At 38.9% G+C, this 215,908-nt stretch overlaps 14 protein-coding genes across 22 annotated transcripts; 6 read left to right on the plus strand and 8 right to left on the minus strand.

Annotated features, from left to right (window-relative positions):
- Positions 1 to 1,703: 1,703 nt before the first annotated feature.
- On the plus strand, positions 1,704 to 17,898 carry dus1l (dihydrouridine synthase 1-like (S. cerevisiae)). Of its 2 annotated transcripts, none has more exons than XM_056240621.1 (14): positions 1,704 to 1,827; positions 2,182 to 2,423; positions 3,124 to 3,232; positions 4,300 to 4,350; positions 4,434 to 4,546; positions 4,807 to 4,889; positions 13,201 to 13,304; positions 13,419 to 13,566; positions 15,494 to 15,590; positions 15,719 to 15,804; positions 16,016 to 16,182; positions 16,654 to 16,691; positions 16,836 to 16,911; positions 17,240 to 17,898. In XM_056240621.1, the coding sequence occupies exons 1-14, from the start codon at positions 1,749 to 1,751 to the stop codon at positions 17,359 to 17,361; spliced, it is 1,515 nt and encodes a 504-aa protein (XP_056096596.1). In that variant the 5' UTR covers positions 1,704 to 1,748; the 3' UTR covers positions 17,362 to 17,898. The 2 variants fall into 2 exon arrangements, with proteins under 2 accessions (XP_056096596.1, XP_056096597.1); XM_056240622.1 differs by having other exon boundaries at positions 1,746 to 1,827; positions 2,186 to 2,423.
- Positions 17,899 to 18,696: 798 nt separating this feature from the next.
- On the minus strand, positions 18,697 to 36,785 carry gps1 (G protein pathway suppressor 1). Of its 2 annotated transcripts, none has more exons than XM_056240624.1 (14): positions 36,693 to 36,785; positions 34,979 to 35,071; positions 34,024 to 34,205; positions 33,774 to 33,938; positions 31,044 to 31,179; positions 25,089 to 25,166; positions 24,932 to 24,992; positions 24,588 to 24,673; positions 24,362 to 24,456; positions 24,142 to 24,247; positions 23,957 to 24,037; positions 21,901 to 22,038; positions 21,451 to 21,585; positions 18,697 to 19,128 (listed from the first exon to the last, which is right to left on the minus strand). In XM_056240624.1, exons 1-14 carry the CDS (start codon positions 36,723 to 36,725, stop codon positions 19,054 to 19,056), a joined length of 1,464 nt encoding a protein of 487 aa, XP_056096599.1. In that variant the 5' UTR covers positions 36,726 to 36,785; the 3' UTR covers positions 18,697 to 19,053. The 2 variants fall into 2 exon arrangements, with proteins under 2 accessions (XP_056096599.1, XP_056096598.1); XM_056240623.1 differs by having other exon boundaries at positions 21,434 to 21,585.
- A 1,234-nt stretch (positions 36,786 to 38,019) lies between these two features.
- On the minus strand, positions 38,020 to 43,512 carry rac3a (Rac family small GTPase 3a). The gene is made up of 6 exons (XM_056240631.1): positions 43,350 to 43,512; positions 41,449 to 41,520; positions 41,209 to 41,326; positions 39,127 to 39,189; positions 38,867 to 39,026; positions 38,020 to 38,755 (listed from the first exon to the last, which is right to left on the minus strand). Exons 1-6 carry the CDS (start codon positions 43,382 to 43,384, stop codon positions 38,625 to 38,627), a joined length of 579 nt encoding a protein of 192 aa, XP_056096606.1. The 5' UTR covers positions 43,385 to 43,512; the 3' UTR covers positions 38,020 to 38,624.
- Positions 43,513 to 46,585: 3,073 nt separating this feature from the next.
- On the minus strand, positions 46,586 to 53,061 carry prkar1aa (protein kinase, cAMP-dependent, regulatory, type I, alpha (tissue specific extinguisher 1) a). Of its 2 annotated transcripts, none has more exons than XM_056240628.1 (11): positions 52,933 to 53,061; positions 50,954 to 51,133; positions 50,677 to 50,844; positions 50,422 to 50,513; positions 50,268 to 50,329; positions 50,140 to 50,186; positions 48,978 to 49,136; positions 48,731 to 48,791; positions 48,463 to 48,584; positions 48,209 to 48,290; positions 46,586 to 47,407 (listed from the first exon to the last, which is right to left on the minus strand). In XM_056240628.1, the coding sequence occupies exons 2-11, from the start codon at positions 51,125 to 51,127 to the stop codon at positions 47,235 to 47,237; spliced, it is 1,140 nt and encodes a 379-aa protein (XP_056096603.1). In that variant the 5' UTR covers positions 51,128 to 51,133; positions 52,933 to 53,061; the 3' UTR covers positions 46,586 to 47,234. The 2 variants fall into 2 exon arrangements, with proteins under 2 accessions (XP_056096603.1, XP_056096604.1); XM_056240629.1 differs by having other exon boundaries at positions 50,954 to 51,141; positions 52,933 to 53,036.
- Positions 53,062 to 55,293: 2,232 nt separating this feature from the next.
- On the plus strand, positions 55,294 to 58,471 carry zgc:86896 (uncharacterized protein LOC415190 homolog). Its single transcript, XM_056240630.1, has 9 exons — positions 55,294 to 55,398; positions 55,689 to 55,793; positions 56,332 to 56,554; positions 56,656 to 56,763; positions 56,840 to 57,046; positions 57,258 to 57,333; positions 57,591 to 57,781; positions 57,903 to 57,993; positions 58,115 to 58,471. The coding sequence occupies exons 1-9, from the start codon at positions 55,335 to 55,337 to the stop codon at positions 58,118 to 58,120; spliced, it is 1,071 nt and encodes a 356-aa protein (XP_056096605.1). The 5' UTR covers positions 55,294 to 55,334; the 3' UTR covers positions 58,121 to 58,471.
- An 806-nt stretch (positions 58,472 to 59,277) lies between these two features.
- On the plus strand, positions 59,278 to 70,585 carry wipi1 (WD repeat domain, phosphoinositide interacting 1). 2 transcript variants are annotated; one of them, XM_056240617.1, is made up of 13 exons: positions 59,278 to 59,677; positions 60,906 to 60,988; positions 61,793 to 61,962; positions 62,136 to 62,232; positions 62,350 to 62,447; positions 62,605 to 62,697; positions 63,549 to 63,619; positions 63,774 to 63,881; positions 64,002 to 64,166; positions 64,259 to 64,366; positions 67,281 to 67,411; positions 67,491 to 67,591; positions 69,976 to 70,585. In XM_056240617.1, the coding sequence occupies exons 1-13, from the start codon at positions 59,574 to 59,576 to the stop codon at positions 70,024 to 70,026; spliced, it is 1,380 nt and encodes a 459-aa protein (XP_056096592.1). In that variant the 5' UTR covers positions 59,278 to 59,573; the 3' UTR covers positions 70,027 to 70,585. The 2 variants fall into 2 exon arrangements, with proteins under 2 accessions (XP_056096592.1, XP_056096593.1); XM_056240618.1 differs by having other exon boundaries at positions 59,646 to 59,677; positions 61,796 to 61,962.
- A 3,987-nt stretch (positions 70,586 to 74,572) lies between these two features.
- Positions 74,573 to 85,664, plus strand: slc16a6b (solute carrier family 16 member 6b). The gene is made up of 6 exons (XM_056240620.1): positions 74,573 to 74,930; positions 77,680 to 77,934; positions 79,075 to 79,218; positions 80,616 to 80,744; positions 81,219 to 82,076; positions 83,403 to 85,664. The coding sequence occupies exons 2-6, from the start codon at positions 77,697 to 77,699 to the stop codon at positions 83,657 to 83,659; spliced, it is 1,626 nt and encodes a 541-aa protein (XP_056096595.1). The 5' UTR covers positions 74,573 to 74,930; positions 77,680 to 77,696; the 3' UTR covers positions 83,660 to 85,664.
- Positions 85,665 to 88,447: 2,783 nt separating this feature from the next.
- gna13b (guanine nucleotide binding protein (G protein), alpha 13b) lies at positions 88,448 to 129,851 on the minus strand. The gene is made up of 4 exons (XM_056240612.1): positions 129,515 to 129,851; positions 110,599 to 110,825; positions 101,068 to 101,118; positions 88,448 to 90,454 (listed from the first exon to the last, which is right to left on the minus strand). Exons 1-4 carry the CDS (start codon positions 129,795 to 129,797, stop codon positions 89,882 to 89,884), a joined length of 1,134 nt encoding a protein of 377 aa, XP_056096587.1. The 5' UTR covers positions 129,798 to 129,851; the 3' UTR covers positions 88,448 to 89,881.
- Positions 129,852 to 132,726: 2,875 nt separating this feature from the next.
- On the plus strand, positions 132,727 to 145,018 carry rgs9a (regulator of G protein signaling 9a). Its single transcript, XM_056240611.1, has 17 exons — positions 132,727 to 132,917; positions 134,300 to 134,396; positions 134,925 to 134,975; positions 135,075 to 135,181; positions 135,265 to 135,316; positions 135,537 to 135,595; positions 136,649 to 136,725; positions 136,909 to 136,990; positions 137,079 to 137,138; positions 139,365 to 139,394; positions 139,489 to 139,550; positions 139,657 to 139,770; positions 140,771 to 140,886; positions 141,496 to 141,583; positions 141,672 to 141,810; positions 144,454 to 144,536; positions 144,726 to 145,018. The coding sequence occupies exons 1-17, from the start codon at positions 132,852 to 132,854 to the stop codon at positions 144,880 to 144,882; spliced, it is 1,440 nt and encodes a 479-aa protein (XP_056096586.1). The 5' UTR covers positions 132,727 to 132,851; the 3' UTR covers positions 144,883 to 145,018.
- An 844-nt stretch (positions 145,019 to 145,862) lies between these two features.
- cog1 (component of oligomeric golgi complex 1) lies at positions 145,863 to 155,559 on the minus strand. 2 transcript variants are annotated; one of them, XM_056240601.1, is made up of 15 exons: positions 155,182 to 155,559; positions 154,469 to 154,713; positions 154,187 to 154,368; positions 153,873 to 154,043; positions 152,483 to 152,639; positions 152,198 to 152,408; positions 148,977 to 149,762; positions 148,648 to 148,794; positions 147,888 to 148,049; positions 147,631 to 147,755; positions 147,326 to 147,434; positions 147,093 to 147,202; positions 146,646 to 146,727; positions 146,451 to 146,495; positions 145,998 to 146,087 (listed from the first exon to the last, which is right to left on the minus strand). In XM_056240601.1, the coding sequence occupies exons 1-14, from the start codon at positions 155,488 to 155,490 to the stop codon at positions 146,481 to 146,483; spliced, it is 2,811 nt and encodes a 936-aa protein (XP_056096576.1). In that variant the 5' UTR covers positions 155,491 to 155,559; the 3' UTR covers positions 145,998 to 146,087; positions 146,451 to 146,480. The 2 variants fall into 2 exon arrangements, with proteins under 2 accessions (XP_056096575.1, XP_056096576.1); XM_056240600.1 differs by lacking the exon at positions 146,451 to 146,495 and having other exon boundaries at positions 145,863 to 146,087.
- A 450-nt stretch (positions 155,560 to 156,009) lies between these two features.
- On the plus strand, positions 156,010 to 157,270 carry smim22 (small integral membrane protein 22). The gene is made up of 4 exons (XM_056240615.1): positions 156,010 to 156,122; positions 156,703 to 156,848; positions 156,937 to 157,004; positions 157,117 to 157,270. Exons 2-4 carry the CDS (start codon positions 156,722 to 156,724, stop codon positions 157,162 to 157,164), a joined length of 243 nt encoding a protein of 80 aa, XP_056096590.1. The 5' UTR covers positions 156,010 to 156,122; positions 156,703 to 156,721; the 3' UTR covers positions 157,165 to 157,270.
- Positions 157,271 to 158,163: 893 nt separating this feature from the next.
- rogdi (rogdi atypical leucine zipper) lies at positions 158,164 to 163,222 on the minus strand. The gene is made up of 11 exons (XM_056240613.1): positions 163,066 to 163,222; positions 162,350 to 162,421; positions 162,173 to 162,255; positions 161,985 to 162,039; positions 161,673 to 161,753; positions 161,499 to 161,594; positions 160,833 to 160,931; positions 160,642 to 160,755; positions 160,478 to 160,527; positions 160,204 to 160,330; positions 158,164 to 159,086 (listed from the first exon to the last, which is right to left on the minus strand). Exons 1-11 carry the CDS (start codon positions 163,141 to 163,143, stop codon positions 159,045 to 159,047), a joined length of 897 nt encoding a protein of 298 aa, XP_056096588.1. The 5' UTR covers positions 163,144 to 163,222; the 3' UTR covers positions 158,164 to 159,044.
- A 1,484-nt stretch (positions 163,223 to 164,706) lies between these two features.
- Positions 164,707 to 195,682, minus strand: glyr1 (glyoxylate reductase 1 homolog (Arabidopsis)). 4 transcript variants are annotated; one of them, XM_056240608.1, is made up of 16 exons: positions 195,599 to 195,682; positions 195,096 to 195,132; positions 194,709 to 194,788; positions 194,466 to 194,604; positions 183,193 to 183,303; positions 182,767 to 182,850; positions 182,367 to 182,420; positions 176,454 to 176,504; positions 176,271 to 176,344; positions 169,637 to 169,736; positions 169,433 to 169,543; positions 169,240 to 169,341; positions 169,003 to 169,165; positions 168,740 to 168,919; positions 166,021 to 166,145; positions 164,707 to 165,604 (listed from the first exon to the last, which is right to left on the minus strand). In XM_056240608.1, exons 1-16 carry the CDS (start codon positions 195,634 to 195,636, stop codon positions 165,530 to 165,532), a joined length of 1,524 nt encoding a protein of 507 aa, XP_056096583.1. In that variant the 5' UTR covers positions 195,637 to 195,682; the 3' UTR covers positions 164,707 to 165,529. The 4 variants fall into 4 exon arrangements, with proteins under 4 accessions (XP_056096583.1, XP_056096582.1, XP_056096584.1 ...); XM_056240607.1 differs by having other exon boundaries at positions 168,740 to 168,922; XM_056240609.1 differs by lacking the exon at positions 182,367 to 182,420 and having other exon boundaries at positions 168,740 to 168,922.
- A 4,316-nt stretch (positions 195,683 to 199,998) lies between these two features.
- On the minus strand, positions 199,999 to 213,428 carry ppl (periplakin). The gene is made up of 22 exons (XM_056240599.1): positions 213,196 to 213,428; positions 210,982 to 211,081; positions 209,953 to 210,107; positions 209,691 to 209,811; positions 209,479 to 209,598; positions 209,329 to 209,370; positions 209,040 to 209,201; positions 208,758 to 208,865; positions 207,661 to 207,756; positions 207,439 to 207,561; positions 207,176 to 207,322; positions 206,702 to 206,853; positions 206,522 to 206,625; positions 206,277 to 206,434; positions 205,064 to 205,242; positions 204,830 to 204,968; positions 204,541 to 204,734; positions 204,043 to 204,193; positions 203,867 to 203,950; positions 203,658 to 203,774; positions 203,448 to 203,540; positions 199,999 to 203,029 (listed from the first exon to the last, which is right to left on the minus strand). Exons 1-22 carry the CDS (start codon positions 213,243 to 213,245, stop codon positions 200,360 to 200,362), a joined length of 5,265 nt encoding a protein of 1,754 aa, XP_056096574.1. The 5' UTR covers positions 213,246 to 213,428; the 3' UTR covers positions 199,999 to 200,359.
- Positions 213,429 to 215,908: the final 2,480 nt, after the last annotated feature.

Here is a 215,908-nt window from a genome sequence, read left to right on the forward strand (position 1 = left end):
ACATTGTGACAAGCTGCCCAAATGTGTTAGGTAAAAGAATAATACTTTTTCAAAACAACAAATAAAAAACATACAATTATGTCTTCTTGGCACTTAGTCTTGAAAAACAACTTTTTTCAGTAGTTTGAGCCCTCCTTCTGAAACATGATAACGCCCACAGAAGCTGGTGTTGTATTCAGTGGACCATGATTGGTCAGAGTACAGCCAACGCTTGAGGCTGAATGGAGGAGAGTCACATGACTTAATTACTCAGCTTTCCGTTGCATGTGTTCAGCCTTTTACTGTCTATGGTGTTCAGTCACGTTGAGAGCAATGCGCCAGGAAAGTCTGTGAACGCCCACTCTAACAGCCATACCAGATTTCTAAAAGAGAACTAGATCCAACACACACTGTATTAATGCAGTGATAAACAACACTTTATCCCCCGGTTTCACAGACAAGGTTTAAATTAGTCCCAGACTAAAATGCATGTTTGAGCTGATTTAACTGAAAGCAACTTGCACTGGCATATCTTATATGTAAGTGCCATTGTTTTGCCTCAAGATGCACAGCAGTAATGTTTTTTTTAAAACTAAGGCCTAATCTAAGCACTGTCTGTGAAACCAAGTCTATAAGATCTAAACAGTGGCATACAAAAAAATTAAAAACTTTCACAATTGTGACAGAGTTGACAAATAAATTGTGTATGTTCTTTTACAGCTTAACTGGTATTTTCACCAGTGGTGTGTCAACACAAAGGTCCTAAACATGATGAAACAATTGCCTGATTGTTGATTCTATTATTAATAAAGAGAAGTGTCACGATAACAGACATTCGATATTAATGGACAACCATGAAAGCAACACATGTCAAAGTGCTTCTTAATATATGATGTATTCAACTCAGTACAAATAGATTGATTACAGTACAACTGGCCAGGCCTTAAGACCAAATTATGATATAAATACAGATTTTAAGTTGAATGAAAGGAATAATTTTGCCTTTTAATAATATCTCATGTATTTTATATTAACTGTCAGTCTTATTTTGCTATTGGTTAATTAATGTGTAGGCCTGCATCTAAGAGCTGCAATTACTTCATGTGTATCTCACAAATAAACCTAAAAATTGTGACTGAAGCAGTCAGATTTAATCTTCTTAAATCATGAAAACACCTGTATACATTTTTTAAATAACTAATGGTGAATTAATGGTACTATGTATGTATATATATATATATATATATATATATATATATATATATATATATATATAAACACAATAAAATACTCAACCAAACACAATTAAGACCCAGAGTTAAACTTACAAAGAAAAACACACTGGACACAAAAAAATACAGTAATATCCCAGTAATATTGTTTGGTTCGCAGTGACATCTAGTGATCAGTTATGGCACGGACGTAAATGTGTTATCTTCTGTAAATACTAGTAAAATGAAAAAAATGGGATGGGGTGGGAAACAGATTTTAAGCTTCTATATTCCAGATCTATATTCTATATTCTATATTTGCCTCACTGAATCCGTCTCCATTAACATGGCGCAAATTATGAATAAACCGTATACGAAGACGATTATATACAAAACAAATGTGTCTAGAAAGATCGATAACATGACACATTTTTACTTTTCAAGGATTTATTTTTTATTTATTTTTACAAACCACAAAAAAAGTTATCCCAGCAAGATAAGTAATCTGTTTTCATAATAAACACGGAATAAGTCAATAGATATATTGTTTCCTCACGGATGTATATCACCGCGACACACGCAGCAGTTCATGTGCCGCATTACAGAGCTGCTGTCTGTAGCTGGATCATAAGCTACTGTAAGTATTCTGCTCTCATCAGTTTGTTTTAAAACAATGACAGCTCGTAGTTAACATATACGCTCTGTCAATGTTTTTGCCTTTCATATGAATTATTACAGTTTATTTCTTAAGATGTACAGCACAAATCATTCCGTGGTCACAGTCTCTTGCTGAAACACATTTCAAAATGTGTAGTAAAGAATGCCTTGACAGATCCATATAGACTACTATTACTATTGTGCTAATTAATGTTCCTTTTAGGTCGTATAGTAAAGCTAATTGTTATGCTAATCAAAACATGCAAGTGAATAATATCAATGTCTATAATCTTATGATTGAATCGTGTAGTCAATGTGACTTCATCCTATGTAGGCAGCATGGCGAAACCCCGCGGGTTCGAGTTCTGGAGGAGCACTCTGAAGGGCGCGCGCTACGTGGTCGCGCCTATGGTGGACCAGAGCGAGCTGGCGTGGAGGCTGCTGAGCCGCAGACATGGCGCAGAGCTCTGCTACACGCCCATGCTACACGCTCAGGTGTTCCTCAGAGACGCCAACTACCGCCGCGAGAACCTTTACAACGAAGTCAGCCTGGAGGACCGACCCCTCATCACACAGGTGGCTGTTTGGCGTCAGTAAACACAAGAACACATCACCCCAGTAGGGGTTCAATCTTCAGCTGGCTGGCAGGAGACGCCACTGGCATGTCACGTGCACTGCCAGTCTGATTCTGGCATGTCACGTAACCTGTCAGTGGCTGGCTAGTTGTCTGGCAGTCTCCCTTTGGCAAGTTTCAGAAACCATTGATTTTTGGCAGTTTTTGTGTTTTGTGTTCCTCCTTCTCTAGCTCATTTATTATGCGTCTGTTGATATGATTATGTTCTTTTGCATGATTGGCGTTTTAGAGAATTTTATCCCAATTGAAGCAGTCAAATGGCCGTGATTAGACTGGCAGCTTACTGACACTTTGCTGGACGCTCAATCCAGTAACTCGCGGCTGAACTGCGAGTATAACGCGTCGCCTGACACTCTCGCTGTAAGGAAATAAATTGCTTTGTTATTACGAATATAATCTCAAGCATCTATTCTTCAGTATGATTGATGTTTTGGGGACGGTTATCCCAAATTAAACCAGTCAAATGGCCGTGATCAGACTGGCAGCTGCCAGCCAGCCACTGACAGGTCACGCGACATGCCAGTGGCGGCTCCTGCCAGCCAGCTGAAGATTGAACCCCCACTCCATCATCCTCCATGAGGTTACAGAGAGGATTGTGCGAGTTATTCACCTGAGTATTTTTGTGTTGGTGTCTCCATACAGTTCTGTGCCAATGATCCTGAGGTGTTTATCCAGGCAGCTTTACTTGCCCAGGATTACTGTGATGCTATTGATCTCAATCTGGGTTGCCCCCAGATGATTGCCAAAAGAGGTAACAATTCATTTCTGTTGTATGCAAGATAAGCACTACCGTTCAAGTGTTTTTTTTTTTTTTTTTTTTAAAGCAAGAACGCATTAAATTGATCAAATGTGACAGTAAAGACATTTATATGTTGCAAAAGATTTCTATGTTAAATAAAGCTTTAGATTCATCAAAGAATCCTGAAAAAATGCATCACAGTTTTCATAAAAATATTAAGCAGCAACTGTTTAATAATAATAATAAATGTTTCTTGGGCATCAAATCATCATATTATAATGATTTCTGAAGGATCATGTGACACTGAAGACTGGAGTAATGATGCTGAAAATTCAGCTTTGACATCACATGAATAAATTACAGTTTAAAATATATTCAAATAAAAAACTTTTTTTTAATTGTAACTATATTTAAATTTCATAATATTACTGCTTATGCTGTATTGCTGCTGCTGCTGATACTTTAATATTTGTCCCCTAAGGTAAATTAGTTTTGGGCAATACATATGAAGCTGTAAAACAAGATAAACACATCAATAACAATAACACAGTCATGTCCTTCACACTAAAGTAGAGTTAAAAAGTTTTGTAGCCAAGGGAACAAAATAATTCTTATAAGCAGTTGTATCTTTAACTTTAGAATATTTGTTTTAAATATTTGTTGGTACATATTCTCAGGTAAAAATGTGAAGTTTATTCCCTCTAAAGCAAAGTGATGCATTTTTGTAAGAAAAATATCCATATTTATAACATTATAAACTATAATCACTGGCTTCCGGTAACGATCGTACGTGAATTTAGTTCTGGCGGAAGAGTGACCTCTGACCCGACGCATATTAAAAAATATTTTTAATATAACTCCGATTGTGTTTGGCTGAAAGAAGGAAGTCAAATACACCTAGGATTGCTTGAGGGTGAGTAAAATATATGATAATTTTCATTTTTGGATTAAATAACCCTTTAAAAGACGTCTTTCAAAACCATTAAAACATTTTAACTATCCCAAACCTTTGAATGGTAGTGTTTCAATTTCAAAATTTGTCCCTATGGAATCATTTAATGTTTTTGAATCTCTCCTAGGCCATTATGGTGTGTTTCTTCAAGATGAGTGGGACCTTCTTGAGAAAATGAGTAAGTGGTCTCATTTTAAAAGCTCAGTGCAGATGTGAATCATGCAGAGAATATGTATCTTATTCAGGTGCTGTTGTTTACAGTTAAATTGGCTGATGAAAAACTCTCCGTGCCCATTACTTGCAAAATCCGGGTCTTCCCAGAGATCGAGAAAACAGTGAAGTATGCAAAAATGCTGGAAAAGGCTGGATGCCAGGTAAAGTGTTCCATATAGAAGATGCTCTTATCTAAAGTGACGTCTAGAAGGGTTAGTGCATATGGAGAAAACTGGGATTATGTGCCCTTGTCAGGAGCCCACTGGCGGATGGGGATCTCTTCTTTGGGTCTGTTTAACCTGGAATTGATCAGTCAACATTTGTGTTACCAGATGTAACCACTTAGTTACCAAAAACCTCAATGTAATGTGATTAATATATTCTTGAACCAACTAATGGTTTGTTATCTGTTTTTTGACAGCTCCTCACAGTTCATGGGAGAACCAAAGATCAAAAAGGGGCTTTGACCGGCATTGCAAGCTGGAAGCATATCAAAGCTATACGGTAAGCAGTGATGGGAATAACGACGTTATAAATAAACGGCGTTACTAACGGCGTTATTTTTTTCAGTAACAAGTAACGTAATCAAACTAATTACTGTTTCCTCCGTTACAACGGCGTTACCGTTACTGACAATAAAATGTGCCGTTACTATAATTGAGCTCACTGAAGAGGTTTTCATCCGAGTAGGCTCTCTCTCCGCCATAGGACCTGCAACGTTTTTTCTCTGGTGTTTGTGTGTTTATGAGGTGCCTGACTGGACAAAAGCGGAGCGAACGCCGCGAGCGTGCTCAACAGTGTGCGAGAGAGACCGAGTGTGTCCGAGAGCGCGCTCAACAGTGCGTGAGAGAGACCGAGTGTGAGAGAGACCGAGTGTGTCCGAGAGCGCGCTCAATAGTGCGCGAGAGAGACCGAGTGTGAGAGAGACCGAGTGTGTCCGAGAGCGCGCTCAACAGTGCGCGAGAGAGACCGAGTGCGAGAGAGACAGAGTGTGTCCGAGAGCGCGCTCAATAGTGCGCGAGAAAGACCGAGTGTGAGAGAGACCGAGCGTGTCCGAGAGCGCGCCTCAACAGTGCGCGAGAGAGACCGAGTGTGAGAGAGACCGAGTGTGTCCGAGAGCGCGCTCGACAGTGCGCGAGAGAGACCGAGTGTGTCCGAGAGCGCGCTCAATAGTGCGCGAGAGAGACCGAGTGTGAGAGAGACCGAGTGTGTCCGAGAGCGCGCTCAACAGTGCGCGAGAGAGACCTCGTGTTTGTCCGAGAGCGCGCTCAACAGTGCGTGAGAGAGACCGAGTGTGAGAGAGACCGAGTGTGTCCGAGAGCGCGCTCAATAGTGCGCGAGAGAGACCGAGTGTGAGAGAGACCGAGTGTGTCCGAGAGCGCGCTCAACAGTGCGCGAGAGAGACCGAGTGCGAGAGAGACAGAGTGTGTCCGAGAGCGCGCTCAATAGTGCGCGAGAAAGACCGAGTGTGAGAGAGACCGAGCGTGTCCGAGAGCGCACCTCAACAGTGCGCGAGAGAGACCGAGTGTGAGAGAGACCGAGTGTGTCCGAGAGCGCGCTCGACAGTGCGCGAGAGAGACCGAGTGTGTCCGAGAGCGCGCTCAATAGTGCGCGAGAGAGACCGAGTGTGAGAGAGACCGAGTGTGTCCGAGAGCGCGCCTCAACAGTGCGCGAGAGAGACCGAGTGTGTCCGAGAGCACGCTCGACAATGCGCGAGAGAGACTGAGTGTGTCCGAGAGCGCCGCTCGACAGTGCGCGAGAGAGACCGAGTGTCCGAGAGCGCGCTCAACAGTGTGCGAGAGAGACCGAGTGTGTCCGAGAGCGCGCTCGACAGTGCGCGAGAGAGACCGAGTGTGTCCGAGAGCGCGCTCAATAGTGCGCGAGAGAGACCGAGTGTGAGAGAGACCGAGTGTGTCCGAGAGCGCGCCTCAACAGTGCGCGAGAGAGACCGAGTGTGTCCGAGAGCACGCTCGACAATGCGCGAGAGAGACTGAGTGTGTCCGAGAGCGCCGCTCGACAGTGCGCGAGAGAGACCGAGTGTCCGAGAGCGCGCTCAACAGTGTGCGAGAGAGACCGAGTGTGTCCGAGAGCGCGCTCAACAGTGCGCGAGAGAGACCGAGTGTGTCCGAGAGCGCGCTCAACAGTGCGCGAGAGAGACCGAGTGTGTCCGAGAGCGCGCTCAACAGTGCGCGAGAGAGACCGAGTGTGTCCGAGAGCGCGCTCAACAGTGCGCGAGAGAGACCGAGTGTGTCCGAGAGCGCGCTCAACAGTGCGCGAGAGAGACCGAGTGTGTCCGAGAGCGCGCCTCAACAGTGCGCGAGAGAGACCGAGTGTGAGAGAGACCGAGTGTGTCCGAGAGCGCGCTCAACAGTGCGCGAGAGAGACCGAGTGTGAGAGAGACCGAGTGTGTCCGAGAGCGTGCTCAACAGTGCGCGAGAGAGACCGAGTGTGAGAGAGACCGAGTGTGTCCGAGAGCGCGCTCAATAGTGCGCGAGAGAGACCGAGTGTGTCCGAGAGCACGCCTCAACAGTGCGCAAGAGAGACCGAGTGTGAGAGAGACCGAGTGTGAGAGAGACCGAGTGTGTCCGAGAGCGCGCCTCAACAGTGCACGAGAGAGACCGAGTGTGTCCGAGAGCACGCCTCAACAGTGCGCAAGAGAGACCGAGTGTGAGAGAGACCGAGTGTGTCCGAGAGCGTGCTCAACAGTGCGCGAGAGAGACCGAGTGTGAGAGAGACCGAGTGTGTCCGAGAGCGCGCCTCAACAGTGCACGAGAGAGACCGAGTGTGAGAGAGACCGAGTGTGAGAGAGACCGAGTGTGTCCGAGAGCGCGCTCAACAGTGCGCGAGAGAGACCGAGTGTGAGAGAGACCGAGTGTGTCCGAGAGCGTGCTCAACAGTGCGCGAGAGAGACCGAGTGTGAGAGAGACCGAGTGTGTCCGAGAGCGCGCTCAATAGTGCGCGAGAGAGACCGAGTGTGTCCGAGAGCACGCCTCAACAGTGCGCAAGAGAGACCGAGTGTGAGAGAGACCGAGTGTGTCCGAGAGCGTGCTCAACAGTGCGCGAGAGAGACCGAGTGTGAGAGAGACCGAGTGTGTCCGAGAGCGCGCCTCAACAGTGCACGAGAGAGACCGAGTGTGTCCGAGAGCACGCCTCAACAGTGCGCAAGAGAGACCGAGTGTGAGAGAGACCGAGTGTGTCCGAGAGCGTGCTCAACAGTGCGCGAGAGAGACCGAGTGTGAGAGAGACCGAGTGTGTCCGAGAGCGCGCCTCAACAGTGCACGAGAGAGACCGAGTGTGAGAGAGACCGAGTGTGTCCGAGAGCGCGCTCAACAGTGCGCGAGAGAGACCGAGTGTGTCCGAGAGCGCGGTCAACAGTGCGCGAGAGAGACCGAGTGTGTCCGAGAGCGCGCTCAACAGTGCGCGAGAGAGACCGAGTGTGTCCGAGAGCGCGCTCAACAGTGCGCGAGAGAGACCGAGTGTGTCCGAGAGCGCGCTCAACAGTGCGCGAGAGAGACCGAGTGTGTCCGAGAGCGCGCCTCAACAGTGCGCGAGAGAGACCGAGTGTGAGAGAGACCGAGTGTGTCCGAGAGCGCGCTCAACAGTGCGCGAGAGAGACCGAGTGTGAGAGAGACCGAGTGTGTCCGAGAGCGTGCTCAACAGTGCGCGAGAGAGACCGAGTGTGAGAGAGACCGAGTGTGTCCGAGAGCGCGCTCAATAGTGCGCGAGAGAGACCGAGTGTGTCCGAGAGCACGCCTCAACAGTGCGCAAGAGAGACCGAGTGTGAGAGAGACCGAGTGTGAGAGAGACCGAGTGTGTCCGAGAGCGCGCCTCAACAGTGCACGAGAGAGACCGAGTGTGTCCGAGAGCACGCCTCAACAGTGCGCAAGAGAGACCGAGTGTGAGAGAGACCGAGTGTGTCCGAGAGCGTGCTCAACAGTGCGCGAGAGAGACCGAGTGTGAGAGAGACCGAGTGTGTCCGAGAGCGCGCCTCAACAGTGCACGAGAGAGACCGAGTGTGAGAGAGACCGAGTGTGTCCGAGAGCGTGCTCAACAGTGCGCGAGAGAGACCGAGTGTGAGAGAGACCGAGTGTGTCCGAGAGCGCGCCTCAACAGTGCACGAGAGAGACCGAGTGTGAGAGAGACCGAGTGTGAGAGAGACCGAGTGTGTCCGAGAGCGCGCTCAACAGTGCGCGAGAGAGACCGAGTGTGAGAGAGACCGAGTGTGTCCGAGAGCGTGCTCAACAGTGCGCGAGAGAGACCGAGTGTGAGAGAGACCGAGTGTGTCCGAGAGCGCGCTCAATAGTGCGCGAGAGAGACCGAGTGTGTCCGAGAGCACGCCTCAACAGTGCGCAAGAGAGACCGAGTGTGAGAGAGACCGAGTGTGTCCGAGAGCGTGCTCAACAGTGCGCGAGAGAGACCGAGTGTGAGAGAGACCGAGTGTGTCCGAGAGCGCGCCTCAACAGTGCACGAGAGAGACCGAGTGTGTCCGAGAGCACGCCTCAACAGTGCGCAAGAGAGACCGAGTGTGAGAGAGACCGAGTGTGTCCGAGAGCGTGCTCAACAGTGCGCGAGAGAGACCGAGTGTGAGAGAGACCGAGTGTGTCCGAGAGCGCGCCTCAACAGTGCACGAGAGAGACCGAGTGTGAGAGAGACCGAGTGTGTCCGAGAGCGCGCTCAACAGTGCGCGAGAGAGACCGAGTGTGTCCGAGAGCGCGGTCAACAGTGCGCGAGAGAGACCGAGTGTGTCCGAGAGCGCGCTCAACAGTGCGCGAGAGAGACCGAGTGTGTCCGAGAGCGCGCTCAACAGTGCGCGAGAGAGACCGAGTGTGTCCGAGAGCGCGCTCAACAGTGCGCGAGAGAGACCGAGTGTGTCCGAGAGCGCGCCTCAACAGTGCGCGAGAGAGACCGAGTGTGAGAGAGACCGAGTGTGTCCGAGAGCGCGCCTCAACAGTGCGCAAGAGAGACCGAGTGTGTGAGAGACCGAGTGTGTCCGAGAGCGCGCTCAACAGTGCGCGAGAGAGACCGAGTGTGAGAGAGACCGAGTGTGTCCGAGAGCGCGCCTCAACAGTGCGCGAGAGAGACCGAGTGTGTCCGAGAGCGCGCTCGACAGTGCGCGAGAGAGACCGAGTGTGTCCGAGAGCGCGCTCAACAGTGTGTGAGAGAGACCGAGTGTGTCCGAGAGCGCGCTCGACAGTGCACGAGAGAGACCGAGTGTCCGAGATTGCGCGAGGGAGACCGAGTGTGAGAGAGACCGAGTGTGTCCGAGAGCGCGCCTCAACAGTGCGCGAGAGAGACAGAGTGTGTCCGAGCATAATATAGTTTGTTTTTAAATAAATTACACATTTCGGTAGCCTATTGGTAGGCTATCATCTGCAACATTTTAATTAGTTTGCATGGTTATAAAATAAAACTAACCTGTTATAACCAAAACAACCTGTAGGGAACGTTCCCAGAAAACGAATTTGTTTGACCAGTTGTGAGCACATGCGGCAAACACGACTAGAATGTGGCTAAAATAACATCTGATGATGACGTCCTCTTTAGGTTATAGAAATAAAACCCAAAAATATTATATTTTATTATTATTATGTATGTTGGTACATTGTTCAGTATTATATTGAGAGTACTTTTTGTTAAACTGTTTACTTTTGTGAGGAAAAAAATACTTCAAGTAGGCTATACAGTATGTCTACCAGTTGTAAAGGTGTGTGAGTTTTATAATTTTAATTTGCACTACAAAGACTGTATGTGTATGTATATTTTTTTTATTACCATTTATTTCTTTTTGGTACATTTCTTAAAGGTGCTATATGTATTTTTTTAGCGGCCTCTATCGGTGATGTTTCAGATTGCAACCAATTTTTACAAGAGCGCTCTTACGCGTGCTCGAACACAAGAGCGAGCACTCATGGTACCGGCCACACTGAGACTTTCAACACGAGAAAGCATCACACAACATGCTGAAAACTCATGTAAACTCCCACTGTAACGATACAATAATAGGCTACTTTTATCAGCTTGACATTGAACTAATGCTCCATGCTCGTACCATGATAACGTTACATTGACTGCATTTAGCCAACTTGTGGTGTTATCTAGCATAAGGCATTTCACTAACTATTCGTGTATCTTTCACAATCAGCAATGTCAACATAGATGAATGTATAATATGATAACGAAAACGGTTAGTGAACTAGACGGAACATTTTCAGTGTAACAGTAAGATCGTAGGAAGTAACATTACTGTACTGAACGTGTCAGGAAATGTGTATTATATTATAAACAATATGATAGTAGTGGAATGAATGATGTTAGACAGTAGATCTAGTACATAAAATAAAAGTTACATCCTAAAGCACCTACTTTTTGTTATCCTGGAACTAGGGGTGCTCCGATCAGGATTTTTGGGGCCGATCGCCGATTACTGGAAGCTGTATCACCCGATACCGATCACCGATTACAGGGTCTATTTGAAGACTTCTTTTTATCATGTAGTATTACTTATTAAACTATATTTAACAACAATGTACATTAAGTATTACATTTAAGAGAAGACAATGCATAATGAATTGACACCTGTGTATTTTATTTGCAAGCAACATGTATTAACATAGCAGCTTGGTTATTGGGAGCAGCTTAGGGCTTGACATACAACTTTCCTGTAGAATAGAATATAAAATAAAATTAATAAAAGACAGAACATCTGAGTCTTTAAATTTAGCTTTAGACTACTTTAAACTAAAAACAGCAACAAAAAAGGCTATAGCCAAAATAATGTTTTGAGTCAGTCAGCCATCAGTTTTTCTAATACACTTAAAGTGCACAGCAAAAAAAAAAAAAAAAAAACTAACAACTTCCATATCTGTATCTATAACTTTGCTTTTTTCTGGGATGCTTAGTCAGATTTTGTGGGCATCTAGAGAGGAAGAGAGAGGTGGAGAAACCTTTTTTGTGTGTGTGTGTGTGTGTGTAGAACCCTTGCAAAATTATTTTAAACAGATTAAAAAAGCCACCACTACTGGTCACATCTATGGTTAGATTGATTTTTTTTTTTTAGATCCAGTGAAGTCTGTCCCACCATGTACCTAATATAAATAAATAAAACATCTTCAGTTAACTAGCAGATCATTCATTTAGTTCGCTATTAAATAAGAAATCTAGCGCTAAAATGTGTTTTTGAACTCAAGCTGCTCGCTCGTTGCCGCGGCGATCAGTTGCATGGATACAGTGCTCTGTGCCTCGCGCAGTCTTCACTCGGACGTGCGCTTCAATCTATCTATCGGGGGGGGGGGGGGGGGGTTGGATACATTTTTGTCATTGGTTGTGTTAAATTCTTACCCAGATACAATAGTGCCATTTTCTGATTGGCTATTGTGTAGCTCGACGAACAACACCAGAGGAAACGCACTTGATTCATGCCGGTTCCACAGTGAGAGCGGCGCGGCCGCTGCGGCATATTAAATATATTACAAATAGTTTTTCAACCTGAGAAATACAATGTGTGGCGGGAGAGCGTGACAAAAGACCGAAATGAGTGACTGTCACGCTCAATGCTTGGCACTTGAGAGCCCTGTTGTAGAATTGCCAGACCGGTGAAGCCATTTTTACCAGGGCGTAAAAAAATTGTCTCGCGAGTTTTGCGTCATTTGATCGGCTTTTCTGGATCGGCCTTTATTGAGACCGCCGATCACACATCCCAAAGCAATTATCGGCCGATTATGATCGGTGACCGATCAATCGGAGCACCCTTACCTGGAACAGTCTTTTGTATTCATTTCATGTCTCATGTATGTTGTAGTTTACCTTGCTATTTCATTACAGTTAACCATTATTTCAGCATATCTGAAAACTTGTAATTTATCAAAATAAAAATAGCGGAGGTCTCTCCATAATTCAAACACTCTGCCGATGTAGATCCGTGTTTTCGTCCTAAGTCGATCCGATTCACGTTTGGCCTGACGAGCTTCAGCAGATACAACTTTTTTTTTGTTTTGTATATTTATGTGGAGTTTGTGTTGGAGTGTGTGTTGTGCTGGAGTCAGGTCGTTTTTGGGTGTTATCAGACTCCATGTCGTTTAGCTGCAGTGCCGTCGCATAGACTGTATATAAAAAGGAGAGAGGCTCGGGAGCGCGCATGCACGTCACATCCGATGGATTTCGCAGAAAATCCGACCCGGAGACTTCACATAGAAATAGGAATACTGGCCTTCAGAGGTAATAGCAAAACCCGACAAGTGGATCATTGTAATGTGTGATTACAACCCCTTCACACACAGGCAATACAAAAAGGATTAATTTTAGAAGAAAAGTTACATATGGCACCTTTAAGAAGCATCATTTATTTTTAGCCTTATTTGTTGGCCAGTTGGGGTCTGTGCAATAAATCTTGAAAGTTCTAAACCAAATTGTGTTTAGTTGTTCCACTATAGTAATGATAATATTTTAATATTTAAGTTAATAGGTGTCTCTCACATTGTCCCACAGCAACATTAAAATAGTGAAGATTAGTCTACAATTTTTTTTAATAATGTGTTCTATTTAGTGTCCATTTCATTAATTTAACATATTTAATATTGGGGGTATCCAAGTTATTGCACATATTTAAACATAAAAAAAAAGTAACACAATAGTTACTTTCGCTGGTAATTAGTTACTTTTGTAATGATGTATTTTTGTGAGAAGTAACTAGTAACTATAACTAATTACTTTTTTAAAGTAACTTACCCAACACTGACGGTAAGAGATACAACCCTTGCTGCTGGTGCTGACTATTAGTGTTTTGTCCTGGTGATTAACTTTTTTTGTACTTGTGAAGAGAGGCTGTAAACATTCCTGTTTTCGCCAACGGAAACATCCAGCATCTGAGTGATGTTCAGCGCTGCATGGAGGAGACTGGAGTACAAGGTGTCATGAGTGCAGGTAACGTTCTCCTCATGCAAAGAGAAGATTCATAAACATACTTGTACAGAAAGACTGATACTTTGATCTTTCATATGCAGCAGTAATATAAAAATGAACACATTACATTCACAGAAGGGAATCTCCACAATCCTGCCCTGTTTGAAGGCCAAAGTCCACCTGTGTGGGAGATGGCTGAGGAGTACCTGGATGTTGTGGAGAAACACCCACCATGCAGTCTGTCTTACGTCCGTGCCCACATCTTCAAACTATGGCACCACACGTATGTTCCTTCACATTTGACCCCAATATTGTGCTGTTGCTTGAGAGTTTCATCTCTTAGAATGGAGAGAGCCACCATTCAAATGTTGGGGGTCAGTACGATATTTCTTTTGAAAAAATAATACTTTAAGCAGGGAGGCATTAAAATGATCAAGAGTGACCTTAAAAACATTTGTAAAGTTACAAACGTTTTCTATTTCTAAAAAATGCTGTTCTTTTGAACTTTTTATTCATCAAATATCTTGGAAAAAAAGTAAGTTTCAGAAAAATATTAAGCAGCACAACTGTTTTCAACATTGATAATAATCAGAAATGTTTCTTGCGCAGAAAATCATCATATTCAAGTGATTTCTGAAGGATCATGTGACTGAAGTAATGATACTGAAAATTCAGCTTCACAGAAACAAATGAGTTATTAGGAGTCCAAGCAAAATGAAAATGAAAAGGGCCTTAAGATAAATAAGGGTTTGAGCTGCAAATGATATCTTCACATTTACTTCTGATTGTCCTGTGACATCCTATGGCATGCGATTCATCTGAATTTAAAGGTGCAGTGTGTATTTTTTAGCGACATCTAGCGGTTCAGTTGCCAGTTGCACTAATGGCTCAGCCCACTGCTCACCCCTCCCTTTCGAAGAAGCTACGGTGGCTAAAACGGGACAAACATATCGTCGTCTGAGACAGCAGAGAATAGCCAGAGTAAGCCAAGAGTGTGTAACATTGTCACTGTTTCTGTACCACAGTCCATTATAAACCACATCATGGATAAAGTTTACAAAGCCATAGTCAGGTGAGGATCAAGGGTCTTAATATATAATATAATAATAGTAATATCAGCTGATTGTCTCACAAACGCAACCAGCCCATTTCTCCCCACATAGCACACCCATACAGCGAGGGAGAAGAACCACATGAAACTATGCAACTATATATTTTTTTCTAACAGGGTAGTAAAAGTTTAGCTGGCTAAATATGAGCTGTTACTGTGGCTGAGCTGGTTAAAGCGTAAAGCCTTGTTTAAACTCGACGCGTCCACAAAAATGACATGATTGTAACAGCGCGCGCGCCTCCGCATCCCCTAGACACCATTTACTACACACAATAGGCTTTTTTTCTCTGATTTTGAAAACTCTTCGCGATCGACTTAAAATGCTTCCAAGATCGACGGGTTGGTGACTCCTGTAACGTTACTGTTTTACGGTCAATGACAAGAGTACTAATCAGCTGTCTCACGAACGTAACCAGCACATTTATCCCCACATAGCAAAGCCATAACACAGCGAGGGAGAAGAACTAAGTTACATGAAACAATCCAACTACATATTTTACACCACTGACAAGGGAAAAGTCACTACTCACGGTGTTTATGGCTTCTAGCTTTCTGCTGCTTCTCTTTCAAGGTAGAGACGAAACGCGTTCTGTAACGCTGTTTGTTCGCTGTCGGCTACGGTAGAAACATGACGTCACAATATGTCGACCTTCATAGAAGGGGGTGCCCGTGGTTATGTAGATATAAATGTCTCATTCTAAGGTATTAAAAACATTACGGTTTATTAAGTAAGTTCTTTATACACCACTGAAAACATAGTTATGGATGTCATATTGCATTTCTGTTAATAGATACTCAAAATTTTTACACATTGCACCTTTAAATGTTGAATGTGAGTCCACTCATACATATGATCAAAGATTCAAGATGGACTTTACTCTAAAAACCACGTAAGATACATTTCAACTTATTGGCTAATCATCCACATGAGCCATTAGTGCTTGGATTTCACGATATCACTTTTTTTTTACTACATTTTTGTTCAAATAAATGCAGCCTTGGTGAACATAAGAGTTCTTTCAAAAACATTTAAAAAATCTAGCTGACCCCAAACTGGTGGTCACTTCTTAAATGGTAAGTGTGTATTTGTTTACAACAGCCTACAGATACATCAAGACCTCAGGGAGGAGTTAGCCAAAGCCAAGAACGTACCTGGTATTGTGGAGATCAACAGACAGCTGAAACAACGTTGCCAGGTAAAGGAACTGCTGATTGCAAACTTTGGGATTGAAAGGAATTGCTGATTACAAACTTTATTTCAAGAATAAACATTAGGCTTATGATAGATTTTAAGAGTTTAATTCTCTGGCTTTTTACTCTTAAGGAGGAGATGGCTAAAGATGAATCAGAATGGAATCAGACTGGACTTCCCTTCCCTCACTGGATCTGTCAACCTTACGTCAGACCACCGTGAGGATGTGTTTTCTGATCTTGTGTGACACCATCACAATCATAGTATTTCTGTGTTCTCAGCAAAGCAGTATAATATTAATCATAACTATCACTGAATGACCCAAGGTTTAAGGAGCTTCATTTCTGTCCATCCATTATGGACATAAACTAGTTTGAATATAGCGGTGTATACCCTGGAACTTGTATGTGAGGATGGTATATTTTGCAGGCCCAAGGATCCAAACACTGAAAACGGGCAGAAAGCACTGGAAATGAAAGCTGTGTGTGTGAAGAGGGCACTGGAGGACAGTGACGGAACCAACGACTCGCTCTCCAAGAACAAGCAGAAGAAGAAAGCCCGTAACCCCTACAAGAACTTCTGTCCAGAGATGAAACGTAAGACCAAATCTTTTCCCAGTGTTTTCTAAAGCCTGTAGACCTCACTGATGGCACAGTGCACATTATCGTAACTAACTGAAGTCTTTTATGCTCACCAAGGCTGTATTTGTTCGATTAAATTTACAGAAAAACAGTAATATTGTCATGTCAAAGCTGAACTTTCAGCATTACTCCAGTCTTCACTGTCACGATCATTCAGAAATCATATGATGATTTGCTGCTCAAGAAACATTTCCGATTGATACATAGACGATACTTTTTTTTTCAGGATTTTTTGATGAATCGAAAGTTAAAAAGAACAGCATTTAGTCTATCAATGTCTTCACTGTCACGTTTGATGAATTTAATGCATCTTTGCTGAATCAATTTTTTTCTAAAATAAAAACATCACTGACTCCAAACTTTTGAACGGCATTTTTTTATTGATTAAGGTAAAATAACATGCCTTTGCTTCCTTGTGTTCTGCAGCAAAATACATTAAGTGTGAGCAATGTGGCAACCCTAAAGTAAGACTTTTGATTATATTTTTAACTGTTGTTTTAGGTTAATGTACTCATTTTCAAAGTGTTTACAGAACCATTTCATGTGCTTTTTAAAAATCTTCAAATTTACACAAGGTGAATATATATTTTATTTTACTCCTTCAACAGGGGAATAAATGTGTCTTCAACTTGTGCCGTGGCTGCTGCAAGAGGAAGGCTTTCAAGGAAGTGGCTGATTGTCCTGGTTAGTATATCAACCACAAAGAGACTACTGATCAAGTTGCACATTGCACACTATGAAATTAAGCTGTTTTTTTTAAATCATTTAATACTGTTGAGAATGGGGTATTTGGTTTTAATTTGCCAAAATATATAATAGTGAAAATAATGAGTCTACTGTTTAAAATTCGTTTTGTGAGAAAGTTACATTAACTATAAATGTTTAAAATTAAAACACTATTGTTATGGTTTGTACAAGTCTGCTTACCCAGCTTGTATCTGTATGTATCTAGTAATATCCTTCCACTTCTACAAGACTAAGTATTTCCTCTGTGTCCATTGTTGGGTTTCAGGCCATGGATTGAGATTCAAAACCAAGGCTTTGAGACAGTGTAACTCCAATACAGGTGGTGGGCTGACAAATGGGAAACTCAACAGTCAGACAGATTCCACTGCTGTCCATGATCCATTGTAGGCTGTGCCCTGACCTAAAGGAGGCTTATGTCCTGGATATCTGAAAACTCGTTGACCACTTACCATTGGGAAGCTGCTGCACTGAATTGGAAGCTCAAGACTGCAGTTGTGGCCAAACGTGGTTCTCATTTCTCTATATGTAATTTGGATCATTTTTGAACATTGCAAAGAAACAGACAGCGCTGCTGTTACTTGTGCTAATCATTCTCTTCAATGATGCACCACTTTCTGGACTGCTGCTGGGTGAATAGATCCATATTCTTAATATTTTGAGACTGCTTATTAGAATAGTGTTTTGATAATCACTTATAAACACTTATGTGTTTGATAATGATAGGAACATGGTATATGAAGCAGCCACTCTGAACGCACAATCCTGCTCGGCCAAGAAAGAAGATCTGGCCTTTTATTGCGGGACATTCTGTGGAAATACACTGATGGACATCTTCACGCAGACATAATCTGAAATGTGCATTTTTATTTTACTTATTGTCTTCCGAAATGAAAGATTCAGCAGATTTGTATGTTACAACAACAATGAAACAACTTTTAATATTTTGTTTTTTTAAATGTTTTTTTGGAGCATGTATATAAATTAACTTTTACTACTTTCCTGTGCTGCCGTGATCATGTATGATCACACATTGACATTGATTTTAGAGGTGAGGACAGTTACACTACAAATTATCTGATTTAGATGCCTTACCCTATTTGCCATCATTGTGTTGCCTTTTATCTTTTTTTCTGTTAGCATTTCAAGGAAGTATGCAGTTCTAATACAACTGGTTCAACAATGACTTTCTTTATTATAATTATAGCCAAACATAATGCTTATTTTTCCACACAGTACTTTAAAGCATCAAAACTCAACTCAGTGCCTTATCCTAAAGAATGTGGGTCAGTTACTCAAGGACATCTTTGAATGAATCCTCCTATACTGTCCATAAATGTATATGTTTGTACAGAGCTGTTGTTTTTCTGTGGATTCTTTTTTTTTTTGCTCATCAGTTTCTTATACTTACAGTAATGGTTTGGGAATTTTGCTCTAATTATGACCAAAAAACTGCACGGTTTCTAAACGTTTCTGTGTAGTTTATTCAAGGCCATAAAAGCAAGTAAAGTCTACCTTTGTTTTACGTCACTGACCAGCTGGATGATTCACTGGAGTAACAATCAGAACACAATACAACAGAGAAATAACTAAATGTTATTAAACAGAGATGAGGCTGAAATCGCTATAAAGAGTGTTAAAGTCAGTGTAACTGCATTTTTATCTGCAACACCACCACCTAAATCTCATCAGAAACGGATGGAGAAAGAGCCTTTCCAGGTTGAATCATCTTTTTGAATGTATGTTTATTTTAAAAGCATGTTTTGTGATGAGGTTTCTCAATGTGTAATCAAGGTTTGTCACAAGATACAGAGGAAAGTGCATCCTTTACAAAGAACAACAGGCCAGTACAGCTTAAGTGCCGCATTTCTCTTTTTATCTATTTTTCCTTTTCATTTGAGCAACAGGGTGTGCTTGTCTTTAATACAGACAACAGATATCTTCTTCCCAACTTAAATAAAGTCTTTAGATTGTGATTTTTCTCTCTTCAGCAGGGAAATAATTGATTTCTAAACAGGGGCCTAAGATGCGGCAGTGGCCCCGTGTACTTTACTTTCCTTGGAGAGGCATCTGGTCGAGTCTTCACATGTTGGTGCTCATTCGTGTTTGGCTGTTGGCAGGTGTGAGCTCCCCTTGACTGCCTTCTCTTGGAGGGGACTGTGAAAGGAATCAGAGGAATCAGTGTGAAGCATCATGTAGAGCGAGAAAAACAGACTGAGAAGGAAACGCATGCTGATGTTCATGAAGAATGACAGGGTGACCGAGAGGGATGAAGACTAGGGGTGTAACTGAAACATCTGAATGTTTATGTGTCTCCGATTCTTTTAGCTTCTTTTCTGGGAACAGAACCTTAAGAAAGCTGAAGAGAGCTCAGTTATTCTTGTCATTGGAACTTAAAGGAACTTGCATCTAGTTGAACAGTTGACTGCTAGACGGGTAATAGAGCAATGACAGGCTAGTGGACTGCTTTAAAGGAATATTCCAGGTTCAATACAAGTTAAAGCTCAATTGACAGCATTTGTGAAGATTAAAAAGTAAAAAGACTTTTAAAAAATGAGGTGAAATTTGAGGTCATGGTTAACAGTGGAAATGTAAAGCTTATTTTTTTTCAGTTAAAACTTGCACTGTTTGCAGTAAAGTTGTTCTCTTCAATTTTGACATTTGTTTTAGGGTTTAACCCTCTGGTGCTCTTCACGCGTCGGTCAAATGACAGATTCTTTTTTTATTTCAATGAAATTAATGTACTACATTTTAATTCGATAATATTTTTATTTTATATTTTGTATTTTTAGGAGATTTTATGGTACTAAATTATATTTACGCTGTATTTATAATCCATTTATTCACTGAGCATAGACCTGAAAAATTTAATTCATTCTGTGGCGGAAACAAGCTTCCATAGAAAACAGTTATTTTAAATTGCAATAATATTTCACAATATTACTGTTTTTACTCTATTTTCTATCAAATAAATCCCTTGGTGAGAAAAAAATAAATAAAAATCGAACTGACCCCAAACTTTTGAATGGTTGTGTGTATATACAATTCTGACTTTTATTCTCACAATTGCGAGTTTACATCTCGCAATTCTGACTTTATTTCTCACAATTGCGAGATATAAAGCCAGAATTGCATGATATAAAGTTGCAATTGTGTGTTATAAAGTCAGAATTGATTGATATAAAGTCGCAATTGCGTTTTGTAAAGTCAGAATTGCGTGAAATAAAGTCGCAATTGCGTGTTGTAAAGTCAGAATTGCGAGATAAAGTCAGAATTGATTGATATAAAGTCGCAATTGCGTGTTATAAAGTCAGAAATGCATGATATAAAGTCAAAATTGCGTGTTGTAAAGTCATAATTGTGAGATATAAACTATTCTGAGGGGAAAAAGTCAGTCTTTTTCTCCCTTAAAATTGGCCTGATAACTCGCAATTGCGATCTCACAATTCTGAGAAAAGATGTCAGAATTTCGAGATATAAACCCGCAATTATGTGTTATAAAGTCAGAATTGCGAGATAGTCTCAATTCTGTCTTTTTTCTCGCAGTTGCGACTTTATTTCTCATAATTGCGACTATATCTCGCAATTGCGACTATTTCTCAGAATTGCGACTTTATATCTCGCAATTGCGACTTTATTTCTCACAATTCTGACTTCATATCTCGCAATTGTGAGATAAAAAGTTGCAATTATTATTATAATTTTTTTATTCAGTGGCGGAAACAAGCTTCCATAGTTTTCTATTTGAATATATTTTAAAATGTAATTTATTTCTGTAATATCAAAGCTGAATTTTCAGCATCATTACTCCACTCTTCAATGTCACATGATCATTCAGAAATCATTCTAATATGATTATGTATTGCGCAAGAAACATTTCTAATTATTATCAATGTTTAAAACCGTTGTCCTGCTTAATATTTTTGTGAAAACAGTGATACATTTTTTCAGGAATCTTTGATGAATAGAAAGTTGTTTATTTAACATTATTTAATGCCTTAACTCTAACTTTTTAATAATGTGATGTGTCCTTGCTGAATAAAAGTATTACATTCTTTAAAACTTATTTCTTTACTGACCCCAAACTTCTGAAAAGAAGTGTCATTTCACAAAGAGAAGTTAAAAATCATCTTAATGCATTGCATACTGTCTACTTCTTGTGGTCATACTTTTGAAACAGTAAGTATTTTAACGCTGATATGGACTGGGCCCATTTATTTCGGTAAGTTGTAACCCAGATTTGTTATTTGTTTAAAGAAAAGGAGGGACAAAAGCACTGTTGAATTGAACCTGGAATATTCCTTTAACATTCGCTTACCACAACAAAGCTCATGCAGATCACTTACTGCCTTAGAAATACAGAGGAGCGTAAGTGCTCTGAGACACTCATGCTGAAGGGACGGGGAAGGAGATGGTCAGGGGATGGTGAGGTGAAGAGCATAACAGAGCGAGGACACATTACCCTGGGGACCCTGTTACCTTGACGTGTATCTGATTACGAAGCACAGCTGCCCGCAGGATCATGGCTTTCGCTCGTCTCTGGAACTCTTTGCCCATCTGTAGAGACTTCTCAAAAGTTGTGCTTCTCTGATCCACGTCCCTGGCATACAAGATCTACAAACAGGGAGACAACATTTAATTCACAGGTGCAACTCATGTGTCAAAGTTTATTGCATTTTAATGACCAAAGGCTGTTTCTATAACGGTCCTTAAGATACAAAAAATAGGTAACATAGCATGTTTCATTCAAGATCAAGCTCAATGACAAAGTGAGAGAAATGTTGACAGTAAATATATATCACTCAATGCAAAAAGGTATTGATAAAAAAAAAAAAAAAATCTGAAGTATTTTAGATTAGCAAAAGGCAAAGGGAACGTTGTTCCAGAAGAGTAAGTATCAGGGTGACAAATGAGAGAACGCAGCCCTGCCTTGCTGTGGGAGTCGATACGAGCATTGATCAGGCCCTCCAGGATCAGCTGGGTCAGTTCATCCTCCAGATCTGCCACTGTGGTATTAAAGGCCACAGCCATTTTGTTCATATCTGCTGACACATAGGGGCTAAAGTACTGCCCATGGGAAATAAAAGACAAAATTAATCAATGTAAGTGCAACTATGCTGACACTTTTCAAAGCAACTATCAGGATTCCTACAAATTTTCCATTTCAAAACTCCATACTTTTCCAGACCCAAATGTCCAAATCTCTCTGCAGATTGTTCAGACCATGTTTATCATTAATGATACAGCATTATATTTGGTATATAGAACAATCATCATCTGTAAATATTTTCTAAATTTTTTTTCATTGGTTTTCTCAGTGATGACATGCGCATACACGAAGAGGGGAAAAAAAGACTAACACTTTATAACCTGCATATATTCACCTGTGACGGATCACTCTGATACTGTAATCGTGGTTTGATCTTGCACGGTCATCAAACAGGAATGTACATTTTGAATTAAATGATCTTTTACGTTAAGTGAAGTTAAGAGACTCGCTTTTTAGAATTCTTCATTTTATATTTCAGAAAACTGAATAGGGGAAACAAATATTTTTCCATACTTTTCCAGACCTGGAAATTACTCAAATCAAATTACATATTTTTATAAAGTATGTGTAGGAACCCTGAAATATTATTTTATGACCATTCCATCTTAAACTTTAACTCACATTCTGCATTTCATATCAATATAACTATGCCAAGCTAGGATCAAAAACCGGGATGACCTGCAAACTTAAACATTTGAATTAATTTGAGTAATATTCTGAACATTGCAGTTGTTTTTTTGTTGGGCTTTTACCTATATAAAGATCACAAACAGTTTTGTAAACTATAGAATGTAAATGTAAGGTTTTTTCAATAAATATTTTTATATATATATATATATATATATATATATTAGGGGTGTGCAAAGCAGCCGGTATTTGTATCTGTATTTGTATTTGTTGAGGGGGGAAAAGTATTTGTATTTGTATTCGTATTCGAGTAAAATTCAAAATAGGCCTAAAAATCTATTGGGGGGGGGGGGGGGGGGGGGGGGGGCGTGCTTTCATAACGCACACACGCAAGGTCTCTCGCTCTCTCCCTCTCTTCCGTGCGCGCGCTACACGGTGTGGAGCACAGTATGTTCTGTCTCGCATGCGCGTTAGATTCCGGGAGATTTGAACTAATTTCAGGGAGCCGCTATCAATAGAGACTTGGGATGTCTGCGTACCATATAACTCCCACAAGTGCATACAATTCGACACAACTACACAAGCATTTTTTAACCTTTTTAACCGAACGTTAACATTACTCTGCCAACAGCCTATATTGTCTAAATTACAGAGCTACGTAAACAGAGCGAACATGAGAGCATCCGACTGCAGCGTAATGGAATAATCTCCCGATCAAACTCCGCTTCCCGAAAGTTATAAACTGCTTCCGGAACCCAGTTAAGGTACAAAAATCTATTCAACAAAAATACTGATGCAGTTAAGTGTTTTTTCGCTCAGCCGAGCCCTCTCTGTTGCTGTGTCTGTGGAGCAGCCTGTGTCAGTCACCTCTTCCTGAACGTCAGTCACTCACTCAAACTCACTCATCCGTGCATGCACTGCGGTCTTGTGAGGAAACACAGCTTTTTGATATTAAGTTTTTCTTGTTCCCGAATACAAATATTTTTTTAAGTATTTGTTCAAAATAACTATTCGTAAAAAACACGTTATTTGTACCTTTCCGAATACCGTATTCGGGTTCGGCTCCACCCCTAATATATATATATATATATAGAAACAAAAACAACCAAATGACTCTAAAGGATCAAATGTAGGGAAAAACAAAACAAAAAAAGTTTCAACTTGACTTCTGCTCAATCTGATTTGAATGTTTTTTGCTCTTTGATACAAGATATCTAAGAGCAACAAACATTTAAGCAGATTAAGCAGAAGTCAAGTTCAGCATCTAAATCAAATGCATTGACCGAAACCTCATATCCATTTGCGTACCTGTATGAGGGCTCTGTTCCTGATTTGTGTGTACAGTGTTCTTACATGAGGGGCCAGATACATGTCTAGGAGGAGATTATCCTATAAAACAGTGATAAAACACTTATGAATCACAATATCCCAACTAAAATGACATAAAAATATATATAAATCTTGCAATTGCACATTGTCAATGTCAAACTTACCTTCATTTCATCCAGCATTTTCAGACAAGATGCATACTTTGACTCGTAAAACTTGAAGATAATATCACGGACTTGGGGTTCCAACTCTAAAAATAATTTAAAGGAGCTAGAAAATAAAAGGAGAGTAAAATGAAACAAGTGAGGGTTATCCACATGTAACCAGTAACAATCCAACTCTCATTAAGGCACCTAGCATGAACATGCTAAGCAAAAGGTTCACCTGCTTGAGATGACATTTCGTTGCAGTTCCTGTCTGTCAAATGTAGCCAGGGCACAAAGCCCCCCGTACACCGCTACATTACTGGGGGAAAGCAGCTAAAGAGCAAATAGAGCATCTCATTACTAATTGTAGGAAGAAAATGCTTCTCATTCATCTTCACTTTAATTGGTAATATTACTAGAAATATCTGCTGTAGCATTAGAACAGGGTTGAGAATGACACCAACCTCAGGGAAGTCGCAGTGGTCAAAGGAGGCTTGCAGGAAGCACTTGGCAGCCGGTTTATACTTTCTTGAGGCAAGTTCTGCTAATCCTAATGTGACCAAAGAGAGATGATGATGATGATGATGATAATATCAAATCACATGCTCAAAAAGGTTTTAAACACGACAAATCGTAGGAATTGACTACCAATTGAAAATGTGACTAATAGAAATTACTGATTTTATACTGACACACACACACGCATAGATACATAAAACATTAATTTTAAAAACAGTAAATGTATCATTCAGAATGGGTCAAATAACAAATACACTTAATATACTTGAAATACATATAATGTACTTGCCTGCAGCACATTTTAGTTTGGTTAGAACAGATTGGTTTTGACTATCTCTCTCTCCTCGTTGCTAGATTGCAGAGACAAACAAAAATGAACATTTTAGAGTCATTTTCTATTGTTATAGCACAGGTCAGTAAAGCAGAAGATGGAAGATTGCTCCTACCTCTGCTATCTCTGGAGTGGATTCAGCCTTGCTGACGTAGCTAAGTACATGGGACCAGTTTTGGAGGTAAACGCTAACCTATAAAATAAGTTGTTTGGATGAGTTGTTAGAGATTGCCAGAATTTTCAAGCTATAAGCACCAAAAACATTCACAACTCTGAAACAGAGACTTCTGCTATATGCAGGCAAAAATTAGAGGTTTTATGCATTAAAGCATTAAGCAAAAATAAAAAACTTTTTAGAAAAAGACAACACGTGTGACAGTATCAGTATATTGGATCAGTGCATTAGCTCTTAAAGTGACAGCAGCCTAATATTCCTTTTGCTGTCTGAGTTTTTAGTGTCCTTTCTACAAAAGCACTTTTTGTAAATAATATGATTACAGACAATAACCTACATGTGCTGGGTCCGACAGAAACCTGGCTAAAACTAGACGATTACATTACTTTAAATGAGTCTACCCTCCAAGATAACTGTTATAAACATGTCTGAAAGGCAAAGGGGGAGGTGTTGCTGTAATTTATAGTAATATTTTCAGTAGTACTCAGAGGTCTAGTTTCAAGTATAATTATTTTGAAGTGATGGTGCTTTATGTAGCGTTATCTAGTGTAAGTGATAAATCCTGTTTGACATCTGTACTGGCTACTGTATACAGGCCCCAGGACACCATACAGACTTTATCAAAGAATTTGCTGATTTTCAATCGGAATTAGTACTGGCTGCAGACAAAGTCTTAATTGTTTTTATTTTAATATACATGTAGATAAAGAAAAAGATGCATTGGGAATGGCATTTACAGACATTCTAAACTATATTGGAGATAGACAACATATGTCAGGACCCACTAATTGTCATAAATCATACTTCAGATCCAATACTGTCACATGGAATCAATGTTGATGGCATTGAAATTCTGCTGCAGAACGATGACATCTCAGATCATTATCTAGTCTTATGTAGGGATGGGCATTCGATTAAATTTTCTTAGTCGATCGTCGGGAGAATTAACGATTGACTCGATTAATCATTCATATTTTATTTTTATATTAAAATTAATTATTTATTTTACTTTTTATAAATTAAAAATGCAATGAAAATACAAAAATACAGCGTGTTTTTCCTCGATGAGATCTTTATTACAGGAAGATCAACTTGAGGCAGTTAAACTGGACGGTCAGTTAGGCTAAACTTGAAGATATATGCGCTGTGGTGCTGTAAAGCCGCGGAACCTGCAGATGCGAGCCGGCGTTCTTAAACAGAGAGAGACCCTCGTTTGTTCCAAAATAATAAATAATAAAACAAAGATTCATGTTAAACAATAACTTAAGTATTACATAATAATACTTAGCTCTGACAGGTTTTGTTAAAATGTAACTCAAAACTATCCAAGGCACAGAGTCGAGAAAGAGGGTGAGAGAGAATAGCCTACCTAACAATTAATTAGGCTACTTAAAGCCTCATAAAAAATAACTAGTAACTCACATACAACTTCTGCACCAGTCTACTGATTTTTGTTGAGAAAGATAAGCATGCTGACATGATCTGGGGTCAGAAGCGACCGCAACCTGGTGACCGTCAGTCCAGCCGCCGAAAACACCCGCTCTCTTCATGATTCTTCTTTTGAAATCAAAACGGAAACTCGCAGGTAACTGAGTATGGTGTCAAATATTGCCCCCGGCCCCGTGTGGTAAAATGTTTAATTGCTGCCACACAGTGAAATTCATTTCATTGCTTCAAGACTCACACTACGCAACGCAACCTGCATTAGTGTAATCGATAACAAATTAACGTGATCGACAAAATTCTTAATGATCAATTATCGATCGTCGATTAATCATGCCCATCCCTAGTCTCATGTATACTCCAATTAACCAAGGCTGCAAAACCATCTCGTTAGAAATATGAGACTTATCACTTCTACAACTAAAGATTGCTTTAAAAATAATCTTCCTGATTAGTTTCTACTTCTTAGCATACCAGCAGCTGAAAGAAAACAAAACAAGAAGTATATCGCATTTCGTGGAAGGAAAGTGTTATTACATACAGAAAAGCCTTAAAAACTGCTAGATCTGCTTACTTTTGACTCTCTTAAAAGAGAACAAACACAACCCTACGTATTTATTTGATATATTGGCTAAATTAACGAGAAAAAGCTTCAACTTCAGATGTTTCCAAACAGCACAACAGTAATGACTTTATGAATGTCTTTACTTGCAAGATTGACGCTATTAGAGAAAATAATAACCAAGCAACCGTTTACTACACTATCACATCAGACATTGTGCTATAAACCCCATGTGGAACAGTTTCATTCATTCTTTGCTATAGGAGAGGAAGAATGGTCTAAAATTGTGAAATCATCAAAAACAACATGTATGTTAGACCCTATACCCTAAGCTACTGAAAGAGATACTTCCAGAAGTCATAGATCCTCTTCTTAATATTATTAATTCATCATTGTCATTAGGACACGTACTTGATCCTAGAGAATTAGTTAATTACAGACCGATCTCGAATCTACCATTTCTGTCAAAAATACTAGAAAAGGAAGTATGTTCCTCTTTAGAGAGAAATGGTATCTGCAAGGATTTCCAGTTAGGATTTAGACTATCATAGTACTGAGACTGCTCTCATTAGTTACAAATGATTTGCTCTTAACATCTGAATGTGGATTTATCTCTCTATTAGCGTTACTACTGGATCTTAGTGCTGCATTTGATACTATTGACCACAAGATTCTTTTGAATAGACTCGAAAATTATGTTGGCATTAGTGGAATTGCATTGTCATGGTTCAAATCATACTAATCTGAACATTACCAATTTGTATCAGTAAATGAATAGGTATCATATCGATCACAGGTTCAGTATAGAGCAGGGCTATTCAATTGGCGGCCCGCCAATCATCTCCATCCGGCCCGAGGGCACCCCAACCTCCCTTCTCCTCTTTTCTGGTGGTGCGGCTAAATTTGGTTAGATATGCGCGTGGCCGCAGTGGCGCCTGCAGCTGGACGGCTATACGCACTGTGTGTGTACCATGAGCGCTCCGACTGACCTGAGAGAAACATTTTCAAGCCGAATATTTCAGCAGTTACTATGTGTGTCCCGTATTTCTGTCGACTGAACCAGCGATATTAATCATTCGTTGGTTCGATTTTTTCCTTTCCATGAATTGGCCAAACGCGCTTGCATAACGGTCTGAAACGATTCGGATTCGTTTGGACCGTTCTGTCACTGAATCATCTGAAGCGGTTTCTCGGTCAATAACAACAAATAGAGAACAAATAGCGCTGTTTTCAGTTGTTTCACTAGTTTACTTTGAACTAGGCAGCACTGCCCAGTGGATAACGGAACGCAAGCTTAAAGGAGTTGCGTTTACTCCCTGTCCCGGACACTATTATTAAACAGCGTTGCGACATCCAGTGAGAAGTGTTTCAATCTGACACTCCTCTCTGTTACAAACCACAAATCACTCAATGATTTTAACTAGTTTTAAATCGGATTCTCAACACGACTGATGAGGTAAATAGCAGAAACATGAACGAAGTTAGAAGACTATAAATCCCCTAATTACCACCCTTACAAACATTTACCATGAATGTAGTAATTTACCATGGTTTGGGCAGAAATGTGGAATATTTATATTGATGTTACAGTCATTTATATTACATTAGATTTATTAGGGGGGTAGAGGAATATATAATTCATTGTGTGTATAATTTTTACCTGTTTAGGCATTTTTTATACAGTGGTAGTGTGAGTGAGCCATGCATGGTTTTACCTATGGTTACGAAGTCTCACTGTCAGAATATTTTAATTTAAGCCTATAATAATTATTAATAAAATAATTCTTACCAATAGCTATGATCTTGTATAATTCATATATTTGTACATAGCTGTAAATAAGTTATTTATTATGGTCTAATAAATCTGCATACTTTTGGGTACCACATTTCCAAGTAAATACTGTTATGTTTCAAGAAATAAGCTAAACCCACTGGCCCACCTCAACTTTTCGATTTAATAATCCGGCCCTCGAATGAAGCTAATTGAATAGCCCTGGTATAGAGTAACGCAAGGCTCAGTACTAGGACCGTTGCTTCTTTTTTTTTTACCCTGTAGATGGTACCCTTGGGAGATATCATTAGGAAGCATGCCATTAGTTTTCATTGTTACACTGATGATACTCAGTCAGCTCTATATTTATTTGTGCCCTGACAAAACATACCAATTCACAAAATTAACGGAATGCATAGTTGATATGAAAAATTGGATGACTAGTAATTTCCTACTTAATTCTGAAATTATTGGACAAAAAACCTCTGCACGGAATAACCTAGAATATGGTCTAATACTTGATGGCTGGTCTGTGAAGTCATCATTGTCAGTTAGGAATCTGGGTGTGCTCTTTGATACCAATCTTTCATTCAAAAGCCACATTTCTAACATCTGTAAAACAGCATTTTTCCATCTTAAAAATATATCTAAACTACGACATATGCTCTCAATTACAAATGCAGAAAAGTTAGTTCATGCGTTCATGACCTCAAGGCTAGATTACTGTAATGCTCTACTGGGTGGTTGCCCTGCACGCTCAATAAACAAACTCCAGCTGGTCCAAAATGCAGAAGCTAGAGTTCTTACCAGAACCAGAAGTATGACCATATTAACCCTGTCAACACTGAATTGGCTCCCTTTTAAACATCACATACATTTTAAAATCTTTGTAATTACCTACAAAGCACTAAATGGTTTAGCTCCTCAGTACTTGAGTGAGCTCTAAACGCATTACAGTCCTTCACGTCTATTGCAATCTCAAAATTCTGGCCAGTTGATAATACATAGAATATCAAAATCGAATGCTGGCGGTAGATCCTTATCCTATTTAGCACCCAAACTCTGCAACAGTCTTCCTAGCCTTGTTCGGGAAGCAGACACACTCTGTCATCTAGACTAGTAAAAACCCATTTCTTTAACCTGGAATACACAACACATTATCAATTTCTATCATTCAAATCAGTTAAATGATCATTAGGCTGCATAAATTAGGTCAACCAGAACCGGGAACACTTCCTATAACACCCGATGTACTTGTTAAATCGTAAGAAGAATGGCATCTACGCTAATATTAGTCTGTCTGTCTCATCCTTATCCCGAGGTTACCGTAATCAGCCGGATCCGGTCCATCTCCAGATCAGATGGTGGACCTGCACCTAGACACGACCACAACGCAGCCCTGAATGTCAGCAGAGACCGTGTCTACTAGACAATCCCTGTGAAGGCCTTGTTGACACGACAGCCATCAGCACAGATCCTCAGCAAAGACCACAAGAACCAGACAGGTCCTCTGCACAGACCCTATGGCCAGCTTCGTCTCCAATCTTCAAGCAAAAAGGAACTGGATGAATATTTGAATGCTACCGATCCCGATCTGAATTCTGACTTGTGAATCTTGTGAACAGCCTGAATCACAATCACACCGTGTTCGTTCGTTGGCCAGAGGAAAAATGGCCCCCCCCCTAGACTGAGCCAAGTTTCTTCCTAGGTTTTTTTTCTCCATTCTGTTACCTGATGGAGTTTGGTTTCCTTGCCACTGTCGCCTCTGGGTTGCTTAGTTGGGGACACTTAATATTCAACAACATTATTGATCTGACTGACTCTGTAATATGAGAACTGAGATGGACGATGACATACAATTTTTTGAAGAACTGCTTTAAAGATGAAATTCACTAATTTAATAATTGATGATCTTTACAACAGAACTGAATCAACACTGAACTGACTGCCGCTGAATAACAGCCAAAGCTGCTTTGAAACAATCTGTATTGTATAAAGCTTAGTAGCTAAACTGTTTTAGTCACCAACCACTGGCAGGTGTGGCAAAAAGTTAGTTTTAGGCCCTGTGTGTATCATTAAACACACCAGTTGATGGCCAGAGAGGACAATACGTCCATACCTTGATTACATTAAGACACATGTTGATGACATGCTTGGCGCTAGTGCAGTAGTCTCTGGCCCGGGAGTAGCATTTCAAGGCATTGCTGAGGTCACCACAGTCAAGATAGTGATCTCCAAGGTCATCATGACCCCTCCTGAACACAAGCAAGAGATATTCAGATGTAAAATAGCCACGGAACAGAATCACAGTCAATAGGGGCTTTCGCACCGGGTAGTTCAAGGAACTAGCCACCAGGGTGGTTCCCCGAGAACTAATGGTTTTCCCGGTTGCATTCGCACTGCCAGTAGGAACTCTGAAGTGACATAAACCGAGCTTGTTGTTGTGACTTAATTTAACGGCGAGGCGGACCTTTATTTTGACGGCGCTGAGAACGCCAGCGCTCGCATTCTCTGTTTTCATTAGTTTACGATCTGTATAACAATCCTGTCTAATACGTTATTAGATAGAAATGTTATAAATAGAAAGTAGACAGTAATGAAAAGTTATTAGTGGTTGATGTTCAGTGTTCCTAGCTGAGCAGAAATACATGATCATGTTTAGCTTGGTACCCTCAAAGTCGCGTTGGATTTCCTCCTCAGCGTAAAGGTTCAGAGGTCCGTCTATCACTGTTTTCCATGTTCGTAGAGTTAGTTTCTGGAGTAAATATATAGGCTATAATCTGTGTGTTTACACAGCCTTTTTAAAAACGGTGGATGCTGGTGTTTCGCGTGCGTTCGGCCAATCACCGAACACTAACGTCACGGATAGTTCCTATAGTGCTGGTTTAGACCCTACTCTGAAGTAGGAGCTAAATTAGTTCCTCCAAAAGGAGTTCCTAGAACTAAAATCGTTCCTAGTTCCTGCGGTGCGAACGCGCCAAAATCCGGGTACTTCCGTCAATAGTAGGGGTGTAACGATACACAAACCTGACGGTTCGGTTCGTCCCACGGTTTTGAGGTCTCGGTTCCGTTCGGTTCATTTGCGGTGGGGTGGGGGGGTTTAGAAAGCTAAAATTGCTTTTATTTTTTATTAAACAGTGCTTTAATGAACAAATTGTGTCCTTGTCTTTAAATTAATTCAATTACAAGTAAACGTTTCTCAAGGATAACAAAATTATGTGCTAATGCTGTAAACTACAGCCCTTACTTGCACATTACTATAACATTAAAGCTTAACAACAGAGCCAAGACTTTTAGCCTAAATGATATAATAATAATCAACACTCAAATAACAAATTGTATGAAAACATGTAAACTGCACATAAGGCAATTTTTGCATTTACATGTTTTACTCTAATTTGTTATTGTTATATAATAATTTACACAGTTGCTGTTATTTTCATGACAACTATTTTAAACATACATTAAATAATCAAGATATCATAAACAGGTTAAGTAAAATATAATATATAGGCTAATATATAGCATTTATTTAGTGAAAGAGTTACCAAACCAGCAAGCTGTGGACACTGAATGACTTGCCTGAGGTAAATATAAAGCTATGTGGAAAACTAAGCGTTTTATTGACGTATTTCCGCTGTTGAAACACTGATTGAGTGTTTACACGAGTTTATAACATTTCTATAGCCGCGTTTCCACCGCAGGAACTTTCCCCAGGAACTAGGAACTTTGGGCTGGTACTCCGTGTGTTTACACTGCAGGAACCAGGGTCTAAATGAAGTTCCGGGTAAAAATTTCCCCCCCAGAAAGTCCCTGCTGGCGAGGTAGTACTTTTTCAGAGTTCAGGAACTTTCGGGGTGGGACTTGTGCGCTGAACATGCTGATTGGTTATTTTACCTTGTTCTCTCTGCCGGATGGCGCGCGTTCGTCCCATCCATCTCACGGTCATGTCCGCTATAGCTGATAACAAACGTTGTCTACTTTTATATCTAGCATTACGAGCTTTCTGAAATGAATACGCTTTGGTATTAGTGTTCGTCTCTTTTCTGCCGTTTTGTTAATTACCTCGTTAGTAAACCAAAAGATCGCACACAAAAGCAGTACAGCTTTGAATCTCCTCAATACTTAAAACTCAAAACAAGTACGCGCAGACTGGGAGGAGCAGTCGCACGCAGTTCAACGTCACCAGACTAATCTTCCCGGTACTTTAGTCCACGGTGTAAACGCAGTGAGCAACCGTTCTGGGGCAAAAAAAGTTCCTATGAAAAAAGTTCCTGGGACAAATAGTTCCTGGTAATTGCGGTGGAAACGCGGCTTATGATGCCTTTCAGTAAGTATACTGTATCTTTCAACATACCTTCGGGTGTCCATTCATGTTTATTCTGTAACTGAGGAAGAGATGATCGCGCTCCGCGCTGCCGCATGCATACAGTGATATCTGTCACGCCACATCTAAGAGCGCCAAAACGGCATTTATTGTTTGCATTTCGTGATCAAATAGACATAATTTGAAAGATTACACCTTGCTTATTATCAAAAGTAACAAAACACTGAGCTTATTGCGATTATATGTGGTTAATGGTGGTTAGGCAACAGCCCTGTATTCGTTGTGTACACATAACACATGAGGTGCAATGAGCCGGGTCTGGGCGGGGCAGCAGGGGGCGGGGCGTGTTCGGTTCGCCATGAGAGTATCGCGATACGTATCGTGGGTGGTGTATCGCGGTTTTTCGGTTCGGTTCAAATATCGTTACACCCCTAGTCAATAGTTCTAGGAACTATGAAAAGGTTCCTCCGGTGCGAAAGCCCCTAATACCAAAAAGAGAGAAACAATCAAGTCTGGCCTTGCCTTATGCTTTCTTTGATGGAGTTTCCCTTGTAGTTCTTAAGGTCGGTATCCAGCTTCTCCAGTTTGAGTAGGGCTTTTTTCCTGGTGGATTCTGCCCAGGCTGTGTCGAGAGGAGGGGGTTCAACTGCTCCCTCCGGTACTGCATCAGGGACACCTTGCACGTCCCTGTGATTGACAAATATTTTAAGTACAAACTTAGTCAAAGCCATGCATGCTATGTTAGAAATGTTAGAAATGGAACTGGAATTGCCTGGTGGCTTCAGTGAGTTTGCGATGGATTTCTTCATAGACATCAACATTAAAGGTTCTTTGGACAAAGGACAGGGCCATCTTCAGTGCTTCCACTCGTAGCTGGGGGCAGTGGTCTGCAATAAACTGCAGCCTCTCAATCCTCATCAGTCCACTGTAGCTGGAGGCATACTGCTCAAGATCCTGTACCGAAAAAAAACAAATCAAGTCACAAAAAAATGCTCATTTCCACAATTTTTACATTTGAATTCAGTGAGCATTAGGTAAGTGCAAAGGTAAACCAGTATTGTGACTGTTGAAACTAAAACTACTAAACTAAAACAATTAAAAATTGCCTTTGTCAACTGAAATAAAATACAAATATTAGATGAAAAGCTTTAAAAAATCAAATAAAACTGAAATATAAATAAATTAAAGCTAAATAGACAAATTAATTAAAAATAATTCAAAACAATAAATTAATAATATAAAAAATGGCAAAAGCACATATTAAAAAAAAAAATTAAATAAAAACAGAAAATACAAAAATAAAAGCATATTCAAAATATTTATAATTACTATAATAGTATATAAAATAATACTAAGATAACACTGAGGTAAAGTAAATGTTCAATAAAAGTAATACTGTAATGTCAAATCAAATGTAATCTTTAGCAAATCTCAAAATGAAAACATTTCATATTTTAAATTATAATGCTGTGATGCCTAAATGTGTTTTTTATTTTAATACAAAATATTATAGAATTTCTATATCAGTGCATCTCTACCAAAAGAAGATCAAAGATCAAAACACCAAAAGAACTTAGCTTCTGAAGGATATTTTGTTAAAAATAATTTAAAAATAAGGATAATGCTTGCTTACGAACAACAACTTATGGAAGCAAATACACAATTGTATGGACCATTAAACACTTCAAATGATACAAGAGTCCATCAATCATAAACACTCAACATACCAAAGTCGGGTTTTCCACAACATAGTTGGTGTCAGGCGCATTCTGCTGGTCTTCCTGAGGGTCAGCATCTATCTGCATGGGCTCTACAGACCCCTGGTAATACAGAAAGCATTGCGTTTAACACACTGCACTGGAGAAATGTTTTCAAGTGACATAAACAAAAAGTCCTATCGAGAGCATGTAAAATATATGAAGGTCTGAGGTACATTTTGCCCTTACCACCAAACAAATCTTGTGTGGAAACAAAAACAATATCACAACACTGAGTGTTAGCTCCCAGGCTTTCAGATGGCTTCATCATCCTGTCTGCCTACATTGTGTGGTTACCTCCAGAGAATATGATGAGGAGCTCGAGCTGTACACACTGAATCGTGTGTGAAATTCCATGAACGGGTCAGACACGCTTCTTTGACAGAAGTAGTTCAGCTCTTCCCATGAGGATGAGGCTGATCTGACTGGCAAATACAAGCTTTCCCTGATCCTGCCCTGAACCTGCTCTGCAGCATCTCTCCGTTCTGACTGTAAACTCTCCTGCAAGAAGGTGCATGCTTATAAAATCACAATGGGCCGGCAGCAGCCTCGAGACAAAAACAAGTCAAAGTTGTTGAAATTAATACAAAAATATAAACCAACCAAATGGGACAATGTTTGTACTCTAGAAGCGAGGGTGTAAAGAAAGTCATTTATAGACGAAAGAAGTGGCAGCAAGATTACATTTGTAAACACTGGCTTCATAGTACACGCAACATTTTAATACTTGTTACCATATGCATGATTGTAACAACCAAAAACATTGAAGGGGAAACGTTCCCTCAAAATTCACCTCCCATGTCAATTTTATTAGGTTTTCAATTATAGATTCTTCAAAATATCTCTCGAATAAGCGGTTACATCATTCACCACATGCACTTTACTACACCCAACATTTTTTAAGATTACATCATGCATAATGAGACCTGGTCTGTCATTCTTGATCAACTACATTATAATGCACTTTTTTTTTTTACGACAGTCAAATACAGCTGAATGTATCTGGTGTTTCTAAAATGGAAATGTCACTTAAATTGTAAGCAGCTCCACAGTGTTTAACCATTTTGATTATGTGGTTGGAATTGAAATATTCAATGTTCTATATTCATCTCTGCAAGCAAATGATGGAGGCTGTCTCAAAATCTAGTGTGCTGCCTACCTAGACAGTATTTTACAGCACCATATGTAAGTGTGGAACATCTGAACGACGACTGAAATACTTTCTAGGCAGGCAGCACACTATGTTTTGAGAGACAGCCTGAATTTCAAGCACTGGCTAATTGATACAACAGACTGCTTGCTAACGAGATAGCTAGCTACATACACTTAGCCGGCTAAAGAAAGTTTCTACCCAAGTGTTTCACAAACAACCACGAGAAAACCAACTGGACCGCTTCGGGTGTAAACCAAAACAGCTCTGTTGGTTGTATTCATTGGCGAAACTACATTGATCAAGGTCCTCGGGCGAATAGTCGCGCGCTGCCGCTAAACTTGAGAAGTGCCTGTCGCATCCTGAGGGCCGCTCTGACTTACGAGCTCATGCTAGACAAGCTAACAGCTTACAACGGCTGCGAGAGGTGAGGAATTAACATTGTAAACATATGTACTTCAACTTGGTATGCTTCTTCTACCCGCTCTCGCGGTGTGGAAGATGACGATAAAGCATTTAAAGGCGCAGATTTACCTGAAAGTTAAAGACCTGCACGGGTAGTGGCATCTCCTCCTCCTCTGCAGAAACAGAGCACACAAACACATCCGGGGCATGAGAGTGCGCGTGGTCGACGTCTTGCAGCGCGGAGACGTCACTACATTGAGTCTTGATTTGAAATATTAATACAGGATAAAAACATATTTACACATTCTAACACGATTGGCTGGTTTTATACAACCGACCAACATAGCCTCCAAAAGCAAAAACATTTTTTTTTTAAATAAAAAAAAGTTTCAGTTGGTGAAAATGAATATATTAAATACAATTAGATGTTTAAAATAATAATGTTGTTAAAAACAGTTTTAATTATAAGTTGTCATATTTATTTTGTTTCATATTTGTAATGTGTTTTTGTAAAGTCAGAATTTTGTTATAATACTGTTATGATCTCTTTGAAATTTGCAATGGTTACTATTTACTATTTGTGATTGGTTTTTGGTGAATTGTATTAAAACCACATAACAATAGTAAGTGGAATTAACAATTAAAAAAACAAAATCATACAAAAATGTATTTATTTTTTAATTAATATTTAATAACAAGTGAGATATCAATTATATTTTGACCACTGAACTTGGAAATGTCCCCAGTTTCCTTTTCAGAAATCTGGTCACCTTAGTTTAAGTGTTGGTTATGTCTGGTTATGTAAGGGATATTGTACAATCAGCCGATAATTATCGAGTTTCTTATATTCCCCTAGAGGTGTTTATTTTCATATAATGACTGGTTGCCTGTACATTATCCCGCTTGTTACAGTTTCTTATCAAATGAATAAAAGACCATAGCCACAACCATCCCTTCAAAATGATGTCACACTCATACTAGTTTATTTTATGGCAAGAACTGATTATGTATGTGCCAGTGGTTTCATTTTCAGTCATTAGTTCAATAAAAACAAATATGCCTAATGCTAATGTATACTAACAAAACATAAATGTTCAAATGGCACACATAGACATTTTTATCTCGAACTTGAAATATTAATCATTTAGAGGTAAAATAACATTTCAAAGAAATATCTGAACACTTACAAGTGTTAAAACAATTTGACATGCTAGCACATTTCATCATGTTTCAAACATCAACACATATAGGAAAATGTTTAGCAAAAAAATAAGACACAACAATGACTTTTAAACAAGACGTACAGCCTACACAAAATGATTTCTATCGCAAGTTGCAGTGTGTAGTCCATTAAACATTACAGCCAATTCTGAGTACCGTTTATTTTAAATAGTATTAATTTTATTAACAGTATTTTATAAGCAAACAAATATTTCAGTGTGTATTATTTCTATCATTGTTTAATAAACCATCACATACAGTACATTCACAGTAAAACACAGGTACAGTATGAAATGTTAAACAGGCAATAAAAGCTGAAAGTGAAATACTTTAAAAAAGAATGTATTTACCGTCACCCCTCAAGTGAGAGCACTGACTATGGCCACACATTTAACTCGCAAACGCTATTCACAATATCTTCTGACACATTCACAGATCCCACACGGGAAAAGTACCTGCAGATAGAATATGAATAGCCACAATTTCCACATGAAAAAAGCTCTGAAAAATTTAACATTTGTTGCAACAAGGTAAGAACTTTACAGTTAGCTATGCTTGTTCTTTAATAACTAATTATTCTTTCTGATAGACATGCCATGGCCTTATGTCATTCTCTTCCAACATATTTTTGTTTTGAACCAACAATTTAAGGCAAAGTTTAATAATAACAAAGCAAATTTGGCATGTTGATATATCTGTTACATCAGATATACCATGGAAATATATGTCTGCAGTTCATCACCTCACAAGTTGGATTTATCTGTTCATAACAGCAGAGCTGAAGAGGAAGAAACCGCTGTTTACATGGCATATCAGTGAAGGAATTAGTTGTGGTGTTCCTCAAAATACAGTACACTTCTTGCCCCTCTTCTTTACAGGTGGAGGGCACAAAACAGCGCGGATGGCCTCATCAAACACGGTTTTTAAACCCCGCTGAGTAAGAGCAGAGCACTCCAGATACTTCACAGCACCTACAAAGCCAAAGAATCCAATGAGCCAACTATACATGATACAAAGCCCCAAGGCAATAGTGAAACATCATTATAGCACCATTAAAAAGTTTAAGGTGATTTTTTTCTTACCAATTTCTCTAGCCATGGCAAGTCCTTGCGGGTAAGTGATTGGAGCAAGTTTTTTATCCCGCAGTCGTTCAATTGTGTCTTTGTCATCCCGCAGATCAAGTTTAGTGCCCACAAGTATGATAGGGGTGTTTGGACAGTGATGGCGGACCTCAGGGTACCACTACAAAAAGAAACTTGGTTAACACAAGGCACCTAACACCTAGCGGATCTCATTAAGGGATGTCTTTGAAAATATTTTGTATTCTTAGGTGGATCCTTACCTTTGCTCTTACATTCTCAAAGGAAGCAGGGCTCACCAGTGAGAAGCAAATTAAAAACACATCCTGCAGAAAGAAAAAGGAAGCTCTTTGTAAAAATCATTGTCATCGATTATTCATTTCAGATTACATGGCACTATATGTAATCGTAGGCCTCGTTAACATGACAGCCATCGGCACAGATCCTCAGCAGAGACCACAAAAACCAGACAGGTCCTCAGCACAGACTCTATTGGCCAGCTTCGTCTCCATACTGGCATGATGAATCCCTCTTCAAGCAAAAGGAACTGGATGAATATATTAATGCTACCTATCCCAATCTGAATTCTGACTTGTTGTGATGCAGCCTGAATCATAATCACACCGTGTTCGTTCGTTGGCAAGAGGAGAACTTCATTAGTTGCACCAGGTGTGCTTGAGCTAGAACACATGTAATATCTAAACTGGCTAGGTTTGTTGAGTGTCACGTTTGACTGCATGTTAGAAATAGGCTATGGCTAAGTCAAATCATTAAATGCTGCAAGAGACACTGTTGGAAGCATAGTTTGCAAGTTCAAAGTTAAAGGAACAGTGGTTACACTACCTGGAAACCTGGAACTACCAGAAAAAGGAAGCTATCAATGGCTGCAACCAGTTTTCTGAGAAGGCAGGTTCAGAAAAACCCTCGAGTGACTGCAGAAGGCCTGCAGCAAGACTTGGTGGAAACAGGCACTGAGGTTTCAGCTTGCACAGTAAGACGCGTACTAAACGCATGCCAGAACTCCAAGACGTACACCAGTACTGATCCAAAAGCACAAGAAAAGTTGGCTCCAATTTGTTCAAAATCATATAAATAAGCCACAGAAGTTTGGGGATTCTGTTCTGTGGAGCGATGAAACTGGAACTTTTCGGCCCTATGGATCAGCGGTATGTCTGGATGAAGAAGAATGAAGCATATGCTGAAAAGAACACTGTCTACAGTTCAGTATGGTGGTGCTCGGTGATGCTCTGGCGCTGCTTTGCAGCCTCTGGCACTGGAAACCTGCAGCGTGTGGAAGGCAAGATGGATTCATTGAAGTATCAGGAAATCCTATGAGAAAACGTCATGCCGTCAGTGAGGAAGCTGAAGCTTGGGCGTCATTGGACCTTCAAAGAGGAAAATTATCCCAAGCATACCTCAAATTCCACTAAGGCTTGGTTGCAGAAGAAGTCCTGGAATATTCTACAGTGGCCATCACAGTCACCTGACTTGAACGCCATAGAAAATCTCTGGTGAGATTTGAAGGCGGCGGTTGCAGCGCGCAAGCCCAAGAATATTACTGAACTGGAGGCCATTGCTCATGAGGAATAGGCTAAGATTCCTCAGAAACTGCTAGAAGCTGGTGTGGTTATACATCTCGTTTGCAGCAGGTCATAATAGCAAAAGGGTGTTCTACTAAGTACTAAAGGGGCTTGCTATGAAAGGATTGAATAATTTTGAGACGGCAGAAGTTATTAAGAGTTGCATTTTCAATTGAATTTAGGGAAACCACTTGACACATTTGTTGTGTTAAGCTATTTCAATTACTTTTGTTTGATTTGTTCATTGCAAACACTTGAAAGTCTGTACATTTTGCCAATAAACCTAATTTACAATGGAGGTTGAATAATTTCGATTTCGAGTTAGCCTGTTTCCGCCATGGAATAAAAAAAAAATTAAAGGATAATTGCGAATTTTTATCTCTGAATTTTTCTCACAATTGCAAGTTAAAAAGTCAAATTCTGAAGAAAAAAAATACTGACTTTATTTCTCAGAATTATGAGTTTATATCAATAAACGGACAATTCTGACTTTATAACACGCAGTTGGAACTTTATATCACACAACTTCGAAATCACTAATTTTGAGATAAAAAGTATTAATTTTATTGTTTATTTTTTTATTCAGTGGCGGAAACAAGTTTCCATAGAATGCAGTCCCAGTAATTAGTAAAAGAAAAAGAAAAAAATTGTGTTCAAAAATACGTTTTTACAAAAAAAAAATACATGACTATACTCTGAGCTAAATTAGAAGATGATTATTGATAACTCAGGATTACAGAGCCAATAACAGAGATATTTAAGTACCGTTTGAGGGTATGAGAGTGGTCTAAGGCGATCATAGTCCTCCTGTCCTGCTGTATCCCAGAGGCCTAAGTTGACAGGTTTACCATCCACCATAACATTGGCAGAGTAGTTGTCAAACCTGAGGGTCACACAGATTTTTCAGAGCATTTCAGAAATACATACACAGAAGTAAACTGACACACACAGGCAGCACAGCCACACAGGAATAATTCCCAATTCAAGGTCTCAAACTGTACTCACACTGTGGGAATATACTCTCCCGGGAAGGCATTAGTGGTGTAGCTGATGAGCAGACATGTCTTACCCACGGCACTGAAATACAAAAGATGCTAAGTGCTAAGTGTGACTGCAGCACTCAAGTCAAGTCAAGTGAGTTTATATGTAGAGATATACAAAGGAACGAAATGTTGTGCCTCACAGGACAACGATGTTACATGCATAAACATATATAAATGCACATAGCCTATATTAAAAAGAGGTAATCTAACTAAACATATAAACATATACTCTGAACGGTCATACTGAGGGTTCAAGGACTGCACATTCACAGCACATCAAGGAAACAATTGTGAAAAGTCCTTTAGTTAGTCATCCAGACATCACGTTCACTCCCGGGCTCGATGGCACGCTGGCAGCAGCTCTTTAACAGCGCTGTTTTCAAATGAACTGCCCCACCGGATGAGGAGTGAATGCAGGATGACAGCTTCTTGTCATGAAAAACACACACTTACATATAAAGTGGAGTAAAGAGCATACACAGGAAATGCAGTGGCGGGGTGACACTGAATAAGGAAAAGTGATAAAAATTAGGAGTAAGAGTGAGGAAGCGTGATAATAAAAGAGAGGGGAAAGAAGAAGTGAACAGGCCAAAATAACAATTATGTTTGAAGGCTGAGAAGCCCGGCTGTGAAATGTGGTTGCCCATTGCAAATGACGGAAAGCATGTATCATCATGAGACAGGGACTAAACCCTTAATGGTTGCAAGATCAACTGCATCAATGAAACAGCTATTATTAATTCTCCACAGTCTAAAAGAAACTTTGAATTAATTAAGCATACATTTAACCAACACCATGATATAAATCCAAATCATATCAAATAGTAGAGATAATAAACAGTTTGACTGATTTTTTTCTTTCTTCTATCAGTCCTTCAATATAACTATTTATAATAACAATATCACCAAACAATAGCGTTGCAGCGCAGGTAAGTTAATTTAATTTTTTTTAATTATTCATAATTTTACAGAACAGCTATTCATGCTTATGACTTGTTACAGAAATGGTATTTTAAGCTAAAATGTTAGTATTATTTTGCTATTGTTACAAATTCATAGTTCATATTTACATTCTACTGTTGTAGTCTAATAATTATCCAGATTATTCTTTCAAAATAAAGCAGTAAGCAAAAATCAATGTTGCGTAGTGATTATATGACCACTTAAATATTAAAAATAACGGTATAAGTAATGTTAAAAGAAATAACATTTCACTTGATCTCTACCAAATACCAATTGCAATGCAGCTATTTGTTATTTCATTGTGGATTATCAACAAATGCGATTTTATGATGTGAAATTTTGCTCTGGTTAAAAATAAAGGAAGAAAAAAATAATTATGTGAAGGTTAATAATAAAGTTCAGGCTCACGAGCACTATGATTTAGGGGAGTGGATCATTTCCACTTTAGAGCTCTTGTGATGTAGGTGTAAAACATGACATCATAGCGTTTCCACGTACACGCGCATTATTTCCACACTGCACGAGATCCGTTTAATATCCGTTTAATACATTTTCTGCATGGTTTACAATACATTGTCATACTACTTTAGTGTGAAAAACATCAATTGAAACATTGAAAAAAACAGACAAAACGCCTGAGCATATTAAACAAAACGGCCACCGCCAAGCAGAGTCTGTGCTCATTACAATCTCATTTAAAACGATAATGAAAACACCTACAGTGTCTCGAAGAAAGACAGTAATATTTATAATTATAAAATTATCAATTTTGTCTGAGCTGAATCCACTCAACCGCTGTGCCAACCCCAAATCCCCAGCTCCTCGCAACAATTGCTTTTCTCCCAAAGAAACCTCCGTACAAACACGAGCAATTTTACCATTTATTCTTCAACATCTTACCCGTCGCCGACAACAACACACTTGATGGCTTGCATTTGCAGTGCACGAGTAGTATCCGACAAGCGATGAATCTGTAGAAATAGCCTGAAATGTGATGTTGAGGTGCCTGTGCAGCAGCAGCGGTCGGTGGCAGTCGGGGGTCTATCACGATACTTCCGAAAAAACACGAACAGAAGGTTCGTGCTTTTTCGGAAGTCTCGTGAGGAGCCCGTCTGCTTTTCTTCTCTCCTATTCATTTTAATATTATGATGCGTCTGTGCAAATATTCATGTTATAGAAAAAGTAAACGCTTCACATTAAAATGTAATTCATAAAAACACGCTTAGGCTACATATTTAAAGAAACTGGAAATAGTGGATGTAAATGCAAATGTATACACACCAGTGACAGGGTTAAGAGAGAACAACTGTCATTCCAGTGCCAGTTGGAATGACAGTTGTCGTGTTGAGTGTGGAGGCCAGGGTGGGGCAAAATGACAAAAATCTCCGGGAAAATCCCATTAATTCTCATGAAATTATGAAATAAAAGTCCTCAAAATATACATTTTAACAACGGGATACAGTCATCAATCCAGAATAACATTTCTGTCATAGAGTTCTACAAAACAGCCGCTTACATGATTTTATTTAGTAAAAGTGAACATTATTGCTGTACTTTCCCTGTTACACACAGTATATAGAGTGGAGTGAAAAGTGGGAATGATTCACAGGGCCTACAGGTAGATTTCAGCAGGATTGAAGTTTGATCCATTAGGATTAATTCAATGTATTTGATGTCACAATATGTAGTCTAATAAACAAATCATACATTGTGGGATGTAAGTGTTAATATTTGAATCTGTAGTCCTTGAGAGACATACTGCAATAATACATCAGAAATACTTTTGATGTATGAAAACAGCACAGAAAACACAAGACGCTTACATATTCAAGAATTAATCATTTTATTGCTTGACCTGCCATTGGGACAATCTATACCAAAAGGTTTACAACTTGAGCACATCCAATGAAATCAAACCGTACACAGTTATACAAAAAAGCATAATAGAAAAATGGTCCCTCGACCTTTTACAACTCTGTGTTGAGGGCTTAAACTGAAGAATGGGTGAACAGGAGTATCTACGCTCTGGTGGCTTATGAGCAAATATCAATTCCTCTGTACTTACTAGAACACAATTTTACTGAAAACTCCAGAAGAAAACACAATTGGCAGTCACAACCAGGGAATGAAAAGCAGGCTACAAAAAAAGGGGGTAGAAGTTGCTAATACAAACATATTTCCAGTGACCACTGAATGATCTTCAAGAAACATGCATGGCCTGAAGTTGTTTTAAAAAAATAAAATAAAATAAAAAGGTAAGCAGAAAATTTGCAGAGGAACAAAATCATTTAATCCACTCATAAAGGGGAGAGAATTACAATAAACAACAATGATGCATTTTACAGAAAACTTTGTCATCAAATGAAGTTAAATGAACAGACCAATGCATATATGAGCGATAACAAGTAGACTAATCCGCAATTCTTTGCCTATCTTCGGGTGTCACAGTTTAACAATAAGGATGTTCATAATAATATAGAATTTCAACATGTTCATTTATTTAACCCCATCATAAGGCATAAACCAGTCATTGAAAAGACAGTGGAACGGTTAATCAAAAGGCTATTTGGAATCCCCTGTAATTAAGGGTGCAAATTCTGTGTTTTTAAAGCTACAGCACCAAGATTTTCTGAAATTCTAGTCTAGAGGGGCAGGAATCTGTGAATGTCAGAAAACATCTTATTTTCCTAGACATCTGCACTGACATGCTGTAAGGCTCTCAAATCAAGCATCACAGTAAAGTGACAACAATTCTCCCATGTGGTTATAGGACAGAGTCAGATATTGAAGATAAAAACACACTAAATATAAGTCTTTCTTTATAATATCTGTATAATATCTTTCTTTAATTAACATAGCAATTTTGGGACAGTTCTGTGCAAACTCTTAATTACTGGAGCTTTAAGTCTGAATAAATTACACTGCTAAGAGGATCTGGATATACAGATGAAATAAAACATTGTAGATTACAAATAATACAGGTGACAAGCTATTAGAATATTAATGAATATATTAGGGGGAAAAATAACTACAAGAAAATGTCTGTTGGCTTTGCATTATGAGAGTAAAGAAATCAGGCACTTTTCAAAACCCAAATTTGCTTTCAATAACATGAGTCTGTTGTACAAATGAGCTGGATATCTGTAATTACATAACACAAGATGTGTGGAAAACAAAAATAAAATTCACATCAGTTTTTCCAAATAATACAAGAGTATCTCTGTGCGATAATTAAAATCTACCTTCAGCAACTGTTAACACTATTGTACCACCCAGTAAAACACAACTCGGAGAACTCGAAGAACAATATCTGATAGGAGATGGTGGCAGTAGTGGATCGCAAATCGATTTCCAAACATTTGATGGATCCCAAACCTAATGGCATACAGACACCATGAACTCAACACAAGCGGCAAATACTGTCCCTGTTTTAAGACTTTCATTTGACTATATAGGTAAGGTGAATAATCTAAATCTCAATCTAAAAACAACAGTGGTTATTTGAAAACAGGTTTTCTTAGACCTGCCCTGTTTATTAACCAGACTATTTCAGTTAAAAAATTTTTAAAAAGACATTTGGGGTTTCGAAGCAGTTCACGTACACTAATCGAGAAAGAAACCCTAATGGGATCTTAATGGGTCAAGGAGGTCACCAAGTAGTTACTTCCTGTTGAGGATTCTCACATACTCAGTCAACAAAGCTTCAGATTTCATTAACCATTACATTTCTGTAACCTCTTAACAATTAAACAAAACATACAAATATAATATCTTTTCTGTATATATATCCGCCAAAAACACAATGTTGAATAAAATAAGATTACATCACCTTTGTGTGGTGGAAACAAACAAACAAATAAAAGCATTTAAAGCATGTGGCATTTCAGAAGGGAGAAAATGCGAGAGAAAAAAGAAAAGAAAAACAAAACTTTAAAAGGAGATTTAACTAATCCTGGTCTGTTCTAAATAAGAGTCCAGAGCAAGCCTGTGTGTATAGCAAAATGGCCAAAAGAAATTGAAAAAAGCCCAATGCAAAGGGATCAAATGCCACAACGAAAAACAGCAGGTGTATATAAAAGCCGTTTATATATATATATATATATATATATATGTTTATATATATATATATATATCAAACTGTGCAAAAAATATGGTTATGGTCATTTACTTCTAATATATAATCTTTTACATACACTATATGTGTGCAGTTATAACAATAAAAGAGCAAAGCTGATCACCATGATAAACATGGTGACAATTTAACTTCAGTACCCCCAAGAAAACAATATAACACACATGAATTTATGCCTTTGGCTTCCCTATATTCAAACGCTTGAAATGAATGAAGGAAAACTGATTCTGAAACTCGATGGCTCAATTAAGATACATCCTTATATACTGAGTAAATACACTACATGAATATCAGTCCTGCCACTGTTTTCCTTCCATTCCAAACACTGTTATACAGAAACATGAGGCAATTTGGATGCAAGAGAAAATCCCGATAGTTATTTCAACATCTGTCCACATGACAGGCATCTGTGGCACAACGATTGGCTCGTTTCTCAGGCAAAACTAACAATCAGCCTTATGGTAAATCTAGGATGGATACAAATGCGACAGGGTACGGCACAAATCGAAAAAGAAAAAAAACAGACTGACAGGGAGAGAACACTGAAGTGAATGGGCACCTGGGTGTTGGAAAATGCATAAAGAAAAGTAAGAAAATAAAGCGAATTTGCATTGGTGGACCCTGCAATTGAGGAGGTAAGAGCCTAGTGTGGCTCAGACCGACAGAGACACGAAGCTGTTGTACTGCTGTATGTTTCTCTTCAGGATATCGGAGCAGGGGCCGAGCACGCGTTCGAACCTGGGACGGTCAAGTTTTACGCACTTCAGAGGGCCGCGAGCAACCACGGTGGCAGCACGAGGCCGGTTCATGAGCAGAGCGATCTCACCTGATGAAACACGTGGAGGGAAATCAGAAAAGAGCAACAGAGAAACAAACACATTAAGGTGCGCTAATGGACACTGTACATGGAGTCAATAGCCATGCTGTCGTGCTAGTGCGTGCCAGGGCCAGTGGCGTTTCCACTGCCACTTCTGGGGCTTGATCGGCCTCATCGGGGCTTCCTCCAATGGCCAGGGGTTTTTGGCACAGCGAATACCTTGGTCCAAAGTGGGCCAACTGGGGCTTGAACAAAGGCGGAGTTTCCCTGAGTCAGGTGAGGGTCAACGCCACCGCTCATTCCCATGTTATAATACCAGACTATCAGCTAACCTCAACATTTAAGACATTTAAAACAATTTTCAGCTCAAAACTCACTTTCAGGCACCAGCGAAAGTTTTAAAAACTTCTGATTGCGATCTGATGGTGATTCTGAACACCTTATGATGCAGAAATATATTTATGCAATGCTAAAGGCTACTTATGCTAACCATTGCAATAATAAATACATATATGATTATGGAAAATACCAGAGACTGCTTGATGAATGTAGGCAAATCATACATGATGCAGACGGGCTTAGGACCGTCCTCGGCAGAGTCTTTAAGTAAAGACTAAAGGTAGCGCTGCGTGGCTACTGGCCCGACAGTGGAAATGCAGGTCCGAGGCTATTGGCCCCGTCGGCACGTTGTTAGTCCTGGCTCGTACTGGCCCGACAGTGGAAAAGCAGCTAATATGTAATTACATTAACAAAGGAATTTCTGGGATAAGACTGGGATAAGCTTTCCAGAGTAAAGAGAAACACATTTACCGAAGTAGTCAGATGGTGCGAGTCTTCCGACCTCCACAAATTCCTCATTCTCCGACCGCCGCTGCAGGACTGCTGCCGAGCCCTGAGGACACAAGTCTAAATCAATACATCTATTCTCCCATGATGATCTCATTATTTACTTGTGTTTGTAATTGTGCATAAATGTGAAGATAAAAAAGTATACAAAACCATATGACTCTAATTAACAAAGACTTGTTGATGAGAACGGTGTAAAAAAGAGCATGGAAAGCTACCTCAAGGATAATGAAAAACTCATCTCCCGGTTGACCCTGGACAACAATCTTCTGGCCATCTTCAAACTGGACTGTCTCGAGAGCGTCAGCAACCGTCAACCGTTCCCATTTATCCAGAGACTCTGCTCACAGGATGTTAGCATGTCATCACTGAGCACTTCACAAGATTTGCTTACAGCATTATTAAGCTGCATTTTTTTTTACACAGTTTACTATGAAAACAAGCCTGCAAATATACATAACCTAAAAAGAAATGCATTAAACTCACCCAAAATGGAGACCTTGCTAAGGAATTCCTCATACATTTTTCTCTTTCTCAGAGTACTTCCCTAAACACAGAATAAAAAAAAATGTTAAGCAGGAGAAAGAAAATGTGGCCATTTTATAAAATACAAGACCGGTAAAAATAACAAATGATAAAAAATAAATAAATCACAAAATACTTCCAAATTAAAAAGTAAATGTTGTTTGTATAATACCAAACCATGCAATTATCAGTTAAATAGTGTACTAACCATGAGTATTCTCCTGTAGCTGTCTCTGTCGATTCCCCACAGCTTGACGTTAGTTTTTGCTCTGACGGTGGCTGCTCTGGGGGTGCCGTAGATTAAAGCCAGCTCACCAAAACTGCCACCCTCTCCAATACTGGTCACCCACTCATTGTTGACGTACACCTATCAAAAAGTCAAGTCAAATATATTTATATAGCGTTTTTCACAATACAGATTGTATCAAAGCTGCTTCACAGTATCAATCAAAACAACTTAACAGTGTTTGTTTATTACTGGAAAAAGACATCCAAGTTTGGTAGAGCTGATCAGTGGTATGATGGGTCATTTAATTTGAATATCCCAAAAACAATAGTACTTATGAATACCTCAGTCATTATCATTCCAAATGTTAAAGAGCCCCTGTTATGCTAATTTAAAGGATCCTAATTGTGTTTTGGAGGTCTCCTACAATAGCACCAAAGGTCAAACACTTTATTTTCTCATAATATACATTGCACATTACCTCATTTCTCAAAGAGTCTGAAAATGGTTTGTTCGAAGATTCAGGCTCGCTAAACCCTCGGAAACAAAACGCCTATTACCGTATCTGAATTTCAGCTCCGGAGGCTTCCTCAGCACTTGTATATACAGTGATACAAACAGTAATGATAGTGTTGGTTTTACCGTATCAATTTGAGCCTGAATCCTGATCCTTTGAAGTGCATGCAAAGTGGATTCACGGCGCAGAAAACGACAACATGAACCAAACTCTTCCAGGCTTCAGCTACAACTACAGATTGATGGCACGTCAAAGGTCAAAGTACTAATTAAATGTTGTTCGCAGGCAGCTAATGAAGATCATAGGCTGGCATTATGCAAATGTGTTACATTGTTACGTAGATTTGTAACAGGAAGTGAGACTGACGACTCATTTCGGCAGGTCAGAATAAAAATCTTCAGAATTTTTCGTTTTAAGCGACAAGAACAAAAATTTGTTGTGAACTTTGATCTTTCAAATTTTGCAGACCTTTTATATTCACAAACAGCTATATTACACACTGCATGAAAGGTAATATTTAAAAAAAAAGCATAATAGGGGCACTTTAATAACCCTATACAAGTCAAAAAACATGTATGTATTATTATATTACATCTTGATTTGACATCAATTTAGAAATGCACTTACATCCATTTCACCTTGATCAATAACATAAAAATTGTCACCCTCATCCCCTGAAATTAGAAACACAATATATTAGTCTAAACATTTTTTCCATTTTTACACAATCAGCTCCTCCTCAAAAGAAGCCTAACCTTGTTGAATGACAGTCTCTCCTGCAATGTAGGTGACTGAGAACATAGCGTCAAATATGTCACTGTGAAGAGTAAAATAAGTTGTTTCCAGTAAATGAAATACTTTCAGTTAAACTGAATAATTCAATCTACTATTCAAAACAAAATTTGTTACCTTCTTTCGTTGTCGTCAAGATGGGCAAAAAGCACATTCTTTTCAATCGCTTTAGCAAGGGCAGCCATAGTTTTGTAGTCTTTAGGAATGACCTGTAAATTAACAGAAAGTTTTCAAAGTAAACAGCAACTGCAGGGAAAGTAGAATTCAGCATGCCAATAATATTATGCGTCGTGATTTTGAAAGAATGACATGTAAACGCAACAAGTTCTGATTAAAATTCAAATTTCTAGGAAAAAGTAAGAGGCTAGTTACCTTTCTGACATAAGAAGCTGCATCTTCCTCAGTGTAGACCTCTGCGCTGATGGCACCGCGGCGCCGTCGGCCCTTAACTACAGGATTCATGGGAGGAGAAACCTCATCTTCTCGGGAGTCTGAGCGAGAGCTCGACTTCTGCTGGTTGCTGATCTGTTTTGCTTCCTCCTGATAGACATAAACTTTGTTTACGGCATTGAAAATCACTTTTCAAGAGTAAAGAACATCTGTAAAGACTCTAAGCCTATGTGGTTTTACTCCAAAGAAAATGACTAACCTTCTCAAGCCTCTCGAAGCACTCTTTGAGGAAAAGCATGGGCCTCTCAGGCCTGACAGTGCACAGCTGCACAATGCATTCCTTCAGCAGCTGCTGGATGTTGTGCTTCTGCACGTAGCGCTCACACTCCCGCAAGCTCCTCTCTTCTTCACTGCTCGTACTGCTGGACGCCATGGTGACCTGCTGACCTGAAACATAAGCAATTCACATCAGCTGATGATACCCAATAAATCTGGAGCAAATCCAAACCTTAGCTAAATGTCATTAGACCAACTAGTTTTATAGTGAAATGTGAAGATCTGATGATAGCTACACCTCTTAAGAGTAGAGTGTAATGCCATGAGTGCAATTCACTAATTTCATTGTGAAGTCCTCATGAACCAGAAGTTCCAAACAACTGTTGTGACAAAACACAAATTGTGACATATAGAGGGCAGGGCTTGATTTTAGCACACCTCCTCACCATCTCGAGCTTGTAGCCGACTGACAGGTGGAGGGAGGTGGTTAAAGGATGTTCTGCCAATGCCGTCAAACTAACGTCATCAGAGAAGGAATGTCATTCCAGGGGGAAGCAAATTTTCAGATTTTGACTAAAGACATGAAGACAAACTATTTTCTCCTGTGCATACCAAATTGTTATGGAAATTCTTAAAATCATGCATCTAATATATTTGTGTGTTCCTGGTATGAGCCGCATCCAGTTGGAAAGCATTCTGGATTCTGGATCTTCTTTAAACACACACATTATGTTTTCATGTTTTATGGTGACTTTCCATAGAGATAATGATTTTTATACTGTACAAACTGTAATTCTATGCCATTACACTAACCCTAAACCTACCCATCACTGAAAACGTTCTGCATTTTTACATTTTCAAAAAACATCACTTATGATTGATAAGCTGTTTTTCTAATGGGGACCAGAAAATGTCCAAGGAGACAAGGATTTCAGATATTGCCATCTTTGTGGGGACATTTTGTCCCCAGAATGTAGGGTTTACCAGGCCACACACATACACACACACACATGCTCTCATTATCAGATCATGTTCATCTCCAACAATCCCGTCAACAGTACAAGTAAATAAATCTGTGAATTCAAATCGCAACCATGTGTTACAATATTCCCACATACGGTAGTTCAACCATTTAACATTTCCAGTCATCTGCCATTATGGGATATGAAAAATAATTTTGAAAAGATTGGAATCACAAAGAGAATTTCCCATCTGATAAAATTCCAACTGAATAAAATACCTTAAACAAATTTAAATTATCAAGATTTTATTCAATTCCATGACTTATCCTAGCCTAACAGTTGACAGTTTAAACCCTTATATTACCAGGTCTTCCTTGACCATGTGACCTCGTGATCATAACTTAATAAAACCAAAAACAAACTACCAGTGCTAATAAATAGACATATGGCTGCAAACCAATAAGCCACTTTCAAAGGAGGTGCTGTCAAAGTGAAACAAGTTAAACGGCTAACATGGCTCACATACTTCGCACATGCTACATATCAAGACTAGAAAATCCAGTTTAAAAAAAATCAGTCAGCAATGTCTCTCAGCTACCATGTAAATTAGCAGAAAGTGTTGCATTTTGGCAGGTATGCTGTGGTCCCTGGTCCCTGTCCGGGCGCCTGAGCTCATAAAATGCGCAGTTCATCCCCACAGGCATTTCACAATATAACGCAATTCGGTCATGTGAACATAACATTATTTTAGCGCAGAAAACACATGCCGATGCAAGTACACCGCATTTAGCCCGTTTAAACGTTAAACAGCGTAAACCTGCAGCTCTGTGTTATCTGTAACCAGTTTTGTCAAGCAGCAAAATACGCCATCTTGCAAGCTACAGATTATCACAACAACGGAAGCCGACAGCATAACAGTAACCTCTCTACGAGCCAGTCGACTCACACATCGATATCAACAAACGTTAAAGCGAAGACCTCTACCTTTAAATATTCATACCTGAGACGCTTCGATGAGTTTGTCGACGTGTTTTACTCCGTTTACACTGGCTTTCCCACAGTCCTTGGATGGATGGATGCCTCACCGGAAAAGGTTATGACCAATCACAAACAACGATTGACGTCAATGCGCCTCGATCTGGGAAGCCGTTACTCCTCACAACCTTAAAGGGCAAGTGCTTGTTTTTGTATTTCGAGGAGATCGAGGTTATCACCCTTATTACATTCTGCTGCACATGATGTGCTACATGCGCTAAGTGTTTAAATGATTTATTTTAAATATTAAATCATTAAATCATATTTTACAGTCATCCGGCAGTGACATTTAAACAAAAAACACTGTGACCCTGTGTGATTTGGATCTGATGACAGCTGAAAAGGTTAAATGGTCTGTGCATAAACCCCTTACCAAGCCTGCGTTGTCCTTATTCAACCAGGGTCATAACCACCACTGACATTGAGGGGGCACTCCCCGCAATATTAGGATTAGGTCGACCGATATGTGCATCTGAATGGTTGACTAATATTATTAGGCCTACATTACTTCCCCCTTAAAATAGGCCTACGTGAATGCATTCTTGACTTCAACTAAACTAATACTTTACTAGCACATTATCACTGGTAATGTGGTCCTTAATCAAAATGTAACATTACATAGCTAAACATTTACATTTATTCATTTACCAGATATTTTTATCCAAAGTGACTTACAAAGGAAAATTATATAAGCAGAACCCAGGACTTCTAGATAATTATCTATTTGGTGAGTATAGTGTAACCATGTAATTTAAAGGGATAGTTTACCCAAAAAATAAAAAATTCTGCAATTATTTACTCACCCTCATAATGACTTTTTGTTTTACGGAAGACAAAAGAAGATATTTTGAAGAGTTTTGGCGACCATTAACTTTTATTGTTTGGAATAAAAATGTATAGGCCTACTTTATGCTCCACAGAAGAAGAAAATACTGAATAAATGATGACACATTTTAATTTTTGAGTGAACTATACATTTAAGTGCAAAACGCATTTTAAAAAGCATTTTTTCACATTAAATTATTATCGTGTATCTATAAAACAAACAAGTGATTTTCCTTTTAGTTAAAGTCAGTATAAAACGAAAATTGTGACCGTCTTTTCTTCCCTGTTGTGCCGTAGGCCTATATCTGACTGAAATGGCTTCTCAAACTAAAAAAATGTGTGGGACTTGATTTTGTCTATCAGGAATTGATTGGTGTCACATTCCAGTGCAATGACGATGAAGAAGATTCAGATAGAAGTGTTTTTAATAACCCAAAATAAACTTAGGAAATTCACAGTGACACGGGTGCACGCACTAACACCATCCCAAGAAGGAACCAAACTGATGAACTTTTAAATACACAGGATAATAATGAACAGAATACAAACAGGTGTGAGAGTTAATGAATGTGTCCATGGTAATAGATTAGTGGCGGGAAACTAGAACAAAGGAAACATGTAACTGAAGAGAAACCAACTAAAAGTCCATGAAAATGAAACTAAAGCTAAACTGAACATAATTGGATTGTTGGATGGTTGTGGTTTGCTATTGTTGTGATGTCATGTAAACAGGTCATCAGAGATGTTGTTGCAAGAGGGAGCGGAAGTTATTTTGATTAAAGATTTCAAGGAAACATGCATTTAAGAAAATTAATAAATCATTTATTATAAACACTGCAATATTCCATAAAAAATATGAGTTGTCTATTTTGAATTCATGGTGACTTTAATGAGGATAAGACTGCACAGGCCAGGTGCCTATATCAGAACATAAAAACACACCCTCTCTTATCTCCTCCCTGCTGCCTCTGCAGCCCTTCCTGCCACTGCTCAATCTCAGTCGTGTCGACTGCCCAGAGTCCACGAACATAGCCTTCCAAAAGCTCTTCAGCTCAAGGATAGAGGACACAACACTATCTAGCAAAAGAGAGGAAAAGATAAAGGCGAGGGCATAGTCAATTTTCCAAAGTCAGGTAGGGTAAGGTTATGTTGTTTGCTGTGCAAATCTGTAATCACTGCTCAGTCATACCAATGTACCATACCTTAACTGCCATTTTTAATGGGAATTGGATGAAGAATGGCTCTTTTCCGGTACTGAACACTGTAACATGTCTGTACAATTAATATAAATCAATTGAAATTGTGTAAATGTTGTGTTTTGGTGATGATTCTTTATCTTGGAAAATGTGAATATAGTAACATCTGAATGAATATGTTGAAAGTGACTAGGCTCACAGAGGAGAAATCATAACATTTTTGAGATTTGGGTGGAGTAATCCAAACAGGCAAAACTCTGCCTACCTTTTTTAGTCACATTCTCATGATTGCATAGGCTACTCCTTCTAACACCTGTGGTGCATTCCAGAGTCCCGTTGTTGAAACATGTCCCTCTATAGCTTTGGATTGGAGCCTCTGTCCTGTCATGCCTGGAACAAAGACCGAACACGTAAGAGCAAACTAGTTTAGCTACATTTTAAATATAAATTACATCCCTTCAGACTCTTAATGTTGCAGCCTGCAGTTCCATTTTCATCCATTAAAATACTCAGAGGAATATCAGTTTGTCTTTGGGAGAAAAGCATGCACTTTTCCATTTGTATGCATCATTTTGCTATGACCTTGCTGTAATATTGTTGCTTTACACGTGGATTTTTGTTTACAAGAAATTCCAAAATATAATTTTTTTCAGGTTTATTTTATGTGTATAAAAAGTCCTAATCACATTGTTTTTATTAGAAATCGCCCTTAGCCCCAACACCAATGATGTGCACATTTACCAAAAGAAAGGAAAGGAATGGATTAAGATTCATGAACTGACAGAGCACAGTGGGCGAATCACAGGTAAGACAAAAGAGAATAGCTGCAACATTAGTCATTAACCTACCGATACTGTGAAACTGACCCATAAAACAAACATTATTACAGCGCTCCAATGAAGGGCATGGCACTAAACCACTGTAAACAGTGCAAGCTATATGTTTGAGTTATGTACTAACTGTATTTTTTAAAGTTGCAATGAAATGGAAGTAGTGACAGATCTTTTCTTCCATATTATATGATACATCCCAGCGAAACAGATTATCGATAAAGAAAAAAAAATAGGATGCAGTTGATTGTACGAAAGGGGCGTGGCTTAAGATCGAGTTATGACATTTTGAATAAAAATCACAAGGACAAGGTCAAAACTAATTTTAAAAAATGAAACATATGCATAATTCACAATAAGATCAATAACATGCATTTAGAAACTAAATGAATTGATACTATTTCAGTTTTCCAGTGTCCTAAAACTGCACAATAAAATATGTTGCACTGAAATCTTTTAATATATAGATTTTAATAATAAATGAACATAACTAACAATTGATTTCACTTTTAGGGGTTGATTGGGCCCCAGAGTCCAACCGTATAGTGACATGTGCCTCCGATAGGAATGCCTATGTGTGGACACTTAAGGATGGGGTTTGGAAGCCAACACTGGTGCTGGTTCGCATCAATCGAGCTGCCACATGTGTCAAGTGGTCACCTCTTGAGAACAAGTTTGCTCTTGGAAGTGGAGCCAAACTTATTTCAGTGTGCTACTTTGAAAAAGAAAATGACTGGTGAGACTTGATTGTATAATATCTTTTGTTGCTTATAATATATTATGCATTATCTCTCGTGTAGCTTTACTAAGCTCTCTTGTTCATGATTGCCTCTATAGGTGGCTGAGTAAGCATATCAAGAAACCCATTAACTCCACCGTTCTGAGTCTAGACTGGCATCCCAACAACATGCTGCTGGCAGCTGGCTCTGCTGATCTCAACTGCAGGTTTGATTATTGCGATGATATTATATTCAGACTGCACAATGTTTTTTTGTAACATAAGTCTTTTTTGTCGTCATAGAATTTTTTCTGCATATATCAAAGACATTGAGGACAGGCCTGGACCAACACCATGGGGATCCAAAATGCCCTTTGGGGAGGTGCTTCTGGAGTATAAGGAGTGCGGAGGCTGGGTGCACAGTGTCTGTTTCTCTCCATCTGGTGATGCTCTTGCCTGGGTTAGCCACAACAGCGCCATCAGTGTGGCAGACGCCTCACAGGGAAAACAGTAATACCAAGATTTACGTATAACAATTAGCTTAGTAAAACTCCATTTTCATATATACACAGAAAAGCAAACTAAAATAATTTGATACTCAATATCCTTGAATTCTATGAATCTATTAAAAACACTGCCTGAAAATAATAATATATATGCACAGCATGATCTTTAGCATTCACTTTTAGATTGCCCGCAAATGAAATTTTGTGCATTGCAGGGTTACTCAGCTGACAACAAGACATCTTCCATTGCTGAGCTTGCTGTATGTCAGTGAGACTCAGATTGTAGCTGCGGTAAGACATTGACGATGATAATAAGAAATGTTTCTTGAGCATCAAAGCAGCATATTAGAATGATTTCTGAAGGATCATGTGACACTGAAGCTGAAAATTCAGCTTTGCATTCAAAGGAATAAAATACATTTTAAAACAGATTTAAATATAGGCTACATCAGTTATTTTAAATTGTAAATAAATCACAATATTGCTGTTTTTACAGTTTTTTTTTTTTATCAAATAACATTTGTGTATATGTGTGTGGTTGATCTTAGGGCCACGACTGTTGCCCTTATCAGTTCTCATACAAGGGTCCTGGATGCTTAGAGTTTGTGAAGAAAGTGGACATTCCCAAGCAGAGCTCCAAGGGCAACATGTCTGCCATGCAGCATTTCCGTAATCTGGACAAAAGAGCGACTGATGAGGAAGACACTGAGTTGGGCAGTCTGCATCAGAACAGCATCACGTAATAGAAGGCTTGACGTCTGCAAGCACAAGATTTTGGTCTAATTTCAACATCTATTGCATTATGCTAACATTTTAGAGAAATGTAATTGCAGTTTGCTAAGACTTTGTTTCTACTGTAGCCAACTATGTATTCTGGAAGGGCTGAAGGCCAAGGTGGAGAAATTCAGCAGTGTGTCTTTAGATGGTGCCATGGTTGTCTGGGATTTCAAGGTATTGTATTGTCACGAAACAACTTGTGAGCCATTTTAATATTACTGTTTAAATCTAGATTGTCTAAGCATTGTCTGTACTTATATTAATAATGACTTTTCCTCTTTAATGTTATTTTTAGCACTGAAACACCATGGGATCTGGAGAGAGCAGAAAACAATAACTTTGTACCATCTTTTTTTATTTGTTTGTTTTCTCAGACACTTTTTTTGCATTAACTACAATACTTACACTTTAAAGTAATTATAGCCTATTGATATAATGATGTACTGTGGTGTGATGGCTGATCCCAAACTTCTTGTTGTTCAATAGCTTTTGTGCAGTATTAATTAATCTAAACAGTGCAAAAATAAATGACCATTTAGCACCAAAAAGAGAATTAACTTTGTATGAAATGACGATCATAAATGCACATTTCATTTTCTATTCCAAATGTGCTGCTAAAGAAAGAACACAGATTCTGCATTTTATGTTTTGTTTTTTAATGTTTTGTAAAAATACAAAAAATACTATTAAAAACGTTGGGTGATTTTGTCTTTTTTTTTTTTTTTTTTTCTGTGTTGGAACTCTTGCTACAGCACCTCAAAAACTGCTAAAGTTTGTTGGATGCAAATTATTATATGCAAATGACTGATAAACTGATGAGTGGGCTAGTAAGAGTACTGGACGAAGGATTTGACTGATGGAGTGAAAAGTAAGTTTAATAGCAGAAAATTAATCGATTGTATCAACACTTTTTATTTTAAATAAATAGCATTTTAATAAAACATGAAAAAAAACTTTTTAACCGAGAGATATAATACACTTTGTATAGGCTAATGTTTATGTATACGTTTTCATGCATTTTATTTACTGAATAACGACTGCAACAAACTGGATGACATTACATTTCAATAAACCATTTTTGTTCAAACTTAATCGAAAATATGCCAGGCCAAGCTGTGAATGATCACGTGATGACGTTTAAGAATAACCGAATCGGTTTAAAATCAGTCAATAAACTGTTCGAAAGAAGCGATTCGCAGAAATGAGTCGGGCTTCCTCCTATGACTAATAAATATTGCGCGGCAGGGCAGGAATAAAAGGCTGTGAGTGACTCTTTCATGGATGTATTATTCGTGAAAATTAAATTGGATATGTTTAGAGTAGACAAATGTAATACTGCAAAGCCAAACCACTCCCCCTTTGTATTAATTCCGCACTTACCGCCAATCAGCGTCTATCTTAGTTCACTCGACCAATCAGTGCTCAGCCGGACGACAACACAGCGCATTTTCCTTCAACCACTAGTATGTGATGTTGATGTGACGCAACAACTATCAGCTGGTTTTGTTTTGCTTCATTCCCTATGCTCCGCTAGAAGTCGTAAATGTACAAAAACTTGCGTTTTAATTAATTAATGTGAGGCAGAATAATAGCTGAAGCGTTGGAGTATATTTGTCTTCCACTTTATTCGGACCTTACAGTTTTTCTTCAGTAGGTCTCCGCTTTGCCACTATCTTTCCAAGAGGTCCAACCGATCCCAGGCCTCCGATCCAGGGCGGAGGGAGGGAAGGAGGTCGTTGGGAATCGGGATCGGGATGGAGACCGAGGAGGGAGCCGACGGTCCTGGCGGGCCGGGGCCGGGGCCGGGGCCGGGGCCGGGCCCGGGCCCGTGCTGCGTCTCCTTCAACCAGGACTCCACGTAAGCATCATCTGCCGAATCGGATATTTCTATGATGCTATTAACAGCGGTTTACCTTACAAGAGGGAATGTCACCTCTGCTTAAAGGATTGTCCGCTATTTATTGTCTGTTTTTGATTATTACACATCCATAAAAAGCCAGTCACTATGTTATAACGGTGTTTTGCATGCATAATATGATAGATGAGCTTAGTGTTGTTTCTCAGGACTGTTTTTCAATGGTTGTACAATGTTTTTTGAGCAGAAGTGCTTTAAATGGGATTGAACTAACAATAAAACACAACAAAACCCCACTAATATTACTTATAGATTAGATATGATTATGAATCTTGTAGCCTACATGGTTTTATAGAGAGGAGAAACTGAATGTTGCTCCCTTTTTCACGTTTTCTCAAAGCAGAATTTGCAGTATTGTGAGATTGTATTGATCAGTCCACAGTCTCCTGACAAGATGACCCGCTCTTGTCCTCTTTTCTAGTGGTTGATCACACTGGTTTCTTGTCTGAAAAGTCAAGCACAGCAAATCAAACACAAAACATGATACAGAGAGACTAGTCAGGTGATCTGATATATCGTCCCTTTGAGATTATAGTCAACTATCTCTTATGGGGCAAAATACATTTGTATTAGAAAAATCAGAATTTAGTTATTTTGTATATAAGGTATACCAGTCACAGTGGTAATTATTACCAACACATGTCAGATGCAGTCCTGCTGTAAACACAAGGTTTTGTTTTGGGTTTCAGCAGCACCTATGTTTTCCAATAAAAGTAGAAAAGGACATGCTAAGCACAGGATCTGACGTGAACAACTTTTTCTAGAGGAATGAAAGGCCTGCAAAACAGATGTGCCCCCCTCCCCCTTAAAAATAGATCCCAGTAAATGTAACAGACATCAACTCTTCTGTTTATATGTAAGCCAAATGATTACAATTCACACAAATGTTTCTATCTTGAGTCAGGACCTGTGTTGTATTAGGATTTTAAAATGACTTAGCTTGCCACTTAAAAATTAAGTGGTAGTTTCTGTGTTGGCCTTTGCATCTGTTTTCCTTCATTATAATTAAAAAAATCTAATTATATTGTATATTATATTTTACTGTATTATGCTGTTTATACATAATAAATTGCATGTACACAGTGTAATTAGTAAGTGAAAATAACTTCCAAATAATGGATGTATTCAGTTAACAGATTTGATACAGCATCATATCTTGTTGTTTTTCCAGGTCTTTGGCTGTGGGCACCAAAACTGGATACAAACTATTCTCTGTGACCTCTGTGGACAAACTGGACTGCATTCATGAGAGTAGTGAGATATTTTCCCATTCTATTTTGTATAAACTTGATATAAATGGCAAGTATGGCTGTCTGCAAAAACTACAGGGCAATAGGAGGGACCGTCAAGTGCAATATAATAAAGTTATCATAGGGTGTAGTCAATTTCTAACGAATCACTTAACAAATAAATTGAAAATGCCATCTCATTTCCTTGGTATTTTGTTGAGAAAGATAAGAGAAGATATTTTACTTTCAAAAATATTTTGGAGAATGTTTGTCTCTGTATGCTCGATGTTGTGATAAACTCACCCTACAGGGCGTAAAGTTGTCCTTGTCTGTTTTGATTTATGTTACATGGTGGCAATGCCTTATGTGTTTGAGATTGTATCTGCAGCCCACAACAAAGATGGCAGGTAAAAAGCTAAAGACAGAGAAACAGCCTGTTTTGCTGATGTGTGTAAAATAAAAGGTAAACTTGGAAAATCATATAGTACTTATTTACAATAATGTAATGGTAAAAAAAAGAAATGAAAATAATTACTTTAGCCTCATATCACTGACAACCTGTATATTTTTGTATTTCTTTGGAACAAAATAAAGTGGGTTAAGCTGCAAAAAACACACACACATTTACACTGATTATTAAGTGTACACAGTGACTGTGTTTCAATTTTATATTTAAACTGATTTAATGAGAAGCATTTTCATTTTGGATGTTATTTCCCCTTTAAATGTAGCTCATCCTTAAAAAGATGTACCTCGACTACATGTGTCTACATGTGGCTTTTTATATTTATGTTGCTGCTAATGCGTCCTTTTCTCTTCTCCCCTTCAGCAGAAACTCCAGACGTGTATATCGTGGAAAGGCTTTTCTCCAGCAGCCTGGTTGTGGTGGTGAGTCAGTCCATGCCACGTCGCATGAATGTCTACCACTTCAAAAAGGGCACAGAGATTTGCAACTACAGTTACTCGAACAACATTCTTGCAGTGCGTCTCAACAGACAGGTAAATACAACACAGCTGTGCTGGAGCGAGGCACCTGCCACTTATCAATTATAAAGCTTCTGGACAAGATGATCGCTTTTCTGTGCTCTTTCGTCGTTAAACTTGAAAATGTGGTTTGGTTTGTTAGTAAATATGTAATTTGTGTGTGTGTGTGTGTGTGTTTTTCGTGGCAGAGACTGGTTGTCTGTCTGGAGGAATCCATTTATATCCACAATATAAAAGACATGAAACTCCTGAAAACCCTTCTCAACACACCATCCAACCCATCAGGTAAGGGAATTGAAAAACAAATCAAACAAAAACAGTTAATATAGAATAATAATTTTGAACTGTCTGTGTAAATCTGTATAAATATTAAAATATTAACCCACTCATGTGTTTCTGTAGGTCTCTGCGCTCTCTCCATCAACCATTCCAACTCTTTCCTGGCATATCCAGGCAGTGACACCATCGGAGAAATTATTGTCTATGATGCCAACAATCTGGTAAAAATGCAGGCCAAAAAATTGTTTAGCTGCTCATTTAGCCAGTTCCTTTGGTTGAGTTAATTGCTGTACATGAGACAAATCCCTGCTCTTCAGTCCTGATTCACTATATAAATCTTTGTCTTTGTTGTGTGTTTGTGTGTCTTTGTCTGCTCAGAGTACTGTGACCATGATTCCAGCTCATGACAGTCCACTGGCCGCCATCACCTTCAGTGCCTCAGGCACCAAACTGGCCAGTGCTTCTGAAAGGGTAAAGCTCCACTGTTTATATAGAAACACAGCCGGGTGAACCTCACGAAACCGTTTAAGAACACGTCTGGGTCAAAAAAAACTTTACAATAAGGTTCTATTAGTTAACATTAGTTTATGGACTAACAATGAGCAATACATTTGTTACAGTATTTATTATTCTTTGTTGATGTTAGTTAATACAGACAACTGTTCATTGTTAGTTTATGTTAGCTCAGGGCCATTAAATAATCTTAACATACAACTTTTGATTTTAATAATGTATCAATAAATGTTGAAATCAATATTAACTAAGATGAATAAATGCTGTAGAAGTATTTTTCACTGTTAGTTCATGTTAACTAATGTAGTTAAATAATGTTAATAAACTTATTTATTGTAAAACTTATTGTAACTTAAACTTATTGTAAAGTGATGCCGAAATTATATTTTGCCTGTTTTTGGTAGCATTAAGATTTTTTGCATTGTGATTATTTTCATGTCAGTTTAGCACACCCCACATTTGCATTCACTCACAAAAGTTTCTCGGGGGAACGCAAAAATATGCGAGCGAACGCAAAGGCATTGGCATAATATTTCCATCCACGTCATATTTTTTTTTCTCCACCATGTCCCTTTAGGGGCTCCATAGAAATAAAATGTCACAATGAAAAACAATTCTAATTGTCCTAAAATATGTTTTGTATTCTTTAGGCAAAATATGATGTCTGGTTTTTTGGTGTTATTTTTTTTTTTCTATTTACGGGGTGAAATGCAACCCAGACGTGTTTATGAGAGATTCACATAGTCATACCTTATAACGTAGACACACACAGCTCCGAGCATCTGTCCACTTCTTTTCTCCCGTCCCAGGGTACAGTGATTCGAGTCTTCTCCATTCCAGAGGGACTGCGCTTGTTTGAGTTCAGGCGGGGGATGAAAAGGTACAATGATGATGATGATGATTCAAAGCTCACAGTGAACACTGAAGATACTTTAATCATACAGAAAGAGAGTTGACTGTGTTTGTGTAAACTGTGGTATGTGTGAGTCTGTTTTGTGTATGCTTTTGACCTTTGTGTGTTTGTGTCACCAAAGGTATGTCAACATCAGCTCCCTTTCCTTCAGCCCGGATGCTCAGTTCCTCTGTGCCTCAAGCAATACAGAGACGGTGCACATTTTCAAGCTTGAACAGCACAGCCCAAGGTACTGAAAATGCTCCTTGCTACCAGTGTAATTGAGTCAGGATCTCTTTTCTTTTTTTACTGACAAATCTAAACTTTGTCAGTGTTTGTGTTTCTCCATGTTTTTGTGTTTTACTTGCAGTGGGGAGGAGGAAGCTCCCTCTTGGTCAACATATGTAGGTAAGATGTTCACAGCAGCCAGTAGCTACCTCCCAGCACAGGTGTCAGGCATGATGAGTCAAGACCGAGCCTTCGCAACCGTCCGTCTCCAGATGGGCGGTCAGAAGAATGTCTGTGCCCTGGCAATGTGAGTCCTGCAGTCATTACACAGCAATCTAGAACGAGTAACAGTATTTACTGAGGAAAAAACTCATTCAAGAGTTTCACTTGACCAATCAGAATCCAGAAACTTCCACGTTTGCTTGTGGCCTCCTCTGATGGGCAGCTATTCATCTATAACATTGACCCTCAAGATGGGGGTGAGTGCACTCTGGTGCAGAAGCACAGGTGAGTTTTCACTCTTTTTTTAAACAAATTAATTATAATGATAAGCTGTGTGGTGGTATGTTATTAAATATAGGACATTAAAAAAAAAGATTTGTTTTATACTTTCATGCTGGATTCCATTCTAAGTGCTCAGGCAACTGGACGAGCTCAAAAGGCTTCAAGCTTTTAAATCTGTTCACTTAAAATGGTTAAAGGAATAGTTTTAAAAATGAACATACTATCATCAATTACTCAACCTCAAGTAGTTTTAAACCTGTATGAATTTCTTTATTCTACTGAACACAAAAAAGATATTTTGAAGAATGTCGGTAACAAAACAGTTGATGGACACCATTGACTTCCATAGTAGGAAAAAAAATACTATGGAAGTCAATGGGGTACATCAACTGTCTGGTTACTGACATTTCTTCAAAATATCTTCTTTTGTGTTCAGCAGAAGAAAGAAATTCATACAGGTTTGAAACTACTTGAGGGTGAGTAAATGATGACAGAATTTAAATTTTTATGTGAACTATTCCTTTAAGATTGGTTGACTAATTAGTTCAATTTCTTTTTCTGGATTTTACATCATCATGCCAGTGGATGACGAGAAGCAACAAGTAGTGTCTTTTTGTGCATTATGAGCTTGTCATTGAGTCTGACTCAAGTGATTCATTGAAAAGCACAAACAAAACAAGTCTTATTAAAATTTGCTTGCCTACAATTCTACTGAGATTCTACAGAAAGAGTGTTTATTAAGATGCATTAGTGTTTTCCCCCCAAAAAACGACTAGTTTTGTTACAGTTAGCTAAAACTACAACTAAAATGACTAAAAATCATTTTAGGTCAATTGAAATAAAGCTGAAATAAAATAAAAAATTTAGTTAAAACTTAAACTTATAAAACCTAAAATGAACCATGGAAACTAACTGATGTTGAAAATAGTATTAGAATTACTAAAACTAAATCTTAAATAAAAATAATTAAAGCCCAATTTAAATATTTTAAAAAAACTAAAAATGACAGCACATAACAACATTACTAAAACTTAAACTAAAATGAAAATGCAAACTGAAAATATATAAATTTCATATAGTAAAATAATATATCCATCCATCCATCCATCTTCTTCCGCTTATCCGGGGCCGGGTCGCGGGGGCAGCAGTCTAAGTAGAGATGCCCAGACTTCCCTCTCCCTAGACACTTCCTCCAGCTCTTCCGGGGGGACACCGAGGCGTTCCCAGGCCAGCCGGGAGACATAGTCCCTCCAGCGTGTCCTAGGTCTTCCCCTGGGTCTCCTCCCAGTGGGACGTGCCCGGAACACCTCCCCGGGAAGGCGTCCAGGAGGCATCTGGAACAGATGTCCGAGCCACCTCAGCTGACCCCTCTCGATGTGGAGGAGCGGCGGCTCTACACTGAGCTCCTCCCGAGTGACCGAGCTCCTCCCCCTATCTCTAAGGGATCGCCCAGCCACCCTGCGGAGAAAGCTCATTTCGCCCGCCTGTATCCGGGATCTTGTCCTTTCGGTCATGACCCAAAGCTCATGACCATAGGTGAGAGTTAATACGTAGATTGACCGGTAAATTGAGAGCTTCGCCTTGTGGCTCAGCTCCTCCTTCACCACGACAGACCGGTCAGCGACCGCATTACTGCAAAAGCTGCACCGATCCGTCTGTCAATCTCCCGTTCCATCCTTCCCTCACTCGTGAACAAAACCCCAAGATACTTAAACTCCTCCACTTGAGGCAGGAACTCTCCACCAACCTGAAGTGGGCAAGCCACCCTTTTCCGACTGAGGATTTGGAGGTGCTGATTCTCATCCCAGCCGCTTTACACTCGGCTGCAAACCGTCCCAGTGCATGCTGAAGGTCCTGGTCTGAAGGGGCCAACACAACAACATCATCCGCAAAGAGCAGAGATGAAATCGTGTGGTCCCCAAACCTGGCACCCTCCGCCCCCTGGCTGCGCCTAGAAATTCTGTCCAAAAAATTATGAACAGAACCGGCGACAAAGGGCAGCCCTGCCGGAGTCCAACATGCACCGGGAAGAAGTCTGACTTACTGCCGGCAATGCGAACCAAGCTCCTGCTTCGGTCATACAGGGACCGGACAGCCCTTAGCAAAGGACATGTGGATTGGTTGGGCCAACTCCCATGAACCCTCCAGCACCCTGTAGAGGGTATGGAGCTGGTCCAGTGTTCCACGGCCTGGACGAAAACCGCACTGTTCCACTATTGGGCATATTCTCCTCTCCAGTATCCTGGCATAGACTTTCCCAGGGAGGCTGAGAAGTGTGATCCCCCTGTAGTAAGAACACACCCTCCGATCCCTTCTTAAAAAGAGGGACCACCACCCCGGTCTGCCATCCCAGAGGCACTGTCCCCGACCGCCACGCGATACCACATAAAATTATATAAAATAGTTAAAAATAAGCTATAGTAAATCTTATATGGTGCATAAAATAACACTGTAAATGAAAAAATAAATAAAAATAAATTCTCCCTCCAGTCAAATGTGGGGCATAATTAATCAAGATATAAAAAACATTAAAAAAAAAAGGTCTAAATTAATGATTAGTATCTTAGTTAGTTTTAAATGTGCGTGGTAAGCGGTAAGTTTTACACATTCATAATTCTTCCACCCCTTTTCTTTTATTGCTTTGAATGACTCACATGCCGACATGCACACTCTCGTTCAGTCACTGACTCAGCGAATCCTCGTGCATGAATGAGGTGACCCAATTCATTCAATCCATTTACGAACAAGAGGCCTTGATGTGGTAGTTAGCAACTTACATATTTTTTAAAGCACAGCAGTTTCAAAATTCATGTTTGAGCGAGGTATGACTGTGTGCAATTTATATCGTAGAACAAAGCATGAAAGTCTCTTTATAAGCGCAGACCTTATTTTTACTGATGTCGCCTTTAACCCCCAGGTTGTTTGGATCGGATAAGGAGTGGGAGGAGACAGAGAAATCTGAACTCACAGAGCCACCGCAAGCATGCCAGTCATATGCTGCCACCGTGGCCATCCCCACCTCTGGACCCGTTACAGCCACTCTCACAGGTAGCACAACACCCTTAAACACACACATTCATTTACATTTGAACTCATTTTCATGATCAGCCAACTGTGTTCTTCTCAGGGTACTCCGAGGATGGGGGAGCTAAGAAGGGCGAGGTGATTCCCGAGCATGAGTTCGCAGCAGGACCCGTGTGCCTGGACGACGAAACAGAATTTCCTCCCGTGAGCATTCGCTAACCTCTCCAAGTCAAAGCGCCGGTGTTGCATTCCAGTGTATGGGGTTGTCTTGTCCCTCTGTCCACAAGCATTCAAACTAAGTGTGATTTATTATCTTTAACCAAACCAACACCAGCCTCTTCAGGTCTGATGAGGACCAAATGTTGCAGTTTAGTCACATCAGAAGCTGAATATGTTGTTTCTTACACAACATAAATGACAAATATCACTCCAGACATTATTTCTTTGAAAAATGAAATAATTTAGTATATATTTCAGTGGTATTACTCTGTATTTAGACTGAAGTAATGCTACATTAATGTAAGTATTTAGCCTAAGTTCAGGGTGAATACAGGCAAAGTGGGACACTTAAAGGTACACTATGTAACTTTTACATGCATTTTGCAGAAGAACATTGTTTTGGTTGTGCTTCAGCACTGCGTGACACTGCGGATGAATATGGTTATCCTACTGATCATAAAAAATTCACTACTTGGCTTAAGAGATATAATATACAGTTTGGATAGAAAGGATGTTAGAGAGCTACATATGCCAATCTATCTGTTCAATAAAATACCTTACCTGTTGAGTAATAAAAACAGCATCTCTATGTTGCTTTTACAACATTTCAAATCCCTCAGTTCTCACCATCTCTGAAAAGTCAAGCCAATATTGATTCTTGTTTCATTACGAGCTCTATCAGGTTCTCTTTTTGCCTGCAGACTCTCCTCTATTTTTTGGGTTTTAAAAAACGGGTGATTCTCCGGTGAGATTTAGCTCCATCTCAACTTTTCTCACTCGTTGTGACAGCTAACCTATAGCACTCGCACACCATACACGCGTCAAAGGAGCTGAAGGAACTTTCCTCTATTTACGGATATGACGAGACAGGCACGGACGAGTGACATATCAATTTACCCGGCGGTCTAGAATATAAACACTTATAATACGCTTACCATAGAGAATCAGGGTAAGACAAGAACATGTTTTGGAAGAAGGATTAATGATGTATTGACATGTATTGGACAAAAACAAAAGTTACATAGTGTACCTTTAAGCATAATCACTATTACTAAAAAATTAGCATTTAGTTCATATAAATAGTATGTAATGAAATACCAAATGTTAAGGGTCAGTACGATTTTTTTTATTTCTTAAAGAAATTAATACTTTAATTCAGCAAGGATGCATTAAATTAATTAAAAGTGACAGTAAATACATTTATAATGTTATAAACGATTGTTATTTTAAATAAATGCTGTCTATTAACTCTATTTATCAAAATATGTGACATTGAAAACTAGTAAGGAGTAATGATGTTGAAAATTCAGCGTTGTCATCACAGGAATAAATTACATTTTAAAATATATTAAAATAAAAAAAAGTTATTTTAAATTGTAATAATATTTCACAATAGTACTGTTTTACTGTACTTTTGATAAAATAAATACAGCATTGGTGAGCATTTAAAAAAGCATTTAAAAAAAACTTACCAGCTCCAAACTTTTGAACGGTGGTGTATACCGTATGTAACAAATCTAATCATAATTTAAAAACAAAGGCAGTGACAAATCATCCAAATGTGTTTCACTTTATATGTATTCATCTTAGATGTTGAAAAACATTTTCTGACACTAAACCAGCTGTTGCTGTTTTATGGTGTTTCCGATCTTATATACATGGACGTGAGCAGAAGTGTTAGTTGACTGATTCGTTTGTTTGTGCACAGACAGGACCAAGATATGAATGCATTGAATCCACCCAAGTTATTTGTTTTGATGCAATAAATGCTGGGTGGATTCCTCGCCATTGCTTCATTAGATAACTATGTAACTATGAGAACTCTTTTTCTATTTCAGTCTAAATTTCATGATGATCATAAACACATGTTTGTCTATGCACACACACACACACAACATACAGGAGTATAAACATTCTACACTTTTTATTCTGAACAAATCTCAATGGATTAATTGGATTTTAACGAAGATATTTTATGATGCGAACAATCTCAAGATCAAGTGGAGATATTAATAATGCTTTACATTGATGCAGTGCTCACTTAACTCCACATGGTGGAGCACTTATTGTTGTCCAACAGGCCTTGTTACTGCTAACACTTCATGTCTTGTTTTGATGGATCATAAACTATAGTCTTTCAGATAGTTTAATAATATTGGTTTAAATGGAGGAGCTCAGGACTCTGATGTCAGAAGGATTTGATCATTTATAAGATATCAATTTGCTATTGCTTTAATATACCTTCCGAGTGTCATTGTGACTAACTGATATGGGTCAATGTTCTCAGCTAGCTCCTGTTGAGATCTGTATCTGTCTATAACACACCCATGGCTGAGGGAACAATAAAGCTGTGTTCTGGTTTCCGGTAGATAAATTGGTGCCGTGACGGATCTGGGCGAGGCAAGGGGAGACGACCGTGAGAGGGTAGAGAACAGGTGGAGGCCACAACTGTCAATGGAGGATCCTCCGTGCATGAGCAAGGACAAACAATGATAATAATGATAAAAAACAACAAACTAACTTCAGGGTGCTAAATTATTAACGGAACGGTTGAAATGCTAATATCTTAAATTGAGTTGATCAGGGATTTGGGTCGTTGTCACTCAATCCCCTGAAGGGTGTGTTATAAATGAGGTGCATGACTGAAATATAACCACATATTGTTCTAGTTATGTAACACATTGTATTAATTCAGTCGTAATACTGTAGCATTTTATTCTTTTAATTTATAACACCATCATATTGAATCATAAGAGAAGAGGAATTACTTTTTTTATATATATGTGTTTTGCTGTATTGATACTTAATATGTTTACATGTTACCATCCTGAATACTAATACAGCGGGATGTTTTGTATGTATGTGCCTATAATTTTACTTGTAAAAGTGCAAAGTATTTTGCTGGATCGCTCAAGACCAAAAGACAAAAAAAGATATGAATATGTAGGAAATATATTAGGAATGAAATTATGCAAAGCACCTCTTGTCTCCTGTGGTCTTTTCTTGATCAAATTATTTGTTACAAAGGAAGTGAATAGATACTACCATTCAAAAGATTTTTTTTAAATAAATTGTAACTTTTTTTGCAGCAAGGATGTATTCAATTGATTAAAATTAACATTTGTAATATTCCACAAAAAAAAAAATTAAGCAGCACAACTGGTTTCAACATTGATACGAGCAGCAAATCATCATTAAAATTATTTCTGAAGGATCATGTGACACTGAAGACTGGAGTAATGATGCTGAAAATTCAGCTTTGACATCACAGGAATAAAGTACATTATAAAATATATTCAAATAGTTCATTTAAATTGCAGTATTATTTCACAATATTAGTTTTACTGCATTTTAGATCAAATAAATGCAGCCCTGAAGAGCAAAAGAGACTTCTTTCACAAACTTTATGTTTTTATAATTATATCTTACTGACCTGACTTGACATGACTTTAAACAGCTTGTTTGTGCCATTTTTCTGAGTTATCACCAGTCAACCTGATACAAATCTAATGATATTGGAGACAGACTGAGGACATCATGAACATTTCTGACTAACATCATAGATTTTATAAGTATTTGTGCCATATAGGTCACATTAGATTGTCTTTGTCTATCTAACAGTTGATTTTAAAGATGAATTGTAAAAAAAAGTTTGAATAGAAATACATTTTACAAATTGCTCAAGAGGCTTTTGTCTTTACAATCTAAATTTGATATGGCCCACAGAGATCTTGAGATCCTTCATACCAATATGAAGTGTGAGTTTGCCATGTCTTTGTTTTACAGTGTAAACAAAGCATTTCATAGTCGATAACACTACAAAATGATATAGGATATAAGTTTGTACAAATATGAGATCATTAGGGCTAGAATAATCCCTTGGTTATACCGTTGTATATTTCAGCAAGAGTTTAAGAAAGAGATAGAAAACCTTAGAAATGATCATCCTTTCGAGTGAACTGGAGCACTTCGGTAGAGTGAGAAATCAGCTGCACTTCACTGATCAATATTTGTTTTGAAAGGCAAAAGAACATGTTGAGCTTTGGGCACAATCCCGTCAAAATAACTCCCACAGTGCTGTGTTCAACTTCTGAGGTCATTTCCAGTTTAAAGGAAGTGTTATGTTATGCCTATTATTCTCTGCACTTGCTTGCAAAAGGATATTAATGGGATACTAATAATAGTTTATAGGTTGGTTATGTAATTCTATGTGTCCTGGAAGTTAGGCCCAACATAATTGATGCACAGAGCTCAAATACAGGGCATGGCATTGAGACAGGACTGGTGTTGTGACAACAGAGTCTCGATGCAGCAGATGAGGTTAAAGGTCAGAGTGAACAACAGAGCTGATAAGTGTAATAAAGAAAGTGCTTTCACGACCTCCTCATGCCAGAGAAGGATAAACAGATGGAAAAGAACTGTTTCAACATGACATGTAGATAGATTTTTGTAAATGTATTTTGTACAGTCTGAAATGATACATGATCTCCATGTGCGCAGCTGAGCAGGGTAACACTTGACAATAAGGTCCCATAGTTAACATAGGTTAATGCATTAGCATTAACTAACAATGAGCTATTCAGATTGTATTACATACATTACAGTATTTATTAATGTTAGTTTTAGCATTTTTAATTCATGTTAGAATTTCACTAATATGACAAGGTGCTTTGAATATCTGGAACCTTTTGATGCCTCCAAAAAGATAAAAATTCAGATTCTCAGAATGGTATTGATGATAAACTCTTAAAGTATTTACCGCAAGCAATTTTGCATTTAAAAGACGTCTAATAGCCGTCAAAACGCTAAAACAGGGCAAAATTTGGGCTGTAAGTGAAAGTTTAATAGATGTCTAAACCATAGCCCAGACTAGTAATCAATTAGATAACAAAGAAATGAAATGAGTAAAGAAATGAAATCAAACACCTTGTAATCACTGTTTACTTTGCTTACGTGATGGAATATCATACATCTCACAAGTTATTTTGGCAAAAAAGACATGTAACCAAATTCAAGGTTATTTTGGCTTGAAGTATGTTATAGCAGGAAAATTTGAATTTAAAAAAATGGGCCTGATGTGTGTGATACATGAGCTGTCCAGGGTACTGAACATTATTGCGTCTTCTGCTTCGATGCAGGGTTTGGCAGACACACACATACCTGATATCTCCTTTAAGTTACCAAAATGATAATTGTAACACATAAACAGCAACTTTTAATTTTTTTCACAAGGGCACTTTAAGTAATTATCGTTACTCATTATCGACGAATATTTAGATGTGCTTTAACTCAGTGCTCTACTTTCACCCTTACATTGTAGTAAAGCTAAAATGATGGTCAGCTATTCATTGTGAGGACAGAGCGTTGCTCAGTAATCTTGTTTGTTAGGGTCTGACGGTACACAGTGTATAATTTAACTAGACATTGTAAGTCAGCATGTAATGATCATATGAACTCTTGTTATGGTTAAATCTACTGTGTAACAACATCTTATGATGTTAATTATTACTAAGGCTTCTGTGAAAAACAATCTCACATTGATAAAATAAAAAAGAAATACAAACAAAATAATAGTAAATTAGAAAAACACGATATAAAGTTATCCTTTTGTCTTCGATAAGTGATGGATTCCTATATTCCTCACCATATCAGCTGCAGTTAAGAAATCAGATTCACATGCCTCTGTTTTGTGTGCTGAACACAACACAAGCTTTCAACACCTATGATTACTAAAGGGAATGACGCAAGCCATTCTTAGGTAACAAAGTCAGTTGGTTACTTATTATCTCTCCCCATAAATGGCAGGCCTCTGTAAGGCCGTCTGTAAAGATAAATGCACAATATAGCCTACTGATAAATGCATGGAGAAATTATTTAGATTTAGATCTAATTAGACTTTTTAGAAATGTAATTGGAAATAAGATAGAAATGTAACGATTAAAAAAGAAAAGAAAAAATATTTCAGATTATGCACTGTTTTTAGGTCTAGTCAAATATGCCAAAATGCCGTAACGACCATGTGAGATCTGTCAGATGTTTCTTTTATTGAAGCTCAAGATGCTTTTTGGGTGATCTCAAATCATGCTGGAGACCTCATGATCGTCAGGTTTTAGACACATTGTTGAGTTGAAGCAAAAAAGGGGACATAAAAATAATTTTTTAATCATCTTTTTGCTAAACTGTTGTGCTTATATATCGCAATAGCAAAGCCTGTTTTAAATGTGACGACGGCTTTGTGTTTGTGTATTCATGTGTTTTCATCATAGACTGTAAAAAATCCATGCATTCATCAAGGTTTGCATTATTACCGCTAAACGTTTCACCCGGCCGCGTGTCTGTGAAAAGAGGGAGGATGCACATGTGACGTCACAGCCGGCAATGTAAAAAATAACCAAAATGTCGGAGTTTTAAGGAATCTACTTGAAAAGTGTTTAACAAATGTTGAAATTTCTGTCCGTATTTACATGGTGCCATTAAAACGCACGCTGATAATGTAATCTTAATGACGAGTAAGCTCATACTGGAGACAGAACTGGAATAAACCTGTTTTAGCCGGCCGGTATAGGCTCCTATCATGCTTCACGTGCACGAGAATTGCCTCCCCACAGCTCCCACCGGCACGCGCATGCTCGTGCATTTAGATCACTACGGTCACGCTCAGTCCTGTTATGATCCTCACACAGTCTTGATTACTCAAAATGCTGTTCATAAGATGATTGATATTATTAACAAAAACTTATTTTGAAATACTTGTATTTTCATACAATATATTTCATTTTTCAGAAGGCTAGTGGTGTTGCGGTCAAATAACAAATTATTTAATTCAGTGCTGTGATATATTGACTCTTCAGACATATGAGCTCATCTTGTTGGGATTTGTTTATCTGTGTAAACAGATAGATAGGTGAGATAATCCAGCCAGTTCACCAAGTGCAATGCGCGTTCACGATTCAGTAGTACAGTCGCAGTAGCAGTCGCGCACGAGCTCGAATACCGGCTGCAGCCGGTATAAAATCTGCCAAGCTTCAGTGAGAGGAAACAGAGACAGAGAGCTGGCAGATAATACTTGATCTAGTATAATATCAGTATTTATAAGTTGTTAATGTAGTCGAACATAAACTAGGAAACGATATAGTTAAATATGTCACTCGGTTGGTTGTGACTTACTAACGACTCGCGCTCTCCACAGGAGTGACTGCGGATGCTCAGGGCAGAAACGATGATCTCTGGTTAACACTTTAATAAAGAAGCCAGCTAGAGGAGAGCTGTTGGTTTTTGTTTTCTTTCAACATCCCGAGTTTTCCGCAGTTTCTTCAACGTCTCGGTAAGTTAAAACGATTTATGCCCAAAGTATAGCATTTGAATGCCGTTTTTTCTAGCGCGTCTAAGGACAGATGCCCTTATTGCCATGATAAAGTTACTTATTGCGTCACATGATGTACTATTTTATGATAGTAAGCTAGGTCATTTATTGACGTAATTAATTGAATAATGCCTGTGTCAGATATATATATATATATATATATATATATATATAATCAAATGTAAATGTATTTCCCCGTTACACTTTATTTTCCTGGTTTAATAAACTTTACATACAAAAGAGACTAAATAAAAATCTGTTTTGTATTTTACACTATGTAATGTTCTATTTATTAAAACCAAGTATAAATGTCACCAAATTAGTGTTTTTATGCATTTTTGCATTTATTCCAAAATAATCACTAAAGCCTGTAACAATTGTATACAATATTTGTGAACTGAAGTTCAGCTACTTTTTTTTAAATATTCAGCTTATTTTCAGTAGTCATCAAGCTTGTTCACAAGGTCACAGACACGAAGATGTAAGTTACCTTTAATTTCCCCAAGCTGATTGGTCACAGTAAAACAACAACAACACATTCATCATGTTTTCAAGTTTGATTTTGACATAAAGCAGTGATATATAAGTGGCTGAGTTGCTTACTTACTTTTTTATTAGTCTTCCCATTAACGTCATCAATAGGCTTATTCGACCTCATGGAGAGGCTACACACTGCAGAGCCATGGGTGATGATCTGAAGCATGAAGTCCAGATCCCCCTCTCTGGATGTAATTTGGGCATAATGGATGGAGCTAGAATTTCCAACCACACCCTAACCTTACCCATAACTCTATCACTCCACCCGTTTGAAGTCCAGAGAGGTGGAGCTGGATGTCATTTGGCTCTGCAGTGAGCACCACTTGACATCATGCAGCGCTGCGCAGACTGATCGGCAGGTGACTTAAAGCAGGGCATGCCGGTTAGAAATTTCGTCTGACTCGAGACATAGATATATACACTAGATGTCGCCTTGGGGTTCTAAGCATGCGTCAAAACCGCCGCCATCTTGGAACAGGGGTCTTGTCATAAGAAGTAGCTAGGTAACGCTGCTATCTCCGCCTGTACGTCGAATTCATGGATTTTCGGACGTTCGTGCTGCGTATGGATGTTCGCACGAACGAAATCTGAACTAGGAAGAATGTAAAAAAAAAAAAAAAAAAAAATCTTTTTCTCTGGACTCAATGATAAATACATGTCTGACCATTGGAACGAACCAAAAAAAATTAGAAAATCGCATTAATGACGATTTTTGGTGATTTTATTTCCGTTAGACCTTTGACTACATTGACGCTTATGCATTAAAGAGGAGGGGCTCCCCTGTTCCATGATGGCGGCTCTATTGACGCATTCGTTCCAATGAACTGCCGTAGCCAAGGCGACATCTAGTGTATATATCTATGTGACTTGAGACAGCAATGTCGCCACGTCACTCTGACGTATGGCATCAAAGTACCGCGAGAGAGATTCGAGAGCATACGGTTGACTCAGCCAGCACAGCTTCTCAAGAGGGGCTGCACGATTTCCGATGACAACACAGCTGTTCCACAATTGGCCGGATTCACCCTAACCGATCATATCCAATAATAGCGCAATGGAGGCATAGCGCTATTATATATATAAAATCAAATAGACTTTCTCACATATACAGTAGTCAACACTTGAAGTGGATCAAAAAAGTTCATCAAAGTTGTCTTAAAGGGATACTCCACCGTTTTTTCATATTAAACTATGTTATTCCCTTAACTAAGACGAGTTGATACATACCTCTCTCGTCTCAGTGCGTGCACTCAATCGCTCTGTCTTGTGGCGACACTTTGATAGCACTTAGCTTAGCCCAGTTCATTCATTAGGATCCAAGCAGAGAAGCGACCAAACACCTCCACGTTTTCCCTATTTAAATACAGTTACACGAGTAGTGTAACTTGACCAAGAATGGTGACACAAAATAAAACGTTGCGCTTTTCTAAGTGTGTAAAATGGATAACTATAATGTATGGTGGAATACCATTGCAAGTGCTGGGGAGCACTTCGACTCGGCGCATATATATCTATGGACTCGGCGCAGTAATATCATCACTCCGGAGAGGGAGAGGGAGAGGATTTTTCACGAGTGATGATATTACTGCGCCGAGTCGAAGTGCTCCGAAGCACTTGCAATGGTATTCCACCATACATTATAGTTATCCATTTTACACACTTAGAAAAGCGCAACGTTTTATTTCAAAATTCATGTATAACTTTGATGAAAGGTTTTGATCCACTTCAAATGTTGACTACTGTGTGTATATATATATATATATATATATATATATACATACACAGACATGCACACACACTTATATATAATAATATGTACACATATTTTATAAACAAACTTTTGTTAGATGTGATTATTCGCAATATAGGCATATATATATATATATATATATATATATATATATATATATATATATATATAAAAGTGTTGCTTGACTCTGGCACTCCCTTTTTTCTATAGCCTAAGATACCAACAGTGGTTACATAACAAGGATTTTATGCATATGGATTTGTAGCACCTTGAAAGGTAAAATAATCCAGAAGACAAGGCAGATTAAAGACAAGCTTGCAAACAAAGCCCGCTGTTAAGTTGACAAGGGGACACCATCAGAGCCAGTGTGGAAATACATCCTATCTAAAACTCTCTGTACTTTCACTTTGCTTACATTTATAGAAACGTCAGTGTCCATCATGTCAGGATTGATGTCAGCCCTGAAGGGCTGCACGAGCCCTAATGTGTACACTGAGGTGCCAGATGGAGGCTGGGGCTGGATGGTGGCTGTGACCTTCTTCTTCGTGGAGGTTTTCACTTATGGCATCATCAAGATTTTTGGGATTTTCCTCCAAGACCTCATGAGAGACTTTAATGAAACCAACAGCAGAGTGTCTTGGGTTGTCTCCATCTGTGTCTTTGTCATGGCCTTCACAGGTAATTCAGTCTAGACATTTAAAGATAGAGTACTATAGCACTGGTTGTACCTCACAGTGTTTGTTTACACAATACAAATGGTGTTTGCACAAATGGTAAGCTCTACAAGTGAAACATACCTTAATGTATGATAATACAAGAAGATTGTTTTCTGGTGAACACTTTTGCAGGTTTTCAAGTTTTGCAACGCTAAACCGGTTTTCCATTGCTCCCTTTTGCTTTAACTCTCATTGAAACATCAGTAGAAGCCATTGTGTACTATGTTTAAGTTTCTTTCATCATCAATGCAGGTTTTATTCTACAGCGACCACAACTTAGAGGCTACAACAGATACACAACTCAGTTTTAGTTTAGGGAAGTTGAGGGAAAAATAGGTCATTATAAAAAATACCAGGCATATCTCAAAAGAGTAGGTACAAACTGAAATTAAGAAACAAGCTGTGTCATCAGATCTGTGATTTCCCTGTATTTCTCTTAGGCCTTAAAGGGATAGTTCACTCAAAAATGAAAATTCTGTAATCATTTACTCATCCTGTCGTTCCAAAAGAAGATATTTTGAGAAATGTCTCAATGTTTTTTTTGTCACAACCGTGGATGTCAGTGGACTCCAAAACTGTTTGGTTACCAACATTGTTCATAATATCTTCTTTTATATTCCAAAGAATAAATAAAGTCAAACAGGTTTAAAACGACATAATGGTGAGTAAATGATGACAGACTTTTCATAATTAGGTGAACTGTCCCTTTAAAACGTATCAGATATTGTGGTCTTTCAGTGTGAACCTGTCAAACAGATCCTAACTTAGAAGCGAATCTTTTCATCTCGGCATTTGTGCTGAGAGCGAGCTGAACTGTGCTGTGAAACTAAGGAATGCCGGCTGTTGTGATGGCTGACTAGAGATTCACTCACTTTGCCCAGTGACAAAGCAGCACCACAATTTCATGACTCAGTGGACAGATTCAAATTTTTTCCTGCTGAAAGGGCTTCAAAAGATCATTCTTCTTCAAACAGAAGCAGTCTGAGAGTGAACCAAAGCAAAACTGCGGCTGCTCGTGATACTGTCTTATGCCGACCATGATCCACTGTGTTGTTTCTCAAAGTTTCAAACGTGTTTGTAATTGGCACCATCTTTCCCACAGCTCCTCTTTCCACAGTGATGAGCAACCGCTTTGGCTATCGGCCTGTCGTCATGTTCGGTGGGTTCCTGATTAGCCTGGGCACAATCACAACGGCCTTCACCAAAACCATAACTGAGATGTACATCACCATGGGAGTCGTTGCAGGTAAATCCACCTTCTGTGTGAGTTTATATGTGCGATACATATTTTGGTACCCTAATTGTTCCATAACAAAATATGTAAAGTAAATGAAGGTAAGTTTATTCAGTATTTTAAGAAATTTTGCATTGTGTTATTTTATTGCCAGTGCGGCGTGGTACTGAAAACATTTTTCCTCAGGGTGGCGTGGCATGACACTGTGAAAAATGATTATGTATTTAATTTTTAATTTTTGATTTAATATTTATGAATTTAATTGTTTCGTTCTTTTTGTTTGAAGAGCAATGGCTGCTGAAAATTCAGCTTTGCCATCACAGGAATGAATTAAATTAGTAAATATATTTAAATAGAAAACAGTTATTGTAAAGTGTGATAATATTATGCTGTGGAGTGTTTTCATGCGTTGACATTCATGCGGTAACACACAAATTGACATTAATGAGATTCAAGCACATTGTCCCAAAGTGAAATTTCCTTCTTTAAAGAAAGCTGTAGAAAACTATAGACAGTAATTCATTTAAATATCTCACAATGCACATTTTAAACACCCCAATATAACACTGCATTTTTATTAGAGTTAAAACTGTTTTAACTGAAAGAAACTTGCACTGATATATCTTAAATTATGTCAGTGCCATTGTTTTGTCTCAAGATCACCAATGTTTTTTTTCCCAAGGCATGTTTACTTAAATGTCCTAACTGAACTGAAGTCTAATCCTGGCTTAATGTAAGCCATTGTCTGTGAAACCAGGCCAATATGTTTGAATATTTCATTTTTACTAGATAACATATTCACACTCTAGCCTATCAGTCCACATGTCCCTCTTTCATTTATTGTTCCAAAGGGCTGATGTTTTCTATAAACAAAATTCGAATTATGACCACATAATGCTTTTGGGTAACACTTTAGTTTAGGGTTCATTTCTCACTATTAACTAAGATATTGGCTGTTTATTAGTACTTATAAAGAACATATTAATGCCTTATTCTGGGTGACTATTTTCAACATCCCTTAATCTTACCTGATACCTAAAGTTAACAACTACCTTACTAACTATTAATAAGCAGTAATTATGAGTTTATTGTGGTAAAAGTCGTAGTTAATAGTGAGAATTAGACCCTAAACTAAAGTGTGACCTCCTTTTGTTTTTCCAGATTTTTCTAAAGATGCACTGCTAGCTTTCCCCAAAATTCTAAACACTCCCTTCCCGCCACTATTAGTTGATCCTAACCTTGCCGATCTTCTCCTTGTCTCTTTTTTTGTCTCTTTTAAATACAGTTTTCTTTCAGCCCTTTGTCAAGTTTGTCCCATGGAAGAGAGTGGCCTGGTTCTTTGCGCACCTGAGCCCCTTGTGTTGAAGAGACCAGTGGCTGTCATCTCCCTCTTTGCTATTTATTTACAGGCCTGGGCTACTGCCTTACCTTCCTGCCTACAGTCACCATCCTGTCGCAGTACTTCAGCAAGCGCCGCTCCCTCGTCACATCCATAGCCTCCACTGGAGAATGCTTCTCCCTGCTAGCCCTAGCGCCAGGTATGATCGACAGGGTTGTGCAACAGATTCGTCTGAGTAGTTCACACAAAATAGAAATTGTGTCATTTTCTCACCCTCATGTTTTTCATATGAATGTCTTTCTTCTGAAGAACACAAAAAGAAGATATTTTGAAAAATGTTTGAGCTGTTGGATATGGGAATATTGGACTTTTGTTGTATGGTCAAAAAAATAGACATTTTTCAAAATATCTTCTATGTTCCACAGAAGAAAGTAAGTCATACAGGGGTGACATGAGGGTGAGTAAATAATGACAGAATATTAATATTTAGGCTCAGGCAACTTTTACAAGCACTTGCAAACTTATTTTGAATGTTACAGATTAACCAAGCATGTATGTAACATGATAAAAGCCTATTTGGAAGTCAAATAAATTTGAATAATGATAAAAGAGTTTAGATTTTTTTTTTTTAGACCTGTTGAAAAACGTGTCTTTATTTGAATTCATGCTGCAGCTCTGAATGCGCTGAAGGAGCAGATCGGCTGGCGTTACTGCTTGATCATGATTGGGGTTATGCAGGCCTCAATCATTGTCTGTGGGGCTCTGCTGAAGCCAATAGTCATTAAACCCGAACCTGCCACACCAGAGGGTTCCACATCCCCCCTTAAAGAACCTGAATCCAAATATGACCTGGAGAACGAATTCACACACACCTCTATTGGCTCTGTGGACTCAGGGGTCCAGTCCGTCACCTCCTCTCAGATCAACCTGTCTGGCCTGGAATCTACAGAACGGGACTCTGCAGAGAAAGAAGCACTTAGGAAAAAAGAGGAAGGAGAAAACATTGAAGACGAGCTACCAGTGCTACCTGAGACCGCAAGGGTCTCCAGGCCCAAGCTGTTGGACTTCTCCGTGCTCAGGGACGCCAGCTTTAACTGCTACGCACTGTTTGGCCTGTTCGCCACGCTGGGCTTCTTCGCTCCGCAGCTCTACATCATTGAGCTGAGCGTGAGCCGAGGCGTGTCACGTGACAGCGCCACCTACATGCTCTCGGCCATGGCCGTGGCTGAGATTCTAGGTCGTCTGTCCATGGGTTGGGTCCTCAATCACAGACCCGTTCGCAAGATCTACATTCTGCTGATTTGCACAGTGCTGCTGTGTCCGGTGCTGGTCATCTTCACCTTTGTAACTGAGTTCTGGGGGCTCATGTCCTGCTCCTGTTTCTATGGCTTCCTGCTGGGCACCGTGGCCTCCAGCCACATCCCCATGCTGGCTGAAGATGACGTGATTGGCATTCAGAGGATGTCATCGGCTGTTGGTGTCTATGTCTGCATCCAGAGCTTTGCAGGACTGGCCGGTCCACCTCTGGGAGGTAAAAACAGCTTCTGTCAACTAGCAAACAGAACAGGGGTTTATAAAATAGATGAAAATATGATGGGACCCCTTACTAAAATATAATAGCAGCTAGATATTTACATGCATGGAAAATAAAGAGGTATCCAAATTATTGTTATTTTATTAAATTGTTTACTCAATTCAGTTTTAAATTAATAATATGAAACATTTTACATGGTCATTGTACTAATGTAAAAAGCAAATTGTTAAAAGATTAACACAACACTTTGGAAATATTATCAAAATTTGGTGAATGTGAAAAGAAATAATTACGTTTAACAAATTTCAATAATAGTGCAGGTTAAAGGGGTGGTTGATTATGTTAGTGTGTAATGTTGCTGTTTGAGCACAAACAAAATCTGCAAAGTTACAACGCTCAAAGTTCAAAGCAAAGGGAGATTTTTGCTTTTAAAGAAATCGTTTTTTAAGGACTACAACAAACGGCTGGTAGGGACTACACGACATTCCTCCCGGGTTAGTTATATATCACAAACCCTAAAATGTACATAAACCCCGCCCCCGGGAACAAGCAGTCCATGTTGAGAATAGGAAGAGCTGTTGTTGTAGTCGACCACATTTGTGAGTCAGCTCAAACTGTAGCATCCGTCTGTTCACATGCAAAAGAAAGCCAGTCTGTGTGCATCTCACAACAGTTCCTATATGAGCGATTTATAGATTATCATGAAAGAAAATGCTAATTGAAGATAGTTAACTCCACATCAGCAACATAAATTCATCAACTAACCATTCAGAGATGTCCTGTTGCATTCTACGTGTTGTCACTTCTTCTTAGTGACTTAGTCTCTCCATCTTTGTCTGACTCCGGTTTAAACATAAAAGGCAGAACAGTTTCTGACATTTTAGTGTGTCTGCGTGAGGTAATCGGAGCTGCTAACACACACGCAGGAGCTCTTGAAGCCCACTGTGCCGGGAGCAGCAGCTCATTTGCATTTAAAGGGCCACACACAAAACGGTGCGTTTTTGCTAACCCTCAAAAAGTGACAACTTAACATGCTATATAAAAATATCTGTGGGGTATTTTGAGCTAAAACTTCACATACACACTCTGGGGACATCAGAGATTTATTTTACATCTTGTGAAAAGGGCATTATACCACCCCTTTAACTTCGATAGCCCTAAAAAATACATTTTGTAAAATCTTTCAGATTTTTCGGTGGCACCCTATAAACCATCCTATATTCTAGGCCCCCTGAACTAGAATAAACTCGAATTTTGTTTACAAAGTTACTAAAGTTTTGAATTTGCCTCCACCACACATTTATGTTAATCTTGGTGTTTCAGGTTTTCTGGTAGACACGACTGACAATTACGGATCAGCCTTTTACTCCTGCGCGGCTGGGATGGGAGTAGGGGCTCTGTTTCTTGGACTGGTGCGTCCAGCCAAATCCGGATTCTGCCTTGGGAGGAGGAGAAATGACCAGCAAACACCAGACAGAGACTCTACCTCACAGGGAAGTGATGATGGCACTGCTGACTTTGTAGAAATGGACATGGAGACAGACAACAGTCCTACGAAGGGCAAACCTTGGCCAGTATGAATACCGCCTCACCTCAAGAGTAAACATGCTCCTTATCCTCCACTTGAATGTCGTCCCAAAGGTTGCAGTACACAAAATCCCTGTTCCAACAGGGCAAAACAGTCACAAATCAAATGTTTAATCACTCTTCATTGCACTTATGCTGAACACCCAATCATAACCCCCAAAACAAGTTTACATTTTTTGTGTTACTCGTTATTATTTATTGAAACAGGGAACAAGGCTCCTTTGCATTCATACTGTGGTAGTACACATACTACGGTCTCCACACACTTTTAGACAGGGCAAGAATTAAACCTATTAAGCGTTCAATTCTATAACTCTCATTTACCAAAGTCAGCTAAGTGCGAAGCTGACTATTTATTTCAGAATTATATCGACCAAAAATCATCACAACGCTCAGTTCTCAGCTTTAACATAAAAAAAATGAAACCTCAGGCTGTTTTGTTGCTTACAGTGAGGCCATGATGCGTATTATATTGCATTAGGTTGAATAAACCTCATTCAAAGTTAAAGGTGAGACGGGTACGAAGCTGTCTAGTGTTATACATCATTTGCTTGCTTGGGTCTCTTGTTTAATGCAGATTTGATGATTTTCACCACTTATTTCCAAACATTCACTATTATAGATGATGCAGATTGGCAAGTCTTCCATCATCAGTCAGAACATGTTGAATGAGGGATGAATTATGCTGACAAATGTCAAAGGCCTCTGAATTCCTGCTCAGAGATGCTGTCTACTTAGAAACACATTCAAGAGTTTCTTATAAGTTATGGCGAAAGAATGTCATGTTACCGCTGTAATTTGGAGTCTGTGCCTTGTCCAGGAATTCTGCGGAATCGAGAGCTTGTGACTTGAAACTAGGAAGCTAAAGGGGCCGTTCACATGGAACGCGTTGTTGCGTTTAAAAGCATGAGATTCGGTGTCTCTCGAGATGCGTTTTTAAAAAGGTCATTTATAACTTGACATGAGACGCTGAAAACGCCACATGAGGCGGTGCAACTGTCAGTCTAGTTAAAGTCACCATTTCATGGTGATTGGCAAATCATTTTTTAATGGAATATTGCAGTATTATAATTATCTTTATTATTATCTTTGATCAAATCATCTCTTATCTTTTCTGATGACATGTTTTACTGGCACAACGGAGTCACGACATCACAACGATCCAATCAATTCCTGACAAAATTAAGTCCCGCCCTACATTTTTTCTTCTTCAGGAAGCCATTTCACTCGAATATATCACAATATTGAGGAAAACACTATCACAACTTCTGTCTTGTCGACTTTAAAAGCAGCATAGTGGAACGCACAAAACAAAACAAAACAAGATGTGGCACGGAAGAATGGAAAAGAACAGTCTCGAGACGCGTAAACCGATGAAATTAATGCAGCTCAGAGACATCCGTAACGAGTATCGCAGTGGAGTGTGTTCTGTGAGAACTGGCCCCAAACACAGATAACACTGGATGAGCATCTTGACTCAAAAAGTGAATTTAAATGCAAAAAGAATTAAATATATTCTAGCATATGAGGTGTAAAGTCCAGGGGTCAGAAAATAAAAGTCCTGTCATATGTTTATTCCACTCATGAACTCGGCCAGCTGCTCTGACTAATTAGTTCTCTCTCCTGGCTGAAAAACTGTGCTAATTAGCAAATCTAGGTGATTGGAAAAAAATACTGTGGAGGAGGACTTTTACTTTCTGAACCTGGACTTTACACTTCTGGAGAGGAGTCTGTAGGTAAATTCCATTAAATGCACTTAATGACTTGAACTCTTATGTACCTCTTATGTTCTGTAAACTTTATTTGTCATAAATGTATTTAAACACTGTTTATTTGGGTTTTGTACTTTTGATGAGAAGCCACGTGTTGTGTGCCTTTTTTCTTTGATTTGTTCAAATCTTTTTTTAATGTAATGCAGACTTCTGCCTGTGAGATGCTGCACTTCTGAATATTGCAATGACGGTTTCTTTAATGGATAATAAACAATGATTTTTATAATCAGGATTTTCCATTCCATACTTTTCCACTCAAATTTACAAACCTTTCTGTAGATTTTTCAGACCATTTTTAACAAATTGATTATACAGCATTATTTTTGGTATAGTAGTCACCTAGCCTGGTTAAAACCAGACCATTCTCAGTTGTAACTGAGTTATGGTCTGCGTCATAGACGAATCATTTCCAGAGGGGCGTCACCAACGGACGTCACGGATAGGCCTAAAACCAATCAGAGCGATGAAGGAAGTGTTGTTCTTTGCTCGGGTTTTAACTAAAAGGAAACGTTCAAATCGCTTAAAACAGACACGATAGCTGATTCGAACGAGTGATGTTCGACGGCGGCATCCATCTTTGTAATGTAGGCTACAAAATCTGCTTCAAAATCCCAGCGCTGTCGTCATCGTGTAAAGCCCGCCCCAACGTTTCTGATTGGTGCCTCGATTTCGGCGGATTGGAAATGAGCTTGAATGAGCTTTGCCAGACTAACTTATCTAAATTTGCCGGAAGTTGTCTGGGTTTTCCCAGGCTAGTAGTCACCTGTAAATATTCTTACTTTAATTTTTTTCCCATTGGTTTTCTCAAAGTGATGACATGCGTTTACAAGATGAGAAGAAACCTCAAACGCTTTATAACCTGCATATATTCACCTCTGAAACATCAGTTTGATACTGTAATCGTGTTTTGATGTTGAATGATCACCAAACGGCCAAGTAAAGTCTGATTTAGATGATTGTTTGCTGCTTTATCTGCTGGTGGTTCGAGTGGCACACGCACATTCGATGTGAAAATATGCGCCTTGAATGTATTTAATTGTGTTCGGCAATCACTAAAGGATTACTTAACTTTTGCCAGGAAAACATTCTGCTTGAAATTCTTGATTATATATTTTAGAAAACTTTATAGGGGCAGTAGTCTGGAAATACAAATATTTTTCCATACTTATCCAGACGTGGAAATGACTCTGGAACCCTGTATAATGGAGTCCTGCTCAGTCATTTTTGTTTGATTGCCACTACACAGGTTTAACCTTATTGGGAAACACCACATAAGCACAGTGGCCTTGAAGCAGTCACATGACACTGGACAAAGAGCTGAGTCATCTCGCTCTGCTGCTGCTGCTGCAGATAAGCACAGTACATGCAGTTGGAGGAACCTCGCTCTGTGGAGGAGTGCAGTGAGGTGGCAACAGCACTGCCTGTAGTATCTACTTGAATATTTGTCAAAACAAAAGAGAAATATAATGCACAGACACAACTGGTTTTAGTTCGTCTGCATTATATATTGGACATGAATTGGCACTAACTGCAGATCAAAATAAAATTAAACATTTCCTCTGGGATGCCTTGCACCACAGATTAGTCGTCAATCTTTGTTTCTGCACAAATTATTTTATGTAGCAATAACATGACAAATTTCTAATTATATTCTGATTTTTCATGCTGTTCAAGGATGCTTTAGATTTAATATAAATGAAGCTTATTTATATAAAATCTGAAACATTCTTTCAAGAACAGTGAAAATCCATGATATAAATACAATTGCATTTATAATATTACGAGTGTAAAAAAAAAAATCTTTATTTTATTGTTTGTAAAGTCGATTATTTTAAATGAAGTAGAACTGACTGAAACCCTGGCTATATTTGGTATAACACCACAACCTAGTGTTCACAAAGTGGAATTGCACTTTCACCGTTGTCGATTTAAGAAATATTTGTAGAAATTAAAACAAGCTGCAGAATTGCTCAAACGTAGTTATTCTGAGCCAAAAAAATACATCAAATGACAGTTTTTGCAAAATGATTTTATTGAGTCAAGGATGAAGAATGAGGAAGCATAGGTTAGACTGTACAATGAAAAGCAGGTCTATATTCAGCAACAGTCTTAATCTTTAGAATGAATTATTTTGCTGAGGACTCATAAGCATCCACATTAATCAAAATTCAAAAAACCTAAGTACAAAAAAGGACCAGAAATGTCTGAGGCATCAAACTGGAGGCACTGAATCCTTTTGTGGCAGGCATACGTCTTGCATAATTATAATCAAACTTGATTATCTGGGCAAAACTGAAAAGGGCAAATCAGCCACCTCTGATCAGAATCACGTTTAAGAGGAAAAGCTACAGTGAGAAAGACAATTCTTACAGGAAGAGCAGAGAAAACGTTTATCTCTCTCACACATCACAGTGTACGGAGGAGTAGTGTATCTATCCGCAGCGTCGCCCTTCCTTTAAACGTGTCAACCGTTAGGAGACGACAGAAACCGATGCGCTCCGATAGAGACATCGTGCGTGTCAGCGGGTGACGGCTTTTGTCCTCCACCCGTCATATCTGTCAAAGCTACAACAGACAGTGACATCATTTGCAAAAGCACTTGGGTTCACCCTCAGGGCTCTCGCACACAGGAAGTCGCGGGACTCATAAACGTCCTCACCCATTCCTCTGGGTTTTGGCAAGTGCATAACACTTGCTTTATTAAGTTCAAAGGCAGATAATACAACGTTTTAAGACTCAGCATGCTAGAACCAGGCAGCAAATACTAGAGGTTATTCAGCATTCTCAAATGACACTGAAACTCATTCGAATCAGTCAAAATCTTGTGCTTGGAACATGTTGAGTTTAAGTGAAAGTCGGATACTAAGACGACAACAAAAGCTCCGCAATTCCCAGTTTCCTGGCATCGGGGGCAGTGAATGGCACTAGAAGACACAGGACACTGCCAGTGGAGCGTGAAGACGCAATACTTGCTTTTCACGAGCCTTTCGGGACTTAAGCCAGGAATTCGGCACCAGACAAAGAGTCCTCTACTGCTGTGCCGGTCTACAGCCATCTGAATGCGTCGAGGATATACACAGGCATCATTCAGCGCAAAAGCTGAGATGAAGCAGCCAAAAGCGCTAAAAGAGCAGCCTTGAATGGGGCGAACTGTGGGCAGGGAGTCAGTATCTCTGGATTTGTGGGTGCCGTGGCAAATACAGCTATACATTTCAGTGTAGGTTACAAATCTGTTAGAAAAGAGTGAGGAGGGTGAGGTGGAGACTATTTACATAAAATACTTACTACAACGGTAGTATTCAGGGCGGACATGGCACTATACAAAGTAGCTATACACAACCATTGAGGGAACGAGGTTCACATCGTAAGATCTATCCCTTTTGAGGAAAGTTGTTCGAATTATTGGTACCTTTAACACGTGGCACTTGTGAATACAGAGGCTTTTGTTAGCGGGATCTGACCGAAAAGCCAGTATAGTTTGGTTGTGGATTTAAAACGAAGCAAATAAATTAACAAGACACCGTTTTTTGTCCCCTGATGGATAAAGAAGTTCTTCCAGACTCTAGCTAGGGCAGAGAGGAGGAGGAGGAGGAGGAGGATGTCTGCAGGCCAGCGAGGAAATGTGATTTCCAGCCACTGATGGAGAGCTACAATAAGTGGATGTTCCTGAAGGCGAACAGTTAAAGTGGTCTACATTCAGCCCTGAGTTTATGCTGTATGCATACTGTATCTATCAGCTCGCCTAGCGTGGCTAACCACAGTATAAGTTCAGTTTATCAAGTGGTATGAATTGTGAGCGTTGTCCATCAGCAGAGGAAAATCAGAGTGTAAACGTTTTGGAACATAACTTAAGTTTATCTGTAAATATATTCATAGATCTATATATATATGTATAAAAAAAACTGATTCTAAAATTTTACAATTGATTAGACATCTACACGTTAAAAACACCAATCAAAATGAGGAGGGGGGAAATTAAGGCCAGGCAGGAATCGACAGAAAGGCTCAGAACATAGATCCTGTTAAAAGGTTAAAACAGCATTTGCATCTCATCTTGCCATTTGGTCAGTAATAAAAGGCTCAAACGTAACAGATCAAAGACAGTGCTAGAATCTCTTCCTGCTTTCTTCCACTTTTTGAGGGAGGAACGCATTGCGTTTGGCACCCTTCGGCGAGAGGGTGCCGCTCAATGACACGTACAGCTTCTCTTGGCAGGACAAGTGTGAGTGTGTGAGTGTAATGCACTCTTCTCTAAGCTTACCCTTTAAGAGAATAACTACCCGCCATCGCGCGCTCGTGACAGACCGCTAGGCTAGGCCGTCGTCTTCCTCGCATAAAAGCACGTCAGAGCTATTCAGAAAGGTTACTGTGTGGAGGAGTACAAACATCTGAGCAGAAGAGGGTTATTTCGGAGAGATCTGAAAGGAAACGGTTGGACAAACATCACTGCAGCATGAGCTGTTTGAGGTTGTCGTGCAAGATGGTGTCCTTGACGTCACGGAAGACCAGGCGAATGTTCTCTGTGTTAATGGCGGTGGTGAAGTGGTGGTAGAGGGGCTTCTGCTGCTGGTCTCGCCGCTTGTTCCGGAAACAATCCACCAGGAACTTCTGCACGTCCTCCAGGCTGTGCGGCTCCCCTGTGTACTCGGGGAAGTAGTCCTTGATGGCCACCGTTTTGACCTTGTCCTCAAGCAAATCTGTCTTGTTGAGGAAGAGGATGATGGAAACATTGCTGAAGACGCGGTTGTTGACTATGGTCTCGAAGATGTTAAGTGACTCCATGAGACGGTTGGTCAGCCGGTCCTCCATCAGCACCTGGTCGAACTCGCTTGACGAGACAAGGAAGAGGATCGAGGTGACGCTTTCAAAGCACTCGAACCACCTGCGGCGCTCCGACCGTTGGCCGCCCACGTCCACCATCTTGAAGGGCACATTCTTGATCTCAAAGTCGTACTCGTGAATGCCCTTGGTGGGCTTACGTGCCAGCAGGATGTCTTGCTGTGATGGTAGATACTCCTGTAGAGAGAGATAGAGAGACAAAGGGACAATCAACCATTTATCAGAGATGACGCGAAGGGACAAAACGGAAGATTCAAAGCAAAATTTAACGGGGATTTCGACTTCGGGGTCAAAAAATGCATGTTATTCTATTTTTTATGTTCATTATAAAAAGATTGTGGTGTAAAACGTAGCTCCCACAGGCACTTGAATCATGGTGGAATGAGATTTGCATGTGGTGGACGATATGTTATTAAATCATATCATGCGACAGCAGTTTGCATACCACACATCCGATAGATACCATTTGAAGTCTGTAATACACTACACAACTGTGTACAGTCTGAAAAGATTTGAAACCACTAGATGTCAAACGCTTTCATACATTTTCACTTTGTAAATGGTTAGAGAAAATCTGGACATTTTCTACACTTTTCTGTAAAAACTGCCAATTCTGACAAGCCAAAATCTGCAGACTAGCTCTGCCTTAGGGCAACTAGTGTTGACTACAGACTGCGAATTGGGGCAAAAATCTAGGCAAAATTTGAGTACCGTAAAACTTCAAATAGTAGCCCGGGCTTTTATTTTCCCAAATCGTCGAACTGCACCGGCTTGTATTTGAGACAGGCGTCTATATGAGACCGGCCTTTATAATTTAGTGTTGAGATGTTGGTCATTGAGTGTATAGGCCTGTATCTAATCTCTAAAAATCTCCAAATGCTCCACGTGAAACTGCGGTCTTCCGACCTTTTACTACTTTTACAATTGATTTTGATTAATATGCGCGAGGGAGAGAGCAAGACAGCCACGTGTTGTTTGAAGACGTGAGAGTCGGGGCGCGCGCTCTCGCTCTCTCTCTCTCCTCGTAACGTGCCCTGTCAAGCGCAGCAGTCTATTCTACATCACTCATCGATCAAAAAAGGCTTTGGAGGGACACAAATTTGCTTTGGCGGCTGCCTAAAAGCGGACGATCTGACGGTTTTAGAGGATTAAATACAACCCGAAACTAAAAAACAGACCCGGCCTCTATTTGAGACCGGCCTTTATTTACCCAAACCTGCAGCCACACCAGGCGTGTAAAAGAGACAGGCGTCTATTTGGGACTCGGCTATTATTTGAAGTTTCACGGTAGTCTATTCCAGTCTTAAATTAAACTACTAGAGAAAATAATTATGTTCAATTTAAAAGACATGAACCCAATATTTTGATATGATATTTTCCCTAATAGTATTGCATACACACTAGGGGTGGAACGGTACATGTATTCGTACCGAACCGAAACGGTACGGGCGTCACGGTTCGGTGCACGAATTTACACGGAGAATACACGGTATAAAACTAAATAAAACTCGCGTGCAAATTAATTAATGTAATGCGGAACTACTGTTAGATATGCGGGTTCTTTAGGGACACATAATCTGTACCATCGGCTTAGCTCTGAACGCGCGTTCACTTCAAACGTTGGGTTTATACGCGCGTCATACTCGCTTTGGACTAGCGTCGAACTAGACGCGAATTTGACGCTCTATTCGCGTTTAGTGTGACCGAACAGGCTGCGATGTCAAGATTGCAATGTGTGTATGTGTGTGTGTGTGTGTGTGTGTGTGTGTGTGCGCGCGCGCGCACGATCGAACAGTGAAACATAAAAAACATACTCCGTCATTTTGTTCATACAGATCATTAAACCTGCAAAGTGTTTACTTATATTTGTGTACACTCGCAATAAAACACAACATTGTGCTTTTGTCACACTGTAAACTCTTGTCAAACTGTAACCTACAACTGCACCCAACCAAAATCTCTCACACACACACACAAACACACTGTTTTAAAAGCAAAACATATTTATCCAACTCCATTTCAAAACAGTCTGTGGATGACATCTTTTTCATCATATTGCATTGGTTTTCATTTCTTGTCCTCGGAGCACTAATCTTACATACTCTACATTGATTAAAAAAAGAAAATCGAATGTGTTTTTAATGGTAGTATTATTTTATACAGAAATCAATTATTTATAATTCAGATGAGAATAATGTTACATTGTCAATTAATAATGTTAATTAAAATGAAGGAAAACAAATATATTGATCTGAAATATAGCAAAATAATTTTAAATTAATTCAGGTACAATTACCAAACATATCGCAAGGTCTTTTTGTCTTTTTATTAATTTAATTAATAAACTAATTATATAAAACTATTGTCAGTGCACTACAAATAAACTGGTTCTATGCCTTTATTAATAACTTAATTAAAAAATTCAATGCCTTCTGCATTTTTGTTTTGCTTTTCCCTCCATTGTACCGAACCGTGATGTCTGAACCGAGGTATGAACCGAACCGTGACTTCTGTGTACCGTTCCACCCCTAATACACACCTTCTCTTAACAATTCGGTAGCAACTGTCAATTCTTAAACATCTTCTACTGAAATTAAAGCGAATTTAATTTAATTCGAGAAAAATTTGAGAATTTAATTTAATTAGAGAGAAATTAAAGAATTTAAGAGGTAGAAATAGTGTTTATAGAAATACAGATACAGCGGGGTCCAAAACTCAAGACTACACTGGGATATTTATTTCCATTTAAACATGATTTTTGTAAATCAAACATTGTTTATTAAAATAAAGGAATGTGATCTCAGACTTGTGGACTCCATTGTATGATCTCATCATGGTTTTCCTTACAGGAAAAAAAACAAACAAAAAAACAACAACTTGTAGATAAAAAACAGACAATAAATCAGTAGTACAAAACTGTGGGGACAGGACAACCAGGAAAAAAAGAGCAAACAACTATTACGGCCAGCCATGGCTCATTCTCCACATTGTTGGAATACCAGAGTTGGGGGTTGGTGAGGGACAACATTAGCAAAAAGGTGAATCTGGATCGAAGCACTGGCCAAAACAGAGTGTGAGGGCAAATGCACACAAAATGCATCAGATGAAACTCTAGACTAAAGTAAACGCAAGACATATCAAGTCGATAAGTGAAACCATGCTCAGTGCTGCTAGCACATAAAACCTGAGAAACATTTTTGAAATTCCAGACAGGATAACATCAAAGACAACTGCCTTGAATGGATATGGCATCCAACATGGCGGCACTCATGTCTGGATGCTGAACCCATGGAAAAGTTGCGTTATTTGTAGGGCTGCTCGATTAATCGCAATTTCCATGTAATCGCACGTAAACGAGTTGGCTTGTCGCGATTTCGAAATCGCAAAGGCTGGGATTATTTTGTATGCGCAGCTTGTCGATGTACACTTTGTGTTGACAGAAACGAACTGACAATTTCATCAGTTTATGGTTTGTTTTAACAAACTGAAGTACGAGTCAAAATTATTATCTGTAATCATCCGCATGCTGTAGATGCTGTCAACAGAGCTTAAGCAGCATCTAATAATGATTTAAGATGGGGGTGGGCGATATGACAAAAATATTAGATCACCATTTTTTTTATTTGATTGCAAGTGACTGAGCATTACAGCCAAACTAACGTCCCTGTTTTAAAAACAAAGCCTTACAAGGTAACAATAAAAAAAAAAAAAAGAATGACGTCTCTATTTTCTTTGTTATTAAAATATAAGAACAAGAAATTAAATGAACAAATATAAAAATAAAACACTACATAGACTTTACTGCATAAATTATACATTGATTCTTATTAAAGCTACTATTAAGGTTCTCAGTCAACAGGAGTAAATTGTTTTCTCTGTGTTTTGTTGTTTTATTAACATTAAAAGGATAGTTCCCCCCAAAATGAAAATTGTCATCATTTACTCTCTCAAGTTGTTTTAAACACAAAAAAGTTTATTTCTTCTGTTGAAAATAAGTCATTTTGAAGAATAAGGGTAACCAAACAGTTGTTGGTCCCCAGTGACTTCAGTAGTATATTCTTTCCTACTATGGAAGTCAATGGGGAACAGAAACTGTTTGGTTACCCTTATTCTTCAAAATATCTTCTTTTGTGTTCAGCACAAGAAAGAAATTAATACAGGTTTGGAACAACAGAGTAAATTAATTATCCCTTTAAGGACAAGTGTCAGCATGTTTACTATTAGGCTACTGTCACTTTAAGGCCCGGCACACACCTAATATACACGCATATGACACTAGGGGTGCACGATTCAGAAAATGTCACGATTCGATTCGATACCGATTTTTTGTCTCAAGATTCGATTCAAAATCGATTTTCGATTCAAAAACGATTCTCGATTCAAAAACCGATTCGCAGTATATAAATGTAGTTTACTTTTTCCTGTGATTGATTGCAGTAAACACAATTTAAAAGAAAAAAAAACACAACAAATTAAATGTAGTTTGATATTACTTTATATGACTTCATACAAAAATAAAAACTTCTGCAACTAAAAAGTGCAAAGTGCCAAGCTTTGGCCAGCTTACATTTAATTCAAGTTTAAAATAAAACTTAAATAGAAGCTTTTACATTTAGCTTTAAAGTGCTGTAGTCAGATCAAACAAACAATTATGCTAAATATGGTTTAAGGACTACTTCAGCTACCAGGTTGACTGTTGAAATGTGAACTCGACTGGGCACATTGAACTTCCTAAAAATATACTAATGTCATAGAACCCTTGCGAAATTATTTTAAATAGATTTAAAAAAGCCACCGCTACTGGTAACATCTATGGTTTAGATTGATTTGTTTAGATCCAGTGAAGTCGTTCATAGGCGTAATTTGCGGGTATCTCTACAGTTAACTAGCAGACCATTCATTTAGTTCGCTATTAAATAAGAGATCTGTTGTTTTTGAAATCAAGCTGAGCGCTCGTGTCCGCTGCTATCAGTGTCATGGATACAGTGTTCTCTGTGGCTCGCGCAGTCTTCACTCGGACGCGCGCTTCAATCTACCGCCGTTGTGGAGACTCCGGTAAAATCACAAAATAAAATGCTCACAAACGTGATGAACATATTCGGTTTTGATGAGAGAGAGAAAACACTATACGAGTGCGGTTTAGAACCCGTAACCTCTGACAAGCTTGGCAAAAGATCTACAGAACTCAAACATAAGATCTGCGGATCGATGCATTTATTCACGGGTTGAGCAGAGAGGCTGCACAGTTTGACCAGCGGGCGGCAAGAACTTGCAATGTATAACTATTTATCAGACCGGCCCTCGCAGCCCCGAAACACTACCGGACCACCGGTAAAAGTCCCGACTCACCCGATTGCCACTCCGCCCGTGCACGCCATTAAAAAAAATATATGAATCGATTTTTGGAATTCTATGAATCGATTCTGAATCGGTAAAGATTGAATCGCGATTCAAATGTGAATCGATTTTTTTGCACACCCCTATATGACACGCACCCGATTTTCTCTCAACTGTTTGCTTTCACTTCATACATACTGTGTTTATGTAAACCGTGTATTTGACAGTATTAGCGCAATTAGACACGAAAGATAACTTAAAACAGCGCCTGGTTACTGGACTAAGTGTATTCATGGGTTTCAGTCACGTGACTTTTTTGTTGTGGCCGCCATCTTTAGGACCATTGCGTTAAATCGCATAATCTCTCCCTGGTGATCGGAAAGATGTTGCACACTTAAATAGCACAGATGAAAAGCAACGGTATTTAAATAAAATAGATACTTTAGGTATAGATCCGTATTTACTGTTAAACGAACTGCTGACTCCACTAAAGTCTAGTAAAAACTTGCCAAATTTTACGTTTGCTGACATAACATCTAACGTTACCTCGTCCACAATCCCTCTCCATGTCCCCACCACTTTTGAAACATCTCGCGGCACGGATGTACCAATACACATAAATAAAAGTAAAATAAGAGGTGATCTAGCACGCTGAAATGTGTTGTTTTTTAAATCAAGTGATCAAAGTGCTTGTTGACTCTGGATCAGTGGTGCAGAAACAGTGTTCTCTCGTGACTCGCGCACACCGCACAGTCTTCACACGGACGCGCGCTTTAATGAAATCACAAAATAAAATGCACACAAAATGTGTTCCTGACTGATATACAACCACTGATAAACACAATCGATTTTAATAAGGGTTTTTTAATAAAAAAGGGTACGAGGGCGGATTAGAACCCAGAACCTCTGACACGCTTGGCAAAAGTTCCGCCACTGGACCATCGAAGTACATATGTAAAATAGTCGGATGTTGAATGTCATTAAACAACAAATTAAATTCAATGGACTATTTACATTGATTGCTTGACATCGTAATGTTATTGTACAGGTATATCTGATTTATGATTTAGTGTTGTATTAAATGCCCCCATGAACAAAATTTTCTTGATAACAGGAAGGGTAAGTGGCACTCTGTTAATCAAGCAATATTAACGTTACACCAGTAATCGCTGAACATAAAAGCATCGCTGAACTGAATTGCTAAAAATGTTGGTAAAGCACATATCTCTTGTATTATCAGTGACGTTTGGACACCTTTATTTTCAATTCTCATTTATTTGTATAGCGCTTTTCACAATCAAAGCAGCTTTTTTAGAAAATGCATGTGTCTACATTACAATTTAGAGTGTCCGAGTTATGCATTTCAGCAATGTATATAAATCATGCAATTAGCTAATAATCTATTAATTTAAACAATGCATTAAGGCAGAAACAGTGAGCTGTAGTTTAGCACACTGAAGCAGGTAACAACAACATAATTCAGCCAAACGTATAAGGTTATAATGTAAATATAGATAGCGGTCTAGAATAAGGTTGTATATAGAGAATACGTGTTCCAATTGTAAACTACATGTTTTAATTTAGCTAGCTAACCTGTAATTTGCTAATTTTACTTTTATTTAAATTTCCAGGTCAACGTTAATTTCTCAACATATCTTTGTGATTTGCTGTTATCACAGTTTACAGCACAGCAGATAGACGGCATGTTGCAATTCGGTCCTACAAATGGCGGCCGCTCCACTGTGTGACGTCACATGAAATCTATGAATAGGGTGTATATTAGAGCTGGGTTTCGATTCAAATTTCAAGAATCGATTCGATTCCGATTCTCAAGATCTTGAATTGATTATCATTATTCGATTCGATCCGATCCGATCTGATCCGATTTTCGAGATTTAGATAAGTGTTTTTGTTTTTTTCAGCTGTTACCTGAATTACAGGACTGTAGTTATGCAACATATTGATACTATTAGGCTATTATGGACATTTAACTGCTTGTTTTGAACTTCATGCATGTGTATTGAATGTTAAACAAGTTCATAATGATAACAAACAAGACTGTTTATCGTGGTGATGTGTAGCCTACAGAGGCTTCGCACAGACAGTGAATGAGAGAGATCGGCAGAGCGCGTGCGGATTACCTGCGTCTGTCTTTGAAGTCATATGTATTCGTGAAAAAGGTTGCCGTGTCAAAGGAAAGCAAAATATTTGTCGTATCATCCTTTTAACGTTCACGTCACGGGTATTTACCATAAATGCGCGTCAGGAGCAGCGCTGGTCAGCATTCCACAGCGCGAGGAAGCCGCGGGGAAATAAAATCAGCGAGTCATGCATTGAATCAATGCCATATTTGCCCCTTGGCCTCTGTCCATCATGGCCTCCTAATCATCCCCATATACTGATTGGCTTCATCACTCTGTCTCCTCTCCACCAGTAAGCTGGTGTGTGGTGGGCGTTCTGGCGCAATATGGCTGCCGTCGCATCATCCAGGTGGATACTGCACATTGGTGGTGGTTGAGGAGATTCCCCCTTCAATGTAAAGCGCTTTGAGTGTCCAGAAAAGCGCTATATAAATGTAATGAATTATTATTATTACTATTATTAATAAGTGAAGCTTCAGCTTCAGCGTTACCCATGCGACGCATTGCTGCTCAGCTGAGCCTTGAAAAGTGGAACTCAAAGTTAAAAATAATTAACACCTTGTTACATCTCTTTTAATGAATCAGCTTTTTTGAACGTGTTCGTTGAATGAACGAATGACTCACTCAAAGCCCGTTGTTGTAACAGTGTGCGCGCTGAGTGAAAGCCTTTCAATGCGCATACAGGGATCTCCCAGTCGCGGCAAGTTAAAGTTCACGGGGAAAATGTAAGCCTATTATTAAATCGATCCTCTGAGTTACGGATCGATCTTTAGAAATTAATATGAAAATCGATTCAGAATTGGTGAATCGATTTTTTCAACACAGCCCTAGTGTATATGCATATCTTAGAACAGCGCATCAGCACGCAAATTAAATGTTTAACCGGCAAGGCTTTGAAGCACATGCAAATAATGAATTTTTGTGAATGGCAGTGTCCCGTGAGTGTAACTGCGTTAATATGTAATGTGAAGGTAAGTCGCATTGTACACAGTATGTTGGGACGAAGGGGGCAGAACTGCAACTGATAGAATGCACTGTAGCACGATACTACGATATTTCTTCAAAAGCAGATCGTAGAGATTTTAATCGTCCACTATCAACAATCGTGATATCGCACACCCCTACTTTAAGATGTGAAATAAGGATTTCTAGTCATATGAAGATGGCTTTTTCCATTGAGATTCAAACTAATGTTCAACCAAACACACTTCTCCCTGACACATACTCTGCATGCCTGCATTTTGTTGCCTAAGGTAACCCTTCTTCCTCATCTCTTCGTAAATATTTATGAGCCTGGGCCGCTGAGGTCTGTCTCTCCCCAAACATTTGACTCCCACACTTCATCCACCCAAGAAGGATGAATGTAACTGAAACACACACATACTTTCCAACAGAGTCAAGCGGCCATTTCCCTCTCTGAGCACACTCGGAAGCGTGCAGTATTTCCTCTTCCTGTTTGTTGATGGTGTGATTGCAGAAGTGGGTCCACATTGCCGTGACGTGGCCGAGTGAAGAGTAGCCAGTCTGAGGCGTGCCGCCCGGACCATAGCGCATTCAACTCTGCTTCCTTATTCCCCGAACAGAAATTTAGTGTGCCAGACATGAGAAGCGAGACAGCATGACGACAAGGAGCATAATAAAGTAAGAAAGATATGTGGGAAACAAGTGAATGGTGCTTTCAGTCTCTCTTCCAAACGTGGCATTAGTGCTTTAAACAATATGAACCAGTGTGACGGTTGTCATAAGCCGTGAATTAAAAACAGGTTATCTGATCTTTCGTTCTAGAACAGAGCTGTCTGGAGTCAAAGCTGAGATACTAATCATCACATTTACTGCAGTCAGCAGCGTCTAGAAAGAGCACAAAAACCACAAACATCCGTTAAGTACTGAGAGAAAGAACACGAGCGGTAGGCGGCAAGTCACATGATGCAAAGGGAACTGCACTGGGCCCTCGTGCATCAACCAGACGCCGATGCTGTGACAGCTGCAGTCTCAAATGATCTTCAAAAAACTAATTCGGCAACACACTGAAAGTAGGATTGTGATTATTTTCTATTACTGATGGCCAGTGTTGATTGTTAAGAAAACATACAGCATATTTCATCATTCCTCATCAGTGTGATCACATGGATTATATGAGTGAGCAAGAAAACCCTCAGGTCATCCTTAATCACGCAGCCTCATGACACGCAGTGTCTTCTCCAATGATTCTTTCAAATAACTTAAAGTGAAGACTGGTGATTTGTCAGGGAAAAATGTTATGCAAAAAAGTTGCTATAGGAAGTATTATGAGAAAGGGTTGACACGTGACCTTTGATGTCAGCAGAGCTAGTTTCGCTTCTCTCTGTATGTGCTGGCTGGTGAGCAGGGAAACCCTGGCAAGGCCCACAGCATTGTGAGAAAAAACAGATGGGCATTCATCTTTCTGACATTGCCATTCACTATTATTTCCTTCATGCTCTGCCGTATAAAGTGATTCATCTAAGACTGCTTTGACTGACAATATAAAATAGCTCTTAGTCTTTAGCAATGCTAGCTGTTTCTGTACTGCACTTAATCATTCAATATGAAATGGATCAGTCTAATGAATACAAGTACAGGCTGAGATGTTTTTTTAATATGCACTGGACAAACTCCATCATAAGTACTCCATAAGACAAGGTTCCTAATTTCTATTCCGGAACTACTGTCAATATTTATCCAATAAATTTCCAGGCCCATATAGAATGTATGCCCGCACATTTCATTGCCATTTACAAACATGAATGCATCTTTAGAGCTTTTCAAACTTCAAATATTTAACCCTGGGTCATTGTACACCCCATGTAAATGAAATCCTGGGTTATCTTGCTTCAATGTTTTACATTGCATATAATTTACAAGGCGTTAATTAATCCTCTGTATTCATACGCTGCTATTTCATACTGTATACTCCTAAACCCTGGGTTAACAACCTTATTTGCATATTTGCTGCGTCAGTGTCACTGCCTGGACGAACACCGCAAAACCGGTGCTCCAGAGCAGGTTTCATAACACTAGGTAAAAAGTGGTGCTAACCCAGCTTTAGAACAAAAATAACCTGGGGTTAAGCTCAGTTTAAACCCATTCAGCAGAACTCCCTCTAAAATGAGTGCATTTGATTGTTGATTACCCCCCCCCCCCCCCCCCACCCCCCACCCCCCACCCCACCCCTAAAAATTAAAGGCACCATAAAGCACACTAAATTACTTAGAAACAATCATAAATATCAGGTCTCTAAAAAACATGTGACATCAGCACAGACAGAATGATGACATACAGCTACATGCTTACCGGTGTTCCGAGTTTGTCCAAGTTATCCAAGAAATATTTCACAGATTCACCCTGAGAACGACAAAGAGCAGAGAGAATCAGTCAGGTTATCATGAGTCATACAATCATTAGTACAGAAAGTTAATTGAGGTTCATTTCTTCATAATTAGATTGACCTAGATGAACTTATGTGCTTGTGACAAAAAGGTTATTAGAGTAAAATGTTGTCAAATAAACCTGTCAATCAGCGAAAGTGTAAAATGTGCAGAGATATGCACTTCAAGAAATGAGGGCCTCATTCAACATCAGAACAGACGGATGTGACTCATGAAAACCCTCTGACAGGATGTCAGTAATCACAGACATTGTTTTTGGAAAGAAAATGTTACTGTAATCTTTTATTGACTCTTCTGTATAGGCTTGCTGAGGTAGTCAGTGTTACACAGTGTTCGGACCATAGACTGTAAAAAAAGATGGACGACGCCCCTTCGCTCTCTTCCATTGGTCAGAACTGAAGCCGCCAGTGTCCCGATATGGCGCTGACATCTTGGAACTTGAGTCTGTGCAGTAGCGATCTCGGGACCAGACCTGCGCAGTAGTGAGCAGGAAGTAAAGCCGCGAAATCAAGGCCCCGCCCTCACTCTCGCAGAATCAATCGCAAGCACACGCTCCTGCACTTTTTTAAAATTCATTATAGAAATTTAGATGTTAAATTTAAAGCTCCAATCTCCTCAGTCCTCCGAAAATCCCGAAAAAAAGTCTGTTGGTGCTTCAGTGACTACTTCGCTCAGAGAACCTGTCAATCACAGCTGTCAATCATGACGTCACACCACCGCATCAAATAACTAACTAAAAACAAACTTATTTTAAAAAGAAACACTTGAAATTACATCAGCGTGATAAAAACTACAGTAAATGACAGAAACCATCTTTGGAAAAACGATATTTGAAGTGTAATTTAATTGTTTAGTTGGTCTCACGTGCCGCTGAATAACATGGGGAGGCGGGGTTTATGACCTATACTAGGACCGGCCACCGGGGGGGCGATCGAGACGTTTTGGCTTCACTTTTCAGGGCTTGTGCGGCACGCTTGGTTGATTACATTACTTTGCTATGGTGGCACAGCCCCAATGTCATTTTATAGAAATAAAAACCATTTAGTTCAGTTGGACAACGGACACTACAATTATTAATAAAAAGCATCTGCTCCGTACAGCATGAGATGCAGAGTCGCAGCACAGTGAAGCAGGAGTCAGATTTCACTTATTGCATGTCGAGAGTAAGGAGAGATGACGAACAAGTCGATGGCGGAGGATTTGGTGTGCGACAGATCTTAAGCGTCATTGACAAATATCTTGTAAAAATGTGCGTTCAGTACCACCGCTCCCTAAACAGACAGTAAGCGTGAGGGCAGCACAATATTGGAAAAAACTGATATTGCGATATTTTGTAAGGGTGCTCCGATCGATCGGTCGCCGATCATAATCGGCCGATAATTGCTTTGGGATGTGTGATCGGCGGTCTCTCTAAAGGCCGATCCAGAAAAGCCGATCAGATGACGCAAAACTCGCGAGACAATTTTTTTACGCCCTGGTAAAAATGGCTTCACCGGTCTGGCAATTCTACAACAGGGCTCTCAAGTGTCAAGCATTGAGCGTGACAGTCACTCATTTCGGTCTTTTGTCACGCTCTCCCGCCACACATTGTATTTCTCACGCTGAAAAACTATTTGTAATATATTTAATATTCCGCAGCGGCCGCGCCGCTCTCACTGTGGAACCGGCAAGAATCAAGCGCGTTTCCTCTGGTGTTGTTCGTCGAGCTACACAATAGCCAATCAGAAAATAACACTTTTGTATCTGGGTAAGATTTAACGCAACAACCAATGACAAAAATGTAATCCAACCCCCCCCTCTCATCAAAACTGAATATGTTCATCAGCGGTTAGTTATATCAAGCAAGGATAGGTTTGTGTTTTATTTTGTGATGGGCTCTATGCACGGCGGTATTTCCGGTGAAGGTCTAAGGATGCTGGATTACTTCCGCCGATCGTAGAGTCCAATGCTATTCCGAGAATTTATATTGGTTTTTATACTCTATTGCTATACTAAAGAAACGTTAGTCACAAAACCAGACAAAACAGACACTCCTCATTTTGTTTATGCTTCTTTGTTTATTATTTTAAATAAACATAACTATATATAAAATTACATCTAAACGTATTTAAGTTTCGTTTCAAAGACGAGAGGACAGTACATTTTGTTTCCTCCGCTTTAAATCTCCCCAACCGGAAACGCAAGAGCATCCTTGCATCAAACGCGGAAGTTATGCGTGCATATAGCCCATTACACCGGAATGAATAGAGTCCGCAACGGCGATAGATTGAAGCGCGCGTCCGAGTGAAGACTGCGCGAGGCACAGAGCACTGTATCCATGCAACTGATCGCCGCGGCAACGAGCGCACAGCTTGAGTTCAAAAACACATTTTAGCGCTAGATTTCTTATTTAATAGCGAACTAAATGAATGACCTGCTAGTTAACTAAAGATGTTTTATTTATTTATATTAGGTACATGGTGGGACAGACTTCACTGGATCTAAAAAAAAATCAATCTAACCATAGATGTGACCAGTAGTGGTGGCTTTCTTAGTCTGTTTAAAATAATTTTGTAAGGGTTCTTCACACACACACACACACACACACAAAGGTTTCTCTACCTCTCTCTTCCTCTCTAAATGCCCACAAAATCTGACTAAGCATCCCAGAAAAAAGCAAAGTTATAGATACAGATATTTGTATCTAGTTATCATAAGTTGTTAGTTTTTGTTTTGTTTTTTGTTGCTGTGCACTTTACTACCTGTGGTCCTTTAAGTGTATTAGAAAAACTGATGGCTGACTGACTCAAAACATTATTTTGGCTATAGCTTTTTTTGTTGCTGTTTTTAGTTTAAAGTAGTCTAAAGCTAAATTTAAAGACTCAGATGTTCTGTCTTTTATTAATTTTATTTTATATTCTACAGGAAAGTTGTATGTCAAGCCCTAAGCTGCTCCCAATAACCAAGCTGCTATGTTAATACATGTTCCTTGCAAAAAAATACACAGGTGTCAATTCATTATGCACCGTCTTCTCTTAAATGTAATACTTAATGTACATTGTTGTTAAATATAGTTTAATAAGTAATACTACATGATAAAAAGAAGTCTTCAAATAGACCCTGTAATCGGTGATCGGTATCGGGTGATACAGCTTCCAGTAATCGGCGATCGGCCCCAAAAATCCTGATCGGAGCACCCCTAATATTTTGTTTTTCTGCTATATAGCTATATATATATATATATATTGCGATATGAAACCATTTCACCAGATGATTGATTAGCTTTATTTGGAAAGAATTAATCATTCATAATATTGATGTTGTCGCAAGTTTATTTAGCAGTGTGAAAATTTCAACATTTTTAAGAGTTCATAATGGTGACTCAGGGCTGTACCAGAACCACCTACTGCTTTAGTCATCAATTTGTGACAGCTGGTCTCAGTATGGTACACCAACTCCAGAAATGAACTCGTTTTGCTTTGATTTTGTTTGAAATTATGTCACACCAGTTTGTTCTCTCATTTTGCTTGAAGTATATCTGGGGCTTAAAGGGATAGTTCACCCAAAAATGAAAATTAGCCCATGATTTACCCTGAAGCCATCCTAGGTGTATATGACATTCTTCCTTCAGACGAATACAATCGGAGTTACATTAAAAAATGTCCTGGCTCTTCCAAGCTTGATGGTGGGAGTGAATGGGTATATTTTTTTTTGGAAACCCATCAAAGCGCATCCATCCATCCATGATAAAAGTGCTCCACGCAGCTCTGGCGGGTTAATAAAGGCCCTCTGAAGGCAAGCGAAACTTTATCGACTAAAATAACTAACTTCCGGCAGACGGCCGTACACAAGTCGACTTGCGCCAAAAGAGTAACACTTGACGATGTATGTATGAATGAATGACTTTATTTCGAACATGTAAAAGAAACAATAATAATAATAATAATGCAATAAAAGTTGGCTGATCATCTTAATCTGTTTATCTCCACACACCAAAACAAATAAAAAAATAACATACATATTTACCTATGTTTATATCCACCATAAATAATAAATTTATGACGTATGATGTAGGAGTAGCGTAAGCTTTGACGCCTCTCATGGTTCAAACAAACAGGGCTGTGCAACCGCGTACGTCATTACGTTGTGAGTCAAGTTCAAGGCTTCAAGGGTTAGTCTTTCGCCGTAAATCGATGCGTACGGCTGTCTGCCGGAAGCTAGTTATTTGTCGATAAAGTTTTAAATGAGGAAGAGCTAGGAAATGTTTTTAATATAACTCCGATTGTATTCATCTGAAAGAAGAATTTCACATACACCTAGGATGGCCTCAGGGTGCCTAAATGATGGGCTAATTTTCATTTTGGGGTGAATATCCCTTTAAGGAAGAACACACCAAGGCGCACAAAAACACTTTTGGTGTTTTTCTGGTTTGGAAAATGAAAATTGTGAGTAACAGGAACAAGCTGCCTAGGAAACAGTAACAGGGCTTGAGTTAATGTTCCGTGACGCTCAGATGTAGGCTATAATGGATCAATTAGCCGCTTGCAATTTCAAGTTTGCCATGCTGACAGGACAGCAGGAAGGAGTTCTGCTTCCTTCTTAACATCATCCTCATCTTTCTCAGCCTATGATGGAGCTGTAGAGCAAAGCTCAGTGGGAGCAGTCGAAAAAAAAAAAAGTCTTCCTCATTTCCTACATGAAATACCATTTCAAAATATGCCAGCATCTATTTGCATCTTGGGGTTAGCTAAGGTCTACAAGAGGTACACGCAGGTCTTTTGAGGTGGCTTTCAGTAGAGAGGGGTTATGTTTGTCATAAGAAAACCCCTAGTAATCCTCCCCCAGCCGGGCATGCAGCCACAGCCACACTGTGCCGATCATCTTCAAAGAAGGGTGTGGGCACACAGGAACAACACGGTTAGAGCAGGCCAGGATATCAGTTTCTGAGCAATGCTAAAAAGGAAGTCCTGTTAACCTGAAGCAAAGCCCACTGAGCACTATTGGTTAACTGCAATCGGTTTATATGAACATATACAGTATATATATATACACACACACACACACACACATTTAAAATGTTTTTGAACGCAAAGTCACTTGATAATGTATATAACATATTACATAAAATGTATATGCAAACTGAAATATTCATAGAAAATAGGGATGCATCGATTTAGAAAATTTGGGCTGATACCGATGACCAATAATTATTTATATTTGAAAGCCGATAACCGATATATTGGCCAATAAATCTGAATCCAAGTTTTCATATAATTGTTGAGAGCCTGATTACAAAAACAAGTCTCACCATTAAAATCCATGTCCAAAGCACATTATTATAATGTTCTTACTATAATTGTACATAGCCTATATGACAGACTTGTATTGGACTTAAACTGTATTTTCCTTTTTTTTTTTTTTAAGTGATTCCAATAATTTTAAGCAATTCAAAACCATCATGGCGAACAGTGCACATCTAATGCGTCTCAGCTGAAGGAAATAATGCATTATTTATTAGTTTTAAGATAGTCCAAATTTTTTTATTGGGCCGATAAAGATATAAAAAACTAACATCTGAAACGTGCTATGATTAACATTTCCAAGGTGACTTAAATTATTATAATACAATATATTACGATTAATGTCAAGCACGCAAAACATGCACAAAACATAAACATTGGGATGTGTGCTGAATCATGAGAGAGCTATACAAGTCCAAGTTTATTTGTATAATGCATTTCCCAGTTTCAGTTTGTTAAGCCATATGGCATTTATAATAAATGTTTATGATGAATGCCACTATAATTTTCATTTTTCATTCCTGTTCTGAATAGTTAAATTTAAATGATTTATTGTGGAGTAAGGTGAATTAAAATACGTTTATAGTGCTTCTAACTTTTGTAAACATTGTTTTATTTATCTTATATTTATCATTGCACATTATTTCTTAATGTAATAAAATGCCACTTATACACAAATGCCACAAGCAAAAAAAGAGCTGAGCTGATACTGTCGTTTTCAAAATATACACAATATTCCCTAATTATAAAATCGCTAATATTCGATGTATCGCCCAGCTCATATATATATATATATATATATATATATATAAATAGACTTTAATAATATAAATTATGTTTATTTGTAATAATGCATAACAGTAAATGTATTTCTCTTGTATGTTTTTAATTTTATTTTATTATGTTTTTCCACACTTGATCCACAAATGTTGGGGAGTATGTATGGAATGTATGGAAGACCACATTTAATATATATTATAAGAAATAAGTAGCTTAAAGGAATAGTGTACAAATTAACAGCATTATGTGAAAGTCCCACATATTGGACAACCTAATTGTCAAGATAATTGCCAGACAAGATAATTAATAAAATAGCCTAATTGTTATCTGTATTAAATAAATAGAAATGAGCAACAGTGAGGGTCAGCAAAATATCTCCTTCCCTAGGCCTCAGATTTGCAGGCATGCACAAGGGTCTTCATTTTAAATCACAGCTCAACATTCCTTCACGGATCATGCAATCCTTCTTATTGATCCTGGTAATCTTAGGCTGGGACGAAGGGAAAGATAGGCAAGCCTGAGACCGGTCTCAGGCCGGTCAGCCTCCACAGAGCACTCTTCATTCAACAAATCACACTTACACCAGTCCAGAGTACTACAGAAATGGACAAAACTCTTTCACCCTCTTTCCAACTTTCCAGCTGTCCCTATATGGGGTGGACAGAGCACAGGAAGCACTATTTGGGAAACCGGGAGAGAGCACACTTGGGTGGATGTCTCCTATCAAAACATCTCTTCTGGTGCCTTCAATCTGCAGACATCATGGATTCCGCGGTAACTGGAGCTGAGATGAGCAGTGCTGAAGACGGTTTCATTTTAAATTGCAGCATGATTATCTAAATTGACCAGGCAGTGAGTGTTTTGAAAATGCCTTGCAAGTATTACCTAAATCAGATTAAGCCTTCAGTGAGTGGGGTTTGAATGAACCTCACCGACTCGCATAGATGCTCAAAGACTATAAGTAAACCTTGTAATGATTCACCGAACTGAATTCGACAGTTATAAACTATGTGCTGGCTTTTAGCTCGAAGCAGACGTTAAAAAGACTACCAAAAGAAGACGGATCAGAGTGCCATGTACAGGGGTAGTGAGAGCAGAACAGCGAGGACTAAAGCAGTGGATTAGGATTATGCAATGCCTAGAAAAAAGAGGAGGGGGTGGAGCGAGGAGGAGCCAGAGGCGAAGGGATCTTGGCTGCAGGAATCTAGAACAAGTTTTGTTTTGTTGCATGTTGGGTGCATACCATAACCCCCAGAGGCTGGAGGGGCAGAGTTGTGAAAGCAGGAAGCCTGATAATGTTTTGCACTCGACACACGTGGTTTGTGGATTACAGGGCACAAAAGTGTTTTGTTTTGTTGCCTTCACTCACACAGGCTGAATGCAAATCACCAGAGCCTGTGGCAGAGGCTGCCTACTTAACAGGCGAGCTGTTTGGAAACCTCAGCGGTAATAAGGATTTGCATTCGACCAGCTCAATGAAAACGGAGATTCCTGAGCTTGATCAACAGCAGATCTACCCTGTTATCAGTTCCACAGATCTGGGCCGCAGTACACAGAGTCAGAGTTGTGTTTCTTGTCCTAACCAGCATGCATCCGCTGCTCTGCTAATGTCCCAACATGCCCATGCTGAGAGGATCACTAGAAATGGACAAAGACCACCTTTATCCTCCAGCAAAAAAGCAAACTCTGTGCATGACACCAGTGATTTCTAAACTACATCATAACTTATGCAAAAAAAAAAAAAAAAAAAAAAAAAAAAATCACGTTTCAAGTTTAAATCACAATAATACAGCCGCCTTGGGCTATCATAGTCATGCCAGTTTGGCTAACAATTAATTGCCATAAAAAAAGAATTAACTAGCAGCAATTAAAATGTCAGTTTTACAGGTCACTTACACAGAATGCTTGACATAAATACAACTTAAAGAGACATTCATGAACTTGGAATCATACAATTTGCACTTTCAATGCATGTTAAACTGTTTAGCATTAGGGCAGCACAAAGTACTACAGCACTAGAAGAGAGACAAAAAAACATGACGTTCATGTTGCATGGATGATCGCAATCATATGATGTACAAGTGCAATCTCTCGTGCTTTGTAACCTCTACAAATCATATTAATAGGAGTTGGTTACAGGGTGTGAAGTCCTTTGGTGAAATCAACATTTAAAATGGGGAAGCAACGCACTAGGAACTGAGAGCATTTAGAGAAGTCTGAAGTTGTGTGCTAAGATGGCACTTGCTTATGTCAGGGCCTAATGAGAAATAGTTTGAGATTTATAGTGGAAAATCAAAAATTAATCAAATTAAACTGATATGCTACTCCAAGTAAAAAAAACAAACAACAAAAGCAGGAATAGCAATATTTAATCTAGGTTAGATAAACAAACCCTAGGGCAGAAAGTCTGATGATTATGTCAGAAGCAGACTGATGAAAAACGGTTCACAGCAGCCAGGCCTGAGCACAGCAGTGATGTGGTTTGCACATCCTCCTAGATGTACGCACACACCATCTTGGCAAGGCAAGCTGCAAAACTTTTAGATGGGGTCTAAAGTCTCAAAGTATTTTAGTTAGGTGGCTATGACCTAAAAGTAACATCTGAAGAAGAAGAAGAAAAAAAAAGCATAACTAGCATGATGTTAGTTTAAAGGTGGGGAAAGTGATATTTGAAAAACGCTGTTTGGAAGTTAGTCAGACCGACACACGAACAAACAACAACAACAACAACAACAAACCTGTGTAGCCAATCTTCAGGATTAGGGCACATATGACGGTGGAGGAGAGAGAACAAGCAAGAGGGAGATTTGAAGAAAGACTGCAGAAATAGAGATGAGAAAAAAAATACAAAGAGAAAAGCTCAGAAGAAATCACTGGAAAACAAAGGGTTATGACTGGGCAAGAGCTTTAGGACCCGCATTAATATTAGAAAAGCTTTCCAGCACTGGACAGAGAGAAACGGGAAGGCCTGAAAATAGACACAGAGGTTGCTTTGATTCGGGTCCACACGTGAGTAACACTGGGTTTGAGTGTCATTGTTTGTCTGGAGGTGCTGTGCTGTTGGCAACTGACAACAAACTCGTTCGTTCATCACTGCGCTTTATTTTTCGTGAAGCATTATTTTGTTGTGCTTCTGCTATGATGAACAGAAATCTACTCTTGGATTGCGTGCGTAACGGAGGCCAGCTAGTGAGAGTCGTGCTGACGACTGCTAGAGAATGCGGTGTTCAGCGTCATTGTTAGTGCACTCGACTCGCATGCCGACAACAATTGTCCCGAACAGAACCCATTCCCTGCTAAATATACAGCTTCACTCAATCACACATTACAGAAGTTAAATGCTTTATGATTTCACATTGAGATCACGAAAAGCTCACCAGCTGAAATTCCCTGCGCCGGTCATATGCGTTCTGTATGCCGCTGTCAGCCCAGAGGGCACGGATCGATGGCAGGTACTGCAGGAACACATTGGTCTCCACCATCCCCTGTGAGCCCATGGCTGACCGTGTGTCAAAAGCCATCATGGTGTCTCCATGTGCCTGGTTTGAAGGGTCTCCCCATGAGATATGCAGCTTTTCTCTGGCATCCACAAGCACTCGAACACCTGTGATGACAGCAATAGGAGGAACAATGTAAAAAAGGGGAATATTATGAGTGGCTCTCCATTGTATGATGCCGTGTACTGACAAAGTTCAATATGATGCCGTTTTCAAGTTTAATGAAGCAAACAACATTAGACCCCAAACACTTGGAAAATTATCATCATTTTTTCCATTTTCATCAAAAGTTTATCATTTATCACAATACAAGGAAATGGGTCTGTATGAAAGTAAGCATTATAACTGCAGTAGCCCATTAGGGTAATTATTAGTGGGGGGTGCGCATGAATGCGCGCTCATTTTTCACTGTCGCTTTTGAATTTGCAATCATGTGTACTCGGTCTATAGGCCTATAACTTGCAGACATCAGGGAGCTGCGAATGTGAGCTCACTTTCAAATTACCAATGAGTACTTTGTATATAGGGTCCAGTGGAACTGACCACACATTTTGCAAGATGAGATTTTTTTGTAATAACACTCAGGATCTGTTGCACACCAAATCCTCCACAATCATCCTGTCAGTCATCTCATCTCTCCTTACTTTGGTCACATAATAATTGAAATATGACTCCTGCTTCACTATGATGCGACGCTGCAGCTCGTGATGTAGACCCTTTCAGTTTATAGTTGTAGCATCTGTTGTCCAACTGAAAGAAGCAAAACAACAGTGCCCGTGGTGGGTAAGCAATGTGTATGGCCGAACACAACGTAACAAAGACTAACGCAGCAAGCCTAATACATGCATGCATGCATACATCTCAGGATAAAAATGAAATGCAGAGCCTTTGAGAAACTTCACACAACTACAAGGAAATTCATAACTTCACACTGACTGCACGATTTTAATAGAGCTGCACGATTAGTTGTCAATAATTTAATCGCTAAAACTTATCAATGGTAGATTAAGCAATGACATCATTAGAGCGCATATGGCTTTAGCAAGGTGTGTATGGCCCATGTGCAAAACAATAGGCTTTATGCACAGCTTCACTACTTCCTGAACTTCAGCCAGCCCTTTGTTTCCTGTCTGTCATTAATGGACAAACTGATTAATCCAGGTCTGCCTGGCCTCAGTAACAATAATCAGGCACACCTGGACTAATCAGTTTGTCCAAAAATGACAGACAGGAAACAAAGGGCTGGCTGAAGTTCAGGAAGTAGTGAAGCTGTGCATAAAGCCTATTGCAGCGACACACAAGGAAACATCGCGAGCGTGCGTAGTTTCGCATTGTAAATGTATTAATGCCTTCAAGCTAGAGGTTTATAATTATATTTAGCATTTTTTAAATATCCGCAGATAAGTTTTTCTGATTGGCCGATGTGTTGGAAGCAGGACTTTAATTTTGACGGACAGCGCATGAGAAGAGAACGGCAGCACCTGATCACACAGCAACCACTCACATTCTCCGCCTTTATTAGTTTACGATCTCTGTCAGTCATATCTAATACTTTGTTAGACAGAACTGGTAAATAAAGAAAGTAAATGGTATGCGAAAAAGTAGAGAGTTTGCTTTTATATTATTTGTAAAAGAAAAGGCAAATAATCAGGCTAAAATACTTTCTCATTTACCGTCAACATTCAACAAATGCGCATCTACATCATTTAAACAAATCTCTGAATATCTAATTTCACAAACCTTGCAGATTTAATCGAATCCAGCTGTGATATCTTGTGAAGTGTGCATTTGTAGGCTGCATAAACGTGTTCCTGCGAGTGACAGTGGGTCCGTGTGAAGTGAGTGAATGCGAGCAGAAGATCAGCTTCACAGACGCGATCGAAAAACTTGAAAGCCTTCATTTTAAATTATGCTGTGCTATATCCAGTTGCCCACTGTCATATTCATATAGTTTTCACTGTGTCCTGTATGTAAAATTAGCGTTACCTTGTCTTGTCTTTTTTTTCCCACGAAATTACCAGATTAAGTTTCCATCTAAAGTAGAAGCATGTTTTTTTTTAAAGATTTGTTTTCTAAATTTATTTATAATTTATTAAATATTGATTAAAATAAATATAAAGTATATATTCGTCTTTATATCGGCCACCCTGCTCTCTAAGATATCGGCATCGGCCATCAAAAAACACATGTGGCAGAAAAGAATCATGTGTATACTGTTTACACGTGTTGGCTATGTTTATTGTATTCTGCTATTGAGACCTTTTCAACAATATATAGCCCCTTTCACACAGCGCTTTGAACCTGGCAAATTGCCAGAGTGCCTTCTGTGTGAACGCAAACACGAGCCGGGATCGATGCCGGGTTGGGGACCTAGTAACATTGCCGTGTTCAGACCCGGAACGCGCGCTGTGTGAACAAAAGCCAGAACCAATGCCGTATAAGGGGTGTGTCGTAGTGATGATTCACGAGCCTTTGCAATAGCGTAGTTATCTTGCGACTCAGTTACTCTAGAAGAAAGTTTGTGTTCGTCATCGATACAAGAAAGAACGAAAACATGTCTGCAAACTGGACTGAAGTAGAGACCCGTCACATCCAACGTCACGCGTCTCTCCGGAACATACACGGGTTGTGTGTGAACGCGCTCTCTGATTCCGGCAAATCACTGGCCGTTTGAATGAAGCAAAATCAAACGAACCCGGGTCAAATCCCGGGTCACTTTATCCGTGTATTTTCCGGAATCTCTGTGTGAAAGGGGCTTATGTGTTATGTACAATGATTTTCCAGATCATATTTCCATGTAAAGGAGGTGTTTTTTTCATGCTATGAAAATAGAGCACTTCCAAAATCAGCAAATGTAAAGGCACTTGTGAAGGTCATATTCCCTAAACTCACTACAGCCAAGCGTCGCTTTAACACGACACCTATTTTGTGTTGGTTAAGCAAGTGGTTAAGTAACGTGATAACTTCGTGAGGTGAGGTGAGATTTGATTCGATTCAAGAGATTTGATCAAAAACGCTGATTCATCCAGTAAAGAAATAGGTGAAGTATTTAGAGTGATTTATTAAATCATTTATTCAAAGCGATTTTTTAATTCAAATTAAACAAAAAAGACAATTAGCAGCAATTAACATTGTCACAACCTCAAGTAAATTATGTTATGTTATTTTGTTAGTTGTGATCTCTAGGCCTATTTAAAAAAAAAAAAAAAAAAAAGATTCTCACACATTCCTGCACATGAAGCATTCAAAGGTACAACAGCATCAAGAGAGCAATATAGTTGCAATGTAGTAGACATGTATAGATTAATGGATAGCTGTTATCGTATTTAGCATTACTAATGACCTAGGGCTGCAGAAATACACAGAAAGCAACAGATTTCCTCTAAATTCAAACACTTTCATTTTAAAAAGACAACATTTAATAGAGACATATGCGGACGGTGCGCATACAACAGCACATGCGCCAGAAGAGACAGAAGAGTCACAACAATTGTACTGGACATGTGTCAAACTCAGTGTATGCTCAGTGCATATAGTTTGTAGCCAGTCACTCACTAACTGTGCTGTCATCATCAGCACATGCTACAGTGACTCTGCTCTCAAGTGTCTACATTATTACTGAACAGCATTTAGTGCAATAGACCTTAAAATCTATGCTACAGATATGTGGAATAAATGAGTTCTGCAGCACCCACACAAGATGGGTCTCAAATCTCATCTTAATTTATGCTTAATTGATATGTGCAGTAATTACAGTAAATCTCAACTGGATTAGACCAGTACATTTCAGTTGCACAGATTGTCCCCCAAGTCCCAAAAGAGCAAAATGTCCTCCACAGAGGTCTGCATGTGTCCTACAAAAGGCATAAAGCACCAGAACAACTTCAGTTGGGTCCTCAAGTTATCTGTTCCCTTTTGTAATGTAGTACAGCCACAACATGGAAATCCTGTTTGTATCAACACAAAGATAAAAAGATTAACGTTTTACTGATATACTTGTCCCAAGAAACAAATAAGAGCAAGTGACATCACCTACATCACTCCTGGGTGAGGGTTTGAGTATCAGTAGTGTTGGTCTCTAGTTTTGTATACTCAGATTATCAGCGTAGGAAATTTCCATTGTGAGCTGGTTTTCACACCTGTCTTTCTCTTTCAAAAACTGGCGTCCCCAGCAGTCATAGTACAAATAACCTGCTAAGCCTGTTTCCACTAGCAGCTCTCTCCCTCACAATGACACACAAAGACAGAGCACTTTTGACCTTTCAGATATTTTGGTGGAAAAGCTTGCTTGGTGGAAAAGTTCTTGGTAACTAAGAATGGTTTTTGAAATAATGAATGGATACTTTGCGGTTATCTTCCATTCTGCATAGAAACCAACCAACCTATCCCAACCCAGATTTAAATAAACTGCTCTTTCTAAACCATTTGTTTACAATCAGTTACGCTGCCAATATAACAAGCATTTGATGGAGGACTTCACACAATATTCTTCACCCTTCTAGACCTCACGTGCAGTTATAAGCCTGACCCAGGGTCTTTTCACAGGATAAGACCTTAATTGTTCTTGCCACTAGGGATGCAAATTATCGATTAATTCATTAATCATTATTTGATCAACCTTATCGATCGATTAACGATTAACTGATAAGCGGCTATTTTCCTGAGAATGTAAATGTCTCACGGTATTAATTTAACATAAAAAGCTAAATATTGCTTATATACTGAATAAAAATGCATGTTATATTGCTCAATTGATGTTTTATTGTAACAGTTAGGATGTTACAGATAATGGCATTTATGTAGTTTAACAAAATAAATTATGCACAGAAAATTAAAATACATAAAAAATAATTGTGCACTGGCTCACCTGTTGCATGTGAAACATTAAGCAACAAAAAATACATTTTAAATAAAAATCTATATGGGTAGGCTTAGCCTACACTATATTAATCCTACATATAAATAATCTATCTGGTAAACTACTTATATAAAAAAACTTGAAACATTAGCAGCAGCACTTATAATATAGGCTGAGGGGGGAGTCAAATTTACAACTTGTAATGAGTGGAAATAAGGTGTGGCCCCTTTAAGAGCTGCGCGCTCCCTGTTGAACTATCGGCAGTATTGTATTGTATGTGCCGTGCGCCTCGAACACACCATGTATGCGGGTAATTTCTGTTTGATGCTAATTTTTATCTTATTTTGTTTATTAAGCCTGGAACACACCAAGCCGACACCGACGAACTAGCGCTGATGAAAGTCGACTGTGTTGTCGCCTCGCGTCGGGGTAAAAAGCTGCACTTGAACACACCGAGAGAACTACTGGCGACTGTCAGCTAGAATGCGCGCTCTGCGCCTGAGTGTAAATGAGACAACTGTCTGTTTCTGCAGATATATTCGTCTATATTCGTCATTCAAAAAGGGGAAACCGACGCTGCCGCTGCAGATACACAAACCATAAACAAAGCTGTGCGTGCTTACCGTTGTAAATATCAATCCTGCTGAACACTTCTTTATTCCACTCCGCTCGTGTTACTATTGAAATATTCGCCAAGGAACACTCAGGCAGATGACATAACATAAGAACAGCCTTATATCTGTAGAATTTTGACTTCTTTGCTCGCTGTTTTGCTATTATTCTCGTGCATTGACTCTTTCACTAAGCTGAACAGCCAATCAGAGTTCCCTCTTTCACCGACGCCGATTCAACATGCCGAATCGGCCGAAACAAAGCCGACGAGGACCAATTTCAGCCGAAGGCACCGAGGAAACTTAGTCAGCCGACGCACAAAAACTGCCCGACGGCCGACTTGGTGTGTTCCAGGCTTTAAGTAAAGATGTGGATGGTAGAACATGTGACAGGCAGAGACTAGTTTCCCAGGAAAAATAACAAACCGGGAGGGGTCCGGGAGATAGGGCTAAAAAACGGGAGAAACCCGGGAAAAACGGGAGTGTTGACAGGTAACGTTATGAGTTAAGTTATTGTTAGAATACAGCTGGATTTTCGAGGTTAGCACGCTGTATAGCTGGTAGTCAATATCGATGCACTCCACTCCGTTTTGACCGCCTCATGTTTGGTTTTTTTTTTGCCGCCTCAAGTTTGTCGGCTCTCTCGCGTGAGAATCTCGTGTCACGTTCGCAATGTTCAATTAGCCGACAATTAATTTAATTGAGTAAATTCTTGTCGACAATTAATCGATTAACCGTTTGCATCCCTACTTGCCACACATTCCATTGTGAGGTGACAGCAGGTTAGTGCTGGGCGGTAAACCGGTTCAAACCGAAAACCGGTTTATATTTTCGTTACGATATTGATTTTTAATAAACCGCCATACCGGTGTATTTAATTACAACGGCGGAACGAACGTTAGGCCGGAGACACACTGGCTGCGTGGCGTGAGCGTGGCGTTTCTGTTGCGTGTCAGCTGCGTGGCGGCTGCGTCGCGTTTTCTGTGTCTTTGCACACCAGAAGCGTGTCTGACGCGGCGCTGCGTGGCGTACACGAATACATATTCGCTATATGTGACATAGAGGGAGGGCGCCGACAGACCAGTCTACATTTGGATTACTGTTGCTCTTGCCTTTACGACAACAATTTCAACTTTTATCACGCATCTTCCAAAATCCGAAAAATAGGGAAACATGCGGCTGTCTGTTTATTTCAATAACATTTACAAATTTTGTGTAGCTTTAAAGAGCCTATATTTAGCCTACCTGATGTTGGACCGTCACTCAGAAGACACACTACGATGTTATTGTAGCCTATCCTAACTTTATATCCTCCTGAGGCCCAGAAAGTTTTTTTCAAAGAATTTTTTTTAATTTTTTTTCATGTAATCACATTGTTAAGAGCATTATAAACAAATGAAAATATATATAGGCTATATTTTATTCATTTGCTATGACCTCTGTAGTGGACACCAGGACTCGACTGTTTAACAAATAAAATGACATGAAATTATATAGGCAAAAATAATGGGATTAAAAAAAAGACTGAATATATCTGTCTTTATATATAAAAAGACTATATCTGAATTTATGTCAAACCCTAGATTTTCAAACATCAAAATGTAATTTATTAATATGTATTCGTGTACAAAACGACATATAAACATCTTTTCCTATACTATTTTGCCTGCAAACGCTTCCAACATGCTTGCGTGTCGCGTGAAAAATAGGCGTCGGTTCTATTTCTAGCATGCACGCGTTTTCCGCGCGGCTCATGCCGCGCCTGAGACGCGCGTGTCACGCAGGCAGTGTGCAAGCTCTTACCTGTTAACATGGGAGCCGAAATAAACACGGACACGCCACGCAGCTGAGACGCTCACGCCACGCAGCCAGTGTGTCTCCGGCCTTACGCTGCGCGACACTGTTTCAGATGGACCCTTTACAATGTTGCACTTCTAAGCAGCGACTGCGATGCGAGGGTAAACCATAGACAGTAAAAGTAAACAGCAATGCTCTGGTGTTCCGTTACAGGGAAGATGGATGCTGCAGAACTAGCGTAAAACAATAGCCTGGGCTTTTATTTTCCCAAATCGTCGAACTGCATCGGCTTGTATTTGAGACAGGCCTTTATAATTTAGTGTTGAGAGATGTTGTTCTTTGAGTGTAGGCCTAGAGTCTCTAATCTCTAAAAATCTCCAAATGCTCCACTTGAAACTGCGGGGAGAGAGAGCAAGACAGCGCTCTTATTGTTTAAAGACGTTAAGCCTTGTTTATACTCGACGCGTCCGCAAGAGCGCGAAGTGCGCGCGGCAAAAATGACGTCATTGCGGTGTGGGCGGTCGTGCGCGTTGGGTGCGCAAGACCCCATTTCGCCTGGCGGTGTGCACGGCACTTTTTGTAACATCGCGCGCGGCGCCGCATCCGAAGATGAACGACTTCGAGCCGAATCTGGCCGAACTGGTATGTCTGTACCACCATGTTTATGATCCTTCTATACACAGAGACAATATAAATTTTTGGTCAAACCGCCCAGCACTACGGCAGGTCAAGAGTATTTAACCGAAGGCCCTTTAAAAGGTGAACAATGTCCAAGTAGAAGCCCATTAGTGCAGCACAAAATGGCATGTAAAGAGAGCTGTCTCTATTATATGCACGTCCTGCAGCACAATCAATAACAGCAGCCCATAGACACACATTAGCGAAAGCAAATAACCATTCTGTCTAAAATACTCATTTCAACACACACAGTGCAGTTTCTCCCCTGTCCCTACAGGGTAGGAGCATGCCGGTTATTTAGGAATGAGATTGCTATCTTTTAGTGATTAATCATGCAGCTCTTATTAGATTGGATAAATTGAGAATGTTGTATTACTGAACGATTTAGAGTTTTTAAACAAATCTCTTAAATGAATGATTCAATGACAAATACATTTTTGTGACAGTTACTTGACGCCATCTACCGGTGTAACGATAAGTACTTTCGCACCGGAGGAACCTTTTCATAGTTCCTAGAACTATTGGCGGAAGTACCCGGATTTTGGCGCGTTCGCACTGCAGGAACTAGGAACGATTTTAGTTCTAGAAACTTCTTTTGGAGGAACAAATTTAGCTCCTACTTCAGAGTAGGGTCTAAACCAGCACTATAGGAACTACTCGTGAGGTTAGTGTTCGCTGATTGGCCGAACGTAAAAACGAAACACCAGCACCCGCTAGGAATGTGGCGGTGAGGATATTTTCCCACCGGTTAATCGACGTGTGACAACACCGGCGGGGTTTTTAAAGTCGCTCATTTAAACGCAAACATAAAATGTGCACGTCCGCACCGGCATTCATAATGGTGGTTCATAATAGGCTAAGGAAACTAACCATTCAAGCAATCCTCCCCGAATTGGCGCTAATTTGAAAACGAAACTAATGCGCACGGCCACACGTGTCCGCGGGTGCGGAGCGAGCAGAATAGAGCAAGCATGATTTTTCCATAGGAATGAACTGAAAACGCTTTCCCTGTTCTGCTCGCTCCGCACCCGTGCACACAAATGACAAATTCGCTTAAACAGGCACTTTTACATTTCGCTTTGACACCAAATATTGATTATTTTTATATATATATATTAGGGGTGGGGGAAAAAATCGATTCTTAGATGCATCGCGATGCGGACGTGGACGATTCTGAATCGATTCACAATTGTCAAAAATCGATTTTCAAAAAAAAAAAATTTTTTTTAGATATATATTTATAATAACGTAATCTTGACGGAACGCGAAAGACGGAACTCTGAAGCGCGGAAGTGCAGTGGCCGGACCGTCTGTGGCGTGCACATAACAGACGCGGATGCGATGGCTGAGCGCCAAATCCAAACACCCTCCTCGTTAAAAGCTGACGTGTGGAAATACTTTGGCTTCTGAAGTTGAAGGGGGAAAGGAGCTGGACAAGAGCCACACTAGTTGTAAGCTTTGTAGAGTAAAACTAAAATATTTCGGAAACAAGACACATGAAGCCAAATGACACGTTTCCAGCCAGAGGAGGAAAAACACTCGGCTGTAACGTTACCGGTCGTTGTTATATTATTAATTTACTACAAATATGCTGCTGCTAGTTCAGACACACATGTATTTTCCTGTTGGTTCTTTGCAATGTTAATAAAATATATTGTACGTTAATTCTTTATGGGTCATTACTTTGTACTTTTAAAGCAAAGTATTTATAGTCACACACACACAAAAAAAAGATTCTGATAATCGATTTAGCATCGAATCGCAGCCCTCTGAATCGTAATCGAATCGAATCGTGAGGTGCCTAGAGATTCCCACCCCTAATATATATATATATATATATATATATATATATATATATATATATATATATATATATATATATATATATATATATATATATATATTAGGGGTGTAACGGTACACAAAAATCACGGTTCGGTACGTACCTCGGTTTTAAAGTCACGGTTCGGTACGTTTTCGATACAGCAAAAAGTAAGAAATGCCAGAGAAATTTCCTATTTGTTAAAAGAAAAAATATTTTTTAAATAAGTGTGAGTTTTCCTTCATCTTGAAACTTTCAGGTTTATAAATGGGGGTCATCTTTGAAGGATGAACAAATAATGTTTTGGTCATCACATTAAAAATAACATTTAAATATATGAAGAGTTTAGATGCAAAAGCCATTTGAAATTTTCTTCTAGAATGATCATTTTTATCAAGCTTGTATATTTAAGTTCAGTAATTTCACTTAAATGGCTATGAAGATTGCCTATTAATTGTCATTTGAGTAAAATTACTGAACTTAAATATACAAGCTTCATAAAAATGATCATTCTAGAAGAAAATTTCAAATGGCACTTATAGAGGCTTTTGCATCTGAAATCTTCATATAGGCTATTTATTTATATAATATTTGAGTTTTGAAGTGCTGGAAAAAGATGTGTGAAGTACTTGTAAGCATTTCACTATTCCAGCCAAACTGGTTACAGTTAGTGTTACTATATTAAATCCATGGTGAATGTTGCTGGTCTGTGGACAAAAGTATTACTAGTTCATTCACGGCACAATGTTTCTCCTGGTGTCCACATCAGCGCTGTTTGATCTAATAGAGATCTACGGTTAATAACGGAGAAATGTGAATGCTTCTCACTAGATCTCGCAGCGATGTTATTGCTTCAGTGGCGAATTCAAATGTTTCTCTTAGCGCTGTGTTGTAACGGTTGTAACAGTGTCGCTTGATCGAGATCGGCTCCCGCTGCACAGATGTTGCTGCTCCGAACTGATAAACGATCCGTGAAGCACAATAGCGCAGTTTCGTTCCGCTTTCATTACACTTGCCATTTGATGTTTCGCCAGCGCGAATTTTGTCGGCAGGAAAAATGGTCCAAGGAATCGTTCGGTTTGTATGCGTACCGAACCGGAAGCCTCGAACCGAAACGGTTCAATACGAATACATGTACCGTTACACCCCTAATATATATATATATTTAAAAATCAAATTGACAGTGGGGGGGGGGGGGGGGGGGGGGGTTTGGGGGGGTGCCACGGTGGGCAAATGATGTAACCGGTGTTGCTTCTGAACACCGACTATCGTAGCAAGCCTAGCACCCGCCATTTTAAAAAAACCTGTGTAAACCCACAGATTATAGCCTATATATTTACTCCAGAAACTAACTCTACGAACATGGAAAACATTGATAGACGGACCTCTGAACCTGTAGGCTAAGGAGAAAATCCAACGCAACTTTGAGGGGACCAAGTGAAACATGATTATGCATTTCTGCTCAGCTAGGAACACTGAACATCAACCACACGATAAACACTGAAACTTTTTCATATGCTGTCTACTTTCTTTGTATAACAGTTCTATCTAATAACATATTAGACAGGACTTTTAAAACAAATCGTAAACTAATGAACACGGAGAATGTGAGCACTATGTGCTCAGGCTCTGGCGTTCTCAGCACGGTCAAAAAGGTCTGCCACGCCGTCAAAATAAGTCAAAACAACAAGCTCGGCTTACGTCACTTCAGAGTTCCTACTAGCGATGCGAATTAGTGATGGGCGATACTGCAAATTTCTGTATCGATCCGATACCAAGTAAATACAGGGCCAGTATCGCCGATATCGATACCGATACCGATACTTTTTCATTTTAAAAGCATGCATTTGAACTTGTATGCACTTTCCTGTGTGTCATGATTTATGAGGTGAATGCATCATTAATATGCTAAATCTGAACACTTTTTCATGACTACTAGGCCTAAATATTTTGTGATTTGTGCTCTCAACTCCCCTTTAATAGTCAGTGACTTTTACAAAACTACCCTAATTATAGTACTAGCCTACTGTTCAAAAGTTTGGGGTCTGTAAGATTTATATTTCTCTTAGTAAAAACTGTAATATTACAATTTAACAATTTAACATAGGCTATCTGTTTTCTATGCCATAGTAAACTGTAATTTATTCATGTGATCAAAGCTGAATTTTCGGCATCATTACTCCAGTCATGATGATAATTCATTTTAATATGCTGATTTGCTGCTCAGGATACATTTCTTATTATTATCAATGTTGAAAACAGTTTCATATTTTGTTGGAAACCATGATACATTTTATGCAGAATTATTTGATGAACAAAGTTGAAAGAACAGCATTTATATGAAGTAGTTTTTTTTCAACAGTGTAAAACCCTTGACTGTCACTTTTGATCAATTTAATGCATCGATCCTTGTTGAATAAAAATATTAATTTCATAAAAAAGATCTTACTGACGTCAACATTTTAAACCGTTATGTACAGTTTTGGTTTGTTTATTGCGAAATAACTCCCGATTGTTTCTCTGTCATCTAAGCAAGGCTTCGTTCCCAAACGCGCTGGGCCTATGAGCTCAGCGAGGCACCAGCATCGAACGCTCTCTGTGATTGATTGGTTTCGTCTTGTATACAGATGACTAGGAGAAAAGGTTCTATCCTACACACCCGCTAACATTCGCTTATTTTTCCACTTAGAAGCTTATTTTACGCACTGAATTGCGTGCTAAATTAATAAAAAATTACTGGTAAAAAAAATACACATTTGGATCGATATTTTTATGTGAGGATCGATCCTTTTCGATACCACGTCAGTATCGAAGTATCGATACTTCAGGATCGATCCGCCCATCACTAATGCGAATGCAACCAGGAAAATGATCCTAGGGAACCATTAGTTCTCAGGGAACCACCCTGAGAACTATGTAACCCATGTAATCAAAGCATTGTTTATTTGAAGTTAAAAGACCGGTGTCGTATCGTATCGTGGGAAATTCTGAAGTATCGAAAATAATCGAATCGTTGGCTTAAGAAATCGGTATCGTATCGAATCGTCATTAAGGCTCCGATTTACACCCCTACCAGGGCTCGACATTAACGCTTGTCCGGGACAAGTGGATTTTTTGAAGGGACAAGTAAAAGAGAACAAGAGAACTGGACAAGTAGCCTGATTAGAACATCAATAACAAAAAAAATAACTGGGGAATTGCTAAACCGAAAGACTGATTCTGATTTTATTACATTTATTGTAAGTTGCGATCGATTGTGGATAATAAATGTATTACTGACGGTAAGGTTGCGCTGTTGGCGCTCACACAGCCTCTCGAGGAGAAATCTACACAAATGAGCGCAGCACACACAAACTCAGTTAACAACACACTGCCTATAAAAAATCTAAATGTGGAGTTTTTATATTTTTAACATATGTTAACCTCAATTATTTTTCCTGAATACCATCACGATTGAAAATGTGACATTTATTTCCAACAACAGTTCAATAAACAGAACAAAAACAGCCAATTTTGCATCTAAAATGTAAGTGACTTAATTTTAACTGTTTCAGCAGCGAAAATAGTTCCAAACAAAGATCACAGCAGAACCACAGCGCATCTAACAGCAACACTCAACCGTGTTTCATTACTGAATGATATAGCATTTTGAACGAATCGGTTGAGTCAAAGATTCAATGACCCATTCATAAATATCTGTCTCATTCTTGAATGAATCAGTTGTTTGAACAAACCGTTTGAATGAATGACTCAATGACTCACTCATTAAGACTATCACCTGCCGCCACCTACTGGCGGTTTAGTGTTATGTTTAAAAGTATCATTCTTTCCAACGTTTCTTATTTGTATATTTAAAACAATCTCATAATATTATTTAATGCAATTGTAATTTTTCAGTGAAAATTATTTAATTTGATCAGCCCTACCTAGGGTAACAGCCCTATAGTGTCTTATTATTCTAAATAATTGAATTTATTGATCAAATTTAGGAATTTTAAATGAAAGATGAAGCATACATTTAATAAGATTAGGGGGGATGCCCTTTAAAGGTGCAGATATTACAATATTTAGATTTAAATAAATCAAAGCTGATTGAACACCGATGAGAATATTGCTTCCGAATAAATTATATTTACAACATAAAAAAGAAATTCCGGACAAGCAACTTTTTTACTCGGACAAGTAAATGACAGATTTACACATGAAAAAGCTTAATGTCGAGCCCTGAAGGCTAACGATTAATTGATTGTTAATTTAAATAACCATCTATCAATTTTTTTAAATTGACATCCGTAGTCCAAGCTATCATTATCAGAGCATGAGAGCAGAGTGGGGAACAGAGGAGTGAACAATAGCATTATTTTACCAGCGTTGCTCAGCACGGCTATACCACACCATGTTACAGCTATTGCAAACAGAAACAAGTCTACTACAGAGAAATTTCATGTCGGCACGTTATTTGAGTGTGAGCGGTAAATGAGTGGAGCGTTTGCTTGGGCCGTGAGCGACTGAGCAGAGAGCACAGACACGGAGCAGAACATTGAGCAGAGCAAACTGGGTGCCGGTACAGACACAGTCCCTTCAAAGTGCGCCTTCGGAAGCTGAGTTACAAAAAAATTCTGTGCGAGAGTGCAACCTGAGCGCTGAACACTAAAGCCCCGTTCACACCGCCAGCGATTTTGTCGCTACATGTCGCTAGTCTCTGTACTGTGAAGTCGCTTGTGGGCGTTCGTAGTGCTGTCGCTCTAATGTTATTGGTTGACTGCACGCCTGGCCATATCTATACAAAATACCACCAGAAGTGATATATATACAACAATATCATTTTAATTTGACTAGGAATTAGGCTCAAAAGAAACAGTATGCTGTTGGGAGGGTGTTTTTATATTACCACAGCAGTGTTCAGTGGATTAAATCATTTACAAGATTAACGAACGATGAATCAACAAATTAAACTCACTCATTCCGTCATAAATGACTAAAACGTCATTCGAATTTGACAAATAATCAATTTTCTTGTCCCTAATAGTCAACATAATGCAGGGGAAACTGTAAAATGAACTGCAGCAGTGCTAAACTTGCATCACAAAATTACAACACTCGAACTTTAAATGTATGAATTAAACTCACTGAGACTGTCGACAGTTTCTTTTCCATGCCTCATTTTATTATATCCATGTATGTGGTTACAGTCAAATCATATAAACAGTGAAATCTCCCTCGAACTCCTCTGTCTTGCCTGCACTCGAGACGGTGACGTGAGCTCCACTGAAAGTCTACTTTCCTATTGGTTGTCGCTCGCGAAAATCGCTTCACATTTGCATAAAGTTGAAATTTCTCAACTTTTGTCGCTTGTCTCTTGTCGCTTGACACGCCCACATTCTGTCGCCAACGGTCACTGTCGCTCGTGTCGCCGGATGTCGCCAGCGCTCCATTGAAATGAATGGGATCATGTCGCTTTGTCGCTGCGTGTCGCTGGCGGTGTGAACGGGGCTTAGGGGCAGGGCGGGCGGTATATATTTTCGGCCTTTTTTCTCTTTCGGCCAAAAACCGAACATTTTCAGGCGATAATTTTCATCGGCCAAAATTTTGGTGTTTCCCTAGTTAAAATTTATATGAATGTGTAAAGGTAAATGTCTTAGGTCCTGTAACTGGTCTCTACAACTTCTACAAAGTCTTTAATCATGTTTAATCATTTGTTTTGCCTTCATTAGTTTATTTTAAACGGTTTTACATCGTGACAAATGAATTTCTAAAAATAAATATATTAACATTTAGCCTCAATTAAAAAGAGCTCAAAAAGCATGCAAAATAGTTTTTAAAAAAAGAACAAAATTATGTTTAAAATAGTTTTAGATGAAGTATAGTACGTCATCACAGGACATGTCAATTTGTCAACTACTCATACAAGACTAAATGCAGCTGACAGGAAAAAAGTTATGTTGTGCAGGAAACTGAAACTGTAGAAAGATGCGCTCAGAGGCGTAACCCCTTTGACACATCCCACATCTGTTGTGAAGTGGTGTCCATGTGACCTCACGATATGCATGTGCACTTTCACCTTAAAATTGACTATGTCTAACAAAACAACTCTTCAAATCTGAACCATAACCGCAGATGTTAATGGAACCTTAGAAGTAGATGAGGTCTGGATGAGATCTAGCATCAGCAAGATATAATTAACATTGAATTATATAAACAACAGCAGGATGCAACAAATGCATGCTGGGCTAAACTATTCAAGATTATAAACAGAATCATGCCTGAGGTAGAAAAGATAAACAACCTGCTAGAGCTTGAAAGAGAAATCACAGAAGGCAGGATTTCATCCATACTGTCCAACAAACTCTCAGGATAAACTACACTGACACAGCTGCCATTTCAGTCCGGTTACACAATGTGAATGCTCAGGGCTGATATTCTGTTCTCTCAAGTGATATCTTTTAGAAAGGAGTAGTTCATTTAATAAACCTGGCTGTCAATAGAAACTTAATGAGAGGAATTAAATAAACTTGTTTCTATCCACCTACTTTTAAGCACATTTGGGGTTAAAGCTAGATGTAAACGACAAGATGTGCATCAATTATAAAAATGCGCTTAAAACTTATTCGCTCGATTTAATTGGATAATTTTGTTTTATCCGATAAGAAAACATGCACATAAACGACTATGTTTTGGTCATTCTGAAATGCCTGAGCAAAGTGGTTCTGTATAATTCCCACCCAGAACTGTTTTGCACGACTCCGCTCCCAAACATCAGGCATCTGAAAGCAAAATAACATTAGCACGTTTATTGCTTTATCTGCATGCTCTGAGGAACAAGTAATTTAGAAAATTATTAGGCTGTATATACAGTGGGTTCTCCTACTTTTCTTAGTGATATTAAGCACCAGTTTATCAGAAGTGATGGTTTAATGGTTTTGTTCTGTTAGACTTAATGGATGGAAAATGCTTTTCCCACAAACATTTTAATGCGATATTTCGATTTTGCGCAAGTTAAATTTGTAACTTTGGATGGAAACATAGCTAATTAGAAGAGAATGAAAAACCTTGCTAGGTTCCTCCTGCCCACTTCTGTCTCTAACAAAGTGCATTAAAAGTAGTTCACACCTGCCCTCTGACCTTTCTGAGCTAAAGATGTAAAAGCTCTGATGTTTTCAATCGATTCTGTTGGACTGACATACACCACTGTTTAAAAGTTTGGTGTCAGTAAGATTTTTTTAAACAAATTAATACTTTAATAAAAAAATACATTAAGGAAATTTATGTTTGTTTTTAAAAAAAATTAATCAATCAGTTTCCACAAAAAAGACTGGAGAAATGATGCTGAAAATACATAACAAAAAAACTCTCCATCACTTGCCGGTACTGGCACTACTGGCTAGCGCTTCATCAGGTCACAGAGCAGCTGCCGTGCTAAAACATAACCAGTTGTTTTAGAGATGTGATCACTGGCCAATCAGATCTGTCAAACAGTGAGAAACCTTTCTGCTTCAAACATAACATCTCCACAGATACATGCAAGTAGAATCTCAAGTGAAACGTGTGAAAGGAATTAAAATGCTACTGATGGTTAAAGTGTCTCGTCATTATAGGGAGAAATTTCTGTGTTTTCTGGAATGCCTTAGGATTAGATCCAAACAGCCATTTGACTAAATGCTTCCTGTTTAAGTTGAGTTAGGGAAGGATATGATGTTAGCAACTGCTACAGACGAGTCTCCACGAGATCACAGCTGAACCATTTGCCATTGCGGTGCCTTTGTAAATGATGACCACTGTGACATATTAATCTCGTACAGGAAATCTCAAAATCTAGGCACTGGAAATCCCCGACTGAGGCAGCCCAAACGGGGAGCCCCGTATTATACAAGGTGGGTATACTGATTTATCACATCCCTTTTTTGAAAGACAAAAAGCAAGTCTGAAGACAGAAACCTAAAGTAAACTCCTGAGAAAAAAGAAAAGACATGCCTAAAAAGGTTAATAACAAACTCACTTTTTGAGGATCATCTGACACCTTTAGCTTGGTTCAAACTGTCTGTACTTCTAAAAAAAAAAATTTGTCAGAAATAGTAAAGCTGGATTTCTTCCATAACAGGTGTTGGTGAGCGGTTAGTGCCAGTGTGTTAACCCATGTTCTCCTCATCATGTGCTAGTCTGAGAGCTCCGGACTCCACCCATTTCACAGATGCCCGAAACACGTGAATCCAGACACGTCCTTTACAAGAAATATACATATATTTGAAAATCGCCTTTTCATTTTAAAGTTTAAAAATGCCATAATGAAGCCAGCCAATAAATAAAGAGGCTTTGAATACGAGTTGAGTGGTGTGCTTTTGGTAGACACCAGTCTCTTTGTTGTTTATGAGACGGGCTCAGCATACCAACAAACAAGAGAGCGGATTTACAATTTAAGCCAGGCTTTACATACTGGATTGATTTATTTTGCATAATCCAGTTTCAGTTATGGCATTAAAACTCGGACAGACAAAACATTAGAACACACGAGGGGAGATTTCGCAGCTCTTTAAACAGATCCGAGATTCTGGTAAAACGCCAAAACTAATATACTACGGAGTGTAGTATTTCAGAAACGAAAATGTATGGTACTTTTATAAAGTACCAGGCTGAGTTTAAATGAGTCAGAAGTGCTATTTTATGTTGTAGACGTTAAAAACTTGAGCGCTAACGTTAATTTCTGACGAAATTCAAAGCCGAGCCCTGCCCTTCTAGACCACGGAAATCACGCGTGAGATTGAATCCACATGTTTAATGTGACGACAAGTTAAGGAGACGATTTAGAAAGAAATCAGGTCCTCCGCGGAGGTCTTTGTTCAAGACCGCGGCGGGGGAAAGTTGAGAGAATAACATGGGCGTTTCTCCTGGGCAGGTTACAGCGCAACTTCAGCTAACGCTATAACGTTAGCTACATTTCACGGTCCTCTCATCCTTGCCGACCCCGTTCAAAGTCAAGTTTAGACCCGACACGCCACCTTGCATAAGTCTGTGAATGAGAAACGCGCCTCCTACCTTTCATAACATTACTGTAAATGGTGGTTTTGAACTCTTCTTTGGCCCGCTGATCGAAGTCTTGCCCGTGTATGATGCGCATCTGCTTGAGGAAAGTGGACTTGCCGCTCTCCCCGGCGCCGAGCAAAAGTATCTTGACTAACCGTTTCACATAGGGTTTGTCTTTCATGAGATCTCGGTCAATTTCTTTAGATTTCCTTAATTGTTCCGCCTCGTTGCTGTTGAGAACACAGTTTGGAAAACAAACGGATAGAAAGGACCGGGACGGCAGGAAATCCGCCATCTTTGTGCAACTTCATCGATACAGTAGGGAGTGAAACAGCGCGCGCCTGAGTGCTAATGGCGGGCGGAGCTTCGTTACCATAACACTCGCGCGCGCGCAGTTCTCTGCTCGCTGATGAAAGTTTTGGGCGGGTTCGAACTTCGAAATACAGGGGGCAATGTTCCGAGTTTGTTGTCCCCCACTTAAAGGTGCACTCAGTAATGATTTGTTTTAGATTACACTTTTACACGTAGAAATTAACCCCGTTATGCCCAAAATAGGTTTGTATCTAATATAAAACAATATAGTGAGATTTTTTTTATTTTATTATATTTATTTTATTTATTTTATTTATTTTAATTTCATTAAAACGACCAAATTTGATGAAGATGTTGTTATTTTTATAGCCAAAAATTAAGATCAAATTCTGATTGTAATGTAGGTAAATCAATGAGATTTTTATAACAGTGCGGACTGCTGCATAAAAATATATGCATATAAATATCAGTTGTCACTGAAGGCCTATAGCTCCCAATAATGTCTTAAGATGATGTTTAAATGCTTATTTTTTTATTTATTTAAGATTTATCTATACATTTTAAGATACAAAAAAAAATACACAAAGAAAATAACAGGAACATTGGGAGACAAAAAGACATGACACGCTAAAACATGTAACGGTAAACAGATATACTAAAGTCCCACAAAAAAACAACAACCTACTAGTGCAATACAATCCTACATGTAAACCCAATTGTTTATTAGCCAGACAAAACAAAATTATTATCATCATCTTGTCTGGTGATTGGTGGTGATGGGGTTCTGGTAGGATCGGTGGGATCCAAAATCAAACACAGAAAGCAGGGTCAAGCTGGAGAGTTTGGACAAGGTCACGAAGGGGTTGCCAAAGCTTGACAAAAATAGCACTAGGTCGGCGAAGAGAGTACCTAAAGAACATAAAAAACGTCTCTAACCCAGCGAGTGTGAAAGGGTGAGGGCTCTTCCAATTCAATTGAATTAACCGCCTAGCCAAAAGAGTTAAAAAAGGCTACAAAGTCTGAGAAATAAGAAAGCAAAGAGTGGCCAGGCTGGAGAACCTCAAATAAACTAGTAATTGGACAAAGTGGGATTTCCACAGAGCTGACTGCATGACAATGAGACAAACATTTGCTTCCAAAAGAAAAACAGGGCAGGGCATGCAGGACCAGAACATATGAATTAAAGTGGCTGAACCAGAATGACACCTGTCACACTCCGGGTCAATAGAGGGGTAGATGCGAGCTAACCTGGTCTAGACCAGTGGGCTCTATGAACCACCTTGCACATGAGTCTGTGACGAGAGCAAAGAGAGGAGGAGTAAACCCTGTTCAAGACTGCCTTCCATGTCTCCTCGTTGATGTCAATGTCTTGGGACCAGACAATGCAGGTTATCAGAGGAAAATTGCAAATTAACAAGTATATGTAAATTGCTTAGTTTTATGATCAAATGATCAAATTATGTAATCAGTGGCATATAAGTTAGCCCTGGGCCCCTTTTACAAATTTTTTTAACAGGCCGCTTCCGTTGAAATCGCATTCCCTGGGCCCAAGCTGCGGGCCACCCAATCCGCCCGGGCCAATATGCACATGCCATACGCCACTGAATGCAATGTAACACAATGATGATTGAGAGAGAGAACCACAAAGCCACAAACGGGGTCCTCAAAAGATGTATCATATTTGATACATTTTAACTTGGTTTTTCTAATCAAAATACTTGCTTCTTGAATTGTTAATAACAGTATAAAAGATATTTGTATATACTTTATAAAAATAATTTAAGATTTTACAGCAAAAAGATGAATGAACGAATGAATGAATGAATGAATGAATGAAGCATTTCTATGGTGCTTTTTCTTATAGAAACCTACTATACCCAAAGCACTTCACAATCATATCAGGGGGTCTCTCCTCACCCACCACCAGTATGCAGCACTAAAAGGGCATTGGCGCCAGTGTGCTGCTCACCACACACCAGCTATAGGTGGAGAGCAATAGAGCCAATTCAAAGGATGGGGATTGAGAGGCCATGATTGACTAGGGCCAATGGAGGGAATATGGTCTTCTCTTTACGAGAAGTGATATGCCTTATAGCACTTTTGGGGGAAATCATTAAAATGGTGTACACTCACTCACATGAGATGAAGACTTGATGTATCAGTCTTTTACAAATAGCTACTTTATGGAGTGGGTTACACATTCATAAAGGCTGTTGGCATTAAAATGTCCAGATGTGAAATCGTATTCCTGGGGTTGATGAGTGCAACTTTAACTTAATATCAAAATGAGCTTATATGTGCTGTGCCCCCATCCAACTTAACTCCTATAAAGATGCTGTCTTTGCTTTGGTCGATATGGCGGCCGCCTTGGACTAGTGCTCTGGATGCAGCTGAAAAGCTGCTTACTGGGATAAAATGAAGTATTCGGCTGGTTGTGTGATCTAACACGTCGGCCCCCATAAGGCAGTCCTCCATGTAAATTATAGCAGCTGAATCTCATGCAAGTCAAGTGTATTACACATTTCTGAATGTGTAAAACATGTTTTGAGAAGAAATTACATAGTGCACTTCACTTGTACAATAGGCTAGCCTATGCATCTGCTTACTGTTTCTGAAAGATTACATTCAGGGGACCAATATTGCTCAGCTGAGGAATCTCTTACAGGCCTTTAATCAGGCTGTAACTGAAACGGCAATTTCTTGTGATGGAAAAACAGCACAGATAAAATGAAATGAAGTGCATTCCCATAGGAAACAGTGGCGAGAGAGTGTGTGTCTCTCTGTCGCCGCCTGTCGGTGTGTTTCAGCAACGCATCACCTGCTGATGCTCTGATGCTGCGCTGTGATTGGCCGCTGTCACTTTATTATGTTTGCCAGTCCCTGTTTTTGATTCTTGGTGTGTGTGTGTGTGTGCGCGTGCAGCAGGGACCTGCACTGTCCACCACTCTCAGAAAACCTGAACTTAAATTCTCATTAAGGCTGTTGACAACAGGATTTGTTTTCCGTTTTTAAATTTTTTTTTTTTTCGGACTGCAAAATGACAATAAGATCGGACCGAGACCATGGACAACATTATCGGCCACGGATGTCCTGCCTTAAAAAGGTAAAGTTCATTATGTTAAGGCAAAGTAAGCAAGTGATGATTTATTTAGTTTATTGATCTATTATTGAACAATTAACTCCTATTTAAAGACCTTATATACTTTATAATTAGCTATTTGTATTGTTCATTCTGTTTGCTGTTGTAAATATAGGCCTACCCCAATATAGGCTACCATGCCTGGTAGAGTTTCATAAATTCATAAATTTACCCGACTTTCCAACACTTATTTTTAATGATATAATAATAACTATAATATGTGATTCTAACAGTGTCATGATTAAAATGAAAAACCAAAAACTCAAACAAATAGAATATCCAAATATATAACTGTATTTTTATTTTATTGTTGTTTCTGGATTCTGTGTTTATTCTTAACTTCTTGGAGAGATCTTATTCATTGAAGAGATTCGCTCTAAAAGAGCTTTCTGATTCAAATCCAATTAGCCTGGCATCATGCCACATCTGACAGCTTGCCTTAAGAACTGCATGTCTTACTCTCACGTTTAAAGGTCATGCATGTTGCCATAGTACAGGAGTGTCAAACTCATTTTAGGTCAAAGACCAGACTGGACTAACTGTTACCTGTAACAAAAATGTATTTTAGTTGTTACCCTTGCAGAGCCCATGTACAGTACATGTGTAATATATCAAAATGTTCATTAGGGAATATGAATCAAACATAATGATACAATGTTAATTCAAATAATAACAAAGAAAAAATGCCAACACTTAAATTGGACAAGTTTATTTTTTTTAATATTGACAAATTATTCATCAAGATTCACAGACAAAAAGGGTTCAGTGTTTTTTATTTAGGTCAACAGGGCCTTCCCTTCTAAACTATTGATTTTAAAAGATAGTTTCACAATGTATGAATGTATGGGTTTATACATCTATAGCATGAAAACTATACAAATATTTAATGCCACACACTTTGGGAAAATAAACAGGCAAGGTAACTGTTTAACTGCGTCACTTTTTTTTCTCATGCCAATCTGTGGCCGTGTCTTTGAAACCCCTGCCATAGCACAACATCTACTGGAAAAATTATATTTATAATTATGCAGGATTTGTGTTATTTGAAATATTTGTAAATTTGTTTTGTAAGGAAATCTTTTGGCATGTGGGACGGGTCCACATGTACAACTGAAGCTCATTCTGAAATGTGACAGACAGTCATGGCTGATTTTCACCGCTTCAGCTATATTTTCCTAAATATAGCTGTTGTGAACCCTGTTTCCTGCATTGAACTTCAAAAGTTGTGACACTGCCCTTTCTTGAGCATTGTATTGTATCCTTTAGCACTTTCATTTATATATTAACTTCTTTATATTTTAAATATTAAGCTTACATATATTAAACAAACTCCCTGAATTTCACAGGTGGAGGCCATAGTGGTTCAGATGCAGGACCCATCGACTGGAGTGAAGGGATCAGAACAGAAGCTAAATGTTACAACCATTCCCCATGCCATCGCTGGTGAGTTTGTAATGGAGTCTTGCTGAATCTTAACACTGTTCACAGATCACCATGCATTGTATACTGTACATTCCCTTTCGGTCTATATACAGACACAAGCTATGTGCTGCCAGATCATAATCTGATGGCACCGGCTATATACAGCAGACTTCAATTGGATGAGACCTTTACTACTTTAGGTTCCAAAGTTGCTCTTTAATCTCTGCAACGGTTGTCGACAAATCTAGAGAGCCAGGAACTTTAACTTCATCTTACACTTAACTGGGTCTTATAGTAATAAGCTTGAGATTTATAAAGCACAAATGTTCAAAATTCATGAAAATGTTCATTTTCTATAACATTTCATCACAATTTAATGTTGGGTCATACACTGACATGCTTAATAATGAGTTGTATGTAATGTAATAATTTAATTTTAATTTAATTTAATTTAATTTAATTTTCACACTTCTTTACTTTATAAAAAACACTTCATTACTTTATGTGTTATTTTTAGAGTTGTCATGATAGTTTCTGCTTGTCTTACAGGTCAGGACATTGTTGCATGGATCTCCAAACATATGAACATGGACAATGATGGTAACTGTGAAAATATAGTGTTTTAAATAATTAATGGTCTAAAAAAATATTTTGAATACATTACTCAGCACAATAATATTCTTGAATGCCCTTTTGCAGAGGCTCAAGCATTTGGTACAATGTTAGTGGCATTCGGGTACATCTACCCTCTGCAGGACCACAAAAAGCTTGTCCTCAGACCAGATGGCAGTTTGTACCGCTTTCAGGTAATTGTGTCAGTAGACCTTGTGTCTTTAATTTTTTTTAATAATGGTGCATAGTAATCAGGTGACCTTTCCCCTCTGTTTAGACCCCCTATTTCTGGCCTGTGCAGAAATTGAAAGCTGAGGACACCGATTACGGTTTGTAATATCCTGCCTATTCACAAACATCTGGCTGCAGAAGGAAAAAACATATCACATAAAGAATTTATAACACATTTTATGAAGTGCGATTTATAATTACAATTTAAAATGAATCTGGATATGAAAAGCTGCTGACCAGAGATCTTTCATTTACCCATTTAAAGAGACATGCTTGTATGTCACCAGCTCCTAATAAAAGTGTTTTCTGTCACTAAAGCAATCTATCTGGCAAAGAGAAACATTCGAAAAAAGGGAGTACTTGATGCTTATGAACAGGTACGTAAAAATATTAATTTTATTACTCATTAGTGAAGCTATTATTTTAAGAATTATATAAAAATATTATTCTAATCATTTTAAAGTCAGCATGAAATAGACTTTGCTATAGTCTTTTCTTCCCTATTGTGATGTATATATTCGAGTGAAACTGCTTCTCAAACAAGAAAAAATGTAGGGCAGGACTTGATTTTGTCCATTGGGAATTGACTGAACAGTTGGATGGTTGTGGTTTTCTATTGCTGTGTTAACACGTCATCAGAGAAGAGATGAGATGTCACTACAAGAGGGTGGGAAAGTTATTTTGATTAAAGATTACGAGGGCACATGAATTAAAAAAAATAATGATGTGAACAGATAAATCATTTATAATAAATACTACAATATTTCATAAAAAACAAGAAATGTCAAAGAAAATACATTGGAGTGAAACAATATTATAGAAAAAGAAAACAATTTAGGGCAGGACTTCTATTCATCAATTGGTGATTGAATGGAGGCAGATCTGAATGTGAGCTTGCAGTTGATTGTACGAAAGTCTTAAATACGTCACCAGAGAGAAGTCTGTCGCTTCACTGTAACTTTGAGTTATGACATTTTGATAAAAAATTACAGGCTCAATAAATAAATAAATACATAAATGGGTGAATCATTCACAATAGGCTGTATGCCGAATGTCACATGAACAAACAGGAAAACAAGTCTCAACGCATCCGCTTGTTGGAGATAGTGTTAATGTCATGAACTGACCGGCGATATCTGACTTGTTTTATTCACATTTTAATATTCGATGTTAGTGAGAAGTGGACATCGGTAATTCTCGTTTTTGGTAGCTCCTTTGAAGGCGTCTTGAGGAAAACAGCTTTATATTTAACCAAGCACATACAAAATAAAGACCTGACGTGATGCAACCTGTTTTACAGAATATGGAAGATTGTTGCGCATAAACCACACAACATCAATAACATGCATTTAGAAAGTAAATAGGGTGAATTTCCATTTCCTGTCGACTTTAATGACATTATGAAGCAACATTTGTGTGTATTTTTACAGGAGGAATACAACAAACTCCACAATTGGTTGAACCACAAATGGGATTTTATTGTGATGCAAGCTAAAGAGCAGTACCAGTGAGTTTCTATACTCTTCTGCTGTCTTTGTAAATGCACATAGTCTACTTCTTCAGTCTTTTCAGTGTCCATCAGCTATATTTCTGTCATGTGGTTTGTCCTTTTACTTCCTTTTCTGTGATTCTTCTTTAGGACTATCATGTTATTAGTGCTTGCTTGATTTAATTGTGTTCTGTTTTCAAGGGCTGGGAAGACGCGTCAGAAGGCAGACAGAGTTGTGTTTGACTGTCAGGAGAGAGCCTACTGGATTGTCCACAGGCCTCCAGTAAGTGGTTGGCAGAAGCTGCTAGTAATCAGTTGCTTTGAAGAGACTCTAATGAGGATACAGTTTATTTTCTTATATGTGTCTACAGCCACAAACACACAGTGCTATGGATGTCCTGGATCGTCATATTGACCCTAATACAGAGGAGGTAAATGGTGAGTTTCCATGTGAGCCCTCAAAAGTCACCACACTAACTCATCCAGAGCATCAATAATGATTGATGTCATTTGATGATTCTGATAACCATCACCAAGTCCATTATGAAATTAAAAAATGAAAATTCTGTCATCAGTTACTCATACTCATATATTTTCAAACCGGTATGACTTTCTTTAATCTGTAGAACATAAAAAAAAGATATTTTGACTGTTTGGAACCAAAAGGCATTGAACCCAATTGGCTCCTATTCTGTGGACAAAACATGGAGACAATTCTCAAAATATCCTATTTTATTTTCCACAGGAGAAAGAAAGTCATACAATTTTGGTACAGGATGAGGTGAGTTGGGTAAACTATCCCTTTAAATGCTTATGTTACTATGGGAGGCAAGACTACTGGACGCAGTGTGGTTTGAAAGGCTCTTAGTATAGAGCCGATTAGCAGTGTGTCTGTCTCAGTCCTGGGCTGGCCATGTAGATTCTCTCACAATCTTCTTTGCGATTTAAGAGGATTTTTGACCTGCTGACCTTTCGAGGATATCCCCTTCACCCACCGGCCCTTTCCCCTCATAGGGCCTGTTGGAAATACACAAGGGCAGCTTATCATTATATTACTGTTTTGCTGCTGCTGCTGTGGATAACTTACAAATATACAATTTATTTAAAACTCGGAATGAAACATTGAACACTGAGCAAAGGACCTATTGGAATGTGAATAGATTATAATGATATGAAATTACACTTTGATGTATTAATGGGATAGTTCACCCAAAAATGAAAATTCTCATTAAATTCATAATTTAATCGCTTTCATGTTGTTTCAGATTTGTATGACTTTCTTTCTTCTGGGGAACACAAAAGTTATTTTGAAGAATGAATGAATGAATGAATGAATGAATGAATGAATGAATGAATGAATGAATGAATGAATGAATGAACTGTTTTTGTCCAAGTAATAAAAAGTCAATGGGATCCAAAACAACACTGGACTCTATTGACTTGTATGAGACATTGAGACATTTCTCAAAATATCTTCTCTTATGTTCCAGTTAAGAAGGAAATTCATACAGGTTTGGAACAACATGAGGATTGGTAAATGATGACAGAACTTAAATTTATGCTCAAACTATCCCTTTAATATTAAAATGCATAAAGTCATTGAATAAGTCACATTACTGTTGAAAAGTTTGGGGTCAATAAGAAAGTAAAGAAATTAACACGTTTAAAGAAATCAGTACTTTTATTCAGAAAGAGTGCATTAAAATGATCCAAAGTGACGGTAAATACATTATAATGTTACAAAAAATGCTGTTTATTTGAACTTTCTATTAATCAAAGAATCCTAGAAAAAAATGATCACAGTTTCACAACAAATACTAAACAGCACAACTATTGATAATAATAAGAAATGTTTGTTGACCAGAAAATCCTTCTGAAGGATCATGTGACACTGAAGACTGGAATAATGATGATGAAAATTCAGCTTTGCATCACAGGAATAAATAAAACATTTAAAAATGTATTAAAATAGAAAAGAGATATTTTAAATTCCAATAATATATCACAGTATTACTGTATTATTGTAACCTTGGTGAGCATAAGAGTCTCCTTTCAAAAACATAAAAAAAAAACCTCCAAACCTTCAAACAGTTGTGTATCTGTCATGATCAATCATAATAATAATATTATGTAACCTTATAATATGTGGTGTATATAACTCTATTTGACTGCTTTGAGAGATAAGACTGTGAATCTGTTGGTGTGACTGTTTCTTTTTCTCTCTTTCCTTTCCACGCAGATTTGTACTAATACGTCTTCAGTTTTCAAGATGATTCCTATACACACACACACACACACACACATGAGAGAGCACAAACTATCCTTTCCTTCCTTGAATATCATTCAAACACTCAGAAATACTATATGTGTGTACAAGTGTGTATACTGTATATAGTGTGCCACAGTACTTTCATTTTTATATACCCTGAGCATCATTTCAGGCCATTACATTGACTGTTCCTTTAATTTATCCTTGTAATTTAGACTGTGGCTATATGTAGTTGCTTGTGCTTGTTTGTGTTTAACAGATACTTTGTATGTATCACACATGTATATCACTTGTGTTTGGCAGAATAGCATGTTGCGTGTGGTCTTGTGGTGTCTTATCAGAAACATTTCATAACATGTAACAGGATGTTGTTTCTCCATCTTTTCAGAAAAAACCCTATGATTATTATAGAAGAATCGTAAGTGACATTGATTCTTTACACACATTTAGAGAACTGGTTGTATTTTATTTAATGATATTGATTAATTGGTTCTTCTAACTGTATACTTTAGATCATCTACACACAACAGGCAGTCATGAGGTCAAGGGTCAAATCTACAGTATCTCTTGGAGCGTAAGTCAAAATTAGCCTGCCAAAACAGAGCAGTTGCCGCTATCAATTTTAGTTGTCGCCTAAATTCATGGGCTTTTCTTCTAAATATCTTTTTCTTTGCATTCAGCCTGGTCAAGTATATGGCGACATTTATGAACCATGACCCGTTCCTCATGCCCTGCCTCCCTAGTAATCCCTGGCAAACGGATGATGACGCTTATTGGGAGCTGAACATGGCAGAGTAAGATTCCCTGAGAGCTTTCTAAACGAATTATAGTTAAATTCATTCATTTTACACTATATAACTTTGTTTTGTTCAATGTTTACAAAAGTTATATAATGAGCTAGTGCATCATAAATCCATCTTTCAAACTGTGTTTTTGTCGGTACGCCTATGGAACGCCTATAATAAGTGTTCATATTTGGACTATTTTAGACCGGGGGGGACGACAGCCGCTGTAGAGCAGCCTAGTCATATACATAAACAGAGATAAGTAGCTCCGGCTATAATGTTATTCCACAAGACGTTGCAGTTTTGTTTATTTAAAGGTTTAGTTCACCCAAAAATGAATATTCTGTCATTAATTACTCACCCTCATGTCGTTCCGAACCCGTAAGACTTCCGTTCATCTTCAGAACACAAATGAAATCTGAGAGCTTTCTGTCCCTCCATTGACAGCTACCCAACTACCACTTTCAAGCCCCAGAAAGGTACTAAAGACATCATAAAATTAATCCATGTGACTACAGTGGTTCAACCTAAATTTTATGAAGCGATGCAACTTAAGTGCTTTTTTGTGCAAAAAAACATAATTTACCGCTTTATTTACAAAATATTAATCTCCTACTCAGGTTCACGAGAGCACCACGAAACATGCGTGACGTTGCGTGAAGACGCGTTGGAGATTTAGCTTTCTAACAACAATTGTAGAGCTTTATAAAATCAAGGTTGAACCACTGGAGTCACGTGGATTATTTTATGATGTCTTTAGGACCTTTCTGGGGCTTGAAAGTGGTAGTTGCGTAGACTGTCAATGGAGGGACAGAAAGCTCTCAGATTTCCTCAAAAAGATCTTCTTTGCGAAGATGAGCGAAAGTCTTTCGGGTTTGGAATGACATGAGGTTGAGTAAATTAATGACAGAATTTTCATTTTTGGGTGAACTATAAACTTTAACCACTAGAGCGCCAAAAGTTACACAGTGTACCTTTATATCACTTTGGTGTATTGTATTTTTTACAGTGTTGAAGTTCCCACAAAGATGAGAGTGGAGCGCTGGTCCTTTAGCTTCTATGAGTTGCTCAATGACCCACGGGGCCGTGCAGACTTCAAGATTTTCCTAAAGAAGGAATTCAGTGGTTTGTGAATGTTTAATTAATGCTTTGACTAATAGTTGGTATAAAGAAAAAAATGTCTATTATGATCATATCTGTCAAACAAATGATTTAGACCACTTTTGTGAACTGAATCATCTGAGACTCAAAAGGACACCTTTGAGGATTACTTTTATGGTGTCATATATGTACTATTATAGTATTTATTAATATATCGAATTAGCTTTTATTTGTATATTTTAGTTGTCATTTTAATTTTAGTCATTTTGTCATGTGCTTTTGTCATTCTATTATTATTATTGTTTTTAATTCTATTTAGTTTTCATTTATATCTATTTGGATTTTTTGGAGTAATTTAAGTACTCATTTTATTTCAGTTGCATTTAAAATTTTTGTTTAAATTTTTAAGTTTATGTAATAGTTATATTTTATTTTATTTCAGCTTTATGTCATTTAACATAAACGATTTTAATAGTTTGACAGTTCCAGTGCTTATTTACTTTCATTATATATCATTATAATTTATATGTTTGTGCAAACAAAATGAGGGTAAGTAACAGAATCTCCATTTTTTAGGCAAACTATTTATATTAGTAATTGAATATGTTTTTCTTCTTTTCATTTTCACTGCAGGTGAGAATCTGGCTTTCTGGGAAGCCGCTGAGGAGTTGAAATGGGGCACAGGAGCTTCTATGTCAGAGAAAGCAGAACACATTTTCAAGTCAGATACACGTTATTTGCACATTATTGCTTTACATGTATTTTTCATGGCAGGCCTCCATTTCTCAGCATCTGATTTTTTTTTATAGAACCTTTTTGGCCCCAGGAGCACCACGCTGGATCAATATTGATGGCAGGACAATGGGTATTACAGTAAAGGGCCTGGAGCATCCTCACCGATATGTACTGGACGGTGCTCAGACCCACATCTTCATGCTGATGAAAAAGGTGCGATTGTATTCTCGCCTTTATTTTTGTGATGGACACTTGCATTCTGTATGCTTTGTAATAGAGATGAAATGGTATGCGATTATAGTGACAAAAATAATCACGTTATCAATATCACTACGGTATTGATAAAATGTGCCGATATGTTAAAAAAGTACTGATACACACACTAACAATCATTTGACCAAATTTTATATTGAAAACCAACAAACAATAATAATAAAAATAGCAGCACTGTGCAATTTTTGGTTAAAAAAATTATAACATTAACCATGATGGCCGGACTTTAAATGAACAAATAAATGTTGGTTGGGTGACTTATGACATAACATATTATTTACTAACATGATCTACATGTTCAAATTAAGTTGTGACAAAAAAGTTTAATAAAATGAGAAACCTCGCACTTTAGCCATTAAACCATTTTTAAGAAAAGGGATAAGTAAAATGACAAATGATTAGGTATTTTATTTCCTCTGTGAATAATTCTAGATACCGTATTATCCAAATTGTTTAGATTTTTAGAATGCACATTAGCTTATTTTTCATCAACTGGTTAAAATTCACAACAGTGCATCGCATATTTGAATTGGTTTGAACAAAAGCGGTAGACAGGATGAATAAAAATGAAAATCCACTCTCTGACAGTAGGTGGCACTTATTGAACAGCAGAAATAGAGCTGCTGTTTCCCTGGAATGGCTGTACAGTGTACACAAAGCACAAGACTTGGTTGTAAAGGTCATGTTTTCACACAAAACGTAACATACGCTGGATGCTGCGTCTGTGTGAGACTTGCTAACTTAAAGTAAAACTTAAAGTTTCACAGTAAATCACCAAATTAATGTAGAAACAACATAATATAGTATATAGTAGCCTATATTTTAAATACCTTGTTTAAGGGCATCTTTTTATGAATGAAGGCCAGTATCACAGATACTAGGCAAGTCAAGGCAAGGCAAGTTTATTTATATAGCACATTTCATACACAATGGAAATTCAAAGTGCTTTACATAGAAGAAATTAAAATAATCAAAACAAATAAGAATAATTAAAACAGTTTAGAATAAAAAATAAAATAAAGTACAGTAAAAACAGTCGGACAAACAGTGGCACAGTGCTCATTCAGTAAATGCATAGATAAACAGATGTGTTTTGAGTCTAGATTTGAATGTGACTACTGTAGGAGCACATCTGATCTCCTCTGGAAGCTGGTTCCAGCTGTGGCTGGCATAATAGCTAAAAGCAGACTCTCCGTGCTTAGAGTGAACCCTTGGTATTTCTAGCTGATGTGATCCTAATGATCTGAGTGATCTGTTAGGTTTATATTCAGTGAGCATATCTGTAATATATTGAGGGCCTAGCCCATTAAAGATTTATTTACCAGTAATAATACTTTAAAATCAATCCTAAATGTAACTGGGAGCCAGTGTAAAGACCTGAGGACTGGTGTGATATGTTCATATTTTCTGGTTCTGCTCAGAATCCTGGCAGCAGCGTTCTGTATGAGCTGCAACTGTCTTATGGTCTTTTTAGGAAGGCCAGTGAGGAGTCCATTACAATAATCCACCCTGCTGGTGATGAAAGCATGCACAAGTTTCTCTAAGTCTTGACTGGAAACAAAGCATCTAATTCTTGCAATATTTTTCAGATGATAGTATTCTGATTTAGTTATTGCTTTGACATGACTACTAAAACTAAGGTCTGACTCTAGAGACACACCAAGATTCCTGACTTGATTTTTAGTTGTTTGACCCCTAGAGTCAAGGTATGCATTCACCTTAAGAACTTCATCTTTGTTTCCAAACGCAGTGACTTCAGTTTTGTCTTTGTTTAACTGAAGAAAGTTTTGGCACATCCAACTGTTTACTTCATCAATGCATTGGCACAGGGAGTCAATGGGGCTGTAGTCGTTAGGCGATAGGGCTAAAGCCCAATTTATACTTCTGCGTCGACCTCCCACCGTAGGTACGTCGTAAGGCTGATTTATACTTTTGCGTCGGACCTAAGCCGGAGCCTCTACGCTATAGACTACGCGTTGGTTTTTCATTTACACTTCTGCGTCGTTGTCCGCGTTGACGTGCAATTACACATGCAGAGGGAGCATGTGAAACCCGGGGAGCGGTTCTAGCAGACCAATCACCGCGCTTGCGGTACGCGTAGAATTGACGCGTTGTTACATTTTTGGAGAGGTGCACGTCAGGGTACGCCGAAGGGTACGCGCGCTACACACAGCCTACGACGTAGCTACGGCGGGAGGTCGACGCAGAAGTATAAATTGGGCTGTAGGCTGTGTGTAGCGCGATGCGTTGATGTTATGTGCTTTGAGACATAATTTAACGCCGTCTCTCTTGGCGCTTTGCAGATTCTGCTGTGCCCGTTCTTGTCGCTATTGCTAGGCTCTCCGAAATTGCCTACCCTACCTTTAACGCTGTACAGTATTTACCACAAGTCTCTTCAAATCGCGGTATGGTTTGATGATAATTAAAATACGAAACGGTAATACTAACTGTCGAGATTTTATCATGGTTTATCATCAAACTTGGAACTACTTCATCTCTACTTAGTAATTTTAACTTTCGAATAAATTTGTTTTAAAAAAAGCTGTACACTCGACATTTCTGAACTCTGTATTTGTCATTTAGGATACCTTTTATCGCTACCTGAAGTCACCAGTTTATAAGGAAATACAGAAAAAGGCCATTTCACCAGCACCACACAGTTTCACGTAAGTCAGTTTGTTTTGTGTGTATATGCGTTTTCACCCTTAATTCATCCTCTTCAGCTAGTAAATTTTGCTACTGATTGTCTTTATTGCAATTTCTATACAACTATTAACCAGTCATTTCAGAAATATAAAACACGTCACCAAACCAGCAGGATTTTGCCATAAAAAGACCTGTTCTCCCCCATTTAGTGATACCCAGCTGCAGCAAAACACCAGGAACCGCAGGCCGAGCATCAGCCCCATCATCACCTGGCAGAAGGAGCAGGAAGAGAAAGCGAAGGCAGAAGCTGCAGCTGGACCCGTAGACATTAAAAAACTGATGGCCAGCAAACTAGATCGCAAATAGAAAGAGACAAAGATACATGCTGGAAAATGCTTTCCTTAATAATCTGACTAATTAAAAGAGATCCATAAAATGTTTCTTGATTTTTTTGGGTGCTCTACATGTACATATCGATACAAAGTCTCACATCGAGCTAAACTTAAACTTCTTCCATTAAATTTGCTGAACACATAAAATTGCTACCAAATATATAAAAATAACAGTAAAACATGACAGCAGTGTACATATCACTGCCGAATAGCTAGTTCTAATCATTTGTATTGCTGCATCCAAATTTGTTTTTGTAGCTGGCTATATTCTGTAACAAAATGACATATTCTCGGGTTAAATTATACACGTGGATGACTGCTGTGAAATGAGCTGCTTTTTCAGATCACATTTGTTTTTGCACAGGGATTTTTCATCCAACAAAGATTGGATTACCTTCAATTGCTGTTCATATAGCAGTTTCCCATTATCATGTGAACATGTTTTGTATGTGTGCAGTAGTCATGGCGATACCTGTATCTCTTACTGTAAAAGAATAAAAGACAGCGTGTTCATTGGTACAGTATTGTATGGTGGTTGTAACAGTGCTTGCAGTGTTGGAGAAGCTTACATTTCTTATTTTAAATGAATAATTACAAAGCTACATACAAAAGTCCTTTTATAAAATTTTCAAACCATTACTTAAAAAGTAAAAAAAATTCCCATTTAACTTTGTCTTAATTTTTTTTTAATTAAATATACACAAGCAAAATCTTAATAAGGGTAACTGAGGATATAGAGCTAAACTATACATTTATACTATTTTATACTATATTGTGCTTCTGATTCATTTAACATATTTAAATCAGAATAAAATAATTAAATGCCACTAAATAATAGATAATGTGCTTGATAAATACAAAGTATTGTTCATTTAATCTTTCCCTTTTTATTAATGCTTTGCATTGAAATTTCTCTTTATATTATGTGATTTTGAAAGAATAAGCAATACAGGACACAGTTGTTACATTTCCAAATGTATTTTAAATATTATTTTACATAGTGTTGTACGGGGTTAAAAAAACAAACAACTTTATAAAAGTTTATTTGGCCATGCCAGAAAGCCAGCCTAATTTAAAGAGAGAAGGGGCTGCGGACTCCTCTTCTTGATCTGCTAACTGCCTGAAGAGATTTCCTGGCCGGAAACTGTCATGTGGAGCAGAAGCAGAGGAGGGAGCCACCTAAAAATATATATATATATATATAAATATATTAATTGGCTTAAAAATGGATTTGCATCTCATAGCAGGTACAAAGCTTTGAATAGTTTTTCACAGTTAGAGCCAAAAATTGTCACCACAAGCAGAAGATTTAGCAGGTTTAAAGCCAGTGGAGAAATCCTAACTAACGTATGATACAGAAGTATTAAACCCAAGTGCTCAATATATTAGTTGCATTTGATTGCTACTATGCCACGTGTTTCATTCACAAAGCATATCAGCTGATGCAATCAGAGTGAATCAAGTTCTAGTCAAGTAAATCCAAAACTATGCACTGCAAGCTCACTGCAAAAAATGTAGTAGCACCACGCAATAGGACGTCACCTATCGCCTTGAGATCCAGCAGCTCTTCTGCTAGGCCACGTAAAACTGGGAGCATTGGTAGAAAGTGGCTCATTTGCAAAGGCATGATAACATAAAACACCAACTCACGTCTTTTTTCAATACAAATCAATAAACACGTTTCTTTTAAACATACCAGAAGAGGTATTTTACATAACAAATGCTTAACCAACCTACCAGTGATCTAGTGACATCTGCTCCACGTGTGGCTGAATTAGTCTTTCGAGAGTTTGTCATGCTCAGTGGCAGCAAACCAAACCTTGAGGGGGGAGGGGGGAATGTATAATTATATATTTAAATATACCAAATTAAATATTTTAAAATATAATTAATTAAAACTAAATGCATGGATGAAATTACTACATTTCACAAAAATAATTAAATTATAATAAAAAACAAAGTATAAATGAGAAATTCAATTTGAAAAATATTTTTACTTTTTAAAAAAGTAAAACAATTTTACTTATCTAAATGCATATACCGTACGAAGTTTCCAACATAAAATATATTTTTATTATCTTGTACAATAATGAAGCACGCAGCATGACAGCAATTAACTATCCATAAATATAAATAACAATGAGTTAAACAGTGTGAAGGGCAAGACAAGAGCTTTATACTCACCGGATCTGGCTGCTAGCCAAAGGAAGGATGTTGTATGGTTCCTGAGAGTTGATATTGTTGGTCCTAGAGGTAAACTGCTTCTCTGTGCCAGTCAACAATCCTAAAAGCACCTAAAAAACAACATTAGACAAAAACAAAAAAAAGACGACAAACATAATGCCAATCTAAATCACATAAGAACAGGCCAATTGAAATTAAAACAGGGTTAGTGGGAGATAAATGGCAATGCTTACAGAAGTCCTTTGTGAGAGTCGGTTCAGGTTGCTGTTCAGATGTGGAGTGAAAACATCCAGGTCAAATGGATCAATGTGACTTTCCAGGGAGTCACAGACCTGCTGGATCCTTTAACAAACAGCAAGAATGAGGGAAAAGTGTAAGAGGTCTGACGTTCAGGCATAAGCTATTCTTGGTGTAATCGGTTGTGCTTTGTTTTAAAGTTGGAAGGTCAAGTCACGCTATGATTGTGTTTTTATGACAGATCATTGCGGTTACTTCCTACTGAAAACTTGTGCCCATCCCCAGCTTGTGAAGAGGTTACCTTGGGTCTTGGTGAGAGCGGGAACTCCTACCCTCTTCAAGACGGGACCCTAGAGTGGCACTGAGATACCGAAGGTCAAACAACAGCTGCAAAGCTCTGTTCTGAGTCATGGGGAGGCCTGCATCCTAGAGAGAGACAGGGAGGAAAGAACGGCATGAGACAGAACAACAAACATTTGGTTTTTGGAATTATTCCATTACAACAGTGACTAAAAAGCAAGAATGGAAGAATAAGAGAGATTTAATCTATCGTCTCACCTTGCTCTGTGTGTTCTGAGTGAGTCTTTCATACTCACTCACCACCTGGTCTAGACAACTCCGCAAGATGTCCAACAGAGTGACCTTTGGTAACGCGTGACCTCCAACCCTATTGACCTCAAGGCACAAATGGAAGAGTAACGACTGAGCATACCATGATGGCTGTAGAGAGAGAGAGAGAGAAAAGAAAATGGGAAAACAATTATTTTACAATTAATATAAAGACATCCTTTTTATTCCACAAAAAACTGTGCAAAATACATAATCCAGGGGGCCACAAGGGGGTGCTAAGGAGTACGCAAAAAATAGTATAATGCAAATATTATACAAAATGTAGTACTTTATGAAATAATTAAACAAATAATTAAATAAAACATTTACAAAATTGTATAACAGAATTAACTGCTATTATTCTAGTCTGTAAAAATAAGAACATATTAATACCACAAATAAATAAATATGCACTTATATGTGCAAGAATAGTTTGAATTTATGTCTTTCATAATAAGTATTGTATTTGTTTATCTTTCATTAGATGGGTTGCTATACATGAAAAAAACATAAGTGACTTTTTTAAGGTGGTCGTGCCTTAAAAGGGGATCATCATATTTGAGATTTGGCACTGAAAAGTTTGAAAACTCAGTATACAATAAGGTATAAGAAATTGTGTAGCCCACATTAGGTCTCCTTAATGTATATATTAAAGTATTCATGTTAATAATATTAATAATATTAATAAAAGGAGAAATGTAGCTGTTACCTGCACAGGAAGGCGTATTTTGGACATTATACTGTTCCCTGACTCTGTTTCTTCTGGTATTTCAAGTTCCTCCCAATTAGTTGCAGTACCCAGGATGGATCCAGCAGTTCCTGCATGGAGAGTCGCAGCAAAGCTACCCACAAGTGCCTGAAATGCATTTTTAATTATTCAATTTTATTGAAGAATATAAGCATTAAAAAGTTAAAAAGACATCTGGCTTAAATATGTACGCGGCATAAAAATGTTATTATCGAGCATTATCAAGCTGGCGAATGAAGTCTGTTGATTTCCCGTCCTCAGAATGTTTCGTACTGTCTTCATAATCTTACCCTGGTGAGTGCCGAGCTCCAGATCCCATAGGCCTCCATGCTGCAGGAAAGAAGTTCCTCTTTCAGACAGCTCCACTTAGCCTGAGCTGGGCTGACGTCCGCTGCCTTGGCTGTGCTCCCTTTTCCCAACTTCTTGCCCTGTCGTGGAGTGCCTCTGCTCACCGGGTCCATGCCTCCCTGCTTTCCCAGGATGCACTGTTTCAGACTAGGACACAGTTCCCCCATTGACTGGCATAGTCTGGCCATAAAGAGCACTGAACTTAACTGGCTGGGGCTTCTGGTCTGATCATTGGCATTAGTGAGCTCAGCGCGAACGCTGGCAAGGACATCCCTCACACATGCCAGGCAGTGCTCCCTAAGAATGTCCTCCACTGCTCCAGCATCCATAAAGCGGTTGTTTGGTGAGCTAGTCGTCACCGGGACCGTCTTTGAAGGCTCCTTGCCATTTTCCTCCGAGGGCAAGTAGTGCTGCAGATCATCTAGTTTGGCTTTGAGCTTGGAGTCCAGGGAGGAGCAGAAGGTCTGAACGCAGGGGGTGAGGGCCTGGGTCTTCATGGACAGGCCGCTCTTCTGCTGCGGGCTGCGTTGTGCTACACTCACCCAGGCTGTGTCGCTGAGCAGGTCGCCTTGAGACTCGGACCACAAGAAAGCTGCAACGTCACTCTCATACTGCGCCCCGCGACTGAAAGTCCCAGCTGTGGCTTGACCCTGCAGATCCCGCAGGGCTGAAGACAAGAACTGTCTGGAGCTGCTGGAGATCCCTTCTGTGCCCTCCTGCGTGATCGCCTAGAGAGATCAAGGGTACATAAGTGAAGGAGGAGACGGGTTACCTGTATATATAAACTCAAGGTTTAGAGAGATAACTGACAATCGCACCTTGGATGACAAGGCATGGTATTAACATTCAATCTCAGGTGATTCGATCACAAGAAGACAGCGGTAATTATTACAGGTGTAAAGCGGTTCCAAAACATGTATATTAAAGGTGCAGTGTGTACATTTTAGCGACATCTAGTGGTGAGGTTGCGAATTGCAACGAACAGAAGTTACGGTGGCTGACAGGAAAAGATGTCGTTGTCTGAGACAGCAGAGAGTTGCCAGTTAAGCAATGAGGTTTCTTTACAAAGATAAAGTAAGAAATTATGTTTACTTAATTATTCAGTAAAACAAAATGTTATTGCGAATATTATTGTTACTTGTTCATCATTGTGTCAGTGTTTTATTCGCTGAGTTTAGCTAGCTTCTTTGCACGAAGAACAACAGCGACGAAACGCGTTTGTCCGTTTAGGGCTACTGTAGAAACATGACAGTGCAAAATGGTGACTTAACATGTTAGGGGACCCGCGGTGTATGTAGATAGAAATGGCTCATTCTAATGTAATAAAAACATAACGGTTCATTATGTAATGTCTTTATACACCACTGAAAACATGGTTATGCATATGATATTGCATTTCTGTCAACAGATCCTGTTGGATGGATTATTTTACATTACATACACTACAGTTCAAAACTCTGGGGTCAATCAGATTTTTTTTAAAGAAATAAACATTAGTCAGTAAGTACACTTTAAATTGAGCAAAAATGAAAGTAAAGACTTTTTTCACAGTTACAAAAGACTTCTATTTAAAATAAATGCTGTTTCTTCTATTCATTAAATGTATCACGGTTTTCACAAAAATATTAAGCAGCGCAATTGTTTTAAGAGTTAATAATAGTAATAATAACAAATGCTTCTTGAGCAGCAAATCATCATATTAGAATGGTTTCTGACGGATCATGCGACACTCAATACTGGAGTAATGATGCTAATAATTCAGCATTGACAGCACAGGAATAAATTACATTTTAAAATATTGTCAAATAGAAAACAGTTATTTTAAATTGTAATAATTTAAAAAAAGAATTGTGATAACTTTAAAATTGCCGCTTCGCGTCGTGCCTAACAACGCCCTTCACGCCCGTTTCACACATACTCCGTTTGCAGTGCGTATGCGGTGCGTATTTTTTTCCGTACCCATGTTAACAGGTTAGAGCTTTCACACTGCACGCGCATGCGGTCCGTCGATCCGTTCCAGTTGCGGTGCGTATACAGCAGTGCAGAGATCGTTTACGCACCGAGTCTATTTCTGCTGTGCTGCAAACGCTGAATTAAAGTGACAGCGCACGGTTCGTGGTCAAAATGAACAAAGACTGACCTGAATACCGGTATGTAGTAATTTCACCATAAATGCATTTAATTCAATAAAATGTAGTAATCTCACCATAAATGTATTTAATTAAATAAAATGTAACCATAAATGCATTTAATTAAATACTACTTAGTTCACAGTCATCTTTTTACTTTAAGACCGGGGTAAAGCAAAGAAAGCTACAATTTACTTCAACAAGGCCACATAATGAACGACACTCGTCTCATTCGTTGAGGTGGAAAAACAAGTTAATTGTGACATGCAAGATTTATTGTATACAGATTTAAATTATGCAAAAGAAACGGTATGAGTCTGCTGTTTTTGTCAATTTTAGGTTTTAATTTAAAATGTTAAATGTTTTAATGTTTAATGTTTAAATACAAATAGTGAGTAAATGTGTTTGTGGTACAGCCGCGGATCAGTTGCGCACTGCAAACGCACGCAGCATATGTGAAAGCACTATAGCGCGTGCTGCTCCTGTACCGCATACGCACCGCAACACGCACCGCATACGCACTGCACACGGAGTATGTGTGAAACGGGCGTCAGCCGTTACTTATTCACGATACAGCACAGCCTCTCGTACCTTATTGCTTACATATGGAGGATATAATCATGAATGTATCTTTAGTATTAAATTTGGACATTGGGAAAGATGTTTTTCTTTTTCATTCAATAAACTAAAAAATACACAAATTTATAGATTATCAAAATAGTATTCTAATAATTAGAGCAACAGTCTTTCAAATTTTCATGTTTTTTTATATATATATATATATATATATATATATATATATATATATATATATATATATATATATATATATATATATATATATATATCTGTGTGCCTTATTAACATGTAGTACCATAATGACATGGTGAATTATGTATGTAGTCAGATACCCTTATCTTGAAATCTATTCACTGGTAGTTAGAATGGCAAACTTGGATCACCCAATAGAGGTTAACTGCAGGTGTAAACACATCTATCAGACCAGTTAAACTGGTTAAACCAGTTATGAGTACCTGAAGTCTCTGCAGGAAAAGCTGCTGCAAAAGGTCATCCCACAAGGCCAGAGGTCGTTCGAGGAGGGACTGACACACAATACTCCAGTGTTGACTGATGGACTCGCTGCTGAGCAGTTCCCACACGGCATCTCGAATCGCAGCCAGACCCTTTAGACTCTTCACGTAGACCAGAAGGCTGCTGACTCCGCTGCGGATATCCTCCTTACAGCTATTACAAGAAAATTGAGCGTATAAAACAAATCATTTGAGAACCGTAAATGAACATTTGTAGGAGGGACATACGTATCGATCCACTGCTGCAGCGTGTCTCTGAGCTGCTCCCTCTGTATGGGCTGCGCTAGTGTCCGCAGGACAGGCTGGAAGTTCATCACTGAAGGGGGAAGGTATTTAAACCAGCTTCCTGTGCTCATCTCCTTGTCCAGAACCTTCTTATCTTTCCCTGGATTTCACAGAATATCACAAAGGGTCTTTTAGGCACGTTATTAGACTAAGACAGATAATGTAAAAGAACCAAGTGTCATGCTGGTTCACACAGTGTCCCTTAGGGTCATAAATTAACTTTTCCATTAAAGAGGCCCCTTGTAATTGATTTCCAAGGACATTTGTTACCTTTATTAAGGTATTTTTGATTAACTTCTTAAATGTATCCGTGTTGACTTTTATGTCAGATACTTAGGGCTTGTTTCACAGACAGGGCTTAGATTAAACCAGGATTAGACCTTAGTTCAAGTAGGAGATTTAAGTAGCTTTTATAAAGTGCCTTAGAAAAAAACATTACTGCTGTGTATCTTGAGACAAAACAATGGCACTGACATATTTTAAGATATGCCAGTGCAAGTTGCTTTCAGTTAAAACAGCTCAAACATTCATTTTAGTCTGGGACTAATTTAAACCTTGTCTGTGAAACCGGGGGATAAAGTTAACCAATTACTTCAAACAGAATACTATAGATAGACTGTTACCATTTATGTTTATTTGTACAAACTGTGTAATGCTGCTCATAGATGGCATTCAAGTATTTACATAAATTGCCTAAAAGTATCATTTAGAAAATCAAGACTTTACATCGGTTATTTTGGTAGCATGAAAAAAAACGGTTATTTAAATTGGCAACAAATGAAATACAGAACGTGAGCAAAGAACATCCCCACTATGACTTCTAGTGTGAGTTCTGCACGATCACAAAAGCTCCCGTTATGATCACTGAAACATCTACACTGTGAAATCAATCTCTTAATTACATCGTATCTGCACTTTGTTATTTATGATGATAGCAGGATTTGCAAGAATTCAGAATTCAGTTAGTGAGCAAGCGCACTGAACAAAACTCCTTATCTGAGACCAATCTAAACACCTTTAATTGGCCACTGCATTCATTCATAAGCTCGAGCAGAACAGAAACGTGTGATTGGTTATAATGGTAAATGGAAAAAAATGTGTAAAAAGAAATCTGATGCAACGTGAGCAGATCTCATTTTAATGCCGCAATCAACACTTTTCATTAGTTTCACTTTAACCAAGACAGCTGTAATAGATTTAGCTTATTGTGCAGGGACATTTTTTACCCCCTTATCTTGAATTTGGGGGGTATTTTAGCTTCTTTTGCCCCATTAATTTCTGACATTGCTGACGTCTTAAACATCCCAACGTAATCGTAAAATCAAAAACTCACCAGAGGATGCGTTGGAGGTCACATTCTCCAAGGTAGTAAAAAGCAGGCCACAGCCCAAATCGGTATCAGACACTTGGCCCTCCGGAGGCACATAAAACACAGCGTACGCCTGATACAGAGTGGTGACCAGCAGCTCCACCAAAGAACAAACCTGTGCTTTAACACCAGCACCTAAGAGAGGGACAGCAGCATCACATCTGTATAAAGAACAACCATGTGCAAATGTAATGATATATTCTAATCAACCAAATAAAAGAGAACAAGCTTAACTATTCATAAGCCAAAAGGTTATTCATATTATCAAGGTTATTCACCATGCTGGGGCTGATTGAGCAGTTGCTGAATGGATGCTTTCCTAGCCAGTAGGAAATCAGCAAGAGCCTGTCGAGGGGAGCTGTCCTCCAGGAGCATGGTGGAGACCAGTGCTTCAGCGATCGCTTGATCAGACACCGCCCTGCCCCGCAGCACAGACTTACTGTCCAATAAGATTGTAGACCTACAAATAAAAGGCAGCTAGCTTTAGGTAAGCGCAATAAACTAAACCAAAAGATGCATCTAAAAAGCATTTTGACAGCCTATAATGTAGTACAGTATACCTGAAATGACCTGCAGCTGCAACCTGACGCACCAGGATGGGGAAGCGAGAGAGGACGGGGCTGTATTGATGCCCTCCGCCCTCCAAGTGTAGCTGGCTGTGAAGGTGACAGCACAGCAGGTAGAGCTGTGTGGCCTGCAGGTACTGCGAGGACTCCATTGCGCTCCAGACCCGCTCAGGGATTTCCAGAAGGAGCTTTATCTGTGACGCCATCGTATAGAATTTTTCCTGGGACTGTTTCTGACCCTGCCAGAAATAAAAATACATCTAATGAGCATTTAACAAGCGAGCTCTCACTTTGGGATTTATTGTGTATTGATAGAAACTGGGGTTATGTCTTTTTTTTTCGATGAAAGAATGAAAACTATTGAATTGCCACAACTGTCAAAAATAAAATCTTACAGTGTTAACTTAATATCCATATATATCACTTGGATATTGTGTCAACACTGTAAGATTTTATTTTTGACAGTTGTGGCAATTACTTAGAGTTTTCATTGTTTCACCTTAGAGCTATATTTGCCAACATTCATAACAAATATGTGACAGATTGAATTTGTATCTAACGGTGACCCATATCGATTGAATAAAAAAGGAAAGCAGCACCCAAACACAGGGGAATATCTCTGACGAAGCTGAATAAATTAAGTCAGAATAAATAATACAAAAACTTGCTGTTTGTTTTGTCCCCGTAATCCAGAATGAGAGCTTTACCTCTGCTTTGCCGCTGGACTGAGGGGCGTGTTTCGCCTGCTTCAGTTTGTGACAGTACCGGTACATGTCCTGGATGGACTGAACGACACTTTCCGAGCACTGTCTCATCTCACCGATAGTGTCAGCAGCATCGATCAAATCCCGGTAACGTTCACCGACCATCTGTCGAAGTTCCTCCTTTTTATGCTCTATCTCTCCGCGCACTTTCCTCTCGATCGCACGGATCTCATCCGTACCGTACCGTTCAAATAAAACGGTGGGGTCTTTAATTTCTGAAACCCGAAGAGACTGGGCTGGTACCGAAGCCATCTCTTTAAAAACTGAGCAGATAACTGCAGAAATAAAACCCGGAAACACGAACAGCTCTCCTTCCACGTAAACAAAGGGTCAGAGGTCATTATGAAGTGAGACAGCGACCCCCTTAGTGGATGTTTGGTACTACAACATACATGGTATGTTGTTTTCGACACAAACACACACACACACACACACACACACACACACACACACACACACACACACACACACACACACACACACACACACACACACAGACATAAAATATATAATTAAATAAATAGAAATAGAATAAATACATAAATAGAAAAATCACCCTTCAGGTAGAATATATATATATAACAATCCCAGGGGAATGCACGACAGAAGATTTCATTACTACGTGTTACAAAAAACAACAACAACAAAAACACAATGTGCGTTTTAAGGGCTTTTGAGTTGCTGGAGGTAGAGTGGTGTATTATTGGTGTATTATTTTGTCAACGTTAAAGGCCACTGATTTGGCGCTAGATCCCTGTAGTTTTGTACAAGCATCGCACTTCCGCAAAATCATTTCAGATGCTGAACAGCCTTTATGAGCAGCACAGTGACAGAGAGACAGGTGTGGCGCCGTAACCCGGAAACACGACAGAGCAAAACAACAGGTGAGTGAGTGATCGAGAATCGTTCTATTAAGACGATTTATGAAAATGGAAATAAGCTAATTAGGACGATTATAAGTTATTTTAGATTATATACGATTAATCTACCTGAGGTTGAAGTGCGATCTTTGATTTTCATAATATTGGTAATTGTAATATTAATTGTCTAACGTTACTTTAAAAGCGAACGATAAAACATTTAAGGATTAACGTTAATAAAAGTGTTAAGCGAATGAATTTGAGTTCAATCAGTCGCTTTTAACTGAGTAAACGTCTGAATGAGTTAAACAATGGCGTGACTAAAGCATGTCATTTTCTCTTTTAGTTTGTAATGTCTTAATCACAATACAGTCTTCTAAATTTTAGAATATAGTTTATATTCTCGTTCTGGTTAATCTAATTTCTTTTGTACGAAAGACTATAGAAACCAACTTACTGTTTATTCAGGATGTCATTTGAGTAGCCTACATTTGTGTATTGAACAGGTTGGTTTAGTTTATGGGCATCAGGGTTTTATTTTCTTAGTTTCTGTTTTCAAAATATATGGCAACAGCATGTAATTAATATAATTCCCTCCATTTAGGAATCTTCGTACTGAAGTCATGGACAAGAACATTCAACAGGATTTTGAGAACCAGTTCAATGATGTGGTCTCAAGACTACAATCAAAGAAGATGTTTCAGTCAGATTGGGACATTGTGTCCTTTGCAGTTTTCTTCATCTTTATAGGCAGGTTAAATTAAGTAAAAAAAAAAAGTGAATATCTTAATCATAATACATAATTAAGAATCATTAACACAATGTTAAATGTTCATAGGCATGGTCCTCTTGCTGGTTCTTTTGGTTCTCATCCGCTGCTGCTGTTGCTGCTGCTGCGATGAGAAGGTAAGATTGCTACTGGTGTAATCTCACAGATAACATATCTATAGATTCATGAAACAATACATGTCATGGCAATTGTGGTAACAGGCTAACAGCTACTGTTTCCACATTAAAGCCAAGAAGACAGAAGGTGGGCATCGACAATATGGCAATGGAGCCATGATTTTCCAGAAATGATGGGAACCACTACATTCAAATCACTCACAAAATAACAATTGTGTGAATAGCTTTTTATATCACTTATTCCACCTAATTATTATTTATACTTGGGGAAAAGGTAAATTTATAGAGGAAGAAAATATTTTAGGTAGATGCGTCCTTATAGGGGTGATAAAAGCCCAAACCTTTCCCAACTGTGTAAAAATGCTATTAATATGTAACCAGGACATCACATGACTGAAGTTGCGTTTGTCCATTACAGATTCCTGATCCACTTTCTAGCTAAACACATTATTGAAGCACTTTATTGCAACATTCCTGGATGAAAAGAATGCAGGCCCTTAACAAACAGCCTAAATTGACATTTTCTTGTTTATAAAGATCTTTTAATCTGAAACCTGGCTGTTACTGGTTATCCCAGATATCCCAGCCACTCAGCCAACACCTTGAGTTAAGTTTAGTGAATTTGTTAAGTCTTGACTTTTAAATCTGAAATGTAATCATCTTGACTTTTAAATCTGAAATGTAATCATTACAGAACTTACACACTTTCTGAAAATATATAAAAATTAAAATGGTTTACCTTACTGCTTAAAGCTTTTAGAAGAGGCATACAGATTAAGAAATGTTTTATTTATGGAAACTAACCAGGAAAAATGAGTATGAATGTTTTGTGTATTTTTTTATTTTATTTTATTTTTTTACAATGTACCACCTTATTATAAAATTTAGACATTGTAAACCAAAAATAAATTATTTAAAAGATTCATTTCAGTCAAATTCAATGGCATTGAGCAAATAAAATGTTAATTTGCCTGTATACTAAGTACTTTTAGACAATAGCATTGGTCAGTTAATTCAATCTAAAACATTTGAGAACTAGGACAAGAGCATGGTAGTGTTCATAAAGTATGTTTATTGCACAGAACATTCCATATTAAGCGTGAAATATACATTAAAATAGCTAAGGTTTTACTTTGTCATGCATGAAATCAATTAGGACTCAAATTAAGTGCATTTAACATGAAATAAATAAAAATGTGGCAATAAATAAACAAGGCTTACAGTAGAGTAAATTAACTACCAACACAGATAAACCCTTTCTGTAACAATCACAAACCCTGAACATTATCAGATAAATATCTTAATCATAGAATGATGGTTATTAGATATCCTCAGGAATGTGTAAAGTTTTAATGGAATATGAAGCCCTGACATCTTTCAACGTTATCTGTCATTTAGTGTTAATATAATCATTCTACAGTTGAGTCACAGTGGCAAATATACTGTTGGTCATTTATGCACATTTAGAAGCATATGATAATGGTCTCAATGCTATTTACTTTGCTGCATTGATGATAGTCCCTGGTATTAGATGAATAATGTTCAAGTGTTAAACTTACAAGCCCCTGGATTAAAAGTAATAAACACTGGTAAAATGAGTTTGAAGGGATCTCTCAACAAATGAACTGGAAAATTTTCACTGGCTTTGTGACAAATAAGAACAAAAGCATTGTGTATTATCTAAACCTAAACACATTATATGAGGTAAGCTTCAATATAGGCAAGATTACTGACAAATAGTCAACACTGACAATGACAAATACTGCATTAACACAAAAAACACATCACTGAATACCTTCATCTGAAGAGCCTGTTTCAAATGAATGCATCCAGTCCATAAACTACGCAAACTATCTCTGCTGCAGTACACATACTGAACAAGAAGCACACAAAATGAATACATCGGTCATATAGTAAATTCACAATAGATCATGGAACTTGTTCACAGAATTTTTTTTGTTCCTAGTGCATCCTAAAGCATAATAATTACATCATTTTCATTATCATTCACTCTAGAGTTTTGGTCAGATACTGTATAGCTTAAAACAGTCTGTAGTTCCAGAAACTAGAGAAGACAGAAATCTGCAAATAAAAGGAAAGAAATGAACATTAGATAATCTAAAGTATTGATTACAGCATTCCATTCAGATCTGCTGTCATTGTGTCAAAATGTTTGCTTTGCTTTTTGCTACGGTTGAGCATTATAATCAATCTATCAACTTCAATGGTGAATCACAGGCCAATCATTAACAACCAGTGAGTTTTAACTGGACAGAGCCACATTTTACTCTACTGTTCAAAGTTTGGGGTCAGCAAGATTTTTTTTAAAGCAATTAACACTGTTGTTCAGCAAAGATATATTAAATTGATCAAATAGTTCAGTAAAAGACTTATGTTACAAAAGATTTCCTGCTGACAATTCAGCTGCACCATCACAGGAATAAAATTACATTATATATATATATTTTTTTATATATACACACACACAAACACGCATACAGTTGTAATCAAAATTATTAAACCCCCCTATATAGGATCCCTCACAACAGCACAAATCTGACCAGGTGTTGTGTTTCTAATTAAGGGCTTCATTAGTTGCACCAGGTTCAGTGCAAACAGCTGAAAGTCTGTACATTTTGCCAATAAACCTAAAGTGCTGTATTTTAAATACACATTTTAAATTGTAATATTATTTCACAATATTACTGTTTTTACTATATTTTTCTGACCCCAAACTTTCAAATGGTTTTGAATGTTTAACTTTTATGTTCACTGGTTTACTAAAATGAAGAAATGAGGAAATACCACCAGACACATTTCACTCAAAAACATGCTTGAAAATCATTGTTGGTCATTTTTAACTATCCCAGTAATTCTATTAAAACTCTTAATCTTTAACAGTAACAGTAATAATAGCAAATGATAATATATCTATTAATATGATTATTTACTATTATTACCATTACTGTTAATCTTGATATTTACAGTTACAAGGATTCAAGAATCGTTAAAAATGTGATTACAATATCAGGGTAATTATCAACGATTATTCTTTTTGCCATAATCGTTCAGCCCCAATTCTAAACTGCCGAGTGTCTCTGATAGCTATCTGATGTCATTCTGTTACCATGCCATAAGTTATGACAGTGACAGTGCAGGTGAGATTATATTTGTTCCCGTATCAACAGGCCACACCCACCTTATCTTTGAGCTGCTGACAGAGCTGCAGGGAAATGGTGAAAAACACCAGTGTGTCATTCAGCCACGGCACTACACACTCCACCTTATGGATGTGGCTCACCTCGAACTTGGTGTTGTTGTATTCGCTTGAGGAGAAAATAAAATAAAATAAAATGACGTAAAACCTTCATCAAACAGACTGTTTAAAAAGAGCAGAATGAGACATTATGATACTGTATGAGACTGACTGCTGGTGTTGCAGCATGAAAACAGGAAGTGTGATAAGCACTTACAACATTGCTCCTGGATTATGCACTACTGAACTTCCTGCTGATTTGAAGTTCTAACAGAAAACAAAATGATTACGCATTTTAAAACAGACATTCATGTTAAGCATGACTGTAAAAGCCATGCAAACTAGTTGTTTTCATATTTAGTGCTTATTATGGCTTGATACCTTAGTACTGTTAGGCTGCAGCACATGTAGTTGATACACGGTCAGACACAGTTTACTGAGATTGATATAGAAGTTCACCATCACATCCCCAGGCATTGGAGGTGTGAACATTTTCTAGAAAGAACAGGAGAAATGTTCATAACAGCACATGGAGTATCCACATTTAAATTGTTGAAGATCCACATACGAACCATCAGGGCACTGGCCGCGAGCTCAGGAAGAGTCATGCTGGCCGGGGTCGTGAGTCTGTTACGGGCTCGGGTCAACTGAAGCATTATCGCATCCATGAGCTGAAACACAAATGATGCCAAGTGCAATCGTACTTCCCATACAATACCAGTGAAAATGTTAAGACTGTTTGTAAGGAAAGAATGTTCCTATTCCTGAATAACCTGTAGCGCACAACACCTTCAAACTTACTCATGAGAAAGTTCAATTATGCAGATAAGAACCACATTAAGGAGACCAGGGGCCGGATTCAAGAAATTAAATTCTTCGTAACTGCTATTTGTTATCTCAAAAACATTTTTAGGTAGCACCATATTTTTAGACAGGAATGAAAACTAGGCTGTGAGGGATTGAAGTACAGTGCGTCAGTGGTTCATACTGTTGTTTAACAATATACCGATTGTTCAGCTGACGAAACGTCTTTTCGAAAAAGATTCAGTAGACAAAAAAAAAAAAAAGTTTTGAAAGTAGTGAATTATGAAAATTATGTGATCTAGGATCTTTATTTAGTGCGTGCCATTGTAAAGACTGTAGATTTTTGTGAATCCGGTTCCTGGACAACAATATGCTCAATTTAGTGACAATATGCAAATTCAACAGCTAAATGTTTTTACTTATGAAAAACAAACCTTATTGACTTCAGCCCCAGTTTTAAAGTGATAACTCTCATCACGGCTGCTTAGTAACTGCAAGGCCTGATTCACATGGTTTCGGGCATCCTGGATCTGAGGAGAGGCAGAATGCGTTTTAACAGCTATTTTTATGAGAGAATAATATCAAACCAAGGGAGAAAGAAACATTACCTGCTGCAATTTCCACTGTTTATCATCTCGGAATGCAAAATGCATGACTTGACTGCTTTTAGCGACTTTGATATTAATATCCTGCAAAGTAAAAAAAAATTTGCCCATTTTATATAATATCAATAATAATTGAGGTGAGATAATGAACTAAACTGCATTGCAAGTGTCTGCAATTCCACTGGTTGACATCAAGTTGATGTTTTGATGAATTTAGACTCATACATTTTAAAAACTCCAATTAATATACCAGAATCAAAACAGAGCCATTTCGGCTGAAAGCTGATTTCATTTCCATGATGTTGTTAAACATACAGCCTGAGTCAGAGCTTCCCCTTGTACCGTCAAGACTCCTTTAACCTGGTCCATCCTAATGAAATAAAAATAATAAAAGTTTTTCTATACAGTGTTGTACACATCCCCATAAAACTGTAATCATACATTATTGTATTCTTTAAATCTAACATTAACCAAGCAGAGTGGACACATTTAATGGATCTTACGTTGAGCTGCCCAGAATAAAGTTCTCTTGTTTCAGTTGTCCTTCCAGACCTGGTGATGGCAATGAAAAACGCCTTGAAGCCTCCTTTGGGGGAAAATCACACACACACTTATTAATGCATTTTGTTTCACACAATAATACAGAATTAATTTGTCTTAAGGTATTTGGCTGAAGATACCTTCAAAATGTCCTGCAGCTGTTTCAGCACCGCATGCACCTCTTCTTTCAGCAGCCAAGTAAATTCCTCCTCCTAGAAACACAACTTGTCTTAAAGACATAGCTCACTAAAAATGAACATTCTGTCATATTTTACTCACCCTCATTATGTATGACTTTCTTTACTTTGTGGAACTCCAAAATAAAGATGTTAGGCAGAATGATGGAGACTAAAACCCTCAGTCATCCTTCACTTTCATTGCATCTTTTTTTCTATACAGTGAAAGTCAATGGTGACTCAGGCTCCTATTCTGCCTAACATTTGTTTTAAGCAAAACAACAACAGAAGGTTTGTAAACAATTTCTGAGCGAACTAGCCTATCGCTTTAATTCTGTTGCAAAATCGTTCGCAATGTTGCATTACTTGGAGATGACACAGTGGTCAGCAGCAGTACACCAACATCAATACATAAACTGAACAGAACAATGATAAGGCAGAACAAATCACTGTTACGATTGTTTAACTATTCACACTGGGATGAATTTAAACGTCCCTGCAGCTGTGCTGCAAAATTGCATCAACAAGCTCGGTCTGAATCGTAAAGCAATGCACATATGCAACTGCAACGCACCTGAAATCTACAACTGAATATATGACTGTTCATAATAAAACCATAACGACTTCGCTTGCTTGTAATGCATCTGGTCCATGTATTTAAACACAAATTAATCTCTCACCAGCACAGTCCTCTCTGCTTGACTCGCGGCGGTCATTTTCGCTAATTCAGACATAGAAGATAGCTCTGTTCCGAGCATTACAATTCAATAAAGCTGTCCAAAATCTGTTTAAAATGACCTGAGCAATCAGCTATTTAGTGTGACGGGCTAGACGATCACACATAAACAATTAGGCTTTTGACACCGCCTCCTTCTCCCAAACTTCCGGTTTGTGTAACCTTGAAATCTTCCGGCTTGGGGAGGATTGGTTGGAGCTGGAGCCATTTCTTTTACTGTCTAACGTTATATGGGTTGGTTGGAGCCTGGATGTTCCATTTATTCAAAATCTACTTGAATATTTATTTCTGTAAATTAAAAACAATAAATAATTACTATGTAATGGCATTGCAGTTTTTTCACTTAGTTTTACTGCATTTTTGTTTTGTTGATGATTCTAATAAATGGCGTGACACAAATTGTAACGTTAGTTCGTAACGTAATCCATTACACTACACATTTTAGTTAATATAATCTGACTACTTTTTAAAATTAATTTTAGATGACTTTTTACCTTATCACATTGAATTGAACAAGATAATCTTGTACCATGTTGATATTTTCAAATAGAAAGAAAATATACCATCTTTGTTCCCAACAATTTTACAATTGTTGCAATTTTACAAAACTATAAGACTTTCTGAATGTATATATTGTAAGCAATATTTAAATTTAAAACAAATGATTTACTGCCATTGTGTGAATAATCATGTAATCAATAAAAAGTAACTGTAATCTGATTAAAAGTATTTCAAATGTAACAATCGGAGTACTTATTTTTTGTAATCCAGACATGTAATCAATTACTGCATGCATGCATGTGTGTGTATATATATGGCATTTATTATTATTAAGAGTTATTCGTGAAGAAAAAACAACATATGGACATGAAAGTTGGACTTTCGGTTTGTTTATTCAGAGGGTTCAGTTGACCGCACAAACAAAAAAGAAAAGAAATTTCACATTTACATGAAATTATAAATAACTCCGATTATAACACCAATACCTTCCTTGCACAACTGGAATCAAGTTGTCAGTATGTCATTACCAACTGTGTTTAAGCCACAAAAATCAAAACATTTACAGTAAATAAACCCATTAGCTAAGACAAAAGAACACCCTACAATATTAAGACACAATGATTAATAAATTCAGTAGAGTCAAACTGAAAGCATGTTATTCCATGTATTCAAATAACCCAACCCTTTCATGGGGATATATACAACGTCTTAATCTTACAGAGTCCTTAGTAAATCACAAAATTATCATCTCATAATCAAAGTCTTTTTTTTTGGCAGAACAACAATTTGTAAAAAATTAAATCACCCTGTATTTGTTTTGAGTTTTAAACAAAATACCAAAATTACCAAATTATACGCCATTGAATTATGTCTTGTAATATCACTGAAAATAAACTAATGCAAACATAATTTAGGGGTAAAATGCAGCAATATTTGAAACTGTTTTACATTTTTTGAGTCATAGCGGAAATTAAAATTTACAAGAAAATCAAAAGGCAACATATCAATTTGCCAGATGACTGGCTTGGACAAAATATGAGAAGCCCAATTTAAAAAAAATGTTCAAATAAGATAAAATAAAAACTTTTTTTTACAGCCCAGTTGAAAGATCTGTGATACAAATCCGACGCTAAAGTAGTCAAGCTGGAAAACAAGTTGTTCCATTGCGGAAGTGATAGTTAAGACTCAATCTATTTTTAGGATTAACTTCACTGTAAATTAAAAATAATTTCAGGATCTTCTGAGTTACTGTTACACACCCAACTTAAAAAACAAAACAAAAAAACAAACAAAAACACTGCATTTCTGATAAGGCAATAAAACCAAAAATCATTAACTAGTGAACAGGGGACCTCCAAAAATGAGAAAAAAATAAAATAAAACGTACAGCCAAATTGCACCTGACATGATGGTGATCTTTAGAGATAAAATAAATAAATACATCTATCTTATATGGGCATTAAGGCAATGCAGTGGCTTTTTATCTTCGTCGTGCTCCTCAAAGTCTGTTTGAGATCAGAACTTTATACTTTACAGATTTCTGAACATCGAAAATTACAACGAGGGAATTAATTTGTAAAGATATGAATGATAAATAAAACCCTAGCCTCTTCAAACAACACTGCATTGTATGCAGTAGCCTTAACAAAATGCGGATATAACACTGCACAGTCTATCATAAAATAATCATTCGCAGGGAGTTTAATAACCTCCCATTGAGCGTACGTGCAGCAATATTACAGTCAGTGCAATGCTCAGATTAGGCTGCTAAAGAGATCCCATTATACATGGGAAAACATATCACTGGTGCCCAACAAAATTCATCAGCAGAGAAGAGAAAGACAGAGGGAGAGGAACAAAGTAGGTGGTGAGGTTTGTGGTCCAGGACATAGAGCACATCTACAGGATTAGTGAATATAAGCTCTGTAGACTGCAGACATGTCATTGTCCGACTGGTCCAATGCTTTTGCTCTCTTGTACACCTGCAGAAGTATGAAATAATGCATTACTTTAATGGAAGAATACGCAGAAATTGCATTTAGTCCTTGAGAAAACATTTACGGATTTAATGTCACTGATTATTTACAGATTAGCTGATAACGGTCATTTTATGGTCGATATTGATAAACAGTAAAAAAATAAAAAATCAATATTACTACTACAGACTAAATAATATAAAAATAAACCACTAAAAAAATATTCATTTGGAGATTATCTAATGATTACATTTAAGCGTGTTGTTAAATTATTGGTGCTTTTTAATATGAACTTTAGATTACAACAAAAGGTAATCGAATAGTAAAAATAGGTAAAATGAGCAGCACAATAAAATATCCAATAAATTAATTCACAGATGACACTCCAAAATAATCCATTCAGTTACCAAATGTTGTCTTACCTCATTTGCAGCAGCTGCCATTGGTGTTGGATGATTCACCGAATCTCCCATTGAAATGGCTAATCTCAGATCTTTCTGAATATGTTTCAGGTAGTAATCAGGTTTGAAGTTGCCCTGCAAGATATCTGCAAAGAAACAATCAAATGTTAAATTAATAAGGTCATTTTTAGTATTTTTTATTAGGGCTTTCACGATTCCTCAATTAAATTCAAGTACTCGATCTAAAAAAATCCTCGATTGGAATTTACCCGTGTCGAGTAACTGCCAAAATACCAGAAGTGGAGCGATTCCACAGACGAGAATACATGCACCGCATTATTAGACCATTTTCTAAGGCTGCACGATGTATAGAAACCATTTAAAAACCATACTAAAGCATAGTGCTATTGTGAATTCACAAAATCTGTGATTTAATTAAATAAATATGCCCTGCAGGTTTATTATTCATTTACATGGGTGTAGGTTACGTGCGTCTCAGAGCGGCTTCGTTTACAGTAAATGCTGCTCCACATCAACTGTTATCATTTACATGCGTGGAGCGCGTCTCAAACTCCATCTCTGCATATGGCTGTGAGTTTGGGTTATTTATAACATTCATCTGGGAATGGAATGTGTGCCATTTCATCATTTTGTAAGGTAAATCACTTATAAACTTACGCAAACACAGGAGAATACATCAAGTTTTCTAAAAATGCTAAATGTTCATTGCGATTTCAAAATAAAAGTTTAAACCTTTGCTCTTCGAGTTTGCATGTTTTGATGCCCACATATTCTTGTTCAAGAAATCACAGCGGCTGTGGTATTTCTATCGTAAAGAAGTGGCCAAATATTAAAGATTAAGTAAACATTTGAATTTGTTCTGCTGGGTAAAGTGCAACAACAATCACCCTGGTGCCCTCCGCAGGCACGTGTTATAATACATCATGTACATACGATGATTGTTAATATGTATGTATATTCTGTATTTTAACAGTGTTGCTCAATAAAACCATATGATTACTTGCTTTTGATACTTTATTTAAACCAATTATTATTGCCTCATTATATATGTAGTTTAAGTCTTTTTAAAGGCTTAGGTCTTTGCTTGGGTGTATTTTTATTACCTCAAATAAAAAAATGATAACGATTTAAGATTTTACTTTTGTCGGTTTTGCCTTCTTTTTTTCATTAGGATAGGACAGTAGCTAGACAGGAAGTGAGGTGGGAGAGAGGATCGGGAAAGGTTCACGAGCCGGGACTCGAACTCGGGTCGCCCGAAGCGCAACAGCGTTACATATGTCTATATAACATGATACATATGTCTATATAACAGCCTCATTTTAATAGTTCCAAAGGTTAAATTGTCAGTGTTGCATCTAGATTCTAATAGTCTTAAAAGTTTTGCAACATTCCTCAATTTTTTCGCAATGGATGTCGAAATAGCAGCGTTTTACAGACTAAAGGTTACCATCTCTGTGACGGTTCGTAACATAACCGTCGTCGGGGGAGGGGGCGGGGCGTTGTGACGTTCGTCTGTTATAGGACAACTTAGTTTGAATAAACGAGCAGACACTGATTAGCTACTTGCTCTACGTTTATTTAAAATTAATGTGAATGTGTTCACATTCATTAAAATGAATGTGTTTTCTGTTAAATTAATCACACACAGTAAACAAATCCTTAACAAAAAAAAAACAGGCCTATTCTGGTGGGTGCGGTGCGGTGATGCGGTGACGACTCATGTAACATGTAAGGCTGGCGCTGCCAATAAAGCACCTAAAAGCACTTGTCACAAAGAACCGGCAAAAGTAATGATTATGAATATGTAAAATATAGCAAGGAGATATTTTAATTGTTTATTAATAAACAAGTGTTTTCTTTGTCAGTGTCGGCCAAAGATGAAGTTGAAGATGCTGACTCGCGATCTTCGCAGTAGTGAACGCGCCAGAGAGAAATGCACATTTCATACGGATTGCATAAGCAGATAGCAGTCTGTAGTCTGTTTTCTTTCGTTTTGAATTGTTCTGTTTAAAAGTAGGCATGTCTGTGACTGTGAGGCAAGTAGGCTACCTTATACGCTGAGTTTCGGTTCATTTATGAGACGAGCTCCAGTTCAAGCGCTGGCGCCTCTGTTTCGTGATTATCTATCGTCTGCTATATTTACTTCTTATTTATTAAATCCAGGCAATTGGTTGATGAAACATTGATTAAAATTAAGATCCAATTAATACAAAACGAAATTCATTTTAAAGAAAGGTTTTGTGCGTTGTTTGATGTCTCTGTGAAAAGTTAATGCTTTTCAGAGCGGTCACGTCCGTAACGGAGAACTGTCACGTCCATAACCTTGTTTTTTCCTCAAAATATTTATTTTATTTTTCGTGTTTGCATTTATGTTCTGTGGAGACTACAGTTAGGCTACTCATGTGTATTCTGAATACGTAACAACGGTACATGTATTCCGTTACTCCCCAACACTGATATTAGTAGCCTATATAACCTTATCTGCAAGATATTTTAATAACACGGTTTTGGCGGTTATAGAGTTCTAATGACGGTGTTCAACTATAACCGTCGGTCTCACGGTTATATAATAACCGTCACACCCCTACTTACAACTCATAACTACCAGTAACTCTGAGACAACTACTATCATATATGACTAGCATAAAGATCAACAAAATACTTCATTGTAATCACTTATATTTAGTAGAATCTTTGAAACATTTACAAGTAAACCTACTCTGGCATTTCTGGTCCACAAACGTGCTTGCCATTTGTCCATGGCAAAGAATATCCAAGAATGTTTGTTGTGACTGTCCTGTGGCCTGCGCCAAGGTCAAGCCCTCTGCGATGGTTGCCATGAAACTGCCTTGAACCATGTTAAGGATCAGCATCATTCTTGCAGCATTTCCTGCTTCCCCTGCTTCGTTGGACAGGACAAAGTTAATATCACATAACATCAATCTCATACAGCCACACGCCACAAATGAAAGGTGGTAGTACCTATGAAGAAAGACGTCTTCCCCATTGCCTGGAAGCAGCTGCTACAATCTTCATAAACACTACGGTCTCCTGCAGCAACAATGACCAGCATACCATCATTGGAAAGCTGCTGGCTCCCCGAAACTGGGGCTTCTAGGAATCTGCCGCCTCTGGACGTGATGACCTACAGATTCAAATGAACCTTACAGACCTCCTCCGTTCATATCCTGACAGACTCACCTGGATGATGTTGGTTACCTGTGAGAGCTCTGTGATGGTTTCTGGATCAACAGTGGACATCTCCACGTAACATTTGCCTGGTCTGATTCCCTGTAGGACTCCACTAGGACCTAACACAAGCTGAACAGAAATAATACTGTATATGTAAACCAAAGAAAAGCAGCTTGACAGATTGAAAACAAAGAGAGCCATTTACAAAACATTGACCTACATCTCTGGCAGCTTTTGGGTCTGATACGCAGGAAAATGTGATGTCGCACATGGACACAACCTCTGCAGGCGTTCGTCCTAATCTGGCACCTTCTTGGATGAACAAATCACACTGCAGAATAAAAAACAAAAAAATAAGTTGAAAAAACATTCAAACTTAGTGTAACTTCAGAAAGCGACAATATTTAAACCCCTCTGTTTGTACCTTTTCTCCAGTGCGATTCCAAACGGTCACAACATGCCCCATCTTCAACAAATTAGAAACCACACCACTTCCCATCAGTCCTAGTCCAAGGAACCCTATCCTGTTGTGAAAACAAATAAACTACATTACAAACATTATAGGTACTGTAAGTATAACAATTTAAGTGAAGTTTAATTAAGAAATTAACTTAAATTTCAGATTCAGGCTACACAGTATTTTCTCTAAAATGAACCTGCTCAGAGTAATTTGTTTGTTAATCAGATTACACTGGTTGTGTGGAGCGCTTGTTTTTTTGCATGCAATCAAAACACGGCTCAGCAGAACACGGTGACATCAGCAGTACAGGAAGCTCTGTACAAACTGAAAACAGGTCTGGGGATTTTAAGAATGTAGAGTCACTGAAATGAAGATTGCGATCAGTGTTATTGTAGAAATAATGCCTTAAAACCTAACTGAAATAAGTTGAGGTATTAAAAATACAAAAAAAAGCACAAAAAAATACTAAAAAGAAAATAAACTAAAACATTTTTTTTAAAATAAAAGCTCATTTCAATTTTTCATGAACAATATATTAGTGTATAAATATTAAAATAACACTAGCTGCATTTCCATTACCCTTCAAATTGAAAATACGCCCGATGGAAACGCAATTTCGCAAAAAAGTTTACATGGTCGCATGAGGTGGTGTTTCAGGCAAATTGAAAAAGGAAGAGAGTTTTTTTTCGCATTTACATGTCACCTGGCGTACGTAAAAGTTGATCATTCTTTAAGGCGGCGCGGTATGTTTGGACAGAAGACGAGACAGTTCTTTATTAAACTCATAAAAGACAAAAGAATTATGGGAATACTGGATTCTAAACAAAGAAATGCCACAATTTATCAAGACATTGAAGCAGATAGGAGGGAGAAACACCTCATGTGCCACTCCCAAGTATAAGGGGCTTTCCTTGCCATTAATGCGTGGATGACACGCCTACGTCTCCTTCGATTAAAAATAATGGCTAGTACGGTGGCTGGGATATACGTTGTAGTAGGGGGGCGTGGTTCAGCGAGGTCTGTAGCGGGAGAGCGGGGGTGGAGCCGAGCGGTAAGTAAGTAGGTCAAGTGCAAGATGACGAACACCTGTTTCTGATTGCAGTGATTGGCGTGGGGAGACCGGATAAAGGCCGGTTGCTGCGTGTGTTCGAGTGAGAGAGAGGGACTGGGATCTTGTACACACACAACGGAAAACCAACGTGATTTTGAGTAACTAGAGACTGTGCTGTAGTTGATCTATGGTGAAGGCGCTCGGGCGCACCTGTATGAGCTTAGAAAATAAAAGTGTACGAGACCCAGTCACACCGACCCCTGTCTTCTTCCATCCTTTTTATATCGAACTTTGAACTTTACTACACTGGTGCCGAAACCCGGGATGGAAGAAGGAACCGCCGCCAGACAAACTCCGTCGCCACTTGAGGATATCATCCACGCGCTCGCGGGACTCCATCAGGAACAACATCGGGCCCTGGTGGAGATAAAGGAGGAGCAGGAGCGTCGGTTCGAGATGCTCCTCAGGGCCCAACAAGAGGACCGCGAGCTGTTCCGGAACTGCCTGGACCGGGAGGTTCGGGCCGACCCAGCAATACCAGCGACTGCCTCGGCCACCGTCATTCCGTTACAGAAGATGGGTCCTCATGATGACCCAGAGGCGTTTCTCGATCTGTTCGAGAAGGCGGCCGAGGCAGGGGGGTGGTTCCCGGCGGACTGGCCAATGCGGCTGATCCCTCTGCTGTCTGGAGAAGCACAGATCGCCGCCCAACAACTGCCAGTCCAGAACCTCCTGGTCTATCAAGACCTAAGGCGCGCTATCCTCCAGCGGGTCGGTCGGACCCCTGAGGAGAGCAGACAGCGGTTCCGGTCGTTGGAACTCGGGGAGTCCAGCCGGCCCTTCGTCTTCGCGCAGCAGCTCCGGGACGCGTGTCGCAAGTGGCTGATGGCCGAGGATCGCGACGTCGAGGGAGTCATCGATAAGGTGGTGCTGGAGCAGTTTGTGGCGAGACTGCCCAAGAAGACTGCACAGTGGGTCCAGTGCCACCGCCCGACGTCGCTGAACCAGGCCATCCAACTGGCGGAGGATCAGCTGGTGGCGTGTCCAGGGGTCGGTGAAAACCTACCAACGTCCTCTCTTTCTTCTTCTTTTTCTTCTTTTTCTCCACCTGTCCCTGCTCCCAGGTATCGGGGGTCGGCTCCGCCCAGACCAGCGCCGAGGTGGAGGGCTGGAGCCCCGACGGAGCCCAGTTCAGGACCGAGGACAGCGCCTCGGAAATTCGTCGCCGCGACCAGCGGCGGTCCAGCACCGGCCCTAACGCTCTCACCACGCCAATCTCTTGACCCGCTTCCCGCCACTGGAGCGGCGGGAAGGTCTGGGCCGGCCTGTTGGCGTTGCGGGGATCCTGGGCATTTTGTCGACCAGTGTACAGTGATGGAGGTAGGGACACTGGTCAGGGTACCCGACACACCGCAGGCTGCCCCCGGTCATGGCGGATTATACCAAATACCTGTGAGTATAAAGGGGGGTACGTATCAGGCTTTGGTGGATTCAGGCTGTAACCAAACCTCGATTCATCAAAGTCTGATGCAATCCGAGGCATTGGATAAGAGCCGCGCGGTTAAGGTGAGGTGTGTGCACGGGGAGGTGATGGAATATCCCTTAATGCCAGTCATGATTCAATTCAGGGGACAAAAGCATAAGGTGGAGGTGGCTGTTAGTCAGCACCTTCGGCATCCGCTGATTTTGGGGACCAATTGGCCAGGATTTAAGATTTTATTAGGGCATTTATGTGCGGGTGCATCTGGGAAAAGGAAAAAGCGGGGGAAGGAGGGGGCTGCTCAGGTGGGAGAGGCTGTTCCGGGACCATCGGAGCCTGTCTCGGAGGAACGGAGCGCGATTGAAAGGAGAGAGCTTTCAGAACGCGATGATTTTCCTCTGGAGCAGTCCCGAGATGAAACGCTGAAAAATGCCTTTGATCAAGTCCGTACAATCGACGGGCAGCCTCTCCACCCAGACCGGCCCATCTCATATCCTTATTTCGCGATTATAAAAGATAAGTTGTATCGGGTGACCCAAGACACCCAGTCAAAGCAAGATACAACACAGTTGTTAGTTCCAAAAAGCCGCCGGGAAATGCTTTTTCAGGCGGCTCATTGTAATCCGATGGCTGGGCATTTAGGGCAGGCAGCTACACTCAATCGCTTAATGACCCGATTTTTTTGGCCGGGCATCCACGAGAACGTGCGCAAGTGGTGCGCCGCTTGTCGTGAATGTCAGCTGGTGAATCCGCCGGCCAACCCAAAAGCACCATTGTGCCCTCTTCCTTTGATAGAGGTCCCCTTTGAAAGAATTGGTATGGACCTCATCGGGCCATTAGAGCGATCTGCACGGGGGCATCGCTTTGCTTTAGTCCTAGTGGATTATGCAACGCGATACCCAGAAGCAGTGCCACTTCGTACGATCTCCGCGAAGAGCGTGGCGAGTGCACTGTTTCAATTAATCTCCCGGGTGGGAATCCCGAAAGAGATTCTCACCGATCAAGGCACGGCGTTTATGTCACGTACGATTCGCGAGCTTTATGAATTATTGGGCATTAAATCGATTCGCACCAGCGTCTATCACCCACAGACGGACGGGCTGGTGGAACGTTTTAATCGCACATTAAAGACAATGATTCGAAAGTTCGTACAAGAAGACGCCAGAAATTGGGATAAATGGCTAGAACCCCTCTTGTTCGCTGTACGCAAGGTCCCCCAAGCCTCCACGGGGTTTTCCCCCTTCGAGCTTCTTTATGGGCGTCAGCCCCGCGGGGTGCTAGACGTGCTTAGAGAAACTTGGGAGGACGGACCTTCGAATAGCAGAAATGAAATTCAATATGTCATGGACCTGAGAACAAAACTCCACACGTTGGGGCGGCTCTCTATGGAAAATTTGTTACAGGCCCAGGACAAGCAAAGTCGGCTGTACAACAGGGGGACTAGACTGCGAGAATTTGCACAGGGAGATAAAGTACTTGTATTACTTCCCACATCCAGTTCTAAATTACTCGCGAAGTGGCAAGGGCCGTTTGAGGTTACACGGCGAGTTGGGGATCTCAATTATGAGGTCATTCGAGCAGATAGGGACGGGGCACGTCAAATTTATCACCTGAATCTGTTAAAAAAGTGGAATGAGGTGGAATCAGTGATGTTGGCATCGGTGGTGAGTGGGGAGGAGGATCTCGGTCCAGAGACGAGTCCAAAATCACAATCTCTCGCTCTGGCACTTGGAGGAGACCACCTCTCGCCGGTTCAGATCACTGATATACGCAATTTACAAGCAGAATTTGCTGACGTGTTTTCGCCCCTGCCTGGTCGAACGAATCTCATTCAGCACCACATTGAGACGGATCCGGGCGTAGTAGTGCGTAGCTGGCCATATCGTTTGCCTGAACACAAGAAAAAAGTGGTTCAGGAGGAATTAGAGGCTATGCTGGACATGGGAGTAATAGAAGAATCCAACAGTGACTGGGCTAGCCCGATAGTTTTAGTGCCTAAAACCGACGGCTCGGTCCGGTTCTGTGTGGATTATCGCAAAGTGAATGCCGTGTCGAAATTCGACGCGTATCCAATGCCTCGGGTTGATGAGCTACTTGATCGGCTAGGTACTGCTCGATTTTATTCGACACTGGATTTGACGAAAGGATATTGGCAGATCCCCTTAACTCCAATTTCCAAAGAAAAAACAGCTTTCACGACGCCGTTTGGATTACACCAATTTGTCACGCTTCCTTTCGGGCTGTTCGGGGCGCCGGCGACCTTTCAGCGTTTGATGGACAGGATTCTCCGGCCGCATGCTGCATATGCCGCTGCTTACTTGGATGATATTATCATCTATAGTAATGATTGGCAGCGGCATTTGCAGCATCTGCGTGCTGTCCTGGGAGCGCTGGGGGGTGCCGGGCTCACGGCCAACCCGAAGAAGTGTGCGATTGGGCGTGTGGAAGTTAGGTATCTGGGTTTCCACTTGGGTCATGGGCAGGTGCGTCCCCAAATTGACAAAACTGCAGCAGTTGCGACCTGTCCAAGACCTAAGACCAAAAAGGAGGTTAGACAGTTCCTGGGGCTAGCGGGATATTATAGAAGGTTTGTGCCTAATTATTCGGACCTCGCTAGTCCGCTGACTGATCTAACTAAAAAGGAGGTACCAGATACCGTCCAGTGGACGGAGCAGTGTCAGCAGGCCTTTACCCAGATAAAGGCTGCTTTATGTGGCGGACCGCTCTTACAGGCTCCTAACTTTTCTCTCCCTTTTATTCTACAGACTGACGCGTCGGACAGGGGGCTGGGCGCAGTCCTGTCCCAGGAGATGGAGGGTGGAGAGCGGCCGGTGCTGTACATTAGTCGCAAGCTCTCTAAGAGAGAGACTAAGTACAGCACCATTGAGAAAGAATGTCTTGCCATCAGGTGGGCCGTTCTCACCCTCCGCTACTATCTCTTGGGACGGGAGTTCACCCTCTGTTCGGACCACGCTCCTCTGCAGTGGCTCCACCGCATGAAGGATACCAACGCGCGGATCACCCGTTGGTATCTAGCGTTACAACCTTTTAAATTTCAGGTGGTCCACAGGCCGGGTGCACAGATGGCTGTGGCCGACTTCCTTTCCAGAAGGAGGGGGGGGGGAGGCTGCAGTCCGGATGGCTCCCCGGCCTGAGTCGGGCGGTGGGGGTATGTAGTAGGGGCACGTGGTTCAGCGAGGTCTGTAGCGGGAGAGCGGGGGTGGAGCCGAGCGGTAAGTAAGTAGGTCAAGTGCAAGATGACGAACACCTGTTTCTGATTGCAGTGATTGGCGTGGGGAGACCGGATAAAGGCCGGTTGCTGCGTGTGTTCGAGTGAGAGAGAGGGACTGGGATCTTGTACACACACAACCGAGAACCAACGTGATTTTGAGTAACTAGAGACTGTGCTGTAGTTGATCTATGGTGAAGGCGCTCGGGCGCACCTGTATGAGCTTAGAAAATAAAAGTGTACGAGACCCAGTCACACCGACCCCTGTCTTCTTCCATCCTTTTTATATCGAACTTTGAACTTTACTACATACGTAAACCTACCAACAGCCGTTGCCATGATTTTTGGAAAGACTTATCACGAGAGGGGAATTTTTTTTAATCGCATTACATCAGTTAATGGAAACGCCGCCATTTCACAAGTTTTTAATTGACATTTAGAAAATATTGCAAAAGTTTTACGCAAACCTGTAATGGAAATGCAGCTGCTGATCCCGATTAATTGGAAAATTCATCAATTACCTAAAATAGCACAGAATCCTGAATAAACCTTTATTTCTAAGTTTTCCATTTCAATGTGGCCCAATTTTCAGACCACTAAAAGTATGATTCTTTGTTACCTTTTATATACTGATTGGCTGATATACTGACTGGCTTCATTACTGTCTCCTCTCCACCAGTAAGCTGGTGTGTGGTGGGCGTTCTGGCGCAATATGGCTGCCGTCGCATCATCCAGGTGGATGCAGCACATTGGTGGTGGTTGAGGAGATTACCCCTTCCATGTAAAGCGCTTTGAGTACCCAGAAAAGCGCTATATAAATGTAACAAATTATTATCACCTTTTGTCTGTAGGAGTGATGCTGCCATTGATGGCTGTGCTGTCTGCTGCTTGAATAGATGTTGATCTTGTGTCCTTTTCAAAAAATAAAACAAAATTATTACAATTACTAAGCAATTCTAGCCGGCTAATATATCAGGTTATTGAAGAAACCACAAGCTGTGAATTTCTAGGCAGTGCTCACCTCCTCGATTATCTTTAAACGCTTGGTGATGGGCTCCATTGATGAAGCTGGCTGTAAAGAAAGGGGAGGGCTTTTTTGTAAATCAAAGTCAATTCAACATTCATTTAAGATTTTCTAGAAAAAGCAAAAAGTCTTGCACTCAAAGGATCCTAGATACAAATTAAGGTGAAAACACCAAGTAGAGAGCCAGGGAAGGAAAACCAGGTGGAAACCCTTTGGCCCAACAGTCACAAATGATCTTAAGTGCATGTTATGTATTACTCTGCCAGCTTCCTGTAAGGATTGCACTTATATTATCCTCTGCTGTCATGTCACACGGCTCATACTGCCATATCTGATGTGAGAGCCAGGAGCAAAGCCAGTGTTAGGAACTGAAAATCAAGTTATCATGCTCAGCCACATGCTCCGTTTCAGTTTAACTGAAACTTATACAGGGCAAGAAAACGGCTGACACAGCCTACATGAACATTTTTTTGAGAAAAGCCTGAGGCAATTAAGATCTCAGTGTCTCCTTTTTGGAGATGTAAATTTAAGATCAATTTGTTCTGACTGCGGCGCCTGAAAGCAAAAGGGCAGAAGGACAAGCAAGAAAGAAATGTTCCTCTGAAGAGGAAGTGCCAAGAGGAAAGGAAGAGTCATTTAAACAGTTTGCTAGTATAACTGGCACATGAACAGCAGCACAAGAGTAACTTCAGGGCTCCAGACTAACTTTTCCACTGGTTGCACTGGTGCTACCAACTTTCTCAGTTGGTCGCACCAGCATATAATTTGGTCGCACCTTCTTTTTTTTTTGCTACATGTCATGGGATTAATCAATGCATGCTGATGAATAGTGGTCTTAATCTGCATACCATAATTTTGCACTGATGTAAAAAGACTGACAGTGACACAAGACCTCATGTTAGCAAAATGTTTTAATCTTTTAACCATCAAATCAAAATATTCTCAAAAAAAACTAAAAAGTTAAAAGTAAAAAGATGACTGAAAAATAGTATTTAATTAAATGCATTTATGATGAAATTCATTGTCATGTCAATTTGTGCTCATTTTGAACACGAACTATGCGCTGTCACTTTAATTCAGCGCGTGCAGCACAGCAGAAATAAACTTGGTGTGTAAACGATCTCTGCACTGCTACGCACCGCTCGTGGAACGGATGCAGTGTGAAAATACCGTGTCAGACTACACAAATATTGATCTTGACATTGTTAGCCTCGTCTTTTTTACATGTCGTACACTGTACATTTCACTTACACTTATGACTTAATTCCTAATTGGCGCGTTTTACCATCAGTTTGCAATGCGCGTGACGTGTACGTTCGTTAATAAATAAACTGCAAGTGTCTTGCGGAAGAACATTGTAACCGGAGCTCAGTGTTGCCAGATTGGGCGGTTTTGAATTTGATTGTGCGGGTAAAAAAGGGTTTGGGCGGGTGGTCAAAATTTGGGCTGGTTTGGGATCATTTTGGCGGTTTTCAAACATCTACATTTTAAAGTCTCATTGGTTAAAAAAACGAAACTAAAGTGCATGTAGTCCATAAAATCAGTCATCATGACATTACTGTACACACACGCTCATGCAGAGTCAGCTGGCGTTAGTGTTGACATCACCGACGAGCACGCACTTTTAGCCAATCAGCGATCCGCAGGCAGACGCGCTCTGTATATTAAAGTGATCGCTAAGGCAAAGTGACATAGCCTACTATACAAAAGACAAGAGTGTACAGTAGTGAGCAACTCTAAAAAACGCACACGTGGAAGGAGATCACTCTATGGTGAATATAACTCTGAGAGGAGAGCACAGTTGAATGACTTGAATTGAAATCAAAAATGGGACGATTCCTGTCCATGTCATATGTGCACACTAGCCTAACCAAACATCTGCAACTTTACACCATCCAGACTGCACTCTACTTGTCCCTGACAGCTGCTGAAAAAGGTTTGAATCAACGATGAATCCTTTTGACTGCTAAATTCTGCGTTATGTTCTGCAATGTGTACTTCCGAGGGTTAAAGTCATCGGTTCATTTCTTGATTGCCGTTTTGACAGTGTCCATCTGGACATTTTAGTCATATTGGCTAATTCTCCTTAATTATTGCCCTGTTTTGATCTGTTTTGCTGGAAAATTTATTTATTTTTTATTTTATTTTATCATCGTTATTTTGTTTTAAGGAGATACAAATTGTGCTTATCAACCTTAAATGACATGGTAATGAAATTAGGCTATATCACATTATTTTGGCAGTAAAATTTTGGGCGGTTTTTTCTTGTAGTGGGCGGGTTTTGGTGAGCTTTTGGGCTGGAAATCGCCGTCCCAATCTGGCAACACTGCCGGAGCTACTTCTCTCCGTTAATGTCTACGAGTCACGCAGGCACTGGGCAACTCCGCAGCCGAGCCGACCCCGGGATAAAATAGTCAGAATATAAACACTTATTATAGGCGTACCGTAGTGATTCAGGATAAGTCAAAAACACGGTTTGGAAAATGGATTCATGATGTACTCGTTCATTTTGAACATACGGACAGCAGCAGCTGCTGATACAACGGCGTTCTGTTGCGCATGGTGAATTTAACTGAGTACATGACCATGCTCTCGCACAAATGCGACCACATCAAATTTTAACTCGCACATTCTCAAAAAATGGTCGCAGTCTGGAACCCTGAACTTGGGCGGGCGTCTCTGCTGGCTGAAAACAACCTCCCCCCACAAATCGAATCAATTAAACACACTAGCCCGTAACAAACTGAGCAACCATAGCCAGGGTAAAATTTTTTATTTTTGCCACACATGTGTATTTGGCCATAATTTCTTGCATATCTGTAGTGAACAGCTCACAACTGCAGTGGCACAAAAAACATGATTTTCTTTCTCATAGTATTGTTTTGGTGGTCTGTTAACTAACTATCCCCCCACTTTTTGGTTGCAGTTAACAACTTCTTTGTATTACCAGGTTTTAATTGTGGTCATAGCTGTCTCTTATGTCCAAAAGTCAAATTTACAGGAGAGATATTTCATGTACAATAGTGAATCTATATTACTATTCAAAAGTTTGGGGTCACTTTTTTTTTTTTTTTTTATGTTTTTGAACTAAGTCTCTTCTGCTCACCAAAGCTGTATTTATTTGAGCAAAAATATAACACAAATAGTAATATTGTGAAATGATTACAATTCAAAATAACTTTAATATATTTTAAAACATAATTTATTCATGTGATGCAAAGCTGAATTTTTAGTAGGGATGTCCCAATCCAATCCACGTCATCGGTATCGTGCCGATACTGGCCCAGAACGCTAGATCGGAGATCGGTGGGGAGATAAAAATATGATCTGATACCTATCCAACACAATCCATGGGAAAATCTAGCTTAAACCATCGCCTAAATGCTTGAATATTAGCATTTCCCTTTGTTGCGACATCCAGTTAAGCGGCGCAGTCTGCAGATTGGGCGGTTTTGCAAACTATTTTGCGGCCAAAAATGGGTTTGGGCGGGTGGAAAAAATTGGGCTGGTTTCGGATCAGTTCGGCAGGTTTTTGTTTATAGTTTATAAACCGGCTGTAAACTGTAGCTACTCATGGATTTGTCTGTGCTGGCTGATTCAACCAGGCCAGCTGTTTAGGTGCAGGATGCACGGGATACTATTGTATTTAAACTATTTTTCAAAATGTATAATTTCAATAAGTCCATTTTTTGGGAGGAAAAAGCTCAGTATAAAGCTTTTTTTGCTATAATAAGCAAAAAAAGACTTCACATAAAAAAGAAATATAGCCTAAAACAAAAACAATTTCAAAAACTGTAAAATGTTAGGTTATTCATGAACATATTACTGTCTTAAGTGAACTCATTTAAAGTTATAAACGCAAATATTTGTCATTATTATGCCTATTATTAGCCTACATTTAGGCTAGAAGACGCTTTTATCCAAAAAAGGAACAAAGCAATTCATCAAATGTCAGTCATAATACAGGTTAGACAATAATAATACAGGGCTAAGATTATTACAAATAAACAAGATTTTGACGCATATCCAAGCAAGGGTTTGTGCGGAGTGTGGAGCGCGCACTGCATGGCACGGAGGCGCGGGTGCGAACACTTGCGTTTTCCTATCAACAGTGGAAACAACTTAAAATACTCTATAATTTCTGGTCATACAGAAAATAATACATCATTTCTGGTCATACAGAAAATAATACATCATTCGCAACTACTTTTATTTGTGAAACTCAAAATAACAAGAAAACATTGTGCTTTTGTAAAATAAAAGAAAACAATCAGGCGCGCTTTCATGGTCTCCGTTAACTGGATCGTGTCTCAAATGAACAAACAAAATATAGCCTACCCATGTAGGCTAAAGCATGAAATGTCCACTTTTAAACGAACAAATTCGAATCGAAAGCAAACCGTCTGATTAATCCATAGCTATGAATTTCTCTCTCAAGGCGCATCCGCTTTACAGCGGAGATGGAGATAGGTTTCCAGCCGACACTGATTTAGAAAACACTAGTTTATTAATAAACAATTAAAATGCATCGTTATTTTTTCGGACACATTTATTATTATTAGCCTATAAATCACCTATAGCCTAAATCACCCCCCTCTATGGTTCCAGAGACATATGGCTCTTATCATTCAGCACTTCGGGAAAAATATCATTTCCGGGTTTGGCCTCAGAAAACCAGTAAAATCAAAAATTCCATATTAATTTGTGCATATTTTAAATGTTTAATAAAGGGGCAAAAAGTCATAAACAAAAATCTGAAAATACGTCTATTTATTTTTTTGCGCAGCATTTGGTGTGTACAGTTCAAATTCAAATTTTGGTGTTCAACTTTGCGTTTTAAAAGTACAACAACCGTTCATTTTTCAATTACGAGTTAAAAAAGGTAAAACGAATGGACGCAAAAGTACACGGACCAATGGGTAATTTTAAAGCTTGTTAATGATTAACTTTAAACCTGTTGGTAGCTTTAAGTACTGAAGTACCTGTATTTTTATTTATTTATTTTTTTGTAGTGTTTGAATAAAGGGTGGTAGTCTTTCATAATCAACTGTTGTTGTGGACTAGGCCATATACTGGAGAAGTATTTGTTCTCCATTTGAGTGAGATGTTTTTAGGTGGCTAATTGAGCAAAGTACTTCCATATATTTTATTATTATTAGTATTAGTTCAAGAATAAAATAAAAATATCGGACTGATATCGGTAATCGGCAAAGAGCCAAAGCTGCATTGGTATCGGTATCAGAAGTGAAAAAGTGGTATCGGGACATCCCTAATTTTTAGCATCATTACCGGTACTCTAGTCTTTAAGGTCACATGATCCTTCAGAAATCATTCTAATAAGCTGCTTGTCTGCTCAAGAAACATTTTTCAAAATTTTTTAAGGATTCTTTAATGAATAGAAAGTTCAAAAGAACAGCGTTTATTTGGAGTAGAAATCTTTTGTGACATTCTAAATGTTTTACTGTCAATTCTGATCAATTTAATGTGTTCTTGCTAAATTAAAGTATTTTAAAAATATATATCTTACTGACCCGAGATTGGAAGTGTTAATGTTAAGCCACGTGGAGTTCTGTAGTAAAATAACAAGTGTTCAATTTGGACCCTGACCACAGCCCAGACAAAGATCTTTTACACATGACTTCAAAACCATAGCCAAAAATAGGTTAAGTAGTACACGTCAGCTCATGATTAGAGGGTCAACCAATAAGCTCAACATACTCTGTTCTGATAACAAATTCAGTACAACTGCCATGCTGCAGATTTGGCCAAATAGCATCGCCAGAAGCAGTTTGGGGGAGGGAATTATTCAGAGATTATTAGAGCAGCCATTGTGTGCAATGTGCAAGAGACAGGGGTAAGGTTGCACTAACTAGAAAATCATTCAGCATCCCAGTAAAATTGTCTCCTTACCTTCTCAGACTGGCTGAGCAGAAAGTGATGGAAATGTGGGTCATCCTTTACTGGCTATAATGGAAGAGAGTTAAATTGGAAACTATTCTCTAAAGAGACTTACTGACCTGAGACCCGTTTAATCTGCAACTAATTAAAGTGACATGGTGGAAGGTGCAACTATAGAGTGAAGGATGTAATGACTTCCATTTGAAAAATTAGGGTGTTTTCACACCAGCTCATTGAAGTGACTTAAAATAACCTTATTGGATGTGTTTACCTTATTGGAAAATTCACAGCTGTGACTGAACCTAACTCCATCAACCAACCGTGGAGAAGTTTTACTGCTAACTAAAAAAAGGGTATTTTATGTGAACAAGAAACCATAAAAGTGCAGAAACAAACTGTGAATGTAACCTACACTGCTCTCCCATTTGAATCCTGATACTGTTCCAGCGACCAGCCGTTGTACAGAGGATGGCTCTGGGTCAGAATCAGTCTGTTCCTTAAGGGAAAGAGAGACACATTCACCTTGTGTACAGAATGGCTTTATCTCATGAAACAAAGCCCTAAAATAGCTGCATCTCTACCCAGTCAAAATCCGACAAGGTGGATGCATTGGTCGCACTGCAAAAGATGACATCAGTCTCAATGAATGGGTGGGTCCCACTGTCTTGACAAATCCGATACCAAAACATACAATTGTAACCTGACCCCACAGCAGGTGCAACAGCAAATGGCCTTAGCAAAGGACTTTGGTAAAGCTGACCAAAAAAAAAGGTGTCAGGTTATGATCTAACCCTTGCCATCTACAGTACCATTTAATGGCAAAGCATTATCTCCCAACCTTGTCCGACGAGCCACCCTTAAAGGCGTCTTCATCATCCTCTTCAATGATCTTCATTGGTTTAGCTGCTTTACGCCCTTTATCTGACTTGCTTTTGTCATCAGAGTGTGTCTGTAAAACAAAAAGTTTTATGCAACATGAGCAATTATTGCTGAAACACTTCTACTACCTACAATTTCAAAGAACCTTTTAACACCTGGGTATCAATGTATTCTGGGTGTCAATCATAACAAGTGGACAACATTAAATAAAGGTTTAGGTTTGTGATCTGATCGCTCAGATTCACAGGTAATCCCGGACAAAGCAAATAAGTGTAGCTTTATACAAAATTAACAATCCAATTGAAAAGCACTTCCAAAGTATGGTTAATACTGGAACTTGTAGGGCTGTACTGTCCCAGTCGATTAGTCGATTAATTGGTCGATACGTTCTGGTTCGACCAAAATTCTGATTGGTAGATTTTTTTAAATCGTAGCTGCTTTTTTATTATTTTCATCCTTTCCCGATCGCTCGTAATCTGCATAACACGAGCCGCTCAGTCAATAGTAACTGTGTGCTCACGCGAAAGTGATGTACAGTGAGATGAAATAAGAGGGGAGCATCTTGAGGAAATACAAACAGTTAGAGCCCGACCGATATATCGGCGGGCCGATATTAGGCATTTTCCTAACTATCGGTATCGGCATTTATAATGGCCGATGAATATTTTAAAAAATGCGGGTGCGGTGATTCATGTAAGGGTGGCGCTGCCAATAAAACACCTAAAAGCTGTCACAAAGAACTGGCAAAAGTAATGATTGTGAATACATCAAATATAGCAAGGAGACATTTGAATTGTTTATTAATAAACAAGTGTTTTCAGTCAGTGTCGCTGCAAAGTTGACGACGCTGACTCGCTGATTACAACAGAGAGCAGTCTGTCTTTCGTTTTGAATTGTTCTGTTTAAAAGTAGACATTTCAATATAGATATATTTCTCAGGTCTATACGCTGAGTTTCGGTTCATTTATGAGACGAGTTGCAGTTCACACGCCGGCGCCTCCGTGTCAAGATTACCTATTGTCCGCAATATTTACTAGAGATACACCGATTACAATTTTCTAGGCCGATCCCGATTTCCGATTTTTCCTTCAGTTTGCCTGCCGATATGGATTTTAGCCGATTCCATTTTTTCAAACCACTTTACAGCACACACAAATAATTATTTTCTATCTTCTCTTTAATAGAACATTTTTTGAACAGATAATCGCTATAAAATAGAACTATATAAATTACTCCTGGTGTGGGAAATTCACACACATCCAAAGTGCAGTGTTATGGAAGAACCATTTCCTTTTCACATCCAATATCCAACTAAAAAAATTTGATATATTTAGCAAACTAAACTTCTGTATGAAAACAGGTAATGACAATAAAATAATATATAAATAAATAAAAATAAATATAGCCTTCCAGTTAGGGATGCACCGATCCACATTTTTTCACTTCCGATCCGATCCCGATACCTGAATTTGGATATCGGCCGATACCGATACTTTTCCGATACCAGAGCTGTGTTTGCTTTAATATTATTATTATCATAATACTCCTCTCTACAGGCAAGTATGATATGTACGCATGTGTGCATGTATGTCTATATATATATATATATATATATATATATATATATATATACACTCACCGGCCACTTTATTAGGTACACCTGTCCAACTGCTCGTTAACACTTAATTTCTAAGCAGCCAATCACATGGCGGCAACTCAGTGCATTTAGGCATGTAGACATGGTCAAGACAATCTCCTGCAGTTCAAACCGAGCATCAGTATGGGGAAGAAAGTTGATTTGAGTGACTTTGAACGTGGCATGATTGTTGGTGCCAGAAGGGCTGGTCTGAGTATTTCAGAAACTGCTAATCTACTGGGATTTTCACGCACAACCATCTCTAGGGTTTACAGAGAATGGTCCGAAAAAGAAAAAACATCCAGTGAGCGGCAGTTCTGTGGGCGGAAATGCCTTGTTGATGCCAGAGGTCAGAGGAGAATGGCCAGACTGGTTCGAGCTGATAGAAGGGCAACAGTGACTGAAATAACCACTCGTTACAACCGAGGTATGCAGCAAAGCATTTGTGAAGCCACAACACGCACAACCTTGAGGCGGATGGGCTACAACAGCAGAAGACTCCACCGGGTACCACTCATCTCCACTACAAATAGGAAAAAGAGGCTAAAATTTGCAAGAGCTCACCAAAATTGAACAGTTGAAGACTGGAAAAATGTTGCCTGGTCTGATGAGTCTCGATTTCTGTTGAGACATTCAGATGTTAGAGTCAGAATTTGGCGTAAACAGAATGAGAACATGGAACCATCATGCCTTGTTACCACTGTGCAGGCTGGTGGTGGTGGTGTAATGGTGTGGGGGATGTTTTCCTGGCACACTTTAGGCCCCTTAGTGCCAATTGGGCATCGTTTAAATGCCACGGCCTACCTGAGCATTGTTTCTGACCATGTCCATCCCTTTATGGCCACCATGTACCCATCCTCTGATGGCTACTTCCACCATGTCACAAAGCTCTAATCATTTCAAATTGGTTTCTTGAACATGACAATGAGTTCACTGTACTAAAATGGCCTCCACAGTCACCAGATCTCAACCCAATAGAGCATCTTTGGGATGTGGTGGAACGGGAGATTCGCATCATGGATGTGCAGCCGACAAATCTGCGGCAACTGTGTGATGCCATCATGTCAATATGGACCAAACTCCCTGAGGAATGCTTCCAGCACCTTGTTGAATCTATGCCACGAAGAATTGAGGCAGTTCTGAAGGCAAAAGGGGGTCCAACCCGTTACTAGCATGGGGTACCTAATAAAGTGGCCGGTGAGTGTATATATATTAAACAATAGATAAACAAAAGATAGACAATTAAACAAAGATACACATTATACAGGCCTACACAGTGCTTTAATTTCAGGAAGGTCTACTAACATTATTCAGGTATGGTCTAAAAATAATTATAATAAAGTAATCAAAAGTAAAATAGCACTGCAAAGTTTATCATAGATAGATTTATGCTTATTAAAGCTAAAGTTATTCATTCAAGAGCTGTGAGTGATTTTCTCTTTGCCTTTTGTTGTTTGATTCTCAGTAATGGAGCAATCGTCAGCATGTTTATTAGACTGCTTCCCCTTTAAGAACGAGTGCACCATATTTTCTCCCAACTATTTCCATAACTACGTCCATTTTAGACAAACTGTTTAAGTGAATCTCCAAGCCGGTCATTTTGACATTTTTGTGTAGGCTACATTTGATCGTTTAGACGTGCATATGAAGCCCAAAGCATAATGTGCTTGTCTCGTTGCGGTCTGTTTCGGAGCGCGCGACGCGGGAACAGCTTCTCTTGCGCAGATTTGTGCTTTTAATAGCTTTTTTTATTATTAAAAGCGTCCCGCAATTTAGCAACAGTAGAGACTGCATTTTACAACAATCACCGATCATGCTGATGGGCTGTCGTGTTGTGCGCGCTGTGGCACCGCGCGAGAGATCTCTCTCTTTCTCTTCTGGACTGCGAATAGCAAACATGCATCACAGACAAATGGTTTAATTAATACGGCTTTGCAAACATTGCATTTTGCTGTCTTGCTCTGCTGTGGTGTTTCCAGTGTGAAGTATTTCCACCATAGGATTTCCACACAGCGAACATGTTGGCAGCTATCCTGCTAGCTGGCTGCAAACTGCGGAATGGATTTCCTGAGGGGGGGTCTCTGTGTCTCATTGAGCCGCACCTCCGTTCAGGATATCCATTCCACAGTTTGCAGCCAGCTAGCAGACTAGCCGGCGGGCCGCGGGAATCACTTTTGGAGTCGTTTCAGCAGACTACGTTAAAGCGGAGACATGGCTCATGGATATCGGATATCTCCGCAGGTTGGATCGGGAAAATCCGATACGTGAATTACGCTGGTATCGGTCCCGATACCGATACTGGATCGGATCGGCCCCATCCCTACTTCCAGTATAAAGAGATTTATCACACACAGGCCTATTGCAATCACTTGTACATCAATGGCAAGTTATATTTCTCAAACAGTTCTTCTCTCATCTGACACATGTCCAGCCAGGCTAAACACAGGACAAGTGGGGCATGTGCAGGGAAACGATTGGGAAATAATAAAAACAAGTTTAAATGGTTAATTTTCTATAAATATTTTTGAGTCTTCATTTTCTTTTCTGACATAGCCTAGCCTACTTCAGTTCTTGTTAAAACACACCACACATGCAAATTCTGTGCACTTTTTGGATGAAATCATATTTATTTTGTCCATCAAAAGTGTGCTTTCCCTTAAATTGAGCGCAGCAAAAAATAGACTCGGAGCCGAAACCCGCGCATCACTTTTGCTCACGCGACACTCACGCGCTGCTCCGGCTCCCGGTGTAAATGCACTCTAGGGCTGTCAACTTTAGTCGTTTAGTCGACTAATCGGTCGATGCCGTCTTGGTCGACTGACATTCTTATTGGTCGACCAGTTGCATTTTTTTTTTTTTTACCAATAGAAAGAAATTTTCAATGATTTACTCCTTGATATTTATTCCTTTATAAGCACTTATATATTACTGTATTCTAAATATAATTAGCCTATGGTTTATCCCCAACTTTAAATGCTTTAATTTAGGCTATTTTGTAACAGCGCCACAGTTTAGCGCACACACATAGAACACTCGGTTCGCACCTGTGGCTGGCTGCGCTGCTGCTTCGTGCTCAGTAAGGGATATAGGTAGTTTAGCTGTATTCATTCAGTTAGAACGCTACTTGTTTCGGTTTTTATGTTTTTATACACTATATGTTTGTATCTCGATGCGGCGTGGACGCACTTGGGAAAAAAAGAGCGCGTCGCACCGCGACCGTTGCTTCCATCATTAGCGCACACCGCGCGCCTACATTTGAAATCGAACTTGAGCGCGCAAAAGACGTGAGCAGTCCCTTTAACGTCTTTATCATGCTGACTCAATAGATTGTGTTTTCTTGATATGTTTTTGTTTTTATTTGTACACTTGACGCATTTGAAAATAGCCTAAATAATGTAACAAAACGAAAATAAACCTATGCGGTCCTACAATAAAGCCTATTATTATTAGGATTGTTTTTTAGGCTCTTTGGGTTTTTGTGTGTGTTTGTTTTAAAACGCCTAGATAGGCTGGACAAAAGTTAACCTATAGCTTTGAAAGTAAAGAAGAATATACAGCCTGTATAAACGAGAGCTTTTGTTAGGATTTTTCATTGTGGCAGATAGCAGTTATATTTTTTGTAGCGTGTGGTGTGGTCAGGTGCGCGATTGTGACTGTCACTATAGACCTAGGACAGAGCTCCTCACTTTTTGCAGTTAAAAAAAATCTATTATATTATATAATAATATATAATAATTATTATTATAGTTTTATGTATTTTTGATGTTTTTTCGTTGTTGTTTTATAAATGCTCTATGACAATTGTTAAAAAATGTTCAATCAAAACATCGCGTCTTTTTTTTTTTTTTTTTTTTTTTTTTGTCGACTAATCGTTGCGCAGGACAAGACTTTGGTCGACTAAGGATTTCTTTGGTTGACTACAGCCCTAATGCACTCATTGATTAACATGCACACTAAAAAAAAAAAAAAAACGCGCTGCTCCCGCTTGCGGTGTGAAACGGCCGTAATTCACGAGGTTTCCTACATGTGCGCGTTCAGTGTGCACGTGTGATGCTGATGTTGCGCGATGTTAATCATGAGGCGCCCGAGTGCATTTGACCGGCATAAAATCGGTTTAATGTCAGACTGACCGGCCGGTCGCCGATCATGGCTGATCACGTGAAAATCGGCAGATTTCGGTCACCAGCCGATCAATCAGTGCATCTCTAATATTTACTTCTTATTTATTAAATCCAGGCAATTGGTCGATGAAACATTGATTAAAATTAAGATGCAATTAATACAAAACGAAATTCACTTTGATTGAAAGGCTTTGTGCTTTCTGTTTGAGGTCTCTGTGAAAGTTTTAAAGCACTTTAAAGCCGCTTTCAGAGCTTGTCACGTCCGTAACATTGTTTTTTCCTCATAAATGCGAACACGAAAAATAAAAAATATTTTGTTCTGTTGAGAGCCAACCCTTCTTCATCCGGTGGGTAGTAGCCTATTACTTTTGATTTGCGCAGTGTAATTCATAGAATTGATTTCTCTGCTACCAGCCTCTGTCACGTATTGTGTGAGCTTGTGACTATTGCAAGCGCGCAGCTGAGAAGTCCTGATTATATTGTCTGCTAGATTTACTAATTTATTAAATCCAGGCAATTGGTTGATGAAACTTTGATTAAAATGCGTTGCGTGAGCGACAAATCTCCGACAGTAAACTGATGCCCCATTCTGCTTTGTAACTAGGGTTGGGTACCGAAACTCGGTGCCAATAGGGAACCGGTTCCGACGTAAACGGTAGTAACCAGACCGAATAAGAACGAAAATTTCGGTGCCTGATTTCGGTGCCTAACTTCATTAGGCACACACGCGCACACACACACACACACACACACACGGTCTCTCGCTCTCTCTCTCTCCGCCGTGCGTGTGCTACACAGTTTGGAGCACAGTTTCTTCTGTCTCGCATGCGCGCTGTTTCTCGCAAGGTTTGGCTGCATTTCACGTGTAAAATTACGTGTCAGAACGCCCTCTGGGTGTGCCGATAGTCTGAATCCCATATAGAATCAAGCCAATTCATTGGCTGATGGCGCGGGCGCCGCATCGACGCACTTACGTCGTCATATTATGTTGGCGCGCGGGCGCCATCTGCTCCTCAGATTTCTCTGCCGAAAAAGGAAGCTGGTCGGCAGCGCGAGGAGCTTGGCAGCGTCCCGTTCCCTATTGAGAGATATGTTACACCAGTAACCAGAGATGTTCTCTTTCATAGGTTCACTCACCGCTGCGTAGCTAAGAAGCAGTGGATTTGTATTTGTAGGCTGCTGTATCACTAGCCGTTTGAACTGACGCGCTACAGCGATCTGTCACATTTCAAAGAGCCAAAACGTTATTTATTGTGTGAATCTCGTAAAAATATTGACAGAATCTGACAGCTGTGGATTTGTTCCATATCAAAAGTAACCTTCTCTGTCTTGTCTGTCCTCTTTGTCCGCGATTTTTCTGTGTGAAAAGGGTCATTTGCGTGAGTCTCACGGTCAATGCGTGAGAGTTGGCAGCTCTGCCTGCTAGTAATCTCTATTAATCTCCAGTATTATTACATTGTTTGATACAATATTGTTTCATTTGATATTATGTAAATATGAATTTTTATTTTATATTGGTTTTATTATTACCATATGTTACTTGTATTTATATTGTTTAAAGATTTAAGTTAATATTGTGTCCAGTTTGGCCCTGTAAATTAAAGGGTATTATTTTTTGATAAAGTGTGTGCGGTTTCATTTTCTTAAGTACCGATTTAAGAACCGTTTAAGCACCGGAACCATTTAAAAAATACCGAGTAGGTACTGGAATCGGATAAAACCCAAACGATACCCAACCCTATTTGTAACGGGCGCTTTTTCGCATCTAGGGTAAACAGCTGTTGCGACGCGAGAAACAACGGCCGCGTCCGGTGTAGACAGTGTTGAAGCTCATTCTGCCTAACGCTACGCAAGCAATAATTTATATAATTATAACACAGTGTTTCACGTTTAGTACATTTTGCTTACTAATTTAAAATAGTATAAAAGTACTGTACATATGTAATTAAAAACATTTTCATTATGATATTATTTTTACTTTAGTAAAAAGATCTGAGTTCTTCCTCCACTGGTAGAGATTAGAGGAATTAAGACTAAAAATAGAAGATAAGGTTCTGTCAGTAATACTTTTGATATATTTATTGATACAAGTTATGTTTTATATAACGTGACTAAATTAAAAGACAAAGTGTTTAGTGAAGATTATGCAACAGTATTTAGAATATAATATAACATGCAATGCAAACTAGTTTGGTTACAGCTCAAATGTATCATTCTCATTCTATCATTCACCCTGTCTCCATTACATATCTTTGTCACACAAGTGTATGATCACCACATTTGAGTGATCATTGCAAAATGTTTATATATTTATTCTGTTTATACTGTGTATTCTATATACAGTAGGGGTGTAACGATACACAAAATTGACGGTTCGGTTTTCCCACGGTTTTGACGTCTCGGTTCGGTTCGGTTTAGAAAGCTAAAATTGGTTTTTTTTTTTTCTTTTTTTTTTTTAACAGTGGTTTAACGAAAAAATTATCTTTGTCTTTAAATTAATTCAATTACAATTAAACGTTTCACAAGGATTAAAAAAATATATGCTAATTACTATAACATTAAAGGTTGTAGCCTAGAGTTTTAACCTAAATTCAGATGCTATTTATTTTTTAGATATAATAATCAACACACAACACATTGTATGAAAACATGTAAACTGACCATAAGGCAGTTTTTGCATTAACTTGTGTTTTTACTCTAATTTGTTATTGAAATATAATACTTTACACAGTTGTCATTTTCATGAAAGATATTTTAAACATACATTAAATAATCAAGATATCATTAACAGGTTAAGTAAAATATAATATATAGGCTAACATGGTGCATTTATTTAGTACAAGAGTTCATTTTTAGGAACCAAAGTTGTGGACACTGAATCACTTGCCTGTTGAGGTAAATATAATGCTAGTGACAAGCTATGCTGTTTTATTGACGTCTTTCCGCTGCTGAAACACTGATTGAGCGATTACACGAGTTATGATGCCTTTCAGTTCGTATACTGCATCTTTCAACAAACCTTCAGGTGTCCATTCTGTAACTGAGGAAGAGATGATCGCGTTTACCCGCGCGCCGCGCTGCCGCTTGAAATGAGGAGCTTAGTAGCCCTACAGCGATCTGTCACGCCACATCAAAGAGCGCCAAAACGCCATTTATTGTTTGAATTTCGTGATCAAATAGACAGAATTTGAAAGATTACACCTTGCTTATTATCGAAAGTAACAAAACACGGAGCTTGTTATTTGGTGTTAATGGTGGTTAGGCTACAAAACTGAATTCGTTGTGTACTGTACACAAGACATGAGGTCCATTGAGCCGGGCTGGGCTGGGCCGGGATTAGCAGGGGTCGGGGCGGGGCGTGTTCGGTTTGCAATGAGAGTATCGCGATTCGAATCGTGTGTTCTGTATCGCGGTTTTTCGGTTCGGTTCGAATATCGTTACACCCCTAATATACAGTACCCATCAAAAGTTTGTACACACCAATAGCAAAGTGTCCAAACTTTTGACTGGTACTGTTTTTATAATACACATACATAATATTGCTACTGTATTATAATATACACATAAACAATATCGGCCGATTTATCGGTACCCAAAAATCCATGTCGGTCGGGCTCTACAAACAGTGGTCACATTTGAAATGCATTTAATACCAAACAGTATGCTTCTCACAGACCACTTGTGATGGAATCACTGAAAACCAATCATAATACCAGGTGGAAACAGGTCTTTGCAGGCAGGGTAGTTGATTTACAGTTTTTGTTATGCTGGTTGATAATCTCTTCACATCCTGATAGCAATCATTTAAATTAAAGGCACACTGTGGAATTTTTGGCCACTAGGGTGCGCTCGACCTGTAATTTTCACGTCTAGTGCCCCTAGAGGCCACAAGCGCCGCAGCATTGTCGCAAAAGTCAACAAACAGTCAACCTCCCGTGTCTTTATGTGTGTGCAGACGGCATTTGATTTGTATGTTGGAGAAAGTTAATCGATTCACTACTGACCAAAATAATAATATAAATATAAGATTAATAATATAAATCCTATAAAGAAAACAAATTGAATAAAAGTAGCATACGCAGAAAACAATGTCTGATCAGGTAAGTCGCATTGACAAGGGTTGCCCAATCCTGCTCCTGCCGATCGTCTGTCCTGCACAGTTCATCTTCAACCCTAATCAAACACACCTGAAGCAAACAATTAACGTCTTCAGGATCTCTTTGCAATGGGTTGGAGATGAAATCGAGTAGTCGGGAAATCGTGTAACAAAACTGATATAACTCACTACATATTTCCGTTATTTGTAGTCTTCAGTTTGTTTTTCCTTTTACACAAATACAAACATATATGAGCTGAAAGGAAAGAAAACATTTACATTTACATTTGTATACGGCAGTATGTTGTGACTTATATCAGTTTTGTTACACGAATTCGCAGTAAATATTACATTATATATACACTTTTATGCCGATGTTTATTTTAAACTCTCCCTTTTTCTTTTTTTGGTCTCCTCTGACAAAATCTTTGTTTACTTCGCTTTCTTCCAAGTAGCTGTTGATTCAGCCATGACGACAACATACAGACGCCATACAGACAATGAAACGCGAGTTGAGCTCTCACGTTAGAATTTGAGGAAGTTGGGGTGGTGGGGGAAATGACGTATGCCGTAAAGCGGTCGAATTTTGTAGTTCTTTTTGTGCTCGGGTTCCTACCCGAAACCCGAAGTTACATAGTGCTAGTAAAAGCGATACAGACACCTTCAGGCTTCGGCAGACGTGTCATTCAACCTATTGTAAGTCGATGTACCATCTCAATGGGTTTTGGTAATATATTATAAAGGTTGAAAAGTTCCACAGTGTGCCTTTAAGTGGACTAAATGTACTGATTTGCATCTCGTCTGTGGAAGGCGTAGGACCATAAAATGTTTGTCCAATCATTGCATTCAACGTATGTATTTTCATACGACCATGCACCCTCCTCGCACAGACATCACACGTCATCAGCGCATTTCATGCTATGAGTTAGACAGACGTCAGTCACCAAGCAGCACTGCAACCGAAACAGCAGCCATAGTTCCTCCTGAACCAAAACAACGAGCTTATGTGGAGTTCACACCATAACTACTGTAATTTGGAAGAGACGGAAACTCGTGACGTTATACTCGGAGTGGTTTGTGACTCAAATCTATGCGTTTCAATGGCAACCCTAGCAATGCCAAAATGAATCTGCAGTACAGGTCAGAGCTCTTTAAGTTGTTTATGTTCATTATTATTGTAATGTTATGTGCTTTGAGACATGAGGTAATTTTACAGTCTCTTGTGACACTTATGTTTGCTCATGTTGTGCTGTTCATGTGTTTTAAAGGAGGTGTGGCTTTGTAGAGTGCTCTGAAGGGAGGGTGGGATCTCATGCTTTCAAAACAATCTCTCCAAAAATTTTTACCTACCCTACCTTTAAATTTGTATACATACTAACCTGATCTTTCCCCTTGGCCTTCTTTAGGTACTCCTCAACTGCATCAACAGCCTGTTGGAACCGCTTGCCTTTGTTTATCTTGATCATCTCCTCTTTGTGGGGGTGGTACGGCTTCAGCTGCTCTACCTTAATCCAGGCGCTAAAATGGCAACACATATCAAAAGTCAACATCTGCTTGGTTTAACCTCTCAAAACCTCTGCAAACAAGTGGAAGTGATGGCTATCATCATTTTTTTTACTCACTGATCTTCAGTCCCAAAGAACTTGACAAAGAAACATTTTTTGCCTCTTGGCTTTTTCAGATCCTTCGGAGGACTGACGACCTGAAAACACAATGGTTGGGGAATAGTAAATAAACACTTCCGAACACATTATCCACAATAGTCTACTGATTCAGTTACTGTATCTCAAGCTGCCTACATAAAAAAAAAAAAAAAAAAAATTATTTACATATTTGAACGTTTAATTTGAAGCATTTTTAGGATTAAAAGCAACCAAAAACTCTTATAAGATAGCTAGGTTTTGAACACAGCCGGTTGGTTCGACCTCTAACGTTATATGCATCATCCAACAGCTGACTACAGGAAAAACAACAAGTTCAACTCAATCTTTTACATGAACAGGTCTCACCTTTCCTGGCCAAGGTGGATAGCGTCCAAGCTTACCCCTGAAAATATATTGAGAGGAGAAATTAGTGTTTTAAATGACCGTGGGTCGATTGAGAGTTTTATTAAAAGAAAGCTATCGTGCCTCGAAACTAGCTAGCTAGTGAATAGCGTAAACCGTTTTGATCCCATCAGCAAACAACCATCTCAACTGCACTTAAACTTGTATTATATTCCGTATTCATATAAAAACACAGTTAAAAGTAAGATGAAACCCCCCTGTAGCGTTAAACACACTAAGATCACGTGTTTTCCTCCCCAAAAAAGCATGGAAAGTAATCGTTAGCGTGCATGCTAAGCTCTCTCGGTGTTTCAGTGTTTGGCTTGACGACACATAAACTGGGCCATATGCTCGATTTCTAACAAAACATTTGATTGCAGCCACGATAATTTGTCTTCCACGTGCTCGAAAAAGTGTTCAACCTCGACGTGAAATTAAATTGTAAAAAGTTAAATTTGTTATCTCACCAAACCAGATCCCCGATCCTGAGATGCACGGTCGCCATCTTAAACTGTTAGTGAGAAACGTCGCACTGAATGCAGGGAATGAACACACCCACAACACCCATCACCCATCTAACGTTACCATTACAAGCGACGCAACAAAGTAGCGCTCTCGTCTCATTAGTATAGATGGACATGGAGATGTTATACAAAGTTTAAAGTTCTCCAATGAGAATTCCGATAACCATCTTGAAAAGAAATATGAATACAACGGTAAGGTTTGAAAACGGAAACTTACATACATGTGTTACTGAGTCAAGCTTATTACATTATAGATAAAAAATAGTTTAATTGGTCCGTGTATGGGAATTTATTTTTCAATTAAAAGTTAAATTAAATATTTACATAAAACCCCCAACATAATCAATTAAGTTGTTTCCCCCACTAGGCCAATTTTGTAGAACACATTTGAGATGTATTGTGTGGTGAAAATCAATGTAAATATTACTTGTGAATTTAGCATTAGCAAAACGGTGGCCATTTTATTCCAAACATTTCTATAAATGAAACTCCCAATGGCACTAAACACAATACAATTTGAGATACATGGAAATGGCACTGTATTGTTATACTGGTTTGCACATGAGTTTAACACAAACCTGCTCAGATTTAACTTTTTGCAGGTAAATTCAGACAATATCAGCTTTTTATGGAAGCTTGTTTCCGCCACTGAATAAAAAAATACAAAAATAATTGCGACTTTTTATCTCACAATTGCGAGATATGAAGTCAGAATTGTGATAAAGTCGCAATTGCGAGATATAAAGTCGCAAGTCTGAGAAATAAAGTCGCAATTGCGAGATATAAAGTCGCAATTCTGAGAAATAAAGTCGCAATTGCGAAATATAAATTCGCAATTATGAGAAATAAAGTCGCAATTGCGAGAAAAAAAGACAGAATTGAGACTTTTTATCTCACAATTCTGACTTTTTTTTCTCACAATTGCGAGTTTACATCTCGCAATTCTGACTTTATAACACATAATTGCGAGTTTATATCTCGAAATTCTGACATCTTTTCTCAGAATTGTGAGATATCGCAATTGCGAGTTATCAGGCCAATTCTAAGGAGAAAAAAAACTAAGGTGGATAGCGTCCACCATCTCTCAAGAGTTTATATCTCGAAATTCTGACATCTTTTCTCAGAATTGTGAGATATCGCAATTGCGAGTTATCAGGCCAATTCTAAGGAGAAAAAAAACTAAATTTTTCCCCTCAGAATAGTTTATATCTCACAATTCTGACTTTACAACACGTAATTTCGACTTTATATCATGCATTTCTGACTTTATAACACGCAATTGCGACTTTATATCAATCAATTCTGACTTTATATCTCGCAATTCTGACTTTATAACACGCAATTGCGTCTTTATATCACGCAATTCTGACTTTATAACCTGCAATTGCGACTTTATATCTTGTAATTCTGAGAAAAAATTCAGAATTGTGAGATAAAAAGTCGCAATTACCTTTTTTATTTTTCATTCTGTGGCGGAAACAAGCTTCCATAGGCTTTTGATAAAGCTCATGTGAAATTACAAAACTGCAGTTGTGGTCATAGTAATCCACTTAAAGGTCAGATCATCAGTCTGAATGCTTAATTCATATTTAAGTCTACTTTACTGCAGATTATCAACTAACGTTACCCCTGCTTATAAGACCCCCTGTGGTGAAAAATCATGTTTTTAATGTTGTTTATGTTGTCTATGTGGTGTTTTTAATATGCTTTAAAGGGGTGGTTGATTATGATTTCACTTTTCTAACTTTAGTTAGTGTGTAATGTTGCTGTTTGAGCACAAACAACATCTGCGGAGTTACAATGCTCAAAGCAAAGGAAGATTATTTGCTTTGAAATAAATGTTTTTTTAAGGACTACAACAAACTGCTGGTAGGGACTACACAACATTCCTTCCGGGTTAGTGACATCACTAACCCCAAAATTTACATAAACCCCGCCCCCAGCTCCATGTTGAGAAGAGAAAGAGTTGTTGTAGTCGAGCACATTTGTGAGTCTGCTCAAGCTGTCACATCTGTCTTTTCACAAGCAATACAGTAGCCTACGTAACACAAATGCAATAGCATGTCACTCTGTAGCCATCTTACAACAGTTCCCACACGAGCAATTTTATAGATTATCATGACAGAATATGCTAATTAAAGATAGTTACTCCACATCAGCAACATAATTTCATTAACTAACCATTCAGAAACGACCTGTTGCATTCTACATGTTTGTCACTTCTTCTTGAGTCTCTCCATCATTGTCCGACTTCAGTTTAAACATAAAAGGCAGAACAGTTTCTGACATTTTAATGCATGTCTGAGTGAGGTAATCGGAGCTGCTAACACACACAGGAGCTCTTGAAGCTTCGCCCTCTGTGCCGGGAGCAGGAGCTCATTTGCATTTAAGCGACACACACGAAACAACGCGTTTTTACTGACCCTCAAAAAGTGACAATTTTAACATGCTGTAAAAATGATCTGTGGGGTATTTTGAGCTAAAACTTCACATACACACTCTGGGGACAATATAGATTTATTTTACATATTGTAAAAAGGGGCATTATACCACCCCTTTAAAGGTGCTCTACGTAACTTTTAGCGGCCTCTAGTGGTGATGTTTCAGATTGCAACCAAATTTTACAAGAGCGCTCGTGCTCAAACTCATAGACAATACCGTCTATTACGCAAATATCTCGGCGAATACTAGACGGATTCGGCGAGCACCGAGCTCGTTGGGACCATCTAGTCGAGCTGAAAAGAACCATATAAGTTCCATAGTTTTTGGTGGTGTTTTCGCGGAGATGTAAGCAGAAAACCATCGGGCGCGCTGCAAAATTGCGGACGCCGGTGACGTCACGATCTCAGAAGAAAATCGCTCGTATCTCCGGAACGCAAAGACCCAGAGAGCTCAAATTCGGGGGAGGAGGTCTCAGGGGAACCCTTGCCCGAACGCTAGAGTGGCGGGCCTCGGGGATGCCCCCTACCAGATCGCCGTTCGCTGGGACCCCCGGTCCCATTTCGAACGGCTATAACTCGGGGAGCCGGGCGAGTTGGACCTCGGGGGTGGGCTCGTTCGAAAGGCCCCGTCCAGCACTACGAACGATTAGAGTCTTGGGAATATTGATCAAAGATTGACTGAGATATAAGCCGAAAAACGTGCGCCTTTAACCGGACGTAACTCCCTGACTGTATATAAGTAGAGAGGCTCGGGAGCGCGCATGCACGTCACATCCGTTGGATTTCGCGGTAAATCCGACCCGGAGACTTCACATAGAAATAGAAATACTGGCCTTCAGAGGTAATAGCAAAACCCGACAAGTGGATCATTGTAATGTGTGATTACAACCCCTTCACACACAGGCAATAAAAAAAGGATTCATTTTAGAAGAAAAGTTCCATATAGCACCTTTAAGACAAAACATGTGCAAATGAATGTCAACACCATTGTATTTTCTCCTTAAAACTGCAAGGAAAAAAGACAGTCTCAAAAACGCAGTTTGAAATCGCTGGTGTTTCTTACGTCACAAACTACCTCGTAACCAATAACGTGCTGGCGGGCTTTAGCATCATTACTGTGAAGCAGGGGAGTCTCAAGAGAGGCCAGGTTATCACTGTATAGTTTTCTGTTGATATGAAAAATCATTTAGCAATATAGCGGGTGTATATGATGTATATTGTATATTACACATTATGATGAACTATAGGCCTATGCCTTGCCTTTCTGATGTTCTTTGGTGTTCAAAACATTTGAAGGATGCTGATTTTCAGAAGGCAGCTGTCTGACTCTGAGATGGTGAACGGGAACATGGTTTGTGTAACATTAGCAACACATTATTAGTTGTTTGATAGTCGAGCAAAAGGCTAATCATATAAATTACCGTTACTGTCCGACGTTGTAGAGAACGATACATAAAACGCGTTACCATTCTGATACATCAACTTGTGGATGACCCTGTATGAGTGAGTGGAGACAGGGCTCATTTGCATATTCATGGTTAAGCGTATACTAAATGAAGCAAGGGTGTAGTTACATTTAAGCTATTTTAAGGCATGAATACTTTTTTCACAGGAATATGCTTTTTTGGTGATCAAAGACGAGTTTGAATGGATAAAATTATTGACTTCAGAGGGGCTTTAAATTCCTGAAAAAACAAATGTCAAAACTAATTTTTTAGTAATATATTTTAAGTAATCAAATGATTTTCAGTCTGCTAATTTATTGCGTAATGTTTGGTAATCATTTAAACCATAGATGAAAGACACCCAATGGTTTTGTGAACTAAAAAGTGATTGTAAAGATAGTTTGAGCTTTTATTGCTTTATGATAAAGATGAAGGGAAAGAACACGCAGTACTCAGGTTTATCCACATTTCATTCATGTTTTAATCTCAAATCAAACACATGAAAGGAGAATAGATTAATCTGACTAGTGAAAAGTGCATGAAAAGCAAGATAGGGCTGTAAATTTTTCATTAAGGCACACACTTAATATGCATTTTTAGATCAGATTACAGTGAAACTGAACTAGATTTCAGTAAAACATCCTCAAAGTGCTAATCTTTAATGAAAACACTTCAGGAATAGTGATAGAAACATTAAACCAGATTCAGCACCATAACCATAAAGGAACACCATCTTGCATTGATATAAAAATGCTTTTTTTTAAATAAATACATACTGTATTGAGAAAGGGAAAATAAAAAGAGATTTCCGGTGCAATTTATATGCCTCTGCCTGACAGCATGACACCGAACTCCTGGATGCTTATCTCTTTGTTCTGATATTGTTGCAGCTGACGGTTTGTGATGTTTCCTGCCCTCAGAGCTTCATCAATGGCAAACTTCTTGCCTGATTTTCTGTCGTGGAGAACAGAAGACTCGCCATTCGGACCCTTGACGGTGATCTCCTCCCAGTCGCACTCTTGACTCTGAAGGTTGACGAACATTTTCCAGTCGATTAGACCGAGCTTGTAAGCCTCCTCAGGCCTCATCTCCTTTCCGGTGTCTGGATCGATGACGACAATTGAACGGCGGAGGTGACTTTCTCGCTGCTCTCTCTTCACTCTCGTTGCAGAGAGACTCTTCTGAAGCTTTTCAATCTCTTCGTCCTTCTCCATTCTGATGCGTTTAAGGTCAGTGAGTTCTCTTTGCAAGGATTCCAGTCGAATTTCTAGGTTCCTGCTATTCTCCGCCGGAGAAGACTCAGTGATGTGTCTGGTTTCTTTTGATGTGATCTGGATTTCGGATTGAAGCTTCCTTAATTCGTTCTGTAGGCGCTGGTTCTCCTGCTGTAGCTTGTTGCCTTCATCGCGAATGTAGTCGACTTCTTTAGATGATTTTGTATTGGTAAACTCCACCTCAGAAAGCTTTGAGTTTAAGATGATAATCTCTTGGTCCAGCTCACGACGTCGCCTTTCCTCTTCTTCAAGGCTTTTCTTCAGCCTTATAATGTCCATCTCGGCATCTGGGTCTCGCTCGACTTGGACTTTTTCGGTTCGCACAACTTTTTCACGCACTTCCGTTCGCTCAAGTATTTCTTGTTGATGCAACATGGCATTGTACTCCTTCTCCAAGAGCATACGCTTGTGCCTCTCCTCTTCAACCTGAAGACGAAGGATAGAGTGCTCTTTTTCTTGCTGAGGGTCCTGCTGGAGTACAACCTTTTGCTTTACTGTAACCCTTTCTCTGTTTTCCTTGTCCCTAATCTCTAGTTCATTGAGCCGCACTCTCAACCTCTGAATTTCAAGCTCAGCATCTCTGCGTGCTCTACGTTCACGTTCCAGCTCCTCAAGCTGGAGTTCCAATTCAGCCTTTTGATGCTGCAGCCTTATCAGCTCTTCTTTCAAGATCTCTCTCTGTTTCTGCTCATTGTTGATATTTAAAGTGAAGGTGTCACATTCTGACCTCAGGATTGGATCCTTCTCCATCTTCACAACTTCTTGCTGGACAAACGTTTCCCTCACCTGTGACAAGTCAATCTTCTTGATCCTGATTTTTTCTTCATTTGAAGCCCTTTCGTTTTCCAGGTCCAAACGTTTCCTCTGTTCCTCAACCAGTTTCCGCTTGAGACTCTCAATCTCCTCCTTGGTTTTAGGATCTTCTCTGTATTGCATGATCTCATTTACGACCTCTTTGGTCTGAATCTGAGGCTTGGTGTCTTTCCATCTTTGAATCTCCTCTTTGAGTTGGAGGATCTCCATCTCGAACTTCTCTGTTTGGTGGGATTTATCCACAATTTCATTCCTGAGTTTCTCCAGTTCTCTTTCTGTTTCTGGGTCAATCTTGTATTTGACGACCTCTTTGATCATCTCTTTGTATTCAATTTGTGGGCCTCTTTTTCTTAGCATTGTCAGTTCATCCTGAAGGGAACTCAGCTGCTGCTCCGAATCTCTGCACCTTCTCTGCTGCTCCACCAGTTCAAGTCGAAGATTTGCCACCTCTGTTTCCGCCTTCGGATCAGGTCGAACAATCTCACGGACTTTCTCCTGAATTATGACCCTCGACTTCTCTTCCTCCAGACTGGTAATCTTGCGGTTAAGGTCTGTTTTCTCTCTCAGTGAAGTGCTGCGCTTTGTTTTTTCATCTTCATACTGTCTTCTCAGATTCTCTACCTCTCTCTCCAAAGCAATATCTTTCTCAACCTTCAGGACTTCTCTGATGGAGATCTTTTCCTCAGCCATTGCCTTTTCCTTTTCAAGACGCCTTAATCTCTCCTGCAGGAATCGAAGCTCATCTTCAAGTTCTTTTCGGGTGTTTATTTCTTTTTGTTTCTGGTCAAGCAACAATCTGTACTCACTCTCAAGTCGAGGGTCATTTTGAACCTTAATGACTTCCTCCTCAGTGATTATTTCCTGCTCCTTGCTTTTCTCCTGTGCAAGAATAGTCACTTGCTTTTGAATCTGAATGATTTCATTCTCTCTGACCATCTTTAGGTGCTTGATTTCCTCTAGCTCTTCTCTTAGTCTCCTGAGATCTTCTTCTTGCCCCCTGTCCTTCTCAATGCGGAGCACCTCTTTGACTGTATACTGCTGAGCTCCCTCTTTCATTTCGGTCTCAATCCCACGCAGCTTTATACGCAGAGTGTCCAGTTCACTCTCTAAGACACGAGTGGTCCTGGTTTCATCTGAGAGCTTCTGCTGGATCCTGTGATATTCTTCATCCAGTTGAGGGTCAGGCACCTGCTTGATGAGCTCTTTCTTGACGATAGTATCCTGCGGTTTCTGGCCCTCTAGTAAATAGATGTCAGTCTGTACACTTTCAATTTCCCTTTCCAGTTGGTCTCTACGCTGAATTTCTTCCTGAAGCTGTTTTTTGATTCTCCAGGGCTCTTCGCCTGGGGCTGATGATCTCACAGTCTGGACTTCTTGCTTGAATATTGAAACTTCTGGTTGCTATAAAGAATTAATAAATATTGAATGTGTATAATAAGTTAAAAAAAAGAAAGTAGTGCTGTCAAATGGATTAATCGCATATAACACAAAAGTTTGTTTTCATAATATGTTTTTGTATATATATATATATATATATATGTGTGTGTGTGTGTGTGTGTGTGTGTGTCTGACTCTGTGTATGTGTACATAGACACACACACATATATATATATAATATATACAGTATATAAAGTATACACACAGACACACATATATATATATATATATATATATATATATATAAATGTAATATATATACACATATGTAAACACAAACTTTTATGCTAGATGCGATTAATCTTTTTGACAGCACTAAAAAAGCAATGCTTATACCATGCTATTGTTATTTGTATGCATAGCATATGATAATGTGTTTTACCTGGTTAAGAAGGCTTTGAGCAAACTCAAGGTTCTGCAGTCTCTGCTTGTTCACAGCATTCACTTCAGTGAATTTAGCCTCAATTGCAGATTCCTTTAGAACACAACATGTTTAAACTTCAACAGTCAGAAAAACTGTTCTCATTAAAAAGACTATGAAATTTTCTAATTACTTGATCCAGGAAACTGTTTACTTTTCAAAAATATTCACCTCTCTATTCACTTTCAAGGCAGGAGATTCAAGTCTGGTCCTTTTGTATGTCTGGGGAACCAAGCCATCTTCAAGGTCAAGGATGGATTTAAACCGCTCTGCTTCATTTTCATAGTCCTGAAAGTTACGGCACAAAGGAGTTCACACAGCTTTGCATAAACATGATAGTAGGATAATTCTCTGCAAGTAATACACTGAGATTTTAGTACCTTGACTGCTTGCTGATAAAGCTGTGCATTTCTTGACACATTGTTCAGGTCTGATTCCTTTCTTGTGATGTCAGAGAGCAGAATCTGTACATTTCAAACATGGTTTTGGTAAATAAATATAATTTGTAATATTACAATGCAATTATTGTAATGACGGGAATGACTATATAAGTTACCCTTTGATTTTTCAGTTTTGCATCAATCTGTTTGATGTCATCAGTTTCACGTGGCTCATAGTTTGGTACTCGGGAAAGCCAGCTATTGAGGTTGTCATAGTCATTGTGGTAGTTGCCGTAGGCGGTTTTGGCTCTTTGCAGACTTTGTGATCTGTAAATTTTTAATAATTCTTTTAATTTCAAGTTGTATAAATTAACATTAATGTATGTATTATGAACAAACATGAATTAACAGTGAACAATAGTAAATTTATAAATGAAAATGGATTATTAAATGATGTTCATGATACTAAATTTAACAACTAATATTAACAAATTGCTGTAAAGTGTAACCATAAAAACACTAGTAGTGAAAACAATCCTATTAATTTTAGATGTAATATAAATAATATAAATCACAGAATGCAGTATACTAAAGACTAATCTGAATTAAATTCTTATGACATTTTTTTAAAGTACACTCGCATTTGAAATAACTTTGGTTTAATATGAACTCACCTGGCTTCAGTCTGTCTGTTCAGGTTGTCAAAGCGTTTGCTGAGTTTCTGAACATCAGCTTCTTGCCTCTCAATATCAGGGCAATGCTCTTGCACTTTGCTGGCCATATTGCTGCAGCTGGCCTTGGCATCTCTCAGGTTCTGCTCAGACTCTGTGATAATAGCTCTTTTGCTCCTTAGCTCAGATGTAATGTCCTGGAGACAAGAATACATCAGACATGATTGAATATAGTGAATCTTGGAAAAAAAGATCATGAGAAAAAAAAAGTGGCATGGATTACGAAGCTCACCGCCAACTCGCGCTGGGTCTTCTCCAGTGAGGTGGGGTCGGATGGGGCAACCTCCTCTCTTGCCAGTTTGTTTTCATAGGTGGACAGTAGAGCTTTGCCATTCTGCAGAGAATTCTCCAGCTGATAGGAGTTCTGCAGTCTACAAAAGTAACATTTTTAGGCTCACAATTCAGGTTCTCATTTAGGATGACATTCTTGAATCCTGTTGTAAAAAAAAAAAAGACGTGTACTTACTTGTCACTTGCACACTTCAACAGCAAATCGACTTTGTTGTATTTTTTGTTAGTCTCATCCACCTTGGAGTTGAGCTGTGGTGCACTTGAACATTTGGGAGAGGATCTGAGGAAAGTCCCAGCCTCCTGTAATTTTGCAGACTTTTCTGGCTCTATCTTGCGAACAGCAGAAGTAATGTCCTATGAAGAAAATACTAGATTAAGGCAAGGTCAAAATGCCATTTGCCACTGAAATACAGGGTCAGGGTCATTTCAGATGCTTGCTCAATTTTACACATTTAAGTCTACTGTGTTGATGATAGACAAGAGAACAAATGAGGTGTATGTGCAGTTTATTTTTCACCTTTTATTGGATTTGAATGCGTTTTATTGAATACCACCAAGAATGATAACTATAAAGATAACGGTAACACTTTAGTTTTGAGTCCGATTCTCACTATTAACTATTAGTTTTATTAGTTTCTTATTAGCATGCATATTACTAGGATATTGGCTGTTTATCAGTACTTATAAAGTACATATTAATGCCTTATTCTGCATGACCATAATTCTACATCTCTAATCCTACCCAATGTCTAAACTTAACAACTACCTTACTAACTATTAATAAGCAGTAATTTGGAGTTTATTAAGGCAATATCGTAGTTAATAGTTAGTTAATCGTGAGAATTGGACCCTAAACTAAAGTGTGACCAAGATAACTATAACAATAGCTATATTAGATTCCACACCAGCAGATAATATTGTTCTGTTGTTTCTTAGTGCATGCTACAGTTTATGTTGTCTGTCGCTTTAACTGTTTGATGTCTTAAACCAGGATGGATTCTGATTGGCTTTCACTGCTTTTATCGTTCATCAGCTAGAAAAAATGATTAGCTGTGCTGCTAATCGATATAGTGGACTCTGCTATCCTTTTATATTTAAAATGATTTTTAGAAGTATATCTTATCCTATGTCGTTAACTTTATAGTTATCGTTCTTAGTGTGAATGGGCGTTATAACTGATCAGATGTGCACTCAAGATTCAAACTAACATTTTTATTCTTTAAAAGTGGACATCGCCAAAAACAATTGAGAACCACTGTACTAATGTGATTGAAATATAATGATAATGAACATTATTAGAATGTACTTTTTATAATGAGTACATTTAGTCAGACACATGACACTTGTTGTCCACTACAGAATAAACATTAAGACACCAAACTTTGTACCTTTATGTCCTGTAGCCTGTCAGAGCTGTCTTGAACAGGACGTGTTTGCTCCAGTGGGGGGCGCACACGAGAGTAAATGGCCTTCTCCTGCTTATCCAGATCACTGACCACTTTATCCAGTCCTGCCATCAGTTGACGGCATTGCTGCTCTTGTTTATCTGAGGATGGAGGTAAGAATGAATGAAGTATTTAATTCTCTTTAGGAGAGCTTTGCATCTAAGTTTATCATAATGTAAGAGACAAACCTTGACCTCCTGTACTCTCCTTCCTTAGCTCTGGCAGTCGTGCCTGTAGTGCAGATTTGCTACTGGCTACTTTCTGTTTGATGCTTTTGTGCTGGTTTATCAGACTACAAAAAATGTTTTCATATTAGACACAACTGAGACATTTACACATGACATATACAGATATCAAGGAATACCCACTTGTCAGCAACGGCCACAGCCTCAGGGTCGGTTGGTGGGATTATGAAGCACACTCCTGGAGCATTCATGGTGCGGCCATTTGCGTCCTTTACGTCCCATTTGGGCCCATTGTTCCTGAGCAGGGTGTACCGCTCCCCTCGCAAAATTGGACCCTGTGTCGTTCAAAATAAGCAAAGTAAGCTCTGTTTCAACTTGATATTGCAGCTAAAAAAATACACAAATTCCTTAAATAAATGTGAAATCCCTACAAAATCCCCAGCACACGTCTCCAGGGGTTTATATGAGATGAATCGTTTGGGTGAAGGCCGTCTTAAGGATTTAAATACATTAGATGGGGGACTCCGAAAACCCAAGCAGAGACAGAGTGTAACGGTTTTCTGTGCTTACTCATGATAATAGCTGATGTTTCACTGACTGGTATTAGCGGAGCTCTAAGCTGCATGCATTGAGTGAGCGAGAGCTAAAACTCCATACCTCATTAGCCTCGTATTCACACAGAGCCTCGATAGGAAGCAGTTTCTGAGGAGTCTCCCTGCGGTACTTCAGAGGGAGCACCTGCAGGCTGCGCTTCTGAAGATCTTTCAGTCGCTCGTCAAAATGACCCATGGCCTTTGCCTGATCCTGGCAATACAAACACAGACAGCCTTAGATAGTGAAGACCTCTTTTAATTCATTAATCATTTAATACACATTATATGAATTAAAAAGAAATTCAATATAAGTCCCAATATATTTACATCCAGGTCAGTAATGAGCCCCTCGATCTGGTACATGTCTTTAAACTCTGGATTATACTTCTGGTTGATCTCGGTCTCCAGGCGCTTCAACAAATCGTTGGTGTCTCTTGCATCCTTGTGGAACTGTAAGAAAAAGAAAAAAAAAGGATTAATGCAACTGAGCAAGTCTGAAAGCAATATAGAATATGGAAGAGGAAATGAGTGTGTAAAATGTAGACTAACTTTGTGATAGTCATCCATGTTCTTGAGGTGGTTCTCTTCACAGATGAGCAGGTTGAGGTATTCCTTCCAATCCGCATGCACGGCATCCATGTGTGCCTAAAACCAAGACATGTTTTAGAATAAGCATCCGGCTATACCACAGTAGCTTTAAATGAATGCGTCATCTTAGTATTTAGATAGAAATTGGCATTTTGACAATACTTTAAAATGATCACATTTGATTATATTTAATTTAAAATGTTTTTTTTTTCTTTTTTTTTCTTTAGTTATTAACTATGTGCACTGAAGCACTATTTTAAGTTTAGTTTATTTACAGTCATTGCAGTTTTACCTAATGTGTGCTAGCCCAATGTCTTCCTACTTTACCACCTGTGTTTTTATTTATTTCTTTATTGGATTTTTTTTTTACACGGAATAACAAATGTACATATAAAAGACCCATTCGCCACAAGTTAAAATTTAACAGGATTAATTACCCTGATAAACACAACCTCAACCAATTACATACAATAAAAACAGTAAAATACCCTGAAAAAATTTAATTATAAAGAATAATACATAAAAACACAAATACATTTACAAATAAATAATTTAATAAATAATAAAATGAAATAAATTGAAAAGATAAAACTGTCTACAGAGTCAGCAAGTACATTATCTAAAAGTGACACCATTTTGTCAAATGTCTTTAAGGAGCCTATGATTCAGAATAATTTCCCTCCGAAGCTTTATGCAAGTAAATACTTCTTTAATCCACATATCAATTATGTTGGTTATTTTAAAATATGAAGCAGATTATTGTGCTTCAAATAGGATCACATCCTTTGTGATATATATGCTGTTTGGCTCAACTATGCTCAGAGAAAATGGGAGTGTGAAAACTGATATAAGATTAGATTGGAGTCATTTTTCTTATTCTATATTTACTGCATACTACTTTATAGTGCAGTACAGTTATACATTATAAAATATACAGTTACAAAAACGACATCTCAGAATGCCTGAAACAGTGCCAATGCAGTTTTACTGCCAGTGTTTCACTGTAAATTGAATGGGGGGGAAAATGAATCATTATAGCAAACGGCTTGTAATATTACCCCAATGACATTTTTTCCCGGATGGTTCTGCTCCATTAATTCCTCTCCATCTTCATTCAGCTGGGTGATGGTTTTCTCCTTAGACTCCAGACACTTGCTGATGAAGTTCTGATGAAGATGTCAAGCAGCATGTTAAAAAATCTTTATAAGTAGTTTATTTATAAGCATGTCAGTACTATAATCATATACTTTGTAGGAGGTTTGAATTATGAAAGCATATTCGAAAGTCTTAGTGCCATCTAGACTTGTATTACCAATCATTAAATGGCTTCTAAGCCTTACCTCGTACTGCCTCTTTCGGGCAGGGTAGTCCAGGTTGTTGTCGCTCCAGTCATATGTGATTCGCTCATCAGCTTGCTGGTCCATCCAGTAGAGCTCGTTGGTGCAGCGCTGCATGTAATCTCTCAGACTAAGCAGGTTCTTCTGACGTGCTGCGGAGCTCGCCTGCAATGGACATGGTGAAATCCAGTGTTTTGAGACACGTGAATTGACAACTAACTCTCAGTCTTTTACTAGTACAACTTCAGTGCATAACTAGGTGGCAAATTAAAGGCAGAAAGTGAAGTCTCACCAGTAGTTTGTTGTACTTCGCCTGCTGGCCATCCACACCGTCCTGTTATGCAAGTAAGCAAATGAGTCACAGATGCCACTCGCATGGCTGTTCAAAACAGTCAAATATTCTTCTTGTATTGCATTTCATTTTAAAACCATCAAAATGTACCCGGTCTGCAGTGATATACGGAGCCAATGCCTCCACTTCACTGTGGAAAATATTGTGCTCCTCCACTTCGTTCTCGATGGTGGGCAGATCTTGTCCGAATCCTTTGTTGTTCACATTTGCCTACATCCGAAAATATTTGACCATGAATCATTTGCATTTGAAATCATATATTCGAAAGAAAGAAACAGAGAGAGGTATGCTTAGATACACACCAGCTTCTCATCAATCATCTTTCCCCAGTTGACGGTGGGAACCTGCTCAGATCGTCTGATGTTGTAAATGCGATCATGATCCTCGTGGAGCTTCATCACACGCACTCGCAGCTGTCTCATACTTTTTCATTGAGGAGAAAAAAAAAAAAGGTCATCCACAATCCCATAGCATAAGCATTCACAGCATTTCATTCTGCTTGCATGGCAAATAGCATAAGATGCTATCAGATATTTCAGTTTGAAGGTGGCTATAAAAACGTACTCCTTCTCAATCATCTCAGCCTGAGGGTGCTGCAAACGGGTGGCTTGGGATGCATCATAATCCAGGCTATTCAGTAGCTCCAGTGAGTTCTGGATCCTCTTGTTGGTGTCCTCCTGGTATAGGGGCTGCTTGCCCTCATTGATCTTCTTGATATCCTAGAAACGTCAATGAGCAACACAATTAATGATAGTTATGTAACAATAGTTAAAGGATAGTTCACACTCATGTCATTCCAAACCTGTATGACTTTCATCTGTGTAACACAAACGAGGATATTTGTAAAAATTTATACGATTTTTTTTTTCGTAATCAAGAAAGTCAATGGGGTCCAATGTTGTTTTGAATTCCACTGACTTTCACTGTAGAGACAAATTTTTTTTAAAGATTCTTAAAAATATCTTCTTTTGTGTTACATAGAAAGAAAAAAAATCATAAAGGTTTTGAATTACATGAGGGTAAATAATAACAATTTTGGGTGAACTATACCTTTAAAGATTATTTTTCCATTGGTATACACCAGTGTTGTTAATGCTAAAATAATATATAAATATTATTAAATATTTATATATTAAATTTGGGGTAAATTTGGGATAAAATAAAATATAAATATTAGATGGAAAAACTTAAACTAACAAAAACTGAAAAGAAAATTAAAATGTAGACTTGGCAACTAAACGATATCAAATAAGTTGAAGTACTAAAATGATTGAAACTTAAACTGAAATAATAATGAATTAAAGCTATGTAAAAATATTTATAAATATATATAAAACAAAAACTATTTAAATGACAAAAGTACATAACAAAAATCACTTAAATTAATATGTAAATGAAAACTTTTTTTTAAAATAAAAGCTAATTCACCATACTGATAAATACTACAATAGTATATAAATAATACTTAAATAACAATGACATAAACTTACCACTATTTTAACCCAAATAACCCTAAATGAACATATTTAAAGATGACATTAACATGCTTAACGGCTTTGATTTGTAATCCACAGACGCGTTTACAGTACCTACCCTATTGAGGTTCTGTTCTGTCTCAATGATGTTCTTTTCCACCTTGTCTGCATTCTTCTGCAACTTGTCAATCAGGGTCATCAAATCAATGTCAGTTGGTCTGAGGTGAAATAAAAGGAAATTAGTTTCTGTTGATGCAGTTTGTTATAGTTTTAGTGAGCCAAATGTACAAGTTTCGGTCTGCATTTTCCTAAAATACTGCAGCAAATGTAGTAGATTTGTTATGTTGAATCTCTGGATGTAGGGCATAACACCTCACTTCACTTATATGTCATGCTGAGATGCTCTGAAAATAAATACAGGACTTGAAACACTTTCATTCCACATCATCTGGCACAAACTTCAGATCTGTTAGGAGAACCTTGGTGCTATCAGAAAATATTGTCTCAGCTGAACCGTACTGAAAAAAAAATGCAGAAATGCTGTTCAACATAACTGCAGCCTTGCATAGTTTTAGTGCATTCTACGAATTCTAGAAAAATACTGTTTGACAGTGCACGGTGGACATGACTAAACTTGATCAGAAAACAAATTACGCACCTTGGGCCGTATTTGCCTTAAGGACAAGGCATGTTATTTGAACATACAATAGCATGAATCATTAATAATAAGGTTAGTGCATGTTAATGGGAGTTCTAAAATGATAATGTCATGAATAAGAAAACACAACACAGTTTTGTGTTCATTTGAGCTGGAAAACAACAACAACAACCGTAGAACTGAGTTATGAGTGAGATATGTAAATGAAGATGATAATTACAACAAGAAGTTGGCTTTAACGAGGGCGTTAGAAACTTAAACAGGTCTAACTGGTTTTATTCACACATGCAAGAAGGTTAAAAAGACTTTCTATGTCACCTGAAATAAATGCATCTGTATGTGAAACCGATCAAAAGGTGTGGCAAAACACAGCTGGACTGTTAAAGAAAGAGATTATGCAACCAAATGCTGTTGTAATTTATTTAATCGAAAACAACCATTAAACCAAAATAGAAAAACAAAGCTCTATCTATCTATCTATCTATCTATTATTTTTTTGCTGTCAAGGGAAATGATTTAATCTGATTTGAGAAGAAGCTCTAGGTCTAGGGCAAGTAATTATTTGATGCTCGCTTCCCTTCCCTAGAGGTGTTCCCATATCCAAAATATACAAATGCAAAAACATCAACTATGAAATCCGGATATCTTAAGAACAGTGTTATGAAATAGACTAAGGTTTTGTCCTTTTTATAGTTCACTGCAAGCAAACTGCCCATATCTCTGTACGGCATCACGGCATGCCTTGTTTCTGTCAAAAGCAGACAGACAAGTCACAAAACTTGCCACATTTGTCACTGAGGGACCCATTGCGCGTAGCACAGTCAAACAACACCCAAATATGACCTAAACAGAAAACTATGTGTTTAGGAAAACTTATTTTTTTGTACATCTGTAACCAATAAAATTATTTTGACTCAAACTGAAACCATATTCCTAGAGTAAAATCTTCCATAGTTGCAGTGAACTACCCTACTATATTAGTGTTATAGAGTCCTGCAGGAACAAAGCTCGAGGCTAGACTCTAGAATCTATCAAACCATCAGTAGTTTATGCTTGTTTGAACTTGAAATTGTCACTCTGATTAAACTTTTACCCTTAACCAATCAGGTTTCTTTAAACATTCCCTACATATGTTGACTCCAGCCTCTACTGATACAGATGTAATTTGAGAACTATATGCAACAAGATATAATATAAAATATAATAGGATATAGGCCTAATAAAAATGTTGTTTAGTGTTAAATAATATTAATAATAGCCTATTGATATTAACAATAAATTATAAATAATAATAATAAATAATACATTTAAATGACTACTGTATATTCCTCTAATATCAATTTACATCAGTCTACTCTGTTTAGTAGGCCTACAGAATAATAACGCAAGTCACGCAAACCATCTCAGTGAAAAGTTATCCAACCTGTTACAGCGCCACACCCTTTACTACAGTAACCGCACGTCAAGCAAGCCCAAAACCGATTTAGCAGAAATGGATATTTTAAATTTCAGGTTATATTGTGCACGGTAGCTAATGTAGTTACTACAAACCAGAGATAATGAAACGCGACATAGTTAAAACACTCGCGCGCGCCGCTCCGTACGACTCCTCAGTGACGCGAATGGAAGTCCTCATCCCAACGAAACGTATAAGTGTATCCGCTTGCCACTGACCTTTTTTCAGTGATGGCCGCAGTGCTCTTTACAGTCTTTTTCTTGAACATGATGACAGTTGCGATGTTTCTCCAACACCCGTCTAGCTGTTAAAATGGCTCAGTTAGGACTCCACTCTGGTGGTTGTCGTTCAACTATCTGAAGCGTCTTCCAGGACAGCTACACCTCACATACAACGCCCACAATGAACGAAACCGCAACTATCCTCCCACGAACAGGAGCTCTCAAGGTTAGCCGTGCTTAAAAACATCAAACCCATTTAAAGCACGGGCTGGTGTCGCCCCTTTCTGAGAGACATACCTGCAGCCTATCGAAACAGAGGCGTCGTCCCTGTTACTTCTGTACTTTCGTGGGATACATTTAACAGGCTAAAATACAGACTTAAGAGCAAACTTTTAATCAATAGTAGGCTATGTTGTTTCATTCAGAAAAGTAAGCAACATCAGCGTTTACTGTGATTATTTGGATAGAATTGTGGCCATGGAGTGTGTAGCCTATACGATACTTTTGGGTATCTCATGATTTAAATAAATAAATACATTAGAAGTGTGCTATTCAATGTTTCATAAACTATCATTTAACATAAACATATTCAAAATAATTAACTAATTTAATACTGTTCAACATTTGTTAATTTTGCCAAAAAAAGGTAGAATGACAAACAATTTTTTTTAAAAAATTAATAATAGGCTATTTTAACCCCCACCCACTCAATATTTAAATGAAAAAAAAACATGTAGGGTAAGTGCAAATGCGTGTATCTGACTGCTAGTGCTATGCTAGTAGCCTACATAAACTAACTAATACAGACATTAAAGGTCATTATAACATAGTTCAAACAGCATTTAATAGAACATGATTTTGTAGGAATTGTAACTAAAGAGAGTACCTATCAAAAGGAATTTGATCCAATTGGATTGCTTGGGTTCCTAACAGAGACCCGATTTCAAGGGAGGACCTGATTTTTCCTTCGGATATACATCAACATAGGGAATTAGGGATGAAAAGACAATTGCAACTTCCGTTTCATGCCGACTTTAATTTTGATGTTTATTTAATGTTTAGCTAGAAAAGGGCAAATCACAAACACCAACAATTTTTAAAATGTATAATGACTCTTGCTTCTCATGTAAACAAAACATGAACACATGCACCACAGTACAAATTAGCATGTCTTATTTATTGAAGGCTTTTTTTTTTTAGCCATGAAGTTCTGGGTGGACATAGCAAACTTTTCTCTCATAGAGTGTCAGCTTAACAGAGAGCTTACATAACCAACCCGACTTTTGTTTGGGATGCAGCTACTTTGTGAGACTCCGCTTCATGAAGAGTTTTAAAAGCCAGATCTTTTTTTAGACTGATTGCTGATGTGCTTGTTAAACTGCAGAGCAGTTTTCATTTTTATAGCCATGGTACACATCTGAAACAGATTTAAAACATTGCAATTGTCTCTGAACAGGGCCCTATGCTCAGAGCAGCTAAGAAGTCAGGGGACTCTTCTTAATGCCAACAGAGGAAAAAGTCAAGAGAACCGGGTATTGTTGGATGGCTAAACAATGAGTCATCATCAGTACATGTGTATGTGTGCATTTGTGTCGGTTTTTGGATGGAAGCAGATGGAAAAGCAGCAATACTAGTTTGGTGTTCAGTATCTCTCTTACTATTCAATTTTCCAGCATGCCTTAGGCCTCGCGCTGTATAAATAATGCATTTTTTCAAAGACCGATTCAACAGGTGTCAGGTGAAGATTGCGGTGTAATCACACATAAACCATAAAGCACAAACAAGTAAACAGCAGGACAAATTATTTCTGAGGGCGTATAATTTCAAGTTGACCCAGGATGCATTTTGGTTATCTGAATTACAGTTAAAAATGAATGAAAAACAAGAATAATATGACACAGGTTTAGCTGAAGTAGTGCAGTAGACGAAAACAAATAGCAACGTGTCCAGAGGTCAACAGGCTTTAGCCCTCAAATACATTGATCAGCTGCATTGACCTCAAACCAAATTCAAATATCTGAATATTTTATGCTAATGTTTATGCTGATATAACTACCTGAATATCGTCAGACTCAAAGAAGCTTTGAGTGTTTAAGTAAAGTGCATATAAACATGTACAAGTGTGAACTATAGTGTGTTGTCACAGTTGGTTGCAAAAACGATGACGAGAAGGATCTATTTGCAGCAGTATCAAAGTTTATTAAACAAACACCAAAGTCCCTTTCAAGGAAAGTCTGTTCACTCGGCGGCCATATTTCCAACGCCTCCAGGCAGCTATTTCTGGCATCCAAGACCAAGTCCTTTGAATAGGGGAATCCTGAAATCTCAAAAACTGCTTGCCGAACTCAAAATTAAATAACAAATTTCAAATCAGCAACAAAATCTGACATGAACTGCCCCATAGATGCTGTTTGTGCTCAAATAGCGCTAAAAAAGCGTACTTTTCAGGCTAGGCAAGCCGATGCGCATGTGCAGTCCTAAGCGCGAGTCTCAGGTTTCTATGCGAATCGGAGCTTCTAACTGCAGCTGCTGTGATTCAATGACTTTACCAATTAGCGATTGGCTCTTTTACTTAGAAGGCGGGACGTATTCCGCCATATTGCATGCAGTTTCTCCCATTCATAAGTAATAGAATAATCTATAGTCTTTGCAAACACTCAGAACACTAGAAAACAGAACAACTGGTGTAATCGTGACGAGAACTGACAGA

This window comes from Rhinichthys klamathensis, unplaced genomic scaffold, assembly GCF_029890125.1.
Source record: "Rhinichthys klamathensis goyatoka isolate OS25496 unplaced genomic scaffold, OSU_Roscu_1.1 h1tg000605l_1, whole genome shotgun sequence".
NCBI lineage: Eukaryota > Metazoa > Chordata > Actinopteri > Cypriniformes > Leuciscidae > Rhinichthys > Rhinichthys klamathensis.

Coding starts and splice junctions, on each gene's coding strand:
- smim22 (XM_056240615.1), top strand. CDS start 156,722: ATGGACAAGAACATTCAACAGGATTTTGAGAACCAGTTCAATGATGTG. Junction 156,849..156,936: donor AGTTTTCTTCATCTTTATAG/GCAGGTTAAATT, acceptor AAATGTTCATAG/GCATGGTCCTCTTGCTGGTT. Junction 157,005..157,116: donor GCTGCTGCTGCGATGAGAAG/GTAAGATTGCTA, acceptor TCCACATTAAAG/CCAAGAAGACAGAAGGTGGG.
- slc16a6b (XM_056240620.1), top strand. CDS start 77,697: ATGTCAGGATTGATGTCAGCCCTGAAGGGCTGCACGAGCCCTAATGTG. Junction 77,935..79,074: donor CTTTGTCATGGCCTTCACAG/GTAATTCAGTCT, acceptor TCTTTCCCACAG/CTCCTCTTTCCACAGTGATG. Junction 82,077..83,402: donor GGCCGGTCCACCTCTGGGAG/GTAAAAACAGCT, acceptor TTGGTGTTTCAG/GTTTTCTGGTAGACACGACT.
- rgs9a (XM_056240611.1), top strand. CDS start 132,852: ATGACAATAAGATCGGACCGAGACCATGGACAACATTATCGGCCACGG. Junction 136,726..136,908: donor CAAGCTAAAGAGCAGTACCA/GTGAGTTTCTAT, acceptor TCTGTTTTCAAG/GGCTGGGAAGACGCGTCAGA. Junction 141,584..141,671: donor AAAGCAGAACACATTTTCAA/GTCAGATACACG, acceptor TTTTTTTTATAG/AACCTTTTTGGCCCCAGGAG.
- wipi1 (XM_056240617.1), top strand. CDS start 59,574: ATGGAGACCGAGGAGGGAGCCGACGGTCCTGGCGGGCCGGGGCCGGGG. Junction 64,167..64,258: donor AATGTCTGTGCCCTGGCAAT/GTGAGTCCTGCA, acceptor TTGACCAATCAG/AATCCAGAAACTTCCACGTT. Junction 64,367..67,280: donor ACTCTGGTGCAGAAGCACAG/GTGAGTTTTCAC, acceptor TTTAACCCCCAG/GTTGTTTGGATCGGATAAGG.
- cog1 (XM_056240600.1), bottom strand. CDS start 155,490: ATGGCTTCGGTACCAGCCCAGTCTCTTCGGGTTTCAGAAATTAAAGAC. Junction 147,435..147,630: donor CGCTCTCACCAAGACCCAAG/GTAACCTCTTCA, acceptor TGTTTGTTAAAG/GATCCAGCAGGTCTGTGACT. Junction 147,203..147,325: donor GACTCTCACAAAGGACTTCT/GTAAGCATTGCC, acceptor GTTGTTTTTTAG/GTGCTTTTAGGATTGTTGAC.
- zgc:86896 (XM_056240630.1), top strand. CDS start 55,335: ATGTCCCTCTATAGCTTTGGATTGGAGCCTCTGTCCTGTCATGCCTGG. Junction 55,399..55,688: donor CTGGAACAAAGACCGAACAC/GTAAGAGCAAAC, acceptor TGTTTTTATTAG/AAATCGCCCTTAGCCCCAAC. Junction 56,555..56,655: donor TTTGAAAAAGAAAATGACTG/GTGAGACTTGAT, acceptor TTGCCTCTATAG/GTGGCTGAGTAAGCATATCA.
- rac3a (XM_056240631.1), bottom strand. CDS start 43,384: ATGCAAGCCATCAAGTGTGTTGTTGTCGGCGACGG. Junction 41,327..41,448: donor GGAGAGTATATTCCCACAGT/GTGAGTACAGTT, acceptor TGTGACCCTCAG/GTTTGACAACTACTCTGCCA. Junction 39,190..41,208: donor CACTCTCATACCCTCAAACG/GTACTTAAATAT, acceptor TTCTTTCTGCAG/GATGTGTTTTTAATTTGCTT.
- prkar1aa (XM_056240628.1), bottom strand. CDS start 51,127: ATGGCGTCCAGCAGTACGAGCAGTGAAGAAGAGAGGAGCTTGCGGGAG. Junction 50,514..50,676: donor CAGCTTCTTATGTCAGAAAG/GTAACTAGCCTC, acceptor GTTAATTTACAG/GTCATTCCTAAAGACTACAA. Junction 47,408..48,208: donor CGCACCATCTGACTACTTCG/GTAAATGTGTTT, acceptor GTGTTTCATCAG/GTGAGATCGCTCTGCTCATG.
- gps1 (XM_056240623.1), bottom strand. CDS start 36,725: ATGCCACTACCCGTGCAGGTCTTTAACTTTCAG. Junction 24,674..24,931: donor CAAACTAAAATGTGCTGCAG/GCAAGTACATTA, acceptor TGGTCACATTAG/GATTAGCAGAACTTGCCTCA. Junction 21,586..21,900: donor GTATCGACTCCCACAGCAAG/GCAGGGCTGCGT, acceptor CCCTGTTTGTAG/ATCTTGTATGCCAGGGACGT.
- rogdi (XM_056240613.1), bottom strand. CDS start 163,143: ATGCTCGGAACAGAGCTATCTTCTATGTCTGAATTAGCGAAAATGACC. Junction 162,422..163,065: donor AAGCAGAGAGGACTGTGCTG/GTGAGAGATTAA, acceptor TTGTGTTTCTAG/GAGGAGGAATTTACTTGGCT. Junction 160,756..160,832: donor TCGCGGCCAGTGCCCTGATG/GTTCGTATGTGG, acceptor TGTTCTTTCTAG/AAAATGTTCACACCTCCAAT.
- dus1l (XM_056240621.1), top strand. CDS start 1,749: ATGTATATCACCGCGACACACGCAGCAGTTCATGTGCCGCATTACAGA. Junction 3,233..4,299: donor CCAGATGATTGCCAAAAGAG/GTAACAATTCAT, acceptor AATCTCTCCTAG/GCCATTATGGTGTGTTTCTT. Junction 13,305..13,418: donor ACAAGGTGTCATGAGTGCAG/GTAACGTTCTCC, acceptor TTACATTCACAG/AAGGGAATCTCCACAATCCT.
- ppl (XM_056240599.1), bottom strand. CDS start 213,245: ATGTTCAAGAAAAAGACTGTAAAGAGCACTGCGGCCATCACTGAAAAA. Junction 207,562..207,660: donor ACATGGATGACTATCACAAA/GTTAGTCTACAT, acceptor TTTTTCTTACAG/TTCCACAAGGATGCAAGAGA. Junction 207,323..207,438: donor GGCTCATTACTGACCTGGAT/GTAAATATATTG, acceptor TTGTATTGCCAG/GATCAGGCAAAGGCCATGGG.
- glyr1 (XM_056240607.1), bottom strand. CDS start 195,636: ATGGCGACCGTGCATCTCAGGATCGGGGATCTGGTTTG. Junction 169,737..176,270: donor ATCACTCCTACAGACAAAAG/GTGATAATAATT, acceptor TTTTCACAACAG/GATAGGGTTCCTTGGACTAG. Junction 169,544..169,636: donor GGAATCGCACTGGAGAAAAG/GTACAAACAGAG, acceptor TTTATTCTGCAG/TGTGATTTGTTCATCCAAGA.
- gna13b (XM_056240612.1), bottom strand. CDS start 129,797: ATGGCGGATTTCCTGCCGTCCCGGTCCTTTCTATCCGTTTGTTTTCCA. Junction 101,119..110,598: donor GGCGCAGGGAATTTCAGCTG/GTGAGCTTTTCG, acceptor TGTCGTTCTCAG/GGTGAATCTGTGAAATATTT. Junction 90,455..101,067: donor TGGACAAACTCGGAACACCG/GTAAGCATGTAG, acceptor CTCTCTCTACAG/GAGTATCTACCATCACAGCA.